Source organism: Herpailurus yagouaroundi, unplaced genomic scaffold (assembly GCF_014898765.1).
Source record: "Herpailurus yagouaroundi ecotype Mexico unplaced genomic scaffold, PumYag 182, whole genome shotgun sequence".
Classification (NCBI taxonomy): Eukaryota; Metazoa; Chordata; class Mammalia; order Carnivora; family Felidae; genus Herpailurus; species Herpailurus yagouaroundi.
In genome coordinates this window covers 17,875,181-18,120,539 of record NW_024412413.1, presented here as the reverse complement: position 1 = coordinate 18,120,539, position 245,359 = coordinate 17,875,181, and the positions used below count along the sequence as shown (strand labels likewise).

Here is a 245,359-nt window from a genome sequence, read left to right as displayed (position 1 = left end):
CCCCCCAACTCTGACTGCATGGACAAAGTGCCTCTAGCCCAGGATTCAGGACGTGACCTCTCTCGGCATTAACAGCGTCTGAACTCTGGCTCTCTGCTGGACTGCGGGGGCGGGTCTGGAAGGTCCCTCGGTCCCCAAGATTGGATCTTTCCAGCGCCGCCCAAGAGGGGCAACTGGGCCAAGGCCCCACATGTGGGCTGATCTGTTTGAAAGTCATCCTCTTCCCCCGCCCCCGCCTAGAAGGCCAGTGCCCCTCCAGAAATTCCTGCCTCGAGAGGGAGGCCCTCAGAATACCGCCACACTGCTCCTGCGTCTGCCTACCTTCACAGGTGCACCTGTCTTCCCTCACATCTGCTAGACTGCACCTGTTCTATGCATTGTGGTCCACCAAAGACAAACAGTAACCCCCACGATGCGACATTTCTGTGTGACTGAATCAGACTTGGCTGCTGCAGGAAAGGCCCACCCAGAACCCCGCTGAGGATCGCTGAACTCAGAGGACTCCCCAAGCTCTCGATTACTGTGGTTACTGTTGAGCAGGGTGTTAGTTGGAGTACAGGGAATAACTCAAGGCTGGCACACTGCCTGGAAGACCACACTGCCATGTGTGAAATAAGTCACGATTTAAGACAAATAACCCAAGCATTCACCTATGCTTACCTTGTTGGCTGAAGGGGTCGGAAAATGCTTCTTGAAAAAAGATGGCCTCTGAGTTAGACCTTTACAGATAACTATTTATTAAAGGCTTGCTATGTGCATTCTCATGCAATCCCCTCAGTAATACTGAAAAACAGGAGCTGTGATTTCTCCCATTTTATAAATAATGAAACTGAGGTCAAGAGAAGTGGAATAATTTTCCTGAGGTCCCACTGCTGAGCCCATTCTTCCATCTGGCTTCCTAGTATACTCTGTAGAATTTAGTTAGGTGATAAAATAGCCAATAAGTAATCCTTAACAGTTAATGGGTAACAAATCACTGATGAGAGGCAATTAAAATGTTTCAAGTAGATAGGATATGGGCACCTGGGTGGCTCAGTCAGTTAAGCCTCCGACTCTTGGTTTTGGCTCAGGTTATGATCTCACAGTTCATGAGATCCAGCCTTGTGTTGGGCTCTGTGCTGACAGCACAGAGCCTGTGTGGGATATTCTCTCTCTCTCTCTCTCTCTCTCTCTCTCTCTCTCTCTCTCTCTCTGCCCTTCCCCTGCTCAAGCTCTATCTCAAAATAAATAAATAAACATTTTTTAAAAAAAAGAATAATATAGATATGATATTAAATCCATGGACTCTGGGGGAACCTGGGTGGCTCAGTCAGTTGGGCGTCCAACTTCGGCTCGGGTCATGATCTCACAGTTTGTGAGTTCAAGCCCCGCATTAGGCTCTGTGCTGACAGCCCAGAGCCTGGAGCCTGCTTCCGATTCTGTGTCTCCCTCTCTCTCTCTGCCCCTCCCCTGCTCACACTGTATCTCTCTCTCCTTCAAAAATTAATAAACTTAAACAAAAAATAAATCCATGGACTCTGGTACATTAAACTTACTTTATGGTTTTGATTTATTCCAATTTATCTTTTCTTATTCATGTTTCATTAAAAAAAGTTTTGGTGATAGCAATTATAAATTTTGTTTACAAGGAAAATCAATTCATAAATTCAAAATAAACTGTATCAATGTAAAAGTAACACAATTAGACAATTAGAACTTTAATAGTACTGCTTCAGCATATTTTTAGATATGGAACCCTGTGAGATCAACATTCTTCTACCTACCATGTAAATATGAATCACTTCAAAATTGTTTTTAGCTACAATCTGTTACATATTTTAAAGAACTAAAAAAATCAAGACCTAGACTTTGATTATCATCACTTCTAAAAGTTATAAAAGAAAATATCTCATCAAAGAGTTCTAAATAAAAGCAAGTATTAAGAAATCTCAAACACAAATACACCCATGATCATTTTTATACTTTATTAGTATCATTTGAGGTCTTCAACAATTTGGTTTCAAACTGAGATCTTCCCTGCAAAAAAACTCTTCTGGGGAACTGAACTGTATTCTGGGCTATGAAAAAGCCACTTTTCTGATATGAGCTCAGATATGGATTCCCAGGGATTATTTGTGCTAAGAGACCCTCCTGCCAAGGGATGCCGGTAAATTGTGGTGATTTGGCCTTTTCCACCCTCACCTTTAGCTGAGAAAACCTTTTGCCGTGAAACCTTTACTACACCATCCATTTTACTCAAAGATAAAACCTTAGAGGAATAATCTTTCTTTTTCATTGAACCTCCTTTTCCTGGGCCAGTCCATGGCTCCACATTATCCTGTGTCTTCTGTCGGGTCTTCTCCTCAACAGAAATGGAAACGATGGGTCTCGAGACTTTTTTCCCTTTTCCAGAAGCACATTTTGATTTCTCTGAAATTATATGAGGTGCCAAGTCCATGCTTTTAACTCTCTGTAGGTTATGTGCATTCATGCGTATCGCAGAGCTCACTGTATTAGAACTCTGAGCACTGTGGTAGTCTAATTTAAGCAAGTACTCCCATAATGAGGTGCCATTCCTAGAACCCTCGAAATATTGCTGACTCATGCCTTGAGGCCAACATCTTCTACTCCTGATCCGCTCAATTTCCCTCAGAAGTCTGCAAAAGATCAGAAATCGTCAAGAGGCCACATGTGTCACGTGAATAGCCAGAAGCAGGTTTCTTTTTGAGACCCAGAACAGAAACTCACTGCAGGATTCCATGGATTGACGAATGAGAAGATCCCAGGTAGGTCGCCCTTAAGTCAAGTGATCTGTACAGATAGCCCACTGCTTCAGTCATGACGTGATGACCGGAGTCATTTATGAATAACTGACCTGCTGGATATTTGAAAATAAGAATATTAGCATTTTTAAAAATTACTCCTGGTTTCACATACTTAAAAGAGAAGGATAAAAAAAAAATTATAAAAGATGGCACTGGGTGCTTGTTTCAGCAGTACATATACTAAAATGGGAATGATACAGAGAAGATTACGTGAACCATTCCATTATTTTTAAGAAAAGGGTGGCTCAGTCGTTTGAGCAGCCTACTTTTAACTTCAACTCAGGTCATGGTCTCACAGTTCGTGAGTTCGTGCCCCATGTCAGGATCTGAGCTGACAGTGCAAAGCCTGCTTGTGATTCTCTCTCTCTCTCTCTCTCTCTCTCTCTCTCTCTCTCTCTCTCTTTCCCCCTTCCCTGCTCATGTTTTCTTTCTCTCTCAAAATAAATAAACAAAAAAAAAGATGGCATTAGAACATCATCTATTATAGTATTCCTGACAAAAACATTTAATCCAAGTCTAAATATAAGGAAACAATCAGATACAAATTGATTTTGGCTCAGGTCATGGTCTCATGGTCATGGGATTGAATGTCAGGCTCTGTGCTGACCATGGAGCTTGCTTGGGATTCTCTCTCTCCCTCTCTCTCTCTCTGCCCCTCCCTCTCGTGCATGCACACACGCACTCTCTCAAAATAAATAAAAATAAACGTTTAAAAAAAGGATATTTCCTAGAACACGTGGGGACACTTGAATATAAACTGCACATTAGATAACAGCCTTATGTAATGGTCAATTTCCCAGATTTGATAAGTGTATCGTGGTTATTTAGGGGAACGTCCTTGTATTTTGAAGACACATGATGAAGTATTTACAAACAGGAGTGTCATATCAACAACTGACATTCAAATAGTTTGGAAAAAAAATACGGATGGACATGCATGTATGAAAGAGAAAAAGAATGCAAATGTGGCCAAAAACGTTAACAATTGGTGAATATAGGCAAAGGGTCTATAGGTGTTCATTATATAAAGCCAGGTGCCACTGTCAATAATGTAATATAACTCTCTAAAATGTGTTTATATATATATATGCATATATATATATATGACATATACACACATATATATTAACAGTCTAAACTGCAAGTGGTAAATTTATTCATTTATTCATCTACTCATTTTACCCATTTATTCATTTACTCATTTTACCCATTTACAAGACCCATTTTAAGGAGCTGAATTTCTACCACTAGTTATAAACATAATGTAAGGCCAGTGCATACAGGACATCGATTTGGGTGTGTGACAAAGAGACTGCCAAGATCTTAAGGGTAAAAACCACCGGCCCCATATTAATAATAATAATAACAACGGTAAATTATGCGATTGCCATCCATCGGGCCTGTGTAATCCTAAAAGGTATGGATGATCATCATTTGTCTATTGTTTTCTCATTTAGCCTTTTGCTAGGACACACATCCACGTGGTTCAATGAAAATGTATAAAGCTATGAAGTAAAAAGCGTCTCTCCCATCTCGGTCCTCATCTGTGCAGTCTTCTCCTAACCCGCGTCCTTCCAGAGAACTTTTAGTGCATGTCTATTGTCTTTTAAAGAGGAGAAGACTGGAAGAAGTAACTAGCTCCCGTTCATGGTAGAACAGTCCAAGGTCTGCTTCATCCCCAAGCCCGTGTCCTCCACTGACTGCTACACTAGGCTGCCGCTTCCCTCATCCTGGATTGTCCTTCTTCGGAGGACCAGCCGTGGCTTCTATTTGCAGAAATGTTCTCTTCTCTGTAGCTCTGCCTCATGAGTCATAACCCAGGTCTCAGAGTCTCGTAGGGAGCTGTAGCTATTGGCTCTGCTTAGCAATCTGTGGCTATTTTTCTTCTTTTCGAATTATTTTCATAACTCCCTGTGATGTTATGTCTAGCAGAGCAGAAGGCACTTTCACAAGTGACCCTGCTCTGGATGGCCACGTTGCCTTGGTCTTAACTAACCTTACAAGGTAAAGAGAAGAAGAGAGCCAGAATGTCTCACGCGACAGCTGAGCAAGAACTCATTCCCCGAGATCTTCTGGATGCCAATAACCAGGCCGCACAGAATGTTTATTCTGCCCAAAGCCCTTTAATAGGCTCCGACTTGCCACACAGACCAGCTGCCACTGCCCCAACACACACAGTTTCCGGCTCCTGCTCCTCAGACTCCCTCCTGGCCACACATCTTGGCTCCTCAGGCCCCTGTACCCTCAGGATCCATTCTGCACCTGTATCTGTAGCTCTGACCTCAGACACAATCCAGTCCTCTCTTTCTGGCAACAAGTGTTGTAGCTTTCAGGAAAGGACAGCCTTGCCTCAGGCCCAGCCCCAGGCCATCCCATCCTCCCTTGGAATCAGTACTGGCTGGGCAGCACGACCTAGCCTGGTCAGTCCTCCCAGCCCAGGGAAGAAGACAGACCAGGATGGGTTCGTTTCAAGTAGATGGAAGTCACCGAGCCTCTTCTTACTTGAACTCTTCATTCTCAATGGAGAGGGAATCTAACGTTAATTGGGCATTCTGTTGGGTCTTTCTGCATACATCATCTCATTTAATCTTCAAAATAACCCTATGGACATTATTACTATCACTTTTTGGCCAGTAAGAAAATTGAGACTCAGAGAGGTTCTGTCCAGAAACCAGCAGAACTGAGATTCAAAGCCAGGTCCCTGGGATCCAAGCACTATAACTTCTAGAGGTAGGTAAAGACAACACCGTTCTCCCTGTTGCAATGGATCCTTAGGAGATTTTCCATAAAAATATAGATAGGGAGGAACCATCAGCTATCTTTTCATTTTGCACTTAGGGACAGAATATGAATCAGAGGTAAGAAAAGTGGGGGACAGGCCTACCAACTACGTTGAAAATCTGTCCTCAGATTTAAAAAATTTTTAATGTTGATTTTCTTTTTGAGACAGACAGCACAAGTGGGGGAGGGGCAGAGAGAGAGATACACACATAGAATCCAATGCAGGCTCCAGGTTCTGAGTTGTCAGCACAAAGCCCTATGCAGGGCTCGAACTCATCAACCACGAAATCATGACCTGAGCCAGAGTCGGACGCTCAATTGACTGAGCCACCCATGCGCCCTTATTCTCAGATTTTAAATGGTAAGTTCTCCTCATCCCCCGCTGCCAACTTTTTTACTGCTTATATTAAAAATAAAGTGGGGGACGCCTGGGTGGCTCAGTCGGTTGAGTGTCCAACTCTTGATTTTGGCTCAGGTCATGATCTCATGGGTCGTAAGATCAAGCCCCGAATCAGGCTCTGTGCTGTGGAGCCTGTTTGGGATTCTCTCTCCCTCTCTCTCTGTCCCTCCCCCACTCACTCACTCTCAGTCTCTCTCTCTGTCCAAATAAATAAATAAACATTACTAAAAGAATAAAATAAAAAATAAAGCGGTAACTTTACTATCTCCTCTAGAAAAAGAAAGCAAGATCTTTTATCCAAAGACAATCCTCTGCCCTTTTAAGTATTCTTCTAAAGTACAACCTTTTCTGGTCTGTATTCTACTACAATTTAAGCCTCCTGCTTCCTCTAATATTTGCTGTCACCTAACATGTGGGATTTTCCAATGCCAGCCCTGTGTTTACTTAATCCCCAGTCCATAGTTGCAATGCAGGTGGTTGCCACCAGCTAACAAGGAAGATCTCAGGTGTTGGTGGAGGTCCTCAGGAAATCGAATCAACTCTATGGACACTGCCTAACAGGGAGTCCCCCCTACCTGTGCACCTGTGTGGGAATGAATGGGCTAAGTAGAGACAATCCCCTTCTATGTTCTCTACCCAGAAGGTGTCCTGCAAATGTGAATGAGGAAGGAGGATTATGCATTGCCTAGAGGTTCTTTGTTGAAAGTTTTTTTGTTTGCTAAGTATGCATGTCCAAAGTTTCTTCCTCAGAAGTCCTTCAGTTTGAGAAACTAAGCTTGTTTCCTCATTCTTTCAATAAATGTGTGTCTATAAACATATTAGGGAGGGAGAAAGCTATCATTGTCTCAAAGTGAAATGTTGCAACTGGATGTCTCCATGGGCTTTCCATTTCTGCCCTGAAAGGAAACAATAAAAGAGGGTATGTGGGCGGGGAGAAGGATGGAGGGTGTCCTTCGCTCCACCCCTCTCCACTGAGACCATTGGCAGGTCCACTTACAGGGACCCGGCTGCACATGACAAGCAGCAACCTCTGTCCTCTGCCTCAGTACTGCATGAGTTCATTCCACCGATTCAGGGGCCTGTGCAGACCCCACTTTTGAGTAGAGGGAACAAATTCATTGTTCTCTCTTACACAGGCTTTTGCCCCTACCACTACTCCACCAAAACTGAAGGTTCCCTGCGACCCCTGTGGCGCAAGGGTCTGCTCTCAAGTTGGTGGTCAGTTGTCAGCCCTGTCCTTTCTCAGCTTCCATGACTTTACCGATTCTCAGCCTCCTTCTAGAGCCATTCCTCATCTTTCACTGCAACTCTTCCCTCTGCCCAGCCCTTAAATACTGGCATTCTTCCAACTTCTATCTCTTGCCATCTTTTTGTCTTATATTCTTCTTGGCTCTTTCAACCATTCTACCAGGTTGACCCACCAAGCATCTGCTAAGGACTCCAAAATATTTTTCTCCAGCTCAGTCTTCTAGCTCCTAAGCACCAGAGTCATATACTCTACTGCCTACTGAATGTCCCCACTCACATAAGAGATTCAAACTCAACATGCCCTAAATTAGCTCACCATGGATCCCACCCCAACTCTCAACCTATGCTTCCTGTCTTAGAACGGCAACAACTTCATCCACGCAGATGCAATCACCTCTGGTATGGCCATAAACTGGGGGATACCTTTGTTCCCTTCCCTCACCTCCCACATCCAATCAAGCACTGAAAACAGTTGGATTTACCTCTGAAATCTCAAATACAACCCTTTCTATTTCTACTGTCCTGGTCTCAGTTAACACAGGAGACTCTCCAGTCCTCTCTTACCAGCCCCATCCTCTATCAGCCACAGAGTATTAGATCTAAAATACATTTTTGGTGGGGTGCCTGGGTGGCTCAAGTGGTTAAGCATCTGACTCTTGGATCTCAGCTCGGGTCTTGATCTCAGTGTCGTGAGTTTAAGCCCTGAATTCAGCTCCACACTGGGCATGATGTCTACTTTAAAAAATGAAGTGAGAGTTGTTTTCTATGAAAAACAGGCTGAATGCCTTGGAATTCTTTCAAATTCCAGGACAAGACAGCCATAAAAGGTGGAGGGAAGAAAGAGATAGCAACCTAGAAGGATCTTACACAAACCATGACAATTGTCCAAGTTCTCACCCTACAGAAACTAAAACTGGAAATTGTGGGTGATACATTTTGAGAAAGGTGATGGCTAATTCTAATCAGAGGACCCATTCTAAAAAAAAAAAAAGTCTTGATTCTAAATTTAAGAGTTTGAGGAAATAACTATTTATATGTGGAAGTTAAAATTGAAATGCATAGGATGCCTGAGTGGCTCAGTCAGTTGAGCATCCGACTTGATTTCAGCTCAGGTCATGATCCCAGGGTCAAGAGATTGAACCCCAAGTCAGGCTCCATGCTGAGCATTCTCTCTGTCTCTCTTTCTTCCACCCCCACATGTGTGCTCTCTCTCTCTCTCTCTCTCTCTTTCAAGGAAAGAATAAAATAAAATTGAAAGGCAGTTTGTCTATGTCACTTACCTGATCTTTTGGATTAAGAGACCTAGTGCTATAGAGGACCACAGCTGAGCTGAGCATTGAAAACTCCTCTGAGGAGAGAGGACTGACTCACCGTATGGAAAGTCACCCACTAGAGCTTTTGTTTAATTTCTTCCTTCTAAATTTGACAGAGATGGTTGGCATTTCTTTTTTTAAAAGAATCCCAGGGAGAGGGAAGTAACGTGAACTTCATCTATCATACTTCTTTCAAAATAAACAATTCAGTACAGAACATTCAGCTTGATATTATGGGATATGAAAAGCCACACTCCCACTGAAATTATTTCTCAATAGGCGGATTTAAAACACTTATCAGAGGAGCGCCTGGGTGGCTCAGTCGGTTGAGCATCCGACTCTTGATCTCGGCTCAGGTCTTGATCTCACGGTTCATGGCATAGAGCCCTGCCTTGGGCTCTGCACTGACAGCATGGAGCCTGCTTGGGATTCTCTCTCCACCCCCTCTGCCCCTCCCCCACTTGTGCACATACGAGCTCTCTCATAAATACATAAACAAAAACACTTATCAGAGAAGGAGAACAGTAATACGGTTCTGTGTCAGAGGTAGCCTGGAACATAAATCACAAAAATCCTCTTTTCATAGTCAGGATTCGTACTAAAATCTCCAGAATTAACAATTTTATCAGGTTAAGATTTGTCTTGAAACTGGATTGAAATTGAGAGGAGACAAGCTGTACAGGATATATTACACAGAAAGACTTCATTTTTGAATAAGTGTCTCACAAAACCATGACCAGAAGAGGAAACAAAATGTAGAATTTATTGCCCCACAGACTGTCACCTCAGATTCTCCAATTAACCAAACTCAGTTCAGGCTCTTCTTAGCTCTTTTTCAACCAGGCCTCACTTTGGGCTTCTGTGTTCATCTCTGCATTGTCCAGTTTTAGCAAGAATCCTCCTAAGTCAGTTTAGCCATCCTCAGTGACTGATCACCCTGGACATCAGGTTCCTCAGTCCCCATCACAGCCCAGGTGAGGCCTGCCTTCAGCAAGAGCCCTGTTAGGTTCATTGAGCCCGAATTCCTTACATCAGACGTTTCCTCTCGGTGAATTTTCTATCCATTGACTCCCTCCCTACTCCTTGGCTATAAATTCTCACTTGTCCATGCTGTATTCAGAATTGAGTGTACTTTTGTACTGAGGCCTCTTTCCCCTATTGCAACAGTCCTAAATAAAATGTTCTTACTGCTTTAAGGTGCAGCAAATACTTGTTGAATGAATGAATGAATGAATGAATGAATGAGTGAATGAATAAATGTATGATAATGATAACACAAGTTAATTAACATTTAAAATGCCCTTAATGGGGCTCTTGGGTGGCTCAGTTGGTTAAGTATCTGACTCTTAATTTTGGCTCAGGTCATGATCTCACAGTTCAGGAGTTTGAGACCCACATCAGGCTCTGTGGTGATAGTATGGAGCCTGCTTGGGATTCTCTCTCTCTCTCTCTCTCTCTCTCTCTCTCTCTCTCTCTCTCTCTCTGCCCCTCCTCCACTCATGTGCACACATGCGTGCGTGCTCTGTCTCTAAAAATAAATAAATAAAGGTAAAAAAGTTAAAAAACATTCAATCAAAGGTAGGCCCATGTGAAAAGCCATTTGTGATTTTCAGTCACGTGTTACTCCAGGGTCACAGGAATAAGTATGAAGAGGCTATTCCTATACAAACAGTGTCTTACAACAGAATGGGCAGGAAGGGAAGCCACGCTGACAAGACAGGGTCTAGCCAGGCACGGTGTCCCGCCCACAAGAGATTGAGAGACGGATGGAAAGACTTCTAGAAGATGGAAAGACTTCTTTCCATTATGGACTGAGTGTGTCCTCCTCCCAAATTCTTTTGCTGAACTCCTAACCCCCAACAGGATGGCATTCAGAGATGAGGCCATTGGGAGGTAAGTGGGTCATGAGGGCAACCCCCTCACGAATGGGATCGGTGCCTCATAAAATGGGTGTCCGTCCTCCCACCATGTGAGGACACAGTGAGAAAACAGCTGTCTATGAACCAGGAAGCAGGCTCTCTCACAAGTCTATTGCCACCTGATCTTGGACTTCCCAGCTTTCAGAACTGTGAAAAACAGGTATCTGTTGTCTAGGCCTCCCTGTCTGTGGTATTCTGTTACAGCAGCCCAGACAGACTAAGATGCTTTCCTGATAAGACAAGGTAAACAAGATGCTTACATAGTCAACAGGAATTACCTGCTTCAAAATGAAGGTATTTTTAAAATAAGCCAAGTACGCAGGTCAAAGGGAAAGGTCACCCTCTTCTAATAGAAATATGTCAGCAATTACTTAATTTACACAAGGTGTCACTTAGGCTAATGCTCAGCTGCTTCCTGACGAGTGAGGAATTGGTGAAAGTCCCTGCATTTTCCTTTATTCGTATCACTTGTTTATAATATTCAATTGCTTGCTTCCTTTGGCATCTAGAAAAGAAAAATTTAATTAAAGGTTTGCATTCATTCATTCATTCATTCATTCATTCAACAAACATTCAGGGCTGGGGCTCAAAGATGAGTAAAACTAATCCGTGTCTCAGAGAACTTCCTAAGGTAGGAGCAGAGGCTGAAGAGTGAAACAAAGGACCGGCCACTCATGAAGGGCACTAAGTGCAAACCTAAGGGTTCGGGGCTTTCGTGGTGCAAAATCTCCATTAAGAGTATGATGTGATCTAACATGCATTGTAGAAACTTCCCCTGGATGGACAATGTGGAGGAGAGACTGCAGCAGGTAAGGCTACAGTCAGGGAGGCCAGTCACTCCAAGGGAAGAATGAGGGTCTGAGGTGATGCAGTGACCCCCAGACGAAAAAGGAGATCCACTGCACCTGGGCGTTACAGTGAATGTTGTGGCCCTGGTGCTGGGATCATTGGGGCATCGCCCAGTAGAGTGACGTGGTTAGAACCTGAGCTCTCAAGTTAGACAGGCCTGGTAGTGACATGGAGGTTAGTTAGGCATAGAGCTCTGCAATCAGACTGCCTGGGTGGTAATCCTGGCTCGACCACTTAAAGCTGGGCAAGCATCCTAATCTTCTGAACCTCAGCTTTCTCACCTTCAAGATGAGCTCAACAGAACTGTTTTGAGGATTTGACGAGAAAACGCATGCAGTCTTTAGTATAGTGACTGATCATAAATACGATCAAGATGACCCCGTGGTGTCTGCACCGGGTGAAACAGAAGACGCGTTTCATCAGGAAGAGAGGGTGGACGTGTTCAGTCTTGAGAATGTGGACTCGGAAATGCCCAAATACTTTGGAATACTCAAGTGGAGACACCCAATAGATGATAGGTCTAAGAGGAACATGACGGCAGGCGGTCAGCACCTTATGGCTGAAGCTCTAGGCACAGGTGAGGTTGGGGGGCTAAAATTGAGACCAGCGTCCAAGCACAGCATCCATGAACTGAACCCAAGGGAGCACCATCATTTGAACAAGAGTCAGTGAGAGAAAGAGGAAACCCACAAAAGAACTGAGAAGGGATCATCAGAGAAGAGATCCAGGAGGGAGGGTATCTCAGGCACCAGGAGAGAGTTGTTTCCGGAAGGGAGTCATCAGCACAGTTCTTACCTCAGCATGAGAAGGCCAACAAGATCAAAAAGTACAAAGGGACACATGTAACATGTTCCTGATGACATTCACTGGAGTAGAGAAAATGGAGCTGGATGGAGGTAGACGTTCAAAGACAGTGAATGGGAAGTCAGGAAGAAACTTGACCTTGAAAAGGTGACTGATGAAAGGGTAGCTGCTGATGAGTGGATACAAAGTCAAGAAAGAGTAGATGACATTTATTTTACTGAGAACATTTACTGTTCCTCTTAAGACAGCTTATTCACTCTTCTCTGTCCTGTTGCTTTTAATTTAACCTCCTTTTTCCAGCCCTCCCCACCCCCATGCTGCAAGGCCCTCAGGATCCCACGGATCATTTCTGTAGTGCATGAGCGCTGTCTCGAGGGCACCTGGCCACCGGGACAAAGGATCTACACATGTGTGAGAGGGGAGGCGAGTCGCACAGCAAAATATCTCCTGGTCTTAACTAACGCTAAGAAAGATGTGGTCACCTAAGGACAACCTTCCACAAGGAAAAAGGCTTCCTGTTATTCCAGAAGGTTGATCGTTGCTAATGAGACCTGGGCAAAAGGCATCCAAGTATGGTCAGGCTGTCTGCCGCAGAGGCCCCCCTGTGGAACGGACTAGCAACATTAAGCGTCTGTGATTCACACCCCACCCGCTGTGGACTTGTGATGGGGCAGCCCCAGGCAGCATGGATGACTCAGTCAGTATGCTAGTGTTTAGATTTTTCTTTTGCAAGGCATTGGTTTCACTGTCAAGCTGTTTGCTTCTCTAAAGAAAGGCCTGTCTCTGTTCACAGGTGCGGGTCTTAAGGGGGAACGAAAGGAGGCTTATCTGGTATCCGGCACCTAAACAATTACCTGATGCGGAGCAAAATAACAATACTAAGAACCCCATTCAATGAGCCCTTTTGGAATGTGCCAGGCTTTCTGCTAAGCACTTCCCAGATGGGATCTCTTAGTCCTCACAGTCACCCTGTGAGGAAGACACTATCCTCACTCTCATTTTACCAACGAGGAAATGAATGGGACAGCACCTGTAAAGTTAACCCTAACTACGTGCTTATTTGGGCTACGCTTTTGAAGGTCAATACTCCAAAAAAGACTAAGTGCCCATTGGCAACCTCTCATCCCTCCTGGGAGCAAAAGTGGGAAGAGGTTGCCTGCCTGGGGAGAGGTAAGACGGAGAACAGAGAGCGGAGGGACAGAAACTATGAAAACTCCACAACTTTGTAATATAGCCTAGAGCATCTCCAGCCTTCTGGTTGGCTGACTCGGCTCTGAGAGGGTGTGAGCCAGAGCCAAAGGAAGGGTGGGGTGTATCAGCGTCTGGACTCACACAGAACCTTCTCTCACACCCATCTGTCGAGAGAAGTGGTAGATGCTAACCCGGCAGATGCTAACGCTGATTCCACCCATAGGATGACACCTATACCCCTCTCCCAAACACAGGAACTGACAAAGAATCTCTCCTTGACCAAACTCCGCTCATGGCCTTCTCACTCTTTCTCAAACAGGCCTTAACTTTTGGATGTCTGTGTTCATTTCTGCACCGTCCAACTTTAGCAAGAATCCTGATAAGTCCGTTTAAAGAGGACTCCCCGCCCCCTGGTGTCTGATCACTGTCAAAACCGGGTTCCTCATTCCCCATCATACCCCAGGTGAGGCCTGATCATGCCAGCCTGCTTTCAGCAAGCATCCTGTTAGGTCGGGGGCACCTGGGTGGCTCAGTCGGTTGAGCGTCTGACTTCAGCTCAGGTCATGATCTCACGGTTCGTGAGTTCAAGCCCCACAGGACTCATTGCTGTCAGTGCACAGCCTGCTTGGGATCCTCTGTCCCCCTCTCTCTCTGCCCCTCCCCCACTTTTGCTCTCTCCCAAATATAAATAAACATTAAAGAAATTTAAGAAAACATTAAAAAAAAAAATAAGGAATCCCCTTAGGTCCATTGAGCTTGAATCCTCCTCACCCCCGATGTTTCTTCTCAGCAATTTTCCATCCACCAATCCCCCCCACACACAACTTCTCTTTGTACTGGGGGTTGTGTCCAATCTCTCCGCCTGCAAAACCTCACTGCAGGACCTGAAAAAAAGTCCACCTTATCTTTCTTTAACAAGTGTTACTGAGACAGGAAAAGCAAAGGGACTCCATGAGAGAAAAAGTTGGTTTTTTTTTCCTTCTTTTCTGGCTTTTATTCTTGCTAGGACCTGCACCCCTACCCACTCTACACATGCCTCGGAAGGCAAAGAGCATATGTCCTCCTTGCCAGGGACAAGGAATTACTGATTTCTCAGGAATAGATAACATCTAAGGACAGGCCGGGCGAGAATGACCAGAAGAAGCCATCACGGGTACTCCAGACCACCAGCGCTAGACATCTCCACGCCAAGGACCCCTGGCTCCAAGAACTAACACCTGGGCCCTCATCTTTGATCTAGCTGGTTCCTGGATGCCTGAGGGGACACTTACACCAGACCGCCATCCTCAGTAAAAACTCCCAGACCCCAAGCAAAAACGAGACTCGTGCTCTTTTCCTTTCCGAGTCTCCTGGACACCCCATCTATCTGTCTGTCTGTCTGTCTCTCTCTCTGTCTCTCTCTCTCTCTCTCTCTCTCTCTCTCTATATATATATATATATATATTTTTTTTTTTTTTCAGTAAACTATGCTTTCACCTCCTGCTGGCTCACGTTTGATTTCCATCCTGCCTGAAGCCAAGGACCCCTTAGCTGGTCTCACAGTACCCTGCTCTGGGTCCCTGGGCCAGACCTGCCCTACATCATTATGAACAGTTTTTTCTCTAACAGCCTTAACTATGCCTTGTGTGGGGAGCAGAAGGAAAGCCCCAAGCGTCACAGGAGAGGAACTCGGGACTTCCCGAGCGAGGAGAGGAGAAGGAAAACACAGAGGGAAAGCCTGGGTCTTCCAGGAGGAGACCCATGGGGTGTGGCCCCACAGACAATGGAGCTGAGACCTGCACAGAGTCAGGATACAAATACAGTAATACAGTTAACCCTTGAACCACGCTGTTGGCGGGGGGGGGGGGGGGGGCGGGGCGGTGGAGAGGGACACCAACCCCTGTGCAACTGAAAATGTGCATATCTTTTGACTCCCCAAAACTTTAATAGTAACACTTACAGTGTTACTTACAGTGTTAAGTAAGTGTTACTGATAACATAAGCAGTCAATTAGTACAGACTTGTATATCATACGTATTGTATATACTGTACTCTTACAATGAAATAAGCTAGGGAAAAGAAAATGTTATGAGGAAAATCATAAGGAAGAAAAAAATGCATTTACAGTCCTGTACCATATTTATTTTTTTTAAATCCATATATAAGTGGATCCACACAGTTCACCCCTGTGTGGTTTGAGGGTCGGCTGTACATCTTCCTCACAAGGCCTGGGAGTGATTCAGGGAAACACAACAACATCACACTCCTTTGTATTTTTCCTACTGCAAAAACTTCTACACAATTCGTGGGCCAAGAGGTCCTTTCAAATACATTACAGTCAGTGTCCTGACAGACAGGGACAGAACTCTCAGGTTTCTGAACAAGGCTGCAGTCAGAGAAGTGAGGCACCCTCGATGGGTCAACCCCAGACCTCCCAGCCACTGGTATTTTGGTGGGGGGCGGCGGGGGGAAGAGAAGACACGCTACTTGGAACATTTGGTATAAACTTACCTTTCACTCTCTTCCGGTAGAAAAGATAGTAAATCTGCTAAAAATTCCATAATTTCTCCAACTAGGATATTTTTCTCACCAAACTTCTCCTGATATTTAAGCATTCTTGAAGTCTCATTTTTGCAAGAGACGTGTCTCCAGCAGCAAATCTGAGAATAAAATGCATGTGTGTCTTCACTGGGTACGATATTATTGGCTACTTCATTGTACTATCAAAGGTAATTCTTACAAACATCTTTTATTTTATACAGAAAGAAACAGAACAGCAGAGCAGTTTCTAATATAGAGATTCAAGACCTTCACAGTGACTTATAAGGAGATAAGTGAATATCTTATAAGAAACTAGACACTATTCTCAACCCGATCACTATCGACACTTGGGCTAGGTACTATGTTGCTGTCTTGTGTATTGTATAATGTGTAGCATCATCCTGGCCTCTACCCACTAGGTGTCAGTAAGAACCCCTCCAAATGCCTCCAGACATTACCAGAGGTGCCCCGAGGAGCAAAGTCACCCCTGGTTGAGAACCACAGAAGCAGAGGATAGAAATGCTAACATTCCGCATTTCTTCACCCAGTTAGATGGAAAATGGATTAACAAGTGTGGCTTAAAAATCTTAATCTTGGGGCACCTGGGTGGTTCAGTTGGTTAAGAGGCCGACTCTTGATTGCAGCTCAGGTCATGATCTCACGGTTCGTGAGTTCAAGCCACACATCGGGCTCTGTGCTGACAGCGTGGAGCCTGCTTCAGATCCTCTGTCTTCCTCTCTCTGCCCCTCCCCGACTCAGGCTACATTCTTTCTCTCAAAAACAAATAAATGTTAAAAAATATATATATATTAATCTTAACAATAAAAACTAGTACAGAAAACAATAATTTTTCAAGAAAAAAATTCATGTTTATATCAGAACACCTTTGGTGTATTTCATGGTAGCCTGGTCACAGGGGTTGTTGTCCAAAAAGCTGGAAGTTTCAGTAGCACATTCCAAAATATGATTTTCTTTTAAGTACTTTTCACTTGCTGACTTTACCAGGTTGTTCAGCACTCTGCCTGCAGAGAATACATTTTGGCAAAGAAGATGATGCTTAAGGTTTGTTTGTTCTACAAAAGAGTTAAGATGTCAAGAGGCAGAGCATTTAACATCATTTCTTCATCACTGCCAATAGCCAGGATTTTCTTAATAAATCAGTTCCTGGCCTACATTGCACAGGGCTTGGTTTTCATACAACGAATTTGTGTGTGCACAGCAATTACAAGGCTGAAGAGCTAAGACAACAGATTAGAACCAAATTCTGAGACCGTTTTGCAAATGAATAGATCAGAAATTAAGTAAGAATATGGATCATCACTGTGGTAGCCAAGTCCTACAGAAGGTAGCCAGCACAGTCTTGCAGTAATAATAAAATGATAAAGCTTACAACAAGAAGCACATGAATTAGCCCTATAAATCCAACTAAGAAATCATGAGCTATCCCTAGATACACACTGCCTTGGGGATGTACCTTCTTCAAAGGCCCAGCATCTTGCTCCTTTATTGAGAGTTATATATTCTGACACTAATACAGAGTCCTAAAATGCAGAAAGGATTTTCTAAGCCCTACTTTGTTAGGAAGAGAAAAAGCCCCAACAATGTTCCCAGAAGGCATTAGTCCAGCATTGGTGGCAATAAAGAAAACCAGACTTAACTCCCTGTGCTACGGAATTCAGTTGTGATTATAGAGGATTACCATGAAACTGTCAAGAGGCATCTTTCCCATCATCAGTGGGACCACATTCACTGCCCCACCCCCACCTCACCCAGTGCCTCACGTCTTTCACTTGGGCATCAGGGAGGGATAGAGCCATGTACCCAATCTCCCAATGTCCCCTCTCACCCGCATGTAGTCCATTCTCCACACCGCAGCAAAAGTGGTCTCAAAACAGAAATCGGATGATGCCATCCCCAGCCTAACTCTCTGTAACGGCTTCCCCCTCACTGAGAATAAAATCCAAATGCTTGCCCAAGGCCCGACACAATTCGGGCCCAGCTGCCTCCTGCCCTTTGCTCAGGGAGGCTCTTCCCACAGCTAGCACAGGCCAAGCCCCTTCCCACCCCAGGGCTCTGCACATGCTGTCTCCTTTGCCAGGACCACATGTCTCAGCTTAAATGCCCTCTTGACCCTTCAGAGGCAGACCCTCCCTCTGCTTAAGCTCTCTACCTAGGGCTCCTCTGTGTCTTCCATTGTATTTATTCCAACCTGCAATCATTGTGTGTTACCTGTCATCTCCATTAGAGGGCAGTGTTGGTGACTGTCCTGTTCACTGTGCTGGGTTCAGCAGAGCCCTGGGTGCATCGCAGGTGCTCAGTACACAGTTCTTGAATGTATGAGCTCTGGCCAGGCTGGAATCCTTGCCCCTCTCCCTTTATCTGCTCTCTTGGGCCCTGAATCCCGGCTTGACTCTTGTCAGAAGCCTGGAGCTATGGTGGGTCCCCATCAAAGTTGCTGATAAGGACAATGATCTACCCCCAAGCATCTCTTTTCAGTGGGACCCCACCCCTCCTGCTGGTTTGACCTCCTTGGGGAAACACGCTTGTCTACCCCATGCCAAGGTCTGCTCAATTCCTTGGAGCTCTGTACTTTGAACTGCCCAGCTGGCTTTGGAGGGCCAGTCCCAGAACCCACCTAAGTGCCCCTGGTTCCCTCCCTGGTATCCTCTGGTCACCAAGGTCCTACCATGCCTGTAACCAGTCCTGCCTGCATGAGGGTGCCTCAGAAGCTATACTCTGTATATCAAGGATTATAGCTTCATACACGTCAATGCTAGAAGAGATTCTGTATAGTGAGGAGTTATTGCAGACAGACTTTAGGATCAGACAGGCCTAGCTTGAACTCCCAGCTCCAAATCTGCTGGCTGTGGGAGCTGAAGTAGTTTAAATTATTCTATGTTTCTGACCTTCAGTTCCCTCCTCTATAAAATGGGGATAGCAATACATACCACATCAGGTATATTTGAAGACAAAAGATCATGAGCATAAAGTGTCATACATAACAAGCATTCAACAAATGAGAACTATTACTATCAAAGTGGATTTATAGATGAGATCTAGTGAGGAGAAGTGGCTTGCCCAAGGTGACCTTGGATCTTCTAGCCATGGTGGTAGATTGCAAAAACAGCTGTAACCCCCCATGCCAACCCGTACTGATTCCCCTTTGCAATGTCACTCTCCTCCACCAAGAGGTGGAGTCTCTCCCCCACTCACAGCAATGGACAGATCATCTAATCAAAAAATCAACAAGGAAACAATGGCTTTGAATGACACAATGGACCAGGTGGACTTAACAGGTATATTTAGAACATTTCATCCTAAAGCAGCAGAATATACATTCTTCTCCAGTGCACATGGAATGTTCTCCAGAATAGACCATATACTTGGACACAATTTGGCCCTCAGCAAGTACAAAAAATCGAGATCATACCGTGCATATTTTAAGACCACAACACTATGAAACTCGAAATCAACCACAAGAAAAAAATTGGAAAGGTAACAAATACTTGGAGACTGGAGAACATCCTATGAAAGAATGAATGGGCTAACCAAGCAGTTAAAGAGGAAATTAAGAAGTATATGGAAGTCAATGAAAATGATAACACCACAACCCAAAACCTCTGGGATGCAGCAAAGGCGGTCATAAGAGGAAAGCATATAGGAATCCAGGCCTTCCTAAAAAAGGAAGAAAGATCTCAGATACACAACCTAACTTTATGCCTTAAGGAGCTGGAAAAAAGAACAGGAAATAAAACCCAAAACCAGCAGAAGACAGGAAATAATAAAGATTAGAGCAGAAATTATGATATAGAAAACAAACAAACAAACAAACAAAAACCAGTAGAACAGATCAATGAAACCAGAAGCTGGTTCTTCGAAAGAATTAACAAAATTGATAAACCACTAGCCAGTTTGATCAAAAAGAAAAAGGAAAGGACCCAAATAAATAAAATCAAGAATGAAAGAGGAGAGATCACAACCAACACAACAGAAATAAAAACAATAATAAGAGAATATTATGAACAATTATATGCCAATAAAATGGGCAATCTCAGGGGTGCCTGGGTGGCGCAGTCGGTTAAGCGTCCGACTTCAGCCAGGTCACGATCTCGCGGTCCGTGAGTTCGAGCCCCGCGTCGGGCTCTGGGCTGATGGCTCAGAGCCTGGAGCCTGTTTCTGATTCTGTGTCTTCCTCTCTCTCTGCCCCTCCCCCGTTCATGCTCTGTCTCTCTCTGTCCCAAAAAAATAAATAAACGTTAAAAAAAAAATAAAATGGGCAATCTGGAAGAAATGGACAAATTCCTAGAAACATATACACTACCAAAACTGAAACAGGAAGAAATAGAAAATTCGAACAGACCCATAACCAGTAAAGAAATCGAATTAGTAATCAAAAATCTGCCAAAAAACAAGAGTCCAGGGCCAGATGACTTTCCAGAGGAATTCTACCAAACACTTAAGGAAGAAGTAACACCTATTCTCTTGAAGCTGTACCAAAAAATAGAAATGGAAGGAAAACTTCCAAACTCTTTCTATGAGGCCAGCATTACCTTGATTCCAAAACCAGACAGAGACCCCACTAAACAGGTGAACGATAGACCAATTTCCCTGATGAACATGGATGCAAAAATCCTCAACAAGATATTAGCCAACCGGATCCAACAATACATTAATAAAATTATTCACCACGACCAAGTGGGATTTATACTTGGGATACAGGGCTGGTTCAATATCTGCAAAACAATTAACGTGATTCATCACATCAATAAAAGAAAGGACAAGAACCATATGATCCTCTCAATAGATGCAGAGAAAGCATTTGACAAAATATAGCATCCTTTCTTGATAAAAACCCTCAAGAAAGTAGGGATAGAAGGATCATACCTCAAGATCATAAAAGCCATATATGAACGACCCAATGCTAACATCATCCTTAATGGGCCAGAAAAGACCCCGAATAGTCAAAGCAATTTTGAAAAAGAAAACCAAAGCAGGAGGCATCTCAATCCCAGACTTCAAGCTGTATTACAAAGCTGTAATCATCAAGACAGTATGGCAGTGGTACAAAAACAGACACTCAGATCAATGGAACAGAATAGAGAACCCAGAAATGGACCCACAAACATTAGTGGCCATCTAATCTTTGACAAAGCAGTAAAGAATATCCAATGGAATAAAGACAATCTCTTCAGCAAGTGGTGCTGGGAAAACTGGACAGCGACATGCAGAGGAATGAACCTGGATCACTTTCTTACACAATTCACAAAAATAAACTCAAAGTGGATGAAAGACCTCAATGTAAGACAGGAAGCCATCAAAATCCTCAAGGATAAAGCAGGAAAAAACCTCTTTGATCTTGGCCGCAGCAACTTCTTACTCAACACGTCTCCAGAGGCAAGGGAAACAAAAGCAAAAATGAACTACTGGGACCTCATCAAAATAAAAAGTTTCTGCACAGCGAAGGAAAACAATCAGCAAAACTAAAAGGCAACCGACAGAATGGGAGAAGATATTTGCAAACGACATATCAGATAAAGGGTTAGTATCCAAAACCTATAAAGAACTTATCAAACTCAACACCCAAAAAACAAATAATCCAATGAAGAAATGGGCAAACGACATGAATAGACACTTCTCCAAAGAATAAATTCAGATGGCCAACCGACACATGAAAAAATGCTCAACTTCACTCATCATCAGGGAAATACAAATCAAAACCACAATGAGATACCACTTGACCCCTGTCAGAATGGCTAACATTAACAACTCAGGCAACAACAGATGTTGGCGAGGATGCGGAGAAAGAGGATCTCTTTTGCATTGTTGGTGGGAATGCAAGCTGGTGCAGCCACTCTGGAAAACAGTATGGAGGTTCCTCAAAAAATTAAAAATAGAACTACCCTACAACCCAGAAATTTCACTACTAGGTATTTATCCAAGGGATACAGGTGTGCTGTTTCGAAGGGACACATGCACCCCCATGTTTATAGCAGCACTATCAACAATGGCCAAAGTATGGAAAGAGCCCGAATGCCCATCGATGGATGAATGGATAAAGAACATGTGGTATATATAGACAATGGGGTATTACTCGGCAATCAAAAATAATGAAATCTTGCCATTTGCAACTCCATGGATGGAACTAGAGGGTATTATGCTAAGCGAAATTAGTCAATCAGAGAAAGACAAATATCATATGACTTCACTCATATGAGGACTTTAAGAGACAAAACAGATGAACATAGGGGAAGGGAAATAAAAATAATATAAAAACAGGGAAGGGGACCAAACATAAGAGACTCTTAAATATGGAGAACAAACAGAGGGTTACTGGAGGGGGTGTGGGAGGGGGAATGGGCTAAATGGGTAAGGGGCACTAAGGAATCTACTCCTGAAATCATTGTTGCACTATAAGCTAACTAACTTGGATGTAAATTCAATAAATTATATGAAAAATTAAAAATTTTTAAATTAAAAAAATAAAAAAATAAAGCGATTTCCCACTTTACCTGCACTAACATGTTCTCGACAGTCAAGAATAATCCTTCTGCTTCATTGATCTTGCCCATAAGCTTCAGAAATTTCGCAATAAAGAACATTAATCGGCATTTGTCCATGGTGGGTAACCTCAAACAGCCTGCATTCCAGCACTAGAATGGAAAGAAAGGTAAATAAACCTAAAGCATATTCAGAAAGGAACAAAGAGCATCCAATACTTAATCTTGACACAGGAGTTAAACACATTATCCACACTTCAGTATTTCTCTCTCAAGGGATTAGCTCTTTGCTTTTATTAATGTTTACATATATTACCAAGTATTTCAAACAATGACATAAACAACAACTCTAATGCTTTTAAATGATCTTTTGATATGTAAAATTTGAAAACCAGAGAGTCAAAGAGTATTTCTATAGTGCAGTCTATATAAGGCTGCAATTTGAACTTGGGGGGCATTGTCAGGCAAGAATAAAAAGGTGTTTAAATTACTTACACAATTCTGCCCTCTGTTGTAACTATCTTGAATTACTGGCTTTGACAGAAAGAACAAAATGTTAAAAGGACCAAATAAGGAACATATTGTGTGTGTGTGTGTGTGTGTGTGTGTGTGTTATATCCTATTATATACAAATGAAAATACACAGAATTTTTTAACTTGAAGATTCAGTTAAATACATGGTACTACAAAGTCATCATTTTCATAATTTTTCTTCCCAAACATCCCAGTATATGAACTTATACATTTGACGACTGTTTCATTTCAAATTATTGTATCTAATCTGCTGGACAAAAATATATTCCTTGTTCTTCATCTGTTCCATCGCTCACGCCGTAGGCCACCCAGACAATGAATGCACTCCTGTTTTCCTTCTGCCAACTTCTCCAGGGATCACCATTTGTGCACAGTACAAACATTTATTGAACATCTACTATGTGTCAGACAATATCCTAGGCTCCCAACAAAAAGCATTGCAGCCCTCAGCACCACAGAGAGGCCAGGAGGCTTTGAACCAAAGCTGTAGTGCTTCGAGTCCAAGAGCTAAAATTAAATCAGAGTCAAGGGAAAGAGACAAGACTCTCGGCCACAGTGGCCATCCAAGCAAACGGACCTAAGGTGGGTATGAGAACTGGTGGGTCAAGCCAAGTGACAAAGGAATCTAAGAATTGTAAGTAGCTGCTTAGAGCAGCCGAGGGTGGTCTGGACAAATTGCTGAGGGATGGGCCCTTGCCCAGGGCCGGCGTGGTCTTGCAAATTCTATGAGGATTACCAGGTCCAGCCCACCTGTCAAGGGCTGAGGTGGGAATGGACTATGTTCATTCACTATGTTCCACACTCAATTCAACAATCTCAGTGCTCCGACAAGTCTTCATTCATGAGCCTTTCCTGCCACTGACCACATCCTCATGTTCATTTACTTAGCACAAACATATAGTTGGGATAGATAAGAAAATAACTTTTCTCACTATAAAACTAGTATGTGTACATTATAGGAAAATTGAGAAATATAGAAAAGTACAAAGAAGAAATCACTCATAATTGCATTATTCAAAGATAATCTGCATTAACATATTGTTGTATGTACCTCTGATCTTTTGCATGTATCCAAACACATTTTTTTAATGTTTATTTTTGAGAGAGAGAGAGAGAGAGAGCACACGAACGGAGAGGGGCAGAGACAGGTGGGGGGACAAAGGCTCCAAAGAGGGCTCTGCACTGACAGCAGAGAGCCCGATATGAGGCTCAAACTCATGAACCTCAAGATCATGACCTGAGCTGAACTGAGCCACCCAGATGCTCCATACACATTTTTTAAAAATAAACTTGAGGGGCACCTGGGTGGCTCAGTTGGTTACGCATCCGACTCTTGATTTCAGCTAAGGTCATATCTCACAGTTGTGGGATCAAACCCTGTTTCGGGCTCAGAGCAGGTCTCAGAGCCTGCTTGGGATTCTCTCTCTCTCTCTCTCTCTCTCTCTCTCTCTCTCTGCCCCTCTATTGCTTGTGCTCTCTCTGTCTCTCAAAATAAATAAACTTATTTATAAACTCTCTCAAAAAAAAAAATTAACTTGAGATCATCCTATACATTATGCGCTTTTTTTAAGTTAATGGTCCCTTCCTGGGGCCCCGCGGGGGGGTGCGACTAACATTTACAGCTTGGAATGGGCGTAAAGTTTAACTGCCTGAATAGCAGTGTTGATGGTTGCACTGGAATCCACAGCCACAGCCTCCTCTGCTGGCTCCAAGCCATGGTTTCAGACGGATTTAAAAATGGAGTATAATGATGCCCCCCGCCGCCGCGGTAAAGTTTTCTTTTTAAAATTTTGTGTGAATGGTGACAGCCCCACATCCATTTCGCTCTAGTAAAATGCGATCAACGTTACCATCACATGTGGCATGCCAGCGGGACGTGCGTCATCCTCAACATGGTTCTGGACACACCAAGTATAAGAAAGCCATCCTGCTAAGTGGGGCTACATCCAGACAGTTTATCCTTCATACAAATGAATATAAATTCAAACCATGAAAAGAACCATGAAAGAGATGGTGATATGAACTACGGGACGTTTCTCCATAGAAATGACAATTGAGCTGAGAGTTTAAAAAAGAATAGAAGCTGTTGCAGCAAAATGAGGGAGGGAGGGTGTAAAAATTCTGGGCAGAGGAAGAGCACAATGCAAAGGCTCTAGGGCAGGAAAAAGCAAGGTGCTTAGGGGACTGAAGAGCAGAGAGACCGAGCTGTTTGGTTCAGGATCAGGGTGGAGACATAGGAAGGGGCCATTCAGTAGCCACACCACGCCCGGTGCTGCTGCGGGTGCCAGGAACACAGCAGTGAACGCAAGAGGCAGAGTCCTCCTTTCGTGGAGCTTACATCCCAGCAGCTGGGAGGGTCAGAGAGGAGAGGGCAGCAGGGAGCAGAGACAGACAATAAAAAATTAATTAATTAATTTAAAAACAAAAAGGAAACTAGACAAAGTCAGGTAGCAGTAAAAGCTATGCCAAGAATTAAAACCCACTGACAAGATAGAGAATGACTAGGTATAACATCAGATGGGGTAGGCCACTCTGAGAAAGTGACACTTTGGCTGAGATCTAAATAACCAGAAAGAACTGGTACTACAAAAATATGAGTGGGAAGAACATTCCTCGCAGAGGCAACAGCTGGTGCCAAGGCCAAAAGGCAGAATGTACTCGAAGGACAGAAAGAAGGCCAGAGTGGCTGGCATCTAGAGGCCAAAAGGAAGATTCTTATAAGATGACGCTACCTAGGCATGTCGGGGGTAGATTATACAAACGATTATAAATTAAACTGAGGAGTTCAGATTTTAGTATCGGTGCAGCAGCAGGTCTCTGGAATGATCTTAACATGGAAAGTGACATGATCTGGTTTATATTCCTAAAAGCTCATTCTGGCTACTAAACAGAAATGGAACTTTTTTGGAACAAAAATGAAAGTAGGAGGACTAGTTAGGAGGCCATTACGATAGGCCAGGTGAGAGGTGATGGTGGCTGGTGAGCCACTGATGGCAGTAAAAAGCTGAGGTTAGGATATCCCCTCTCACCACTCCTACTGAATGATACTGGGAGTCCCAGCTAGTGCAATAAGACAAGAAAAGGAAATAAAAGATATACATGTTGGGAAGGAAGAAATAAAACTGATTTTGTTCACAAATGATAGACCTGTCTGTGTAGAAAATCCCAAAGAATCAACAAAAAACTCATAGAACTGGTAAGTGATTATAACAAGGTTGCAGGATACAAGGTTAATATACAAAAGCCAACTGCTTTCCTATAGACCAGCAATGAACAATTGGAATTAGAAATTTAAAACACAATACCACTTATAATAGTACCCCATAAATGAGAAACTTAGGCCTAAATCTAACAGAATATGTACTTGATCTATATGCAGAGAACCACAAAATTCTGATAAAGGATATCAAAGAAGATCTAAATAAACTGAGAGAGATTCTATGTTGATGGACTGGAAGACTCAACATTGTTAAGATGCTTGACTTATAAATTCAATACAATACCAATACATCTTCTCTAGATGTCTAACTGATCTTTGACAAAGTAGCAAAGACAATTCAATGGAAGAAGTCTTAATTAACAAGTTGTTCTGGGACAACTGAACATCCGTATAAAAAAAATTAATCTAGACAGAGATATTACACCTTTCGCAAAACACATAGTCAAAATGGATCATAGCCTTAAATATAAAATGAAATACTACAAAAGTTTTAGAAGGAAACAGAAAAAAAAAACCTATGTGACCTTGGTTTTGGTCATGATTTATTAAATACACCACAAAAAGCATAACCCATGAAAGAAAATACTGATTAAGTTAGACCTTATTAACATTCAAAACTTGGTGGAGTGCCTGGGTGGCTCAGTCAGTTAAATGTCCCACATTTGATTTTAGCTCAGGTCATGTTCTCATGATGGTAAGATCTAGCCCTGCATCAGTCTCCACCCTGGGTGTGGAGCCTGCTTAGGAGTCTCTCTCTCCCTCTCCATCTGCCCCTCCCTTGCTCGCATGCGTGCACACACACTTGCACTCTCTCGCTCTCTCACTCTCAAAACTATATATATATATATATATATATATATATCCATCAGTGATAAGAAGTAAAGTCAGACAAGAACTAAAAATGTTCTTTGCATGGCCTGCTCAAGATCTTGCCTATTTTTATTGAAGGGTTCATTATTTTATTTAAGAGCATTTTACTTATTAAAAGTATTAATCTTTTGCCTGCCATGTATGTCACAAATATTTTTGCCAGTTATCACTAGTCTTATAATTGTGTTTTTAATTTTCTGAGTTGTGTTGTTTTGTTTTGATTTACATGTTGTAATTTCATTTATTTAGACACATTTATCGACTGTCTTCTTTGTGATTTACTCTTTTGCTTTCTTGCTTAGACGCCAACATTTTCTTATAGTTTTTTTTTTAACATAAAATTTCATTAATTTATATTTAACTCTAATCTTCTTGGGATTTATTTTGGTGTAATGGCTCAGGTAACTTAACTTCTTACCAAGTAGTGAACCATTATCACAGCACTATTTATTCAATTTATTCCATAATCTTTCTAATTTGAAAAGTTTCTATCACTTACTACTTTTTTATATCCATACCTGAGTCCGTACCTGAGCTTTCTATTTTGTTCCACTGAGCTGTTTATTTTTGCTCCCAGTAGCATTTTTAAAGTTAATACAGCTTCATAATATGTTTAAATAAGTTGACATTCAAATTGCCCTCATTATTTTAAACTCTTACTCTCACATATCTTCTTCTCCAAGAACTTTAAAATCATTTTGAAAATTTAGAAATGTTTTAATCCCATTGGGATTTCAATTAGAATTGTCTTATGTACATAAATCAATTGTGGAAGAACCGACAGCTTTACAATATTGAGTTGCTCTATCCAAGAATATGGTATGTCTCCCTATATACTAAAATTTTATTTTCTATAATTCTGAAACAGTTTTATAAAAATAAAGATCCACACATTTCTTGTTACATTTATTTGTAGATATTTCATATCTCCTGTGGCTACTGTAAATTGTCTTTTGTTCTTTTTATTTTTCTGTTGAGCTATTTTTTAAATTATTTGTAATAAATGATTTGTTCCATCTAAAATATTTAGAAGTTTCCAAAAGTATCAGAGGGCAAAACATCATACATTACTCATGAAAAGCTGATATTGTCCCATTTACTACAACCTTCTGACAAGATCCTGCACTGTGATGCATTTACCCTTTGCTCCAACAAGAAAGCCTGACCCTGAAAAACAACATGATTCTCCCCAACCCACCACATCTGCCACCTGGGAGGGTAGTCAGCCATCTGCCAACATGGAGCCATTCTGGGACCAGTCCTTCTGCCACATCTGTTTTTAGTCTGTCTCTTCTGGTGTTTGACTTTGTCTAAAAATGCAACTGCAGCCAGAAATGGATTCTCTCCACTTTTTTGTGACCCAGGACTCCAGCTAAAAACAAGCTGATCATATCACACAGATAATCTGTAAAACCTGACCGGACCATGGCATTGTCCTCTAGACTCAAAGACCTCCCTACCGGCCTTCCGTCAGAGATGTAACTTGCCCAGAGGCATCTCCGAAGGAAGGGCAAACCCAGGCAGCAAGTGGACAGGCAGGAAGCAAGGGGCAAAAGCGATTTCCAGACTCACAGCCAGGCGTCTTTTCCACCAACCGAGCAAGTTAGGGTTCTGGTTCTCATCACAGCCACCAGGGGGAGCCAAAGCACACAGTCCGGCGGCAGGCCCTAGGATGGGGGCGGGGCATGCATTCTTTTCCGGAGCTGCAGCCACAGACTCCTGGTGGGGAGTGACCTCACACACCCGTCGGCTTCCCCATCAAGCTGATGAGCCTGCCCACCCTCTCTTGGACCCGTACTGGCCTTGCTGAATTCTTCGGGTTCATCACTCTCCCCCTGACTCAGGGTCCTCAAACATGCTGTTCCCTCGGCCCTCTGTCCCATCAGCTCTCACTCCTCCTCCAAACCTCAGATGAAATGTCACTTATTCAAAGTGTCTTCTGCAGTTCCTGAGACAAGGCCACACCTCCTGCTCCGGGCCGGGCCACCACCACCGTGTACCGCTCCCTCAGCTGCACTTCTCAGTAGGGTCTGTTTTATACTCTACCATAAGCTCCATCAGGGCAGGAGCCCGGTCTGTCTTGTCCACTGCTGCGTCCCTGGCATCTAGCACCAGGCTCACCACGACGCAGGCACTCAGTGAACGCTTGAGTTAATTCAGAGGATCAGCTCGTAATCATGGCAAAGCACGCTTGCCCAGACCTCTTTATTAGAAGGGAGGACAGGGCTGAAGTGGCAAGCAATTCCTGAGACCGCAGCCCATAATACAGGATTTCTCAAAAACCTGCCTGAAAGAACATTCCTGCTTAAGGGTCTTGCCTCCAGCAGCACCCTAGGAGGGCAGAATGTCTCAGGACTGCGTGTGGCTACATAACCACGGTAGGAAAAGCCATGCCTGGGGGAGGCCCAGACAGCAACCAGACCCCTGGAAAGCCTCCTCTGACGATTATACAGGATTCCTGCTATCATTAAACCCATTCCAATGAATCAAAGGCTATTCTATCACTTTGGTGACAAGTAGCTGGTCTTATTGAGAAGAAAAGCTAGTAAAAACAAGATAAAAGGGGCTAGCCAGATGCCCGAGGCTTCCCTTGCATACTTTTGGCTTCCTAATCTTGTTTGCCTGCTGCCTCCACCAACTAACTGCCCAGATAACACCACTGATAAGGGCCCCCTCCCCTTTTTCTTTTGTCTCTCCACCCCCTACCCTCCCAGCCATAAAAGGAGGCCAATGCCAAGGTTCGGGGCTCAGCCTTTGGAGGTGACTCCGCTGGGCCAGCACCTGTGGGCAATAAACAGTCTCTTCTGATTCCCAGAGAGTGCGTGGGCTTGTCTCTTCCTGGGCGCTGAGTATTTGCTGTAACATTATGACTTCTATTTTCAGCAACCCAAATGGGAGGACTTCAGGAAGACCCCCCCCCCCCACACACACACACACAAATGGCCATAGACTGACTCTGCTTTGCTTTATGAAGACTGATGAGAGAAAGGGAATGAGGGCCCGGTTGCCATGACAGAGAGGATGCAAGAGGCCATATTCCCAAGTAAAATCTACGGGAATCGGCCAAGACTGAAACGAGGGATGAGGAAGGTGGAAGGTGTCAAAGGCAGCAGTGATGGAGGCCGGGACCCCCTGCTAAGGAGCCCCCCGGGGCCTGGAGTAAGCAGAGACTACCCAGCAGCAGCTCAGAGCAGCATGCTTATGGAATCACCAGAAAGCCCTGCACATGTCTCCAGCCTAACTCAAAGGGACACATTCTGAACTAGGCTCATTTACATCCAGAAAATTCTCACACGCTGAAATGTTAGGTGATTTCCTCCCACTGGCAACCCCCAGCCCCCAGGCCTTTCCATCACCATAACAACCATGCGCCGACAAGCAGGGTGACATCATCAGGAAGGACTTTCACCCCCACCTCAAGATCTCTTCTGGGGGCTAGCTTCCAGCTTCCTATGACACACAGTGCTCCCCCCACACCACCTCCCGCCCCCTCCCTGCTTCCTCCGCCCTACAGCCCTAAGCACTGATGCAATTCCAGAGGCATCCTGGCTTTATTCGACACACTGGAATCTGTGGAGGATCGTTTGGGTCCTTCCACACAGAGGGTTTAGTGGATCGGAGAAATTCCAAAGGTACATAACTCATACGTGGCAGTGAGAATACAGGGAAAGGCTACATGCTTAAGGACCAAAAGGGATGCTGGAACACCACAGCCCAAATCCACTCCTAACTACCCGGGAGACCTTGGGCAACTCGCTTCGCCTCTCTGAGACTCAGTTTCCTGAGTTTCAACCAAGGCATTAGCAGGACTGCAGAGATTTGACGTGAATCAAGCAAAAGACATATAAAGAATTGAACTTAGAGCCTGGCCCGTGACAAATGCTCAAGATCTGTTATTATGACCACTAGACGGCAAAACCATGAGAGCAGGGGTCATTTTTGAGCTAGTGTTGAATTCCTTGAACTAGTTCACTGATGATGTCAGTAGCACCCAGTGAGTCCGATGTCCCAGAGAAGGTGCGCAGTTACTATCTGTTGAAAGAATGAATGAATGTTATTACTGTTTAGTGAGCCCGGAAATACAGGGGGAGAGAGAGAGACAGGCAAGGGAGAAAGGGAAGAAATATGAGCCAAAGTGCTGTCCAGATCCAAGCCCTTAGGCAGCAAGTCCAAGTACTGCCATTGCAATTCAGATCGAAGCCATCCTCGACAGCAATGGCGTGTCTCCAGGGCCGAGTGAGGGGCACCGGAGGGAGCTGGGGGCACTGTGAGCAGATGGAGGGAACACGGAAAGAACAAGCTGGGAGGGAGTATCCGAAATAATTCGGATTTGCATCTATGTCATCTGAACTACCCAGCTGGTCACTCAGGAAAGCTGTTGATCGAGCAGCAACACTGTTGGTGGCTCTCAGGAAAGGGGTCACATACACCGACCTTCCAAAAGGCCATCAAGGCTGCAAATGCAGATCAAGGAGGGAGATGTTAGCAGTGTGGTTGAAGCCATGAGAAAATAGAGAAAGAAAAAAATGCATAGGAAACAGCCACAGCAAGACGATACAGAGGAGCCATTTCAGAATTAACACTTTCCCCCCCATTTCCTAGCTTCAGAAATTGGTGGCCTACATTGTGGGTAGGAACACACAGGGAGGTCTGTTGGAGTGATTGGAATTAGATGAGGAAACGGGAGAACAGTAACTCTTGGCCACTTAACATCCCAGCGAAATGGACTATGGAAACCTAGCTACTCACTGTACCTGACGGTGTATGTCTCTTCCTCATTTTATGGCACTTCTCAGCTTTAACCTTGGCCACTGTGAGTAAATAGGCCCCAGCAGCATCATACCCGACTTCTGCTAACACATTCCAGTAGTGGATGAGGTGCAGCCATGTCCAGAAGCTCAGGTTTTGGATCTTCGATACAGAATCTGTGATACTTGTAACACGATGAATTCATGTGAGTCATTTTAGTATTTCATGCCTTGAAGGAAGCTGTTCGATTTGCCCCATTCCATTAGCCTATTCATAAACTCCTTGACCACTACGACTTTGGTAGGTCACCAGATAGATGTGAACCTGTCCCTCTTAAGCAGTCAAAGCCATTGCCGCGTCTCTGTCCAGGAGGCCCCTCCTCTAGGCAGGCTCCCCGAATCTACCAGGCAGAGCAAGCCCCTCCCTGTCCCGAGCGTGCCCAGCTCTGGGTCTTTGCTTTAGTGAAGCACTGTTCCCCATATGTAGCTCTTCTCTGGCTCCACATCTGCCCAGCTAGATAGAGCCAGATCTCACTCATTCCTGCATCCCCGGGGCCTCCAAGAACATGGGAGACAGAGTGGGTCAATGATACACGTCTGCCAAAGGGGTACATAAGAGGACAAGAAAGTAGGGGAGATGAAGAGAAGGAGAAGGGTGGAGAGGAGGGAGAAGAAAGGAAAGGGAGGAGATTAGGTGGGTCCGGCAGGAGAATATAGCCAATCCTTTGTCCTTGCCCAACTACAAGTCCTTCTCTCTCTGGAATCCTCCTCTCTGAGAGGAATCCATGTGGATTCAAGAAGGGAAGAGAACACTGCAGAGCCAGACGATCCAATGGAGCAACGCTGGGAATCCATCAGCCACAGAAACTGGTGCCGAATGATGGGCCCATCCGAATGAACGAACGGGTTGCCGAACGACTAAGTGAATGAACGTGCCCTGCTGAAAGGAGCCATGGGTATCCAAACACAGTGTTTGGCGAAGGAGGAACGAAATCTGCCCAAACGCCACATGAAGAGGACACGTCTTACCTAGGACTTGACAGAAAGCTGCACAAACCCCCCCCCCAGGAGCCACTCATTTTCAAATGCCACGGCAGTTCCTCAAATACCCTCCAGAAAGTGGTTTGCCGTTGGAAGTATTGAACTAAGATTCGGTGGAAATGTGTCTTCTTGTGATTTGTTGGGTTCTGAAAGGTATATGGACGGCTTTCTCTGACAGGAGTGACCACACCTTTTGAAAAATCAATGACAGTTGAATGCGTCTGCCTTCTTACTGTATGAAAACATACAGTAGTGGGGCACCTGGGTGGCTCAGTCGGTTAAGCATCCGACTTCGGCTCAGGTCATGATCTCGCGGTCCGTGAGTTCAAGCCCCGTGTCAGGCTCTGTGCTGATGGCTCAGAGCCTGGAGCCTGTTTCAGATTCTGTGTCTCCCTCTCTCTCTGACCCTCCCCCGTTCATGCTCTGTCTCTGTCTCAAAAATAAATAAACGTTAAAAAAAAAAAAAATTAAAAAAAATAAAAAAAATAAAACATACAGTAGATAACAGCTCTGTGGCCATAGTTAGACACAATGAAATAGTAGCTTGAAAAAAAAACCTGAAATATTAAAAATATATCTTCTTTGATTTTTTTTTTAATATTTATTTTTGAGAGACAGAGCGAGTGGGGAGGGGCAGAGAAAGAGAGAGACACAAAATCTGAAGCAGGCTCCAAGCTCTGGCCTGTCGGCACAGAGTCCAATGTAGGGCTCGAACCCACAAACTGCAAGATCGTGACCTGAGCCGAAGTCGGATGCTTAACTGACTGAGCCACCCAGGTGCCCCCAAAGTGCATCTTCTTATAAGTCAGTCTGAATTTACCAAAGAATTAGTTACAGTTGTGATCACTGACCCAGATTTTTGAGAAGCTACGGAGCATGCTCATTTTTCATGGTGTCTTCCCCTCTCCCAAAGAAATATTTGTAACCCACTTTTCTATGTTAAACATATACCACGGCTACCACATAAATAAGCACTTTCCAAAATTTGAGGACACGCAATTTGGAGAAGTTCACCTGCCACCTGGGTCTCATCTAGGCTGCGGGGAGCTAAGCAAATTAATGGCAAATTGGCTGTTAGAGCCAAGTTTACTATGCTTTCACTAGCAAAGAGAAATGATTCCAACCAATCTTACTACCCAGAAACAACCTGCTTAAAAACAGAAGGGCTTGGTTTCATTAAAAACTTCAAGGGGGGTGCCTGGGTGGCTCAGTTAGTTAAGCAGTTAAGCATCTGACTCTTGATTTCAGCTCAGGTCATGATCTCACGGTTCGTGAGTTCGAGCCCTGCATCAGGCTCTGTGCTGGCAGTGCAGAGCCTGCTTGGGATTCTCTCTCTCTCTCCCTTTCTCTCTTTCAAAATAAATAAATAAACTTAAAAAAAAAAAAAAGAAGAAGAACTTCAATATACCTATCCTTGAAAGTTAAAAATAGAAGCATTTAAAATGTTCTGCTTGATGTTTTTTCTCGCAAGATGAATGGGACACAGGGCTGGATGGCACACCTGCTTCAGAAACCCATGGAAGAGGAAGGAAAGTTCCTCCTTGCACTGAGCATGGCAAGGGCATTTTTGTGGGGAATGAGAGAGAAAGAGAACTGGGACAAATGTTACCCTGCATCCGAGATTTAGAGTATTAAACGCAGTGCTTAATGTGTACAAAACATTGTCATAAAAAACACTGAGTTTATTTTTTTTTAAGTTTATTTATTTATTTTCAGAGACACAGAGCGTGAACAGGGAAGGGGCAGAGAGAGGCAAGAGAGAATCCTGAGCAGGCTCCATGCTGCCAGCACAGAGCCTGATGTGAGGCTCCAACTCATGAACCATGAGATCATGGCCTGAGCAGAAATCAAGAGTCGGATGCTTAACCGACTGAGCCACCCAGGTGCCCTAAGTTTATCTTTGTACAAAATACCCTTGTGAGATATGAAAGGATATGAAAATCTCTATGATTTTCCCATATAATTTCTCATGTCAACTTTCCTGGGCGAAGGGATGCCCAGAGAGCTGGTTAAGTACCGTTTCCCACTGTGCCTGTGAGGGGGTTTCTGGAAGAGACTAGCACTTGAATGAGTCTACTGAGTGAAGGAGATTGCCCTCACCACTGCAGACGGGCCTCATCCAATCTGTTGAGGGCCGGAATAGAAAAAAAAAAAGGCAGAGGAAGGGCAAATCTTCCCCTCGGCTCCAGCTGGAACCTCTGTCTTCTCAGCACTCAGACCTTTAGACTTAGACTAGAAATTACAGCACTGACTCCCCTGGTCCCCACTAGCACTACCACCAGCTTTCCCGCACCTCTAGCTTGCAGACGGCAAGATCCTACCTCCCAATGTCCACAATCACATGAGCCAAAACTGCACAATAAATCTTTTTCTAGATATCTATGTAGAGATACACACAGAGAGAGATACACAGAGATAGAAAGAGATAGAGAACTAATCCTAGTGGTCCTGTTTCTCCAGAGAACCCTAATACAATCTCCATATGACAAATGAAATTACTTAAAGTCAGAGGGGCCAGGAGGCTGGTCTCTGGCCAGCACGTGAGTGGAGAAGCAGGATTCAAACTTTCTGACTCGATTCCAGTGCTTCTCCACTTAACATGAGACGGGAGGGATGGCCTGACCACAGCATCATCTGTGCAAAGTTCAGCACGGTTCTCACGGGCACACTTTCTGGTGGACATTTCTGTACTGCTCTTTTCTCTCGTGACAGGCTACATTGTGCTGTGTGGACAAACGACCTCAAAATCTCAGTGGCTGAAAACAGCAAAGGTTCATCGTGCCATCACAGATAATGAGGGTCCTGGCTGAATCTCCAAATCCAGGTCTGCTCATGCCCGGACTGACAGACCAGCCGCCATCTTGAACATCGCCAGTAGCCACATACAACTCGTTGCACAGAACGGGTCACAAGGTGCTCCCCAATAAAGGGACCAGAAAGTGCTTCCCATGGTGGGTGGAGGCGCTGGACATACTGGCAATTAGCTGTCACAGCCACCACGGTGCTTATCATTGTGCCGGACGCTGTATTAAGCACCTTACGTTAGGTATACTTAGCATTTTTAATACCCTCGAGGTAAACACTACCATCATCCCCATTTTGCAGGTGAGAAACTGAGTCTTAGAAAGTTAAGCACCTTTCACAAGGCCAGGCCAGTTCTGTCAGATTGAAAGTCCTTGCTCTTAACAAGAAATCATTTATAGTAGATGCCATAGCGATCGCCAGTCGGAAAGAAGGTAGACTCTTTGCCAAACAGCACGCGGGCCTGGGAGTGAGGTAAAGACAGGGTGAAATGAGGCTGCTCCTCTACCATGACCACAGTGTCACCTGCAGGTAGCAGGTGAACAGGTAGTGAGTCGCTCACCCTTCCCTTCCTGTGCTCAGCCCTCCAGATCCTGATTCCACCGCAGGCAAACACCAGAGGCTGAGGGTCAGTACTGGCTCCCAAAACAAGGGATATGGAAGCTTCTAGAAATGGCAGGCCCAAAATGCCAACTGCCAGGAATAGCTGTGCATTCATTCAGCAAACATCTATTGAATGTAACTGGAGTGGGGCCCAGGGAACTCAGACCCGCTTGAAGGTGTTTGATGAAATGGAATACCACTTAGGCTAACAGAATTCAAGATTACCAGCTGATTTGCATGGATCATTTTGCGAAGAACGGTAGGTAAAAGGCCACAGGGGAGACAGATGAGTAAAACAAAGGGAGAATTCAGAATGGCTAACACTTCTTAAGAATTCACTATGGGCCAGGCCTAGTCTAAGTGCTTGTAATTACATGAATTACACATTGAATGCTTGCTAGTCATAATGTTCTGAGCTTGGTACACTTATTATTTTACAAAAGAGGGATGTGGGTAGAGAGGGATCCGGTCTTCAGCTAGGAAGTGGAAAAGCCCAGGCTCACCCCGCTCTAGCATCAGGGGCCACTTTTACCCATTATGCTAGGCTGGACCCTTCTACTCAACAATTAATCGCTGCAAAATGGGCCTCACAGACTTGGTTTTCGGAGTTTCTATGAAGTGAGGGGTTATACGAAGTAAAGGAAGGAGCTCTTTCCAGGAAGGGCTCCCTGAGACCCCAGGAAAGGGTGAGGTTTGGGGGAGGAGGTCGCATGGTTCAGGTCTCCCAAAAGACACCTTCTCTCCCTTTGGACACCAGCACCATCCCGACACCTCAAGGGCTGGCTGCCAGAGGGCAAAGAGACAGGGACCCCAGCATGAGGCTTGGTTTCCCTGGGGGGAGCCCTGCAGGGGCAGCTGGGAGGTACCCACGTCACTGAGCACAAACCAGAAGAGCCTCTACGTGGTGGCTACAGCCAACAGACAGAGGAGCACAGGTAACACTGCTCAGGGTCTCCCGCAGGCACCTGGGGCAGGTGAGGACTTTCTAGGAGGCTGGTGGGAAACAGAACTGATACGACCTAACCTAGCCAGAGAACGTTCTGTGTACACAAGAAATAAATGGAATAACGTATATGAAGCGGCTGGCACAGTGAAAGCACTAAATAATAGTGGTGGCTATGATGGCCAGGGGCAACAAGATGTGACAATGCTCTGGCCGCACTAAAACAGCACTTCCCAGCTTTCTGGGTCTCCCCCCTAACCGCCCTTTCCCTTTTCAGCCCCACTGATACGCACGTATGCACACACACATGTACACGCATATGTTCACCCACATACAAAGAGTATATAAGACCAAACAATCCTCAGCTCTAGTAGCAAAAAGGGAAAAGACGTTGCTGGACCACAGCCCAGGGTACAAAGCCTGCCTCTAGACTAGCCAATTTTTGGTAGGAGTAACTTAAGTTACAAATTGAATACAATACTTACAAACTGAATACAATCTGTAAACAGAGTATTAATTTCAAAGGAAAGAAGCATCCACATATACGTGTGGCTAAGAGACTAGTTTGCCCCAAAATAATTGAGAAGACAATTATCAAATATATCAAAAGATAGCCCTTTACCAAAAAATATCATAGCAGACTCAAGTCCTACAGCCTTCGCTTTGGCATCTTTTTTCTCCCTGTAGGATATGCTTTACTTCCCATGCTCAAGCTACCTGGAAGTGAATTGTTGCAATTACAATTCCTGGCGCCTCTGGTAAAGATGTATTCACATCCTGGTTGTTGTTGTTGTCTTTGTTTTCCTGACAATAGTGAATGTTGCCAGCAGTGCTTTCTTTAGGGGCTCACAGTGCAGAGAAGGGCTACAGCATATACCCAGAATTTTAACAGCCACACCATGGCCTTGTCCCTGCACCTCCAAGAGTGTTACTGTTCTACAGGAAAATGGAGAGACTAAGTGTGTTGCAAACCATCAGAGACCAAGTGAGCAGAAGAACTGACATCACACCTAAGAGCACCCTCACTCCCCACCCCCCTTCGCTACATTATGTAACTTAAGAGGTGGTGGGAATGACGACAATGTAGGAGGGAAACAATCTTTTAAAAAAGAAAGTGAAAGAGGACATAGTAAACCCGAAAGGAAATTTGCACAGAGCTTAGAATCTTTGCCGAGGCTGTGATGTAAGGTTTTTGAAGTCCACGAACCTGAAGTTCTCTGTGTGGCTAGAGGGCTCTGCTTCTAGGTCAAGAGTCTGTGATTGCCATTGTTTCTCAGATTCAGACCTCAATCCTTTCAGAAGGGGATAAGAATTTGATTTCAGGGGCGACAGCGTAGCTCAGTTGGTTAAGCATCCAGCTCTTGCTTTCGTCTCAAGTCATGATCTCATGGTTTGTGAGACTGAGCCCCACATTGGGCTCTGCATTGACAGCACAGAGGTTGTTTGGGACTCTCTCTCTCTCTGCCCCTCCCCACTTGCACAAGTGCACGCATGCTCTCTGTCTCTCTCAAAATAAATAAACTTAAAAAAAAAAAGAATTTGATTTCAGAATTAGGGCAGAAACTGCTAATGCCTATCCAATAACCATCTCCCTCATCTTTGTTAGTAACAGATGCCCACCTTAGTTTAGGGTAGCAACACACTCCATTGAAACCTCTGTTCCCCAACTTTTCTCATATCTAACTGTGGCCAAATGACGTTTTAGAGACAGAGTGGAAATGTTGGTGAAAACCTGGGAAAGCTCCTTAAAAGGAAATGCAAACCCTTCTTTTCATCCTTCCTATTGCCCAAAATGCAATGGCTGGAGCTCCAGCAGCCATGCTGCTTCCAGCAGTCATGCACATGAGATGACCCTGAGAATGCAAGCTAATGTGTGGATCAGGGACATAGAAGGAAGAGGGTCCCAGATGACTTTGTGGAGCCAACAGGGCAGCCCTGAACTGCCTACTTTCAGAAAGCTCTCATGTGAGAGAATAAACCCTGGGATGTAAGCCATTGAAGTCAGGTCTCAGTTACTCACAACCAGGTACAAGTATTAATTTATATGACCATGTATACCCATGTTTACAGATTCATTCCTACTTGAGAAATGCTAGCTGCAAGCTTTCCCTTGAACGCAAACTTCCCTTTTCCGAACTAGCAGGTACTTACACAGATTTAAGCCCTTAACCAAGAAGCTTGTGCTCCACAGCACTCCGCAGGGACTGGTGCCTGAAGTACAGGAGGCCATTGGGCTTCTCCTGGACCCACTGTCTGGTGGCATTGCGGAGGGCAGCCCAGTGCAACATGGTCACTTTGTAGTGATCCCTGTAGCCCAGCATCTCCAAAAGCTGGAATATCTCATCCTCGGCCAATCCACAATGTGAGATGCTCAAAAAAGCACAGAGTGTCGGCCACCCAGCCATCCGGTGCTGTACAGATAACACAATGACAGCAATGACAAAAAGAACCGTTCACATCTGCCAGGCATCATTCTAAATGGCTAAATGTCGTGTATGACTATACAACTTGTTTCCTTTAATCATCCTATAGGCAGATACTATATAACTTCCCCTGTCTTACAAATAAGAAAAATAAAGCCCAGAGATGTTAAATAACTTAGCCAGTCACACAGGAGTAAGTGCAGAACTGGGATTTGAGCATAGACTGCCTGGCTTTGGAGCCCATACTTTCAGGCATTAAGTTATCATCCACTTTGTCCCAACTAATACGTCCATGTTAGCTATGGTTATAAGCTGGAAAGCTTGCCAATTATCATACTACTGAGCAGTCTATTAATACTTTCAAATATCAAGTTTGCATCGATGGGTCTGAATGGTTTTTTGGTATGATTGCTATCTTGCCACAGACACCACTGGAGCCAGCTCTATGTTACTCACTTTTTCAGCCAGAGCTGGATTCCCGCTGGCTTTATGACCAGCTCTAAAGAGATCCTTAAGACCACTGAGAGAAAGAACAAAGTCTACCATTCTATTTTTTTTTTTTTTTTAATTTTTTTTTCAACGTTTATTTATTTTTGGGACAGAGAGAGACAGAGCATGAACGGGGGAGGGGCAGAGAGAGAGGGAGACACAGAATCGGAAACAGGCTCCAAGCTCTGAGCCATCAGCCCAGAGCCTGACGTGGGGCTCGAACTCACGGACCGCGAGATCGTGACCTGGCTGAAGTCGGACGCTTAACCGACTGCGCCACCCAGGCGCCCCAAAGTCTACCATTCTAAATGGACTTCTTGTGCCAGGACTGGGGAATGAACCTCAAACACCTGTAATCTTTACGCAGAGGGAGCTGCTCAGCCCCAGCTGTACAAGCTCCTTCTGAAGTTGACCCCAGGTTTACCAAGTTCTTCCTGTACCTGTGGCTGAGTGCCTTGGGCCTGAGGAGGGGTCAGTGGGCAGGAGGAGGAAAGTCAGCTGGGGAGAGGAGGGCCTGGGCTTTCCCGCACAGTCCCAGACAAGCAGGAATATTCCTGGGCACAGCCATGGGCCACCTTGCCTGCGTGACTCTTCTCAGGGCCAGAGACCTTTCTTTCACCTCCTTGCAGGTGAGGGAGAGCACGCTAAATTTGCAATTCATTTTATTTGCAGAAATGCAAAGTCTAGAGCAAAAAAAAAAAAATGGGGCAGGACAATATGTGGTCACACCAACCAACGTGTCTTTCATTGCAAGTATTTTGTGCTTCTTTCCCCACCCCCACATCCCCCTTCCTGCTCCATTCCAAATTCATCAAACTTAAGAGAAGGTTATTATGGTAGAAACTGAAGTTTCAAAAGCCTTTTGAAGCTCCTAGCAGAGATAATGGCTTTGAGAACAAACTTTGCTTCTCAAAAGACTGTGGAATATCAAAAGACAAAAATGCCTGACCGACTCATGGAATACGTCTTTTAACCACAAACAACAGACTCAGTTACAGGGTGAGCTAAAGAGGACTGAACCAAGCAAGGTGGAGGAGACAGTGCGAGGAGAGAGCAACAGAGTTGCTCAGGTGGGCCTGTGCTGTTCCCTGAACCCAAGCTGTGAGCAGGGACAGGGGACCTACTGGATGCACCTGGGGACCCAATAGTACAGACAGCCTGTGCTGTGCCTCCCATTGGGAGCCTACAAGGCCAGTGCCTGTAGATCTTCTGATGCCCCCAGAACCAGAGAGCAGAAACCACTATGGGGACACCTACAGAGCCAGATCTCTGAAGGTGCAGTGAGCAACCAACATTCCCTGTCGGGAATGTTGAGTACCCACAAGACTATGGGCTCCAGGAGAGTGCAGATGTCAGTGGAGGAGAGGGGCCTCCTCACATTAGAGTGAAGGAAAACGGCAGCAGATGGCAGCATAGATCGAACAACCCAAGAACAGATGGGAACACAGCCATCCTAGAGGATGCCAGCATTGGAAGAAGTCAGTATCTGTGGACCATCTGGGGCCATGACCACCTCAGTGGAAGCCAGCAGGGACAGATGACAACCAAGGACATCCAGCACCAAGACCCTCAGATTTAAGCTCAACCCCAAAGAAACACACACAGGAAGGACACAAATCCTCTCTTGACTGAAAACACCCTGAATTGTACCAAAAAAAAAAAAAAAAAAAAAAAGCTGAATTGATGGATTTAACCTAGATGAACTGAATTAGGTTTCTGCCGTCACTTGAACTATAGGCTCAAAAGAGTTGAGTTATAGAAATAATAAAGGCCCATTTCTTAGATTCCTGAAAAATTGTCTAATATGGTTCCCTTTACAGTCAGCACAGAGCTCCCTAGACAGGGTTGTTGGATTTAGCAAATAAAAACGCAGAGTAGCTAGTTAAATTTTAATTTTAGATAAACAAAAAATCAATTTTGGGTATAAGTATGTCCCATGCAATAATCTGGGATATACTTGTAATGAAATTATTTATTTGTAATTCAACTAATTTTTAGTATAAGTGTGTCCCATGCAATAATTGAGACATACTTTTACTAAAGGACTGTTCTTTGTCTGAAATTACAATTTAACTGGGCATCTTGTATTTTCTCTGACAACCCCATCCTTGGACCCTCCTCCTCTGGGTGGTCCACCATACATCTCTCTCCCTGTGGACTCTAGCAGGTTGTCAATACTGGCCAAGGCCTACCTTCTCCTAAAGCCACCGTGTCTGAATTTGCCTTTTTTGGCGTAAAAGTCCAGCTATAGTCCTCAATCCAGCGTTTCAGAATCAATTCCCAGAGCTCCTGAACAGACACCACCTCCAAGTACTCCTTCAGACACTGATACTCATCTCGGTAGATTCTACATTCTCTGAGTTCATTCGCTAGGATCGTGAGTTTTAAAGGATTCGGGTTTGTTTTTTTCCTCAAAGTGGATTGGCTCTGTTGGAGGGGGTCTTTGTTGAGAATGGAGAGATGCTGTCTAAAGATGTTTAGTTTCACTTCTTTGTCTCCTATGCTAATGAAGTCCACTGTCCTCACATCTGGGCGAGCACACAGCAACTTGTAGGACAGGCTAGAGGAGACAGTGCTCATGATGAATTTGCAATGAGGAGGCAGCGAGCATGGCAGCCAAGAAAAATCTTCTGCCTGGTGGAGAAAGTCAAAGATATTTGAAAACTTTAAAGACTTTAAAACTACTTTACTGATGGTTTTTAAACTTAGAGCAGCTAGAATATAGTGAGTAAATAGAGGGTTAAGGGCTGGGGTGAAGGTTATTAGCGATAAGGTGGATAGTAAGCAATATGGTGATGATACCAATTCACACTCTACAGAACTATATTCACTGACTTACCCATCTGTTATGAATTTGATAGTACAAAGGTGACCTCTAAAAAGAGGTTTGTACGGGGCACCTGGGTGGCTCAATCACTTAAGTGACTCTTGATTTCAGCTCAGATTACGAACTCACAGTTCATGGGATCGAATCCCACATCGGGCTCTGTGCTGACAGTGCGGAGCCTGCTTGGGATTCTCTCTCTCTCTCTCTCTCTCTCTCTCTCTGCCTCTCCCTGCTCTCTCTCTCTCAAAATAAATAGATTAACAGTTAAAATAAAAAATAAAAAAACATTCCTACAAGCAAGTAATCTGACAAATCTTAGGCTTCTAAAGAATGACCTATAGTGACGATCAAGGGAAATCTTAGAGTGCAAACTGAACCATTCAATTGAAAAACAGAACATTGTTTTATGATGAAGAATCTTGCTTTGTACAGCAATACTATCATAAATTAAATGGCTTTATTTGGGGATAAGATAAACACCTAATCAGATCTTTCTAGATTCCTTTAGCAGCCTTTCCTACCCCTCTTTGACTAATAATCGCAAATATAATAATAATAATAATAATAATAATAATAATGATAACAACAGTAACTACCAAACAGTGAGTGCTTACTCTGAGCCAGGCACTGAGTTGAATGTGTCTTCAGGTACTGTTAGGGATTTTTATTTTTATTTTTTTATTTTTTGATACTGTGACATTTCTCTGGGGCCTTAGAGATTCAGGAGAGACTGTTTTTCCCAAGGCAAGCTAAGTCCCGGGGGTGGTGGCAGCTTGCCTGGAACATGCCTGTCATGTGCAGACCCACAGATCCAAGAACACACCCCCACCTACCTTCTTATCTGACTCGCATTCACCAAGCCAATGTTTCCCTGCCCCACATCATCATCCTGGGGCTAGGACCAGACAACTAGGGACAACGATGCCACAAAGCCTGCTGAAATTACACAAACTAGCCAATCCTGAATGGCTTCCTCTACCTTTCCCATGGGAACCCCAATGAAGGCTTTGGCCTTGGCCTTCTCCTGGCTCCAGTCTTCTGCCTCCTGACCACCCTGATACTTCCCCTGGGGCCCCGAGTGGCATGGCGCATCTCCTTCTCTCAGGAAATGTAAGTAATCGCTTCCTTCAATGCCATTGGCATCTCCGTGCCATCACTCGGTCATCCTCCTATATATCAAAGCCCAGCACTTGTCACAGTTTGCAATCTTGTCCTTATTTGTGTAATAGCATCATTAACATCAGCCATCCCCTGTTAGAATGAAAGCTCCGTTTCTCTGCAGGGACCATGTCTGACTCTGCTTGTAGTGCTTTTGCTATAGTGAGTGGTCAAGAACTATTTGCTGAATTTGTGGTGGTTGCCATGCATTAAATTAAAAAGATTATAAAACAATATGGTGTGTAATCTCATTTACGTAAGCGTCAAGGAGTGTACATAGACATCCATAGAAGAAGGAAGGCTATACTCCAAAACATTGAAGAGCAGTGAGACTGTGAGTATACCTAATTTTCTGTTTTCTTTTTCTTCATCATATTTTCTATCAGAAACATATATTACTTACCTAATTTATAATTACATGTGTTTTTAAGTTTTAGAGAAAATTCTTCACAAGGTTCCAGTGATCCAATATCAGCTCAAACAGAAGAAAAACTAAGGAGGGGCACCTGGGTGGCTCAGTCAGTTAAGCGTCCAACTTCGGCTCAGGTCATGATCTCATGGTTCATGAGTTTGAGCCCCGCGTTGGGCTCTGTGCTGACAGCTCAGAGCCTGGAGCTTGCTTCGGATTCTCCCGCTCTCTCTGTCCTTCCCCCATTCACACTCTGTCTCCCTCTCCTTCAAAAATAATCGTTAAAAAAAAAAAAAGATAAGAAAAACTAAGGAAAGCAACCAATCGATGGGATTTGATATGTGCATAATCAGTATAGATGAGGCAGGTCATAATATACAACATAAAGAAAATACTAGGAGTCCAATAAATGCCTGATCAATGTATAAAATGGGGGGGGGGGGTGCAGAATCAGGCAGAAGTAAAGGTTACAGTTTCCAGAACCAGACTGTCCATGTCTGAATTCTGAGTCTAACACAATCTTAGGATGTTGGACAAGCCACCTAACACCTCCATGCTCAGTCCCCTCTGTATAAACAGGGATGATGATCACAGTGTCTCTTTCATAGGGTTCTTCTGAGAATTAAATGCGTTAATATTTATAAAGTGCCTAGAAAGGTGCCTGACCCGTTGTAAGTGTCACAGAAGTATTTGTTCAATAAAACATATAGTAGTAGCTATAAGCGATGCTGGCTATAGCTATAGATATGCAATGCAATGGAAAGGTGTTACAGGGGCGTCTGGGAGGCTCAGTCAGTTGGACATCTGACTTCGGCTCAAGTCATGATCTCGTGGTCATGAGTTCAAGCCCTGTGTCAGGCTCTGCACGGACAGCTCAGAGCCTGGAGCCTGCTTTCCTCCCTCTCTCTCTCTCTCTCTCTCTGCCCCTCCTCCGTGCTTGTTCTCTCACTCACTCTCTCTCTCTCTCTCTCTCAAAAATAAACATTGAAAAAATTAAATAAAAAGAAAGATGTTACATACCTTCTAAATTATGGAGTTTTCTTTTTATAAAACTGTAATAAAATAGGTATTTTTTTTAAAAAGAGATTATCTTCTGTCCTAAAATCCCATAAATGCCAATGAATTCTTCAATTCCATCTAGGACAAGTATACATGGCTTTAAATTGATGGAAGCAATGAAAACTTCCACAAGAAGTGAAAAGACCAAGACATTTGAGCCTTCGTTAAGAACATCAGTTTCAAGCTGAGTACCTAGAGCATAGGAATTTGTTCAAATTAGGCAAAAATGTTTCCATCATTGCTAGAATATGTTAATGGGATGGGGAGGCGGAAGGGGTTGGGAACAATGAGTGCTATTCACAGCTGTACAGCTGACACATATAGGTATATGTGTGATTAGCAGCCTAAAAATATTCAACCCAAAAGGGATAATGATATTTACCACCAGATGTCTCCTATACATTTTCAGGATTTTATATAAAAAATATTTTGTATGATCCAAAGCATTACTCTCATCTTCCAAAATGCAAAAATAGTTCATGTTACAAAGAGCTGGAAGGGAAGAAAGAGAAGCCAGTCTATGCAGTCTGCGAAGTTTATGCAGCTCTGTAACGTCAGGTGGCTGTTTAGGGGCCACGGCTACCACCTGGGTGGTCCAGCAGGGGCACACATGCATCATCCCCCACCACTGCCTGGTCTCTTCAGTTCTCGCCCACATCAAATCTGACATAACCAATCCTAAATTACTCTATCCGCAATATTGGACCCCAGACCTTCGAATCTGTAAATTACCAGGGAAAATCAGGCTATAAACCAGAAAGGGCAAAGGATGTGATTTGAGAGGACTAACTTGCAAACTCTGATTGCGTGACACAGCAGAGAGCAACCCAAAATTGTAATCAACTGCTTAATACTTTAAGAGCATTTTACTACATACAACTTTGGTCTTGCTTTTATTTTTCAAAGGCCATGTTTCCCATAGAAATTTAGGCACATTAGAATCTAGAAAATCAAGTTATGCAAAGAAGCTTTTAATGGATTTACATCTCTCAGGTGCATTAAGATTCTGTTAGAAGCATATTGAATAACTATGTTTAACAATACTTATTGGTTGCCTGTTACGTGCAAGGTTCTGTGCTCAATGTTAAAAGGAGATAAAAATGATCTATAAATAAAGTCAAGGAGTTAAGGGAAGTGAAAATGGGTTCAGTACACACACACACAAAAAAAACACATTTCAAGGTAGAATATGAGTCTGAAGAGTACTGGAGTGTGTTGCAGAACCATCACAATGAAGACAAGCTTCATGCAGAAGACATGTGAGACGAGCTTCGGGGAATGCACAGGTAGAGATGAGGGCAAAGGGATATCAAGCAAGACAAAGCAAAGGTAAAGGTCTGGAGGTAGGAAGACACATGAGCATTCAAAAAAACAGGAAGCTGATTAGAGCAGTGCAACTCAACAGGGGTGCTCTAGGAATTCGAGATGTCCTAGAACACAGGACAGTCACACACAATGCAGCTGTGTCCTGGGGTCTACCTGCCTTCACATGTTCTGCCAGACAGTCACTTGGGGGGGGGGGGGGAGGGGGTAACCTTATTAATGACCTCACCTAGAAACCAACTCCATTTTCATGTAAATGCAAAGTAATTTTTGCACAGATTCAAAACACATTGAATTTCCTAGGAATACAACTACCATAGAAAGTGATGGAAGATAATATGTTGTTTCGTCTGAAATGATACCAAGATTTCAGAAAATCACGACCCTGATGGGAACACTGCTCATGATGTTGGAGCCTTGACTACAACACATCCATGGATGTCTGCACTAGCAGCTTTCGAAAGCATGGTCATTTTCCATGACCTGCCTACTCCACTGTGGCTTCTACTGGAATCATGTCTGAGCATTTACATATTGGAATGCATATTATTTTGCAATAAATTACTTTACTTTTCTCTTTTACATTATACTAGAGGGTTACATCGGGTTTTGTTTTTTTTTTTAATTTTTTTTTTCAACGTTTATTTATTTTTTGGACAGAGAGAGACAGAGCATGAACGGGGGAGGGGCAGAGAGAGAGGGAGACACAGAATCGGAAACAGGCTCCAGGTTCTGAGCCATCAGCCCAAAGCCTGACGTGGGGCTCGAACTCACGGATCGCGAGATCGTGACCTGGCTGAAGTCGGACACTTAACCGACTGCGCCACCCAGGCGCCCCACATCGGGTTTTTTTATTGAGGTATAAATCACAAATGATACTACATTAGTTTCAGGTGTACAACATAATGATTCAATATTTGTATACATAAAATGATCACCACTTGTAAGTCTAGTTACCATCTATCACTGCACGGATACAAAAACACTTTTTTTCTTGTGACCAGACCTCTTAAGATGTACTCTTACCGGGGTGCCTAAGTGGCTCAGTTGGTTAAGCTTCCAACTTCGGCTCAGGTCATGATCTCGTGGTTTCTGAGTTCTAGCTCTACAGGGGGCTCTGTACTGACAGTGTGGAACCTGCTTTGCATTCTGTCTCCCTCGCTTTCTGCCCCTCCCCCACTTGCATGCACTCACTCTCTCTCTCTCAAAAATAAACATTCAAAAAAACATGTCTTTTAGCCACTTTCAAAATATGCAAAACAGTATTATTAACTATAGTCACCATGCTATACATGGCAGCCCCAGGACTTACTTATTTTATAAATGGATATATTGATTTTTAAAGATATTTTGGTATCAGAAAATGACTATAAAATCAATGACTTGAAGATTATATGTGAATGCAAGACATAAAGGAGAAGAAAGAATCAAAACAAGATAGTCTGAGCTTGGATCACACAATTAAAAGTATTTTTCAAGAACAGGAAGAGAACAATCTTGGTGCTTCATCCTTGGAGGGTTTTATCCGCCACCCCCCCCCCCCCCAAATCTTTAAAGTATTGAGATTTCAGACCTTGACTAAGTGAATTTTAGAGAAGGAGGGGTTCTGGAGATCATGTCGTCTAGTCCAAACCCTCATCTTGTAAGTGAGGAAACAGGCCCAGCAAGGTGAAAAGGCTTGAACACAGGTCATCAGGAGCTTTACAAACACTGATTTTGCTAATAGTTTTCCTAACAGCAACACATCCTCACTCAACGGTTGCTCCATCTGCGTTTCCAAGCCGCAAAGGTCACCGCTGGTGGATTCCGTTCACCAGCAGCCACATGCGGGAGGCACGGACTGTTGACCTTTTGTGTGAAGCTGGTACAGAGGCTATGTGACAAAACGGAGGTGAATGAACCTCAGAAAATACACGCAGCCTGACAATCATAAAACATAATATCACTCATAATAATCAGCAGAAAAATAATCCCAGGCAAAAAAAAAAAAAAAGAAAAAAAAACCTCAAGGAAGATACAGATCTATATCTAATAACGCAAAGGAAAGCATCGTTTCAGTGTTTTTTAAAATCCTTTTTGGGGTGATTAGAATTATTTTTCCTCAAAATAATATTGAAGATAGGCAGAATTACTAGTATTGGAAAATGATCCTAAACCTATCTCTTTATTCTGTTAGAACCAAACTGTCTCTCCTGGATGACAATGGCCTATTGTCTAATTTAAATTTTTTTAATGTTTTATTTATTTATTTATTTAAAAAAAATTTTTTTTAACATTTATTTTTTTTTTTTCTAAATTTGTTTTTTTCGACGTTTATTTATTTTTGGGACAGAGAGAGACAGAGCATGAACAGGGGAGGGGCAGAGAGAGGGGGAGACACAGAATCGGAAACAGGCTCCAGGCTCTGAGCCATCAGCCCAGAGCCCGACGCGGGGCTCGAACTCACGGACCGTGAGATCGTGACCTGAGCCAAAGTCGGACGCTTAACCGACTGCGCCACCCAGGCGCCCCAAACATTTATTTATTTTTGAGACAGAGAGAGACAGAGCATGAACAGGGGAGGGGCAGAGAGAGAGGGAGACACAGAATCTGAAACAGGCTCCAGGATCTGAGCTGTCAGCACAGAGCCCGACGTGGGGTTCGAATTCACGGACCGTGAGATCGTGACCTGAGCCAAAGTCGGACGCTTAACCGACTGCACCACCCAGGCACCCCTTTTTATTTATTTTTGAGACAGACAGAGACAGAGTATGAGAGGGAGATGGGCAGAGAGAGACAGAGACACATAATCTGAAGCAGACTCCAGGCTCTGAGCTGTCATAGAGCCCGATGCAGGGCTCGAACTCATGAACCACAAGATTGTGACTTGAGCCGAAGTCAGTTGTTTAATCGACTGGGCCACCCAGGCGCCACCTTTTCCTTTTTTTTTCAATGTTTTATTTATTTTTGAGAGAGCCTATTGCTTAATTTAAATAGTAACAACTCAAGTTTTTATTTATTTTATTTTTTAACGTTTATTTATTTTTGAGACAGAGAGAGACAGAGCATGAACAGGGGAGGGTCAGAGAGAGGGAGACACAGAATCTGAAACAGGCTCTGGGCTCTGAGCTGTCAGTCCAGAGCCCGACGCAGGGCTCGAACTCACAGACCGCGAGATCACGACCTGAGCCGAAGTCAGACGCTTAACTGACTGAGCCACCCAGGCGCCCCAACAGCTCAAGTTTTTAAACACCCAGTCACAAAAGGTAAATTCATGGGGAGAGAAAAACAGTCAATTGGTACAATTTCAAAATACTTTGTAACAAAATGACAGAGATTAACTGATTTTTTCACTTTTTGGCAGTGTTATCTCTTATCATTCAATAAAGACTTATTGAGAACCTTCTGTGTTGGTCAGGCTCTGCGTCAGGCATTGAATGTGAGAATGGCCAATAAAACAGACATGGTTTCCTGCACACCCAGGACTATAACGGGATACAGTAAAACATACAATGTCAGGACCACGTGTAAGTAGTGGGTGACCAGGATGGCAAGCTCACAGTGTTTGCAGAGACACACCCATATAAACTAGAGTACAACGGGACTGGGGCTACCCTTGCCACTTGCTTAAAGTTGGAGATGAAGGAGAGAGGCAGCCATCTGGCCCTCTTATTGAGAGAGTGTTCTTTTTTTTTTTTTTTTTTTTAAAGATTTTGCTTTTAAGTAATCTCTATACCCAATGTGGGGCTCGAACCCACAACCTCGAGATTGGGAGTCTCATGCTCTACCAGCTGAGATAGCCAGGTGCCCCCCGAGGGTGCTTTTTAAATAGAGACTTGTGATGCCTGAGTGGCTCAAGTCAGTTAAGCAACAACGGATTTTGGCTCAGGTCATGATCTCACAGTTTATGAGTTCAAGCCCCACATCAAGTTCTCTGCTGTCAGGGCAGAGCCTGCTTCAGATCCTTTGGGTCCCTCTCTCTCTGCCCCACCCCAGTTCACTCTCTCTCTCAAAAATAAATAAACATTAAAAAAAAAAAGTTTAAATAGGGCTTTAAGGGACGAGAGGATTTCACCGACCTGAGAAGAGGAGGGGCATTCCAGTAGATGGGAGTGGAAGTGGACAGACAAGGAGAGACAGAAATGACCGGCTGCTCCAGGGAGACCACACTTGTGGCACCAAGAGCAAGAGCCCCTGGAGAAGTCACCCAGGCCCAGGCACAAGGCTTGGCGAACCCTGCCAAGGAGTCCTGCTGGTATTGAGGGCAGACTCCCCGGTAAGTGATGCGAGGAGAGGGCCCTGAGGAGCAAAATGTCCCTGTTTGTTCAAGGAGGCAAGACCGGGCAGTAATGAGGACAAGGGGCCCTGAGCTCAGCAAAGACCTGAGTCTGAACCCTTGTTCTGCCCACACACAGCTGTGTGAGCCAGCCTTTGTGAGCCCCGCTCTTTATCTGGGACGAGAATGCTGGATGCTAGGAGCATTAACTAAGATGCTGAGAAAGCCCTTAGCACAGAACCAGGCACTCAGAACGCCAATTCAGTAAATGGAACTCTTTGTTATTCGGGCCGCCACCAGGGGAGGGGGGTGACAGGGGGAAGAAACAGGGAAATAAGAAAATCAGTGGCTCTCCTCGACCTTCCACGAGGTATGTCACATTAGGAACATCAGTGGCCTGCAAGGCAGGCGAGGGGCACGGGCCGGGGGAGAGCTGGCTCCGAGCAGTTCTGTCTGCAAGCTCCCTCTATCTAGGCAAGCAGGGGTGAGGACAGAGGGGCAGAAATGTGAGCTTCACACAGGGGCCTTTTGTCGGCCCACTGGGGAGGGCCGGGTGCCTGCAGGAGCTGGAGCTGCTCACGGCTGAGGCCACCACAGGGAGACGCCGCAGAGGAGCTGACCTCTCGGCCAGCTGCGTTCTCAGTGGCAGCTCTTCCTCTTCTGCCCACACCCACCTCACCCGGGTGAAACCCAGCTTCCTGGCTCAGGCGGCCAAGCTGCGCGCGAGCACACGCTAGGCAGTACACAGTGCTCCCCCTCAAGTTCCTCCCCCCACCCCCGCTGCGGCTACAAACTCTCCTGCATTGTGCTACCTCCTCCCTTAGTCTAATGAATAGGTTTCTTGTTTCCCTTAGCAGCCCCCACCGCGCTCCCTGCCTCTTTCTCTAGCTCAGTGAGGAATCACCATCATCATCATCACCACCATCATCATCATCGCTGCAACAATGATAATACTAACGACAACTGAGTGCCTGGTACTCTTCTAAATTCTCTACCTGTAATCCCCTGGGTAGGTACTGTGAATCCCACCCCCCATTTCACAGATGAGAAACGGGGGCCCACACTGTGTAAGTAAACTGCCCAAGAGCACACGGCTAGTAAGCAGCAGAGCCACGATGGAAAATGCAGGCGGGCCAAGTCCAGAGCCACAGCCTTTCCCCTCTGCCTCCCACTGCTAATGAGGCGGGCTGTTCTCTCCGGGACAGAAGGTGTCTCCTGAGGGTCAGGTACTCATAGGCTGTTCCTGAATGCAGTCTGCTTTGTCAACCTCAAGATCTGCTCGTTTTTAAAGATAGCAGCTGATGGGGCACCTGGGTGGCTCAGCTGGTTAAGCATCCAACTCTTGAGTTTGGCTCCTGTCATGATCTCACGGTTCGTGAGTTCGAGCCCTGCACGGGGCTCTCTGCCATCAGGGCGGAGCCCGCTTCTGTCTCCCTCTCTCTCTGCCCCTCCCCCACTCACATCTTTCTCTCTCAAAAATAAACATTAAAAAAAAAGCCATGTTTTTTTGAGTACAGATGGCAGCTGTTTTTGTTACGAGCTTTCAGCACCTTGAAACACACTCATTAAACTAACAATTCCCTTTGGGAATAAAATCCTAATGGCATACTCAGTGGGGTTTATCTCATCAGCCTGGCTGGTCGGAACACCCTTGGGATGCGGCTGAGTAGGATCAGTTGTTGTCGTGTAGAACCAGTCACACCTGCTGCTGCTGATTTTGGTTTTACCCACTTTACAACGAGAAATGCAACGTCAGAGAACTCACGCCCACATGTTCGCCCTATTTACTCATACCCACCACACACACAGAAAGGCACTCAAATACCTGTCCCATCATACAGAGATAATACACGTCCATCAAAACCCATTCTGCGTCCCACGTACCCAGGCGAAACCCAAATGTGCACTTGTGTACAAGCCCCAGGTGAGAAGGGATGAGTTCCCAAAAGCAGGCAGAGTCAGACATGCAAACATATGGCAGACACCTAACGACATAATAGCTGATATTTATCGGCGCTTCCTATAGGCCAAGAGCTGAGCTAAGTGTCTTTGTTTTTCCTACTTTATCTTAGTCAATCCTCTCAACTACCTATAAGACATTTTTTTAATCATCTGCATTTTACAAATGGGAAACCAGAGCTACATAGAGTTAAAATAACTCGCAGAAGGTCAGACAGCTAATAAGTAGCCATCGAGGTCAACTGCTCCTAGAACGGAGGCAGATCTCCCGTGATTGTTATCATTCCCCATGTACACCTTGTATCTGAAATGTCTTTCATCAAAAGCAAAACTCTTTTGATTCTCCCCAACACCTGCTGCTCCCACTCCACCGATAATGTTCCATCTCAGCAAACAGCGCTCACTGTCTGTCTAGCTTCCCAAAGCTGTCCTCAACTCCTCCTGTCCTGCAAAACCCACATTCAACTCCTCAGCAAACCCTCAATCTATCTAAAGCCCTCTTCCTCCTCTGCTACTGTCATCCCTTGCTTGGACCATTGCAAAAGCCTCTAACAAGTGTCCCTGCCTCCATACTTGCTCCTCCATATCCATTTTCCCTACATCAGACAGATTTTAATCTGTTCAAAATATCAATCAAATCATATCCCTCCCCTGCTTAAGATTTCCCACTGGTCACCCCACTGTACTCAACAGAATCTGAACCTAACATTCTGTCCAACAAAGCCCAGCCCTGAAATGGCCCCGTCTTCACCTCCGGCTCCATCTGATATGAGTCCCCCTCCTGCCCACCATGGCCTGGCCACACTGGCCTGCTTGCCCTCTCTAACTCCACTTTGCTTCTGGCTTAGGACCTGTGTTACCTTAACTACTCTCTCGCCTGGAACGTTCTTTCTTCTAATCTCCACATGGCCAGCTCCTCCTCATCCGTGAGGCCTCTACAGGGTATAGATGGCTACCTGTCCTGCAAAAGTCCATGTCCCCCTTCCAGAGCGTGGGGTTAGCATTCTGTCCCCACTTGACTCCCAGTGCAGCCATGTGGGCCCAGGGTGGCCAAGTGTTTGCCAAAAGAATGGCAGTGGGATTGATGTGGATCGCTGCCAGGCCAAGGCTTTAAAGGGACAGGTGCACCTTTTCCACCCTTTTTCCCCTTCCTCTAGCCAAAGGCAGAGGACTCTGAGGTCCTAGGGGATGACACAGCCTCAAGATGGAAAAGGCCTGTGTCCCCAAATCACCACATGGAGGAAAGCCACTTGTTGCCTAACTAGGAACCCCTTACTGGACTGCTCCATGAATCAGAAATAAACTTCATTCGAGAAGTCACTGAAATGGGACTTACTCGTCACAGCTGCTAGAGATACTCTAACACAGAGACAGTCCCTGACCACTCAGAGTAACTAGCAACCTGTCACCTTATCACATCACGCTGCATGGCATTTATCATTATATGTTTCCTGTTTATCGGTTATCTGCCTTTCTCAACTGTAACGTGGTATCTATGGGAGCCGTGACCCTATTTGCCTGATGCGTACATCCCCAGAACCCAGAGAAGTGCCTGACACAGATCAGGTGATCAATAAATATTCAGGAATGAGGGAATGAATGAGCAAGTGAGTGAATGAACCTGCTCGATAAATAGTTACTGAATCGAAGAGGAAGAGCAGTAGTTCAGAGGCATGTCCCACCTTGGAAGCCTTGCACTTGTTTCCCTTGATTGGAATGCTAGCCCTGAGATATCTGTGTGGCTCCCTCTTTCAGGTATGTATTCGAATGTCCCTTTTGCAGCAAGGCTTTCCCTGACCACACTTTTCAAGTCCTAACAGTTCACGCGCGCACACACACACACACACACACACACACACACACAGCCTCCCTTCTTGCTCTGTTTTCTTCTTCTTCATAGAACTTATCAAACATTGAGTTGGTTAACTCTTTGTCTCCGCCACCCCAAGAACATAAAAAACACCATGAGGGTAAGGAACTGCCCAGAATAGTGCCCTAGCACATAAAGGTACTCAATCCATTTTTGGTGAAAGAAGGAAGTAGGAAAGGAAGGAAATTTAATTCTGTGAGGGGAAGAGGTGGGCAGATTCTGCAGGTGAGACAACACGGGGTTTATGCTGGAACAGGAGGAGAACGGCCACATGAGCAGTAGACAGAATATCTGCCCTCCAACAAAAACTTCCTGAGGTTAAAAGCTTGACTCCATTACCATAGTTTTTGAACTGCAATTCTGTGATGAAGAAATGCGTCACGGACATGATGTCACTGCTTTCACAGGTGGTGCCCACAAAATGAGGGATCACCAACATGCTCGGATATTTCTTTTTGAAATAATTCACCCAGTTGGCGATCAGAGTGGACTTCCCACAACCACGTTCTCCAGACAAGAGCAAAATAGACTTGTCAACTGGAAGAGGACTTATTCTGAAAAATAAAGGGGTAAAATGTAGTCAAGAATATTTACAAAGGAAGGGAGGGAGAAAAGATTGTTCTGCATCTCTCTCTAAGAGATAGGAAATTCTAGCTAGTCTCAACTTTAGCCTCAATGGGCTCTAAGTAAGTAATCTGCCCTCTGGGCTTTAGCTCTGCCCTGTGTAAAATTAGGACAGAGGAGAGATGGTAACCGTGGAAGGCCCTTCCAGCTACACAGATCCTAGGGTTGTCCAGTAAAAACCTGGGCTTACATCAAGGGCCCAACCTGCCCAAACGTCCAGGAGACCCTATCACACCAGCCCACCGTCCTTGTATCTGTGCTGCTTACATCCTCCCAGGGACACAGCCACCATCACCAAACTGATTGTCCACAGAACACCATATCAGGAGACAATACAAAATAGAAGCACTCATATGCCAATGATCCCCATCGATCCTGACTACCATGACACTGCAAATGACCATGATTGTTAGTAACTTACTAAGAGGTAGTCTGCTCCTCTACCAGGGTGACTTGGCCTGTAGAACGGCAGAAAGAAGATTCCTCTGCACCGGCGTGGGCACAAGATAACTCATTGCTTAACTTCCGTAGTGAAGTACGTCCAGATATGCAGAGGATTCCCAGGTATCACCAGTGTCACTACATGCAGACTTCAATCCTATTCCTTACATGCCCCTGATTTCATAAATATGTGCCTAGTGATTTTTCACGGAGTTAAGTTCCAAGGAGGCAGTTACCAGGCTTCTCGTACTCACTGTTGGATAGCTTGTGGCTGGGACAGTACTAATCGCACGCTACTGAATGAGTGAATGGCATAAAATAAGCCAGCCTGACATTCGGGTTCAGCAGAGCAAGAAGATCAGTGTGAAGAGCCATTAAAATAGAAACCTAAAGCAGGTTAGGATCATTAAATAGAAGTCACTCCCTAAGAATTCCATCACCATTATTATGAGTTAGGAGTCAATGTGTTATTGCTTTAATTATGTCTCCATGAAATGTGAATGGCAGAATCTGATTTTGTGTCCTATTTCCACCCTTGCCCTCTTTAGGTCTATCCTCAGCCAAGCAGCCACAGTGAGCTTGTCAAACTATGTCACATATGTCATTTCTCTGTCCAAAAATGGTAAAAGCTCAAGTCCTTACGATGACCTGTGAGACCAGATAAGACCCTCCCCCCTCCCCCCATCCATTACATGTCCACCCTCGTCCCCCACCACCCTCCCTACAGCCCTGACTTCCTTCCAGCCTCTGGCCTCCCTGCCATTCCTCCTGCCTCAGCACCTCTGTGTTTGCTGTTCCCTCTGTCTGGAATGCTTGTCCAATCCATATTTGCATAGCTTGCTCTCTCACCTGTTTCCAGTAGTCAGCCCAATGCCACCTTCTACCAGATGGCCTATTCCCTTTCAAAATTTTATACTTCACTCCTCAGCACGAAAGACATCGAACCTATTACATATTTTCCATATTTATCCTGTTTGTTACCTAGCTCCATAATCTAAGCTCCGTGGAGGCAGGGGTTTTTGTCTCTTTGTTCACTGCTGTGTCCCGTGTCTAGAACACTCCTTGGCACTTAGCAGGTAAAACCAATGAAGGAAAAATACAAATAGAATACATCCACATAATTAGGCTAGGTTCTGAATAATTTCTTCTCAGTAACAAATGGAAAATGAAAACATTGCAAAGCAATCTGTGGCCATTGCTCTAGACGGTCAGTTACTAAGACAATGCCTGGAAACCTCAAAAGAACGCCCCTTTCCACTACCTACACATATAATTTGGGAACTTACAGTCCAAAGCATTGTTTCCAAATGGCAAAATCCTGTTTCCACACAGCTAATTTCGAAGGACTTATTTCATTGTTGTTTTTGTTTGGGCACAGTCAGACTTGTCACTGCAGTACAATTTATCAAATTTTTCATCTACTCTGAAACGCTTAAAGTTATAACCTGTGTGAGACACAACTCACGTACCAAAAACTCATCATTGTCCAGTGTATACTTCAGCGGCTTTCACTATATTCACACGGCTGTACGAATATCGCTACTAATTCCAGACCATTTTCAGCCCCCCACAAAGAACCTCCAGACCCTCTAGGGGCCATTTCCCGTTTCCCCTCTTCTTTCATCCTCTGGCTGCCACTAACCTACTTTCTGTCTCTATTGATTTGCCCATTCAAACCTAAGGGGTTTTTTTATTGGGGGAGGGGACAGAGAGAGGGGGACAAAGGATCTGAAGCGGGCTCTGCACTGGCTGACAGACTAGACTGACAGCAGACAGCCCGATGCGGGGCTCGAACTCACAAACCCTGAGATCATGACTTGAGCCGAAGTCGCATGCTCAACAGACTGAGCCACCCAGGTGCCCCTCAAAGCTAAGATTTTTTAAACACGTGACCTATAGATCCAAACTCCTGTAAGTTTTAAAAGCCTTGACTGACCTCCATGTCGTATTAACCAAGTAACTTGTCTTCCTCTTGGCAGGAGTTCCCGGAACCACAAAAATGGTGGTAGCTCTACACCTCGGTGAGCTGAAATGGTGGGTGCAGAGACAGGGGCAGAGGCGGCGGAGGGGGATGGTGGAGAGGGAGAGGTGGGGTGAGTGGCCGAGCCATCCCAGCCATTGTGGGTTTATTTCAAACTACAAAACTGACAGAATAAATGCGATCTGTGGTAAGAAGTGGAGGCGGAGGATGGAGAAATAAAACTGTCTCGAGAATCTCCCTATTTCTACTGATGAGACAGAGAGGGACTCTGACTTCACGCCCCAGCCTCCTCATGCCTGTGGGGGGTGAACCCATGCCTCCCGGGTGGGGAAAGATATGGGGGTTTTAATGTGGACGACGCTGGACAAAACAATGAAGGAGTGCACACACTGGGTAAGAGAACTCAATTCTGTGCACAAACACAAATAATAATGTGGCCCACAGTAGGCACTTAATAAGTCTTAGCTGAATGGGGCGCCTGGGTGACTCAGTCGGTTAAGCATCTGGCTTCGGCTCAGGTCACGATCTCGCAGTTCGTGAGTTCGAGCCCCGTGTCGGGCTCTGTGCTGACAGCTCAGAGCCTGGAGCCTGCTTTGGATTCTGTGTCTCCACCTCTCTCTGCCCCTCCTGTGCTCATGCTCTGTCTCTCTCTGTCTCAAAAATAAATAAAAACATTTTTAAAAATTTAAAATAAGTCTTAGCTGAAAATCTTCATGGGATAATGAGCTGATGATGTATGTGGAAGCTCTTTGTAAAATACATGACTCTATACAGATGCATTGTTCATATTTCCTAATCCAATTTCTTCTCCTTAAAGTCTTTCCATCGTTGTCAGGAATTACTTCCAGCAACTTAGATCTATGGGGGGAAAAGGAGGCAAGCTCTACCCTCCAGAGTTAAGAATCTTCTTGAGGAGACTGGAAGAAACTGAAATAGCCAGGAAAACTTTGCAAATGCAGAGTGATATCTGACAAGGAAATTCTAACCCAAGGGTGGCTTTTAGGAGGCCTCTCATGCAGGAAAGGGTGGGCATAGAAAAGGGGAGGTAGGGGAGGACAGCCAACATTTGAGGGATCATAGTCACTAAAGTCAGGCTGTTTTGCTTAAGCCTAAGGAAAAGGCTTGAGATTTCTTGCCATCTTACCTGAGGACAGCATCTAACCCAGAGCCTGCTGCAGCACTGTTACCATCAGATCCCACATCCTGTAAGGCAAATCTTTCCAAGATTTCAAAGGTTCTGTTTGATTCCTTGGAAATAACACTTCTTTGCACTTCTCCACGAACTCTTCATGATAGAAACGTTCACAGTTGTGTTTGTAGTCTTTAGGGACAAAAAGATAAGTTTTAACGTCTTAGATTTGTTTCACATTTTCCATTACATGTGGTTATGATAAATGCCCAGGAAGATGTCTCCCCTTCTGCATCTGTATCACCTTCTGTCTGTGTTGGTACCATGTTTCACAGCCCATCACATATTCTAGTGAAAGCAAACAATAGGCAAGCAATTTAATCTTCCTAAAGCTATTCATATATGGAATCCTATTAGGATTTCAAGTTATTTCATGACCTCAGAATAACAAGGGCAAAAAAATAAAAAATAAAAACTGTATTTGCAAGGCGCCTGGGTGGCTCAGTCAGTTAAGTGTCTGACTCTTGCTTTTCACTCAGGTCACGATCTCATGGTTCGTGAGATAGAGCCCTGAGTTGGGCTCTGCACTGACAGCATGGAGCCTGCTTGGGATTCTCCCTCTCTCTCTGCCCCTCCCCTACCTGTGTATGCTCTCTCCCCTCAAAATAAGTAAACTTAAAAAAAACCAAAAACTAGATTTGCTACATACATCCCCTCATCTTTTTAGATTGTTAACTAAGCATGAAGTTACCTAATTCAATCTTGTGGCAAACGTTTATATGTCTAACCATGGCAGGGGCTGGGAGAGCAGGGTGTATTTTTAGGACAAGATGCCCCGATCCAATGACAACCATGGGTAGAAGTGTAACTCTGCCATTGGGCAAGCCTGTTAAACTCTCTGGTAAAATAACGGGCAGGGCCAGACACTTGGATCTCTCAGAGATTCCTTCCAGTTTCAATTTACCGTAATTCTAAACTCACAGTTTAATTAAAGTCAAGGTGTTCTGGACTGCCAAAATGCCCTTCTGTCTCTGGAGACATTTAGATCCCCCAAAGTTTGTTTTTGCTTTTGTTTTAATGGAGGGAGGCTGTTATGCAGGAAAACGAACACCAGGTAGGCTAACGTGGTAGGTTCTGAAGATACTCACCTTACCTTGGACCTCCATACTTAACTGGACTGCCCTTTGGTTCAGGTTAGAGCCAAACAGACCTGGAAATCCTACAGTCTGGCCAAAGTCAGCTTCAAATTTCAAGATCTTAGACAGAATTGGGAACGATCCCACAGTCTAATGGGTCTCTTGAGGTGAACTTGAACCTCACCCACTAATCTCAAGTACTTCCAAGGACCTCAGAAGTGTTTCTAAGAGTGAAGAGTATGAACCAAATAGCTCTATATTGTCTTATAATAACCACCAGCTTCCCAAGTGGCCTTTTGCTACCCACCACCCACTCCCATCAGATTTTGGAACTACCTGGGTGATTAAAGGGTATCAAAGATACAAAAGAAAAATAATGTAGCGATTCTTTCTAAAGCCTTTTTAAAAATAATTCATCCATTCTGTAACTTCTAATTCACACATTTAGTCCATATATCATACATTCAAAACTAAAGTCTAAAGCAAACTAATTTTTCAGTAATGACTAAAATCAAAGGCAAAGGAGAATACTATGGAGACCCGACCTGTCTCTAACCCAAATACACAGACAGGCTTGATTCTTAAACACATTAGTAAATATTAATCTACATAATGCAGTTCAGATTGAGATTAGTCACTAATAGTGACATAAAGAATACCACCATTAACCATATTTCAAGCTTTGGCCAAAAGCATATATCCTTCCAGCACTCGTGTGTGGTTATTCGTTTTTATTAGCTTTATTTGCTCTGTGCCTAATATGCATTAGGCACTGTTTTTAGGTATTTTACACACATTATTACTCTCAAGGTGGCTAATGTTAACCCATTATACACAAGAAGAGACTAAGGCTTACCAATATTGCCATTTGCTCAAGGTCACACACAGCTAGGAACTGAAAAATCTGAGATCTGAGAACATGTCTGTCCTTAGACATTCTAAAACCCCAACCTTGTAGTAAACATTCAGGATCGTTTTTGACACTCAACACGCATTCACCTACTCTAGTTTCAGTAACAGCCCCAGATTATCATTTGGTATCCCATCCTGTCCCAACTCTCCATTCATGTTATTCCAGTGGGTCTGACTCTACCTCCAGCTCCAAGGTGACATATGACCCAGGATTAGCCAATCAGAGCGTCACACTCTCGTGGCACCAGTGATTAAGTCAGATACAAGCATATGGTCTCAGGCTAATCAGGGACAGAAAGACTCAGTGATAGGTCTCTCAACCATTTCTGCTGGACTTGAATTTAGAGCTGATACAGCCACCTTCCTTCCATGGTGGAGGAGCCGAGGAACTGAAGCAGCATCAGACAGCAGAGCCATGCTGAGAAATAATAAAACACCAGGGCTTGGTAACATCATTGGAGCCACTGGTTGAAGCCTGAGCTGAACCAGACCTAATCCTGGGCTTTAAACTTATATAACCTAATAAATCCCTTTTTCGTTAAAGTCAGTTTGAGTCACCCGCAACCCAAAGAGTTATGACTGACACAGCATTCTTTTCTAGGACTCCAAAATGATTTGGCTTGTAGGCAGAGTTGATGGGCACAGGTGGGATTTCACCACCCCCTTCCTCCCCACCAACGCTGCATTTGAATGACTTTAGGTGAGTCAACTCTGTCCCTTCAGTTTACCACAAATCCACCTGCTCCCTACCATAAGGACTACGGCCTGCCTGGCCCCCCAAAAGCATTTGGGAACGTACCACCTGCCATCGCGTTGCAAGCCCACATTAATTGGGCCTTTACAACGGTACTTCATAACCTTTTTTGGATCATTGGGTCATTGAACCTTCTGAGAATCTGATCAAAGACACAGGCCATCTCCGTACCCCCACCTCCTGCAAAACACACATATACGTGTAAACATTCTAATTTTTTTAAATATAATTTTAAGGGCAGCACAGATCCCTCCCAAAGTCTGTCTAGGTGAAAGACCTCTGCCATTCTCTAATATTGCTCTTCCCCTTTTATTCTGTATGTGTCCATGAGTCACTACTTTCAAAAATAAATGTAATCACTTCATTTAGAGGCAGAATGGCAAGCTGTGCTTATCAAACTTTAAAGGGTATGCAACTTACCTGGTCATCTTATTAAAAGGCAGACTCTTATTCAGTAGACCTGGAATGCATTTCTAAAAAGCTCCTAGGTGATGCTCAGTGCCGGTCCATGGATTACTGAGTGGTAAGGTTGAAAGAAAATGAGGGGGGATTTCGGAGTCAAAATGCCCTGGGTTCCAATCCCAGAATGATCCCTCGCTAATGATGTGACATCAGGGAAGTCACTTAACTGCCATACAGCAGCTTTCATTTGCTCATCTGTAAAACAGGATTTATAGTGCCTACCTTGCAGGGCTAAATCTTGAAGATTAAATGTGAAAACATACAAAAGGCACCCAAAAATTAATAAAAGCTCTCTTCCCTTTAAATAGGGGTTTCTCAGCCTTGACATTATTGACATTTCAGGTTGGAAAACACTTTCTTATGGGGGGCTGTTATGTCTGCTGTAAGATGTGTGGCAGTTTCCCTGACCTCCACCCATTGGGACACCGGGACCATCCCCTGGCTCTGATGCCAGAATGTCTTCAGATTTGGCCCAAATGCCCCGCAGGGAACGACGAGCCCTGATCGAGACGCTCTGCTCCAGATCTACCACATTAACTGCCAAATATTTTAGGTCGTCTCAGAGCTCCTGAACTTCCTCAACAGTCTTCCACGACCCCTCGTTTGCTCTTATTTTCCATTTCAAAAATCTCCAAATGGAGAAATGCATGTTACAGGAATATGGTAACGATTTTAAAGGTTTAAGGAATATGTTCAGTTGTTTAAAGGTTCCTCTTACAAAGAAGACGTAACAAAACATATTAGCCTTATGTTGATAATAGACTTAGCTCTCTCAGTAGTTACTAACCTGTATTTCTGATCATTAAAGTGGCTGGGTAAAGTTGTTCTATCACAACTGACCAGTCCTTGAAAACCAGGTCCCCCAACTCGTGGAGATCTTTATAAAATCGGGACACGGAGCCCTTTGCTAATAATCTTGGCCTTAAGCTTTCCAATCCTTAATTTTTCCTCATCAGTCAGCAGAGATCCCGAGGACAGCCCCTCCTTTTCCTCATCTAAAGTCTTCAGCAGCATGGTTCCAGTCCTAAAGTAAAAATACTGAAATGGAGACTCATTCAGAAATGCTGCTTGGATGACCTCAAACTCCGTCAAACTGTAGTTGGGATTCTCCAGGACCCAAGGATAACCATTTTTTGCAGCAACGTAGAGGTTCTGTTCTACCGTGGATAAACTGAACAAGTCAGTCACTCTGGAGAGCATTGGAGGCACATGGTCAGGGAGGAAGTCCCCGTACGTCTGACCCAGCATGCAGATGAAGAAAGGAAAACAGCTGTTCACATAGTCGAGACAGAGCTTCAGATACTGGGAGTGGAGACAAGAATGCTGTCCGAGCAGGTTGGAGGGTGAGGGTGGCGGGGCCTTCAACGCTGACCACCTCAGGTCCACGGCTTTGAAATACGTGCCCCGGGAATTGCAGAGTTCGTCAAGCTGAGGAAAGAGGTAGTCGGCCAGAAAGTCTCTCTCTTCTTGAAAATCACTCAGAGTCGAGCAGATGTAAGGCTGAATGGGTTTCTGGGGCTTTAAAACAAATTGGGCATACCTGTCTACATGTGCCTTCTGGCTCATTTCACTTTGCTCAGGGGATGACATCGTGTTTAAAATGTAACAATTATCCTGGCACAGTTGCCGACCTCCGCTGCTTCTAAGAATTCCTCCTAATTGTGTTTGCTACAAACACTCTGAAAACTTTCCCCCAAAGGGTTTCTTTCTTACTGACATGCGACGATGAGAGGTGCCAACCAACGGACAGATCAGAGTTGAAAATCCAGTTTAAGTTAGGACTGAAAAAGAAAAAGAACAAGAATGTTCATTTTAGGATTAAAGGAAGTTCACATTTCCCCTGTTCTCCCCCAAAGCTTTTGCTGAAGAGCTGAGAGCCCAGAGGTGAGCAGGCCCTGGACACGAGGCCCCACCCACTGCCACTTCTGCCCCCTGTGAATTTGCAGATTATGCAAGGGGACTTCCTGAGAGGGTGAAAAGGAAGACAAATGCAGAAAATGAGCCTAATGCATCTAGGAGCAGACTTACTCAAGACCACTGACCAAGACCAGAAGCAAGAATGCAAATAGGTTATGAAGTTGAGGTCAGGACAAGAGGAAGAAATCAAGGTGTCACAAGGCCCAACACCAGTAGTGCACCTGGCATCTGAGAGACAAGGAAGTCAGGATCAAAGGCCTTGACAGAGTTCTGAGATTTTTTTTTTTTTTATCTTAAGTTGAGCAGGCTCACATGAACTCCAACCACCTACGTGAGCTGGGAATTCAATTCCACTGAGCCAATGATAAAACACACGCCCTCCAACAACGATGTAGATATGCGTGCACCCTGCTGAGAAGCAAAAAGTTCAATAAAAACGACCTCCTTTCATGAGCATTTTCTTAATGCAAACTCATTTCCATATGAAACTTTGCTTTTTGGGTTATGTTTTTTGCCTTCACCTGTGGAAAAACATCGTGTAATCATGTATAGGCCAATTTTTCATCAGGATCATCTGACAAGAATAATGCAGTGCTTTTTTAAAAAGTGTTAACCCTTTTGCTTTTAATTGTTACAATAGCTCAATAATAGATAATATTGCCACCATACTTTACAGATGAAGAAACGGAAGTTCAAATAGGATAAGCATGTGCAAAGTCACTTGGCTAGTGCGTGGATAGCCAGGATCTAAACACAGGTTAGCCTGACTCCAGAACACATATATTATAGTGCCTCCATATTATAGAGATCATGAAATACCTTAAATCAATGAGTGGGAAATACCTATGCAATAAATGATATTGTAATAACAAGTGGCAATTTGAAAAGAAAAATTTATTTAAGCCATACTCTCACACTACTGTACCAAAAAAAAAAAAAAAAAAGTTATCCAAAATGACAGAATAGGCGTCATAAGTGCTTTATTAACAGACTTCTCTCTTGCCATGTAGGAGGCTAAAATTAAATTGTCAGCCCTTGCAAATATCCACCTTCTCCTAGGTCCGTGCAATCAGAGGTCATTTCTATTTTGGTCTCTACCATGTCCCCAACACCTAGCATAATAATTGGTCCAGAGTGGGTGATAGGTAAATATTTGTCGAATGATAGAATTTAACATAATTTTCAAATTAAAAGAAAACATTATTGAATATTTGTCAAACCGGGAGAGGACTTCTAAAACTTACAAGCTACAGAAGAAATCACCAAAAAAATAAACAGATATAGTTACATTTTGAAAAGACATAAAAGGTAATCAATGGGCTGTAAAAAATATTTTCCACAAATAAATTTATCTTTACTCTAAAAAAAATACTGACATCCTAGTAGACATATAAGCAAAAGACACAAATAGATAAAAAGAAAAACAATGCAAGAATACATATAAACGCATATGCAACCTTGCTAGAATTTTTTTTTTTTATGTTTAAAGCAATGATACAGATTTTTAAGTATAGGTATATAAACATTGGTGAAACTTTTATCTCACATATAGCTATGGAACTGTAAACTGGTAATTTCCGAAAGCGATTGGAAGGTATATTTAGAAGACAAGTGACAATATATTTCAAAATATATTAAAGCGTTTATAATGTTTGACTCAATGATTCCACTTTCTGGGAATCACTCCAAGGAACTAATCGAAATAGTGAAAAACTATAGCCATTAAGATGTTCATTATAGGGGCGCCTGGGTGGCTCAGTCGGTTACGCAGCCGACTTCGGCTCAGGTCACGATCTCACGGTCGGTGAGTTCGAGCCCCGCGTCGGGCTCTGGGCTGATGGCTCAGAGCCTGGAGCCTGCTTCCGATTAAAAAAAAAAAAAAAAAGATGTTCATTATATTGTTTCTGACAGGAAAAATGGTAAAAGAAAGAAAGCAAACTAAATGGTCTTTGCCAAGGGACTAGCTAAGAGGATAAAAGTACGACCATGGATGGCAGGTTGTGCGTCTGTTAAAAAGACAGTTATGGACTTCTGCTTATAGCCATAATAGAACGAGAGGGACTAGACTTATCTATCTTCTTCAGAAAATTAGAAAACTGGCAAAACACATTAAATAGCTTTTTTCAGTTATTAGACTTCAGGCAGTATGGGAGCGTAAAGCCTAAGCGAACTAGAGTATATCAGAAAAAGTCTGGGGTACCTGGATGGCTCAAATCTCATGGTTCATGGATTTGAGCCCCCGAGTTGGGCTTTGCACTGACAGTGTGGAGCCTGCTTCTGATTATGTCTCCCTCTCTGCCCCTCCCTCGCTCGCACATAAACTCTCTCTCTCTCTCAAAAATACACAAAAAAGAAAAAAGAAAAAGTAGACTTCAGAACAAAGAGTATTACTAAGAATAGAGAGTGACGTTACATGATGATAAAGGAGTCCACCAAAAAGACCTAACAATCTTAAGAGTGTATGCACTTAACGACAGAGCTCCAAAATACACAAAGCAAAAACTGGCAGAAAGAAGAAACAGACAAACCCTTAATATAGTCAGAGATTCAACATTCTTCTCTCACTAATCGATAGTTCAAGAAGACAAACAATCTGTAAGGATACAAAAGATCTGAAAAACACCATCAAACAACCTGACATTTTTTTTTTAATATTTCCCCCAACAACAGCAGAATACTGATTTCTTGTCAAGTGCACGTAGAACAAGCACCAAGATAGATCATATGCTAGGCCAGGGGTCAGCAAACTACAGACCGGAAGTTAAAGCCCATCTGTTAACCTGTTTTTATAGAGAACATTCTATTGGAACACAGCCATTCCCATTCATATATATTTCATGCTATAACAGCAGAGTTGAGAAGTTGAGCCTGTGAGGAGGTTTTGAGTATAAAGTCTGAAATATTTTCTATCTGGCGCTCTATTTTTATTTTATTTTATTATTGTTTATTTATTTTTGGGAGATAAATAGAGAAAGCAAGCAGGAGAGGCACAGAGAGACAGGGAGACAGAGAATCCGAAGCAGGCTCCACACTGTCAGTGCAAAGCCCAGCATAGGCCTCTAACCCACGAACCCTGAGATCATGACCTGAGCCAAAGTTGGATGTTCAACCAAATGAGCCATGCAGGCACCCCTCTTTCTGGCCCTTTAAACGATGTTTGCCAACCTCCATTCTATGCCATAAACCAAAACTCAACAAATCTGAAAGAACTGAAATCATATAAAGTACCCTCTTTAACCACCATGGAATTGAATTAGAAACTAATAACAGAAAGATACCTAAAAAATTCACAAGTTTTGGGAATTACACACTACATTTCTAATTGTAAACTCATGGGTGGAAGAGAAGAAAATTAGAGCAGTGATAGAAATCAGTAAGAAGGCATCGCTTGCCTAGTGGAGGGGCAGGGGATGGAAATAACTTGGAAGAGTCACAAGGGAACTCTTTAGGGCAATGGGAATGTTCTATATCTTAATTATAGTGGTGATTAGGTAGAGGCATTCATCAAAATTCACCAACTGAACATTTAAAATGGGTGCGTTTAGTGGTGCCTGGGTGGCTCAGTCGGTTGAGTGTCTGACTTCAGTTCAGGTCATGATCTCATGGCTCTTGGTTTTGGCTCAGGTCATGATCTCCTGCTTCGTGAATATGAGCCCCTCATTGGGCTCTCTGCTGTCAGCGCAGAGCCTGCTTCTCATCCTCTGTCCCCCTCTCTGCCCCACCCCCACTCACGTGCGCGCTCATTCTCTCTCAAAAATAAAAACATTTTTAAAAATGGGTTCATCTAAATTTTATGTAATTTATACTGAAATAAGTTTAATTCTTTTTTAAATTTTTTTTTTCAACTTTTTTATTTTATTTTTGGGACAGAGAGAGACAGAGCACGAACGGGGGAGGGGCAGAGAGAGAGGGAGACACAGAATCGGAAACAGGCTCCAGGCTCTGAGCCATCAGCCCAGAGCCCGATGCGGGGCTCGAACCCACGGACCGCGAGATCGTGACCTGGCTGAAGTCGGACGCTCAACCGACTGCACCACCCAGGCGCCCCTGAAATAAGTTTAATTCTTAAAAAAATCTGAGAACTAGCAAGAGGAAAATATTTATAATGGTTGGGTGAAAAGGCAAGAAAAAAAGCATAGGCCATAATAACAACAGTGTCAACAAAATGCAGCTAAGTATGGGAAACAGCACACTACAGAGGTGAACGAAAGCTCTAAGCTCAGAAGACCGATTCCCTGGATTCGGGTTCTTATAGTAAGTTTCTCAATTTCACCATGCTTCAGTGTCCTCATCTGCAAGATAGGAATGACAGGATCCATATCATAAAATACTAGAGAAGATCAAACAAGTTATTAGATGCAAAATGCTACGAACAGTGTCGGTAACAAATATCCAATGAATGTTAACTATTATTATCAGAAGAAATGCACATGAGGGAAAAACAGAAAAGAAAAATGATATGGTAGCTGTGTTAGAATGGCTAATTATGGCAGATTGCAGCATATCTATTTCTCTAATCAAAATGTACTCTTACCTCTGGGCTGCCATCCAGGGACATGCCATCCAGACGGAGGAAGACCCAGAAACGTCGGGGCCACGTGAGCCAGGGCCACATGAGCCAGGGGCACGTGAGCCACGGCCACGGCAGTCTCACAGCACCAGAAGCACCCAGGAGGCCAGGGTAATGCTGGTGGCATGCATCACCACGGGACCAACTTTGACAAATATCACCCAGGTTACTTTGGGAAAGTTGGCATGAGGCATCACCACTTAAAGAGCTTCTGCCCAACTGTCAACCTTGACAAACTGTGGACCTTGGGCAGTGAGCAGACATGGGTAAATGCTGCCAAAAAGAAAACAAGACAGGAGCTGCTCCTATCATTGATGTGATGCGATGGCGCTACTACAAAGTTTTGGGGAAAGGAAAGCTCCCAAAACATGGTGCCTGCCATCTTGAAGGCACCATGGGGGGAGGTTCATTCAATGCTAACAAGTGCTTTTCCAAAAAAAAAAAAAAAAAAAAAGGCTGTGAATTATAGCTATATTATTTTATTTATTTTTTTTAATTTTTTTTTCAACGTTTATTTATTTTTGGGACAGAGAGAGACAGAGCATGAACAGGGGAGGGGCAGAGAGAGAGGGAGACACAGAATCGGAAACAGGCTCCAGGCCATCAGCCCAGAGCCCGACGCGGGGCTCGAACTCACGGACCGCGAGATCGTGACCTGGCTGAAGTCGGACGCTTAACCGACTGCGCCACCCAGGCGCCCCTAGCTATATTATTTTATAATTAAATTTTTAAATTAAAAAAATCTCTAGAGACCCCTGGGCTGGCTCATTTGGTGGAGCGTGTGACTCTTGGTCTTGAGGTTATGGGTTCAAGCCCCACCTTAGGTGTAAAGATTGCTTAAAAATAAAATCCTAAAATAAAAGAAAATAAAAATAACAATCTCCAGGGGCGCCTGGGTGGCTCAGTCCATTTAGCACTGGACTTGGGGACTTCAGCTTAGGTCATCATCTTGTGGTTCTTGAGTTTGAGCCCTACATCAGGCTCTCTGCTGTCAGCATGGAGCCACTTCACATCCTGTCTCCCTCTCTCTGTCCCTCCTTTGCATCTTGTGTCTCTCTCAAAAATAAATAAACATTAAAATAATAATAATAATAATAATAATAATCATCTCCACATCTTGCTCCAGAACTGCTAATAAAGAGCCTTCCCAGTTTTTGCCAAAATAGGGGATTAATGGAGCGGGGAGGGGGAGTAGAGGAGACCTAAACGGAAGGAGTCATTTTTGAGTGGAAAGAAGATATAGAAAAGTAAGATGTGACTTTTAATTTTACTTTAAGGCAATTTAAGTCAAAAAACTTTTAACTAGAAACTTCATTATTACCATAAGTGGAAAACCCTTATCATATGCCACAAATAGATAGTAGCCATAAAAATAAATGCATTAAAAAACAGTGTGAAAAAATTCTAGTTAGATACACTTCTCTTTTTATTGAAAAGGTAGATTAACATGTACTTATTAGAGAGACATTTAAGACAAACTTGTACCAAATTAACTTTCTCTTGGCAGAATCAAAAAGATTGAAGCAGAATTGAAAGGTCCAACATCTACACCAGGAAATGAAAGTTATTTAATATCTGTCCCTGGCCCATCTGACAGCAGCAAGGGGCATCATGGTGGATACACTCCTAGAAGTTGAGCATGAATTTTGGAGTCATATAAACCCTGCCTCAAACTGACTCTGTCACTAGGACCTGCACCTGTAAATCTGGAAATGATGACCACACCCATGTGACAGGGTTAAATGAGACTTTGCATAATAAGCACCTGATAAGCTTTTTTTTTTTTTTTTTAATGTTTATTTATTTTTGAGACAGAGAGAGACAGAGCATGAACGGGGGAGGGTCAGAGAGAGGGAGACACAGAAGCGGAAGCAGGCTCCAGGCTCTGAACTGCCAGCACAGGGCCCGACGCGGGGCTCGAACTCACGGACCGCGAGATCATGACCTGAGCCAAAGTCGGCCCCTTAACCGACTGAGCCACCCAGGCGCCCCAGCTTTTTTTTTTTTAATAAAAATTTGTCTTAACACTTCTTTAAAAAAATTTGTTTATGTTTATTTATTCTTGAGACAGACAGAGCACAAGTGGGGGAGGGGCAGAGAGAGAAGGAGACACAGAATCTGAAGCAGGCTCCAGGCTCTGAGCTGCCAGCATAGAGCCTGACGTGGGGCTCGAACCCACAAACTGTGAGATCATGACCTGAGCCGAAGTCAGACGCTCAACCGACTGAGCCACCCAGGCGCCCCTTAGCACTTCTAAAATGGACCTCTAATAATATCCTTACTTAAGATTTCTCAAGCAAGTTATCACTGTTTTATATTTTGTAATCTACAAGGTACATACTAAGCCCTCAATGTTTGCTATTCCTATTGTTGTCAAAGTTAATATTACCTTTATAACATGTTTGCCTTCGTATTTTGTGATACAGCAGCCTCAACAGTATTACTCCATGGATCACTGCCCTTTATAACTAAAAGTTATGAGAATATCTATTAACTGGTCAGAAATTCCTCTGACCTTTTACAGAAATTTCTCTCAATATTTTAAGGCTTAGAAATTTCTATATTCAAATTACCTAACTTTGGTAATTTTACCCTTGACAGCCCCAGATTTTTTTAAGCTTCTTATGCTTAAAATGTCCATTGGTGGGAATGTAAATTGGTACAACTATTCTAGGGGGCAATTTTTAGTATCAAAATCCTTTTAAAACATGTCATATTTTTTACCAAGCATTCCAATTTTTTTTTTTAGAGAGATAGAAAATGCAAGACGCCCCAAGCATTTCCAATTTTAAAAATTCATTTTGTATATAAAGATTTATCTATAAGGATTTTCGTTGCAGCAATATTTATGATGGTTTAAAATTGGTAAAAAACTAAAGGTCTAACAACAATAAATCAAACAATTACAGCACAGTCATGACACGAGACAATGTTAATCCATTAAAAGACACCTTGTAAAAATATTTACATGGGAAACTGTTTACCACATATTGACAAGTGAAAAAGAAATTTCCAAAAATAGTATTATTGGGTGATCCCCATTTAATTTAAAAATATATGTTAGGGGCGCCTGGGTGGCTCAGTCGGTTAAGAGGCTGACTTCGGCTCAGGTCACGATCTCGCGGTCCGTGAGTTCGAGCCCCGCGTCGGGCTCTGTGCTGACAGCTCGGAGCCTGGAGCCTGTTTCAGATTCTGTGTTTCCCTCTCTCTCTGACCCTCCCCCATTCATGCTCTGTCTCTCTCTGTCTCAAAAATAAATAAACATTAAAAAATATATATATATATGTTAGATTTTGGGGTACCTGAGTGGCTCAGTCAGTTAAGCATATGACTTTTGATTTCACTCAGGTCATGATCTCACAACTGATTCTCTCAAGATTCTCTATCTCCCTCTCCCTCTATTCTCTATTTCCCTCTCCCTCTCTCCCCTCCCTTATACATTCTCTCTCTCTCTCTCTCTCTCTCTCTCCTCCTTTCTCAAAAAAATAAATAAATAAAAATACATGTCAAATTTCAACACAGACACCAACATGCTAGCAGTGATCTAGCTCATTAATGCATACAGGTTATTTCAATTTTCTTCCTTGACCTTTCTTTTAATTTTCCATCTTTTTTATAATGCACATTCATGGCTGTTGAAATCTTAACACAATAAAATTTCCTTTTTTAAAAAAAGCCCTCAAACTCTTCCCAGTAGTCAAGAGGTGGCTAGAACAATGTAAGAAATGTTTAAAGGGCGCCTGAGTGGCTCAGTTGGTTAAGCATCCAAGTTCAGCTCAGGTCATGATCTCAGGGCTTGTGGACTAGAGCCCCGGGTCGGGCTCTGTGCTGACGGCTCAGAATCTGGAGCCTGCTTCAGATTCTGTGTCTCCCTCTCTCTCTGCTCCTCCCGCCTCCACCGCCTCTCAAAAATAAAGAAACATTAAATTTTTTTTAAAAAAATAAATGTTTAAAATATGAGTTCTACTTTGTTCTGCCAATACCGAACTCTGGGACTTCATCTAAGTTCTCAGAACCGCAAATTTCCTAAGCTTTTTTTTTAATTTTTTATTTTTAAAGGGGATGTGCAGGGGGGAGGTTTGATATGGGAGCATAAATTGGTATAGCCTTTTCTCAGAGGAATTAGTAAATACTCATAGAATTTTGAATGTATATACACTTTGATCTAACTATTCCAAACTATATATTTATCCTCCAGACAAACACGCACGAACACAAAACCTTGTGCATGTTAAAGCATTCTCTGCAGCACTAATCGTGGTAACAACAAAAGCTGGAAACAATACCAATGCCTATCAAACAGGACAGCAGATTGGGGCACCTGGGTGGCTCAGTCGGTAAAGCGGCCGACTTCAGCTCAGGTCATGATCTTGCGGTCTGTGAGTTCGAGCCCCGCGTTGGGCTCTGTGCTGACATCTCAGAGCCTGGAGCCTGTTTCAGATTCTGTGTCTCCCTCTCTCTCTGACCCTCCCCTGTTCATGCTTTGTCTCTCTCTGTCTCAAAAATAAATAAATGTTTAAAAAAAAATTTAAAAAGAAAACGGAAAAAAAAAACAGGACAGCAGATTTAAAAAGGAATGAGATATCTGAGATGTATTAAATAGAATAAGCTAATGTGTATTGTTCCCTTTGTTTTTTAAAAAATCAAAAATTTCATCTTTAATTTAACCACACACGTACTTTTGCACAAATACACACAAATTTTTGGCAGGATGCATAAGGAACCTCTATCAGTAATGACTTCTAGAGAATGGGAATGAGGAGGTAGGAAGAATCTAGAACTTTTACCTTTGACCTTATACTTTTCTGTACCAACTGGGCATTTTTTTACACCATGAGAATATAATAGTTTTATCATTTAAAACTGAAAGGGAGGGGCGCCTGGGTGGCCCAGTTGGTTGAGCGTCCGACTTCCGCTCAGGTCATGACCTCACAGTCTGTGAGTTCAAGCCCCGCATAGGGCTCTGTGCTGATGGCTCAGAGCCTGGAGCCTGCTTCCGATTCTGTGTCTCCCTCTCTCTCTGCCCCTTCCCTGCTCATGCTCTGTCTCTCTCTGCCTCAAAAATAAATAAAAACATTAAGGAAAAAAAATTTTTTTAAATAAATAAAACTGAAAGGGAGAGTTGTAGAATAACATGATTTCCAAGATTCCTTCCAGCTCTAAAACTCTATTTAGTCCTAACATAAATTATCAACATGTATGATTGGATCATGCAAAATATCAACTTACCACAAATTAAAATTTAACAAATATTATTTGAAATTCAATTCCTCTTATTTTCTGCTAGTGTCCAAAGTCAATAAAAGACATTGGGTGGATATTTTTTAACTGACCTATTTTTATTAAGCAAACTCTAGGGAGATGTTTGTTTTTAATTAATAGAAAAGGGGTACCTGGGTAGCTCAGTCAGTTGAGCATCTGACTCTTGATTTCGGCTCAGGTCATGATCCCAGGGTCATGGGATCGAGCCTGTGTTGGGCTCTGTGCAGAGCACGGAACCTGCTTAAGATTCTCTCTCTCTCTCTCTCTCTCTCTGTCCTTCTGCCCTTCTCCCATTCATATTTTCTCTCTGAAAAAAAAAAAAAAAAGAAAATATGAACTACAAGATTATGGGTGAATTTAATTTAAACAGGTTTAGGGGTGCCTGGGTGGCTCAGTCGGTTAAGTGTCCAACTTCAGCTCAGGTCATGATCTCACAGTCCATAAGTTCAAGCCCTGCGTTGGTCTCTGTGCTGACAGCTCAGACCCTGGAGCCTGCTTTGGATTCCGTATCTCCCTCTCTCTCTCTCTGCCACTCCCCTGCTCTGTCACTGTCTCTCTCTCAAAAATAAACATTAAAAAAAAAAAAAATTTTAAACTTGGAGTTCCTGGCTGACTCAATGGGTAGAGCCTGTGGCTCTTGATCTCAGGGTTGTGAGTTCAAGCCTCATGTTGGGCATGGGTTCAAGCCTCATGTTAAAAACAAACAAACAAAAAAATAGATTTAAACTTTCTAACTGCATAAATAAAAGTTACAGCACCCAGAGATTTTATCAGCAAATGCAGGTAACCATTTTACAAATCCAAAGTCAATTCTCAAGCAAGATATCTGGTGTCACTTTGGGCAGGGTATAGGGAAAAGATCACAAATAATCCAAAATCACAGTTAAAACTGGTCAAAAAGAAGATATAATGTAAACTACAGTTGCAATTACATTATATATTTAGAAACACATTTATTGTTCTATAGCCAAAATAATGCAAGTTCTACAGCTTGGAAACATTAAACATTACATAAATTGCTTGATGAAAAACCACCAAAAAGTTAACGTAAGAATATAATTATGGCTATTCTTTTTAATGTTAATTTATTTTTGAGAGAGAGAGAGAATCATAGTGTGAATGGGGGAGGCACAGAGAGAGGGAGACACAGAATCCAAAGCAGGCTTCAGGCTCCGAGCTGTCAACACAGAGCCCAACATGGGGCTTGAACTCAAGAAACATGAGATCATGACCTGCCAAAGTTGGATGCCGAACCAAGCAAGTCACCCAGGCGCCCCTAATAATGGCTGTTTATTGTCTTACCTAAAATCTTTTTTTTTTTTTTTACACATTAAAATAGGACCAAGGAATTCTCTATCTGCTAGGTAGAGCCACATCTACTTTTTTTTTTTTTTTTTTTGAGCCACGTCTACTTTTACAATTTACTATGATGGACACTAGAGAAGCTGGATCAGACACTTGAGAACTTACTTAAAGGCATCAGATGGCTACCCAGGCAACCAGGATTTGAGGAGACGACTCCATAAAGAAAGGAAGTGTTGAGAAGTGAGCCCCACATTCTCTCTTGCTTTTCCCCTCCAAGTACTTGCTGATTCCTATGCCACAGGAACCTGCATTCTTGGAGGAAAGCACAGTATTAATTTGCTGCACTTGACAGGGCCACTGCTAGAAATACAAAAATTGGAATTCAGGAACGACTGAGGAGGCCGCCTGGGAAACACCCTAGGCTTTGCATTGTATTTTCTGGATGCTCAAGCCAAGGTTTCCCACATCCCTGGTGTGCGCTCACAGGTGCTGTCATTGTCTTCTAAGCTGGGATATGTTTTATGTAGTGTGAGATAGGAGCCCACTTCACTTTGCTGGAGATGGGTAACCAGTCAAGGCCAGCATCATTTATGAAGTAAACTAGCCATTCCCCTCTAAACAGAAAAATTGCTTTTGTCACGTATTAAATTGAGGCAATCTATTTCTGGATTCTCTCTGTTGTTACACTGATCTGTTTGTATATTCAAACATGCAGTGGACATTTATCAGTCCTTTTGACTGTTCATCATCTGAACCCGTTCCTGTATTTGGGGGAATCTCCATCTTAAGATTCTTATCCTCACCTTATGAGCCCAACCCTCACAAAAAAAGCTGAAAATGCCAGATAAACCCTTTCTCAGCTTCCCTTGCAGCTAAGATGCAGTAGCAGCTAGCTTCTAAAATGGCCCCAGTGATGTCTGACTCCTGGTAATTTACATCTTTGGGTAATCCCCTCTCACTGAATAGGGTTATTGCAGAAGTGATGGTGTGATTTCTGAGGTTGGTCAGGACTTATTATGGCTACTCCCCAGCTTTTCACTCACTCTGGAGAAACCTGCCATGCAATGAGCACACTCAAACAGCCCTACGAAGGTCCATGAGGTGAAGAACTGAGATCTCCCACCAAGAGCTATATGAGTGAGCCATCACAGAAGCAAACCCCACAGCCTGTCAAACCTTAGATGACAGCATCGCACACTGACATCCTGACCACAGCCTCATGAGAGACCGTGAACCAGAACCACCCAGTTCAGCGCTCCTGGATTCCTGACCTACAGATAGGATGAGACAATAAATGTTTACTGTTTTAAGTTGTATAGTTTGGGGATAATTTATTACATGGCAATAGATAATACTTAGGGTCTGGCACCTGACCCAAGTTCTCTATTTGTTTTATATTCTTCAGTAACATCTTCTGTTTTTTCCACGTTGGAGCTCTTTCTTGTCAAATTACTCCTAAATATTTGATGGGTTTTGCCTCTAATATACATGAAGTCTCTTAAATTTCCATTTCTTTTTTTTTTTCCTTTTTTTAAAAAATGTTTTTCTTTATTTTGAGAGAGAGAGTGCAAGCGAGGGGCAGGGAGAAAGGGAGAGAGAGAATCCCAAGCAGGCTCCATGCTGTCAGCGCACAGCCCAATGCAGGGCTCAAACTCACAAACCATGAGATCATGACCTGAGCTGAAACCAAGAGTTGGACGCTTAACCAACTGAGCCATCCAGGTGCCCCTTAAATTTCCATTTCTATGTGTTTTTTGCAAGATTAGAGCAAGTCTATTGGTGTTTATATATTTATCTCATAGTCAATAATTTACCAAACATTGTGTGTATGTGTGTGTGTGTGTGTATATATACATATATATATATAATTTTTTTTTCCTCCCTCACTAGAATCTCTTGGGTTTCCAGGGTATACAGTCATTTCAACAGTAAGAAGCGATTCCAAAATAAAAGACTTCAACTTTCTTAAGGTTAATGCCAATTACTTTATGTTCTTGTCTTAGACCCTCCTAAAGAGTGTGGGACAATTCTGACAATAAAAGGCATGTCTATCTGGTTCCTGATTCCTACTGAAACGGGTTTTAGTGTTTTGCTGTTTAGAATGATATTTGCTATAGGGGCACTTGGGTGGCTTAGTCAGTTAAGCATCTGACTTCAGCTCAGGTCATGATCTAGCAGTCTGTGAGTTCGAGCCCTGCATCGGACTCTGTGCTGACAGTTCAGAGCCTGGAGCCTGCTTTGGATTCTGTGCCTCCCTTTCTCTCTCCCCTTCCCCTGCTCACACTCTGTCTCTCAAAAATAAATAAACATTTTTAAAAATTTAGAATGATGGTTGCTATGATTTTTTTTTATCAAGGTATAATTTACACACAAAATCCACTTTTTTAAGTGTAGAGGTTTTTTTTAATCCACTAACCACCTCCAAAATCAAGATCAAAAGCACTTCCATCACTCCAAAAAGTCCCCTCATACTCTTCTGCAGTCATTCTCTTATATCTTTGCTTCAGTTTAAATAAGATACATGTACTTATGCAAACCCACCATTAATATTTGCTCAAGCTCTGCACAGAGACCATATCTACATTGTTCACCCGTATACTGCCGGCACCTTGCATGACACCGGGCACATACCAGATCAACACTTCCTGAATGAATGGATGAATGACCCAACCAACAGATTCACCATGATGCTCACCCTCATTCCTTAACGCTCCCTGATTGCAACTGCTTTCCTGCCGTCATCTCCCTGGTCTGCATTCTCCCGGACTCCTCACTGTGGGACTACACCTGTCACCAGGTGAGCTGTCCAAAGCCCCTGAGGGCACCCCTTTGCCTATATGGTTTTCTCTTCCAAGAAGAAGCTTACCAACAGCAACAACAACAAAGGCAGCTTTTTCCCGTAGTGTCCATGGACATACGGTGTCAAAAGGAAAAACTAAAACTGGAAAGCAAAAGAATCCGATACAAAGCTAGGGAGTTTAATAACAGCCTGGGGTATAAGTTCTGGAGGAAGTAGACCAAGATGGGAAGTGAGAATCAACAATGGGTCAAAAATTAGAAGAGGTGGAGACCCCAGGGGAGAACCGGCAAGGCTGGATTCTTTCCTTGTACAAGGTGCACAGCCAGGGATCCCATCTTAAAGGGGCAGAGCTGAGCCAGACAATAGCCAGCCATCTTCTGCCAGACCATGTCTCAGGTCTTGCCTGCCTCATAGATCCCCACCATCATCTGATGAAGCCTCTACCCACAAGCAATGGATCTATTTTGGAAGTCATGTATCGGGGCGCCTGGGTGGCGCAGTCGGTTAAGCGTCCGACTTCAGCCAGGTCACGATCTCGCGGTCCGTGAGTTCGAGCCCCGCGTCAGGCTCTGGGCTGATGGCTCGGAGCCTGGAGCCTGTTTCCGATTCTGTGTCTCCCTCTCTCTGCCCCTCCCCCGTTCATGCTCTGTCTCTCTCTGTCCCAAAAATAAATAAACGTTGAAAAAAAAAAAAAAAAAGGAAGTCATGTATCATTCTCAGTTCCCTCCAGGTGCAACACTGAACTAGCCACCACTGACCAGTTCAGATGGAATTTGCAGTTTCAGAACTGGTTGCTTACTTGTCCAGAACTGGAGAAAAAGGTGAAGAAGTTGAGCTGTGAAATGCAGAAAAGTGAAAGAACCCCCCCTTTTCTAAAAAACAAAAAAAAATAATAATAATAATAAACAGGAGCTAAAATATACAAAAATGCAATTATTTGAGACTTCTGAATGTAATTTCCACCCTAGAATACTCAAAAAATATATATATACAATCATAGAAGCATTTAAAAAAAACTTTGCAAGGTACCCTTTGCTTACTAATAACAAACGTTGACAATCTGGGCAGATGTAAATAATTCACCACCACAATGTGTAAACACCAACCACAAGAGTTAAGATTGGCCAACCTAAACAGGGGAAGTTACAAAAGATTATGATAGACTTTCAACTGAAAAGCTTGTCTTTAGGAATTCGGTTAATTATCTAAAAACAAATTCAAAGTTCCATTTTTTCTGGAGGAAGCGAGAAGAGACTGGTTTTTATTGGAAACGAGGTCGGCTTCGGGGGCGTATGGAAAGACTAGGTTAAAGAGACACAGAAAATATTTCCAAAGGCGCAAGCTTAGGGTGAGGGCTTCCCTCGCCGGAAAGCCACCTGGTGCTTTGTGTCTTTCTAAACGCTGACTGGGTATTTCTATGAAGTGACCAGGCTGCACACCCTCTCATTTGCGGCCCCACAGATTTTGCTTTCAAATATCTGCAGGTGTATCCTCCTAAACCGAGTAAACGAGTACTTTTTTTTCTTTCTGTGCTAGACGGAATTTTACGAACACGCGCTCCACCTGGCTTATGGTAGGGATTCTAGGGCCGCTGGTCACCGCCTTTGAGCTTTAGGAGTGAGTTGAGGGCATCGAAGTTGTTCTAAATTTTCCTCAAAGGAAAAAAAGAAGCCCCACTCTCCTCTTCTACAAACCGAACCAGGGAGGCCACAGGCTCCGGCCACGGAACGCAGAGATGCAGTGAAGGCTCCGGCGGCTCAAACGATGCCGGAGGAGCCAGATTCGTATTTACCGACCAGACGTGGAACCCCGACTCGGAAAGGCCGACCCCCGAACACTGGGCGGCTTTGGCCAGGGTGTCGGGGCTCTCCGGGCCTGTATCTACAGGCTGTGATACAGTGGAGAGTCCTGGAATAAGTACAGACATCGACTACAAACAGAACGAGACGTAAATTCTAAACCACGCAGCACCGAATTCCCGCAAAGACACGTTGGGAAATGCGGAAGAGCCAAGCTACGCAGCTGGCCCGAAGTCCAAAGACTACGATTCCCAGCATTCAATACAGTGTACCTCCCCCACCCCTATGCGTTGCATGCCGGTAATTGTAGTTTCTCACCACTCCCATCTAAAAAGTGCTCGGGTGATTTTCAACCTCTCACGTGTTTCTCTTTCCCCAGAAGCACTGCCAAAGAGAAAGCTGACGGCGAAAAGTCGCGCTGGAATCATTCCCACCGTGACCCCACGGTAGACCCGGAAAGAGTGAAGAACCGTTGCCATGACTACCGTTTCCCCTGGTCACGGAATAAACGCGCTCGAGGATCCGGAAGTGGTTCCTCTGCGACCTCTCCAAAAAGGAGGATGTGTTCAGTGCTGACGTTCATTGGGTCGTTTCACTTGGAGGCCAAAGCTTCCCAGGCAAAGGGGCGGTCCTGTGTGAGAGGGGCCCGCGGAGCCATTTGATTGGAAAAGAGATGCTAAGGTTGACCAATCGGAGGGAGCCACGCTTCGGGCATCGGGCACCGCACCTGGACAGCTCCGATTGGTTCACTGCGGTCCCCCCCACGAGTCCCCATTGGGTACAGAGGGTGCGTGGTGCGGCACCATTGGTGGGTTCGTGTTTCCCGTCCCCCGCCCTCGAGAGGCTGGGGTGAAAAGCGGCCCGACCTGTTTGGGGGGTAGTGGGCGGACCGCGCGGCTTGCGGTGTGAGGATCTGAGCCCCGTGGTGGGAGGTGGAGGCGGCTCCTGCGATCAAAAGGGACTTGAGACTCTCACCGGCCGCGCGCCATGAGGGCCCTGTGGGTGCTGGGCCTCTGCTGCGTCCTACTGACCTTCGGTGAGTGATCTCGGAGGAGCGGGCACCCCCGGACGCCCCCCTTCCAGCGCGGCCTCTTCTCGAAGGTTCTGGGGGCGTTGAGCCCGGGAGGGGGATAGCGGGGCCTACGTTGGGCCTAGAGGGATCCATCGCCTTTCCTCGAAAGAGGCTCGGCTCGAGGGAGTTCGCGCACTCTCCTCTTCCTGTGGAAAGAAGAACGAGAACCGAGAGCATTTAAATCCCTTGCAGATCTCCTAATATTCGCGCCTAGAGGTCTCAGCCAACTTGGGGTGGGGCGCCTCTCGGGCTCTTGGTCCCCCGGGAGCATTGCGGGTGCCCATTCCGGAGGACTTTTGTCAGACGCAGGAGCCTTCGGCCATCTGAGCTTGAGGACCCCCCCCCCCCCCCGCGCCCCGCTACCCAGTCTTCCGAGTCTTTGACCCCGCGTTTCCTTTCTTAGGGGCTGGTCTGGGGAGCGTGGGGCTCTGAGTCAGAAGAAAGGCGGTGTCAGCGTGTTTGCTTCACTTTTGCGAGCTTCTTACCATGTCAGAATCTCATCACCTCTCTCCCCCCCGCTCAGTTGGGCCGGATTTCAGTTCCTCTCGCCAGAGGTTGCGCCAATTCTATTTGTATTCTGATCCGTGATACTGAAGGCCTAAGTTTTGGCGTGGTCACTTGGGAGGCCATGCCTTGGGCTGCGCAACACGTGTGAACGTAGAAGGGACCTGGTATCAAATCTGCTAAACTAACTTTATAAAGCTTCCCAGGGCTGCTCTAGAGAGACGTAATGCCCGCCCCAGCCTCCGCATTTCAGAATCTACTGGAGGGCCCCGTGTCTGAACTTAAATTTAAATGTAAAAAGTATGCCAAGTGGGGTTTACATTGGATGTTGAAAACTAGTGGATCCGTTCTCCCGTGCCCACCTCCCATACTTACCCCTGAATTTTGCAACCTTACCCTTGCCCTGTCTGGTCATACTCCCTTCTGAGAAGTACCCGAAGCAAAATGGTTATGAGTTTTCTGGTGTTAAATCTTCCTTCAGGGTCAGTCCAGGCTGATGATGAAGTGGACGTGGATGGTACAGTGGAAGAGGATCTGGGCAAAAGTAGAGAAGGCTCAAGGACAGATGATGAAGTTGTACAGAGGTTTGTGTTCTTTTGAAACTGTATGGTTGGGCCCTTGTGAATACTGGAATATAGTCGCTTCTTTTGTTGTCTTTTCTTCAAAGGTCCAGATGACCTGTAACACCCCAAATTTAAATACCTAAAAGGTCAGGGCAGTGAGCATGTTCATCCCTGAGTAGGTCCTAACTTGCCCCTAGAAATGACGGGTCAAAAGGGGATGAATTTCTTTTGAAAACTGTTCTGGTAACTAGATTGTGGGACACTAGCTCTGTGACTTTTCCCAGACCAGTTGGCTTTATATTCGGTAAGTGTATAAACTTAGTAATTTTTAAGTAACCTCTTGCCCCCAGTGTGGACCCACATATCACAAGTCGCATGCTCTACCAACTGAGCGAATGCTCTACATTCAGGATGTACATACATACATCCTGAATGCTCTACATTCAGGAACCCCTGAATGTAGTAACTTTAAAAAAGATTGCTCTCAAATGAGCAGTGTTTTCTAAGTTGGCCCCTTAGGGCTTAATTGGCAATTTTGTAGGCCATTAGAGGCCAAAGCTTCCCAGGCAAAGAGGCGGTCCCACATGTGAGGGAACATATAAATGGTTTTGCTTTTTATTTTTAGTAGAGGAAAGTTGGGTTTATTTTCCTGACAATTTTAAGAACCAAGTATTCTAGCTCAGTTGTTAAGGTGGTAAAATTTTGTTGTGGCAAAAAGATAGAAATAGCGGGTTAGTAATATTTTATAAAGGTTTCCATTTTACCCCTTTAACCCTTAGGGCAAACTTACAAGACCACTGGGCTCTCATAGATCTATGTTTTGGAGAGAACTAAATAAGCAATGCAGTTGTTTGTTTGTCAAATTTATTTCCTTAGAGAGGAAGAAGCTATTCAGTTGGATGGATTAAATGCATCCCAAATAAGAGAACTTAGAGAGAAATCAGAAAAATTTGCCTTCCAAGCTGAAGTTAATCGAATGATGAAACTTATTATTAATTCATTGTATAAAAATAAAGAGGTAAGCAACATGTGGGTAATATTATTTGTCTCTGTACAAGAGCATACTCATTTACCCTCATAATAAATGTACTTACATAGGAATTTCAGGTTAGTAGTTATTAGCAAAGTTTAAATACCCAGTATGTATATATAAAAATGCTCCCTATGGCAGGGGCGGTGGGGGGGGTTGTTAGACATTTTTACCTTTTTCCTTTCCCCTCCAAATATGGTCATAGCCTGCCAAATAGTCCTGAGGGCAGTCACACAGACAGCCCTGTGTGTTGCATACAGAAAGGTGTTACTACTCTTACCTGTTTAGGTATCCTTTATGGTTGCTACAGTTCTTTGTGTAAAGAGCTGTGTACCTCCTTTTACCAAGAGAGTAAAGCCACTTGTGTACCATAAGGAGTCTTATTTCATAGAGTGCTTTTTAGAGTACAGAGGAGAAATAAAATGGATTTGACATTAAATCTGATGTTTTGTGTATCTTGAGGCTAATCTAAGTGTGTGTTAACTCTGGCTTCCATTTAGATTTTCTTGAGAGAACTGATTTCAAATGCTTCTGACGCTTTAGATAAGATAAGGTTAATATCACTGACTGATGAAAATGCTCTTGCCGGAAATGAGGAACTAACTGTCAAAATTAAGGTAAGCTTAAAACAGATTTAAAGCAAAAAGAACCCTTAAAGAATCCTTAGCGATAGGCAATCTCTATCAATCAGGATAGGCCAGGTTATGCTGCAGTGGTAAATAATCGCCAAGCCTAGGGGCTTAAATTGGAGTTTAACAAAATATGGCTGTGGGCCAAATCCAACCTGCTGTTTCTTTTTATAAATAAAGTTTTATCGAAACACAGCCATGCCTATTTGTGTGTTATCTATGACTGCCTTTGCACTACACATTAGGTTTGAGTGGTTGTGACAGAGACCATATGGCTCACAAGCCTAAAATACTTCCTCTCTGGCCCTTTTTCCGAAGAAGTTTGCTAACCCCTGGCTTAAATCCTCCATCAAGGCCACTGTGGCCTTTGCTTTGTATTATCCTCATTCCCGGACACAGGCCAATTGAGTAGCCACCATCTGGAGTGTAGCTGGTTGCCATGGTGCAGAGAGAGCACTTGGAGGGTCTCCCATCCTTTAAAGGCTCTAGCCTGAAAGCTACATTCCTGACTCCCTCCCACTTGGCAGCTCATTGGCCAGAACCAGTCACATGGCCTTAATAACCAAGAATGAAGTATATTCCTACTATGTTTCCAGAAGGCAGAGAGCTGGGAATATTTAGTGAAGGACATTTATCACCACAAATTGCAAATAGAGAAGTTTTGAATCCTTTTATTTTCTATGAAAGAAATAGGCAAAATATAGGATTTTATTTTTCTTGAAAGTTTTTCTTCAGAAATAACTTGTTTTATTTAGGTCTGTCTCTGCCCTTTGACGTTTAGACTAGTCTCTGCCTTCTTTATATTGCTGCTTTCTCAAATACACTGGAACTTAAGATTTTCTCTATCAGGATGCTCATGTGTAAGAGACAGTAGGCCATGAAATAGCATAAGGAAAAATAACCCAGTTTAGTTTTCTGTATGGGAATTGATGTGGCCAAAAGCGGGTAGTTTCTGAATCTATAGCTTACCGTTTACTTGTCGTACAGTGAGTATTAAGCATATCTAACTATCCCGTTCTTGCCTTTCAGTGTGACAAGGAGAAGAACCTGCTGCATGTGACAGACACCGGTGTAGGGATGACCCGGGAAGAGTTGGTTAAAAACCTTGGCACCATAGCCAAATCTGGAACCAGCGAGTTCTTAAACAAAATGACTGAGGCACAAGAAGATGGCCAGTCGACTTCTGAATTGATCGGCCAGTTTGGTGTTGGCTTCTATTCTGCCTTCCTCGTGGCTGACAAGGTTATTGTCACGTCGAAACACAACAACGATACCCAGCACATCTGGGAATCTGACTCCAATGAATTTTCTGTGATTGCTGACCCAAGAGGAAACACCCTGGGACGGGGAACAACAATTACGTGAGTGTTACTAATTCCTAATGAGAATTAACAGTCCTGGTGAGGATCTGGACTCTGAGCAAACAGCTTACTCTGGGCCTTCATTCCTTGCCTGTACCATGAGGAAATTGACCTGTTCTCATCACTGGAGGAAATCTTTGGAGGCCCACCTGAGGCCCAGACACAAAGAGTTATGATAGCTGCTGTACACAGAGGGCAAAAAGTCCAAAGGGTTAATTCTTCTAGGGGAGAAGGCAGATTGGAGGTCTCACAGCAATGGGTTGATTGAGGATTTCCAGGGAAGCAAGTCTTGGGAAAGAAGCGTCAGTGGATGTAAAGGCATAGAGGCACAGCTGTTCAAGGGATTAAAGAAATTTCTCTCGGTAGTGGTTAATCATAGAATTTCTGATCAGCTTTTTTAAGGTTTTCTGAAGATATGGAGGGTGGCAGGACTGGACGAGAGGAGACTCTCTGGGTGACCACTGAAAGTACTCAACTATGGGAGTAACTGGTGTTGGGGACAGGTTGGAGAGACCAGGTGCAAATACAGAGCTTGAAGAAAGTTAATGAAAGTTCTTCTGAAGAGAATGTCTCGTTTGAGGATGGTTGTAAATTATTGAATCCAAATCGGAGTTTGGTTTAAGCCCGTAACTGTTGTCTGTATAGATGAGGCAGACCTTCTGCCCAGCATCTCTTGGTGTTTATAGCATGTGAAGAACAGTTTCCTGCCTCTCCCCTGCCCCCCAACAAATACAACAGGTTACTTCTACTTGCTTAATACTCCTGGAATGTCCGTATGAAGCTGCCAGCTTTGGGCCACATCAGAGAAATCGTATCTCGAGGTCATTTGACTTTTTTCTTCCTGCCAGGTGAAAATGTGCCTACAGTCTCCACTTTTTTTTCATAATTCAGTTTTAAATTTTTCAACATAAGAATTTTTAAGTATTCAGAATGTAGAAAAGCATGTATCTATCATTCTGACCAGTGTTCTTCACTGAGGAAGCGAATAGTTCTGTCTTCATTTTCATAAATGCTCATTTCATTGAGATTAATTACATGAGTGCATTTTAATACGTCTACTGATTTATTGTTCCCAATTTACCTTACTCTGCCTTTGTTAGTCCTAGCTCCGGCTCTCCTTAGGACACGTCGCTAATAGTCATGCCCCAGTGCCCTCTGTTAGGTGTTAGAGGAACAGAGGTAAATATCCTGTCTTAACTACAAAGAGATAGAAAAACAATGTCCCAAGAGGCGCTAATGTCGTAGGGTGCTGAGCCACAGGTGAGATTATCTAGATGGAAGTTCCACAAAAGCACACATTTGGTTGAACGTTCCATTCCCAGAGCCTAACACTTGCAGGTATTTATAGGGGTGAATAAGTAAGGGTAATCAGGACAGTCTCCTGCAGGTAACATGGATGGCTGATCAGTGAGTGAAACTTGACGAGTGCTTTCTCTGCGTGAAACTGCCATTTTTCTTCAAGTCCTTTACCCAGCATTTATTCTGCAGATAACCATTTGAGTACCTATTACCTGCTAGGGTTTAGAACTCAGTGGAGAGTAAGACCAGTGCAATTCATGCTTCCATGAGGCTCGAGTAAAGAAGAGGAATGTGAAATAATTTCACAAATGCCAGAAAGGAAGCTAGAGCACACTTCCTTTATCAGGAGGACCTTCTGGGGGCGCCTGACTGACTCAGTCAGTAGAACGTGCAACTCGTGACCTCGGGATTGTAAATTCGAGCCCCACATTGAATGTAGAGATGACTTAAAGTCTCGGGGCCCTTGGGTGGCTCAGTTGGTCAAGCGTCTGACTTTTGATTTTGGCACAGCTCATGATCTCACAGTTGTGAGTTCGAGCCCCATATCAGGCTCTGCGCTGACAGTCAGAAATTCTTTCTCTCTACCCCTCCCCTGCTTGTGTTCTCTCTCTCTTTCCCTCTCTCAAAATAAATAAATAAACTTTATTTAAAAAACAAGAATAAAATCTTGAGGGGCACCTGAAGGGCTCAGTCGGTTAAGTGTCCAACTTTTGGGTTTGGCCGAGATCGTTATCTCACAATCTAACTGACTGTGCTGACAGTGTGGAGCCTGCTTCGGATTCTCTCGCTCTCGCTCTCGAAATAAACATTAAAAGGTAATAATCTTTTTTTAAAGTTGGGGGGAGCTTGCTGAAATAAGGGTAAGTTAGATTCAGATATTCTAGGAAGCAAGCACAGTATATGTTGGAAGTTCCAAAGGCAAGAGGCCCATTTAAGGAACTGAAAGTCTAGACTGGACAAACCAAAGAGAAGACAAAGTGATGAGGTCAAGGTTCCACCTTATATATATGACTTCATCTTCTATTTGACCAATGAAATAGAAGCCCTCAAACAATTCAGTTGCTACCCACTTTCTGTTCCTAGCCCTAAATTAGGCCCCCGCATACCCTTATGAGAAATTTTGTGAGGATTGAATGAGATCATGAAAGGAGCATCCAGTAAGTACTAACTAGTACATGTGCTTCTGTCCTTGCTACTGCAAGGGAGGTATTCTGCATTGTTCCCTAAAGCTGGTCACTATGTCCAATCTGCTGCTTCTCTCCTCCTCCCTCCTCAGAGGCTAAGCATGAATTAATTCCAGCCCCATTGTTTAAAGGCAGCCTTTCCCACATGCTCCCTCTTTACCATCGAAACCTAAACATGTTCAAGTCTCCGTGGGGAAGGAAGAGAGGCAGGTAGTGCCACACCCCCGTCTACTGTCAGGCATGTCATGACTGTATCCACCACGTTTCCATTGAAATAAGTCCTCGCTAATCTTGTTGCTAAATCCATTGGATGCAGGGGGGTTTTAATGCACATTGGTCCCGGCAATAGAGTCCTTTTGTTCTTAGTTTTCCTCTTGTGTTTTGGTGTCTACTGCATACCCCTTAAGACAATCGCATAGTTTCCATGACCCTGGGTATCTTTTCGTTTCCTTTCCCTGTTGCTTAAATGTTGACAGTATCTCTCAAAGGTAACTCTTCAGCCCTTTCTCCTTACCTTTGTGTTCCTTATGCAGCCTTCCTACCATCATGGATTCGGCTTCCAGTTCTCGCTCAGGGTCCTCAAATCTATATTCTTAGTCTGGATCAGAGGTCAGCTGACTTTTTCCTAAAGGACCAGCTTGTAAATGTTTTTAAGCATTTGGATGGTAGGATCTGTCACATGTCACACAACTCTGATGTTCTTGCTGGAAAGCGACCATAGACAATATACATACGATAAGGGTGTGTCCCAGTAAAATTTCTTACAGGTGCCAGCCATAGTTGGCAAACCCTTGGTCTATATGTCCCTACTGGGCTCTGCACTCATATATCTAATTGCCTTTTAAATACGTCTAACTGAGATGTAACCATCAGCTTCAACTTGGAGCCACAACTGCACTCTCCTTCAGCCCCTCATCACCCAGATATTGCTCTGAAACCAGAGACTTGGCCACTCTCTAGGCTTTGTCATCATGAACTATCTACCTGTTGGTGATGCTACTACATTGTAAGCTTTTTGAAGCAAGAAGAGACCCATGATACAACATTGCCCATATGTATTAGGGACACTCCCGTACATGGGCTCCCCACTGGGTCTGAAGGTATGTTCTGAGGTGTTTGGTGAGTGGAGGAAGGTTCCTGCAGAAAGGACAGTAAGTGAGGAAGAAGAGGAAACAACTGCAGCTTTCAGTGTTCGGGTTATCGAAGCCAGTGCTGTTCAGTAGAACTCTGGAAATCCTCCACCCCTGCACTGTCCAGTATGACCGTGCAACTAAAGAACTCACCTTACGTTTTGTTTAAATAAAATGTGGCTGGTTGACGGTGTTGGTCAGTGGAGATATGAACACTATTTTGGATTAGTTTTCTAGCTTTTTTAAGGAACATGTTTTTATTAAGGGTTCACTATCTATAGGAGAGGCGGCTTTTTTTTTTAAGATTTTATTTTTGGGTAATGTCTACACCCAGTGCTCGAACTCACAACCCTGATGTCAAGCGTCTCCTGCTCTTCTGGCTGAGCCAGCCAGGCACCCCTGCATTTGCTTATCTATAATGATCATTTGGTTTTGAGAGCAACTATCAGAGTGCTTGTAATTCCATTTTTTTCTCCAGAATGTTTCAGTGCCTTCTCACCTTGAGCTAGCTTAACGTGTCGGTTCTTCAAATGAAAAACAAAAAAACTAACATGTTGAGAAGGTTGGGACATTGGCACTTTTTATTTGGGACTAAGGATATTTTTCACACAAGGAATGCAAGGAAGATTCTTCCCTGTGTTGTACTCATATCTGGTATATGGAGCCATATATGACTCATAAACCATCATTGGTGATGAAGAGTTTTTAACGTGAAAAACAGGGGCCATCTTGGATGATGCCAAACTGTTAGCATTGTCAGGAAGGTATTTAGATTAATTTATAATCAAATCTTTTAAACCAAGGATGTCTTTCTAAACCTGTCTTATTTTCTTTACAGCCTTGTTTTAAAAGAAGAAGCATCTGATTACCTTGAATTAGATACAATTAAAAATCTCGTCAAGAAATATTCACAGTTTATAAACTTCCCTATTTATGTGTGGAGCAGCAAGGTAAATCTACATTGATACAAATTCATATGTGCTGTGTTGGCACATATTTAAATCTTTAACCCTTAAGAGCCACGTTTGCTCTTTCGGTATGGGGATACTCAGGGTTTTCTTCTGGAAGACCTGTTTGTTGGAGCTGTAATTTTGTTTCATATCCTCGATGAAATCAGGATTATTAAATAAATGAATTTCACCATAATTCTACTTCACTAGACTGAAACTGTTGAGGAACCAATGGAAGAAGAAGAAGCAGCGAAAGAAGAAAAGGAAGATTCTGATGATGAAGCTGCAGTGGAAGAAGAAGAAGAGGAAAAAAAACCAAAAACCAAAAAAGTAAGTCTGGTTAATCTCCACACTAAAATGCTGTTTAAGGTATGTTCAAGAAAATACAAAAATCCAAGTATGCACAGACTGATCTGGGTTCAGTTTTCATTAATTTTTAAAGGGCTTTTTTTCTCCAAATGGTAAGTCCATAGACCCAACTTTTAAAAACAAGGACTAAGTTTATTTGTTAGTGTTTGTGTTTTCTGCCTCTGGAAAGTTTTAAGTAGCAAACACCGATCGTTTTTATGAATAGTTTAAAAAGAAATGACCTTTTAGTTAAAAATGAGGAAAAACTGTAATTTGCTTTTTATCAATAGTAATGATAACCAATTGCCTTCTTTGTGTTAAAGATCAATCTTGGGGCTCCTGGGTGGCTCAGTCGGTTAAGCGGCCGACTTTGGCTTAGGTCATGATCTCGCGGTCCGTGGGTTCTAGCCTCGTGTCGGGCTCTGTGCTGACGGCTCAGAGCCTGGAGCCTGTTTCGGATTCTGTGTCTCCTTCTCTCTGACCCTCCCCTGTTCATGCTGTGTCTCTCCCTGTCTCAAAAATAAATAAACGTTAAAAAAAATAAAAAAATAAAAAAATAATCTTAAATGTTGAGAAAAATGAATTTGCTTTTTTTTTTTTTTTTTTTTTTTTTTTTTTATTTTTGAGAGATTTTTGATCCCACTGTCAGGAGCCATAGTAGATTAAGAGTGTCCTTTGGTGTTTCCCACATTCGTTTGCAATGTCCTGAAGTTCTAGGTAGCACTTGTACTGTACAACTGCTGAGTGCTGGGGCTGCTAATCATGTCCTGTAACTTCAGGTTGAAAAGACTGTCTGGGATTGGGAACTTATGAATGACATCAAACCGATCTGGCAGAGACCATCAAAAGAAGTAGAAGATGATGAATACAAAGCTTTCTACAAATCATTTTCAAAGGTAAATATTACTTTAGAACGTGATGAACATTACTAAGTCAAAGCATTTTTAAATGGTGTTATAACTCTTTCAACACAGTTGGTTTCTGTTTAATCTTGTTTGTTTTATATTATGCATCTTAAAAATTTAAGAAGGAGTCTCTAGGCTTCACCACATTGCCAACAGGTCTGTGTTACCAAAAGGATTAACAACTGCCTATGTGTGTAGGCAGATGACTTCCATAGAACATAATATCTTGTATTGAATGGCTTTTAGCGTATTGGGTCTTTTTTCTATTTCCAAGAATGAATACTTTTTATCTGATTATAGTTGAGACAAAATGTTCCATTAGTTTCAGGTGTACAACACCGAGTCCTTGTGTCTCCACAGTATGTTCTGCTCACCACGAATGTCGCCAGCGTCTGTCCCCATACAGTGCTGTTACAGTACCATTGACTATTCCTTCTGCTGTACCTTTTACTCCTGTGACTTAGTCGTTCCAGACCTGGAAGCCTGTGCCTCCCGCTCCCCTTCACCCATTTTGCCCATCCCCCACTCCTCCTCTCTGGCAACCATCCATTTGCTCTCTGTGTCTGTAGGTCTAATTTTGCTGTTTGTTGGTTTATTCATTTGGCTTTTAACATCACCTTTATAGAGCCTGTTTACAACCTCAGACCTTTATTGTGAGGTCATATTCTTAGGAATAATTACTAAATCTGTTTCTTTGCCTATTTCCTTTTACTGATCCCATCTTTTAAGTGAAGAATCTAAAGCTGGCATGGATTAGGATTGTTTGAAGTTCATATTTCCCCATACAGCATTTTGTACTAAACAGAATAGTTTAATAAGCTTAGCATGGCTAGATAAAACTTAATATTCTGCGGTTATGTTTGTTCTTTAATCTTTATTCCATCCCTTCCCTGCTCTCCTCGTGTTAACATCCAACCATCTTTTAAGTTTCACCTCTTAAAAACTCCCCTTGGTTCTACTAGAACTCCACTTTTATTCTCTTGAACCATAGTTAGTCCTGGTGTATACAAACATAACGTACTTTCATCAAGGACAGCTGTATTAGAAATAGAATGTGAGCTACTGGGACGCCTGGGTGGCACGTCTGACTTCACCATCTCTGGGTTTGAGCCCCACATCTGGCTCCGCACTCTAAGTGTTTGGGATTCTCTTGCTCTACCTCTCTCTATGCCTCTTCCCCACTTGCACACACGTGATCTCTCTTAAATAAGCTTTAAAAAAAAAAAAAAACCTAATGTGAGCCACATCTGTGATTCTTAACTTCTTAGAAGTATGTTTTTTTTTAAAAGTTGAAACAGGCATAGTTAATTTTTAATGATAAGTTTGATTTAACCTAACATACCCAAAATAGTTCAACACGTAATCATTATTTAAAAACTTAAACACATTTTACTTTGTTTTGTTTTGTACTGGATCTTCAAAGTCTGGTTGTAGATTTCATACTTAACACGTATCTCAATTCGGATTAGCCACATTTCAAGTGTTAGTACCCACATGTAGGTACTGTAGTGGATAATGCAGATCTAGGGAATTCGTCTTTAGGATTTATTCACATACCTCTTTACATCCACTGCTCTAGTCCATATCCCAGTGGAAGAAATGTGTTCCCGAGTACTTCTTTCTGGTTGAGCAGTACACTCATGAAGCATTGTATATTGTCATTTAGATAGGATCAGGGCTTTCATACCCTGTTCTCTGACACATGTGAAACCTAGACCCATGCATCTTTCCCCCAGTTTAAGAGATTGAGTGACACTGTGGACGGTCATCAGCAAAACCACCATGTCTAGCCAGTTCATAGGAGAGCAGTCCTAGCCGTTTCTTCCCTACATTCCTCTCTCCACCCCCATTTGTTTGGTAAGGGGACTCTTGGTTAAATGCTAAACTAAATGTCTACCACATAATAAATCACTTAGCCTTTGCAGTGCCTTTTTCCGGTGCCTTTGAATGACTAAATGCCAACTTTCCATAGGAAAGTGATGACCCCATGGCCTACATCCACTTTACTGCTGAAGGGGAAGTTACCTTCAAATCCATTTTATTCGTACCTACATCTGCTCCTCGTGGTCTGTTTGATGAATATGGATCGAAGAAGAGTGATTACATTAAGGTGAGTTTTTAAGTTGTAAAGACTGAGTTTAAAATTTGAAGGTATAATTTCCAGAAAGTGACCTTTTCTTGGTCTCTGCTTAGCTCTATGTGCGCCGAGTATTCATCACAGACGACTTCCATGACATGATGCCCAAGTACCTTAATTTTGTCAAGGGTGTTGTAAGTATCTGAAGACTATGAGGAAAGGGGTCATTAAACACGGGAGGGCGCCTGGGTGGCTCAGTCAGTTAAGCGTCTGACTCTTGGCTTCAGCTCAGGTCATGATCTCATAGTTTGTGAGTTTGAGCCCCAAGTCAGGCTCCATGCTGACCTTGCAGAGCCTGTTTGGGATTCTTCCTCTCTCCCCCACTTCCTCCCACCCTCTCTAAATAAATAAATAAACTTAAAAAGGCAGGGAACAGAAGTATTTTTTTGGTTTGTTGGTTTGGATTTTTTCCCAGTGTTTCTGTTGCTCACTGAACTTTCTTTTGCCATCTGAAGGTGGACTCAGATGATCTCCCCTTGAATGTTTCCCGGGAAACTCTTCAGCAACATAAACTGCTTAAGGTGAGTGTCTCTGGGAAGAGACTGGCTGGTTTCTTTCCTCTTTGATTGGGCTGTGAAGGACAGGCAGCATTAACAGAGTCCCCAGATTTTGAGACCAGTCCTTAGCTCTTTAGCTGAAGAACTTAATTTTATTCTAGAATTATTAAATCCTAAGAATCTGATTGTTTTTCACCCAATATTTTATAAAAGTTTCAAACATACAGAAAAGTTGAGTGAATTGTGTAGTAAACACCCTCACAGACCCACTACCCAGAATATAAACATTAGGGGTCATTCCAGGGTTCTGGGATCAAGCCCTGCGTCAGGCTCCACACTGAGCACAGAGACTGCTCTAGATTCTCCCACCCTACCCCTCTCCCCTGCTTGCATGCTCTCTAAACGTTTATAAACATTAAAACAATCTTGGGACTATTTCCACTGACAACCCGTTTCTGCTCAGTCTCACATAGATTGCTTACCGTTCCCTGCCACTTGAGAAATGGCAGTGACGAGGCCGTGTCTTTCTTTCACCACTGCTCCCCGATGCTCTCACATAGGGAAGGTTCTCAAAAGTTTGAGACCACATTCACTAATGAATTATTCTTTAATTTTATTTAGGTGATTAGAAAGAAGCTTGTCCGTAAAACTCTGGACATGATCAAGAAGATTGCTGATGAGAAGTACAATGATACTTTTTGGAAAGAATTCGGTACCAACATCAAGCTCGGTGTGATTGAAGACCACTCAAATCGAACACGTCTTGCAAAACTCCTTAGGTTCCAGTCTTCTCATCATCCAAGTGACATTACGAGTCTAGATCAGTATGTGGAAAGAATGAAGGAGAAACAAGACAAAATCTACTTCATGGCTGGGTCCAGCAGGAAAGAGGTAAGTTGAACTCCAGCTGTCAGGCATCCTGGTATGTAGCCAACTCCTGAGGAAAAAAGAACTTAATTGCGATGGTGGCCTGGGGTCATTACAAGGCCTGCTCAGCCACTGACAGGAAAGTCATTTATACTCTCTGCACCTCTTATTTCCCCACCTGTAAAATGGGGTTGTTAGTTCTAGATAAATGTAGCTACTGGGGTATATACCAGGGGTAGACTTGGAAACTTTATCGCTTTCTTAATTTTATAGGCTGAATCTTCTCCATTTGTTGAGCGACTTCTGAAAAAGGGCTATGAAGTGATTTATCTCACAGAACCTGTGGACGAATACTGCATTCAGGCTCTTCCGGAGTTTGATGGGAAAAGGTTCCAGAATGTTGCCAAGGAAGGAGTGAAATTTGATGAAAGTGAGAAAACTAAGGAGAGTCGTGAAGCAATTGAGAAAGAATTTGAGCCTCTGCTCACTTGGATGAAAGATAAAGCTCTCAAGGACAAGGTATTCTTCTGGGAGTTAAAACCTGTGAAATTTTAGCATCTGCATTTTATTTTATTTTTTTTAACGTTTGTTTATTTTGAGAGAAAGCTCAAGCTGGGAAGGGGCAGAGAGCGGGAAAAGTTGCACAGAACAACATTTAATATAGTGGTTAAATTTTGGGGAGGAGGAGCTTAAAATTACAAACTACAGGGACACCTGGTTAGAGTAGTCTGTAGAGCTTACAGCTCTTGATCTCGGTGTCCTGAGTTTGAGTCCCACATTGGGTATAGAGCCTACTTTATGTATGCGTGTATGTATGTATGTATGTATATTTTTGAGAGAGACAGAGACAGAATGTGAGTGGGTTGGGGCAGAGAGAGAGGGAGGCACAGAATCTGAAGTAGGCTCCAGGCTGTCAGCACAGAGCCTGACGTGGGGCTCGAACTCACGAGCTGTGAGATCATGACCTCAGCTGAAGTCGGACGCTCAACTGACTGAGCCACGCAGGCACCCCAATAGAGCCTACTTTAAAAAAAGGTTTATAAACTACAAAGAATTAAAAAGATAATAATGGCTATTGTGTACAGTTCTGTTATTTTTTTTTTTTTGTAACTGAATGTTTTCTGTAGTTTAATACTGCCTTTGTGGTAACTTAAATTTTTATTGGTTGAATTTAAGTCTTCTGTGTGTTTAAAAGTTGGTGTTTATTTTTGACCAAAAAAATTCCTATTATTAAATGTCAAGAGTTTCCTAAGAATCTGAATAAGAGGTATTTTTATGCTTGTATTTGATCTTAAGTGATGAATCCTTAAGGAATTGAAATGCAGTTACTGAATGACCTTAACTATTGGTATTTACATGTATCTAACTTTTGATTTCTTATCTTAAGATTGAAAAGGCCGTGGTATCTCAACGTCTGACAGAGTCTCCTTGTGCTCTTGTGGCCAGCCAGTATGGGTGGTCTGGCAACATGGAGAGAATCATGAAAGCTCAAGCCTACCAGACGGGCAAGGACATCTCTACAAAGTAAGCATCCTTGGGAAGGTCCCTGCAAGGTATTCGTTCTTAGCCAGCCTTCCTTTTGTAGATAATGCCAGCGAAGAACTGATGTGTTTTTAAGTGGCCACCACTATCTGTTAGATAAAAGAGGAGACAAGTTTACAGAGGGATTCCTCTGACATTAGATTGATAAAGGAAAGGTGTTGAACTCATGATTTATTTTAAGGTATTTTTATTTACAAATGGAAATGTAATCTGTTACGTATATTGTCCATTGCTTTTGCATATCCTTGGCCTGGTATGTGTACTTCTTCATTTTTAGATATTAATAGTTAAGAGATGAGGTAATGACCTTGTCATTTGTCAAATGAGTTACAACTTGCTTTTTAACTGCCATCCCTCCTCCCCCAAATAGTATGCCCTGCAAAATAAAGGGTAAAAGACCCATGGGTGAACAAGTTTATGAACTCAAGGGCTGAGTGCTGGACATACACTGGGTCTTCAGGTGCCCTTTATTTTCAGGGAATATATATATGTCACATTTATATTGTAATGTCACAGCGGTGGTCTTGAAAATGATTTCTTCCCTGCTTTTATTTTCCTGTCTCCCATCTGGAATGTCTGTTTGCTCTCTGCTCATGTTTTCCCCAAGGCCTAGCTTAAGGATTCTTCTCACAAGTGTAGTCTCCATGATCACAATTTCAAAACTCTGTATATATGAAGTATATTTCATATCTAGTGAGACTCCCTAACATATGTTTCCACAGTAAAGTGCAAAAATGGTGTCTTGCTTCTGTGTCTTATCCCCCTGAAGACTTTACAGATTATAAAGTTAAGGTGGAAAATAGGTTTCTGTCTATATTCCGTTGTAACAGTATAGTAGCCATTAAATAAATGTCCCATTTATTTCAGTCATTTATGAACCGGAAGTTCCTTTCCATTCAGTGAGCAAACACCTGCTGTGTCTGTCCACAGTGAATAGATATCACTGCTCTCTTTTTGCCATTCAGACCAGTCAGGATAACAAACCAAGTCTTAATCTTCTAAATTCTGCATCTGTAATGGGTTTACCCCGAGAGGGGTAGATGCAGTTCCTCCCTGTCCTCCTCTCTAGGAGGGAGACCAGTCACAGCTAACAGCAGAAAACTAACGGTATGAAGGTATATTTAGAATGCATTGGGAACTCCGCTCAGATAAAGAAACAACTAATGTGTCTTGGAACCATATTGGTGAAGGCATCGTGGAGAAGGTACTAAAAGGCAGAACACGGTGCCGTGTAGCGATATAAATTTTCCAAGAGCTATGTATAATTTTAAAAATTTATAGAATGTGGGAAATGTATGGAGCCTGAAGTTTGACGTTAATGTTTGTTTTTACCCCTTACCAGTTACTATGCCAGCCAGAAGAAAACATTTGAAATTAATCCCAGACATCCCCTGATCAAAGACATGCTTCGACGAGTGAAGGTGATTAATACTGTAGCCATACTCCTTCATCTTTTCGTTGGGATACTTTGTACCTTTTAATATTAATCAGATGTCACGTCTTTCATCTCAGGAAGATGAAGATGATAAGACCGTTTCAGATCTTGCTGTGGTTTTGTTTGAAACGGCAACACTACGGTCAGGATATCTGTTACCAGACACTAAAGCATATGGAGATCGAATAGAAAGAATGCTTCGCCTCAGTTTAAACATTGACCCTGATGCAAAGGTTTGAAATAATTTATTGAAATGTTTGACTCCCCAGTGCTACATGCAGTGCTAGAATTAATAAGAAATTCCCTTTTATATCTTTTTTTTTTTTTCTTTATCTGTCTCCCTTTGCTAGCTTGACTGTTGAGTCTAATTAGCGGATTTACTGTGCAGTTCTGGATAAAACAGGAGTGAAGTTAATTCCGATGTTAGTACGTTTGAATGAACAAAGTGGAAATAGATCCAAGGTATTGGATCCATTAACGAGCTTATAAATGGTGCCCTTAGGTGGAAGAAGAACCCGAAGAAGAACCTGAAGAAACAACAGAGGACACCACAGAAGACACAGAGCAGGACGAAGAAGAAGAAATGGATGCAGGAGCAGATGAAGAAGAACAGGAAACAGTAAAGGTATACATAGCAAGTCAAGATTGGGACTTGCATTTTAGTTCTTGCAAAACTAGGCAAACTTTTATTTTCAGTTCTGTCATTAGGACTGCATAGCTTCTAGAAGTCAGACTTCAGGAAGTCTCCAAAATAGGCATCTAATGATGAAATTCAAAAGCTGGAGCAGCTCCTTGTTTTCTGTTTAAAGTGTATACTTTCAGCTGCCCGCTCCTTTTGTTCCTTTATTTTAGCCATCCAGTCCTGAGACATTGTTAAACGGATTTTCCTTTAGCCCACAAGGCTTTTCTGTATTCTCTGCCACTGGCTTCTGCCTTCCTCTATGGCAGCATGAGGCCGATGGAAATTTTTGATTATTTCTGTTCAGGAGTCATTTATCTTACTGTTAGGTTCGAAATGATCCCGCAGATTGACAAATGTCATTCTAGCCTGCAGCTGAAATAATGGAAATACGCTGGGCCCATTTCAATTGTTTCTTCATACACGAACCTTCTGTGAACTAAGGGTTTTTTTGTGGTTTTTTTTGCTAGTTTTTAATGTCTTCTAAGTTTTTTTTTTTAATTTTCACAGAAATCTACAGCTGAAAAAGATGAATTATAAATTATACTCTCACCATTTGGATCCTGTGTGGAGAGGGAATGTGAAATTTAAGTCATTTCTTTTGGGAGAGACTTGTTTTGGATGCTCCCCCCAGCCCCCTTCACCCCTGCACTGTAAAATGTTGGGATTGTGGGTCACAGAAAGAAGTGGGTTTTTTAGTTGAATTTTTTTTAACATTCCTCATGAATGTAAATTTGTACTATTTAACTGACTATTCTTGGTGTAAAATCTTGTCATGTGTATAAAAATAAAAAAGATCCCAAATACTATGTCTTGCCTGTCTTCATAATGATTATGTAGAACTATGTATACTTGGTCGATTTTTTGTTTTTAAATCCTGTGTTTGGGGTTTTTTTTCTCTTATAAAAGTAATTCATACATACCAAAAAGTCTTTTTTAAAACTAGTATTTTAAAAAGTCACCTATATAGAGAAAAGGTAATGTTCCTTACAGAAGAATTCCAAAAAAACCGGTAGATAGATGCTCCCCCTTGCAGGAGGTGGAGTTTAAACTCCTTTCCTTTCTGAAAGATGGCTAGACTTAGTAGCTGTCCTGTAGCAGACAGAAAGGGAAAATCATTTCTTTGTAGCAGAGAAAGCTGGCAGAAGCTACCTTAACCTAGTGATCAAGGTTAATAGCAGTGATTTCCTGTATCCTTGACAGGATACGGTAAGGGTAAGTCTGGTGTATAATATAGTTCATGGTTCCTTGGCTTTGACACACCATGGTGATGTAAGAGGATGGCATCCATGGAAACAGGGAGAAGGCACGTGGGGATTCTACTATCTTTGCAGTTTTCCTGTAAATCTAGAGTTACTCCAAAATAAGACTGTCTCTTAGAACACCCATAATCCTACAACAGAGATAACTAGATGATGAGTGCTGGTCCTCAGCAAGTGATCATTTAATTTCTTTTGAAGTGTATTATTTATGAGAAACTGGTTTCTGTACTTTGACTAGTTGTGTAGCCATCTGAAATGGTAGTCTAACTGTGGCTAGGGAGAGAAAATCTGAGTTGTATATTCAGAGATCATACGTGTGAGAGGAAATTCTGTGGAAACTAACTTTACTATGATAACTTTAATATTAACTATAATACAACTTTACTGTTTTGTTAGGGACTGAGTTTTCCTGATAATCTAGGACGCTTTCTGGGCTTGTATTTCTGTTGGTTGTATGCTTCCTACTCCTCCCTCCAAGCTATTTTTCTAGGGTTAATTTGCAATAATCACTTCAATGGCTACCTTACTTGAATGTGTATCTTTTTTAAAATCTGTTTCTTTTAAGAAAGAAAACGGGAGCTCCATCAGTCATCGTCATCGGAAAACATGCTATAGTTAAGATGTGGCTTCTTTTTGTGATACGATGTTATATTATTAGCTATTAGTTGTACTAGTTTCCAATTTTTTGGCCACTATAGATTACCATTTTTAATAAAGATTGTTATAAAGAAATTAAAGCCATCGCATTGCATTAAACTAATAACATCTGAAACTTGCTCTTCAGAGTCTTCCAATTGCAAATTCTGAGTTTCCATTGTTTCCAGCAGGAAGCTTAGAAAGCATCGTACTCCCTCAGTTTTTGGAAAAGCGAGCAGCTACGTCCAAGACACCTTGCACAACTGTTTGACCTAATTTAATTACCAAATAACTTGCAACTGGTCCATCTTGAGTTGTTTTCTCCCACAGCTTTATTAAGGAAGAATCTAGTACTACTTTTGATTTTTGGTTTGTAGGTCACCGATTTGGTTCTCCAGGAAGCACTAGAATGGAGTTTTTAGTATACAGGATGTTCGTTAAGGAGTGCGCTTAAATCAGCACCTGTGGAAGGAAAGGAAATGGGATGGAGCAGAGGGAGAAGGGGAGAAGCAACGCATGTCCAAAGATGGCCCCAGCCAGCCCACAGGGAACTGAGCCACAGGGGCCCCTCAGAGTTGTGCCGAATGGCAGGAGGCATGTGGCTCTGAGCAAGGCCACTCTAGCTGATAAAATCCCTGCAGAGGCCAAGACAACCGAAGGCTGCTCCGTGATCGGCATTTACGGCCTTATTTACTGTCTTTCCTCAGGGAGTCTATTCCCGCATTTCCATGGCCACCATAATGTATATTTTTCATAACGGGTTAACTTCAGAACAGGAATACATACATACTTTGGTGAAAGTCACTTAGAATCCTTAGAATTAGCACTTTACTGGGGTGCTCAGTTAAGCATCTGACTCTTGGTTTCACCTCAGGTCATGATCTCAAGTTTGTGAGTTCAAGCCCTGCATTGGGCTCTGTGCTGACCCGGCAGAGCCTGCTTGGGATTCTCTCTGCCCCTCCCCCACTTGCTTAATCTCTCAAAAATAAACAAACATGAAGAAAAAAAAATTCTGAAAATCTTTCTTGGAAAAATAGCCCTAAATAGAGAGCCAACTGCTCTATCAATTCCTTTTGTCCTTTATAAACTCAGAGGAAGACTTGAAATATGTATATTGCTTTCCTAGGGCTGCCATAACAAAGTACCACCAACTGGGTGGCTTAAACCAACGGAAATGGATTCCCTCACAGTTCCGGAGGCCAGAGGTCTTAAACTCCAGGTGTCAGCCAGGCCACACGCTGAGACTCTGGCTAGAATCCCTCCTTGCTTCTTCCTGGCTTCTGGTGGTGGTCCGCCATCCTTGGTGCTCCTGGGATCGTAGTTGCATCCCTCCGGTGTCTGTTGTCACCTAGCATTCTCCTAGTGTGTCTGTGTTCTCCTCTTCTTGTAAAGACACCAGTCATGTTGGATTAGGACCCACCCTGATGACCCCATCTTATCTTGGTTACATTTGCAAAGACCCTATTTCCAAATAAGGTCACCTTCACAGGTACTGGGGGTTAAGACTTCAACATCTTTTGAAAGAGGACACAATTCACCCAATTACAAAGCTCATTTAAGCTTTTCAGTTATTTTACAATTTATTTTGTAAGAATAATTACATAGTAACATGGTTTCTCAAATTTGGGGGTAAAGAACTTGCGACAGTCCCAGTGACATCTTTCATAATTTTGTCAAGTACACAATTAAAGAACTTCAAACTTTGGAGCGCCTGGGTGGCTGAGTCACTTAAGCCTCTGACTTTTGATTTATGCTCAGGTCATGAGCTCTTGGTTTGTGGAATCGAGTCCTGCATTGGGGTCTGTGCTGACAGCACGGAGCCTTGGGATTCTCTCTCTCCTTCTGCCCCTCGAGGACCCCGATTGCACGATTGCACGTGCACACGTTCTCTCTCTGAAAAATAAACTTAAAAAAAAAAAAAAAAGAACTTCAAACTTTAAATATTTCAACTTAATTCAGTTTAGTAGCAATTTCCAGTTTTGGAGAAATATTAACTTCATACCATAAGCTTTCAGTGTCAATGGCACTTTTATTATAGTTAATTCAGAATTCCCATTATGCCATGATAGTCAAGCTTATTCAGAGAAATAACCCAGAATTATAAGGGCAGGGAACACTGCAGACATTCTTTCTCACATAATATTCAAGACTAAGTATTCACATTCAAAAAGCTGATGATACATATTTTGGCAGTTTTCAAGAAATAGTGGTCAATCTACAATAAAATCTCAACGCATCAGCTAACACCTGAGCACCTCCTCTTGCAGTTAGCACTGCATTAGGTGTTCAAAGACAAGCAGTTGACTCAACAGACTTTAAAAAGATGTGTTTAATACTTAAAATGTTCACGGAGTTCTTGACAGAGTTGTATTTTGAAGTTTCTATTGCTGAGAAACTTGAGGTTCATGTTGTCTCTTTTTCAGTCCCAAGAGCTCCGTTTTGAGTTCTCCAGGCTTTGGTGGAATTTCAGGTATTGACTATCAAACAAAACAAAAAAACACAGATGCCGGTGCTTTCTTAGACTGTAATTAACTGTGACCTGAAAGGCATCAAAGAACGTAAAAAGTAGAACAAAAAGTCCCTGTGCACTCAGTCATAAATCCTAATTATAAGAACCTGTGTCTTCAGTATTACAGGACTCACAGAGGGAGAGTTTCCATCAACATTAAATGACAGATCACAATTTTAATAAAGCTTTCCACATTTTGAAACTCATTCCCGCACCACTTACTCACTCTCCATCATGTGCCTGGCACAGAAAACAGGTATTAGAAATCAACTGATTTATTCAAAAACAGTAAGTGCCTATTATGTGCAAATTATAAAGAGAAAAAAAAAACAGAACTGACTTCAAGAAAAGTGGTCAGGAAACGCTTGACGTGACAGCTTTAGTGACACAGTGAGATATAATTCATATACCATACCATTCACCTGTTTAAAGTATACGATTCCAATTCGGTGGCTTTTGGTATATTCACAAAGGTGTGCATCCCTCACTACAATAAATTCTAGAACTTTTTCATCACTCCAAAAAGAAACCCTGTGCCCATCAGCTGTCACTACTATTTCCACACAATCCTGCCCCACACTAAGCCACTGCCCTGGGCAACCATTAATCTTTTTGTCTCCACAGATTTGCCTGTTCTGGACATTTCACATAAATGGAATCATATAACATGTGGTCTTTTGTGAGTAGTTTCTTTCACTTGGCATGTTTTCAAGGTCTGATCCATGCTGTCAAATATATCTGTACTTCATTTCCTTTGAGGACAGAATAATATTCCATTAAAAGGATAGACCACGTTTTACTTATCCATTCACCAGATGATGGACATTTGGATTGTTCCCACTTTTTTACTCTTATGAATAATACTTCTGTGAACATCTGTCTGTGTGTACAAGTTTTTGTGTGAACGTATGTTTTCATTTCTCTTGGGTATAAACCTAGATGTGGAATTGCTAAGTCCTATGACTCTATGTTGAACTGGGTCAGGAACTGCCAGACTGTTTTCCAAAGCAGCTGCACCATTTTACATTCCTATCAGCACTGTAAGGGGGTTCCCTTTACTCTACATGCTCACCAACACTTCTCATGAGCAGTCTGGTTTTGTTTTTTTTTATTAAAAAAATTTTTTTTAACGTTTATTCATTTTAGAGACAGAGAGAGACAGAGCATGAATGGGGGAAGGTCAGAGAGAGAGTGAGACACAATCTGAAACAGGCTCCAGGCCCTGAGCTGTCAGCACAGAGTCCAATGTGGGGCTTGAACTCACAGACCACGAGATCATGACCTGAGCCGAAGTCGGTCGCCCAACCGACTGAGCCACCCAGGCGCCCCCAGTCTGGCTTTTTAAATTATAGCCATGATAGTGGTTATGAAGTGGTATCTTACTATGGTTGTCATCTGCATTTCCCTGATGGCTAAAGACGCTAGCATCTTTCCATGGGCTTATTTTGTCTGAAAAGGTGACTTCCGAACAAAGACATGAAGGAGGGTGAGGAAAGCAGCCACGCAGATATCGAGGAGTGTTTCGGGCAGAAGGAACCACAAATGCAAAGGATCTGTGGCAGGAACGTACCTTTACGCACAAGGAAAATCAAGGTGGTCAGCACAGCTGGCATAAAGTATTCGACTAGAAGTTAGGAAGAGACGAGGACAGAGGGGAAAAGTGGGTGCAGAGATGCAAAACCAGTGGAGAGTTCTGAGCAGAGGAGTGACATGACCTGACTCAAGCCAAGCGTAAAAAGAGGACAATGGCTTTTATTGAGGAAAGACTGGAGGGGAGCAGGGGTGGAAGGCAGAAGCCAGACCAGAGAGCTAACACAGTCCCTGAGGTGGGAGGTGACTGACAGTGGCTCGAACTAAGTGGCAGCAAAGGAAGTGGTGAAAAGCAGTGAGATTCTGGATATATTCTTCAGGTTAAGCCAATGGGATTTGCTGTCATGCACAGTATGAGACAGGCGTTAAAGAGGACTGCTAGGTTTGGGCCTGAACGAGAACAATGGAGTCACCATCCAGTGTGATAGGCAAGACTTCAAGGGCAGGTCTGTTGGAGGAAGGCCAGGAGCTCAGTTTTGAACATGCTCACTGCACATCCAAGTGGAACTGTCCAGAATGATTCAGAGGCATGTCTCTTTCTATCAGCTATCAGCTTCCACTGTAAGGTCCTGAGGAAAGGGACCACATCGTAATCTCATTTCTTACAACCCTATGAGGTTATAAAAAGCAGGCAAAAACTGTGCTCCATGAATAAATCATTGCTCAGGACCCTTATAAGCTCATAAGATTATAGAGAAATAAAATCTTTACTCTAATTATTTTATACAAAACTGCGAGATTATTCTGGTATAATTTAAATCACATCAAAAATCTCAATAGCCTTTCAATGCCTGAAGTCCAAACACCGTGATCTGGCTCATTTTACTCTGTCTCCTAACAACTAATTAATCCTAAAGAAATAAAATAGTTTAGGAAAGAATATGGGGTTTGGGGTCGGGGTCATAGTCAGAGGAGACATAGGGACCTAAGAGACGTGCTTCACAGCAAAATTCTCATTTTGAAGTGAAAATGACTTTCCACAAAAATCAGTGATGAGAACTGGAATAAAAGCTAGAGTAACTTGTCTGACAATCTCCTATCTTAAACTAGTCCTAGGATGTTGACATTCCAATCCCTTTAATACAAGCAAAGAATATAGTTTGTTTCCTGTTCATTAAACTGTGAAAAAGAATTAATTTAGAAGGGCTCTTTTGTCCCCCAGGTCACAAAAGGAAATTATATGGGGGCCCCTGGGTGGCTCAGTCAGCTGAGTGTCCGACTCTTGATTTTGGCTCAGGTAATGATCCCAGGGTTGTGGGATGGAGCCCAGTACCCAGCTCCACACTGATCATGGAGCCTGCCTGGGATTCTTCCTCTTTCTCTCTCTCTCCCTCTCTCCCTCCCTCTCATTCCCACTGCTCCTCTCCCCCACTCACACATGCTTTCTCTCTCTAAAATAAAAAAACCAAAAAAAAGGACAAAAAGGAAATTATATGAAATCACAAAGCCCTATAAAATATAATATACTATACTGTATATCTGAAACTAATATAACACTGCATGTTAACTGGAATTAAAAGAAAAACCTTAAAAAATAATGAAGTACAGTAACAGCAGGTTTCAAATTTCTACAAAGTATATACAACCACCCACTTACGCACACAGGCACACATGTGGAGTAATTTCAGTTGCCAATACATTACAAAACTAAAATGACAATTCAACTTTTATTAAAAGAAAGCACTTTTCTTTACAAAATATGTAATATATATAATAGTTTTATATATTATATATTTGTATATATACATAGTATATAACTTTTAAAAGACTAAAAAGTTTACTGACATCAAAATTTAACAATGTTGGGGCGCCTGGGTGGCTCAGTTGGTTGAGCATCCAACTTCCGCTCAGGTCATGATCTCACAGTTCATGGGTTCGAGCCCTGCGTCGGGCTCTGTGCTGACAGCTCAGAGCCTGGAGCCTGCTTAGGATTCTGTGTCTCCCTCTTTCTGCCCCTTCCCTACTCATGCTCGCTCGCTCGCTCTCTCTCTCTCAAAAAATGAATAAACGTTAAAAAAAATTTCTTTTTTAATTAAAAAAAAAAAAACAATGTCAGCAGAGGTTCTAAATAGCAGTTTGTGTGTATATGGTTGTGTCTGGAGACAACCAAAAATGAACACTTTAACATGAGTCCTGAGACTGCATTTTTTTGACCACCCATTGTTTTGATAAAAAATAGATTATAAATTAAGGAAAACAGAACCAGTAAAAGTAATGCAAAAGTAAATGAAACTGCAAAGAAAAGCTCAAGCAAAAGCACACTTTGTATCCCAGGACAGAGTGTCCGCCTTGCATCCTTGCCTCCATTCCTATTCTGAGGAGCTGAGCTGCACAACTCGAAAAAGCATCCTTGATGCTGCTCGCTTAAGACAGTACTGAGCACCCGCTCTAGGCAGCCATCAAGGTGTCTTCTGCTCTGGGCTCCACCCAGACCTTCCAGCTGTAAAGACTGAAAGACCCCTACAAAGGCCAGAGGTTGTTACAACAGTGAGTCATTGCCAGAACAGCACCAACAGACGCAGGTAAAGAACACAAATCCTTTAAATGTTAGTAAAGCATCCAGCATCCTACACATAGCTGGCCAGCCCTAGCCGTTGTCAAGTCCCTAGAGAGGTACCCTACTGCTGATGTCATCACCCAATCAGGATGAAGTGGCCTGAGACGCTTCAGTATGGTCCTTCTAGAGATTCTGGTTTCATGCTGCCTCTTCTCAAGGTCCGAGCAGCAACCTTGCATACTCCCACTTATAATGAGAAGAGTGAATCAAAGGGCAATTTTTTGGTCAATTCCCCAGGGTCAAATAACAGGCAATCCTTCCTCTGTGATGCCTGCCTGATGTCAATTCCTCATGAATTAATGACTCAATTGCATTTCTGTGGAAGGTTCTTACACCTTTTGGTCTCCACTAAGTATCCTTGATGCATCCCCAGAACTCAAAGGAGAAGCCTATGGTGGTAAGAAAGAGCTACGTCAGCATTGTTTGTACAAAAACTAGGTACCACCAAAATGTCACTAGGGGATTGATTAAATAATATATGGAACAACCATATAAGGAGATGCTATTCTATGGTCAGAAAGAAAAAAGGCTATTGATATAAACATGTGTCTATTCATATAGATTTTAACCGAAACAAGCAAGTTACAGAGAATTGTGTATATGAATGCCTATTTACATATAAACTCTGTGTATGTGCTTATTTCAACAACAGTAAAAGTCTGCAAGTAGACACTAATCAAAAAATGGTAGACGTGTGGGGAGCAGACTGGGGAAAGGGGGTTTTAGTAAATGGGAAGGAGGGATTTGCACATTCTCATCTATATGCCTGAATTCAAGCTGAATGTTCTACGTGGGTGTTATACTACTTTATTAACAGGATCCAAAAAGAGAAACACTAAACAGAAAGCTTGGGCTTCAAATCCTCAGTAAGCTATGTGATCTTGGGAAATCATGTTCACTCTTCTGAACCTGTTTCCTCCTCTGAAAACAAGAATACCTCCAAAACCGTCGTTGTCAATTCACCAAAACTAGAAACACACATGGTTGGTTCTCTGTGTTACCTGTCCAGAGTCCGGGCAGAAATGACCGTTCCCTATGCGGTGCTCCAAACCACTCTATTCACACCTGTAGCATAATACCTAGCACACATTTGTCATTCTTTCGCTGTGCTTCCTTGCCTCCACCTCCACCAGACCAGAAGTCTTCAAAAGCACCTGTAATTCCCAGTTCTAACTCAATGAAGGCTTATTAAAATTAATGTAAGTTTCTCCCTCTTTTGAATGCCTATATTCCCTCATTCTTCAATCATCAAATATTTATTGAACATTTACTACATTCTAAGCTCTTTCCTAGGTGACTGAGATACAAGGGTGAACGACGCAGGTCCAGTCCCTTCATGGAGGTTACATTCTCGTGGAGGAAACAAAGAACAAGTCAATAGACAAAGGAATAAAATACTTGCAAACTGTGACAAGTCCTTTCTGGAAACAAAGAACAGAGACATAATAGCACAGAAGCAATCCTTTAGGAGCTGTCCAAAGGACCTTCATTGCTGGAGGAGATATTTGAGCAGAGACCTGACGTTTTGAAGTAGGAAACCAACCCCAAGATCTGGGAGGAAAGCATTCCGGGATGAGAAAAAGCATGGCCTCGAGATGGGCACAGGCTTTATGAGTTTGAGAAACCGCAAAGAAGCCAGTGTGGCTGCAACAGTGGGAACAAGAGGTAAATGGCAGATTAAGGCCAGTGGTAGGCACGTGACAGGCTAAGACCCCTGTAAGGCCTTGTTAAGACACAAGAACAGGTCATGCATTGCTCTTAATGCAATGGAATGCCATCATAAGGCTTCAGGTCCAAAGCAGAGGTGCTTCTAATTTCGTTTTAAGATGGTCTGCGTTGCTGGGAGGAGAATGGAGTGGTCCAGGAGCCAGGACCACAGCCCCTCCTGCACTCACCAGGTCCGGCAGGTAGTACCTGTGCACCACTTCGGCCCCGGCGCACATGGCCAGGAGGCTGGCGGCGAACATTTTCAAGTAGGTGGCCCAGGACACGCCCGCGGGCATGGTCGGTGGGCTAGACGGGGAGGAAAGGCGGAAGGTGTTAGAACGCTCCCAGCTCAAGACGAAACAGGCCACCGCGTTCTCTCCCACCCCGCGCCCCGTGTCCCCAGTTACGAAACGAGCGCGCTGAGGGCCCGAACGACCCCTCCACGCCCGAGAGCAGCCTCCCAGGGGCTCTTAGTGTGGGGGCTGGGCCTTTGGAACTTAAAGGCAGATCTTGCACATCAAGCGGAAGGCCGACACCTGGTGGCTTCCCCGCGACCCTATCAACCCTAACAGAAGGGAAACTGCACACCGCACTCCCTACTGGCCCTAACGGCGCGCCCGGGGAGACCTTACCGCGAAGTGCCCTACTTTCCGCAGACTGTCCCACCACGGCCGGAAATGCGCCGGCGTAGTAGCCGACAGCCAGCGGGCGGAACCAAAAGTACAGGGCCTGGGAGCCGCATCGGACCAGAAAGTTGGGGGCGCGGGCACGTGACCAGGCAGAGTTGGGACTCTGGGCCGGAGCCGTTGCCTATTCTTTGTCTTTTTTTTTTTTTTTTTTTCTGTTTTCTCTTCTCTTCTCTTTCCTTTTCTTTTCTTCCTTTCCCTTCCTTTTTCTTTTCTTTCAACTTAATTCGGGCTCATGACTCTCCCTACAGTAAGATCTGCCGTATAGTCGGCTGTCGAATTTCGGGCTCGGAGCTGGCAGGATTATTGTCCCCGGTTTGTCCTTTCACACGCCCAAGAAAGTTGCTTGCGTTTACCACCTTTTTAGGAGGGGGTGGAGGTTGGCATGCTGACCAGGACGTGCTCAGATGAGGTCACCCTCTAGTGAGTGAAGTTAAAAGCTCTCTCTGTTCTTGTGTCCGGCGTCCTTTGACCTGAAGCAAAGGCACACTCACAGTTTCCTTAGGCTGCGGTGCTACTGGAAAAAAAGAAAACTGAAGTCGACATTGTTTAATCTGTTCATATTTAGATCGTGCTATGACTATGAATTGATTTTTGTTGAGAAAAAGGTAACGCAAGACTATATTCTGAAGGCTTTTGGTTGTATATATAACATGAATCATGATACACTCAGCTTTTAAACACTGTATGGAGGTATATTTGACATAAACCACGTATTTTAAATATGCAAATTGTGAGGTCTGGCATTTGTACACCTGTGTGACCATGACCACAATCAAAATAATTAACATATCCATCACACGCAAAGTTTCTCCGTGCCTCTAATTCCTCCCACAGTCTCCTCTGGATCAACCACTGATCTGCTTCCTGTCACAACAGATAAATGCATTTTCTAGAATGCTGTGTAAATGGAATCCTGACATACTGTCTTGGTCTAGCTTATTTCATGCAGCACCATTATTTTGAGATTCATCCACATTGCTGCATGTATCACTAGTTCACTTCGTTTTACTGCTGAGTAGAATTCTACCACAATTGGTTTATCCATTCACCTTTGGTGGACATTTTGGTTGTTTCCAGTTTGGGGCTTATAGGAATAAAGCTTTTATGAACAGTAAAATATATCAGAAAGACTCATATACAGGCCTGTGAACACATGCTCCATTTCTGTTGAATACTTTCCTAGGAGTAGAATGGCTGCAGCATATAGCAGGTAGGAGTATAGTCAACTTTTTAAGAAATTGTCAAGCTGTTTTCCAAAGTAGGTATCCAGTTTCACACTCTCACCAGCCGTGTTGACAGCTCCAGTTCTTCTCCATCCTCTTCCAACACCTGGTCTGGTTAACCTTTTTAATTTTTAGGGACTCTAATAAGTTGGTAATGGTGTCTCATGACTAATGATGCTAAGAATCCTGTTGTATGCTTATATTTTCTTTGGTGACATATCTGTTCAAATCTTTTATCCACTTTTTATTGTTTGGTTTTTTATTATGAGTTTAGTCATCTTTATGTATTATGGATGTAAATCTTGTATCAGATAGATTTGACCTGTAAATATTTTCTCCCCGTCTATAGCTTGTCTTTACTTTTCCTTAATAATCTTTTGAAGAGCAGAAGCTTCTGACTTTAATGAAGTCCAATTTTCAATTTTCTCTTTTATGGATCATGCTTCTTGTGTACACAGGGCAAACACCCAGGAGACTGGCCCTGCCTGCCAGCAGCAGCAATGATTTCCTATCCAGGAGCCTAGCTTCTTACTTCTTGAGCTCACCACTCAGAAACCTTCACTTCACCTTAATTTCTGCAATATTCTCCCCTAATTCATTCACTTAAAAGTACATAGGGGCTACACATTTATTCATGTTATTTAGTTAACATGGGTTTCATGTTAGAAAGGAGCTCTCAGGTTAACTGATTTAAATAGATGCCTCAGAAAACGACAAGTAATTTTTGTTTATTTGGGATCTTGCTCTGTATCTCACATTCCTGTCTCTGAGAAGTGAAAGCTACATCAGATTTCAAACATTAATCAAATTCCTGACATACCTGTTGAAAATGGCAGATACTGATTAAATTCCATATTAAAGGTCAGAGGTTATTTTCTAAAAACAGTGCAGAAAATAAGTTAACTTCTATTAGGATAATTACACTCTTTCTAAAAAATTTTTTTAAATTATACATTCTTGAGGAGCCTGGGTGGCTCAGTCGGTTGAGCGTACAACTTCAGCTTGGGTCACGATCTCACAGTCTGTGAGTTTGAGCCCCGCGTCGGGCTCTGTGCGGACAGCTCAGAGCCCGGAGCCTGCTTCGGACTCTGTGTCTCCTTCTCTCTCTGCCCCTCCCCCACTTGTGCTCTGTCTCTATAAAAAAATAAGTAAAATGTTTAAAAATTTTATACATTCTTATAAACTAAGAAAGTATATACTTTAAAAATTCTTGAGATAGAACATGTAATAAGAAGTTTCAGGACAGGATCTTTAAAGCAAGATAAATACCGGCTTAGCACAGCTAAAACTGATTTGGGGGGCACCTGGGTGGCTCAGTCAGTTGAGCGTCCAACTTCGGCTCACGTTATGATCTTGTGGTTTGTGAGTTCTAGCCCCACATTGGGGGCCAACTTGGCTTTAACTCACAACACTGAGATCATGACCTGGGCTGAAGTCAAAAGTTGAACGCTTAACCAACTGAGCAACCCAAGTTCCTCTATCTTTTGAGTTTTCTGCCATGAATCCAAAATCATTTTATGCAGTGCCCAATTCCCATTCATATTGTAGTCTATCAGTAACAAGTCCTATGTATGTGTATCTTGTGTCTCTCTTCTTAGAAGGACACCAGTCATTAGATTTAGGGCCCACCTTAATCCAGTATGACTTTATCTTGATTTGATTACATCTGCTAAATAAGCCCACATTCACAGATACCAAGTGCACACAAATGTGAGGGAGACAGTATTCAATTCAGCACAAGCTCCTATCACCTACTCAAAAACTTAAATACATAAGTGAAAGTTTAAACATTAACTGGAAAAAAACGTTCAAAGGCTCATAAATTTTAAGAATAAGAAAAGTCAGGGGCACGTGGGTGGCTCAGCTGGTTAGGCGGCCGACTTCGGCTCAGGTCATGATCTCGAGGTCTGGGAGTTCGAGCCCCGCATCGGGCTCTGTGCTGACAGCTCAGAGCCTGGAGCCTGTTTCGGATTCTGTGTCTCCCTCTCTCTGACCCTCCCCTATTCATGCTCTGTCTCTCCCTGTCTCAAAAATAAATAAAACGTTAAAAAAAAAAGTCAACTCTTTTGAAGCCTAGAAAATCTTGCATTCTCCCCTAAAATGAATGTTTGTTAAAGCCCCCTGACACACAGATTTTTTTCTAAATCATTTGCTTGGAACATGTAGTGATTCCCCCAGGGCAACACCACCAATACCCCATTTTACAAAATAAAGCTTAAGTATTAAAGAGCTGTAATAAAAGGCTGAGTAGATACAACAGAGTGTGTGAACCACAGGTCTCCTCATTTGCTCCCTCTCACTTGGTAGAATAAACTCCATTATAATGGCTTTTCAAGCTTTTTTTGTGATTCACAGTAAGAAATACATTTATAGGATCATGGTATGTATGTATGTTTCTATGTGTAAACAAAACAATACTTACATTTATTATAAACCCTTTAACACTTGTTATTCTGTTGCATTTCTCCTAATGCTTAATTAGTTTCAGGACCCACTTGAAAATCTGCAGTTTGGAAAACCCTCCCCCATAGTAAACCCTGTTGACAGTAAGATGCAACTGACTGACAGAACAACAGCTAAGAAGGAAGCAAGTTTACCAGGTTCCTCACAGGGAGAGGAGGCATTGGGAGGAAGAGGGAAACAAAGTGAAGCAATTGGCTCTTCTTTTGCTGTTGTCCCATCATATAAGGCTTCTTTGAAGTAGAGACGTATTTGAGAAAGATTGGAGAAGGACCTTTCTCCTAGGCTTCCACAAACTCTGGTGGGCAAGGCTCACAAGCACAAGTTTGTCTTCCAGATTCAGAGGGTTAGAGAAAGACAGGACAGGAACCACTTTGTTGCAGTTGCTTCACCATTTCCTGGTTTGATGTCCTGCTCCCAGCATCTCTACCAGGAAACTCTTCCTCTTGCAAGGCAGAACTGAGCAGAGGCCCCTGGTCTGCGGAGGTCATGACTGGAGCTGGCAGACCCAGGACGCACAGCACTCCACAGAAACTCTACATGAGTGAAAAGTTGAGTAAAGGTTGCAGCTCTTTATACACATTTTTATTTATTTTTAATTTATTTGAGAAACAGAGACCGTGGGAGAGGGGCAGAGGGAGAGAGAATCTGAAGCAGGCTCCATGTTCAGCGTGGAGCCCAACATGGGCTCAATCCCAGGACCCCGGGATCATGACCTGAGCTGAAATCAAGGGTCGAACACTCAACTGACTGAGCCACCCAGCCACCCCTTTACACACATTTTTAGTCACTAGAATTCTGTCTCTGAAATAACTGAGGTAAACTATCTGCTTTAAAACTTTTCTGGACTGTGGTCCTGAGTGGTTAGAAAAACCAGAAAGAGAGAGAAAAAGAGAGAGAGAGAGAGAGAATGGGCTGTTGTTCATTCAACAAGTCTTCACTGGATATCTACTGTAAGTCAGGTTCTGAGTAGTACCTACTAATGGACAGAGCATCTGTAAAAGATCCGAAAAATTTAAAAATATTAAAAGTTTCCTTGAAGCAATTGCTATGATACATATTAATCATAAATAAATTCTGTATTTACTCATGAAAGCCCCTTGGTGGATCCCAGAGTGATGAGGATACATGAAGCACAGATCATAGTCCCTTCCCAGTCCATGTTACATTAGTGAGAAATAAACCTTGGTTGCTGTAAACCACTGAGATTCAAAGAGGACTTCAACTACCTCCATTTTGACCACAGTCGGTATTCTCTAAGTGTTTCTTTCCAGTTTATCTCTAAACTCAGCAAAATACTCACAAGGCAATGCATCCCATGCTGAGAACCAAAACTACCCCTCAAGAAATAAGGAGTGCCCTGATGCCAACAAGACCTTGTGTGATTGACCTGAGGACAATGATCAGCCTGCCCCTGTCCCACCCCTTATATAAACCTCGAAGTATTTTCAGCCCTTTGAGACACTAGCCCACTGTCTTCCCGGTGTGGGCCTCGGGGAAGTAAATTCTTGTTTGACCACCATTCCTATCTCTACCTTTGGATTTTGTCAGCGGTAAGTGGACAAATCTAGACCGTTTGGGACCCTGGAGCTGGGTGCTCTCGCACCGTAGGGCCCAGATTACAAGATTTTGGAGTCACTTGTTACCACAGTCTAGGTAAAGCTAACTAATACAGCAGCCATGTTTTTCATCACGCAAACTAGAGAACACAGAAAAGCCTCTCCCCGTTAAGAGTTATTTAGTGAAGTCCTCATACAAACACCGGTGACAATTTGAATACTAATGAAACAAAAATGAGCTGGAAGAGCCATTGAGAAACAAAGCAGAAGGGCTAGTCTGTAACGTAATAAAGGGGCATGGTGCTTAAATGACATCTATCGTACACTTAAAACGTCAATACTTTTGCATATGCAAATTAAAGCAGACATCGTTCCCGTAAAACTTTACAATTTACGAAACAGTTTTATTAGAGTTACACTCATTTTACAGACTAGTGAACTGATGCGCAATAGTAAACTGATGGTATGGTGACCTCAACTCCCAGGTTTGCTGTCTCCAAAGTCTCTTATTTGCCCCACATCACACTTGATAATTGATACTTGATAATGCAAAAAACTGTTTTTTTTAATCGGTATAAAAATTGGGGTGGAAAGGCCTGGATAACCCTAATAAGCATAACCATCTCACCTACACATCGTCCCCAAAGGGCATCTCCCACTCGTCACCCCCAACCGCCCACCAGCGACGAATCTGATCATTCAAAAAGCTTACGTCAGCACAGCGCTCCTCATCCCACCGTTTTTGTCCTCCACCCTTCCCGAAAGGCCAAGCGGCGAGCAGAAGAACCAACGAGAGGGGAGCGAACGTGATTGGGCTGCCTGCGTCACGTGACGACCACGAGGCGTAGGATTTGGCTCAGAGCAGACGGAAGCGCCGCGCGTCGGGGGGGGGGGGTCAAGACTGGGAGGGGGGAACTGGAAGCTCCGGGGAGGAGCCTTGAGCGTCCGCCGCTGTCCCAGTTCTGCCAGCAATCGTGTCCAGTCTCTGATTATTGTTGTACCGCCGTTGGTACGCCGCGGTACTACGGAGACCACTCGTTCGCCTGCCCAGCAGGAGTAGCCGCTGACTAGAGCGGCAGCGGGGAATGGAAGCGGAGAACGCGGGCAGGTAAGCCCGGGGCGGAGCGCCGCCCTTCCCCCCAGCGCCCCTCGCGGCGGGGTTGGCCGGCGGGCGCGCGCACGCACGCAGGGGTCTTTAAAGGCCGCGGCCGGAGTACAAAGACCTGGCCTGCGCGTGCGCACTGCCACCCTCCTCGGGCCGCTCGGAAGCGGCGCCACCTGTACCTGTGCCCTTCTTCCGGCCTTCCCGGCATCCAGCCGGCTTTAACAGGCGTTAATAAGCGACCCACAGGGTCCGGTTAATATCTCTTTCCGGTTGTCATTCTTGGCTACGTTTGCCTTCACCCTCCGTTATTATGCGAAGAGCTGTAAAGATGGAATATCACGCGTATCACTTCTGGAGCTCTAATTTTAAAATTAGTAGTTTTATTGTGGCTTGCTTTCCCGTAGGTTTAGGAAGATCAACGTCAGGGGCCACAAGGTGGATAACATTGCCGTACAAAGTCTCTTGAATTCTGTATTATGACTAATACTCCCAAGTAGTCATCTAAAAATGCTTTCTGGTGATCTTGGGGGGTGAATTTAATCAACTTTTCAGTATGTCCTTTGAGGAGTGTTAGATTCGTGGAGAGAACGTTTGGCAAACGCAGAGATTGCGAGATTCGAACTCCTCGCAGAAAACTAAATGAAAAAAATCATTAGGGTAGCAGGATCCTTAAGAAAAACTAATGATTTACATTGGAATAAAATTCTGTAAGATCTAATAATTTTCCGGACTCTCCGGGGCCCTGAACTTAGGCAAGACACTTCACTTCTCTGGGCCTGTTCATGTCTGTAAAATAGGACATCTCTGGAATCCAGTTCTGACATGCTGTGAATCTGTGTTATGTGGAAGGGATTAGATCACCAAAACAGTCTTTAGAGGTTAGGAAAGGAGGTATATAAAGTGTGGTCTTTATCCTGGCTTTTCTGGTCAAGTCCTGAAATAAAGTACTGCACTTCCTTCCCAAAAGAACTTTACATTTAAAAGAATTCACCAGAACTTATGAAATTCACTCCCACCTTTGCGATCTTACTTCAGATCAGTACTGAAACCTGGGTGAAGTCTACCATCAAATGAATTACACATTAGAAGACCTTGCTCAGTGCTTCAGAGCAAAGTAATAGGTCTCTGGTACGATGTTTACCTAAAATTTGGCTTATATGCTGTCTTAACCCGTCCACAGGGTTATAGATCATTTTTAATTTGACTCACAAAGTTTTAACCTCAGGAAATAGAGAATTTTGTGTTAGTAGTGTAAGGGCGTTATCCTTGGGGATTCTGAGATGACTGAGGCCCCAGATAATCCTGAGAAAGTGGTTCTCTGTCACTCTTGACTTCATGCTAATCAAGGAGTAGAATGGAATGCCGGATATAATGAATTTACTTTTTATTTTGGAAGAATAATTTCAAAAAATTCAAAGGAAAAAATTCCATTAATATGGACTCTTTTTTTAAAAGAGAAGATAGTTCAAGTATCATAACAAATAATGTCTACCCAGAGAGGAAAAAAGGAAGGAGAGGATCAGTGTGTATCGAATGAGCTTTGGCATGGAAAGGACATTTATCAAAAATGGAAAGTAGGATGCCAAATCAAAAATGACTTTGTAAAAGTGTGACATGGGCTACTGAAAATACAGACTGGAAAGGTTAACCCTTAAATGAAATCAGCCTTTCTGGAAATGTTAGGGACCAAAAAGAACTTTTTTAGTTAGGTGTTGACATCGAGGGCAAGAAAGGGTTGGATTTTCTGCCTGGTCCACCGGCATGGTGTTAGTAGATAACAGGAAACAAACATTTGGTTCTAATTTTTCTTATCTCTATGTTAAGAAAAATGATTAGAGACAAGAAATGGCAGAATGAATGTCTTTAAGAGACAAGATCAATGAGGGCATTTAAGAGAACTTTCAGCTGCTCTAAGAGAAATCCAGTTTCCTGGCCTGGATAAATTATATGTCAAATGAGAAGCTAGATTACAGCAATCTTTAAGAACTTGCAGATAACAGGAGAGAGACCTGAAGCCTGAAAATAAACACATGAGTTCCTGTTTCTTCCTAGGTGGAGTCTGTCTTCTAATTTATTGACTTTGATCCTAAACAAAATTTTTACTTTTCAGTGGTTATTGAGCATATTTAAAAGGAACCAGTGGCCACTAGGTTACAGTATAATTTGGGAAAAAAGCAAGATGTATCAAGCTAGGTTCATTCCCTTTTGGATAATGATACTGGACTAGACAGCATCAGGATGATGTTGACAGGAGGTATCTAAAAATTTAATCCTGTCCTGCTGTCTTTATTATTATTATTATTATTATTATTATTATAGCAAAATTATTATATACCAGGCACTGTTTTAAGTGTTTTACATATGTTGACTAATTTCATCCTCATAACCAACAAATTAGGTACAACTATTTCCATTTTGCAGATGTGGAAACTGGGACACAGAGTTAGGAACTTGAGCAGAGCTGAAATTTGAACGCAGGCAATGTGGCCCAAAGTCTGCCTCCCTGACAACTGTGCCACATATCACTTCTCTGTGGGCAAGACGAAGATGGACTGATGGCAGTCCAGTTAGGTGGAATCAAAGCTGGTTTACTGCCGAAAGAATCGAGGGCAGGCTGAAGAGAGGTCTATATTGATGTGCCTTGTCGTTCTACCCCGACTTGTTCTTTTCAGCAATTTAACAACTTCCGGGTGCTGTTGGAATGCTGATAAGATTTGTGAATGACCCAACTCTGGAAGAAGTTTGTGGAATTGGTAGTTTAAATCAGAATCCATATCCTAACAGCTGGAGTGTTGAATCATCTTTTACCAAAAGAGGCACAGTTCTGTGCTGAGGTGCAGAAGTATCAGTGATATGAGGGAGAGGTAATAAAAGGGCAGTTTTCATTGACGTTAAACTCAGTTTGAATCAACAGTATAGTGTGGGTTCTAGTAAAGTTAATGTAATGGATTCTGCAGTAGGACTCCAGGATGAGGAAGCTGAGCCCTGCTCGGTTTCAGGATGATGAAGCTGTATCTGGAGAATTTTTATTTTGTTTTCTTTTAAGCACCAAAAAATGACAAAGTAGTGTAGAAACTTGAAGTCATACTATATGAAGAAGAGTTGAATGAATTGGGGACTCTGGCTTGTTCTAAATCTTTGTATTTATAGTTCCTAGTAGACTATGTACAGTAAATACCCAGTAATGTGTGGTGAATACACACAGTTCCACTTTGCAGTATTAAATGTAGTCTTTAAATAGTTATGACGGTATTCCATTGTAGTTTATATACCTAATTCTCTTTAGTTGAGAATTTAGATTATTTAGCACTGATTTTCTGTGTGTGTGAGTGTTTTGTTTTGTTGGGGGGGGGAGAGAGGGAGAGAGGGAGGGAGGGGGAGAGGGAGGGAGAGAGAGAGAGAGAGAGAGAGAGAGAGAGAGAGAGAGAGAGAGAGAATCTTAGGCAGGCTCCACACTCAGCACGGAACTTGAGGCAGAGCTTGATCCGCAACCCTCTGGTCATGACCTGAGCTGAAATCAAGAGTCAGATGCTCAACCGACTGAGCCACCCAGGCACCCCATTGATTATTATTTTGTAATTATTCAGTGTTGTATAATCATATTAATAGGAATATTAAGTGAACAATAATATGAATATTATTAATAATATTAATATTAAGTGAAAATAATAAAATATTGCTGTGAATTGTGTTCTAAAATGCCTGTGTTGAAACCTAATCCCCAATGTAATGGTATTTGGAGGTGGGGCCCTCATGAATGGGATTAGCGCCATTTTAAAAGAGGTCCTAGAAGAGGTCCCTCACCTCTTCCATTTTGTGAAGATACAGCAAGAAGGCCACCCCTATGACCAGGAAGTAGGCTCTCAGCGGACACTAAATGGTGTTTTGTTGTAGCAGCCCAAGAGGACTAAGACAAATGTATATAGAAAAGAGCAACTTAAATCTTTAAAATAGTGGAAAATACCTGAGTATTAAAGAAGTTGGAGGTGTTCATTTTAGAGAAAACCTTAAAGAGTTAGTTTTTGAAGTACAGCAAAATCTGAATTAATTGGACTCCTCAGTCAGCTGTGTGTGTGTGTGTGTGTGTGTGTGTGTGTGTGTGTTTTAAGTAAGACTGTTAGGAAATACACAATTCATTAGGAAAATACACAGTATATCAATTTCAGACGGCTGTAAAAACCAGTGCTTTGGGCACTGATGTTCAAGGGAAAGGGTGTGCATCTCTGATTTGGTCTTGTCTGACATCTCTGCCGTGTGCTTCCCTGCTCAGATGCCCTCTACCCTCATGCCACTGGGGATCATGCCAGAGATCGTATCTGAGAAAGCAAGATCCAGTTTTGTTTGCCTGTGTCTCTGTTGGGTAATACTGATTTTGTTTATATCGTTGTATATCGACATGGATGTCATATCTAATTTTGGGGGCGGTTGTCTCTTAAGTTATGACTTGATGGGAGGCGTAAGGTTGCTAGTGAGGCTTCTGTCTCTAGTAGCATCCAAGCAGAAAGACTAAGACTCGCTAGGGAACTAATTGCTGGCTGCCCTGGGGTGTGACTACATCATACTTCCAGACTGAAAGACCCACCAAGGCCAGAATTCAAGGAAATGTGTGCTAGGTCCTGGCACTGCCTTTGCCAGAAGCAAAACAGGCACCAAAGAACCCGAGCGGAAGAGACAATCTTACTACCTTAGCTGAGTTTCACACATTTCTGGATAATGAAGAGACCTGTATTCATCGGGGTGGGTAACCATGGAGGGCTAGTCAAGGGTGTGGTTGGCCTGTGATGCTTTTTGGAGGAGTGAAAAATGAGTAGATGTCCTCCCGCCCTCCAGAAAGGGGGGTGTGAATGGAGCCTAGGAGAGAGGAAGGGGTGAGCTTCAGGCAAAGGAGAGGCACAGAACAGTGTGGGGACAAACCAATGATAGGGAAGAAAAGTGAGCAAGGGGAAATAAGGTCATCCCTCATGCTTGGAAATTTGATACTAAATTTGAGTTACAGAAAATAAAAACTCTGGGATCTGGACAGATTTGGTCCCATTTCCTGTACATCGTCCACATATGTAAAAATCATTTTCATGGTGAGAGAAGGAGTCCGAGAGGAGGAGTGATGACCAAGTGCTCTTGTGTCGCTGTCCCTCGCACAGAGAAAACAAGCCTTGTAAAGTTGGCGTGATTCTGAATTACAAAGGGGCAAGTGTATATAAATACAACAAATGTATTAAATATCTTCTAATTAAGGTTGAACAGGTTTATGCTGCTTACAGTTGTAATTATCGCTGGATAATAGGAAATTGAGTTATCTAGAACTCTAGTTTCCTAGCTTTGAAGTCCTTGAAGGTTTTTTGCTTGCTTCTGCCAAATAATAAGAATGTTGTGTCGCACTCTCTTTCCTTTTGTTCTGTTAGGAAGCCGTTGAGATGATAAGACTGAATTTAATACTCAAGATAGTATATTATCTTAGAACTTACACATTGTATTTCTCATTTCTTTATTTTTCTATTTTTGTTCTATTTTAACTTCCTGTAAAGTACCAGAGGTCATTTTTAGAAACATTAAGGGACATGCTGATATTATAGATAAGTTTCTCAATTTCTTTCAAAATTGATATATATCTCTAAAATAACAATTCTTGGGGCGCCTGGGTGGCGCAGTCGGTTAAGCGTCCGACTTCAGCCAGGTCACGATCTCGCGGTCCGTGAGTTCGAGCCCCACGTCGGGCTCTGGGCTGATGGCTCAGAGCCTGGAGCCTGTTTCCGATTCTGTGTCTCCCTCTCTCTCTGCCCCTCCCCCGTTCATGCTCTGTCTCTCGCTGTCCCAAAAATAAATAAAAACGTTGAAAAAAAAATTAAAAAAAAATAATTAAAAAAAAATAACACTTCTGGGTTTTTTTCTTCCTTTTCATTTTTTTCCTCAGCCAACTGATTTCTAAACTTAATTTTCAGGTTCTGCACTTCACATCTAAGTATGACCCTGAAATATGCGAAAGCCACATTTTGGAAATTTGTTTTTTAAAGTTCAGAATCCTTTTGCCATGTAAAATCTTCCTAAATTAAATACTTTAAGTTTGGACTTTGTGAAGTGCTTGAAATGGGACACATCTGTGAAACTCTTGAGAGTGGTGGCCAGAAACATGGACGAGGGTGGAAGGTTGTCTTCTTGACAGTGTGACTAGACTAAGAGATGTCCTGCATTCTTTGGCCGCTCGCTTATTGTGACTTAACTGCGGCTGGCCTCAATCAGAGGTTACAGTTCATTGTGCTGGAATATCCGAAGGGTAACAATGCAAGATCTCTCAATGTAACCCAGCAATATCTGGCCCCTCCTTAGAGTATTTGAGTAATAAACACTGAACAACCAATGATTTTACAGTTCATCAAAAGGAGCTATGATTATTATTAAAGAAAAGTGTGGTGGAAAAAAAGGACATTTTACTTTGTGCCAAGCATGATTTAAGCGCTTTTCTTCAACTTTTACATTTGAGATTCTAGGACTTGTCTACATATTTTCCCAACATGCAGCCTTAGGTTACAATACTGTTTCGTGTTCCTTTCTACTTTAAAGTCTGTATTAAACATTTTCTGTGCTTTAAAAAATATCAGTACATTAATTTTGCTGCATAGTCTTTTCATGTTACTAGACTAAAGTTTACTGGATTGTCGTACCTATTTTTTATGTAACTGGAAACAATACATTTAAAGAAGTAAAAGTCTTAAGATATAGTGTAATACCTTTCTAATTCTTAACCTTTTCTTTAACAGCTTACCCTTGAAGATAGCTTGAAGCTAAAATTCCTCTCCAGTGGTTTGTCCATTAGGATTTGGCCCCTGTCTTTGAGCGTCCGGGATTTCAGCCTGGGCACCCACAGATAGTCTCTTACCCTGTGTCTGCTTTGGCCATTTAAGCTTCTGCTTTAGTTTTCCTCCCCCGCCATCCCAACCATTTTATTAAGATATGATTTATGCATAATAAGATTCATTCATATAAAATGTACTAGTTTATCTTATTTGTTTATTTATTTATTCATTTGAACGAGCAAGCGGGAGAGGGGCAAAGAAAGAGGGAGACACAGAATCTGAAGCAGGCTCCAGGCTCTGAGCTGCCAGCACAGACCCCAACTTGGGGCTCAAACTCACAAGCCTCTAGATCAAGACCTGAGCCAAAGTCGGACACATAACCAACGGCACCCCTAGGCGTCCCTAGCTTTTCTTTTTAATCTCTACTTTCTGAGCTTCCCCTTTCCTTTCTCCATAACTAATAAGTGAGTAGCTTGCCACAGAAAACGACTTTTCTCTCCAAATGGTAAATGACACTGACCCATTTTATTTCCTAGTGTTTTCCTTCCCGTTGTGTATGTAATGGCATCGTTTGGCATTAGATGTAACTTGAGTTTCAGAAAATACATGTTTGCCTCCGTAGCTTTTGTGCTGTAGGCAGCAGTGTGAGACAGTGATGGGTAGTCATGAGAAATTGGTTTTTGGCCATTGTTTTTTGTGTTCCTTATATTGAACTGAGTACTTGTAACAAAGTCTGAAAGATGTTCAGAGAAGAGATTTAAAGTGTTTTTTTCCCCATAAATTCACAGATATGTGCAAAATGTCCATTTCTAGCCCTCATCTAGTGGTAAAAACCCAGCAACAATTTAAAACCAGATCCAATGCATAAATCATTAAATAGGCAAATAAACCAAAAGAGAACCTTAAGTAGATTGGAGGGAAGGCAGGAATGGGGAGTTGTTGGTCGAAGGAGAAAAACTTCCAGTTATAAGATGACCACGTTTTAGGGATCTAATGTACATGGTGGTGATTAGGGCTAATAATACCTTGCTATGTACTTGAAAGTTGATAAGAGAGTAGATTTTAAATGTTCTCATTACAAAAAAGAAATGGTAATTATGTGACGTGATGGAGGTATTAGCCAAGACTTAGTAGTCATTTTGCAAAATATGTATCAAATCAAAACATCATATACTTTTAACTTACACATTTCATGTCCATTGTATCTCAGTAAAGTTGGGTGGGGTTAGGTTGGAGAGGATCTTATGACCAAAGAATTAAATGTGAAGATAGAGACAAACTGTTTGTATGGACACTTTAACCCTGTATGAGCTGCTGTGCCTTTTAAGTCTCTCTGCTAGCAAATTCCCATGATCTCATTTCAGAGAAAGCACAGGCTGACTTGACAGGACTGGTAAGTTTTATTGCTGACACATCTTGTCATTAATCAGTGGGAGAGTTCCTTAATAGGCACAAAGTAAAAATTGGGTGAATACACACATTTAGGAATAGACCTTCCTCCTCCCTTTGCCCCTATTATCAACTCTATATATTACAGTCTGACCACGCAGTGTTTGGATCCTAAAGGTTTTTAAAGCTCATCGTTTAAACTTCTAGTCGGGTATGGGGCGCCTGGGTGGCTCAGTCGGTTGAGCGTCCGACTTCAGCTCAGGTCACGATCTCGCGGTCCGCGAGTTCGAGCCCCGCGTCGGGCTCTGGGCTGATGGCTCAGAGCCTGGAGCCTGTTTCCGATTCTGTGTCTCCCTCTCTCTCTGCCCCTCCCCCGTTCATGCTGTGTCTCTCTCTGTCTCAAAAATAAATAAATGTTAAACTTCTAGTCGGGTAATTTTATTGACATGTCTTGTACTTAATTGTTCTTTCAGCTACTCCCTTCAGCAAGCTCAAGCTTTTTATACATTCCCATTTCAACAAATGATGGCTGAAGCTCCTGATATGAATGTTATGGATGAACAGCAAATGCCAGCGGAAGTTCCAGAACCAGTGCCTGCTCAGGAACCTGTACAAGGTAGTTTTCATCAGGATAGTTGAGAAAAGTAGCTATTGGATTGGCCAGCGTATGTAAGAAAGGGTTTAATGAAGAATTTTTATTTTATTTTAGTATTTAAAATGTTAACCACTTTTTAAGTATGTGCCAGGCACTGTGGTACATTTGGGGGAATAAAAGAACATGGATCCTGCCCTCAAATAGCTCATAATCTAGTAGGAGAAAATAGTAAGTAAACACATAGTATGCTTTAAGCACACAGTGATGAAGAGGGTCACAGGGTGCCGTGAGAACTCATAGGGTTGACACTAACTTGGACCGAGGTTCAGAAGCAGCTTCCCAGAGCTCTGGAAGTCAAGGGTGAGGAGACTATATCCCCATGAAGAATGAGGTGGGGAACATTCCTGGCCTAGGGAATAGCATGGGCAAAAGACAGATGTGAAGAATCATGACAGTTAAAAAGTAGTTATTCTGTGTCTTTGGGAGTCTGGTGTACAGCAAAAAAATAGTGATCAATGAGGCTGGAAAGTGCCTTGTAACTCGAAGAATGTATGTTCTCTCCTGAAGGTGGTAGGGAGCTTTTGAGAGAATGGAAGCAGAGGGTGACTTAAACAGAGTCACATTCTGAAAGTCAGCCTGGGAAAAATTATAGAGGATAGAATGGATGGTAGGGAGTAAGGCAGAATTTGGAGGCAAAGAGTGGATTTGAGACTGAATAATCTGAGGGTGAAATGAGGGAGACCTGAGGGGATGGAGAGAAGAAGGTAATGGTTTTCTCCAGTGTAGCAGTATTGTATGAGAAATGTGTTCAAGAGTTTCATCTTATGATTCCAGAAACACATCTGACTCCACTGCATTGGAGATACCCCTGCCGATGACTCTCCTATTTTTCTGGGCTGGCAGCACTGGGACTTCCCAGCTACAGGCCAGTGGAGGTGGATCCCTTCGCGTAGAGAGTGGCTAAATCAGTGTGGGGTAGAAGAGAGGAAGGACAGGATGCTGGGTTAGGGAACTGCCTAATGGTAGTAGAATGGAGGAGGGGCCTAAGAAATTAAGAGAGATGTTAAACAAGGGTAAGAAAAGCACACCTTCCTATTGGGTAACTCTAGGTCAGTTGTTCTTGACTGGGCGTGTTTCCTGCCCCCCCCCCCCCCAAGGGACATTGGGCAATATCTGGAGACAACTTTGATTGTCATGATTGGCAGGGTGCTACTGGCATCTATTGAGTAGAGGTCAAGGTTGCTGTTAAACATTCAGTCATATACAGGACAACCCTGTATATTACTTAAACAGAGTAGCATTCTACCAAAATCATTCAACCTAAAATGTTAGTAGTGCTGAGATTGAGAAGCTCTGCTTTAGGTCCTAAGACATCCCTGGTCTTGCATATTTTTTCTTTTTTCTTTTCTGTTTTTTGAAGTTTATTCATTTATTTTGAACATGCGAGAGAGAGCGAGGGAGGGGCAGAGAGAGGGTGAGAGAATTCCAAGCAGGCTCCACACTGTCAGCACAGAGCCCAACTTGGGCCTCAAACTCTCACGAACTGTGAGATCATGACCTAGCCGAAACCAAGAGTCCGGACAATTAATTGACTGAGCCACCCACGTGCCCCCCTGGTGTTGCCTTTTTTTTTTTTTTTTAAATTAATTAATTAATTTTTTAACATTTATTTATTTTTGAGAGAGAGCACGAGCCAGAGGGGGGCAGAGAGAGGGAAACACAGAATCCAAAGCAGGCTCCAGGCCTTGAGCTGTTAGCACAAAGCTCCATATGGGGCTTGAACCCACGAACTGTGAGATCATGACCTGAGCCAAAGTCAGATGCTTAATCAACTGAGCCACCCAGGTGCCCCCCTGGTCTTGCCTTTTGAAGACTACTTTCCCGCCCAGAGATTTCATCTTCAGCATCTCTAAATTCACCTCTTTGGCTGTGTGTGGAACAGAATACACTCATCTCTAAAACAAGCCCACAAGCCATTTGAAGTTTTCTATTGCTGGAAATTATGGGAAAATCGAGTTAAAAGGTTCCCTTCTTCCCTATTTTTTGCTCTATTTATTTTCTTGTTTATTGCGCTGTTTATGTATTTACATTTAGAATTTCTATAAAATAGGACCTGAATGCTTTAAATCCCTGGGGAGATCAAGATGACAGGGAAGAGTCCATGGGAAATCAATCTATGATCATTATGTACGTTTCATCCTGAGAACAGCTAGCAGAGGAAGGAGGGCAGGGTATAGGGCCTCGAGAACCCCGTCCTAAGATGAAGGAAGAGGGAGGGGGAGGGTACTGCGGAGGATGGTGAGGCTGGGAGATAGGAGAAGGTAGCAAGGGCATCGATGGGGTGACTCTACTGGGAAAGCTGCCTGATGTTCTTAAGTTATGTTTTTCTGCATCTACTTCATTGACATTACTGTGTTTTAGAGACTCCAAAAGGAAGGAAAAGAAAACCCAGAGCAACGGCACCAAAAAAACCGGTAGAACCCAAAAAGCCTGTTGAGGCCAAAAAATCTGGCAAGTCCACAAAATCAAAAGAAAAGCAAGAAAAAATTACGGACACATTTAAAGTGAAAAGAAAGGTAGACCGTTTTAATGGTGTTTCAGAAGCTGAACTTCTAACCAAGACCCTCCCGGACATTTTGACTTTCAATCTGGACATTGTGATTGTAAGAATTTTTGTCCTCATTTGGTTTTATAAATAGTATTGGTGAATTAAATTTACATAACCTCTGTTCTTGCAAATAGCATTTTGTTGAACCATTTCTAAGAATCCTTTTGGTAGTAAATGGTGTCATTTTGTCACCTTCATAAGGTTGTGGACACATATGGATGTGTTTAAGAGGATGGGCTCCAGAGTATGGCTGTCTGGTTTCAGGTCTTGCCATGTGGGTATGACCTTGAACAAGCCTTAACCTTCCTAATCACCAAGTTTCCTTATTGGTGAAGCAGGGGTGATAATAGTACCTTCCTCATAGGATTGCAGTTAGGTAAAATAATCCACGTGAATCACTTAGATTGCACATTACGTGTGAGTTCTCCATAAGTGATAGTACTGATTTTGAGCTCTGATTTTTGTCAGTAACTGTAAGAAACATCAGCATGCAAACAACTGTAAATGACGTGGAGTGAGCAGCTTGGTGGGAGTGGAGAAACAGGCTGTGGCTGGACCTGGGCTCAGTTGATCGGTTGCTCCAGGACCTCTCTCTTTCCAGTCCGGTTGGGTGGAGGTGGGGGCTTGGGGACACGAGGGAGTCACACTGTTTTTTATCTTTAAAACTTATTTTTGTTTTACTTTTTTTTTTTTTTGCATTGAAGTATAGTTGACACACTTCCATTAGTTTCAGGTGTACAACATGGTGATTTAACAAGTTTATTCATTATGCTGTGCTGACGGCAAGTGTAGCCGCCATCCCTCACCATACGCCGTTGCCATGCCATCGACCCTGGTCCCCGTGCTGTGCCTCCCACTCTCCTTCACCCGTTTTGCCGGTCTCCCCTGCCTCTGGCCACCACCAGTTCTCTGTATTGATGGTCTGTTTCTGCCTTTTTTTTTTTTTTTTAAACTGGTTTTTCAAAACAGCAGGAACATTTTTGATATAAAGGGATTTTTTTTTTCCCTCAAAATGAAATACTTTATTCAGATCAAAAATAGGTACTTGATAAACGGGATTGCCGATGATGCTGGATTAAATTTTTATTTTAATAAATTTAGTTTTGTCCATCACTACTACACAGAAGCCCTCAGGCGTAAACCCTACTTTTCAAGACTTAAGTGTAGAAACATTTTTTGCAGATTGGCATAAACCCGGGACTAATGGCAGCTTACAAAGGGCATCATTACCCTGGACCTGGAAACCATTTTTGTAAGTAGTTCTTGCCTTTATTTTTTTACTTTTAAACTAGATATCTTTGTTAATAGTTTGGGGGTTTTTTTTTTCCTTTTTAGCCAAACTGTGTGGGTTTTTTTATTTTTAAGTTTATTTATTTTGAGGGGAGGGGGAAGAGCACAAGCAGGGGAGGGGCAGAGAGAGACAGAATCCTAAGCAGGCTCTGTGCTGAGCATTGAGCCCCCAACCAAGGGCTCGACCCCACAAACTGTGAGATCGTGACCTGAGTGGAAATCTAGAGGACGCTCAACCAGCTGAGCCACCCAGACCCCCCAGATACAAACGTGTTTTCTGTGCATGTGTGCACAAAAATAAAAGGCTTGAAAAAGATATGTCACTGTTCATGTTTTGGTGTAAGAGAACAGAGGGGCAAGAAAAGTAGCACTTTCTCTTTTGTTTTGCTAATTGTTTTAAATGAGTTTTACTACTTTTTAAAATGAATTTTCTTTTTTAGTTGTTACCTACAGTCATAGTAACAATAGTACATCATTGTGCCAGTATAGACAGAACACTGACCTTTCCAGATTTCTGCTGATCTTATTTCCTAGGAGAGATGAAACGCATTGATCGTTGGGAATCAAGCTGTAACAGTTAAGAAATTCTGTGATTAGAGACATTCTGTTTTTCTAATTTTTTTTTAATGTTTATTTATTTTTGAAGGAGAGAGAGACAGAGTGTGAGTGGGGGTGGGGGCAGAGAGAGAGGGAGACACGGAATCTGAAGCAGGCTCCAGGCTCTGAGCTATCAAGCACAGAGCCCGATGCGGGACTTGAACCCACAAACCGCTAGATCATGACCTGAGCCAAAGTCAGACACTCAACCGCCTGAGCCCCGTTTTAGGCGCCCTTACTTCGTATCTGTATTAAAGACCCTCATACTTGTAGAGTGAATTTTAAACCCAATTGTAACTACTATTGTATTGTCTTAATATGTAAGTCGACTTACCTAACACCATCTGATAGAAAAAGGCATGCAGTAGGCCCTCAGAAAATACTAGTTGGTTATCTAAGAGTTACATTAAAAACATTTAGGGCAGAAGATACAATAATGTGTTTTGGAACTAAGGACATATTGTCTCCATTATTTAAAACAATTTCTAAGAGACGTTTGAATTTTTAATTTTTCCATTGTCAAAGTGTTGGAATGTTCTGGGTCTGTTGGTGTATGTTTGTCTCTTTGAGGTATTCCAGGGGCAAGCAGTGGTATGACTAGTTCCTAGAAAGAAAACCAGTTTTGAAGTCTTCTGCACTGACTAGCTGTGTATTCTCAACAGCCATTTACCTTAACTGCCCTGGGAAAAGGAGATAAAAATAGTAATTAATATTTCATAAGATCATTGTGATTAAATGAGATAATCCATGCAAAGGGTTTATTAACACATAGTGATTGCTTGATACGGTATTTGACCTATAATTTCCTAAATATCCTAAATGTTTTTTTTTTTTTTTTTAATTTCAGGATAAATGTAGACTACCATAGTGATTCATGGGGCAAAAACCTTTGACCTACATGCAAATAAACTGAACTCTCTTTCACAGGGAAGTGTCTGTTTATGTCAGGCCTGAGTGAGGTCCAACTGAACCATATGGATGATCACACTTTACCAGGAAAGTATGGTATTGGATTTACCAATATGGTGGAAAGGACAACACCAGGCAGCAAAGATCTATCCAGGTAATTTCATTCATTTTTATAGGTTGGAACCTGACCATGCTGGTGTCTCATATACTCTAGGAACGCTGTATGTATCTAGTGCAAGCTGAGCTTAACAAGTATATGAATTGATGTTGTATTGAAAGCTCTCTGAATTCAGCATATTATAAATATTACCGCACTTATATTTTGACTACTTTTTAATTCAATTTTAGTAAAGAATTCCGTGAAGGAGGACGTATTCTAGTGCAGAAATTACAGAAATATCAGCCACGAATAGCAGTGTTTAATGGAAAATGTAAGATTTACTTTTAAATTTGTCTTTTTTCTTTGCTAACATTATGGACAACGTAAATATGTTTGTATTTCATTTTAGGTATTTATGAAATTTTTAGTAAAGAAGTTTTTGGAGTTAAGGTTAAAAACTTAGAATTTGGACTTCAACCCCATAAGATCCCAGACACAGAAACTGTAAGTCCTTAAAATTATATTTGTATATCAGCTAAATATGAATTTTTTTTCTAGCTAGTTTTCCTTTTTTATTTGTCCTTTCCATTGTAACTTGTGCCATGAAAACAAAGCACTGGATTTTGTTGAGTAATAGTTATCTATCAACTCAAACTAATAGTTGCAGATTAATTCAGATACTGTTATTAAAGAAAGAAACATTTGTCAGATAAAATGTCTTATGTTATTTGGCTAAAATATTGAGAGGAGCTGGCTAACATACTACATTCAAAATATATTTAATGGTATATTCTTACCAAATTCAAGTAGATTAGCCCTTACTCAGTATGAAACAAACATATAAATACAGACATGCTCCCAATTAGTAACACTGCTCAGTGCCCCCTGTTTGTGTATCTTAGCCCAGTGTCATTGTGGAGCCATCTAAATAGTGTGCAGCCCGGTTGCAGACAGACATCCAGACAACCTGCTTGGCCCTTGGTGTATTTACTGTCTTATACATAAAGGCATCACGAAGTAACAGTGGTTTTCAAACTCTGTTATTTCTGTATCGCTTCTGCAGACAGTTCAGATTTTGCTTCTTAAATCTAGTTTTAAGTTTTGTTTACAACTTAAAAAAAAATTTTTTTTTAATGTTTCTTAATTTTTGAGAGAGAGAATGAACAGGGGAGGAGCAGAGAGATAGGGAGACAGAATCAGAAACAGGCTCCAGGCTCTGAGCTGTCAGCACAGAGCCCAACGTGGGGCTCGAACTCACAAGCCGCGAGACCATGACCTGAGCTGAAGTCGGACGCCCAACCAACTGAGCCACCCAGGCTCCCCTTGTTTACAACTTTTTGAAAAACAACGTACAAACACAGGCACATGTGTTATAGACAACATTTTATATTTATTTTTGTTTTTTCTTTTTATTCTTTTCTTTTATGTTTATTTATTTTTGAGAGAGAGAGAGAGCCAGAGGGCAGCCGGGGGACGGGCAGAGAGAGAGGGAGACACAGAATCCAAAGCAGGCTCCCGGCTCTGATCTGTCAGCACAGAGCCCAAGGAGGGGCTGGAACCCACAAGCGGAGCCGAAGTCAGATGCTTAACCGACTGAACCACCAGCCGCCCCTTTTTTTGTTTTTTGTTTTAATAAGTTTTTATTTATTTATTTTTGAGAGAGAGAGGGAACAAGTGGGGCAGGGGCAGAGGGGAAGGAAGATAGAGGATCTGAAGCGGCCTCCCTGCAGACAGCAGAGAACCTGATGCAGGGCTCGAACCCACAAACCGTGAGATCATGACCTGAGCCGAAGGCAGCTGCTCAACCAACTGAGCCACTCAGGCACCCTGACGACATTTTAAATGATGGAGGAGCCAGTGTGTCAACAGGTTTTTGTGGAGACCTCAGAATACAGTTTCTGCCACCTCCGTACATTTGCACTTTTCCTTTTTAAATTTCTTCTGTCTTTAACTTGTTACAAATATGTCGTTGACAGAGTAGGTGGTAGCCCTGGTCTTTGTTTAAACCAAGGCCTACACTTACCTACTTTAGTAAAATTGTACAGGTGAGTTCATTGCTTCCTATAGATTACCTCATTATTGTCCCTTAAGAGCCAAATGAGGCTCAGGTACATCTCTTGGGTATTTGTGCCCGTAATAGGGTAGTACTAACTGAATTTGAATCCTATCATGATAGGTAATTTTAGCTCTTATGTTGAGCTGAGAGTATTTTTATCTTTTAAAATATATTCTTTATCATGAGATTTTAACAGTTGTTGATGTTAGTGACTCTTCTTTGAAACACAAAAAAACTTTCAAATTTCTGGATCTTTTTAATTGAAGAATATCTTAGGAGTCGAAAAAGTGCTACTACACAACCTGGTAGCATTTGCACCTACATATATTTATGAGTCAGGAGTTTCTAAATGCTTTCTACACAAAAGAAAATCAATAATTTGTTTTCTATAATGTTATGGAGGCCAATATAAAAAAAAGTGCAAGAAATTGCAACTGGAAATTCTGTAAACTAACAGCCTCACTCTTTGATATACATGTGATATATATTGTTATATATTTAGTATTCTATGAAGAACAATTTGTCACCGTTATCCAAAATGATAAATGTAAATGTTTTTCTGCTGGGCATTGCACTTCTAGGAATTTATCCAAGAGATACACTCACACATATTCAAAATGAAATATGTACAAGCTTTTTCACTACACCTTATAATAATAAAAGACTGGAAACAACCTAAATGCCCACAGCTGGGTCTTGGTTAAATAAGTATGCAAGTACTACACAGCTGCAAAAAAAGAAAGTCTAGGGGCACCTGGGTGGCTGAGTCAGTTGGGTGTCCAACTTCAGCTCAGGTCACGATCTCATAGTTTGTGAGTTTGAGCCCCGTGTCGGGCTCTGTGCTAACAGCTTGGAGTCTGGAGCCTGCTTTGGATTCTGTATCTCCCTCTCTGCCCCTCCCCCTACTCATGCACTCGCTCTCTCTCTCTCTCTCTCTCTCTCAAAAATAAATAAAACATTAAAAAAAAAGTCTTTTTACTTTGCTCTAGATATCTGATACAGAATTGTCTCTGATTACATTGTTGAGTAAAAAAGCAAGGTGTAGAACAGGGAATAGAGAACATGTTATCATTTGTGTGTTTTTTGAAAAGGGTGAGGGAGAGTACATGTATTAGAGACATTTGATTCTATATTCATAGAATACCTCTGGAACCAGCAACTTTGATTGCCTCTGGGAAGAGAACTGGGTGGACAGAGACAGAATTGGGGGGAATACTTTTCATTGTATACTTCTTTTGTGCCTTTAGAATTGTGAACCATATGTTCACTGTTAAAAAGACAAGACTGTTAATTGGTAAATGAACATGGGGGGAAAGCCTCATTATTTTGATTTATTGACTTTGCAATAAGTAAATTTTACAAATTTTAACTCGAGACAAAACTACCGTTACTGATTTTACATATATTAATATGTGATAGGCATCATAATTAATCCCCCCAAAGATAAATTTTTAAATCTCAATGTGAGTGGACTCAATAGATTTGTAACATTTATGTAACTGTAAAATTTTACGATTTTAGCTCTGCTATGTTATGCCATCATCCAGTGCGAGATGTGCTCAGTTTCCTCGAGCCCAGGACAAAGTTCATTACTACATTAAGCTGAAAGACTTACGAGATCAATTGAAAGGCATTGAACGAAATACAGACGTTCAGGAGGTGCAATATACATTTGATCTACAGCTGGCCCAAGGTATGTTTCCATTTTTGCCCTGGTTTTGGGTGTCATGGATATATACACTACTGAACACACGCACATTGTGAGTTTAAAAGCAAGAGAAAGGGGAACAGTTACATCGTCAGCCAGAGTGTTCTGACAACGGATGTTAGTCACTGTTAAAATCTCCTTTTACCAAAGTTACCCATCTGTCGTGGGTGCTCCTACAGATGTCGAAGATAGAAGAAGCAACATAGCCTACCGGAAATTAAATCTGATAGGCTTTTACAGTTCCGATGAGTTAATTTAATAAATGTTGTAAAGAGTTTAAAAGATGGCAACAAAAGATAGATCTCAGCACACTTGAACATTCAGGAAGAAGATTTGTTCATGAGGATTTCTGAATAAAGCTGTTTTCAGAACCGTTGTACAAAAACAGCTGTAAATCCCTTTTACCCTCTCCACAGAGGATGCAAAGAAGATGGCTGTTAAGGAAGAAAAATACGATCCAGGTTATGAAGCAGCGTATGGCGGTGCTTATACTGAAAATCCGTGCAATAGTGACCCTTGCAGCTTCTCTTCCAATGGGCTAAGTATGTTCCTCCGTACGTGTCTGTCTTTCTCTCTTCCTCTCTTTCTTTCTTGCTCACGCGCACTAGCAGGGGAGGGGCAGAAGGAGAAAGAGAACGAATCTCAAGCAGGTTCCATACCCAGTGCAGAGCCTACACCAGGACTCGATCTCACGACCCTGGGGTCCTGACCTGAGCTGAAATCAAGAGTCGAATGCTCAACCAACTGAGCCACCCAGGAACCCCTGTTTGTTTCTTTCAAACACTTGGTTTTGTCAGGACTGGGGAAATGCACTTTATTTTTTTAAAAGAGAATGAATGATTGCAGTGTGGGAATGGTACTATGAAAGTCTTTTTAGTGACAGTGAAATGTGATGGTTATCTGAGGTTTCACCACGTAGGTGTTAGCAGCTCATTTTCATTAAGTCGTTACGTCATTCTAATCACATTCCCTCCCTGAATGACCATTAAGGGTTTCTTAGTCCTGTATCTGCCAAGAGAACAGAAATTTATTACTCCTCCGCTGGACTGCTAACATCTCTTGATGAATCGTGTAAAGCTTTTTAGAGAGAATGAACTAACCTTCTTCTCCCCACCCTGGCAGCTGACAGTGGAGAATCAACTTTCAGTGACATTCCAAATGGGCAGTGGATGACCCAGTCGTTTACAGACCAGATTCCTTCCTTTAATAATCACTGCGGGACTCCAGAACAGGAAGAAGGAAACCATGCTTAAGACTGGTGTTTCTCAGCTCTACCTAAATGCTGCAGTTTTAATGCAGTAGCCAAGAAGGGGCTAACTGAAGCAGTTTATTCGTATTTTATTCTGGTGATATAATCATATTACGGTTGTGTGGTAGAATCAACTGTATGAACCTGAGTAAGCTTGGAAGAAAAAAGCACGGTTTTTTGTGTATGAGTTTTTGTATTTGAATTAACCACCATTCCAGCTTTTTATAAAGTATATTTCATTATGAAGAAATTGATTTTCTTTTGGGAGTCACTTTTAATCTGTAATTTTAAAATGTAACTGTCCGAATATTTATACTTGATTATGAACTGTGCATAAACCCAGATATACCATTATTCCTTTTATGCCTAAGAAGGGCATGCTAATAATAATTAGCACCGGTCGAGAGGCAGATGTGTTGAATTCTATATGTGAAGCTAACCCCCAGGGGAGTCCCATGTGGTGCTGTCTAGCGGTGTTTGACGGGCTCCCTGAGGCGTACTCACCCTCAGACCCCTTGGCCTCACCAGCAGGGAGGGTTTGGGAGAGTTGCTCAGCCGTAGAAATGTCAAGTGTGGCCTCACCCAGCCTTCTCTGACAGGGCGCTGAGCCCTGCCTTTGGCCTCCTCACCCCTGCGTGTTAATCCTCTCGTATAGGCAGAAACTGCCCTGCTGGAATGGTAAATTCCAGAGAATGCAGTAGACCTTTTAAAGTTTGTTATTTCTTCTGTGTTTTACTTGAGAGACATACATTTGATAGGGAAGGAACTGAATTTTTCTTACGGTATCTAGCACCTCCTTGGCTTTAAGGACGTAACATGGAAAGTGGTGAGAAATGAACTCAGGCTGAGCAACAAGAAGCTGGGGTGTTTGATAATCTTATTTAAACTGGTGCTTTATGTACGTGAGATGTATTAAAATAACAGAATTTTTCTTGCTATGTGAATCTAATAAGCTGTCACTTAAAAATTTTTCTCTGCGTCATTGCTGTTACTGTGGACTTAAGTGAGCCTCGTGGCAGGGTTAGTTTGAAGTAACGTACTTGTGTGATTTTCTAATGCCTTTTCCATGGTGCTACAGATAGTCCAGACTACTAGGCCTGGTGGATAGTAAAGCTGGGTATTCAGAAATGCCATTTGCAATTAACTCCTGGTCGCTTCTGAATATCCTGATTTCATACATACCCAGGGAGCATGCTGTTTTTCAATATGAAAATATTTATGAGGTGTTTTTTTTTTTTCTTAAGAGATTATATGGCTTGTTCTTCTCTATTATGATAAGAGAAACAAATTCTTGTGAATCTTAACATACTTTTTAGCTGTGGCTATGATGGATTTTATATTTCTTTTAGTCTAGGTCAAGCTGTGTAAAAGTCATTCATGTTATTTAACTCATGTACTGTACTGCTGTTTACATGGATGTTTCATGCGGGTGCTTTGAAGTGCCTTGCATCAGGGATTAGGAACAATGGAATTATTTTTTCATGGGACTATGTAAAGCATGGAAGTAGGAATTGCTTTGGTATATAATGATTGTAGCTTTACAATAGATTTTTTTTTTTTAATCTGACTGGAGAAAATACCCTTAAAATTATAATGGACCCTCATTAGAGAATGGGTTTGAGGATTTTCCAAGCATACAACAATGGTGTTTTTCATTACATTTGACAGATGAGTAGTAAACGTTGATATATCCCCTATGTGACAATATGAGACTTTTTCATTAAATAATATTGGAAAGGTTTTTAAATTCATTTGGAAGTCTGATGGTTTTTACAATAAAAATACCAAGAACGATTATCCTAAGTTGCAGGTTTTTCTGCGGCAGAAGTGACCGGTATTCTTTGCCCCTTTACGCCTCAGATCCGTCTACCTTGTGTTATGTTTAAGGCATTGAATAATATATGTACTGCAAATCATTTAAAAATCTGCATATCTTTTATTTTTACATACATTCATGTTTTAAATGTAGTTTGTTGTTTTACAAAAGACAAGACTGGCAACCTGTGAAAAAATACCTATGTGTGAAAAACACATTGAGAAATTTTAAAAACTTGTGGGTACAGGTTGTCATTGAGAGTTAAGCAAATTGATTGCTGAAACCTAGGTGGGTTTATTTCCTTCCAACAATATATCTCACTCACATCATCTTGATTTCCATAATTACCACTTACACTTAAGGAATCAGTACCTACGTAATCCAGGGTACTATTTGCCCACAGTAGTCTTTGTGTTTTACATTGTGGATCATTTGTACCAAAGGTACTGTTCATAAAGAACAATGATATAGGAGGGCTATAAATGGACAATTCCACATTTTTATACAGGGAATATATAAAATGTCGTTACATCAGCTGCTGTGGTGATTGAGTTTAAATATCCCTGCGGGGTCAGGAACAAACCAGCTTTCCCATAAGTCGTTGTGAACACTAGGGAAGTCCCAGGGTTTATGTCTTCCATTCCAGTGGAGTAATTTTGCTTCCTGCAGAAAATGCTCCGAATATCTGGTATCTGGATTCCAGCCTTCATTGTATTCAGAAGAAAATAATAGGCTTGTTAGAAAGCAAACTTTTTATATTGAATGAGTACAAGTTCATTATTTAAAAAATTAAGCGAATCAAAGAGTATACATGGAAGAATTTACCACCTCCCCTAAATCTCCAAAATAACCACTGTTAGAGTTTCTCATGAAATCCTCCTACAAATATTCTACCTGTATGCCAGTGTGTGTGTGTGTGTGTGTGTGTGTGTGTGTGTAATATAGCACATGTGGAGTTACTGAATTGTTTTTAAATGTTCATTTTTGAGAAAGAGGGAGGGAGACAGAATCCAAAGCAGGCTCCGTGCTGTCAGCACAGAACCTAATGCGGAACTCGAACCCACGGACTGTGAGAGCATGACCTGAGCCAAAATCAAGAGTCAGATGTTTAACCGACTGAGCCACCCAGTCGCCCCAAAGTTACTGAATTATTTTTAATGGCTACATGGAATGCATATATAATCATTTATTTTTTATTTTTTAAAGTTTTTTTTTTTTTCAACGTTTATTTATTTTTGGGACAGAGAGAGACAGAGCATGCACGGGGGAGGGGCAGAGAGAGAGGGAGACTCAGAATCGGAAACAGGCTCCAGGCTCTGAGCCATCAGCCCAGAGCCCGACGCGGGGCTCGAACTCACGGACCGCGAGATCGTGACCTGGCTGAAGTCGGACGCTTAACCGACTGCGCCACCCAGGCGCCCCTATAATCATTTATTGAGTTCCTTATTAAGGACATTTAGGTTGTTCCTGTCCCCTCACTAACATAAGCAGTGGCACAGTGAACAGGCTCCTGTGCAGGTTTGTGTGTGTCTACAGATACATTTGTGGGGTAAAGCCTTGCAGATGGACTTGCTAGACTGAAGGGCGCATATGCCTTTACATTTTGATAAGAGGTTGCCAGATTGTTCCCAAAAGAAGTTGGATCAGTTTCCCTCCCACATAGAGTTTATAGGAGTTCTTGTTTCTCTGCATTTTCCCTCCTTAGTGTGTACGACGACATTTTCCTGTAACAGTCGTGTTTTTACCTTATGAAGCGTGACAAAGAATAATATTCACTTTTTAACACAAAACTATCTCCATTTGAATATTATTCCACTCATAAGGAGTCAGGGTGTGTTTATCCCAAAATTGCCAGAGTATTTTTAGAACCTCTCTTCCAGAAGTGCTTTAAGATCTTGAGAACGTAATTTTTTTGATATCCTCTATGATGTTAAGTTTTCTTCCTATGAAAGGAATTTGACATGTTTTTTAAAAATCCATTAAGGAAAGAGAAGGTGGTGAATAGCTGGAGTTGTGTTATTCTAGCTTAACATATGATACAAGAAAAATAAAAATAAAAATCCATCTTCCGTTATTCATAAACATAGCTGTGAAGGCAGTTACAGAAGAGAAGCTGGGTGTTTCAGGCTATGGTTATGTAACTGGAATAATTATCAACTTTCAGAGAATCTATACAAAGGAAATGTTCATTTGGGAAGAAGCACCTTAATTTTTTTCTTTAATGTTTATTTTTGAGAGAGAAAAAACACAAGTGGGGGAGGGACAGAGAGAAGGAGACACTGAATCTGAAGCAGGATCCAGGCTCCGAGCTGTCAGCACAGAGTCCAACACGGACCTCGAACTCACAAACTGGGAGATCATGACCTGAGCCAAAGTCGGACGCTTAACCGACCGAGCCACCCAGGCGCCTCTATTTTTTTTTAATGTTTATTTGTTGTAAGAGAGAACACAAGCAGGGGAGGGGCAGAGAGAGAGGGAGAGGGGGAATCTCAAGCAGACTCTGCTTTCAGCACGAGCCCCACACAAGGGCTCAATCCCGTGAACCATGAGATCATGACCTGAGGTGATAAGCTGGATGCTTAACTGACTGAGCTGCCCAGGCACCCCAGGAGGAAGCAACTTAGAGTCTTCACTGAGTGAGACATCATCTCTCTGCTCCATGATTGGAGGATTCTATATGGGCTTGCAGTTTGCTTTAGCTAAATACGTTTCATAAATTTTTTATGTCTTAAGCCTACCAGCTTAGACCCAGACTTAATACCCATTAGTGTTACATTGCTTCCTGCTTCCAAAACACTCTAAAGCCAAATCATTTTTCAAATGATTTCTGTGTAGATTTACTTTGCAGACTTCCCGGATTCCAAAACCTTCCGCACAGATGTAGTCTCTGTTCTACAAAGAGAAATGACTTCTTTCTCTTGGGAAGATTCTGCCCCTCCCTACTTACCAGCTAGATATTTCATGAAATGTGAGTGAGTCTCTGTTCCAAGATCATAGAATGCTCTAACCTTATCCATTTAAGCTCCGCATAGCTGTTCCTACACATTTTTTGTAGACCTACAACTTTGATGAGCTTTTCTGCACATTGATTACAGGGAAATGTTGATATTTGACCTAATAGGGAACCTAACATTATAAATCAGATGGGACACTAGAATCCGTAACTTGCCTGTGTTGCTCCTGTGTGCATACAGAAAATCGAGGAGGATTCTGGTAGTAAGGCAGAAGCAAATCTATACAGAATCCTTAAAAGGAGACTGGAGCCCAGCTTCAATGGCTTTATGTGTCCTTTCTTTTAAAAGGGAGAGTAAGGGACATATATACCACCTTGCAGATTGTTCTGAGAATTAGAAATAATATTCACCTTTATCACCAGAACCTAGCCCATTTCTTGACAATGTAGAGGGTACTTAGTAAATACACATCCATAATCTATTGTCTCCAATTCTAAAATAATCTTCAAATGTCTGAAAACAAAAGGATTTTTTAACTTTTTTGGTAGCAAAACCTAGATCCCACTCAGGGTATTGCATAACATAAATATATGCATTACATTACATTTTTGAAATTCAAAACCTTTCCAATTTCTTTTTTTTTTTTTTAATTTTTTTTTTCCCAACGTTTATTTATTTTTGGGACAGAGAGAGACAGAGCATGAACGGGGGAGGGGCAGAGAGAGAGGGAGACACAGAATCGGAAACAGGCTCCAGGCTCTGAGCCATCAGCCCAGAGCCCGACGCGGGGCTCGAACTCACGGACCGCGAGATCGTGACCTGGCTGAAGTCGGACGCTTAACCGACTGCCCCACCCAGGCGCCCCAAAACCTTTCCAATTTCTAAACAGGTCTGGCCCAGTGCTTTTGGCTAAGGGATTGTGGCCGTGTGTTTGAATGTATGTGACCGTCTTCTGGGCCAAGCTGTGTTCTAAGCAATTTACATGTATTAGGTAATTAGCTTCAGTTTACAAATGGAGACACTAAGGCATAGAAGGGTTGAACAATTTGCCCAACATGGGTAATAGCAGAACTGGGATTCCAGTCCATACCCAAGAGTCTGCATGCTTGTGGTGAAGAGTGAATGCAAGACATGCTACACAATCAGGAAACAACTTCTTTTTAAAAGATAAGCCTCCACCTATCTAAACTCCTCACAAAACACGGTGTTAATTTGTTCAGTTTTGCCCACTGCAGGCTACTGCAAGAGGGCAATAAAGGCGAAGTGGAAAAGTTTTGACAGTAAAGGCTTGTTGTAAGAATAGCTAATGTTTATCGAGCACCTACCATATGCTAAGCGTGAGTCTAATTGCTTTTCTAGAAACACATTCCTAGAAACACACCTCAGGAAGGCCAGTTTTGTCAGCTGCATTTGTAGACTGAGCAGCGGAGGTTAAATAACGTGTCCAAGATCACCTCCAACATCACCCGGAGGACTGGATCTCAGGAAGCTGGTGTTATATATAGCACACTCTCCTCGCCTTGTGCTCGCAGGTCTAGAATGTGCACATTTGTGTTGTCTTCCTAAAATACTTACCCAGGTGCCGTATGTGCCACAGGGGGTTGATGGTGGAGTATTTCCCATGAAACACGATCAGCATCGGGGAGGTGGCCACCCCTCCTCCCAGGGAGCTGCTGTAGAGATTTTCCCTAAGAAATGGAACAGAAACTCACCATTTGGCCTGGAGCCCCACAGACTCCTATAAAGTAGAATCTACTAATTTTGAAAGATGTGAGACCATCTCTCGCTGTATAATAAGACTATGGTTTTTCACTTGCCCCCAACTTTTTATTTTGAAAATTGTCAGACAACACAGAATTGTAAGAAGGATGCCATGAACCCCATACCATCCACCTAGATTTACAGCGTAGCATTTTACCATTTTCGTTTTTATCCTTTTTTAATGGCAAATACTGAAGATCAAATTCTGATCCTACATTATTTAGAATAACTTTACTCACAAATTCAAAGTTATGGTGGTATTGAAAATATCCAGATAGCGGGGCGCCTGGGTGGCTCAGTCGGTTAAGCGTCCGACTTCAGCCAGGTCACGATCTCGCGGTCCGTGAGTTCGAGCCCCGCGTCGGGCTCTGGGCTGATGGCTCAGAGCCTGGAGCCTGCTTCCGATTCTGTGTCTCCCTCTCTCTCTGCCCCTCCCCCGTTCATGCTCTGTCTCTGTCTCAAAAATAAAATAAAATGTTAAAAAAAATTAAAAAAAAAAAAAAAGAAAAAAAAAAGAAAATATCCAGATAGAAAAGACGAACAGGAAGTACAGTGAGATGATAATTGCGGTTGTGTTACAGGGGTTTTTCCCCCCATATTTTAAAACTTGGATGATGAAAAATGATACATTTTTAAAAACTCAACTTCCAAAACCAAAGTTGAGTTTATAAAATAATTCTTTTTAAGTTTATTTATTTTGAGAGACAGAGAGTGCGAGTGGGGGAGGGGCAGAGAGAGAGGAGGAATCTCAAGCAGGTCCAGTCTGTCAGCACAGAGCCTGAGGTGGGGCTCGAACTCACAACACTGTGAGATCATGACCTGAGCTGAAATCAAGAGTTGGATGCCCAACCGAGTGAGCCACCCAGGCACCCCAGAGTTTATAAAAAAATAATTCTTCAAAACAAATTATGTAGGAAGAAACTCAACTGAGAAATGGTTTTCAGTGGAAAAGGTTCACTAGGATTCTGGGAGAAGACTTAAAGTCACATTACTAATTCATTAGAAAAAATGTTTGTATAATGAGATTGTGCAGGATCTCGGTTCCGCTGACATACCGTTTGGGGACAGATTCCCATCTGCTGTCCCCAATCTTTCTCACCCATGCCTCTGTCAGCAAATCTGACCTAAGAGGTCTATGAAATATTTCTAACCCCTGAGATCTGCATAGAAAATTAATTATGCAGTTTTGTCCCCAAGCCAGGAAAATGGTAGAAGGGTTTACACCTACTCCACATTTTTTTGCATCCATTTCTCCAGTTGTTTGGTGATACGTTGATGCTTCCATTCCGTCATGTTGGCGACAATCACGCCGGGATTGAAAGAGCACGTGCTGGGGCTTATGCCAAGGTCTTTTATGGTCTTCTTCCTATAGTCCAGATAGCCCATGTATGTATTCTGTAAAGGAACAGGATATGCCTTTGACCAACACATCTTTTGTTTCTGGAAAACGATCCTTTTCTTGAAACCATTGGGCAGCGTTTCTGGGTTTCCTCCTGTGTCACAAGCCATTTCCTAGTATCCTTTGCTGTTTGTCGTGTTTCCCCAACCTCGAAAGGCCGAGTGCCCCCTAGTCTCCTTGCCTGCACCTGTTCCTGTCTCTAGTACGAGCTCCCCAGACAGCCTCATCCGGTCTCGTGGCCCAAAATACTATCTGTGCAGCCAGCCTTGACCTCTCCTCTGGATTCCCAAAGCCTGCTACATCTGTTGGCAGATACTGCGTCTCCTTCTGGATGCTTAACAAGGCAGCTCTACTTACATCCAAAAACTGATCCTGATCCTGATCCTGGCCGGAACTCGCTTCCCCACAACCCGCCTACCTCAGTTACCGGCAACACTATTCTTCCAGTTACTTGGGCAAAAAACCCAGGGCCATTACGTCCTCCGTGGCTCCTTCACACTCACTTTGCATCCAAATCTGTCAGCAAGTCCTGTTTGTCTCATCTCCCAAAATATATCCATAAGCCAACCACTGCCTGTGCTGCAGCCTTCCCGGTCTGGGCTGTAATCCCCACTCACAGGACGTCCGCGAGCCCCTCCTAAACTGTTCCTGCTTCCACCCTTGTCAACTTCACTCTGTCTCTATGTTATTCATCTGCTCGAAGCCTCTCCAGTGGCTTTCCGTCTCAGTAAAAGGCAGAGTTCCTAAGATGTGTTGCCGTGCCCTAGGCCATCTGCCCCCAGCGCCATGACCTTTCTAGCCTATTCTCACACCGGTTCCCTCCGCCACCCTGACCTCCTTGCTCCTGCAATAAAAGAAAGACACACTCCTGCTTCAGGACCTTTGCACTTGCTGTTACCTCTTCTTGGAATGCTTTCCCCCTAAATATCTGCTGAGCTAATCCCCTGACTTCTTTTACGTGCAGGCTCAGCGACACCATGTCAGGGGAGCCTTCCCTGATCACCCAATTTAAAATACAACCCAATCTGCATCCTGATCCTCTGTTAAATATTTTTTATACGGTCTTTTCCCACTAACATGTAAACTTCACAAAGGCAGGCATTTCAGTTTTGTTTACTGTACTGCTGGTACCTAAAACAGTGCCAGCACCATGGTAAGCACATGGGTGGTTGTGGAGTGGCTGTGATATGAGGCGGGACATTACTGTTCCACCCACACAGGCTGTCACAATCCACCTCAAGCTCAGTGCGATGCCCACGCACCACATGGAAATCATGGACACGCTCGAGCAGTTTCCATGTGCCAGCCTCTGTTCTAGGAACTTTGCACACATTACCTCGTTAATCGCACAGTCACTTTACACGCGTTGACTAATTTAATTCTCACCATCACTCTACGAGGGAAGTACTGTTATTACCTCTGACAACCGAGGGAGACCCGCACGGCCACGCACTTGCCCAGGGCTGCAAACCTACTAAGGGGTGGAGCCAACCTGTTGACTAAGGTCCCAGGCCTCAAAGTATGTCACACCTCTACTGTCAACACGTCTAAAATGATGTCCTGGAATTTTGTTTAAAGAACAGCATTTGATTCCTAATAACACCTTGTATTTTAAAGCCATCCTTTTAGTTTCAGTATTACAGACAGGTTCGACTTCCCTCATTTCCACCAGGGTAAGTTGCTCTCTACCCTTGAGCAAAATCAGTATTTTCCTCTGTTGAAAGGAAAACACAAAAAAAGCAACGATCAAAACTCTGACAACAGAGCCAAAAGTCCAGGGACTGTCTTACGGGAAACCCCATCTCGGACAGGGGTGGTTGCAGCCACTTAGGTAACACCTGTCACTTCTGGAGCATTACTGCAGGCTGGAGCTCTGGCTTCGTGTGATTTCATCACAGCTCACAAAAACCAAATGAAACAGGTACCGTTGTCGCCATGTGTCAGACAAGCAGAGAAGGACTTGCAGGGCTAACTTGCCCCAGAGTCGGTACACACGGAGCTGGGGCCGAATGGACAGCCTGGGCCCTGTGCTGCGCTCCAAGGTTAGATGATTGTGCGCTGCGGGGAAGGGAAGGGAAGGGAAGGGAAGGGAAGGGAAGGGAAGGGAAGGGAACAGCAGAGCGAAGCCAGGACCTCCAGGCCAGCGAGCCCACCTGCAGCCCCACAAATCTGTTCATGTCCTGAGCGGAGGGCAAATCGCAGTCATCCGAAAAAGCTGCCGCGTGGCCCAGGGCCAAAGTGGTGTCATAGAGTTCCTGGATGTCACCTGAATTCAGAAAACACCAGTGGCTTAAATATTATAGCATTTGGTTTTGAGCTAGATAGAGCCTTAGATTGTCCAACAGTCCCTGATTTTGCTATGGAGGAAAAGTATGTGATCTCAATTTCGAGTGGCCTGGCGATTTACTTAATAACATAGTTTGTCTCAATTCAGAAGGCCACTTGATGATAAGCTCAGATCGGCACTGGCTAAATGTCTTTACTTCCGTTGCCATGTAGAGACCACACCAGTGCTTAGCTTATTTGCATATGAGAGAGAGAAAGAGAGAGCAACACTTAGACACCAAAACGTAGCTCACTTTTAAGAATGTCGTGAGGGAGACTTTATTCCTCTACATTTTAGGGATGCAGAGAAAGGAGAGGCTACTGAGCTATTTATTACCGACTTCAACAGTGAGAGAGTGGCTCTCAGTCAACTGGACTGTCCAGGGAAGTGAGTTATCAACCCCCGTTTTCAAAACATCCCCAAATTTATAACAATACTGTTCTCCCATCTTGAATACGCAGCCACAGTCGCTGGGCATCTAGCTACTTGGAAACTGAAGGAGATAGACAGTTATTCTACTTATCGGCTGCTCCTTTTCCGAGTGTTCTTGGCAGTCGGCGTGTATACCTTGTACGATTACGTCATCGTCCAAATAGATGACTTTCTCATGTTGATGGATAAGCAGAGGGAGATAAAAGCGGACAAAGTTCAGCTGTTAAAACAACAGAAAAAAAAGTGATGGTGGGGAAGAGGCATATGGCTCAGTGTCTTCTAGTGCTCTTATGGGGGTGGCTTTGACCATGGCCTCAGTTCCGCTCCAGGTGTGGAGCAAAATAAAACAGTCCATAAAGATGCCTCGCTGCAGCTTCCTGATTCCAAGTTATCCGGGCCCCGGGCTGCAGCTGATGCTGGCCCATCAGTGCCCTTCTAGACCCAAACCCTCATCTGCCGAGACTGTGACATGACTTGGGTCTCCGTGAGCCACTGTACTGGGAGTCACGGAGGTTTCCTGGTCAATCTTTTAGGACACGAAGTGCCTGCCCTCCTCTATACTAGTAATTTGATTACCGTCAACTAAATCAGCCTTACACACACACACACACACACACACACACACACACAGGACACAAGGGCACAGGGGCACAGGGGCATCATCCCAACCACGAGCTCAACCTCTTAGCTCCCTGGACCAGAAAAAAGTCAGACAAGCATGAGCTGAGGGTGAGAGTCATATGGTTTCATTAGCCATAACACTATCGAACCCAAAGTTCTAGCTCAGCTCACACTCTGATAATAAATATAAGGAACTGGGGAAAGATAACGTCATTAGAGGGCATAGAATTCAGTACATTTTCAAGGACGGATGTAACAAGCATATGCAGAAAGCAGCTGCATTTTCTGTGAACCTGCCATCAATACTACTCTTCATGCAAGAGAGTCCCTTTAGTAAGAACTCTTGCAGTAAAATACCTTAAGATTCCCAATTCTAGGGAAAAAAAGCGGTGTCTCCTGAAAATATTACCTTAGTTGACACTATGAGGTATATCATCTATCACGCTACTGGTTTTCCTTAGCTGCCGGGATACTTGGGTTAAATTCAACGTCCAATTACAGCACACATAACACGTTGTCGGTTGGGAATACTTTTCCTGGCCTCACTATTTGGCCCCTACCCCCAACCTCTACAGGCATATTCACACACAGAAATGCATCCTACGTTTTCTCATGCTTCATTTCTGCTTGAATAGCTTCATTTTATTTATGAGAACCATCTTAAATCCTTCCGGAGCAGGTGACTTATAAATTATAAGCAAGCAGACCTTGGTGGAGATCTGACACTGCTTCCAAAATATTCTGTCTGCATCCCAGTGGCCAGTGCTCCCCACTGAGCAAGGGTCTCACCGGAGACTGTCCCCAGCACGTGCGCGATTCCTACTCACAGGCTGGAGCAATTCTGGCCTTGATGAGTCCGGTCTGACCTTCCCCTTGAGGACTATCGGGTTGAATTCCACGATTTTAAAGTTTATTTCTCTTAGTTTAGAATGTTCAATCCATTTTCTAAAGAGATGACAACAAACAAACAAAAAACACCTCTAGCATATACACCTCCAACCTTTTGCCTCAATTTCCCTATTGCCTCAGAGTTGATCTGTGGCCTCTTTCGAAAGTTACAAATAAAATGTGTATAACCTTAGTAGAGTTTAGTCTATAAAACCTTCTGATTTTTTTCCCCCCATCTGGTCTGGCTTCCGATCTTTCCTCTTTTTTTTCTTTAATTCACGTAACTCTGCAAAGGAAATGAAGCAAAACAGTAATAACCAAATAGCTCCCCAGATCCACATAATCTCCACAGGAAACCGGGAGAACAAAATGTGTTCCTTCTTCCTCACAAAGCATCTGCGGGTCCTGGTCCCTGTTTGCCACGGGGTTACCAGATTTTGTCAACGGATGAAGCAGGACATCCTGGATCTCCTACCTGCCTTCTTCCTCTGCTATTTCCACTCCAAGGACGATTTGAAGTGATCCTGGCCTCTTTGTCTCTGTCTCTCCATGTTCCCGACCTTTCCTCGCTTCCCGCCTTCCCCTCCTCCCTCCCCCCGACCCTCTCCCCCCATGTCTGCTCAGTCGCACACAGTCTGCGACTATCTTTTATCCAATTCATGATACAATTCTTGGCAGAAATTATCTCAAAACAATTGTTAATGACCAAAGCCACACATGGTAGCATCTGTTGTTGCTCAAAAGTTGACAAATCAATCCTTGGAACAAAATTTAGATCTGCAAAATTTGAACCATAAAAAGCAGCCATTTACACAATGTTAAATGTCAATTATATTTCAAATCCGGAGGTGGGGAGAAGTCACGTCAATGAGAAAAAGATAGACAACCCTACTGAAAAACTGGCAAGAGACTTGAACGCGCAAATCTAAGTAGCCAAGAAACGTGTGAAAAAAAGTGCTGGGCGGTGGGGGGACCCTGGGTGGCTAAGTCAGTGAAGCATCTGACTAGGCTCAGGTAATGATCACGCAGTTTGTGGGTTCAAGCCTCCTGTCAGGCTCTGTGCTGACAGCTGAGAGCCTGGAATCTGCTTCAGATTCTGTGTCTCTCTCTCTCTGCCCCTCCCCTGCTTGTGCTCTCTCTCTCTCTCTCTCTCTCTCTGTCAAAAATAAACATTTAAAAAAGAACATTTAGAATTTTTTTTAAAAAGTGCTCAATCTCATTTAAAATGAAGGAATCTCAAGTTAAACCATGATGAGATAGCCCTGGACACCTATCAGGATGGCAAAGTTAAAAAGACTGACCATACTGGGGCGGCTGTGTGGCTTGGTTGGTTAACTGTCCAACTCTTTTTTTTTTAATATTTATTTATTTTTGAGAGAAAGAGAGATAGAATGTGAGCGGGGGAGGGGCAGAGACAGAGGGAGACACAGAATCTGAAGCAGGCTCCGGCCTCTGAGCTGTCAGCACAGAGCCCGACCTCACAGACCATGAGATCGTAACCTGAGCTGAAGTCGGACACTCAACTGACTGAACCACCCAGGTGCCCCAACTCTTTTTTTTTTAATGCTTATTTATTTTTGAGAGAGCACGAGACATGGGGCGGGGGCGGGGTGCAGAAAGAGAGGGAGACACAGAACCCAAAGCAGGCTCCGGGCTCTGAGCTGTCCGCACAGAGTCCAACGCAGGGCTCGAACTCACAAGCCGTGAGATCGTAAACTCAGGTGAGGTCAGACGCTTAACTGACTGAGCCACCCAGGCACCTCAAGTGTCTGATTCTTGATTTCGGCTCAGGTCATGATGTGGGCTGACAGTAGGGAGCCTGCTTGGGAATCTGTGTCTCCCTCTCTCTCTGCCCCTCCCCTGCTCAAAATCTCTCTCTTTCTCTCAAAGAAAAGAAATAAACATTAAAAAAAAAAAAAAAACCTGACCATACCACATTGGGTGGTGGTTGTTACATGGGTATGTTTACTTTGTGATGACTCACTAAACTGCGCGCAGAATTTACGCAATTTTCTGTTTTTGTATTATACTTCACTGAAAAGAAAGTTTTGTTTTATTTTGTTTTGAATAATGTAAAACGGTCTAGTGGACTAGACAACCAAGAGCTGGGAAACAGTCCCTGCTCAGATGTCATCAAGCCCTGGAACCAATGCCCTTCTGTTCGAGTACAAACCCTTGCTCAGACCATATGACACAAGCCACCCTTTGGGGCTTGGTTATCTGCTTTTCATACCCATAGATAATTACCCATAGCCTGTTAACAGCAGGCTAAGTGAAAAATCTGCAAAATAAATGAGAAGAAGAGTGAGAAATGAGACAGAAAATCTAGAACGTGTACATAAGCCCTCAAAACCCACAGGAGCCAAAGACCATTTAGATTAGGAGTGAGTGTCAGCCACATCTCAGTTTCTCCTAAACCAAGGTGCCAAGACCTAAAAATCGAATTGTAAAAGTCATGCATAAATAACATCTTCAGGGGCCTGCCTGGCACGGTCGGAAGAGCATGTGACTCTTGATCTTGGGGTCATGAGTTCAAGCCCCATGTTGGGTGTAGAGGTTACTAAAAATAAGTAAACTTAAAAAATAAATACATTCTCCTTCTGAATAATGGAAATAACACTAGAAATACCTTGAACTTCCCATCATCACTGCTCTCCCCAATCCATCCATCCTCCCCAGAGACAGTCACTGCTGGCAGATGGAGATCTTTCGGGTCTTTTTCTTTGCAGAAACACATATATGTACATGTACACATTTATGGTTTGGTTTTTTTTTTTTTTTTAAGATTTTGTTTTTAAGTAATCTCTACACCCAACATGGGGCTCAAAATCACAACCCCGAGATCAAGAGTCACGTGCTCTACTGACTGAGCTAGCCTGGTGCCCTTGGTTTTTTGATTCTTTAAAAATATTTTATTTATTTATCTATTTATTTATTTATTTTTGAGACAGAGAGAGAGCATGAGCAGGAAAGGGACAGATAGAGGGGAACAGAAGACCTGAAGTGGGCTCTGTGCTGACAGCAGCCAGCCTGATGCAGGGCTTGAACCCACAAACTGTGAGATCATGACCTGAGCCGAAGTCGGGTGCTCAATCGACTGAGGCACCCAGGCACCCCCAGTTTTTTTATTGTTTAAAGCTACAAGGTGAATGTTTATGGCCCCCTGCCCCCAAATTCATGTGTTGAAACCTAATCCCCAGTGTGATGGCATTTGGAGGTGTGGCCTTCAGAAGGTGATTAGGTCATGAGCGTGGAGCCTTCAGGAATGGGATGAGTGCCCTCATAAAAGAGACCCCAGTGAACGCCTCTACCCCTCCCACCACGGGAGGACGCAGCAAAGACACAGCCCTTCATGAACCAGGAAGCAGGCCCTTCCCAGGTATGGAATCAGCCGATGCCTAGAGCTTGGGCTTCACAGCCACCAGAACCGTGAGAAATACTTTTCTGTTTTCACAAGCCACCGGGTCTGTGGCATTCTATTACAGCAGCCCGGATGGCTTAAGACACTCATAAAATGGTTCACACTATATGAGACGTAGTGAAACTTTCATCTTCACATAACAGCATGTCCCGAGGATCTTCTTTGTCAGTATACACACATTGCCTTCTTTTTGCCAATTTACGAAGCGTACATTATTTTAAAAATTTTCTTAATGTTTATTTATTTTTGGCAGAGAGAGAGCATGAGTGGGGGAGGGGCAGAGAGAGAGGGAGACACAGAATCCGAAGCAGGCTCCGGGCTCTGAGCTGTCAGCACAGAGCCCGACTCGGGGCTGGAACTCACAGACTGCGAGATCATGACCTGAGCCGAAGTCGGAAGCTCAACCGACTGAGCCACCCAGGCGCCCCGAAGTATACATTATTTAAACAAGGAATAAGTGTGTCTATTTTCCTGCACTGGATATTGTTGTCCTATTAATTTTTACCAACTCGATGAGTGAAAAATTATGTCACTGTTGTTTTAATTTGCATTTCCCTATTAGTAACACGGAATACGTTTTCACGTTTGTTGACCATTTGTATTTTTTCTTCCGTGACTTGTCTGTATTGTATGCGCATTTTACTACCCGATGCTTATATGTTTAAAAGTTTTTTGTAAGAATTCTTTATATTCTTTGGATAGTAATCCTTTGTCTGTAATACATGTTGAAAATGTTTTGTGTAATTTATTGTGTGATTAATTTCACTTACAGTGTTTTTCATCATTTAAAAATTTTTAAATGTTATGCAGCCAAATCTGTCCATTTTTTTCCTTGTGATTTGTGGGCTCACAGAATCACTTTCCATAGCAAAATTATATAATTATCCTGCTTTTTTATAGTAATTTAAAATTTGATTTTCTGTTTATTTCTTCTAACTCCGTTTCCAACTTACTTTGTAGTGTGTTGTGTGATAGGAAAGAGATCACTATGCAGTTCAAAAGTTAGAATTAGTGATCATTCTGGGTCATATTAAAATACTATATTAATATCCTCCCAGGTTAAGAAAGCAGAAACTGTTAATTTTTTGTTTTGTTTTGTTTTGTTCTGTTTTCAGAGAGAGAGGGCGTGCACACGCATGCGTGTGGGGGAGGGGCAGAGGGAGAGGGAGAGAGAGAATCTCAAGCAGGCTCCATGCCCTCTGAGCCCAACAGAGGGCTCCATCTCACAACCATGAGATCATGACCTGAACCAAAATCAGGAGTTGGACACTTAACCGACTGAGACACCCAGGTGCCCCCCATCTTTTTTTTGTTTTTGTTTTAATTTTAGAGAGAGAGCGAGGCAGAGGAGAAGGGCAGAAGGAGAGAGAGAGAATCAAAGCAGGCTCCACACTCAATGCAGAGCCCAACACAACCTTGGGATCACGACCTGAGCCCAAATCAAGAGTTGGACACTCAACTGACTGAGCCACCCAGGCACCCCAAGATAAACTGTTTTAGAAAGACTTCTGGGGCGCCTGGGTGGCTCAGTTGGTTAAGCATTGGACTCTTGACTTCAGCTCAGATCATGATCTCACGGTTTATGAGATCAAGTCCCATGTTGGGCTCTGTGCTGACAATGTGGAGCCTGCTTGGGATTTTCTCTTCTCCTCTCTCTCTGCCTCTCTGCTCCTGCTCTCATGCACGTGCTCTCTCTGGAAACAAATAAATATTTAAAAAATAGAGAGAGATTTACACACAACCTGCCTAAGGCTTGTAGTTCTTTAGGTCATTAGCCAATTCACTTCAGCAGAATGATGCAATGCCCAACCAGATTAATGAGACTTTGCTGGAAACTTCCTTAGCTATACCACACATTCATCAGGTCACCCAGTAAACCTCAGGTCATCCCCTCATTAATTCAAATGACATTCATCAAGCCCAAAACAGAAGGAAATGCATTTAAGGAAAGATAAGGAAGATGAAGAGAAAGTTGAAAACTCCCAAGTCTATAGTACACAAATTACCGGATTCGAGACAGAGTGTTCCGGAGTCCAACGACATAGAACAGAATGTTGGCGTCGGTGTTGCTGTAGATGCTATTGATGGCAGCCATGGCGGCACCCATTCTCCCTGCAGCAGCACAAATCACCACAGGAATCTCATCCTCCATTTCCTCAGGAGCCTCAGAGTCATCGTCTGGAAACATCACAATCACTGTCTTAGAACATGAAGGAAATTCATAGTAGAACCAGTTCAAATTGTCTCCCACACTCCTGGGAGAAGACGGCATAGTGTGGAAGAGACTGCCAACCATTCTCCAACATCCAGTCTCTTCTTCTTTCAGAAATAGAACATGGGGTGGGGCGGGGGGAAGAAATACAACATTGGAGTTTTAATTTTAGCTGGCATCTAGCCAACCACTAAGAACAGATTTCGGAGACTCCCTAGCAAGTGTGCATGATCAAGTTATGACCAACGGAAGGTTAGCACAAGTATGTGTGTGATTACTGGATTTGCCTTTGAAAGCAACGTGCTACCCTCCCCTTCCCCTGGCCCCATTCCCATTGGCTGGAATGTAGATATGATGACAGAAGTTAGGGCAGCCATCTTGGACCACTACTTGGAAGCTACCTGTGGAGGACACCAAAACCCTAACACAGAAGGAACCTTGATCTGGATGACCGTGGAAATGGCACATCATTGTGTGGAATGGCACACATTCATTCACTTGAGAGAGAAAATGAACTTCTATTTTGCTTCAGTCACTATGATTTTGGGGCTCTTTTACAGAAGCCAATCGGACACACATACACACAGTTGAAAAATATGTGAAGAACTGGAAAGTCTCATTTGATCCGACAGTTCTCAACTCCTTCCTAAATTGGGATGTTTTCCTGCAATGCTGCTGTAAAAGCTACTGCTTGTGATCTTCCTTCTCCTCTCTGCCCTCTAGTCAAGTCTCTCAAAAGTCGACAGCAAGAGAAAGGTGGTAAATGAAAGAGCATGACTAATGCACAAGATGAATAATTGATTGTTCTTTTGAGCTGTGGCTGTGATGTAAAATACCAGTGTCGTAACATCTTATTTTGGTATTGCAATACAATTTTCCGGTATGAAAGATAATAATAATCAGTATGAAGAGTGGCCACTCTCAGATGCCCTTCTGGTTTTTACTTAAAGCTCTCTTGACAGATAAGTACCACTCAGACGCGGGGCAGTTCTAGCTGATATTTAATGCAACACATATATGAACTAACCACCAGGTACTGTGCTTTATGTAGCTTAAGAAACATTGAAGGGCCTCTCCCTTCTCCTACCTCTCTTCCCCAGGCTGGCCACCACGTCTGAAATGTCCACCACGAGAATAATTCTGTTTTCACAGTATACTTACTGGCACAAGAGAATGCTCATAATACAACATTAAGGGGGAAAAGAATACAAAATTTCTCTCTAGTATTTGATACACAAAATCACCACTGGATCCCAATGGGATATACACATACATACATATTTTCAAATGGATCTACATCTGTTTATGGAATTATGAGTGATTTCAATTTCCTTATTTGCATTTCTTATATTTTCCAAATTCTCTAAAGCAACCATGGATACTTTTTTTTTTTTTTAATGTTTGTTTATTTTTGAGAGAGAGAGAGAGCACAAGCAGGGGAGGGGCAGAGAGAGACAGGGAGACACAGATCTGAAGCAGGCTCCAGGCTCTGAGCTGTCAGCACAGAGCCAGCTGCAGGGTTCGAACCCACAAACTATGAGATCATGACCTGAGCTGAAGTCGGACCCTTAACCGACTGAGCCACCCAGGTGCCCCAACCATGGCTACTTTTATAAACAAAAAGGAAAATATTTCTTAAGGGATTATTCCTTTTGGACTCAACTGTCATTTTGGGGAGGTTCCCTAATCATGCGGTATGTTGCCTGCAGGCAGTGAAGTGAACTGCCCCAAATGCAAATTTGACTCTATTTCTTCACTGCTCACCATTCTCCAGTGGCTCCTGTAAGGTAGAGCCACCTTCCCTTGCCTGGCACACAGGTGCCTCATGATCCAGCCCCTACTCACTTCCTTAGCCCCGACTCCTTCTACTCCAGCGATACCAAAATACTGAACACTGCACCGGGTGGTCCCTTTGCTCAGTGCCTTTGCACATAGTGTTCCAGATGCCCAGAATGCTCTTTCCGTCCTTTCCTGCATGGCTAACTTTTACCCATTCATTCCAAATGCAGTGTAGACATCAGAACCTCTGGGAAGACTTTAACAGCTCCTTACACGGCGCTCACTTTGTCCGTGTTTGTGGGTGGACTGACCAGCTGCATTGCAATTTATGTGGTTGCATGCTTTATCTTTCTCTCCTATGAGGGCCGAGACAGTATCTCGTTCATCTCTGTCTATTCATTTGCGGCTAGCACAGTGCCTGCAACATAGTAGATTCTCAATACATTTTGGAGGGAGGGATGAATGGATGGGTGAATTTTTTAAATACCTCTATTTGAACATTTGCCACACTGCACAGAAAGAATCTATTCATGTGTCTGTCTCCTTCACTAGACTGTGAACTCATTATATTTCCCTAGTCTGGCACCTGGAGGCACTTAATAAAAGTTTGCTGGACTGAACTGAACTGATGTGTCGATCGTACAGAACAGGGCCCTGGAGGAATGATTCCCCGACTACTCCTAGGGGCAAAGAGAGAGAGAAGGGCTGAAAAGCTGGGGGCAGAACCAGGCTCTCAGGAAATAGGCAGAATGAGGGAGGAGGAAGGTGTCCCCATGAAAGAGGGCCACCCAAGAGATCAAACAGCAAGTCTGCAGACACGTCACACTGCCACGCTTCTTAGGAGACTCTGCCGGTCAGAGGAGCTGGGAAGCGAACCAGAGCCAGAAACACCGCTCTTTGCCAAGAAGTCTTCCCTGGACAGAGTATGGATGAAAACACACTGGAGAAAGACTGGGAAAGATTTATCCACTGTGAAGTCTACACCAATGTGGCACCCTTGCAGCTTCTCTGGGAATCACCCACTGTGCCAATTGGTACCTATGCCAACTCACCCAAAGGTCTGGCTATGTGAAATTGCTTGGTGCCCATACGATCTCTAGAAAACATCATGTTGATGGTGGTATGGAGTGAAAATGTATTATGTTGCATTAGTCCATTCCCACAAGCAGCTCTTACCAGACCATGCCCATTTCTAGAAAAAGTGAAATGTCTGCTCTCCCCGTGCCAAATCTCTGAATCCCATTTCAAATTAGGATTGGTTTTAGCCAAGCATATAAACTTGCCTCACCTCAAATGGGCCAGGAGTGAATCACCAGCTAATCACACAAAAATTATCAGGAGATTAGATTGAATGTCATTATCAGAATACACAAGGGGCTCCTGGGTGGCTCAGTCCATTAAGCGTCTGACTTCGGCACAGGTCATGATCTCACATCTCGTGAATTCGGGCCCGCATCCGGCTCTGTGCTGATGGCTCAGAGCCTGGAGCCTGCTTCAGATTTGGTGTCTCCCTCTCTCTCTGCCCCTCCCAAATTCATGTTCTGTCTTTCAAAAATGAATAAACTAAAAAAATTAACTAAAAAAATTATAATTTAAAAAATAAATGTAAAAGAAAAATGGGGGGGGGGGTGCAAAGTCAGTTGGTTAAGCCTCCAACTTCAGCTCAGGTCACGATCCCAGGGTTTGTGAGTTTGGGCCCCGCGTCGGGCTCTGTGCTGACAGCTCAGAGCCTGGAGCCTGCTTTGGATTCTGTGTCTCCCTCTCTCTCTGCCCCTCCCCCACTTGTGCTCTGTCTCGCAAAAATAAATAAATGTAAGGAAAAAAAAAATACACAAAATGGCACCATGCCTTTCTTCAGCAAATGATTTCACAGGGTTTCTGGACATTACCTTATAACACCAATTCTTTGAATTACTATTTTTGAAAATATAAAAATTAATATGGAATAGGCAAAGCACCAAGGATTTTTCGGGGCAGTGAAACTGCTCTGTATTCCATAATGGTAGGTTAATGTCCTTATACATTTCTCACAACCCAAGGACAACATCAAGAGTGAACCCTAATGTAAACTGTCGACATTGGGTGATAATGTGTCCATGTAGGTTCAACAGTTGTAACTAATGTACCATCTGGTGGGGGATGTTAACAGGGGGGGGGAAGCTGTGTACCTTCCACTCAATTTTGCTATGAACCTAAAACTGCTCTAAAAAAACAGTCTATTAAAAATATTGATATGCGGGGGCGCCTGGGTGGCTCAGTCAGTTAAGCAGCCGACTTCGGCTCAGGTCATGATCTTGCGGTCCGTGAGTTCGAGCCCCACGTCGGGCTCTGTGCTGAGAGCTCAGAGCCTGGAGCCTGTTTCAGATTCTGTGTCTCCTTCTCTCTGACCCTCCCCCGTTCATGCTCTGTCTCTCTCTGTCTCAAAAATAAATAAACATTAAAAAAATTAAAAAAAAAAATTGATATGCATTTCTTGAAAAAATTCCAGCCCCAAATTCCAGTAAGTCATGGTGATTTTCTGCAGACCTCTCTACCCCCATTCCAAAGGTAGATCTCTGTCACCCATGCGGTGTGCGCCTCTCAAATCCTTCTTTGTGTTGTCCCAAAAGGAAATATATCACCTACACGTGTTATTTTAAAATCAAAATGAAATCATACTTTTCCTGGTTTTCTACAACTTGCTTTTTCCACTTAACATATCACGGACGTCTTTCCATCTCAACATTATACTCTTTTGAATGTTATTTCATAACACTGATTCTTTTCAACATTGAATGGGTTAAAGATGTGATAGTGAACCCATTGATGTGTTCCAAATGCTTTGTTTATCAGTATATGGTTGATTAATAGGCCAGGATGTGCATTTCCTTACACTTGTTTTAACAGCTGCTATGAAAGCTACTTGTTTCTCTCTGTGGAGAGAAGAAATGTGTTGGTTTATGGGCAGGGAGCGAAGCGTGAGGACTCAAGAACTTGAAGTTCAGGCAACTTTTGACTTCGTAGGGCTTCCTTTCTCTATTGAGGCATAATTTAGCTATCGTTAGGACTGAATTGTGTAAATCTGTATGTGGAAGCACTAAACTCCAGTACCTTGGGATGTGACTGCATTTGAGGACAGAGCCTATAAGGAGCAATTAAGTGAAACTGAGGCCATTAGGGTGGGGCCTTAATACACTATGACTGGTGTCCTTATAAGAAGAGGCAGAGACGCCAGAGATGGGAACACACAGAAAAAGTCATCTGAGGACGGGAGGAGAAGGCAGCTGACTGTGAGCCTTGAAGAGAAGCCTTGGAAGAAACCAACACTGCCAGAGCCTGGATCCTGGACCTCCAGCCTCCAGATCTGTGAGAAATCAAACTTCTTTTCTTTCTTTTTTTTTTTTAATTTTTTTTTAACGTTTATTTATTTTTGAGACAGAGAGAGACAGAGCATGAACGGGGGAGGGTCAGAGAGAGAGGGAGACACAGAATCGGAAACAGGCTCCAGGCTCTGAGCTGTCAGCACAGAGCCCGACGCGGGGCTCGAACCCACGGACGGCGAGATCGTGACCTGAGCCGAAGTCGGCCGCTTCACCGACTGAGCCACGCAGGCGCCCCTCAAACTTCTTTTCTGTAAGCCATCTGGTCTGGGGTATTTTCTTTTTTTATATTTTAAAAAAGTTTTTTCCAACGTTTATTCATTTTTGAGAGACAGAGAGAGACAGTGTGAGCAGGGGAGGGGCAGAAAGAAAGGGAGACACAGAATCCAAAGCAGGCTCCAGGCTCTGAGCTGTCAGCACAGAGCCTGATTCAGGGCTTGAACCCATGAACCGTGAGATGATGACCTGAGCAGAAGTCGGAAGCTTAACCAACTGAGCCACCCAGGCACCCCATAGTCTGTGGTATTTTCTTAAGGCAGCCCAGGCTGACTAATACAGATTTCTTAAAATTTGCAAATATTGGGAAGTTCTTAAAATTTCCTGTTTTAGGTATACAGTTCCATGATTTTTAGTAAATTGATAGAGTTGCACAACCATTACCACAATGTCACTTTGGACCATTTCCAGGGGTGCCTGGCTGGCTCAGTTGGTGGGGTGTCCAACTGTTGATTTTGGCTCAGGTCATGATCCCAGGATTGTGGGACTGAGCCCAGAGTCGGGCTCCGTGCTGGATGTGGAGGCTGCTTGGGATTCTCTCTCTCTCTCTCTCTCTCTCTCTCTCTCTCTCTCTCTCTCTTTCTCTCTCCCTCTCTCTCTCTCTCTCTCTCTCCCCTGCTTGCACTCTCTCTCTCTCTCTCTCTCTCTCTCTCTCTCTCAAATAAAAAAAAAAATGTTCATTTCCCTGAAAAGTTTCCTTAAGCTGGGTTATAGTCAATCCACTCCGGCTCTTAGCCCCTGGCAACCACTGATCTCTTTTCTGTTTCTATAGATTTACCTTTTCTAGAAACTTCTCTAAATGGAGTCATATAATATGTGGGCTTTCAGGTCTGACTTCTTTAATTTAGCATAATCTTTGAGAGTTTTATCCACATCCAACTTCTGGAGCAGGCATTAGTAGTTTGTTGCTTCTTATTGTTGAAAAGCACTCCATTGTGTGGATATACTACATTTTATCTAATCTCTGATTGATTTACATGTGGATTGTTTCCAATGGGGCTACAAAGAATGATGCCCTGGGCAAATCTGTATGCACATCTTTATGTGGAAATCATTCTCTTTCCGGATGCTCCTTATGTTTATTTAAACCAGATTTTATGTGTTTTTAACTGTTTTTCTTTTTAGCATATTTATTTGTTTTTGAGAGGGGAAGAAGGGCAGAGAGAGAGAGAGAGAGAGAGAGAGAGAGAGAGAGAGAGAATCCCAAGCAGGCTCCACACTATCAGCACAGAGCTTGACCAGGGCTCTATCCTGTGAACTGTGAGATCACGACCCAAGCAGAAATCAAGAATCAAATGCTTAACGGACTGAGCCACCCAGGCTCCCCTTAACTGTTCTTCTTAAATGAATTTTTAAATTAAAATAAGTCAGCTTTGTGAGAGTAGGACATTGTTTTTCTCACTGTTGTGGGTCCAGTGCCTAAAGCCTCCTTTTTAAAAAAAAAAAAAAAAAGTATGAAATGAATGTATATAATGCACCAAAATATTAACTATATTTGTCTTTGGCTGATATAGCTACAGGTAATATCTTTCTCTTCTGTATTTTCCATAAATGTATTTGCGAGACTATATAAAACTACAGTTATTTAAAATTATTTAAAAATAGGGGTGCCTGGATGTTTCAGTCAAAGGTTTGTGCAACTCTTGATCTCAGGGTTGCAAGTTGGAGCCACACATTGGGGGTAGAGTTTACTTAAAAATGAAATCTTTATAAATAAAGAAACCATTTAAAAATATAATACACAGACTACAGTACTTCTTAATTTCTGTGAAGGATGACTCTGTGTGTTTAGAGGTTGTGAAGGTGTCATCTCAAGCAACCCACCCCTCAGGAGGGGAATCGGGGTCCTGAGCACAGCTGGAAGAGGACATAGGGTCAATGCAGGATCTTTTCTCAGCTGCGGGTTCTGAGGCTATTGGTGCCGCAGTGGGAATGAACCAGTGGGGAGAAGGGACAGAAGGTGATGTGCATAAGCAGCATTATTGGGAGCCTCCAAGGACAGACACAGAGCCAGTCACCCGAAGCGTGGTCTGAGAACCAAGCGTCATCATCAACTGGGAGCGTATCACAAGCGCGTGCAATCCTCAGGCCCCACCCCAAATCTACTGACTCAAAATTTCTCGGGATGGGTCCAAGTATCGTGTTTTAACAAACCCTAACTGTGATTCTTATATGTTGTGAAGTTTGAGTAGCACCGATCACTGTAGAACATCATTGAAAAGTTGGCCTTGGGTGGATATTCTCACCAGCAGGTCCTTGGGAGCTAACCAGATGGTTGCCTGTCTCTGAACCAGCTACTGAGAGGAAGCAAAGGAACACATTTTTTTTTTTAATTTTTTTTCAACGTTTATTTATTTTTGGGACACAGCATGAATGGGGGAGGGGCAGAGAGAGAGGGAGACACAGAATCGGAAACAGGCTCCAGGCTCTGAGCCATCAGCCCAGAGCCTGACGCGGGGCTCGAACTCATGGACCGCGAGATCGTGACCTGGCTGAAGTCGGACGCTTAACCGACTGCGCCACCCAGGCGCCCCCAAAGGAACGCATTTAAATCACATTCCCAGGCATCCCATCTTGATGGGTTATATGCTTATTTACCTGCTCCATTTTTTTTTTAATTATTGTAGTAAAAAACACTTAAGATTTATCATCTTAAGCATTTTTTAAACGCACAGTTGGTGTATTAAATACATTCACATTGTCGTACTACTGTCACCACGGCCCCATCCCCATAATTCTTGTCAAACTTACAAAACTTTTACAAACTCACACAACTGCAGCTTCTACCCGTTAAACAAGAACTCCGCATCCCCGCGCCCCCGGCCCCTGGCAACCATCATCATACTTTCTGTCTGGGTGACTGTGACTATCAAAGTCCCTCATACAAGAGGAATCGCACAGTACTTGTCTTTTGGGGCCCAGCTTGTTTCACTCAGCATACCTGTTTCGTTCCTGAGCACAGTCCCCTTATGAACTTTCTTATACAGAATTCCACAGAGGGTCACAATCAGAAGGAACAGCAACACCTGATTGACTGAAATAAAAACAGAAACACATTCAGGTGTAACCTCTCAAGCTGAAATTGCGGGAAAGTTTAGAATGGTCATATGAGCAGATGCCTTCCCTAACCAACATCCCAGCGGTGGTCTGGGACCTTTCTTTCAGCAGATGGCATGCGGAATAAAGGGTTAACCTGGGATGCTGTTGCAGCTCAAGGGTACAGAGACGTAGCTTAAGGAGGATGGGGGGCTACTCCCAGGCAGCCTGGTGGCAGAGGCTACGACCTTAATGCCGACATGAGGCTGCCTCTGGAGCCAATTTCCACGCATGAACATTTGGTTTCAATGAACAGCCAACATTTATATAAAGCTTACGATGAGCCAGTACTTATTACGAGTACGTGTTCTCAGTTCACTCGAACACTGGTCAAGGATGACATACAACAAATTCTTGCCCTGAGTAAGAGGACGGAAGGTCCAAATATCTCTTCCAGTTCTAAGCATCCGGGACCATCTGTTCCACTTACCCTTGGCAACGACTGAGAAATAGAGTGATAAAGGACAGTGCTTTCCTAAGTACGGAGCACATACCACTGATTGTACATGAGATGGTTTAGGAGGTTTGTGACCATGGCATTAAGTAACATTAAGTCACAGCATGAGAAGTTAGTTTTAATTTCACGTGCAGGCAGGTAACAAAAGCTACCCAGAAGTGAGTAACATTGTTCTAATCATACATATTTGTATAATCGTCTTCTTTTTAAGATAGGAGATAGCTTATTCTATTAGCAATAAGGATATGCACTTTCTTTTTTTACAATTTTTAATGTTTTTGTTTATTTTTGAGAAAGAGAGACACAGTACTAGTAGGGGAGGGGCAGAGAGAGAGAGAGACACAGAGTCCAAAGCAGGCTCCAGGCTCTGAGCTGTCAGCACAGAGCCTGACATGGGGCTCGAACTTGCAAACCATGAGATTATGACCTAAGCCAAAGTTGGATGCTTAACCCACTGAGCCACCCAGACACCCCAGGATATACACTTTCTATTATAAAGTACACATAAATTTTAAATGAGTCAATTTAAGGAAACAGTTAAGTCATGCGTAGGACAGAAGAAACACAGATGATGAAAAATTGAGAAGGTGGTGCATTGCTGTACATAGAGCACAATCACCTGAAGTTTGGAAAATGTTGGTAGGAGAGGAAAGGGCCAGGATTTCAAGTCAGGCTCAAATCTTGTTTCTGCCACCTCTTAGCTGTGTGGCCTTAGACAGCTTACTGAATCTCTCTGAGCCTCAGTTTGCTCATCTGTTCAATGAGGATTGTAATTGTAGTAATAATCATTGTCTCACATGCGGGTTTTGAGAGTTAACAAAGGCAATGTAGGCCTAATAAAGACTTTATAATTGTTATGTATTATCATTTACTATTTTTTAAGTTTATTTATTTTTGAGAGAGAGAGAAAGCACAAGTGAGGGAGGGCAGAGAGAGAGAGGGAGAGAGAGAATCCCAAGCAGGCTCCGTACTGTCAGCACAGAGCCCAATGAGGGGCTTGAACTCATGAACCATGAGATCGTGACCTAACCCCAAATCAAGAGTCGGACACTTAACGGACTGAGCCACCCAGGCACCCCTATCATTTACTGCTTTTACGCATCGAGATATTTACATTTATTGTCCTCATACTGATCTCTTTTCTGGCCCCTGGGCCTTTGTCTTCCCTCTTGTAGAAGGAAGGAGTTAGTCTTCACAGAGGTCTTCCAGAGCTACATTCTGAGGCCCAATGATTCTACTGTGCTTACATCCAGCTTCTCTCTGCCTTTCTGGACTGTGAGATTCAGCCAGAGAAACTAAATACGAGACTCAGTTTAAAACAAAACTATAGAGAAATAGCAGATAAGGAAGAAAGTCCTACAGTTTATCAATACGTGTGATAAATATTCATCTGCCACGGCCAGTTGGGGAGGCAACTCAAAGTCTTCTATCACCTGACTCTTTTCTTAGTATATGTATGCCCTATGCAATATTTTGCATATACTTAGACCAAAATATTATTCACAGTTGATCTGAACTTCAAATCTAACTGCATATCTTGTCTTTTCATCTGCTTGTTCAAGCAGCTCTACCCTGAGGCTGACTGTCACACAATTAGGTTACTATGCTTCATCCCAGGTTCACAAACTACTAGATCTAAAATCAAGGGCAAATTCAGGTTTTGATGGAGTCTGAAGATTATATAATTTAAGGTGACTCTTAAGAATAGGAACACAAGGGGCACCTGGCTAGCTCAGTCAGGGGAACATGAACTCTTGATGTAGGGGTTGTGAGTTTGGGCCCCATGTTAGGTGTAGAGGTTACTTACATGAATCAATCAATCGATATTAAGAATAGGAACACAGGGGCGCCTGGGTGGCGCAGTCGGTTAAGCGTCCGACTTCAGCCAGGTCACGATCTCGCGGTCCGGGAGTTCGAGCCCCGCGTCAGGCTCTGGGCTGATGGCTCAGAGCCTGGAGCCTGTTTCCGATTCTGTGTCTCCCTCTCTCTCTGCCCCTCCCCCGTTCATGCTCTGTCTCTCTCTGTCCCAAAAATAAGTAAACGTTGAAAAAAAAATTAAAAAAAAAATAAGAATAGGAACACAAAATTACAAGTGCTAAAATTAGATAGGAACATGAATATTTATTTAAAGTAAGAAAATAAATTCTATTTGTTAAGTTTCATAGAAATGTTTGCCCCTTCTCATGATGAATCCACCTGTGGACAAAATACTTAACAACTTTCCACAGGAATCATCCTGAATGATGATGCCAAGAACTCTGCCTGTGGGAAAACCATCCGTGAAAACAAAGATCTCAAAAATAAGACAGTTCAAGACTCAGCATCAAAACAGTCCTTTAAGCAGCACCTCGGTGGCTCAGTCAGTTAGCCGTCCGACTTTGGCTCAGGTCATGATCTCACAGTTCATGGGTTTGAGCCCGGCGTCAGGCTCTGTGCTGACAGCTCAGAGCCTGGAGCCTGCTTTGGATTCTGTGTCTCCCTCTCTCTCTGCCCCTCCCCTTCTCGCGCTCTGTCTTTATCTCTCAAAAATAAATAAACATTAAAAAATAAAAAAAAAACAGTCCTTTAAAATATCTATTTTTAATAATCATGATTGTCAAAAGTGTGATCTTACTTTTTCGTAACAAAGCCATGTGTGTTCACGCAGACGAAAGCTGTGACCTGTGGATTAAAGAATAAAACTTTTTGTAAAACAGAATCAACCCCAAAGTCATCATACAATTACTAAGGATCGTGTCTTTGAGAATCTGATATGTGGCAAATTGTGCAATCATTCCTTACTGTTCTGAATCTAGAACTTTGGAAAAAAGTATCTCTTAGATGTATAGGTCAGCCCTTCAAATTAATTTCTCTGGCTGTACGAACAGTCCAAAGGGCCCCCAGTAGATAATCTTGCATATTTTCAGCTATCATAATTTCATTCCTTTGATAAGGAAATTTTCACATCTTCAGGGATCCCTTGTAGAAACAGAACTATACCTTACATTAAATTCAATCATGCATTCCATGAGTATTTATTGAGATCCTACTAATAGCCCAGCACTGTGCTATGTACTGAGGATGTACCAATGAACAAATCAGTCCCAGTCCCTACCATCATGGGGCTTTAAATCCTGTGGGGAAAACAGATACTAAAATGTAACAAATAGATTATGGTAAGAGGTATGAAGGAAACAATAGAAGTTCTGGGACACAGATCAGTAGAGGTGAGGAGTGTATCAGGAAGAGAAATCAAGAAAAGCCTCCTTGAGAAGATGCTCTTCCAAGAAGAGCAGGAGCCCATGGATAGAAGGCAGAAGGAAAGAGCAAAGTGCAAAGGAAAGGAAACAGCAGGTGTGAAGGCCCTGTGGCTAAAAAGAGCTCTGGGTAGTCTAAGTACTGCGAGAAGTTCAGTATGGCTGGAACATAGTGGACGAAACAAGAGACTGGCCAGACGAGGCTGGAGACAAACCGTGTTGTCTATAAAGGAGTTTGGATTTTATTTCATATGCGTGTAGTTCCCTCTATCAGCTTTTGTTTTCACTAAAGTCCCAAAGCAATATTTTCAAACATCTCCACAGATATTCTGATGGTAAAGGAGAGTGGAACTCAAAGTCAGCCATAAGGAGCTCCAAAATATTTACACATTTCTCGAGTTACCTTCAGATTTGTGTAAACTGCCCAAGAACGAAGGGAAAATAATGGCTCCTTTCATTGCTAGCAGAGGTCCCCTCAGGGAGAAAAGTCTTTGTTATTATGAAGTCAGAGACTTCCGTGCACGGATGGGGTGGGCAGGGGTGAGAGCGGGAACATGTGAAATGAGTCTGAGTGAATGATCAACTGGAATCCCGGGGTTGGCAGCAGCCCAAGATGCTTACGTGAGAAGGAGAAAGATCCCATAGCAGAGGCTGCCCCTTGCTCACCAGAACATCTGGCCTTGGGGCAGATGCCCCCCCAGGACTTTTCAAGAATTGAGATGCCCAATATTCAGTCCGTAGTCTTCCGTCATGCTCTGCATCTCCTGATCCCCACCCTGTCGCCACTCTGCTTTCCCCCCTGGGTCTAAACACATGTATCAATGTGTTCGGGGTAAATCAAGGAAAGGGGGCCGTGTTCCCCATGCCGGACGTGGAGAAGTGGGGAGAGACGCAACTGAGATGAAGTTCTGTGGGGACCCTGAACGTAGGAGAATGTAAGCTGTCAGGAAGTCATGAGGATTTTGGAGGGGATATTGGATGAGGGGAAGGTCAGTCCATTTTACTTGAATCTCCAAATCTATGGCTCCTGGGAAATCTTAACTTTTAAAAAAAATTTCCTTTGTTTAAATGTTTATTTTTGAGAGAGAGAGAGAGTGTGTGTGTGTGAGCAGGGGAAGGGCAGAGAAAGAGGGAGACACAGAATCTGAAGCAGGCTCCAGGCCCCGAGCTGTCAGCACAGAGCCTCACGTAGGGCTTGAACTCACAAACCATGAGATCATGACCTGAGTGGAAGTTAGACGCTTAACCGACTGAGCCACTCAGGCACCCCTTAACTATTTGTGACACACAAGTCTCAAAACTTTGCTAAGCCTACAGACCTCTGTCTAGAATAATGTTTTTTTTTTTTTTTTTCAAACGTTTATTTATTTTTGGGACAGAGAGAGACAGAGCATGAACGGGGGAGGGGCAGAGAGAGAGGGAGACACAGAATCGGAAACAGGCTCCAGGCTCTGAGCCATCAGCCCAGAGCCTGACGCGGGGCTCGAACTCCCGGACCGCGAGATCGTGACCTGGCTGAAGTCGGACGCTTAACTGACTGCACCACCCAGGCGCCCCAAGAATAATGTTTTTTAAAGCTTAAAAAATATATTGTTTTACAAAGAAAACCAATTACAAAATTTTAAAGAAAAGGAAGCCATCAGAACATCGGTGGGAGGGGGGAACCCAAACTTGTGACATAATAAAGTAGCAAGTGTTAGCAAGTGCAAAGGTGCTGTCAGTTGAGGTGATGGCGAGCTTTAAAAAAGTGTGAGGTATCTGTAACCAGTATAATATAATATAAAAACATCTGGGGGGCGCCTGGGGGGCTCAGTTGGTTAAGCATCCTACTTTGGCTCAGGTCACGATCTCGCGGTTCGTGAGTTCGAGCCCCACGTCGGGCTCTGTGCTGACAGCTCAGAGCCTGGAGCCTGCTTCAGATTCTGTGTCTCCCTCTGTCTCTGCCCCTCCCCCACTCGCACGCGCGCGCGCTCTCTCTCTCTCTCGCTCTCTCTCTCTTTCTCACAAGTAGGCAAACATTTTAAAAACAAACAAACAAAAAACACATCTGATTTCTGCAGGCGATGATGGTGCAGGTCCTGAGATAACTTCTGTGATTTGTCGCCTACATTGACAATTGAAGGAAATGCTCACTTCCACTCAGTGGTGAGTGAAAATAAAGTTATGATTTTTCTCTCATCTAAGTACATGAAATCATTTGAAATGTATCCATGGACACCGTGAGGATCTGTGCACCCCAGGTTGAAGGTTAGACCCCTGGGCGAGGTAGACTCAGCTGACATCTGGGTTAAGATGACATTTGTGCTGTTTTATCACCTAGAAAAACTGCTGCCCTGGGCACATGTGCCTGGTTTGTCCTGAGGCTTTTCATTCGCCCTGGTTCCCGACATGATGTTCCAGGTGACAGGCAGGGTGAGAACCCGGTCCCAGGCAAACATCAGAGAGGCGAGGCTGATGTGCAGGGACAGAGGAGTATGCATGGAAAAGCCCTGGGAGGAAGGCTGGAGGGATGCCAGAGACAGATTTGGGATAAGATTTCCTATCTTGCATTGCCATACACTGTTAAGGGTCATTAAAATGCCCATCCGGGCAATGTCATATAGGCCAATGTTGAAATGTCCTCTGCCTCTATATTGAAGATTACAGAAACTAAAGGAGGGGCCAGGATACAAAACGGAGGGGGACTTTCACTTGATAGTCTTTCAAGGCTTATACTGCCCGTATTTAATAACCAACATGGCCCTCGGCACCGAACAATTAAAATGGGCCCCAACTGTAAAAGCTGGAGCAGACCCAACTGATATGTTCTAATAAACAGGAGACTTGGCACCTATAGAATGTTGAATCATGTGCATGGATTATCTGTTCAAACAAATAGTTAAGTACAGGAGATTCTAAGAGTGTGTGTGTATGTGCACTCACACACATACACACACACACAAAGATGCTACCAGTCCAACTTTTTACACAGAGCACTTGCCTTTGCATGAGACAAATTCTGGGAAAATTCTAAGAGGCCTATCAACCAGACGTATTCCAGGAAAAACATCTTTTTTCTTTTTTTTAACGTTTATTCATCTTTGAGAGACAGAGACAGAGCATGAGCAGGGGATGGACAGAGAGAGGGGGAAGGCACAGAATCCAAAGCAGGCTCCAGGCTCCGAGCTGTCAGCACAGAGTCTGACGCGGGGATCGAACTCATGAACAGCGAGATCGTGACCTAAACCAAAGTCAGATGCTCAACCGACTAAGCCAACTAGGTGCCCCAAGGAACACCTTTTAACAGAAGAAGCCAACTGCTTCTTCAGAGAATGAGTTTTAACACATGCATAAATTCTTATACTAATCACAACAAATGAAATAGAGAACGATTTCAACACCTCCAAAGAATTCTCTTGTGCTATCCTTTTGTAGGTAGACCCTTCCCAACACCTAGCTCCTGGCAATCACCAATCTGCTCTCTTTCCCTATGGTTTTGCCATTTCCAGAATGCCATATAAATGGGGTCATACAGGGTAGCTCAGTCAGTTAAGCGTCTGACTTAATTTTGGCTCAGGTCATGATCTCATGGTTTGTGAGTTCGAGCTCCACGTGAGGCTCCACACTGATGGTGTGGAACCTGCTTAGAATTCTCTGTATTCCCCTTTCTCTCTCTCAACAATAAATAAAATTTTTTAAAAAAGGATCATACAGTACACGACCTTTTGTGACTCTCTTCCTTCACTTAGCATGATATATTTGGGATTCATACTTGTTGTTGAGTGTATCAATAGCTTTCTCCTTTTTATTGTTGAGTAGTATTCCATTGTATGGATGTACCACAGTCTATCCATTCACCCACAGAAGGACATTGGAGTTATTTCCAGTGTTTTGTTATCGTGAATAAAGCTTTTGTAAACTATTATTTATAGGTTTCTCTGTGATTTTAAATTTTCACTTCTCAATGGTAAATACTTAGATTACTGGGTCATTGGGTAGATGTGTATTTAACTTTATAAGAAATTTCCTGTTTTCCTTAGTGGTTGGGTCATTCTGCATTCCCGCCAGCCATGTAAAAGAGTCTCAGTTGCTCTGCATTCTCGTCAGCACTTGGTGTTGTATTTTTTTTATTTTAGCTGCTCTAATAAGGCATATTTCACTATGGCTTTAATTTGCACGTCACTAACAATTACTCACGTTGAACATCTTTTTTTTTATTTTATTTTTTTAATTTTTTTTCAACGTTTTTATTTATTTATGGGACAGACAGAGACAGAGCATGAACGGGGGAGGGGCAGAGAGAGAGGGAGACACAGAATCGGAAACAGGCTCCAGGCTCCGAGCCATCAGCCCAGAGCCTGACGCGGGGCTCGAACTCACGGACCGCGAGATCGTGATCTGGCTGAAGTCGGACACTTAACCGACTGCGCCACCCAGGCGCCCCACGTTGAACATCTTTTTATGTGTTTATTTGCCATCTGTATATGTTTGTGATGGTTAATTTTATGTGTCAACATGACTGGGTCATGAAGTGCCCAGGTATTTGGTCGCATATTATTCTGGGTGTTCCTGTGAGAATGTTTTTGGATAAGATTAATATTATTTTTTTTAATGTTTACTCATTCTTGAGACAGAGAGGGAGAGAGAGAGAGAGAGTGCAAACAGAAAGAGAGACAGAGAGGGGAGGGACAGAGAGAGAAGACGACAGAGAATCTGAAGCTGGTCCTGCACTGATAGCAGAGAGCCCAATGCAGGGGCTCAAACTCACAAACGACAAGATCGTGACCTGAGTCAAAGCTGGATTCTTAACTGACCTGAGCCTATGGATGAGATTAATATTAAAGTGGTAGATTAAGTAAAGAAGATTGCCCTCTTTAATGCCAGTAGGCCTCATCTAACAAGTTAAGGCTCTGAATAGAACAAAAATGCTGATCTTGCCCTGAGTTAAGAGAGAAATTCTCCAGCCTGACTGCCTTTAAACTGGGACATTGGCTTTTTCCTACCTTCAGATTCAAACGGAAACACATGTTCTTTCTGGGTCTTGTGCCTGCCGCCATCAGACTGGAGCCACTTCACGGCTCCTCCTGCTTCTCAGTCTTCAGAAGGGGACTGGAGCAATACCACCGGCTGAGTCTCTAGTTTGCCACCTTACACTGCAGATCTTGGGTCTGTCGGTCACATAATCACATGGGCCAATTTCTTATAATAAATCTCTTCTACATACGTATACATCCTATTGCCTCTGTTTCCCTGAAGAACTCTGGCTAATACAATGGTGAAGTGTCTGCTTAAATCTTTTGCCTAATTTCTCTTTTTAAATTATTTATGTTTTCATTTATTTTTGAGAGACAGAGTATGCATGGGGGAGGGGCAGAGAGAGAGGGAGACACAGAATCTGAAGCAGGCTCCAGGCTCTGAGCTGTCAGCACAGACCCTGACGTGGAGCTTGAACTCATGAGCCGCGAGATCACGACCTGAGTCGAAGTCAGACACTTAACTGACTGTGAACCATCCAGGCGCTGCTTTTTGCCTAATTTCTGATTGGATCACCGCTTTTCTTACTTTTGAGTTTTGAGAGTTTTTTATATGTTCTGGGGATAAGTCATTGTTGGATATGTGATTTGAAAAATACTTTCCCCAGGACATGACTTGTCTTTTAATTTTCTTAACAGTGAAGTTTGCAGAGCAAAAGTTTTTAATTTCGATAATGTCAAATTCATCGATTTTTTTTCTTTTATGGATCATGCTTTTCATGTGATGTCTAAGAACTTTTGGCCTAATCCAAGGCCGTGATGAGTTTCCCTTGTGTTTCCTTCTGAGAGTTTTGTAGTTTTATATTTTACATCTACATTTTGAGTTAATTTTTGCATATGGCGTGAGTTGTGGGTTAATTTTTTTTTTCAACGTTTATTTATTTTTGGGACAGAGAGAGACAGAGCATGAACGGGGGAGGGGCAGAGAGAGAGGGAGACACAGAATCGGAAACAGGCTCCAGGCTCTGAGCCATCAGCCCAGAGCCTGACGCGGGGCTCGAACTCCCGGACCGCGAGATCGTGACCTGGCTGAAGTCGGACACTTAACCGACTGTGCCACCCAGGCGCCCCTAATTTTTTAGCATATAGAGATCCAGTTGTTCCGGGACCATTTGTTGGGAAGACAGTCCTTTCCACCGAACTAATTATTTTTGTTAAAATTCATTCCAATTTCAGAGTGTCCAAAAGGACACTTGAGATCTGCCAAGGCATTTGAATCTTGAGGTCTGTGTGTCCCAAAGAAAGGAGAGAGGGCTCAGCCAAAGGTTAGGATTCTCTCCTACGCTTCCTATAACGATTGTAGATCTGGACAGCTGTCAGTGGCTAAAAACTCAAACATTCCACAATGTTCTCAAAGTAGCACCCTGCTTACACAGAGGCAAAACAAGGGCTGAAACATCATGAAAAAGTGTCAAGTGAACATTTCCCCAAATTCAAATCTTATCTTTGCACAGTATTCTGGAGTATTTTGTGCTCTGAAATCCAAGGAAGCTAACACACCCTTTTCCTCAAAATGCATGTAACAACTTTGTTTCCTGGCTTTCGCGGTTCACAATTTATCTTTATGGTTATTACAGTACTTTCTATACTCATTAGAATAAGCAGTGGCATAAAGAGAAGCAGAGGATAAAAACATAGGCTTGATGAAGAAAATGAAGTTTAGCTGTTAGAATTTTAGCTTATAAAAATAGATTAGAATTTACTTATGTATTTATTTATATTTATTTTTCAAGTTTATTTTTGAGAGAGGGGGAGGGGCAGTGAGAGAGGGGTACAGAGGATCTGAAATGGGCTCTGTGCTGACAGCAGAGAGCCCGATGCAGGGCTCAAACTCACAAACCATGAGATCATGACCTGAGTGGAAGTCGGACGCTCACGCTCAACTGACTGAGCCACCCAGGCGCCCCTAGATCAGAATTTAGATTACAGTTAGATTATAAAATAATTTAGATTATTTTAAAAATTCAGTTCAGCTTAGAAATCTAAAATAAAATTATGTCACATTTATATCTTCATTCCCTTCTTTGTAGCATTTTGCCAATCACCCAGGAGCAGGCAACTGACTTCCTTTGTCTTAAAAAAAAAAAAAAAAAAAAAAGTTAATTTGCTATAAATAACAATTTGTGTTGAAAACCCAAAGTTTATTTTAAAATTAAGTTGAGCCTTCTTAATTACGGTTCTTCAAAGGAACTTCTGAACTTGACATTTGACTGGAGGCAGCAGTCAGCAAACGGAATAATAACCTTTAGAAACCAGCAACATGGACAGAGAGAGCCTACGGGAGGCAAGCAAGAAGGGGGGGGGGATGTCCAAGCACCCCAGGGTTCCCTCATGAATCAACAACAAGTGAGAACTTGTTGGCAGTGATCTTGGGAAACTCTTCAATAGGAATTTGGTTCAAGTCTTTAATTCGCTGTAAAGAACCAGCTATAACATCCTTTTTATTTTCCCAGGCTCTAGGCTGAACACCCAGGGTGCATGTGCACTGGCCCTTGTCCTCTTCCCCTCTTACGCCTGGGAAAGAATCGTGTCAAAGCAGCACATTACTTAGGATTCTTTGGATATTGATTTCAGGTACTTTTTATCCACTTATGATTTTACATGATATGCATTCAGCTAACTCTTTAAGATGATGTAAGCATAGAATGGACTTTGGCCACAGGCCCCCTCCTCCCCAGTCCATGAACAAAGGCCATCTGGTAGTAGGGGAGAGAGACTGAGGAGAAGGTCAAAAGGATCTGAACCTGAGCCCCTGATGCCAGCTCTTCCCTGGGCAACCCTGTTAGTCAAAACGATACATTTACTTTCTTGCAAACAAGAGTCCTTACAAATACATTCCCTGTGGCCAGAATCATGTGCACATATGGGGAGAGATTTGCAGGGGCCAGATGATAATAATAGCTACCGTTTATTGCAAGCTTAATTTGCACCCGAATCTGTGCTGACCATTTAGGTATACCATCTCCTTTAATTCTTACACATTTCAGGTGGATATATTGCTCTCTCCAGGTTTCAAATGAGGAAATTGTGACTCAGAGAGGTTCAGTAACTTGCTCAAAATCACACAGCTACTAAAGGGCAGAGCAGGGATTTGAAGTTAGGGCTCTCTGACTTCAGAGCCTATGCTCTTTAACCGCAAGGTGCTGGAGCCCCTCGAGGGCCATTCGGGCTACCCCAGGAAGCAGGTGACGGCACTGTGTGCTGATGGGGTGTCAGTCGAGTTTGGACTGCTTGCCCCTGAGTGCTCGGTTACTGTAACAGCTGAGATCAGGCCAGGAGCAGAAAGATCATCCGGCTGGCTCATCTGAGAAGGGGGCTCATCTTTCTCCCATCCAGCATGCTGCCAATTTGAAAATCCCTTTAAAACGAAACAAGAGGTTGGGGCGCCTGAGTGGCTCAGTCGGTTAAGCGTCCAACTCTTGATCTCGGCTCAGATCATGATCTCGGGGTTCCTGAGAGGGAGCCCCATGGCGGGCTCTGCATGGAAAGTGTGGAGCCTGCTTGGGATTTCCTCCCTCCCTCTCTCTCTGTCCTTCCCCCGCTCGTGTTTTTTTCTCTTTCTTTCTCTCTCCCTCTCCCTCTCTCAAAATAAATAAATGAGGGGCGCCTGGGTGGCGCAGTCGGTTAAGCGTCCGACTTCAGCCAGGTCACGATCTCGCGGTCCGTGAGTTCGAGCCCTGCGTCGGGCTCTGGGCTGATGGCTCGGAGCCTGGAGCCTGTTTCCGATTCTGTGTCTCCCTCTCTCTCTGCCCCTCCCCCGTTCATGCTCTGTCTCTCTCTGTCCCAAAAATAAATAAAAAACATTGAAAAAATAAATAAATAAATGAAACAAGAGGCTTCAGGAAACTCGTAACGGCACATCGAATTGCAAGGCATGGCAGCAGCAAGCCAAGGAGAGAAATTCCTGAAGCAGATTCTTGTAGGAAACTTTTGGGCAGTTTTTAGTATAGAAGGCAGGAGTGGAGTCTTTGAGAAGCATGTACTTCCAAAAGAAAGCCTGTTTTATTAAAAATTTTTAAATATGACATTGTAAAGATTGGCATCCTTTCCCTCTTCGCAATTTCATCTCATGTCTGATGGTGCCACTTTCTGTGTAAGCTGCTGTGAATTGGTGTTTCTGGTACTTGCAGTCAAAAGCATTCTAAGAGATCAAGTAGGTGCCCACGAAACATTTGCAGCTCCTAGATATGAGCCGATTACGTGGATTTGGTAGGGGCATCAGAGTTGTAAAGAGGTAGAAAACTGGGCTCGGGATTCAGGGAACAACTGGGGAGCATCCTAAGACCCCGTAGAATAGGAGGCAGAGACCTGGGGCCCAGAGAAACTGGCATGTTTGGGGGCAGAGCATCATCTTGTGGGTCAACACGGTCCCTGTGTGTGAAGAAATGCACCAAAGGACTCATTCCCGTGCTGCAGAGGCCCGGGTGCGTGGGAGATACGTCACCTGCCGGCTCTCTCTCCTTTACACATGTCCTGTCCTGTGCACATCCTGTCCTGGGCACAGCCCGCAAGGCTCCACACTCCCCTGCTTGTCCGCAACCTTTCTTTGCTTTTTTGTTTGGTCTTGTTTTTTGGGTTTTTTTTTTAACGTTTATTTTTGGGAGAGACAGAGTGCGAGTAGGGGAGGGGCAGAGAGAGAGAGGGAGACACAGAATCCAAAACAGGCTCCAGGCTCCAAGCTGTCAGCACAGAGTCCGAGGCGGGGCTCGAACTCACAAACTGTGAGATCATGACCTGAGCCGAAGTCGGAGGCTCAACCAACTGAGCCACCCAGACGCCCCAACATTTATTTATTTTTGAGAGGCAGAGTGGGGGAGGGGCGGAGAGAGAATGAGACACAGAATCAGACGCAGGCTCCAGGCTCCGAGCTGTCAACACAGAGTCCGACGCAGGGCTCGAACGCATGAGCTGTGAGATCATGACCTGAACCAAAGTCGGACGCTCAACTGCTCGACCGACTGAGCCCCCCAGCACCCTGTGTGGAACCTTTTTGATGGCTCATCCTCGGTCTCTTTTGCTGGCTCCCCCTATTGCCTGAGCTTCTAAATGTTGGAATGCCTCAGGACTCCGTGTTTGATTTCTTCTCGCTCTCAACTCCCTCCTTAGGAGGCCTCATCCCGTCTCACGGCTTTAAATCCCATTACATGCTGCCAGCTCCCAGAGGACTGTCTACGGCCCCAACCCGTCCTGTGGACCCCGACTCCTAAAATGCACTGCCCATGGGGCAGATCCACCTGGGGACGTCCACCTGTCCAAAACCGAGCTCCTGATATCCACACCCCCAAATGTGTACCACCCCTAATCTTCTCCGACTCCGTTAACGGAAAGTTCATTTTTCTAATTGCCCCAGCAAAAATAATGTTGCTGTTATCCTTGAGCCCTCTCTGTTGGTCACTCCGCCCATACAGACAGCGACAAGTCCTGTCAGTCCTACCTTCAAAATATACCCAGAATTTTTGCCCTCGGCAGTGCCTCTACTGTGGCCCAATCACCATCACCCTTTGACTGAATTGCTCTGCTTTTGTTTCCTTTTAGCTGATTTTCGACAAAGCATCCAGAGTGAGCCTATTAAAATAGGAGTCGGGGGGCGCCTGGGTGGCGCAGTCGGTTAAGCGTCCGACTTCAGCCAGGTCACGATCTCGCGGTCCGGGAGTTCGAGCCCCGTATCGGGCTCTGGGCTGATGGCTCAGAGCCTGGAGCCTGTTTCTGATTCTGTGTCCCCCTCTCTCTCTCTGCCCCTCCCCTGTTCATGCTCTGTCTCTCTCTGTCCCAAAAATAAAAATAAACGTTGAAAAAAAAATTTTAAAATAGGAGTCGGGTTGCCAGGCACCTGGGTGGCTCAGGTGGTTGAGCGTCTGACTCTTGGTTTTGGCTCAGGTCATGGTCTCACAGTTTGTGGCTTCAAGCCCCGTATCAGGCTCTGCCCTCTCAGCACGGAGGCTGCTTGGGATTCTCTCTCTCTCTCTCTCTCTCAATAAATAAATAAAATAAATAAATAAATAAATAAATAAATAAAAATAAACTTAAAAAAAAATAGGAGTCAGGTTATGTCATTTTCTGTTCAAACCCTCCAAGGCCTCCTGTCTCCTTCAGAGCAAAAAACCCAAGTCCTTATAACCTCCTCCAAGATATCACATGATCACACCGGCCTCCTAGCCAGACATTCTCCTACCTCAAAATCTTTACACATGCTGTTCCCTCCACCTGGAATGCTGTTCCCTCCACCTGGAATGCTACTGTTGCCACCTGGAACACTCCTCCCAGATATCCATGTGGCTAGCTCCTTCATGTCCCTCAGAGTCTTCATCAAAAGCTCCTCACCCCAGCCATACATGTATCACTTCCCCTCAGCAGCTGCCTATGTCACGGTTTATCGTCCGGCCTCCCGAAGACAGATTATAAGCTCCGCGAAGGCAGGAAATGCCTGATTGTGCACTGCCATGGGTCTCGCACAAGTGCCCGGCACTATAAACCCTCAAAACCACTTCTAGACTGAAGAGAGGAACGTGGCCCCTCCCCTCCGGAGCTGCACAAGCACCCCAAACCCCGTCTGTTCACCACTGAAATCGGTGTCCCCCCACCCCCCAGAAGCCCTCCTCTGCTGAGCTCTGGGCATCCCCTTCACCTCCTCCCCGATGGCTCATTCACTCCACCAACGCCTACAGTTTCAACCCCTAAAAGGTTCTTAGCCCATCCCTTTTCTGTTCTGCCTCGTCTTACCCACTCATCGACTCTGCAATCACCTGCCACCTGGCCTTCGTGCCTCCAGAATTTCGGCCCCCTGCCCTTCCGCAATCTATCACCGGTATAACATAGTGATTCTTTTTGTTGTTTGCTAATCACATTAAACTAATTTTACATGCAGTTTGAGGACCTTTATTGTTTAAATGTTTAGTTTTGAAAGGTGGGGAAGAGAGGGGGAGGGACAGAGAGGGAGGAGGACAGAGAGAGGGGGACAGAGGATCTGAAGCAGGCTCTGTGCTGACAGCAGCAAGCCCGATGAGGGGCTCGAACTCACGAACTACAAGATCGTGACCGAAGTCAGACGCTTGACCAACTGGGCCACCCAGGTGTCCCACACAGCACCTTTAATTTTTTGGTCGACTTTCCTTTTCTTCTTATTACCTGAGACATCCAAGTCTACCAAAAAGTTGAAAGAATGAATCAGCACTCACATACCTTCTATCAGATTCATCAATTGCTAACTTGTTGCCATATTTACTTTCTTTCTTATTTCTCTCTCATATATAGGGCAGACACCATGACGCTTGACCTCTAAATATCTCAGCATGCATCTCTCAAAAACAAAGGCGTCCTCCTACATAACTACAACACCATCATCACCTCCAGGAACAAGAACATTAATGTAATAACATCTTATAAATAATTCATATTCACATTTCTCCCATTATTGTGACATCATCTTTTATAGTTTGCTTGTCATATCCTTAGTTTCTTTTACTCTTAATCAATCTTCCCCCACCCACACTGCCTTTTTATTTTTCATGACCTTAATTTTTTTTTTTTTTTTTTTTTTTTTTTTGGAAAAAATCAAGTTCAGTTGTCTTGTAGAATTCTTTTGCCTGACTTAAAACACAACTCAGATTGGGGCACCTGGGTGGCTCAGTCGGTTATGTGCCTGACTCGATTTCGGCTCAGGTCATGATCTCACAGTTAATGAGTTCAAGCCCCATGTAGGACTCTGCGCTGACAGCACAGAGAATTGCTTGGGATTCTCTGTCTCCCTCTCTCTCTGCCCCTCCCCGGCTCATGCTTGCTCTCTCTCTCTCTCTCTCTCTCTCTTTTAAAAATAAATAAATAAATAAATAAATAAATAAATAAATAAATAAATAAAGTTAAAAAAAAAATTAAACACAACTCTGAATGTCCCTGTCCTGCCTAAAGCCCTTCACTGGAAATCCATTACTGGAAGGTTAAGGTTGGAGTTTAAGATGTCCATAGGTCCTCCGTGCCATGACTTCTGTCCAAGCTGAACTGTTTGAGGCTTTGTCTCCAGCCATCCACTGTCCTCCACACCCAGTCGATGTTTTCCTTGTCTCTGAACTTCAGTTCATGCAGTCCCTTCTGCCTTAAATGCCCTTTCTCCTCTTTTCCCCAGTAGATTGTTACGTATTTGTTAAAAACTCAATGCAGGCATCACCTCCTTCAGGAAGTCTTACTTGATTACCCTGCCTGGCTGCTCCCCTGATCTTCGTTCTTGTCCCTATCCCTGCACTCAGAACTGTTCTCATATTATGAGTGTGCCTGTCTCCTCCACTAGACTGTGAGGTGACTGAGGACAGGCACTGTGGCTTGCCCGCCTCTGTGTGCCTCAACAAATGTGTGTAGAATGAATGAGTGACAAACAGGAGAGAGGAAGAAAGGGAAAGGGGCTCTTGCCCTGTTCTTCAATACCAGGAAGAAAGGGGGCAGCATGCCTTTACTAAGGAAAAAAGCCAGAAGGAAGGGACTGTGGATCTAGTCGAGGAATGAAAGCAGAGGGCTCTGGTCTTCTTACCAGCCTTTTACCCACCGTCAAAACAACAAGCCCTAGGAACTGTGTCCCCTGGTCCTTTGTAAGTTTTCCTAGGCTGAGTGACTTTCTGTGTCGTGGTTTCTCTGCAGCAGTAGATAGCCAAGCCTTTGGCATTAAGGAGTCTGTGGGCTTGTCCTCAAGACAGGAAGGAAGATGGAGCCACACAGCCAGTGTTGGAGAGAAGAATCCCTGGGCAGGGGACGGGATGGCGGCACATTCAAAGGGCGGAGGAAAAAGGCCAAGGTCCTGGGGCCTGGGACTAGGAAGAAAAGGAGCGTTTAGGGAATTGGTCTGGACCCGAGCAATGTCCGTTAAGTTTAAAAATGGGCACCTGAAGGGCGCCTGGGTGGCGCAGTCCAACTTCGGCTCAGCTCATGATCTCACGGTCTGTGGGTTCAAGCCCCACGTCGGGCTCTGTGCTGACAGCTTGGATCCTGGAGCCTGCTTCAGATTCTGTGTCTCCCTCTCCGCCCCTCCCCTGCTCACGCTCTATCTTTCAAAAATAAATGAACATTTTTTGGGGGTGCCTGGGTGGCTCAGTCGGTTAAGCGTCCGACTTCAGCTCAGGTTGTGATCTCCCAGTTCCTGGGTTCCAGCCCCGCATCGGGCTCAGTGCTGACAGCTCAGAGCCTGGAACCTGCTTCGGATTCTGTGTCTCCATCTCTCTCTGCCCCTCCCCTGCTCACGCTCTATCTCTCAAAAATAAATAAACATTTTGTGGGGGGGCGCCTGGGTGGCTGAGTCGGGTAAGCATCCGACTTCGGCCCAGGTCACGATCTCACAGTTCCTGGGTTCGAGCCCCGCATCGGGCTCTGTGCTGACAGCTCAGAGCCTGGAACCTGCTTCCGATTCTGTGTCTCCCTCTCTCTCTGCCCCTCCCCTGCTCATGCTCTGTCTCTCTCAGAAATAAATATTGAAAAAAATTTTTAATAAAATTAAAAAAAATAATAAAAATGGGCCCCTGAAGACCTTTCACAGGGAGCTATTTTACCAGATGCCAAAGAGTTTGGGCCCATGGCCAAATCTGGAAAGAATGTTTTAAGACCTGGCAGTAGCTAAGTGACCGAGCTCTGCCTTGGAAGAAAAGGCAAAAGTGGGATGGACTCCAGAAATATATTTCAAAAATCAGAGCCCCTAAGTGTTATTCTACATGCCAGCTCTAATCAGTTGGTAAGGACTTTCAGTATTGCTAAGTTGAGAAGGAATCTAAAGCCATCACCAGAAAAGAAAGAAAAAGAAAGGAAAGAACATGGAAACCAGAAGGAAAGGTAAAAGAGGGGGGCTCCTTCAAGTTACTGTTGAGTGGTTTAAATCTGGCAGGGCACCTACCTGGGTGGAAATATCACAGGCTTTGTTGCCCTACTCCTTAGCGATGCAATCCTGGGCAATTTACAAAACCTCATGAGCACACTGGGGCTGCGCTGCAGATTTAATTAAATAGCCTATAGTAATAATAGGTGACACTCACACAACAGCCTTTACATATGTTCATTAATTCGGTCCTCACAACGACCCGTAAAGTGATTATCCCTGACTCACCCACGAGGAGACTAAAGTTCAGGGAGGGTGATACAATTAACGAGCTGCAGAGCCCAGGCAGTCTGGCTCTGAGCTCACATTCCTAACCATCTTCAGAGCCGACGCTTTCCATTGCTGATTGCAATCATCCTGGGTCAAGCATCTGATGTAAGCTCCGTGATTTAACTTCACCCCTCGGGACCTTCACCCCTGGGGTTCACGCGTGGCATAAAGCAACCAGTAGAGCACTTCGCCTCAACCCATGCCACCTACAGAGCCACGAACAGGACAAGAGCAGGGATTCACCTGAAGAAAAGGGAAAGGACAGCATCGGGACTCAGGAATTTGGCCTCTGACAAAACATCTCTGGCCTTTTTACCTGTTTGCTCTGGCATGAAAGGTTCAGTCAAGATGGACCCAAAGACAGGGGAGCCAGAGGGGACAGGGTGCAGTGCGTGGAGGGTCTCTTCTGCCTTCTCCTGTGTTGGAACGACGCATTCTTGCACAAAATGGCCTTAGGGCAGGTGTCCCCAACCTCTGGCTTCTGTGCCAAATCCTGCCCATTACTGTTTTTTTTGTTTTGTTTTGTTTTTTGGGGGGGGATTTTTGTAAATAAAGTCTTCTTGGAAGATAGGCAGGTTTATTCTTTAATGTGTTGTCTAAGGCCAGTCTCACACGACAACAGCAGATCTGCGTAGGCGCAATGCAGACCGTGAGGCTTACGTGGCCACCTCTCCAGCCCTTTGCAGAAAAACTGCTGATCCCAGCTGGCCGCTTCAGGTCAGATTTTCTAGATATCAATATGGCACAGGCGATCGAGCTCATGTCCTGACCTAAGGAAGGAAGGACACCACGTCTGCTTGGGTGTTTGCCAGGGGAGGTGTGAAGGAGGATGTCCGTCTACAAGGGGAGCTGAAGTGAAAACAAACGGGGCCAGAGGAGGATATTGCAGAGTGTGCTCTGAAAAGCGCTAATCAATGTTATGTGGTAAAACGGTTCGGGGGTCAACTGGGAACTTCTGTGTCAAACAACCTTAAGCAGATCTCTCTACTGCAGGACTTCTCAGGACCTTTAAAATGCCACTTTGCCTTGGGATTTCTCAGAGTGTGATATGGTTCACCGAATGCATCTTCCCCATGGGACTATGTTCTTCAGAACATTCTTTGGGAAATGCTGAAATAAAAGAAGTATTTAGTATCATGCTCCCTGGCAATGAGAAATGAAAAGTATGAGAACCATGGCTTAATGAGCTGTACTTCTCTCGGGAAGGAAAGAGAACAAAGAAGAAATAAAAAGAGCCTGGGTGAAAAAAAAAGAAAAAAGAAAAGAAAAGAAAGAGAGGTGTTTGAAGGGAGGAGGGAAGAAAGTAGGACCCTGGAGAAACAACATGAGGAAGTGAGGAACACTTGGGAGACTGGACTATCAGAGGGAACAATCTGCCAAATGCTGGGCTGCCACCCAACACAGGACGCGTGGTCACTTCGTCATCACCACGGTCATCATCAGCACCACCCGAGAAGCTAACCTTCCCCGAGGCCTCACTACTCTGCAGATGCTGTGTTACGTCCTTTAGACACACAATGTCACTTAATTCCCATTTTCCAGATGAGGAAATAGAGGCACAGACAAGTAACTACTCCGAGTCAAAGCTTATAAAGCTTGTTAAGTGGCAACGCGCAGATTTGACTCTGTGACCTGGAGCCAGGGCCCATGGTCTCCCTGCTGCCCTGCCCCACATGTACCTGCATTCGACGCAGGGCCGGAGTCCACTGTGCAACCCAAAATGCGTCCTGCACAGAAATGTGAAACCCAAAATGGGTGCTGCACAGAAATGCAATGTGAAGACACGTGGAGGAAAAGACAAAACAAACCAGCCAATGTCACTTTGGATATTTAACGACACGGGGCCAAACAACTAGAAGACTAGCACCGTGTTTTCTTCCTCTCTCTCTCTTCTTACTCTTGTGTTAACTATTCCTTTTTTCTTATAATTAAATTTTTTTTCATGTTTGTCTATTTTGAGAGAGAGAGAGAGAGAGAGAGAGAGAGAGAGAGAGAGAGAGAGTGTGTGTGTGTGTGTGCGTGCTTGGGGGAAAGGCAAAGAGAGAATCCCAAGCAGGCTCCACATTGTCAGTGCAGAACCCGATGCGGGATTTGATCTCAGGAACCATGAGATCGTGACCTGAGCCAAAATCAGATGTTTTGCCGACTGAGCCACCCAGGCATCCCCTTAACTATTCCTCCTTAACTGATACCATAAGTTGCATATCAGCCTATATCAGGCTTATCCAATGTGTACATTCATTCATAAAGTGAGCACAAGACAGTTTTTGAATGTTAAAAAAGTATTTTGAACCCAAACACTATGATTACTGCGTTTATAAATAAGCCTCACTTAGACTTCCACAACTACCAATTCCTTTTTTAGAATGGGGAACCTATGAATAGCTTCCTATGACAGCTTCTGAAAATGTGAATCACAGCTCATTTAAATCTTTTGTGGCTCAGGGGCGCCTGGGTGGCTCATTAGGCGAAACATCCGACTTGGGCTCAAGTCATGATTTCACAGTTTGTGAGTTCGAGCCCCGCGTCAGGCTCTGTGCTGATAGCTCAGAGCCTGGAGCCTGCTTCGGATTCTGTGTCTCCCTCTCTCTCTCTGCCCCTCCCCCACTCTCACTCTGTCTCTATCTCAAAAAATAAATAATAAACATTAAGAAAATAATATTTTGAAATCTTTTGTGGCTCAGAAATGTACCTGCATTTAAATACTAGCATTTATCCCATCCTACCTAACCACTGATTGCCATGCTTAAAATACGATGAAAATAGTAAATCACACTGGACAAGGGGGTTCAACCCAGGTCTGGATAAAAACAGTCCAGCCAGTACGTGAACAACTTGCACACTGAGTATCCTGGGTTTGCTGCAATGGCAAAAAAAAAAAAAGAAAGAAAGAAAGAAAGAAAGAAAGAAAGAAAGAGAAAAAAGAAAAAAAGAAAGAAAAGAAAAAGTTTCCTCTGCATGCTACAAACATTGGCTGGGAGCTCCTGTAAGCAAAGTTCTCGTGGGACAGGCCACCTCTGATTTACGTCCTCGAGTCTATAGCGAAATAAAGGGCCGCTGCAGGCCGGCCAGGCTGCAACGGAGAGGCCGCCGCGCGGCTTGCCAGTTTCTGTTTACCTGGTGAACGGTGAGGGCAGGCTGCGGGCGCCTCGGTCCAGAAGAGCTGCAGGGCAGAGCGTTCCGCTCGCGGCTGGCCCCCGGGCTGCTTCAGCTGCTGCTAACATCCCATTGGAAAGCCCAAAGCGCTGAGAGCCCCGAGGCCAATATTACGTTTCCAAGAGAGGATGCCTGCCCCTGCCCCCAACACCCCCCCTTTGCTTGCGTTGACTTTGGAGCGGCTCGGGTTTCTTCCACCCCCGCGCGAAGCAGCTGGGAATCGGGGTGTTGCGCTGGCTGCCGGGTGAGGCGGCCCCTGAAACCACTTCCAGATGTGCTTGGCAGGCCGGCTCCTCGCCTGGCCCGGGCTTCCTCTCGCATCCTCCTCCGGCAATCTGCGTGCAAATCGTTTCGAAAACAAGGCAGTGCTGGAGGAAACGATTCAAAACTGGAGAAGGGCAGACTCTTGGAGGGTGAATTTCCACCACACGATGGGCCTAAGGTAAACTTTGCAAGAGCAGAAGTGGAAGAATTAAGTTCACACTGAGTTTAAGACTATCTTCACAGCCACTGGTTTCTCCTGAAATGTCCCAGTCATTAAAATGCTGTGGTCCCCAAATTAAAGCCCAGCTAACAGCTATGGTCTCATTCTACCAAGGCAATAATAGCAACAGAAGTTTTAAGATGGCGTGTTTTGAGCCTGAACATGGAAAGGAATCAGGCAGGGACTCAACCCCACCCAGCTCTGGGCTGTTCAGTTTCTGCTATTGATTCTCAGAAACCCAGGAAATGGTGCCAGCACGTTGCCTGGGATCATGGAATTTAGTTCCGCAACCTCTGTCCTTAGCTCCTACAAGGAAGTGAAGATCCCCTGCTCACTGGTTCTTTCTAAAGTGGTATTTCCCAATAGAAACATCATGCAAGCCCTCATGTAATTTTAAATTTTCTAAAAGTCACTTTAAGGTAAGTACAGGGGCTCCTGGGTGGCTCAGTTGGTTAAGCATCCGACGCTGGCTCAGGTCATGATATCGCGGTTCATGAGTTCAAGCCCCGTGTCCCACTCTGTGCTTACAGCTCAGTGGAGCCTGTTTGGGATTCTGTGTCTCCCTCTCTGTCTGCCCCTTGCCCACTCTCACTCTCTTTCAAAAATAAAACAAAAACATTAAAAATATTTTTTAAAAAGGTAAGTACAAAGAGAGAGTGCCTGGCTGACTCAGTAGGAAGGGCATTTGGGTAGTGAATTGAGCCCCCACATTGAGCGTAAGGTTACTTCAACAAATAAATATATGAACTTAAAAAGAGAGAAAAACCATGTGCCAGGTGCTGGGCTAAGCATTAAAAAAAAAGATACCAGGGAAATACAAATCAAAACCATGATGAGATATCACCTCACACCTGTCAGAATGGCTAAAATTAATAACATAAGAAACAACGGGTGTTGGCAAGGATGCAGACAAAGGGGAACCCTTTTGCACTGTTGGCGGGAATGCAAACTGGTGCAGCTACTCTGGAAAACAGTAGGGAGGTTCATTGAAAAGCTAACAATAGAACTACTCTATGACCCAGCAATTGCACTACTAGGTATTTACCCAAAGGACACAAAAATGCAGATTCAAAGGGGTACAGCACCCCAATGTTTATAGCAGAATTAGCAACAATAGCCAAACTATGAGGAGAGCCCAAATGTCTACGGACTGATGAATGGATAAAGAAGATGTGGTGTATATACACAATGAAATATTACTCGGCCATCAAAAAGAATGAAATATTACCATTTGCAACAATGTGGATGGAGCTACAATGTATTATGCTAAGTGAAATAAGTCAGTCAGAGAAAGACAAATAACTTATGATTCACTTGTATGTGGGATTTAAGAAACAAAACAGATGAATATATGGGAGGTGAGGGAGGGGAGGAAGAGAAGAGAGGAAACCACAAGAGACTCTTGATGATAGAGAACAAACTGAGGGTTGATGGAGGGAGGTGGGTGGGGCATGGGCTAGATGGGTGATGGGTATTAAGGAGGGCACTTGTGATGAGCACTGGGTACTGTATGTAAGTGAATTCTATGTGTTGTAACTGAATTCTACCCCTGAAAACAATATTGAGCTGAATGTTAACTAAAATTTAAATTTAAAAAAGTGTAAGCACAGGGGTGCCTGGGTGGCACCTTAACCTTACTTGGTTAAGCGTCCCACTCTTGGTTTCGGCTCAGGTCTTGAACTCGTGGTTTGTGGGTTCGAGCCTCGTGCTAGACTCTGTGCTGATGGTGGCGAGACTGCTTGGGATTCTCTCTCTCCCTCTCTCTCTCTCTCTCTCTCTGTCCTTTCCCTGTTCCTTCTCTCTGCCTTTATCTCAAATTAAAGAAAGAAAATTAAAACATTTTTTAAGAAAGATAAGTACAAAGAGATAAAATTTTAATATTTTATTTAACAATATATACAAAATATTATTTCAATATGTAATTAATGTAAAATATTTATTTATTTATTTGTTTATTTATTTATTTATTTATTTATTTTTGAGAGAGAGAGAGAGAGAGAGAGAGAGGGAGAGACAGAACATAAGCAGGGGAGGGGCAGAGAGAGAGGGAGACACAGAATCTGAAGCAGGCGCCAGGCTCTGAGCTGTCAGCACAGAGCCCCACGCAGGGCTCGAACTCACGGACCGTTGAGATCATGGCCTGAGGTAAAGTCAGACGTTTAACCGACTAAGCCACTCGGGCATCCCTAAAATATTATTAACAAGATAGTTTACATTCTTTTTTGCATTAAGTCTGAAATCTGGTGTGTATTTTCACTTGTAGCACATCTCAATTCAAAGACCAAATTTCATCACAGACTGGTATGTATTTAGATTTCACAAAATTTACAGTTTAAAAAGTAGGCTCACATACTCAGGATGTTGCAAATATACTTAATGGCTTTCCAATAACTGAATCCAGTACCAGTGTCCCAACTTAAATTCATTAACAGTGAGTAAAATTTAGAAGTCGGTTCCTCAGTTGCACTAGGTCACATTTTAAGTGCTCAATAGCCAATGTGACAAGTGGCTACTATATTAAACAGGCATCTCTAAAGGATTTAGTGTTTGTTTTTTCAGACTTGAGCTTGGAGAGGGAATATCTGGAATAGCTTCCATTTGTACAGAACTTTGGACATTGACAAAGCAACCGCACATCTTCTGTTTTTATTCTCGTAACATTGCTGTCAGGTAAGTTGAACAGATGTTGTTGGCCCCAATTTGCAGATAGGCAAACTGAGGCTTTGAGCATGTTAAAGTCCAAGTTCCCAAAGCAAGTTGGTGATGAAGCCAGGACCAGAATGCCTGTCAGCACTTCTCACCTGCTTCTTATTTGAGGCGTGTTCCAAATACAGTAAAACCTTAGACCGTAACTTGTTCTGTGAGTGTTCCACAAAATGAGCAAACATTTCTAATACATTTTAACTTGATACAGAGCCGTGTCTTGCAATACGAGTAGTCCGTGATGCTGAACGTCACATGATCACAGCTGAGCCAATGGTTCTTCTCTCTCTCGCTGCAAGATTGTGGGTGATTGCTCAGATGCTTGGTCTCAGGCCACGGTGTTTGGCAGAAATCAGTGATTTTCCGGAACACTGGAAGGTGCCCACAACTGGCACTAGTATATTTTTTGTCACTTCAAAGCACCAAAGACAGGCCTTTGCTTTTCCATCCAAGAGTAAGCTTAGGAATGCTTTGCTTCCTCCTAGCTCAGGCTGCCTGCAGACAGAGAGAGACCCTTTCCTCTGCTGCCTTATTGCCAGTTCCATTAAATACGGTGCACGGCAAGAGTTTGTTAACACTGGACTGTAGTCAACATCCATGCGAGCATTTACAATGGCCCCCATGCAGAAGAAGATTCCATTGAGCCAATAGATAGTAGTGACATCGACAGTGATAGTGAAAGTCGTCCTGCACAATAACCCTCCTCTCCCAGGCCTCCCTCACCAGCCACGGAGGCTTTCAAAGGTCAGTGCAGGTTAATTTGTTTCTTTGTCTTTATATTTTGTATTTTCTTTACTTTTTGTATCATATTACAGTATTGTAATCATTTCTATATGAATGTTTTTGGGTTGTGGAACGAATCTCCTGCGTTTCCGTGATTTCTTATGGGGAAATTCGCTTTGACATACAAGTGTTTTGGATTACAAGCATGTTTCTGGAACGAATTGTGCTCGCAAACCAAGGTTTTACTGTACCAGGATTTGTGGCTGCAACTCGAAGGGTTAAACCACATCCACTGTTTTCGCATTCTCCACTTACCTGGCTGTCCCGTCACTGTTCGTAGGGGTAGGGAATTATCTGCTGCCCTGGTGGTGTTCCCTTACATCCTCCTATCCTGAAGCCCTCACACAATCCAGGAAGTGTGTCATTTTTCTCTGAAGCAGGCTTGACATTATGCTATTCCTCTTTTCACTTCAAGGAGATGTACTCTATTTTATGGGACAACTTTACTCAGTGTTTTAGGTAACAGACATGCTTGTGACGTATTCGTCTCTGGTTGTGGCAGATACATTGGATGCACGGATCACCTGGGGGGAGTGAGAAGGTTCCGTGGCAGCACAGAGTACTGCCATCAACCACTCCTGCTCCAGTCCTCCTGGCTCTCACTCGGGCAAACGTATTTCCTGGTTCAGGGCTTCCCCCTGCCCTTCCAAAATCATGTGCCATTAGGAGCAGCAGGACAGTCCATCAGACGTGTCCCACGGCATCGTGGTGGAAAGCCCTCCAAACTGACTCCTGCCCCTCCCGGTTTCCTCCAAAGACGGGGTTTTCTCCCCCTTTTGTACCTCTGATCCACTTAGCAGAATGCCTGCCACAGTGTGAGAGCTGGTGGATAAGCAGGTTCGGAGAGTATGACAACCAAAGTAGTCCAGAGGGAGACTCACAGTTGAAATAATAATTATGTTGTTTTCATAGGCTCTGTTTGTTACTCATATTAACTTCCACGTGGACCCAAATCTCTCTGATTGTTCTTCGTACCCTTTCTCTCTGACACTTTACTGTCTCCAACTTTGGAATCAGTCTCCTTTATTTCCAGTGGGCCATGTTCTAAGGATGCAAGAGGCTTACTACCTACGACCTTGATTTCCACACTGTGTGCACAGATGCTTCGCTGGGAGAAGAAATGAGACCAGAAAGAGATACAGGTCTCTTACTGTTTTTATTATGTATCTATGTTTATCTATAATTTATAAAGTATTTACTTTGCTGTTTTCACGAATTGTCATTTATCTCTCAACACCTCAAGTGGAACAGCTACAGGGACATGACCTCTTAGCTGTTTCCCTGAACCATTCGTGGTTTTGAAGGACAAAAGTGTTCGCCTGGGTCCGAGGTGCCAGGAAGGGGGCCAAGAGGGCCTTAAAAACCCACACCTTATACATTCTCAGAGACACAACGCACCTAGGAACCAATGAACCATTCTGTACTTTAACCGACTAGGTTTAGTCATCATCTGGAATGCCTCCAGGGGGCCAGGTGGGCCTAGGGGTCGAAGTCACCTGTGCCCAGAGATACACTCCTTAGTTCCTGGAGTGAGGCTTTCAAAATCCATACGTCTCTCCTATACAGGCCCTCTTTGCTGGCAAATGCATGAGGCTCTCCTTCCTGTAAGTAGAGGAGTCTCCATAGGGGATGGCAAGGGCTAAACGTAAGGCCGCACAATTTCTTGCGGAACCTTATTTTCTTCCCTAATGGTTCTTTTCCCAGGGGGCCTGCCGAGGGCAATTCCCCAACAGACAACACCCCAGGTAGTTTTAAGGCCGAATTACCTAAAAGCGGGAGTACAAGAAGCTTCACTGTGGGTGGTGACCCTGCAGTCACCAATCCGTCCACAGCCCGGGCCCTGCCACGCAGGCTGGGGAGCTCGGCTTCCAGCACTGGCAGGACACAGATGGCTCTCTCCAAACTAATGGTGGAGACTCTGAAAAAAGGGCATTATTTGGAAAGGTCGGTATTAAGGAAACACAGGTTAAGAAAGGGTGCAGTTAGGGAGCTATGACCACCTGTAACTCTGGAGGGCAAGGGAAGGAGGGGTTTCCAGGACTGGAAAAGGAGCAGCCTGCACCGATCACAAGAAAGCGACTAGAAGGCTAATTACCCCAAGTTTACAATCTCCTGTTGGTGGTGCCCCCCACTGGCCAAACTCTACTGGAAATCAGAGGGCAGGGGAGCTCCAGTGACATATTGTCTTTAAGTCAGCCTCTCAGGACACTGAACAAGTTGAAGAAGAGTGGAGAGTAGGTACATAGAAGGAAATGGAAAATATCCTTGCCCAATGTGGGTAGGTTCCCCTGATGTTGTAGGATTCAGCAGCCCAGCACATGTTAAGGAGGGCAGAGCAAGAGCATAGGAGGAGCCTAAGTCCCCGATGGCACCGGGAGTCACCATAGCAGCTGTGAACGAAGTACACTGAAACATCTAACCATATGAGGAAAATAAACCATCATGTGGGTACATCACTTTGGTCCGGTTTCAGTTATATGCCCACAAGCAGCCCTATGTGATTTGTATGCATCTTACATTTGTGGTATCATTAGTTGATACAAAGTATATCTGAGTCATTTTCACTCCGTGTTTACTTTGTATTAGTTGAGAGTCAGATGTTCGTCATTCCTTCTTACCCAAAGGGCCTGCCTTGGCTGAGTGTACTACTTGATAGATAAGGTCTTAGATAAAATCTGTTAAGGCTGATAGAAGGACTAGAAGGAAAGGAAGAAGCAATCTATAGCAGCAATGAATCACTACATTGGGTCAGGCTGAGAGCCTCTGTTATTGCCTCTGTCTCCCAGGGATGGGCTCCAAGATCACCCACGTGGGGCAGGAACTAGAACTAAAAGGAGCCTCGGCTCCCTCACTTTTTCCTGATGGGGCTCAATGATGGGTCATCTTCTTGTCCCAAGAGGAGGCACTCCGGGCTCTTCTCTGTTACCAAGCTACAGCCACTGCACCTGCAACGGGCCTCTTTCGCCCTCTTTCGCACAAGAGGAGTGCTTTTCTTCCTCGACTCGCGCACCAGTTGCCTGTTCCGGTAACTGGTGTGGGCACTACCTGGCCTAGAGTCCTGCCTTGCTCTTGCCAGCTGCCCTTCCCATGCCTTGGCCACAGCCCTAGCCAAGACCCGTGGCTGGAGCCCTGCGATCTGTGAACAGACCTCTCAGACACCATCTGCTTCTCTCATCTCAGGAGCAGTGCCTGCCCTGCCTCTCTGCTGAGTCCTGCCCACCTACTGGCACTCCCCAGAACTCCTCCCCAGACCTCTGCCAATAAGCCCTTGGCCTGAGTCCTCAGTCGAGATTAAGGTATCCTTTGGACGTGGCCATTTACACTCTTGGCTGAGAACACAGAGCCGTCTGCCACCTCCCGGCACCAGCCCCTCTCTCCCTGGCTGACTCCTCAGTGGCCTGCAGCTCAGAAGGAACAGTAAAAGTAGTAGTAATATAACGAAAATGACAAAGATGATGCAAATAAAACAATCTACTATGTACTAAGTGCTAACTACATGTCACACACCACCTATGTGCAGCATAGCCCTTGCTTTGCATGGCGACAGCACGAATTTCAAGTATCAATCATTTGGTTTCCTACATCAGGCCCTCAACAATACAGTTCACCGTTCAAATCTGTTACCTGAGTACATTAACTGTGAGTACTTGCCTAAGTACAAATTTTGCTGCTAGCTTTTTAGTCCATGAAATGACTATGCAGGTAACAGATCCAAATCATGATCTGTGACCAATCGTGTCACTTCTCTGTCAGTCAGCCAGTCAATAGATGACTGGAATTTGTTATTCAGTTTATGCACAGACAACAAAGCATGTGGTCATGTTGTCTCCTTCATTCCCAGTGGTAAACACCTGTGATATTTACAAAAAAAAAAAAAAAAAAAGGATAATCGAATTGCCAACAAAGATAATAGTGTAGCAAGGAAACAAAAAGCAATAGTGGTGAGAGTGAAGTTCAAGTCAAAGGTAAATGGAGATAGAGAAGAAACAGCTGGCTGTGGGATGACATTGTCACTCTGTCACTATTCTACTCTGGATATGCAGGCAGAAGAATTTAGTAAGGGTAAATTTATGAACATAACTGCAGACAGTAGCCGTGCAGGAAAGAATGAAGATGTTCCAAGGGAAGAGACATGGATAAAAAAAAAAAAATCACCTGTCATCTCAAAGATATTTCATGACATCGGAAGTGCAAAGAATAAAATACAGAAAGCTGATCCAAATCTGGAAAGGAGTATGACAGTTTGCCAAGGCATGGAAAAAATGCTCACTCTGTACAATAAGTTATATGACAGACAGGAAGGTAAGCACTGTTCAAACTACCCTCGATTGAGTTTTATACCAAGACAAAACAAAAACCCCCACACTCAAACATTTAATTCTCAATGTTTCTAACGATTCAAATTACAGGATAACAAATAAAATATTGGGTCTACTAATTTTCTCATTTCCCTAGGCACTTAAAACCAACAAGAAGAGTTGGTTTTCTCTTTGCTTTCTAATGTTTATTTTTGAGAGAGAGAGACAGAGTGTGAGTGGGGGAGGGGCAGACAGAGGGAGACACAGAATCCGAAGCAGGCTCCAGGCTCTGGGCTGTTACCACAGAGCCCGACGCGGGGCTCGATCTCACGGACCGTGAGATCTTGACCTGAGCTGGAGTCGGTCGCTCAACCGACTGCGCCACCCAGGTGCCCCTGTGTATATTTCTGAATCCGTCGTTTCTTTATCCTTCAGCATCCTGCTCCATCAAGTGTCAATCCTCCGTGAGGCAGGCCTGGTTGGTTGGCTCAAGCACCTTTCACTTCCCACTTCGTTCTCCTTTGCTTGTTTCTTCAAAAAACAAAACAAAACAAAACAAAACAAAACAAAACAAAACAAAACTACTTTCCCAAACTCCTGTAGCTACCCTCCTGGAAGATGACCCCCAAAGTCTGTTCTCCTCTTCTTTTTCTGAACCTTGAACATTAGTTGGGAACATGGCCATTCCAAATAAAAACTACATTTCCCAGACGTTCTTCAACTAGTCATGGCCTTGTGGCCAAATACTGGCTCATGGGATGTAAGCAGAAATAACATGTACAATTCCAGAATGTATTCTTGAGAAGGGAATATTCCTTTCCTTCATTCTTTCCTGTTGGCTGGAATGTAGATTCAATAGCGGATGCTGGAGCAGCCATCTTGGACCATGAGTTGGAAGGAGGAATTCCAATCCACAAATTCCAATCCACAGAGTCTACAAATTCGTGAGGACTTGGTGAAATACAGCGGCCATGCCTCCCAGCTTTGGACTGCTACCTGTAAAATTCATTTCTATGGGATAAATATAAGCTTTTAAAGCCATTATTGTTTTGGTATTTCTGTCAGTATAGTGAATGTAATCTTAATATACTGAATGACCTACTTCTGGCCAATGAAACCCTTGGGTGAGTGTGCCAGATGCCTTCCAGGCAAGATGCTTTTTCTCCTTGTAAAAGGAGAGTTCTATTTCCCCATCCTGGCTGTCTTCCTGCCTTACATCTTCGGGCATGGTTATGTGAGGACATAATGCCCAGAGCTGCAACAACCTTCTTATGACCACAAAGGCAAGGCCAAGAAAAATTCAGAGCCACTAACCAGAACGGTGACACTATTGAACTACTGAACTAATCCTGGACCCACCTACCCCAGATTTCTTGTGCAAGATAATGAACAGCCTTATCATTTAGCCTCCGTGTTGAATATTCTGCTACTTGCAACAGAAAACATTTCCAAGTGACATATTCTCTTGCTATGAATATTTGTGCCCTCCTCCCCAAATTCATAGGTGGAAATCCTCACCCCCAAGGTGATGAAACTAGGAGGTGGGGGCCTTTGGTATTTTGGTGTGTAGGTCACGAGGGTGGACTGCAGAGAGCTACCCCACCCCCTTCTATCATATAAAGATACAGCGAGAAGTCAGCAGTCTGCAACCTGCCAGAGGGCTCTCCCCAGAACCTGACTGTGCCGGCATTCTGATCTTGGACTTCCAAGATTACAAGTAATCTCTACACGTAATGTGGGGCTCAAACCCACAACCCCGAGACCAAGAGTCACATGCTCTACCGACTGAGTCAGCCCCAGCAGCCCAAACTGATTAAGACATCTCTATTGCTCCTACAGGCTCTCCTTTTCAACTGCATCCTTCTGGGGCCCTCAGACATGCTCGTCTCATCCATGCAAAATAGTAACAGCTTGCCATGTATCCATTTCTCCCTGCAGCCACTGTATTTTCTTTCCTTTCCTGGGCGAGGCTCTGTAAAAAATAGACTATACACATTATCTGCCCCTCCCTGTTACTCACTTTGATCTTCTGTGGCTTTCCTTCTCCCATTCCACTGAGTCTGTTAATCTAGGCCACTGATAACCTCTTAATTTGCAAATCCAACAAGACACTTGTCTTTTTCTTATCTGACCTCTCTATGGCTTTTGGCTTTGATAACCACTTCCGCCTCTGTGAAACCCCCTTCACCTGTGGCTTTTTTGACATCACCCTCACCCGGTTCCCTTTTGACCTCTCTGGCTCCTCATTCTCCATTTCCTTCATGAGTGCCTCCTTTTTGGTCTTTACCTCTTGAAAGATTGGCTTCTTTGGGATGCTGTTCTGCCTCACTCTTCCCTTGCTACACTCTCCCTCTAGGCGGTAACTTCCATTCCTGCAGTTTCAAAGATTGAAGGTAGCTTTCTTGAGAATCAGAGACCTATACTAAACTCCTCACTAGGCAGGGTTGAGTCAAAGCTGCTGTGGTCAAATATTATTCCTATTGGATGGCATGCCTTATCATGGATTGAATTGTGTTCCCCAAAAAGATATGTGGAAATCCTAATGCCCAATACATGTGAATGTGACCTTATTTGCAGTTGTAATCAAATTAAGATGAGGTCATTAGGATGCGACTGTGAACTTATAAGCAGAGAAGAGACACAAACACACAGGAACACCACCCTGTGATGATGAAGGCAGAGACTGAAGATGCAGCTACAAGCCAGGAAATGTCTAGGATCAATGGCCACCGCCAGGAGCCAGAAAGAGGCATGGAAGCATTCTCCCCTCCAGTTTTCGGGAGGGCCCTGCTGACACTTTGATTTGGGGCTTGTAGCCTCCAGAGCTGCAACACAACAAATTTCTGTTGTTTCAAGTCACACAGTTTGTGGTATTTTGTCACAGCAGTTCTAGGAATCGAACACACAGTTCCTCCATTGTCCTGCACTTCCTTATCTACACAACCAGTTATGACTTACAATCTCTTCTCTGAATATTTGGCCTTCATCTTTCTCCCAATTCAGGAATGTTCGGTCTTCCACATATCATAAATACGTGGGTTCACAACTTTCAATTTTGTCCTTAGTCTTTTGCTCTAAAGTCATTGAACATACACACAACTTGGGTTTACAACTTTCAATTTTGTCACTAGTCTTTTGCTATAAAGGCATTAAACACACACACACACACACACACACACACACACACACACACACCACTACCATCTACTTACGGCATCATTCTTAAGTTAGGACATGTTAACCCTCAACTCTCAGAATAAGGTACAGTTCTTTAAATTAAATATTTTAAGTTCTGTGAAAGCTCACTGCTTTGTCCCAACTTTCCCAGTATTGTTTCAGAGGCATACTTTATAGCACAAACATTTAAGAGTTTATGTTATGAGTTTCTCTGTGGCAGAGAAAAATATTAATACATAAATATTCATAAGCTCCTTTCCTTGTTTCCAGCCAAATTCTCTTTGACCATCTTGCAAATTCTCTTTGACCATCTTGCAAAATGGGGATAATAAAAAAGTGAGAGGAAGAACTTGAGAAGCGGCAGCTCAAAGAATAGTGAGAATTCCTTTTTAAAACGGTAGAGAATCACTTCTCAAAAGAAAGTTTAGATAGATGAAAAGGTGGAGAGGCCTGCTTAGGATCGAGGCAGTTGGGGGAGAGGGGGATGATACAGGCATAAGAGAGAACTTGAAAATAAGAGATGAGGAAAAAGGAATTTTAGGAAATCTGCCTGATGTTGTGTGTAGCCCCCTTTGGTACCTTCTCGAGGGTGTGAGGTAGAGATTTAAACTGCTTTCAATAATATCTTTTGTCTTTTTCTGGAATTGTATCTCTTTGAGTGTGATTCGTTATAGGACCGGATAATAAAGCGTCTCAGCCTTATTAGGATTATAGATGAATGTGAGCAAAGGCAGTTTATTGTATAGTGGTTAGGGAAAAGGGCTCTGCAGTCAGAAGCCCTGCGTTTGAATCCCGGTCCCAATCCGCTTCTGCTGTGTGTCCGGGGACAACTGCTTTACTTCTCTGTGCCGCATATCCCCATCCACGAAAAGGGAGACAGCAGTACCCACTGCACTGGATCGTTGGGAGAATCGTGAGTTCACACACGCAAGGCAATGAGGACTGCGTTTGGCAACCGAAGACCCTCACACGTTATCCAGCAATAAAACAGGAACCTACAGTCTCCCACCTGCTGAAGCAAACCAGCCTTCCGCGGCTCGCTGTTCCTAAACTTCTCGGCATGGGTACAGCCGCCAAACGCTCAAGTGCCTGCTTCGTCGGTGCAGGCTGGGCTCCGACCTTCCCTCCGAGGGGCTCAGGGACGGCCGCTCGCTCGCGGGGCAGGCTGCCCGCCTCCTCCGGCGTTCGCGGGCATCCTCGACGCCCGGCGCCCCCCGACGCGCGCCACCCGCCCGCGCAGGCAGACGTCCCTCTCGGCTCCCCGCGCTCGCGGCACTTCGAACCTCTACGCGAGCTTTCCTCCCCGTCGCGCTGTAAACTGTTCCCAGCCTGACTCGCCCGGGCATCCTAGGTGCTCAATTAAAGTGGCTGTAAAGGCAAGCGCTGTACTTTCTCCCGCTATACAAAACGGGGGGGAGGCGACCCTGTGCGAGGGCTGGGGGCGGGAGACTCGGTCGGGAGGAAAGGTCTTTCCAACCGCAGGCCCGTTGCCAAACGGGCTCGGCCGGGACACGTAGCCCGGAGGCGAGGGCGGGGCTCCCCGGCCGAGACCCCTCCGCGCCCCGCGGGCCTCCAGCCTGGCCCCGGGCGCCCGCGGTCACGTGACCCCCCCGCCCCCGCCCCCGGCGCACAGCTGGAGGCGGGTCCCCGCCCTCCCCCGGGAGCGGAGGCGCCGGAGCGGGCGCGGTGCATTGTGGGCAGAGGGGCGGGGGTTGGGAAGATGGCGGCTCCCAGCCTCCTCAACTGGAGGCGGGTTTCCTCCTTCACGGGGCCGGTCCCCCGCGCCCGGCACGGACACCGGGCCGTGGCCATCCGGGAGCTGATGATCATCTTTGGAGGGGGCAACGAGGGCATCGCGGACGAGCTGCACGTCTACAACACGGGTAGGCGCGGCGGCAACTCTACGGCCCCGCCTGTGGGAGCCGCGGAGGGGGAGGGGAGGCGAGGCGGCGGCCGCGGCCCTGACAGCTGTCACCGCCGGGTCACTGCCTCCTCGGGCGGGCTGCGGGGAGCGCGGCTCGGCCGGGCGGGTCCGGGGTCCTCAGCGTCCCGGGCGGCAGCTCCGTTTTCCCGGGGCCCCGCGGGGCGGAACCGGGCCCTGAGCGGGGCGCGCCGGCCCTCAGGCAGGCGGTCCGGGACCTCCTCCCCCCCCCACCCCCCCGCGCCCCAGCCCTGCTGGCGGACGTAGGCGAGAGAGAGACAGAGAGAGAGAGGGAGGCCGTTTTCACCCGCCGGGGCCTCTTCCCGGAGTCTCGCCCACTCCGGAGGTCCGAGATCCCTCCCCTGTCAAAAACCAAAACCAACTCCAAACCGAAGCTGCGCCGGGCCCTTCTCGTCGTTGCCTGCGGTCTTTCCTTAGGAGGGAGAGAGGCGGGGCGGGGCGGGGGGCGAGCAGGGAAAGCGAGAGGCGTTCTGGTACGCTCCCCGCGAATACTGCCCCGCATCTGGCCGGTGGCAGTCGGGGTTTTTGCCCCGCTGGTCCCCCTGCGCGCTGGCGGGGGAGCGGCCGGTGGCTGAGCCGGGCGCCCGGCTCCCACAGTGGGGCGTGCTTGCTCAAGTTCAGCTGTGCAGCGCTCCGGAAGACGACTGTCAGCTGGAGCGCCGCTGCGACTCACCAGTGCCCCTTGGCCGAGGGCCCCGGGGATAGACAGGAGGGCGGCGTTCCGTTTTCCCCGCCGTGGAAACGCGCCCGCTGTCGCGCAGGAGCTGTTTCCTCGGTGTGAGGCTGATTGCTGAATTGGGGGTCTATGTCACGATCAACGACTCGGACCAAATAACTTGGTCATAGTGCTGAATACAGTAGTGGCGTAGGGGATAGGGGACATTTTATTTTATTTTTTCACCCTCCCCCCGCCCCCGCACCCCACTATTTAGCTAAAAAGTTATTTGACAGTTTGGTGTAGTGTAGAAATCCTGGCTTTGGAAGGTGAGACCTGGTTTGAATTTTGCTCCGCCGGGTCCCCAGGATCAGCGCTAAAGTCACCAAACTTAAATAGCCGATTTTCACTGGTAGAATGGAGATGATGATACCAAGCAAGGTTTGGGGAAGAATTAAAGACATCGATCAGGGTTTCTCCAACAGCAGCATGTGGCCGTTTTGAACCAGAGGAATTACTTGTTGGAAGAGCTTGCACGGACCTTGTAAGATGTTTGGCAGCGTCTCTGGGCTCTACCCACTAGTGGCCAGTAAGCATCTCTCCTCTCCCTCTCCAGTAAGGCAACCGCAAAGTTATGTTGTTCTCCCGGGGGCAGAGTCATCCCCAGTTAAGAGCCACTGATCTAGAAGATACATATAAAGTACACACTCATAGTTTGTGACAACAGTGTATCATGATTGGTCTTAATTTTATTTTGGCAACTAGTTACAAATCAATGGTTCCTACCAGCGGTTAGAGGAGACATCCCTCCAGGTTGCGCTGCCCACGGATTTGTCTGTGATGGTACCAGAATATTAGTGTTCGGGGGAATGGTTGAATATGGAAGATACAGCAATGAGTTGTATGAGTTGCAAGTAAGTGTATTTAAAATTTATCTCAATCTGCAGCTTTAATAATGATCTTGCTCTTCATTCTTTGAAAGATTGCAAAATATTTCATTAATGTATTTGAGATAGTGTGAACTTCACATTTTAGAGCTTCAAAGAAAATGTTTCCACTTCACTAAAAAGTCAGAGTTTCTAAAGTGAGTCTTTTTTTCAATACTCAGTGTAACATTTGTAACATAAAGATATGTTACTTAGCATCAATTGTACATGTTACATGTTTGGGTTTTTGTATCTTAGTGTCATAGTTCTTCAATTTTAGCAGCAACAGAAGCATCTGGAGGGCTTGTGAAAACACAGATTGCTGGGCCCTGCTCCCAGAGTTTCTGAATCAGTATTGTCTGATGTGAGGCCTCCCCCCTTGAATTCTTACCAAGTTCCCCTGTGCTGCTGCTGGTCCCCAGACCATATTTTCAAAAACTCTGCTCAGTTATAGAAATTGTTACCATTACACTAATAATCACTTTTCCCCCCTGGCAGTATATGTGCACATGCTCACAGACGCGCGCGCGCACACACACACACACACACACACACACACACACACAAGACAGTTTCTTATGTCCTTTTATGTTTGATTTTCCTAAACCGCACTCAGAGCCCTCTCTGACAGCCCTTAATTGATTTTTATTCCCAAACTGTGCCTGTGTTCACAGGGCTATTATCATGAGGGTATCTGGTAATTGACAGATGTGGGTGAATTATACCTATTTATGAGCAAATCATTTTAGATAAATAGAGCATCCATGGCCAGAGTATAAGTTTTGGAGTTTGGTTTGTTAAATGACCTTTATGCATACTTAAAGGTTGAAATATATACTAATTTCAGAAAGTAAGAATGTATAAATTACGTTTAATCTTTTTTTTTTTTTTAATTTTTTTTAACGTTTATTTATGTTTGGGACAGAGAGAGACAGAGCATGAACGGGGGAGGGGCAGAGAGAGAGGGAGACACAGAATCGGAAGCAGGCTCCAGGTTCTGAGCCATCAGCCCAGAGCCCGACGCGGGGCTCGAACTCACGGACCGTGAGATCGTGACCTGAGCCGAAGTCGGACGCCTAACCGACTGAGCCACCCAGGCGCCCCAAATTATGTTTACTCTTAAAGCTATATATATTTGATTTTTCATTTGGAAAATATTTTGAAACTGTTAGCATTTGAGTTATTAATCATGTTTACTATTAGGTTGCTGTTGAGAAAAGCTGTGAATATGGAAGAGTAGACTGAATTTCTATTGCAGTGTTTATTTTAGTTCCAGAAGTTATCTGCTTACTTGTCATTTGTCCCCAGGATAGCTTATTGGAGCCTTCTAATTGGATTTCGATTAAAATGTATTGGTATGATGTTATACTATTGACAATATAGGAATGTTTTCCTGATTTTGCCTGATTGTATTTATGCTCTTTTTTAGGCAAGTCGTTGGTTATGGAAAAAAGTGAAACCCCACCCCCCTTCTTCTGGTTTACCTCCTTGTCCCCGGCTTGGACATAGCTTCTCTTTATATGGTAACAAATGCTATTTGTTTGGTGGTCTGGCAAATGAAAGTGAAGACTCAAACAATAATGTTCCCAGGTATGCTGATTCTTTTTCAGACCAAATGTTTGTTTTATGACTTTTAAGAACATTTAGTTTCTTTCATTTTTAATTACTTAAAAGGGATGAAGCTTAGCCTTTTGCATTTGAACCTAACAGTGAACAAATTTGCGTGCACTTATATTTTCCGTAGTCCCTGGAGTATGTATCTGTTTTCAAAACTATGCCTTTTCTAATCAGAAATCATCTTATTAAATGATACTAATATAACTGCTTATAGCAACATATTTGTATGTTTTGAGTCATGATGTATTTTAGTTGTCATAAATGATAATAAAAAGTAACAAATGGTTATTTTCAAATTAGATGTCTCTAGGAATTTGGTGACAAAAAATTTCACTACAAGATGAAGGCCATCATATCCATTTTTCATACAGGAAGCCATTAAGGTGGTTCATACAAGCAAATACTTTGTGAACCATCCTCTCCTCTTTTCTCCAAACAGAACTATCACTACCTCTTTTCTTTTTTGATCACAGTGTTTTGATCACATTGTCATAGCACTCAGGATTTGGAGATTTAGAGTCCAAAAGACTGTTTTCTGATTCACTGCTTACCATGTGTGTCCTTTAGTGGAAGTAATCTAACCCTGTTTTCCTTGACTGTGAAATGGGACTGATTAAATACTTAACATTTCAGTGTCATTATAATGGCTAAATAAGATTGTTGGCATCAATCTTTCAATAAGATTGTCGACACTTTCAGGTTGTCATCAGCATAGTATCTACATTACATTGATGTTAGAGGCTTAGCTTTTTTGGTTTTTCAAACTTTAAAAAATAACACGTACTAAAACATCACAGAAAACTTGGAAACTGGAGAAAGGAAGAAAAACTTATCCTACCATACTAATCCAGATACTTCTACTTCTAGCACATGTCTTTTTCATTTTTAAGTTAAATAGATGTTTTTAGTTATACACTTGTAAAAATTCAAGAAATTAGAAAATATATAAAGTTCTTTCTCTCAACAACACTGTCCTCCAACAGAGGCAAACATAATTCAAGTTGATGTGCATCTTTTAGAATCTTTTCCTTTTAACATTTATTAGTCAGCTTTTTTTTTTTTTAGGTTATATTGTATATATTATATATAATGGGCATGCCTCTCAAGTTTATGCAGCTTGAGGGAGCAAATAGACGCAATGCTTTTTAAAGCCTCTGGTTAAAGCAGATTCATTTCTGTTCACATTCTGTTAGTCAGTGATCCAGAACTGTGTGTTCTGTGCTTGACATTTTTGTTGAAAATCAATGAACCATAACTGTAAGGATTTATTTATGGACTCTCCATTCTGTTCTCTTGATCTATATGTCTAGCCTAATGCTGGTACCACACTGTTTTGATTACTATAGCTTTGTAGTAAGTTTTGAAATTGGAAGATATAAGCTCTCAGATTTTATTACGCTTTTTCAAGAGAGTTTTGGCTATTCTGGGTCCTTTGCATTTCTATTTAAATTTAGCATCAGCTTGCCAATTTCTGCAACAAGGTCTGCTGGAATTTGGTAGGTACTGTGTGAAAAATATAGATAAAATTATGGAGAATTACTATCTTCTTAATATTGAGTCTTCCAACCCAGGAACCTGGAATGTCTCTCCATTTATTTAGATCTTCTTTAATTTCTCCCAGCAATATTTTGAGGTTTTAAATGTGTGTGTCTTGCTCTGATCTTATTAAATTTATTACTAATTTTTTTATTCTTTTCAATGACATGAATAGATTTGGTTTCTTAATTTTATTTTTGGATTGTTTATTGCTAGCATATAGAAATATAATTGGTTTATTGCTAATATATAGAAACACAGTTGCTCTCTGTATATTGAGTTTGAATTCTGTGACCTTGCCAAATTCATTTGTTATTTCTATGTATGTATGTATGTATGTATGTATTTTGTTTATTTATTTATATACTTTTGAGAGAGAGAGCATGTAAGCAGGGGAGGGGCAGAGAGAGGAAAAGATAGAATCTTAAGCAGGCTCCACACCCAGCAACATGGAACCCAATGCAGGGCTCAATTTCACCACTGTGAGATCATGGCCTGAGCTTAAATCAAGAGTCAGACACTTACCTGACTCAGCCACTCAGGCTCCCCTTATTTGTCATTTCTAATTATACCTCTGTGGATTTCAGTTTTATTATTATTATTATTATTATTATTATTATTGTTATGGATTCTTTGGAGCTCTTTATATATTTTGTTCTTACATTCCAAATATTTTTCCATGTCTTTTGTCTACCTTTTTTTTTTTTTAAAGAGTTTCATTTTTATCTTATCAGGTTTGACAATATTTTTTTATTGCTTTCTGGGATTTTTTTTTTCTTGCTTAGGAGTTTCTCCTATGCCAAAATTATTTTTCTATATTTTCTATAATTTCTAGTACATTCTGTATTTTTCTGATATATTCACAGATTTATTCTTTATGTTTCAAATATTTATAGATTTAGAATATATTTTTATGACTAGTATGAAGATTTTTACTTTTCCTTCCTAATGGATTTCTAATTCTCCCACCACCATTTACTAAATAAGCCATTTTTTTCCTCACTGATTTGAAGTCCTATCTCTGTCATATCTTAATCCTCATTTAAATGGGTCTTTTTCTAAATTCTCTAGACTAGGGGTTACAAACTACACTGTATGGGCCAAATTTGGCCTGCTATCTTTCTTTGTTAATAAAGTTTTATTGGAACACAGCCATGCCGATTCATTTGCATATTGTCTTTGGCTGCTTTCATATTAAAAGAGCAAAGTTGAGTAGTTGTGACAGACCTGAAGGCCTCCATAACCTAAAATATTTACTGTCTGACTTTTTACAGAAAGGGTTTGCCAACTCTTATTCAAGACTGTATTCTGTTTCATTAGTATATTTACCCTTTATCATTACTTGTCATCTTTGCTGTAGGTTTCTAGTATTTGCCTTTGGTGAGGTTAAAGAAAAATTTTTTTTTAATTTCTAGTTTGCTAATTGGTTTCTTTTCTCTCCTTTTAACCAAAAATGGATGTTTGTATTCATTTCAGACATGGAAATGAACTTACTGATTTTTCCTTTAATCCATTAATTTTGTTAATTATATTGTTAGGTTCTGAAATGAGTCATCTTTTTATTTGTAGTTAACCCCCAGTTTGTTGCATTACAGTGTTCTTTTCATACTTTGCTGAATTCACTTTGCTAACATTCATTTATATTATCTGTATTCACTAGTGATTTTTCCTATAGTGTTTTTATTTGGGGTAGTGAGATCCTGTTCTAATCTGATTTGAGTATCAGGGTTCTGTTATTCCTGGGAACATAACCAGGGCTGTGTTTTGAGGTTATGGGAAGCTCTCCATTTTTTATTATGCTTAACTAACATAATTTCTTGAATATTTAGTAGAAATTTCCCATAATTGAGATTGGTACAGTTTAGGAAGATGATCGTTGACTTCTTTTTCAAATATCTCTTATAGTTATTGATCTATTTAGATTTTCTACTTTCTCTTGAGTCACTTGGTAATTTATGTTTTCCCTGAAAAATCACCCATTTCATTTAGATTTTTATATTTATTGATAAAAACTGTAAGACAATTCTCTGTATCTCTTTGAAATCTCTATATCTGCTCTTTTCTCATTTTTAAATGCATGTGTTTTCTTTTCTTAACCAGACTCGCTAGTGGTTTGTTATATTACTTGTTTTCAAAGAACCACTTTTTAGTTTTATTATTTTTCTTTTTCATTTATTTTCTTTAACCGTATTCCATTTCTTTACATTTTTCCTTTTTTCTAACTTCTTTTAAACTTTTAATAGTTTGGATGCCTTTTCTAATTTTTTTCTAACTTCTAGTAATTTGAATGATTATTCATTTATTTTCAAATAAATGCTACATATTTTTCTCTGGTTATGGCTTTGGCCATATTCCATAGGTTTTGATATATAGTGCTCTTATTGTCATTAATTTTAATGTTTTTTTTTTACATTTTAAAAAATATTTATTTATTTTTGAGAGAGAGGGGGGCAGAGAGAGGGAGAGAATCCCAAGCAGGCTTCACACTCAGTAGAGAGCCCAGTGTGGGGCTTGTGCTCATGAACTGTGAGATCATAACCTTAGCTGAAATCAAGACTTGGACGCTTAACCAGGCGCCCCTATTTTCTCTTTAACCAAAAAGTAATTTGACACAAAAGTTTAGTTTCCAAATGGAAACTTTTGTTATTGTTGCTAATACCTAGTTTTATTATATTATGATAAAAATATGTGGTGTATGGGGTTTTTCCTTCTTGGAGATGGTCTTTGTGGTATATGTGGTATATGTGATTGTTCCGTAGGTACTCATAAAGATTGTAAGTTCTTGACTGGGCATTAGGTTCTTTTAAAAAAAATTTTTTTTTAATGTTTGTTAAACGTCTCTTTTTTGAGAGAGACAGAGACAGAATGAGAGTGGGTTAGGGGCAGAGAGAGAGGGAGACACAGAATCTGAAGCAGGCTCCAGGCTCTGAGCTGTCAGCACAGGGCCCTACGCGGGGCTCAAACTCAGGAGCCGTGAGATCATGACCTGAGCCGAAGTCGGACGCCCAACCGACTGAGCCACCCAGGGGCCCTGGGGACTAGGTTCTTTATTAAATCAATGTTTTAAATTATTACTCTAAGCTTTTTTGTTTTGTGAGTCTAGGTGAGATCAACTTCTGAATGACATGTTAAAATCTCCCAGTGTGATTGTGCGTTTGTGGTTTGTTCTTTGTATATCTAATTTTCAGCCTGTGTGTATTATTTTGTTGTAGACTTACCTTTTTTAAATAGGATTAACAACCAGTATGAGCTGGTATAGCATACTGGCTGGTACCCATTCAGATCTGTGTAAGTCTATGCCACATCACTTGTTAGTTTTAATATTATCATTGCTGTTACTTGCTTATAACTGGATTTAGGGTTCTTTTACTTTGTTTCCCCTACACGCTTCCTGCCCCCAAGAGACTTTGTCTCTTAATAGGGAAGTCTTTTCCTACTTTTGTTATTTTATGTTTTCCATCTATTCTGCTTATTGTTGCTTCTCTACCTCCAGCTCCCTGCCTTTTCCTGCCTTTGCAAGATTTTTAAAAATTGTAATGAGGTTGAACATTTGTGTATGTGTTTGTATATGTGTTTCTGTGTGTGTATACATATACATTTATACAGTTTTTATTTCTCATTCTGTGAACTGTCAGTTTATATCCTTTTGTTTGTGTCTATTGTGTGATTAGTTATAATATTGATCTTGTAGGAGCTTTTTACATTAGGAAAATTTTATCTTTTTTGGTGATGTGTACCAGATTTCTTTTTATAGTTTGTCTTTCTTTTGACATGGTTTTGTATTGTAGTGGTTTTTTTTCCCTAACCATCTTATTAACTGTTTTCCATAGACTGACACTGCTTTGCTTATTTTTCCTTTTCCTTACTTTTTCTCGATGTACTGTTTTCTTCTTTCCTCTTAATGATTTGAAAGTTATATGTGCTAATTCTGTGCTTCTGTTAGTTGTTCAGAAATTATTACACACATTTAAACCGAGAAGATCTTGTCATCTTTGAGAGTAGATTACTGTCTTTACCTTCTTTTACTTACCCTTATTTTCCCATATGTTCCATGTATTTTTGAATCTTATTCCAAATTATAATACTGTTAAGAAATTAATTATTTGGTTAGTCTTACTGTTTGCTTAGACCTCACATCCACACTTATAAACATAAATTTAAATGTGATTATAAATCACTGATTTCTTTGTACCACCATTTCTCTTATTCAGCGTATTCTTTCTTGGATTTCTTTCATTTCTTTCATTTTTCTGAAATGGCATCTAGTGTCATTTTTTTTTCCCCAAAACAATTATATAGCTACACTTTGAAGTTTTATATCTCCTAAAGTGTTTTGATTTTGCCCTCATATTTGAGTAATAATTTGATAGGAAATATATTCCTATAAAAGTCATTTTGCTCAAAACATTGAAAACATCAATGTCACGCATGAGAAGTTTTATGCCAGTTTCTAGAGTTAAAAAAGAAAAAAGCTATGCAGGGCATTGCTATGACATTATAGAGTGAAAATTTTAAAAGAAAAAAGTTACAAAGCAACATTTGTAGTATGTCTCATTTATGCATATGTGGAGATCCATACAGAAAGGGGGGTCAGAAAGGGTATTTACTGGTGCACCTGTGTGGCTCAGTTGGTCGAGCATCCAGCTGTTGATTTTGGCTCAAGTCATGATCCCAGGGTCATGGGATTGAGCTCCCCGGGCTCTGTGCTGAGCGTGGAGCCTGCTTAAGATTCTCTGTCTCTCCCTCTGCCCCACTCCCCCACTCACGCTTTCTCTTTCTCTAAAATTAAAAAAACAAAAGGGGGTATTTACCAATTATTGTCAACAGTGATTGTCTTGGTTATCTAGTACCATGTAATAAACCCCCAAAGAGTTTGTGATGCAAAATAACATTATGCTCAGGGATTCTGTGCATCAGGAATTAAGATAGGACACAGCAGTGATGGCTAGACCCTGAGATGGGAAGGCTTGAATGGTCACTCCCACATCTGATGCCTCAATGGAAATGGTTGAAGGATGGACTGAACTGGGGCCGTCATGCTGCATGCCTATGTATGCTGCTTCAGATTTGTGTTAGTTGGACTTACCTGATGCTTCAGGATTCCAAGAACAAGTATTTTATAGTGACTTCTGAGGCTTGGTCACAGCCTCAGAACCAAGGCTTGGCTGTGACCAAGCCTCAGAAGTCACATAGTGTCATATCACCACACTCTAGTTGAAGCAGTCACAAGCTTGCCTGGAATTGAGGGTGAGGACAGACATAACTACCTCCTGAATGGAAGTGTCAGAGAATTTGTGGCTGTGTTTTCAAACCATCACAGTTGTTGTCTTGGATGTGAGTGTTGGTTAAATGATGGCAGGAATTTTTTTAATCTCTTCTGTTTGCTGCTGATCCCCGCAAAAGTACCTGGTGCATGGTAGTTTTTGATAAATACGTGGTGAATAAATGAGGAAGGGGTTTTTGCTCTCCTAATGCCTTTCTGTACTAAATGAATGTTTCATAGTAAGCATATCTTATCTTTATAAATAGAAACAAAAATCAAATAGAAGATATATGTTCTGTTAATGTTTTAATATTATTTCATGATATCCTAGATATTTAAATGATTTCTATGAGTTGGAGCTACAGCACGGTTCTGGTGTTGTGGGTTGGAGCATTCCAGTGACTAAAGGGATTGTGCCTTCTCCAAGAGAATCCCACACAGCTGTGATATATTGCAAAAAAGATTCTGGAAGTCCTAAAATGTATGTCTTTGGTGGAATGTGTGGTGCTCGCCTGGATGATCTATGGCAACTTGACTTAGGTAAGCTTACCTTGATTCAGACTCAGGAATTGGTTTTGATTGATAAAGGAAAATGTAAAAATCCTTTGAAAAATATTTTCGTTAAAGTATTTATCGAGTCACACTTAGGTTTATAGAAAGCACGTGTAGCCAGCTCTGGAACAGGTGAGATGTGACGTGAGTGGTTGCTGATCAATAAAGTTAAACAAATGAATGTTTGGTTTATGGCCGTAACTCTCCTGTGTTCCTTATAAGTAGGGTCGCCATATGTCCTGGTTTGTCCAAGGTGACTGATTAATGCTTATTGTCCCATGTAACTATCAGTAGTACCAATTACCACTCTGTAAAATGTCCCAGTTGGGGATGATCAAATTTATATGGTTACTCTGTCTACAGAAAATGTAGCATTAGTAATGTTATTACTGGTCAGTGAAAAATCCTGGGCTAGCTAGCTCTTTTTAAAAGGATCCTAGGAATGAAGTGATTGGGAGGTAGGTGTGCCTCTCGCTTTTGACTATCTTCTACACAATGTGCTCTTACTTAAAATGTGAAAATCTCTAATTTGGTTTTAATTCAAAATTGGTGGCACCCTAAATACACCTCTGTATTTCAAACACTAACGTTCAAGTATAAATAGATTACTATAATTAGCTATTTATGTTGGCTGTAAATGCTCATTTTAAGATGAAATTCAAGTAATGGTTTTGAAACAGTTTTGCTTCTTTTTGGTAAGTCCTTTTTTTTTTTTTTTAAGATTCTGCAAGTTGAGGTAATTTGCTATTATTAGACCAAATTGCTAATATACTTAATTTTTACTTCTAGAAACGATGTCGTGGTCAAAACCAGAAACTAAAGGGACGGTGCCACTTCCACGAAGCCTTCACACAGCCAGTGTTATAGGAAACAAGTATGGTGGTGGTTTCTGGTTTTTTTGTTTTTCACTTTTTTTTAACCAACTTAAGAAAGACACACACAGGGAAGAGTGGTGCTACCAAGTTCTTAGGAATAGATTATTGAATTTAATAGTGTTTGATTGTTTCCTGAAGCAAAAATAATAAGCCTACAGAGGCTAAAATACTTCGGCATTTTCTTGTCATGCTGTCTCTTATACTTGTGTGCATTCGTCACAGTGCTTTCCTTGCACAGAGTACATTTACTTAAGTTTGAGGCACAGGCATCTGAGGAACAAATCTGTTCTCTGTTGCCAGGTTTGACACGCCTAACTCAGTGTTTCGTTTTACTTATTTTTGGTAGTACTTATACTCAGGTATGTACTCAGAATGTACACTCACTGGTTAAACTTTGGATAGAGTTATGGTTAGACCGTAAACTCTGTAACCAGATGCCTGAATTCACGTCTCCAGTTTTGGTACTTGTTCTGTATGACCTGGGGCAAGGAAATTTAATCTGTGTATACCTCACTTTCCTTACATATAAAATACAGTCAATAATAAAACCTACTTCACGAGGTTGCCTTCAGGATTAAATGGATTAATACATATGAAATGCTCCAAACAGTGCCTGCTACATAAGGAGTACGCCATAAAGGTTAGCTATTACTATCATCAGCAATTTCCCTTACTTGTGCATTATTGTGTAAATAGAATTTAATTAAGTATTTTCTTGTGTAGGGGCTTTACCTTAAAAGTAATGTTTTAGGAAACAGCTACAACCTCATTAGTTCTTTTTAAAAAATAGCCATAAACAAAATCTGATAGGTACATTTAAAAAAATCTCAGAACCCTTTTATAAAATGTGGTTTTCCACTGGAACTCTAATATAGAAAATAGGTATAAAATAGAGCTTCTCCACTTGGCATGCCGTCACATCGGCCCGAAGCTCTGCCTGATGAGCCTTTCTCCTTCAAGCAGTCATTAGGCATGTCTCAAGAACCTTTAGGGGCCCGAGGGACATAGTTAAAGGTTTTTTGTGTTTTGTTTTGTTTTAATGTTTATTTATTTATTTTGAGAGAGAAAGAGAGGGAGAGAGAATCCCAAGCAGGCTCCTGCGGGGAGCTCGATCTCACAAACCACGAGATTGTGACCTGAGCCGAAATCAAGAGTCAGACGCTTAACTGACAGAACCACCAGGTGCCCCAAAAGTTTTTTATTTGAGTGATATCAGTGACCAAAGTTATAAGAAACTTAATCTTCTTTGGTTACTGTATGCATACAACTCTAAATTTGACTTTGGATATCATAGATCATTTGCCTATCTTTCTGAGTGAGGTTCACTCATTGTAAATAGTATTGATTTTCAAATGTATTAGAATTGAAATATTTTCCACTTAAGTAACTTGCCAGAGACAAATAATTTGATTCTGTATTGCTTCATAGAATTGTAAACTCTTCAGAGAAGATTGCTTTATTCATTATCTTATTCCCATTACCTTGACCATAATAAGTGAGTTAATAGTCCTGAAGCTTTGAGTAAACAAGTAAGTTTAAGTCTATTCTTAGCATTGAAAATCTAAAAAGAAAAAAAAAGTAAAGCTCTAGAAAAAAAAGTCAGCCACTTTATGTTCTCTCTTTTTGTTGTTCAGGATGTACATTTTTGGTGGATGGGTTCCACATAAGGGGGAGAATATTGAGACCTCACCTCATGATTGTGAATGGAGATGTACTAGTTCATTTTCTTATCTAAATCTGGGTAAGTCTTTTAAGAGCTACTTATTGAAATAAAATTTATTAATAAAAGAGTTCTTGTTATTTTGTTATTTAAGAGCAATACTGTAGTCATGGATATTGCTGTCTTGTAGATACAGCAGAGTGGACCACCCTCGTATCAGATTCTCAGGAAGATAAAAAAAATTCAAGACCAAGACCACGAGCTGGACACTGTGCTGTTGCAATTGGCACTCGATTGTATTTTTGGAGTGGGAGAGATGGCTACAAAAAAGCACTGAATAGTCAAGTTTGCTGCAAGGATCTTTGGTATCTTGATACTGGTAGGTAAGAGTATTTAACGAATAGAATTTTCTTTTAGGTAAATAAATACCTGAGCACTGTCTGTCTCTTAAGACTTACTGTAAATGCCACTGCCTCTCTTTTCCATAATTAAAAATGAATGGAAGAAATATTACATTGGAGTAGATATTTCTCACTCCATGAGAGGTTTTTTTTAAGTTTATTTATTTATTTTGAGAGAGAGAGAGAATCCCAAGCAGGCTCTGCGCTGACAGTGCAGAGGCCAGTGTGGGGCTCAAACCCACGAACCACGACATCATGACCTGAGCCGAAGTTGGATGTTCAACCAACTGAGCCACCCAGGTGCCCACGAGAGCCCCTCTCTTTGAGTGTGTAGACTGGGATATGGTGACTCCTTTCCAAAGCATAGAATATGAAAAGAGAAAAACAGTGGCTGTATGGTAGAGAAACCTGGAAAACACCACCTTAATCAAGTAATCAGTGTTAATATCACTAGTGATAGTCATGTTAATATCATTTATCCCTGCTTCTCATATCATGTGATAAGAAGAAACTTCACCTTTGTATTACCCCAAAACCTATAACCCCACTCTGAGAGAACATATCAGATAAGCGCAAATTGAGGGACATTCTAGACATTCTACAGAATATGTGAACAATACTCTTAAATAAAAGTTTCAAAGTGATGAGGGGGGCTTTGAAAGCAATGAGTTGGACTCTTGATTTCATCTCAGGTCCTGATCTCATGGTTCATGAGATCAAGCCCTGCATAGGACTCTGTGCTGGCAGTGTGGAGCCTACTTCGCATTCTCTGTCTCCCTCTCTCTCTCTGCCCCTCCTCTGCTCTCTCTCTCTCTCAAAATGAATGGATATGCACTTTAAAAAAAGTTTCAAAGTGATGAAAAACGAGGAAAGCGAGAAATAGTTACAAATTGGAGGAGACTAAGGAGATATGATGACTAAATGCAAGGTGGTACACCCTAGATTGGATTAAAACAAACAAAAATGTAAATAGAAAATAGGTGGAATCTGAGTGGTCTGTAGTTTAGTTAACATTATTATTCCAGTGTTAATTTCTTAATTTTGACAAATGTGTTAGCATTAGGGGAAACTGAGTAAAGATAAAGAATATATGGGCACTCTGCATTTTTTTTTTTTGTAAATCTAAAAGTATTCCAAAGTAAAACCATTTTTTAAAAAGTATTACAACACTACAAATTTATTAAATATGGAACTCATCTATTTTTTAATAAATACTTATTGATTGATACTGTATACCAGGAATTGTTCTAAATTGTTCTAAATGCTGAGAAGTGAAATGCAACAGCAGTGAAAGAGACTGATAATGTCCCTGATGTCAAAGAACTTATATTCTTAGAGAGCATGAGGGCAGGGGATTATGGGCACTAATCAAACAAATTAACAAAATCAGTTCCATTTCTGGTAAGCATGTGAAGACAGTAAGACCAATGGGATAGTAATGGGAGGCACTGGAGTAAAGAGGGGCGGGGTTAACTTTGGAGTGGGTAGTTAGAAAAGTATGAAATGGCATTTGGAATATAATCCAGATGGGGAGAAGATGCTATCCGTGGAAAAGGCTGGGGGAGCAACACTGTAGGAAGAGTGAACAGCAAGTACAAGGGCCCTGAAATGGGAATGCGTGGCTCGTTTGGGCCCAGTGAAGGAGGAGAGTGTAGGGATGGAGGTTAGAAAAGTGACCACAGGACAGATCTTGTAGGGCCTCAAACATCATGGTAGAGTTTAGATTGTTTATAAAGTACAAAGGTAAGTTATTTATTAGTTTGAAGGAGAGACGTGTCGTGATCTGATGTACATTTTGGAATGGCCACTGCAGTTGTGTGGAAAATAAATTGGAGGTGAGCAAAGGTGCACACAGTGAGACAAGTTAGGAGGCTTTCACAGCAGTCAGAGAAGTCTTAGACTACAGTGGTGCCAGTGGAGATGCAAAGAAGTGGCTGAATTCAGGATATGTTTTGGAGTTCTTGTTGACAGAACTGGCTGATGAATTGGGGGTGGCATATGACAGAAAGGACAGGAGGATGAAGTTTTTAGCTTGAATAATTTGGTGGTATTTCCACTTACTGAGCTGGAGAAGACTGAGGAGAAAACTGGCTTGGGGAGAAAATTAAGAGTTCCATTTAGACCATGCTAACTTTGAAATAAGGAGATCAAATAAGTCGTTGAGGAACAAAGAAGTCTGGAGGCCAGCGGAGAATCAGATTTGGAGATGATGTAATGTGCACTGTTATATGAGAAAAGCAGATTATAAAACATATCTATAATTCCAGGTTTTTTTTTTAAGTGTATAAATAGAAAATTCTGGAAGGATACAGTAGTATGCCAAAGTGTTATCTAAAAGATGAGGGACACCTGGGTGGCTCAGTCGGTTAATCATCTGACTTCGGCTCAGGTCATCATCTCACAGCTTATGAGTTCGAGCCCTGCATCAGGCTCGGTACTGACAGCTCAGAGACTGGAGCCTGTTCAGAGTCTGTGTTTCACTCTCTCTCTCTGCCCCTCCCCTCACTCACACTCTGTTTCTGTCTCTCTTTCTCTCTCAAAAATAAATAAACATTGGGGCGCCTGGGTGGCTCAGTTGGTTGAGCATCCTACTTCAGCTCAGGTCATGATCTCGTGGTTTGTGAGTTTGAACCCCGCATCAGGCTGTGCGGACAGCTCAGAGCCTGGAGCCTGCTTCAGATTCGGTGTCTCCGTCTCTCTCTGCCCCTCCCTGACTTGTGCTCTGTCTTTCTTTCTCTCAAAAATAAACATTTTTAAAAAATTAAAAAAAAATTAAGATAATTGATGGGGCACTTGGGTGGCTTAGTTGGTTAAGCATCCAACTCTTGGTTTCAGCTCAGGTCATAGATCTTACTGTTCATGAGTTCGAGTCCCGTATTGGACTCCATGCTGCTGGTGCGGAGCCTACTTGGGATTCTCTCTCTCTTTGCCCCTCTGTCTCTCTCTCTCTTTCTCTCTCTCTCAATAAATAAATAAACTTTAAAAAAAGATAATTGATTTATGCTAAGTGAAATTAGTCAGAGAAAGACAAATATCATATGACTTCACTCATATGAGGACTTTAAGAGACAAAACAGATGAATATAGGGGAAGGGAAGCAAAAATAATATAAAAACCAAGAGGGGGACAAAACATAGGAGACTCTTTTTTTTTTTTTTTTAATCTTTTATTTAAAAAAAAAATTTTTTTTTTTTTAATGTTTGTTTTTGAGACAGAGAGAGACAGAGCATGAACGGGGGAGGGTCAGAGAGAGAGGGAGACACAGAATCTGAAGCAGGCTCCAGGCTCTGAGCTCTGAGCTGTCAGCACAGAGCCCGACGCGGGGCTTGAACTCACAGACCGTGAGATCATGACCTGAGCCGAAGTTGGACGCTTAACCGACTGAGCCACCCAGGCGCCCCCATAAGAGACTCTTAAATACGGAGAACAAACAGAGGGTTACTGGAGGGATTGTGGGAGGGGGGATGGGCTAAATGGGTAAGGGGCATTAAGGAATCTACTCTTGAAATCATTGTTGCACTGTGTGCTAACTAATTTGGATGTAAATTTAAAAAAATAAAAAAAGATAATTGAAAAATAATAAAATTGAACAACAAAGTTAGAGACTAAATGCTTTGTGTGGAAGAAGCACATACTAGCAAGCGGGAAAGAAATATAGAAAATCCAACTTACTGTTGCATCTTTGAAATTGGGAGTTATTACCTGAAGTCCAAGGATAAACTTCAATCCCTGAGATTGGAAGAAAAAATGTGTGTGTATAAATTTTTCTTGGTAGTGAATACATCACTTGAAGCAGATTGTCTAAGCGATCTGTGACTTTTAAAAGATTAAAAATTACTGGCTCTGAATGGCCAGTTTTTCCATAAACCTTAGATGATGTCAATTTAAAAGTAATCATGGCTACTATCATAAAGTTGGAATTTAGATTTTGCTTCTCCTCTTGATAAGTTGGCATGAATTTTGGGAACTGGGGAAATGAGGGCTCTTCATCTTGCTTTTTTTCACTTATAGTTAATCTTTGTGAATTTGATAGCATTTAAGAGTAAATAATGCCATAAGGCTTTTTATTAAAAATAGTCCTTTGCTCCCACCTTCCTCTCATTTTCCTTGCTTCACAAGCATCTGCTTTCAACTCTGTTAAACAATCCTTTTGGGATTTCCTTCCATATTTCCATATAACATTAATATATTACTTTGATTTTTTTCAGTTTAGGCATAAAATGATCACTTTCTACTATAACAGTTAAGGATTTATCTCTTCTTCCCACCATTCCTTGCTTCTCTGCTCTATACCTTTCCTACCCTCATTCTCTCAATATGGTTATGCAGCAATTTTGTTAGATGAGTAGTCATTGTTTACATTATGACCATATAAACACTGTTCACAGGTGAGCCATGCCATGGATTAATAATTGTCATTTTTGTTTGTCTTTGATTTGTATGTATTTACCACCAATTCAGTCCATACTCTTTAATTTGTTTAAATCTTCTCTCATTATGGTTAGATGCATCAGGTATATTCTATCATATTTCATCATCTTGAAGAAATTTCTCCTGGGGCTCCTGGTCTGGGTGGCTCAGTCAGTTAAGCATCCAACTCTTGGTTTCGGCTCATGTCATGATCTCTCTGACCCTCCCCTGCTCGTGCTTGCTCTCTCTCTCTCTCTCTCTCACTCTCTCTCAGAATAAATAAATAAACTAAAAAAAGAAAAGACAAGAACCATCTCCTGCTCCAATCTGGGATGGTTGGCATGGTTCTCCTGCTCCACAAATCGTGCACAGCTATCATCCTGGAGTCTCCCTTCATCATCTTCCTGGAGATATCTTCTGCCTCTCACCTGTGCCAGATTCCCTGTTTCTAGTTCCTGTATTTTTCCCTTTCTTAGTTAACTTTTTCTTTTTTTGTGGAACACATCCCAGGAAAAGAGTGCATAGGAGATAAATTTATTTTCAGATCTTGCATTGTCTGGAAATATATTCAGTCTTCCTTCCATTTAATTGGCTATTTGCAGGGAAATAGAATTCGACACTGGATGTCCTTACGCTTCAGAATTTTGAAAGCATTGTTATATTGTATTTAAGCTTCTAGTGTTTTTGTTGAGAAACCCAAACCACTTCTGATTTTTGTTCCTTTTTTTTTAAATTTACATATTTATTTTGAGAGCGAGAGTGTATGCAACAGAGGCAGAGAGAGAGAGGGAAGGAGAGAATCCCAAGTAGGCTCTGCACTGTCAGTACAGAGCCCGATGCAGGCCTCGAACTCATTAACTGCAAGATCATGACCTGAGCCAAAACCAAGAGTCGAATGCTTAACCAACTAAGCCACCCAGGCACCCCTGATTTTTGTTTCTTTAAATGTGACCTTCCCCCTCACCTTTGATAGCTTTTGGGACTTTTGTGTCCATTATTCTTAAATTTCATGGTGATGTGCTTTGGTGCATCTATTTTTAACCCAGTGTGTTGAATACTCCTTGGGCCCTTTTAGTCTGTACACTCATGTTCTTTAGTTCTGGGAATTTTCTTGATTTATTTCATTGATGTGCACCCTTCTGTTTTCTCTATTTTCTCTTCATGTAAGCTTTTGTTGTGTAAGTAGTATACTTCTTGAACCTGTCTTCTTTTTGTTTCCTTATGTGGGTTGTCTTTAAGAAACATAAATAAACTGGGTTGTGAATAGGATCATGGAGGAATCTACATGGGGAATAGTTGAAGGAACTAGGCTTACTTATCCTCCAAATCATAGTCATCAGTTTTTTTCTGTAAAGGGTCAGATAGTAAATATTTTAGGCTTTGCAGGCCGCGTATGGTCTCTGTTATAACTATGCAACTCTGCTGCTGTAGAATGAAAACAGTCATAACTAATACATAAACAAATGAGCATGGCTGTGTTTCAACAAGACTTTAGTTACAAAAACAGTCATAGACTGGATCTAGCCCATAAGCCAGCCAGTTTGCTGATCCCTTCTCTAAAAGATACAAAAAGATAGATATCAGACATGTTCTATAATGATTAAAATATAGCTTATAGATATCAACTCACTAGGAGACTAAATTTTCTTATGTAACTGTCCAAAGATGGAATGTACTCCCTTAGGAATTGTGAGTTCCCTGAATTGGTAGGTAAACAAAAAGAGGACAAGGATATTGTAGAAATAATCTCAGATCCTTCTTTCTAGTTCTAAAAGCCTATGATTGTTACTTGTTTTGGAAATGTTGTAATATTTTACATCAAAGTAGTTACCTGTTTGGGGTAGTACAAGTTTTGATAAAAGGGTATTAACTTCAAGAAGTTGTGTTTTCCCAAAATATCATGTCCAAATCATATTTGCTAACACTAACAGTATTTCTAACATGTATGCTATTGGCTGAAAATTGGCTCGTTAAATTAAAAAAAAACTTACATAGGTAAAATAATGTAGCTCTAACTATAAAATACTTGGTGCCCTGCCCCCATTTCTAGGATTAAATATTTCTTTCTGATTCTGGTGACTCACATGGCTTGGAATTTTTCTCTCTATTTGTATAAGGAATTAAATAAATAAGTAGGACCAGAACCCCAAACTGTTTTCATTTGACCTACTATAGCTAAGTTTATCTGAATACATCTCCCTGTGGGTAAACAGGTGAAATACTCATTGCTGATGTTTTCAGAGCCCCAGGCCCACACAAATTGTACAAGCAAACTCTTGATACATTTGAAACTTAAAAGTATAATATCAATATTGTTCTTTAGAGAAACCGCCGGCACCATCACAAGTACAGCTGATCAAAGCCACTACCAACTCTTTCCACGTCAAATGGGATGAAGTGCCTACAGTTGAGGGCTATCTTTTGCAGCTGAATACAGACTTGCCACACCAAACTGCATCATCAGATTCCTCACTGGCACCAAATCTACAAGGTAACATAATTTTCACCTGGAAGCTTGCATGTTCAGATGCTTTTTTAAAAAGTGACTACAGAGGGGCGCCTGGGTGGCGCAGTTGGTTAAGCGTCCGACTTCAGCCAGGTCACGATCTCGCGGTCCGGGAGTTCGAGCCCCGCGTCAGGCTCTGGGCGGATGGCTCGGAGCCTGGAGCCTGTTTCGGATTCTGTGTCTCCCTCTCTCTCTGCCCCTCCCCTGTTCATGCTCTGTCTCTCTCTGTCCCAAAAATAATAAACGTTAAAAAAAAAAAAAAGAAATTAAAGAGTGACTACAGGAAAGCCTGTGATTAGGCCTAGTGTTAAAAATGTTATGATGTGATGTTTTCTGCCTGGTTAATCAAATATGTTGCATTTCAGTTCCGAAACTTGCCTGTCTTCCCATCATGATGTGGTAGGTAGAACGCATAGACACATAGGATAGAATGTTTTTTCTGCAGTTCACTCTGATGTACTTCCTTGTTTCGACATGCTACCTGACTTCAGGAGATGGTTTTAATTAGCTTTCATAAATATTTCAGCGTTTTAAACAAGTATTCAAAGTAATAGGCACTTGGAAAGTAAAAGCAGATTTCATTTTACATGTTCTTTTGGAAAGGATTTCAATCAACCAGTAAGCAGACTATTAAGAAAATAGATTAACTTTGATAAAGATACTACTTTTTAAGCTTTAATACATAACTTTCAGAAATACTTGATTGTAATATATTTTATTGAAGCTAATTTAGAGCATGTCAGTCTGAACTTTCTCATTCCTACAGGAGTCAGAGCGGACCCTCACAGACCAGGCAGTAATAGCACCGTTCCTAACAGTGTAAGTTAAAAACAAAAATTTATGATGGTAAATGAATGTTTATGGTTAGAGTCCCAATTTTTATTAATATTTGTAGCATATTACCCTAGGACAGAGGTTCTTAACTCTGGCTGCATATTAGAATCACCTCTGAGATTAAAAAACAAACAAACATATACAGAATCCCAAGCCTTTCCCGAGATTTAGTGAATCAGAATCTTTAGGATGATGCCCAGGTAACTCAAGTTTTAAGGAAAAGCTCCATAGAGCACTGTGGCACTGGCCTGGATTGAGAACCCCTAACCAGGAGACTAAAGTCTACCTTCATTGCACACAGCATCAGAGGCTAATCCATTATAATTTATACTTACGGTGTCTTGAAATCTGTATTTTGACATTTCTAAGTATCATACACACTCCTGTTTTAAGTTTCTAAAGATGTACTTCAAAAATGCATATGAAATATATTTCTTTACTATGTACTTCATTGGCCAAAGAATATGAGTTGCTAAGTTGAACACTGATGTTTGTGAGGTTATTTCTTGTTTATGAAGTGCTTCACAGTAGGTATCTGTAGAGACTAATGAATAAGCTCACTAGGATTTACACTGGTTTTATATGGCAAGCTGCTGTCTGCATATACAGTAGATTCTTTTCAAGGGAAGTGATGTAGGGATAAGCTCACGTGTTCTGAACATGGCTGCTGTGGACAAATATCCTAGAGCCATGAGAAGTTATAATTGACAATGGAGACAGAAAAGTCACAAAAAACAGGTAAGTAGAAGGGGGCAGCAATATTGGGGTTTTTGAATGAAGCCAGGTAACTTTTATGGCTCACTAGACCCATATATATTGCTGTATAGTAACTGATGTTGACCTTGATGACCTGAATTATCAAAAAGTTTAAATGTGTTCATTATAGTGTGTACAAGAAGGCAAAGAAAAACAGAATTAAAGAGACTGCTATTTAAAAATGTTTAATGGCAAAGAATATTGATATGTGTATGTATTAAATCTTGATATCTATTTGGAAACTCAGTCATATAGAATAATTCATTTGCTTGAACTGAGATTTTATTTTTAGGAGTCATCAGGTCTTTAAAATCCATGTTGACTTTGTTAAGAAAATTGGACAAATGTGTTAAACTCAGTAGCTCTGGTGTTGTCGCCTGTGCTGCATACATATTTACTTGCATACTAACTACCACTCATAAAACATAGTCTGGGGTCCCCCCCCTCAGAATATACCCTCTTATTCCCCTTTATAACTGGTCTTCTGAGAATGGAGATTAAGGGAGGAAATGGGTTTTTTAAACTGTTGTAAAATTTAAAGAATAATCCTATACAAATTAAGTGTATAATTTAAACTGTTTTATATCTTGGTAAATTTATTTTCAGAAGCATTCAAGTTGTAAATTATTTTGCTTGTTTTTCACATGTATTTCTATTTAACTGAACATTGCTTGCTACAATAAACTGTTTTATTTCTTATAGATCAGCGATACAACGAACAGTGCAAAAACTGAACATACACCTATGAAAGGAACTTCTGTGAAAAACAGACCAGATCTCAAAGCATCAACTGATTTTAATGCTGCTTTACATCCATCTATGGCAACTAATACTTCTAATCATAATAGTTGTGTTGTGGATATGTTAAGGAAAAATGAAGGTATAAAGATGGCATTTTTAAAAAATGTTTATTTATTTTGAGAGAGAGAGAGAGAGAGTGCGAGCAGGGGAGGGGCAGAGAGAGAGAGAATCCCAAGCAGGTGCCGCGCCATCAGTGCAGAGCCCAACACAGGACTCGAACTCACAGACCATGAGATCATGACCTGAGCCAAAACTAAGAGTCAGATGCTTAATCAACTCATCCACTCAGGTGTCTCAAAGATGGCACTTTAAGTAAAGCCAAAGCTTTTTATAATAACGATAGGGAATTATAGTCTCTGAAAAAGTAAATGTTCTATGGTTTTGATCCATTTTCAAAATAATAATAAACTAGCCACATTGACCCTAGTTAGAGTGATGTCAGGATACTAAGAAAGCACTGACCTGAATTGCAAAGCTTAGTTATGAGGTATGGAACTCAAATGAGGCAAGCTCTTGTATGACATTTGAGGTTGGCCAGTATGTTCAGTGTCACGTTCCCATTACTGTATTTTCTTAGCACTTAGAACTATCTGAAATTATCTATTTGGGGCAGGGGTTTTCTTGTTCATCTCTATTTCCTCAGCACCCAGATCCATGCTTGGTTAATAGTAGTCATTTAGTAAATATTTGTTTAGGAAATAACTGGATTATCCTCAGAAAGATAGTTCATTTATGAGAACTGTTGATTACATTCATGCGACAGCTTGTACTTTGGTGATCCTTATATTTAAAATGAGTTCATTTGAATATTCTGATGCCATTTCAGATACATTGTATCTGATTTCAGTATCTAAAGTTATTTTATAAATCTCATTCTGATGTCCCTGACATAGAAACATGTGACTTTAGAAACGCCTGGGTGGCTCAGTTGGTTGAGCATCCAACTCTTGATTTCGGCCAAGGTCATGATCCCAGGGTTGTGGGATCAAGCCCTGTGTTGGGCTCCAGGCTGAGCGTGGAGCCTGCTTGGGATTCTCTCTCTCCCTCTGCCCCCCTACCTCACTTTTGTGTTCTCTCTCTAAAATTAAAAAAGAAAGAGAGAGAGAGAGAGAGAGAGAGAGAGAGAGAGAGAGAGAGAAAGAAAGGAAATGTGACTTTATTTTTAATTTGAGAAAGTCATGACAGCTGATATAAATCTAATGCCTCTTCAGTGATACAAACTTAACAAGATGAATATTATTTTTATTTCCATTTTTTTAAATGTTTATTTTTGGGAGACAGTGCAAGAAGGGAAGGGGCAGAGAGAGAGTGGGGTACAGAGGAGCTGAAGCGAGCTCCATGCTGACAGCAGAAAGCCCAATGTGGGGCTCAAACTCATGAACCATCAGATCGTGACTGGAGCCAAAGTCAGACACTTAATCAACTGAGCCACCCAGGCACACCTTTATTTCCATTTTTCTTAATGAGTCTGTGGTAGGTAAGAATATTCAGTGAAAATAATTTCCTGTAATTTTTCCTTATTTCATCACCTGTGCAAAAGGAGAGCACTTTTGTTTTATTGATTTTCAGGTGGAATCATTTGGTTAAAATTATAAAAGCCTGGTCCTGGACCTCAATTTATATTTCTTTCTTATAGTGATTTTCTATGTCTATCTTATAAAGAAGTTTATGCTCTTGAAAACAAATAGGAGCTTTGAGATTTCAGAATCTTAATGTACTCTAAATCGTATGTTGTAAGACAGTTTAGAAAAAATTAGTACGAAACAAATGGGAAAACCAGAGTGGTTGTACAGCGACAGTATCACTGACAGATCATAGACATTCAAATCTGTGAATGATTGGCTACCCAATCTCAGGTTAACAAGGGGAGATTGGACCTTTTTCTTTGTAGGTTGGAGTAGCTGGTATGTTTCAAAAGTGGAAGAGTGACATGGTTAGTTGTTATTGTTGTTTTGGAAAGAACACTCTGGCCTCACCATCAGAAGAACTGGAGTAGGAAATGATTGGGAGGCTTCGTAGAAGGTTCTTTTAGGACTCTAAGAGATAACCAGAGACTGAAGCAGTGGGTGGAATGGAGAGGAGAGAATATATCATTTCTGAGAGTTTTAGAAACTAACATCTATTACTAGCCTTGGAAACTGATTGGATATGAGAAATAAAAACGAGTTTACCATGACTCCCAGTTTTTTGGTTGTATATTCAATGAGTGATGATACTCTTTATCAAGAAATGAAATATAGGAGCCAGAACAGATTTGGGAAAAAGGTAAGTTCAACTTTGAACTTAGTGTTTTTGAGACACTCGAGGAACATACTGGTAAAGATTTTTAATTGGCAGTTGGATATTTAGGTGTAGAGTCTAGGTGGTAATTTTTGGCTGGAGTATAAATTTAGAAATTAAAGGTAACTAAAATATAAGCCCCACAAGGAGCAGTGACTTTATCTGACTTGTTCACTGCGAGATTCTTAGCACCTGGCAGTGTCCAGGATATATGTATTTGAGAGATGTATGATTTATGAATGGTAGTGAAAACATAGGAAAATATGTAAATGGAGAAAAGAGAAGGCTTGGGAACACCTGCATTTAAAAAGTCATCTGAAGGGGCGCCTGGGTGGCGCAGTCGGTTGAGCGTCCGACTTCAGCCAGGTCACGATCTCACGGTCCGTGAGTTCGAGCCCCGTGTCAGGCTCTGGGCTGATGGCTCAGAGCCTGGAGCCGGTTTCCGATTCTGTGTCTCCCTCTCTCTCTGCCCCTCCCCCATTCATGCTCTGTCTTTCTCTGTCCCAAAAAATAAAATAAAAAACGTTGAAAAAAAAATTTTTTTTTAAAAAGTCATCTGAAGAGATGAAGCCAGCTACAGAGATTGGAAAGGGGTTCTTAAAAGGCCAGGAAAAGAACCAAGTAGATTGGTGTCCTGTTTTTTTTCTCAGTAGTGGTCATCTCAGTTTGTGTATGCATGTTTCTCTACCACACGATTATAACTTCATGAAGTATTAACCATGCCTGCTTTATTTAACCATTGTAGAAGCATGCACGATATCTGGTAAATAGTAAGTCCTCAGTATTGTGGAGTGAGGGGTGCCTAGGTGGCTCAGTTGGTTAAGCATCCAACTCTTGATTTTGCTCAGGTCATAATTTCACAGTTCGTGGGATGGAACCCTGCTCAGGCTCTGCGCTGATGGCGTGGAGCCCACTTGGGTTTCTCTCTCTCTGCTCCTGCCCTGCTTGTTCTCTCTTTCTCTCTCGCTCTCTCTTTCAAAATAAATAAGCATAAAAAATATTGTGGAATGAGTAATTATAAGTCATAGAAAGAAACAACTTCAAAAAAGGAGTATGTGGTCGGCATTGTTTATGTTGCAGAAAGGTCAAGTAAGTGGAAATTGAAAAGCATCCCTTAGAAATCATTGACGTTTGCCAGAGCCATTTCATTAGAGTAGAGGGGTAGAAACCAAATTTGAGGAGGTCAGGGAAGTAGAGACTGCTCTGAAGGAATTAGTGAGGGGTAATGGCAACTGGAGAAGATTTGTGGGGTCAAAGAAGATGGGTGTTTTGTTTGCTTGAGACACTTGATAATGTTTAAGGACTGAGTGCCAAAAACTGCTAATGAAAAAAGAATCTGAAAACCCTGAAGAGAAAGGAATGATTGATAAAAGAGGGTCCCAAAATATGGGGAAGGGGTAGAACCAAGATCACAGGAGGATTGATTATCCTTCCTCTGGAAAGAGGTCAGTTCGTCCTCTGAAATGGAAGAGAAGATAGAAAGGATGGGCCCAATCATAAATGTGTTTCTAGTTTAGGGCAGAAGAAGGCAGAAAACTCAAGGCATTCATGCCTGATGACTTCTGTTTCTTCCCCTAAAGTGGGAGGCAAGGCATTTGATCTATGATTTAGAAGAGTCCAAGAACAATGATTCAGTGTTTAGAATGGAAGAAGGACCTGAGAAGTTAGACATCTGTTATCTATGTAGTACATTTTTATTTTTCTTTTCTTTATTTTTTAAAAAATATTTATTGATTTTAAGAGAGAGAGAGAGAGAGTGCATGAGCAGGAGAGGGGCAAAGAGAGAGGGAAAAAGAGAATCCCAAGCAGGCTCCATGCTGTCAGCGCAGAGCCCAACATGGGGCTCGATCTCAACAAACTGTGAGATCGTGACCTGAGCCGAAATCAAGAGTTAGAGCTCAACTGACTGAGCCACCCAGGTGCCCCTGTAGTCCACTTATTTTTCTAAACATTTTATGTTTAGCCTAATGGTTAATACATATGCATGACATTTGCAGTGCCTGTGTTTATGATTTTTAAAATTGAAATACCAAGAACGTGTGACAAGAACCATAATAAGATAGCACATTTATTGCAGGCGTTATGTTAATAATTGCTTTTTTCGCTTTAATTTTAGGTCCTCATACTTCAGCAAATATAGGTGTTCTAAGTAGTTGCCTGGACTTAAGAACAGTAATCCCTGAAACTTCTGTATCCAGTTCTGTTTCCAGCGCACAAACTATGGTAACCCAGCAGACCATTAAAACTGAATCATCCAGTACAAATGGGGCAGTTGTTAAAGATGAAACTTCACTAACAACATTCAGTACCAAATCTGAAGGTTTGAAATGTGTTTCACATACTGTATTTTGAACCATTTGTGTATATAAATTCATCAAACTTACTTGTTTAGATGGGAATTGCATTTCATCTTGGATTGAGTTATATATAAACAGATAAAACATTCCAATTAAAATTATTATATAACATACTCTTCTGCCTTCCATAAAATATTTAAATCAGCACACACCAAAATACGTTCAGAATGTGTTTTTCCTACCGTGAATATATTCAGCAAATTTTTTTTCCATAGAAAAGATTTATTCTTTAGACTATGGGGTAACAATTCCTCCAGCTTGATAGATTTCTGATTTTATAAATTCTCGTTTCATTCTTTTGCTATAAGAATTGTGTTTCATCTTTGGTAAACGTTCTCTGAAGTTCTAGCTGGCCATCAAACCCTTGAGAAATGAACATTGTGAATGAATTTGAGTTAGAGGGTCCATATTTCTAATTATTTTGCTTTTCTCCCTGGGGCTATTTTTTTATGTTTATAAATTATATTTTAATGTGTCTGTTTGATAAGTGATCATGTAAGTCTTATATGATGAATTGTTTGGTTTTTAGTTGATGATACATGTGCCCTGCCTGCAACTAAGATCAGCCGTGTGGAAACACAGGCCACAGCGATGTCATTTTCTGTAAGTATGTGACCTGAAGATCACTTGTGTTTACAGGTGGCCAAGTATGCTTTAAATGCTGAGCAACTTCAGTGTGAATTCATGAGAAGATTCTTGAGTGTCCTTTAGTAATGACTTGACATAGATTGAGAAATGAAGGCTTGAATAGGAAAATGTTTACAGTATACACTAAGTGAAAAAAAGCTGCATAAAAAGTAATATAGATATGCTGTGGTCCCAATTTTATTAAAAGATTCACACAGTAGATACATTCCTACTCTCACGTGAATCCACATACATCCATACTGCAATGCTGGATGACTTTCTTCAGGTTGTGCGACCATAGATGCTTTTTATTTTCTTCTTTGGGCCTTCAGTATTTTTGTATAGTGAAATGTGTTACTTTCATAATCAGAAATATGTATGTGTGTATGTGAACATATATACGTATATATGTAAGTTACATTAGTGGTTTAAGAGTAAAAGGACATGGTACAGAATGGAAAACTTGAATGGCTCTATTACTAGCTACTTCTTAGGAGAACAGCAGAATATTGCAATATGAAAATAAAAATTGGGTAGGCATACCTATTGGGTAGGCCAATAATCTACAACATGGCATCGTTTTATGAAAGGCCAGAACTGGTCTGCATGGCACCAAACTTAAAATGCTAGGAATGTGCCTCACAAGTATACACAACTGTCTTAATTACATAAATACAAGGGTAATACATATGTGTGTGTGTGTGCATGTGTGTGTATATATACCTTTTAATTTATTTTAAAATACTGAGTCATTTCAGCTTTATTGCTATGAGCAAGAGTTTTTATTTGACCTAATATTTACCTCTTAGCATCTTCAAGAATTATCTGTAGTTTTAGTTTCCTTTCAATCATGATTTTATGGATTTTGATCGTAGTTTTATCTTCATCAGCTTTCACCTTTCCAGAATGTTACGTTAAGTCCTAGAGTTCTTAGACTCAGGGAAAAATTATTAAAGGGAACGTTTTTCTCTTCAATCTGTCTTGCAGCACATCAGACAGAATGGTATTTGTTATTTCAGTTGGAGCCAGTTGTTTTATAAAAGTTGTTGAAGAGAGTTTTTACAACTTTAAAAATGAAAACAAGTTTAAAGCTATTCCTTTTTTTAAAACCTTAAAGACTTTTCTAGTTAGCTCACTTTGTCATGTGTGATAGCCTAAATAACAAATAATGTGAATTATAAGCATGTACCTCTGCTGTTATATATTTAAGACAGAAATAAATAACTGAAGTGCACATTTGTTTTGAGCTTCTGGAAACAGTGTCTCATTTATAAAGAAGATGGCTTAAAAAGGTTAGTTCCAGGGATAAGTATAATTCACTTATCACTAAAAGTAGTTTAAGGTAGAGGAAGTGTATTTGTTTTAAAGCAAGGTAAAAAATGTAAAACTGTTTAATCTGCTCCTCTTTAGTATATACTAAAGTATATTCAAATTGCATTTTAGTTTTGAACATTTTTTCTCCTTTTAGGTTTGGAGAATCACAGGTATTTCAAGTGCAAAGATCACTGAATTTCTGCTAGTTGTTTTTGAATCTAGAAATAAGCCAGCTTGGAATGAATTTTTCCTTATTTGCTCCTTTTGGAGCAAGGTATAATGTCACACTAAAGGGATTACATTTTCTGAGAGAGTCTCTGAAATGACAATGTTCTATAAAACAGCTGGCAGTTTAACAAATCACTGATTGGAAAGCATGCTAACTCTAGCTAGGTTGATAGTCCAGAGCTACTGACTTGGAGAATGCCTGTCACTCCCCATGTTTGAATTGGCATCCCTGTTTCACTGTCAGTTGACCTAATCTGTTAAGAGTTTATTTACTTATGAGCTGTTAATATTGTGGTGTTTACCCGTATACCTACTTGTAGATCACTGCATGGATTTGTTAAATCTTGAAGTTTCTTATATGCTCAATAAGAGTCTTGATAAATTTTTCTTTCTCTAAAATTAGAAAGAGACTCCTTCAAATCCAGTGGCCACAGTGAAAGCAGGAGAACGACAGTGGTGTGATGTAGGAATTTTTAAAAATAACACAGCTTTGGTGAGCCAGTTTTATTTGCTGCCCAAAGGGAAGCAAAGCATCTCAAAGGTAGCTATTGATATGTTTTCTACACTGTGAGTTTGTAAGTGTCACAAATGAGGTCTTTTTTTATAACCCTGATTGAAGTCACTTTGGATGAATGAAATTGGGATCTGTTCACAGTCTATAATTAAGAGTTCTATATGCCTTCTTATCTTGTATTCTTTTATAAGGCTCTTTTTATGGACTGTATCATAAGCAGGTCACTTAAAAAATCTTATACAATCACTGGGCTGGATTTTGAGTCAAAATTAATATGGTCTGGCCAGTACAGATAAGGATGTCTTTTAAATACCTCTAATTTTGTTATCTGGTATGTTTAGAGAATGGAACATTTTTTCTTAGAACTTTTTTAATTCCTGATTTCACAACTTAAAAAATTTAATAGCCCCTGTAGATGAAGGAATACAATCTAGTTTTCTCTTGATTCTGAAACCCCTTAAAGTGGAACTCATATATATAAACATTAACCCTCTAAGAATTATCAAATAGATAACAGCTCCAAAGCACACTGAACTAATTTTTTTCTGGAATGGGGGATTTCAGAGAGTGAATTGCCAAGGAAATAGCTACTTAGTTTGACTCTCCCAAAGACCTGCACAAACGGACAATATATCATTTATCATTCTATTTTAGTTTCTCTAATATTACCTCTGGCATCTCTCTTTTTCATATAGAATTTTTCCAATTGTTGACAAAAATGAAAATGCTGGTGAATAATTTGTTAGTATTATACCTAGTGAAATTTCTGGCTGTAGCTTAATTTCATATATTAGAAATAACGATATCTAAGGGCCTAGTAATTACCTGTTTTTCCCAAAAGAAAAACAGCATAAAATTTAGAGTCAGTAAACTTGGGTTTGATTCATTAGTTCCAGCACTCAACAGTGTGACCTTGGAGAAGTCACTTGTTTAACCTGAGACTCAGTTTCCTCACTTATAAAATAAAAATGATAAAGCTCCCTTAAAAATGGGAATGATACATTAGGACTACCTGTCTCACAGTGGTGCAGTGAGAGGGAAAATACGGAAAAATTGTTTGAAAGTTATGAATGTTATGATCTTTCTACCCAGAGTATACAATCAAATTATTTAACATTTGTTCAGCATCTGCTGAATATTAATTTTTAAAATGCTCCATAATACATGCTGATCACTTCTTTTCTGGCAAGTTTGCTTGCCTGTATCCAAAGGGTATTGTTCCTGGTTAGACTGAGAAGAATTCCTCTGAGATTTCTATTCTAAGTTTATATGGACGGTTGTTTCTTTGCTTATAGTGGTTGTCAGTTTTTTTCTACCTTTACATTCTTCATGTGCAGAATATGCTTAAATTTCTTTTTATAATCAGTGGTTTTTAACTGGAAAGGTCACTTTTCCTCCAGATAAGAATCACTGATTTATAGGGTTAGTTGCTTTTGTATTTGGAGGGTTTATTCCATGTGTGACAGAGGGAAAAAATTAAATGTGAACTAGAACCTTAAAACATAATTCATTCTTTGAAAAGTTTTCTTGTTTAATGACAAAATAATTAATTGCACTTTTTCTTTGACTTTTGTATATGTTACATTTTAGATAGGAAATGCGGACGTACCTGACTACAGTTTACTTAAGAAACAAGATCTTGTTCCAGGCACAGGATACAGATTCAGGGTAGCAGCCATCAATGGATGTGGAATAGGCCCTTTCAGCAAAATCAGTGAATTTAAAACTTGTATTCCCGGTTTTCCTGGAGCTCCTTCTGCAGTCAGAATTTCAAAGGTGAGATGTCCGGTCAAGTCTTGGTGATTTATTTATTGAAAGTTTATACATGAAGTAAAACCATCAGTTTAGAGATTCTTGTTAGTAACCGATGAAATGAGAGGTATCTAAAAGGGGTATCTAAAAACCAATGTAACATTGTGTGTCAACACTATTTCAGTTTTTGAAAAATTAAGTAATAAGTGGGGTGGATTAAAAGTTTAAAAAATATTGCTTGCTAATAACTCATAATTTTAAGGACCAAATTTCAAGCAGGATTACAGCATCCAAATTCTAGAAAGTCAGAGAAATCTGGTATGCTTCTTAATATTAACTTTGTTCTTGTTGTATGGAACCAAAAAGTTTGTGTTGGAGAATTTTAATAGAACACATGAAATTGAATTATATTTTATCCTAAGGTCCTGCCCCTCTTTAGAGAAGAAAAGATCTGCTTTCAGGTAAGAAAAGTCCCTTTCTTGGGATGGTATAGGCAGACATTTAAGCCTAGTTATGATATTGAAAAGTGGGCAATGAAGTAAACATTGTAAATCCAATTAAGGTAAGTTTAAAAAAATCGGTAATAAAAGTTCTAATATCTAATGCAATTACTTTAGCAAAAAACAATATTTTGTGTTCTAAAGATAGACTCAACATTATAAGTGATATTAGAGAAAATTTCAGAACCTTTACCTGTTTTTGTTTTTGTTTTTTCTCCTCTCTTCAAGAATGTTGAGGGTATCCACCTTTCCTGGGAACCTCCAACTTCACCTTCTGGAAATATTTTGGAATATTCAGCCTACCTGGCTATCCGCACAGCACAAATACAAGATAATCCAAGTCAACTTGTGTTTATGAGGATTTATTGTGGTCTTAAGACATCATGTATAGTAACTGCTGGGCAACTTGCAAATGCACATATCGATTATACGTCCAGGCCTGCCATTGTGTTCAGGATATCAGCAAAGAATGAAAAGGGATATGGACCAGCTACGCAAGTTCGATGGCTTCAAGGTAACAATAAAAAAGCACCTTTAAATTGAGGTTTTTTTTCTTGTTTTTTTTTTTTGTTTGTTTTTTTTTGTTTTTTTTTTTTACTGAAGCTATTGTGATAATTATTTATTAGTAACTGGTTATGAAGATTTGTCATTTAAAAGAGTATTCTCTGACTGTATTTCTAGCACTTATGAGTTTGAGTTTGTAAGTTGTTCTTAAAATGTATTTGCTCAATTTTAGATCCAAATAAAAATAGAAAAGAAGCAAAGACTCTCTGAAAATTAGTGTATGGATTCATCCTTACAGTTATATAACTGCTCTTTTATAAAGGAAAATAGTAAAATTAAGATAAAAGCTAGAAGGCTTTATTACCCCAATATCTTTTCTAAAGGCCACGTAACTCAGTCATCCTAGAGGTATTGAGATGATTCTAGTAACTGGCTGTTGTACACTGTGCTGTCTTACTTAGTAGATGTTCTCTCCATTGTAAAGGCCCTGTCTTTGAGTACTCCCTATAACTTTATTATTCTATATGAGCAGTGATTCTCTAACAACTGTCTTCTACTGGATAATATCTGTGATACTAATATTAGGAACCGCTATTTGATTCATTTTTTTGTTTACCTACAGTTAGCACAGAGCTTAAGAAATTAAAAAAGAAAGAGGCGAGTTTAGAAACTCTGGTTTTGAATTTTCTTTATTTTCCAAGAATCATGGCAAAATACAAAAAGAGTAATGGGTTTTCTTGATTCATACCAGGCTGATACATTGGAATATATTTTTGGCCAAAGCACTTAATGTACCTGGTCTTTGATTTCCTCATTAATACAAGAGGGAGTTAAAAGAATTTACATATAAGGTTTCTTTCAGCACTAAAATGCTGTCTTTTCATCAGAAGCAAAGTATATCTGTGAACATTTTAGCAAGTGTTTTAATGGCTCTAACTTTGCTTTTGCTGAAACTAAAACACGCGAATTTAAAATTCAAAATTGAAGTACATGTCCTCTTTATTGCAGAAAGAAAGAAGCACCTTAACAGGACACAAGTTTTGAAATAGTGTTTTAAACATTTGTAAGATTTTTGTAAATGCTCTAAATGTTTTATTTTTGCATTGTTTTTACCTCAAAATTGTATAAAGTTTTTTACAACTGAAAAATAAGCATTAGACAGCTTACTCAGGTCCCATTGCAACCTTAAAGATGCAGATAGGCATTATGGATACTCTGCCACAGGTAGCTTGTTTTGAACCTTTTAGGAATTTCCCGGTTCTGCTGCCGATACAAATCTGGAGTGAATATACAGAGCAATATAACTGCAGAAAAGATGGTTCAAACTAAGAGCCGTAATAACTGCAGGGGCCCAGGCCTATCTGTTTCTACCATGCGACCTTATGCCAGGTCAGGTGGACTGAGTAGCTGTGTCCTCGAGCTTCACATATAATACTCCCGGCCACGATGGATTTAATTGTGCAGGATTGATATATGTGTATGTTCCAGTTACTAATTTAAAGTGTATAGAATATTTTAATATATAATTTTTGTAAAGAACTGGGATTTTTATACTACAGTATTTGTAATTAATGTGTCTCACTAATTAAGTTTCTCTTGAAGAAAATATGCAAGCTGTTAGACACATAATGAGTGATTTCCAAACTCTAAAGGTAAAATAAATGCACTACTCTGGTGTTATTAGAATACCTTTTTTGTGGCTGTATGAATCCTAAATCTTTAAATGTGTATTTTTACAAACAATGTTTACAAGGAGCTTCTCTGGTTTGTTGTCTCAGCACCTCCCTTGGTGAGAGCTTCATTCTGCATTTGTTAAATTCATATGCTTTGCTTTTAGCATATGCTTGCTTTTTGCACTAGTAGAATTTTAACTTACCTCATTATTATGTTTGTAATCATTTGTATAGCTTCCATAATATGTCTGGTATAGGCTAAACAAATACTTAACCAAAGTTAAAATAAATGGTAAGCAGTTTTGCACATATTAAATGCTAGGGTTTTTTGTGTATATTTGTGTGCTTAGTTATAAAAAGAGTAAGAATGAAAAGTTATAGTAAGTATATGTTTCAAGTCCAATTTAATGATTTATCTGCTTTATTAGAAAAAAGTCTGGCTTTTAACTCCTTATTCTCTGCATTAATTAACAATTTGCATCTTGAAGCACTTCCCTTAATGACAAGGACGAAGTTGACTTTAAGCAAAGAATAGAATATTTGTTTGAGTGTGCACATTTGTAACTATTTAGTATTTGGTTTAGTTTACTTTGCTTATATGCCTCTGTTGTGCTATGAACCTGTGGTTCTAAATACATCTTATTTTCTAGAGAGAAACGCAGTCTTGCTATATACCAAGGGATTTGTGAAAATAACAAATGTTTTTACTTTGACAATTAGCCCAGATTCTGTTATCGTTTTGTTTTGTTTTGTTTTTTGGCATTTGTGCATTAAGCACTGGTCATATTTATTGGTGACTGAAAGATGCCATTGAGAGATCTCTGTGGCTTGACATTCATAGTTAATAACAGATCTTTAAGCTGCGTGTTCATGAATAGAATGTACTAGGGTAAATAACAAGAGAAGTGCATTTAGCTTCCTATGATTTGCACATTTTCTAAGCGAAGATCCCTTTGAGTAGCAGTGGGCTAGATCATGCAGGTATCTTTCATATGAGGATTTACGCTGAGTTAAATGACTCTTTACCCCTCCTTGCTGAATAAGCAATTCAGATGTACAAGCCTTTGTGCCATAGTCCTCTACCTGGGCTCTACAACTTTGGTTCACATATGTAGTAAAAAGATTTTGATGTTGCATGCTCTTAGAATTATATTTTCTAAGATATTGTATTGGCTTTGTTTTAGCTTAGTAAACTGTTTTGGCAGTTTAACTAGAAATAGGGTATTATAAACTCACTGTTATCTGCATTAAAAAAAAAAACAATCTGATTGCATGTATGAGGCCCCCTTGCTCTATAACCCAATTACATAAATATAATCACCTCTAAGCAGGTGAAACTGTTGGCCTGTTATTTCAAAGACTTGTAGTCTAGCCAAGATTTGTTCTGGTTAGAGATCTGGTCTATTATAACTGAAGGTATTTTTATTTTAAAAAATTGCAGCACTTGTAGCATCAAAATCACTTGTAACATTGCCTATGAAGAGATAATTAGGTTGAAAGTTATTGCAGTAATCTGCCCATGAATGAAATAGGTTGCAAAATAGACTTGGTCTTTGACTGCTTAAGGTATACACTGACAGTTGCATTTCCCAAGACTGATTTTAGACAGTTTTATGTGTTATGTACCAATGATGTGTAAAATAAAGCACCTTTTCTATTATAACCAATTACAGGTGTTATTTGTTTTGAACTATATGAGAGAAGAATTAGTGATGGATGGCAGAGTAAATCTGTAAAATGTTGATTTTATATCGTTCACTTAAAATAACATAGGCAGTCTCATAAAGAATAGATTGTATCCGAAAACTTGTTTTTAAGTTAGTGAATTGTGTTTGGGAGTCATTTTCTCATAGAAATGTAAAGCCTGTCTCTCTAACCCTTACTGTGGCTGAGCTAGTAAGTAAAAAGGCACATGGCTCCAGGAGACAAATCTAAACTGTTGTCATCTCTTTTGTCCTCTAGTTGCTTTTAATTTTTTGTCTGTATGCTTTTCACCCATTTTAATTCACAGCAGCCAGACTTCTGTCCTGCTATTCCATCAAAACGGCTCTAGCAAAGGTCAGGGATAACTTCTCATTTCCCAAATCTAGTGATTTCTCTTGTCATTTGTAACTTAACCATTCCCTGGACACTTGGACATTTTCTTGGCTTCTGTGCTACCGCTAGCTCTTCCTTCCCGTAACTCCTCCTGTCTGTAGGCCCCTTTTCTACTCGCACCTGCCTTCATTTGTTTTTTTCAAGACTCACGTCCTTTTTCAAGATTTCAAGATGAAGCATTTCCTGACATGCTCCATTTCCAGGTAGATTTGACCCCTTTGTCTTATGCCCCCACTGTCCTTTGTCAAATCTTCTGTCATAGCTGCCTAAAAAACATTGTGTCCTTACTTGTTAGCATTGTTCTCTCCCTCTGCCTCTAGATGGTAGGTCTTTGAGGTAGAGAGTGGGTCTTTCTATTTCTTCCATATCAGCCATTTAGCTGGTACTTAAATATGTGTTAACATGATTAAGGAAAATTGTCACCACGTTTCTCCATATTCTCACTCCCCTCTCTCAAATTGGGGTCAGAGTGGGAGGAAGGCTTTGATAGGGAAACAGATTTTAGCTCTTACTTCGGTTCCTAAGAGTTCTGGGATAAATAAAGAATATGTCACATATATACTGGGCTAAACGGGATTTAACATAGGTATGTATAGGTCTCAAGCAGAAGTCTTTGACCTAAAAAGATCTGAGCATTTAGTGAGATTGGTAGGTATTGCTGGGTTATGATTTCTAACATTGGATGAAATGGAAAATGAGCTAAAAATATTTCCAAACTATTTCCTTATAGAAAAGCCATGGACTCTTGTCTAACATTAGAAAAAACAACCTACCTATTTGATATTAAGCACTGGGACTGCTGGAAGACATAGAACACCAGCATTAATACATATCAAGTCAGGCCACTATTGTCACCTCCAAGCTTATAGGACAAAGGATTCTTACACCACTAGAAAACAACGTGACATTGGCACAACTTCCTTCCAGGTTTCCCAGTTAGAGTTGGGATTCCATACTATTTCTATAACTCAAGAAGACTCTTTTTTCTTTTCTTTCTTTCTTTCTTTTTTTTTTTAATCATGCCTGAAAAAACATGAAATACAACATTCTGGGGAGAAAAATTTCTATAAACTGAATGAAGAAAGAAAAGGCTTTAAGATCCAAAGATATCAGCCTCCTTGTTCAGAATAGATTTCTGTATCTTATTAGTATCTATTTGCTTCTTTCCTATCCTCTGAGGAGCTAAAATCAAGAAATGTCCACTTGTGAGATTGTTAATTTCAGCAAGGTCATCTGAAACAGAGTGTGAGGTTCTTTTGTGTATTTAGTGCCTTGGATAAATTGAATTGAACAAGGGCCTGATACTTAAAGGCCATCATATTTGCAATCTGACTACTAGTAATGCCAGTGTCTCAAATTCAAAAGTCTTGAGAATACAGGTTATAAAGCCTTTGGCCTTAGATAGAGAGAAGGTTAGGAAGTCACAGGTATGAGGCAGTAGAGACAACAGAAGGATTCTCTATTTCCTGTTTTGATTTTGCTGGTTCAACAAAAAGTCTTTGCAGAGTATTTAGAGATGTCAGGGTGTTTACTCCTGAAGCTAAAAAAAAAATGTAGAAAGTATGAGTTTGTGTTATATCAGTAATGAAAGCTACTACAGAGAAGGAAATGGCCCCCTTCCTACCCACCTCCCCCTTCCTGGTCTCCTTACCACCCAGGGACAAAAAGCTAAAGGAGGAGAACTGAGGAAGGCACAGGAGAACCTGTGCCTGAGCATTTGCAGGTTAAAAAGAAAAGGTAGGACTTGTATTTGTTTTTGAACATGGAATAACTCTATCCACTAGTTAATCATGGTCCAACAAATATCCAGCTGTGACCAAGAGGATCACTCATTCCTTGTATCTGGGGAGACAGAGTGGAAGTTCCTTAAGAACTTGAGAAAGGTTCCCTCCTAATTTCTCTGTTTCTTACTGGAGAGGGAGGAAAAAGCTGCCAGTATATTAATGACCGTCCATCATAATAAAGGTGTGGGTGTGATACTTAGGGCAGCATAGCATGTAAGAGAGTGGGCAGAGTTCTGAAGGTCCGACTTTCTGATATAAAAGTCATCCTGCCCTGGGGGGTGCAAGATGGCGGAGTAGCTGGACCCTCAGCTCATCCCACCCCTCCTCTACAGTCATCCTGCCACCACTTGCAGTTTAGCGCCCCCTGGTGGTGTTGTCCCTTCCACTTTAAATAAAGGTGAGATTTTTAGGTCTTGTAGCTGCCTGGGATTTTTAAAATAGCTACAGCAATATCTGGAACTTTCCAGTGTGTTGGCCCTGTGTTAGACCCAGTGGGGGCGAGATTGGGCCTGGAGAATACACTTTGGATTTCCCCATTTTCTGGGAATGGGTTGCAGTCCTTTTGCTGCCAGGCCTGATCTACCTCTTGAAGCAACTCACCCAAGATAATAACTTTAGCTTGCCGTTTGGGGAAAGGGGATGGATGGAATGTTTCAAGATGTTTTGTTTTGTTTTTTTTCTTTTTTTCAAGTTTTGAAATTGTGTAACAAATTTATGGCTATTTTCCTGAATCAGGAAAAATTGCACCTTAACTATCCCTTATTTAATCTGCGCAGTGTCACTGCCAGCAATGACCTTGGCAAAGTCACGATTACAAAATTGTTATGACATTTGTGTGACCAACCTGACACTGTTATTGACCAATGTGGAGAGACAATAACTACCATGCGCTTTCTGTATTTGGGGGGTTACTTAATACATAAATACGTTATTAGGAGAATGTGCCAAAGGGAATTTGTACTATTGAAAGTCAGCAGAATTCAGTAAAGAGGCAGCGTCTCCATCCATTTATTTTGGAATTCGCATCACCTGTCTCTATTTTCTGCTTTATACAAGAGATTACACCCAGTGTACAAAGTAACCGGTTAACCAGTGTCATGTTGGTGACTCTGATTCATCCTGGCAGAGCAGGACTGTAATACTCCCATCTCTTTGGATCTGAACCTTTGGGAAACTGGTTAACTTCCGTGAGGAGTAGTGCATCTCATCCCTCTTTTTCTATTTTATCAGGTGCTTCTTCCCTACCAGTTAAAACAATTAGCTGATTTGCAGTGCACAGCAGTAGCTGAAATACGAGGAGATGTTCCCTCTCTTTATTGATGAAATTATGTATTAAATAACCTTATAGCTTTTTTCTTTTAAAATATTTCTTGTGGGGCGCCTGGGTGGCGCAGTCGGTTAAGCGTCCGACTTCAGCCAGGTCACGATCTCGCGGTCAGTGGGTTCGAGCCCCGCGTCAGGCTCTGGGCTGATGGCTCAGAGCCTGGAGCCTGTTTCCGATTCTGTGTCTCCCTCTCTCTCTGCCCCTCCCCCGTTCATGCTCTGTCTCTCTCTGTCCCAAAAATAAATAAAAGTTGAAAAAAAAATTAAAAAAAAAATAATAAAACATTTCTTGTGAAATAAAATGATCACACATGTATTCAACCTTCAGCATAAGAACTACAACATTCTCAGATACCCAGAATGCCCCTATTTTTCCTGGCCGCCCGGGGGGCCCCCGCCGCGGGGGGGGGGGGGGGGGGGGGGGGGGTCTGGATTTTTTTGTTAATAATTCCCATGTTTTTATTTATGGTTCTACCGTCTATGTATGTATCCCTAATAGTATGCTGTTTAGATTTACCTGGTTTTGAACTTTCATGTAAATGGTTTCCTGCTGCATTATATCCTTCTGTGACTTTTTTCAGGCATTGGTTTTGAAATTCCCATCCGTGTTTATGCATGTAACCGCATTTCATTTGTTCTCACCGCTGTATCGTATTCCATTGTGTGGCTCTCCCACACTTTACTTATCTGTTCTTCTGTTCATGGAGATTTGGATTGTTTTCCATTTTGAGCTATCAAACAGTGCTGCCCAGAACATTCTGCCAATTACAATGGAAGCTCCATGCGGGCAGGGATTTTGTCTGTTTTGTCTGATCTTGTCTGTTGAGACACTCACGATGTCTAGGACAATGGAGGGCACATGGCGATGCTAATAAATATTTGAGGAATGAATGAATTCTTGTACCTTTCCCCTGGCGCACATGTACAAGATTTGCTCCAGGGAGGTTGTGTTCAAAGTATGGTCCAGGGACCCTTTCAGGGGCTTTGTGAGGACAAAATTATTTTCGTAAAATTACTAAAACATTATTTGTCCTTTTCACTGTCATTTTTCATGAGTTTATGTATTTTTCCAGAAATGATGACATCATCACTCTGACAGCTAATCAAGTGTATACTTGTATATTTTTGTGTTTTGAAAATGCCTCTTTTAATTTTCAATTTGGTAAATATTGATAAATATAACCCACACAAACAACTGATTTTTGAGGTCCTCAGTATTTTTTAAGGATGCAAAGAGGTTCTGAGACCAAAAATTTGAGAACCACAGCTCTAAGAAGCAGGTTTTGCTTGGTCATGCTGAACTGTTTCTGAAAGCATTTGTACCAGTTTACGTTCCCCCTGGCAATGGTTGAGTGCCATTGTTCCATATCTTAGCAAACACTTGGTCTTGACTATCTTTTATATTTGACAATTGGGTGGTGATTATATGGTGTCTTACTGTGGGTTTAATTTGCATTTCCCTGATTACTAATGAAATTGAGGGTTTTTTTTTTTTTTAAATATATGAATGTGTTTCCTCTTAAGTACTTATTCATGTCTTTTCCCCATTTTTGTATTAGGTGTGTCTTTTTTTCATTGATTCATAGGATTTCTTTATAAATTCTGGGTACCAGTCCTTCGTCAGTTAAACATGTTGTATATATATCTTCTCCCAGTTTGTGTATTATCTTTTGTAATTGTATTGAATCTGTTGATCAGCCTGGAGAAAATCGATGTCTTTTCAGCAATAAGTCTTCCTAGCCAAAAACACTGTGTTCTGTTTATTTGGTCTTCTTTTAATATCTCTCAATAAACTTTAATGATTTTTCTCCATAAAGGCCTTCATGTATTATATTAGATTTCTTCCTATGAATTTTTATATATTTTTAATGCTATGGTAAATTTTTAAATTTTTTCTATTCTAACTGGTTGTTTCTAATATAGATCATGTGCTATGTGTTGATTTTGGATCCAGCAGCCGTGCTAAATTTTTATTCTAATGATGTATTTAGATGCTCTTGACTTTTTTAATACAATCATTATCGGCAAGTAGTGAGAATTTTCTTCCTTTATGATGCTTCTACCTTTAAAAAAATTTCTTCTTTAGTTTCTGCACTGGCTATAACCTGTAGTACAATGTTGAAAAGAACTGATAGTGAACTGATAGTGAACATCCTTGTTTTAAAGGGAATGCTTTCAACATTTCAGTTCAGTAATTTTTTTCCCGTGTAAATGGCCTTTATCAATTAAGAAGATTCTCTTCTATTTCTGCTTTGCTAATAGTTTTATTATGAATGGGTGTTGAATTTTATTGAATGCTTTTTTCTCATCTATTTACATGATTGAATGTTTTTTGATGTTAATGTATTAAGTAATGGTGGCTGACTTTATTATTGAACCAACCTTTAACTCCAGGATAAAGCAACTTGGTCATGGTGTGTGTGTTTTATAATACATTGCTGGACTCAGTTTGCCAATATTTTGTTTAGGATTTTTGCTTCTGTATTCATGAGTAAAACTAGCTTATAGTACTTCTTTTATGCTCCATCATTGACTAGTTTTGAGGTATACTAGCCTCATGAAATGAGTTTTTCAATTGTCTGGAAGGGTTCAAGATTGGAACAAGTCTTTAAAACCATTTGGTCTGGGCGCCTGGGTGGCTCAGTCAGTTAAGTGTCTGACTTAGGCTCGGGTCATGATCTCATGGTTCATGAGTTCAAGCCCCACATCATGCTCTCCACTGTCAGCATGGAGCCTGTTTTGGATCCTCTGTCCCCCTTTCTCTCTGTCCTTCTCCCACTCATGTGTGTGCTCTCTCTCAAAAAATAAATAAACTTTAAAAAAAAACATTTGGTCATTAAGAAAAGATTTTTAACTATTGATTCCATTTCTTTACAGATCATAGGAATATTAGGATTTTATATTATTGAGTCGATTTCATTAAGTTCAATAAATTTTTCTAACACTTCTCCATTTCATTAAGTTTTTTGATATGAAGTAATCCATATTTATGTTTTTAGTTTCCTCGGCATCTGTAGTTATGACCCGTTTTCATTCCTGTGAGTTTATTTTGTGCCTTCTCATTTGATTAATCCAGAGGTTTGAATATTTAATCCATTGTTATTTTAAAAGTAGATTTCTAAATGCTAAAAGTGCATTATGGTTGTCTTAATCTTTATTTCTAATATTTTACCGGCGAATATGAGCTACAATATTTTAATTTTCTGAAATTTGAGACTAGCTTTATGATTTATGTGATCAATTTTCATATATGCTCCATGTATACTTGAAAAGAGTGCATTCCCCACTTGTTGAGTATAGTGTCTATTAAATCAAACTTGTCAGTCATGCTGTACAAATCTTCTCTTAACTGATTTACTTGATACTTGATTTATTTATAGAAGAGCCTCAAGATCTCATTATAACTAGATTTCTCAATTTCTCATGAAGTTCTGTTTGCTTTTTCTTTTGGCTTTATTATTAAGTGCATATTAATTTAGAATTTTTGGATCTTCCTTGGTGATTTAAACCTGTTATAATTATGTAGTGACTGTTATCTCTATTAATGCTCATTGCCTTCTGTCATCGTTGTTGTTGTTGCTGTAGCAATATTTTGGTTAGTTTTTATCTGAATATCATCAATCTTTCTTTGACCTTATATTTTGAGTTTGCAAGAGACACAATACAAAGATAAGGCCAAAGAAAATTTGCCCTTTTAACTGGATACTTAAGTACATTTATATCCATAGTGATTACAGATATAGGTTGGGTTTGTTTCTAGGTCCTCATCATAAATGTATCTTTTAATTGTCCACTCCCCACTTTTTGCTTTGTCTTTCATCTTTCATTTTCTTATTCTTTTCTCCCCTCCTGTTTTTTTGGGTTTTTTTAGTTTTCAATTATTATTTTTTTCTTATGAACTCTGTTTGGCTTATGAATTTTATTTGTTCTGTGTATTCTTTTGCTCCTTATTCATTTTTTCTACATATCAATTTCCATGTGTTGGTACCAATATTAAGAGTCTTCGTGGGTGATTTTGTGGTATAAGCTGTGTTTTTGTTTTCTTGTTTTTTTCACTTATGGTACCATTTTCCTTTCAACTTTTGTTAGAAAATAGGGGTTATTTGAAGTATGGACTAAAATTGAGACCTTTAAGGGAGTATGTTTGCTCCGCCAGATACCCAGAGACTACGAACCTGAGAGCATTTTAAATATTCATTTATTTTGAGAGGGAGAGACAGAGCTGGGGATGGGCAGAGAGAGAGGGAGAGATACGCTGTGGGCGCAGAGCCCGATGCAGGGCTTGATCTCACAAACTGAGATTGTGACCTGAGCCAAAATCAGAAGTGGGATGTTTAACCACCTGAGCCACCCAGGCATCTCTGAGAGCACTTTATATTACCAGCTTGATGGTTCTGTGATTTCAGATCACAAACCTTGAGTGCTGGTCTGTACTTACGAATTTGAGGTTGTAGTCGTTATTTATCCCCTGCCACCCGCACCAAAATCGCGACAGGCAAGGTTCCTTGCTGCCCATTTCTCTGTGGCAGTCCTACTAGACTCCAGCCTAGGTGAGCCTTAAGCTTTATGTCCAGTGCCCCTCCACTCCCATCAGTTCATGGTCTCCAGAGTTCAACAGAACTCTTGGGGCAAAAGCAGGCTTTGGTGCTGGCTTACCTCACAGCTTTCCTGTTTTCACTTCATTTTTGTGGAGTTTTGCCTACTTTTGTGTCAATGCAGTGATATATTTTAAATATATTATCTAATATTACTTTGTCTTATTCAGCATTTGCATTCGTTTTGTTTTTAAGTGAGAGAGAGAGAGCACGCGCATGAGTTGGGGAGAGGAGCAGAGGGAGAGAGGGAGAGAAAGAGAGTCCCAAGCAGGCTCCATGCTCAACGCAGAGCCCAATATGGGGCTCGATCCTACAACCCTGGGTTCATGACCTAAGCTGAAATCAAGAATCGGATGCTTAACTGAATGAGCCACTCAGGCACCCCCGGCATTTGGTTTTTTTGAACCAGGAGTCATTGAGGGTATCTAGACTGCCTTACTCTCAAGAAATGAAGTCTAAACTAGAATTTGTTTCCCTCTGCCCTTGATGTGAGTATTCCTGCTCACACGGCAGTTTGTGCTCCATAAACAACTATAGGTTGCTTAGTTCTCTCCTTCACACTGTCCTGCAGGGTAATACTCCTGTGGTATGGGTACTGCTACTTGCAAGGTTGGGAATGTACACAAATAACCCATTTTTTTAAAGTTCTACTTTTCTTCCAAAGTGAGGAATGGCTCTGCCATTTTCTTAAATGGCTGTTAGCTCAAATATTTCTTTCTGTTCTTTGATTAGAGATTGCTTTGGTCTGAGATAAGGATTTGGTCTTGGTCTCTTGCAGACCGAATATTGGGCATTATGTATGCGAGAATAGGCCCCCTTGGCATACCTGCCCTGGCTGTAAGGCACCATCCGTTATGACTTGTCTTTGCCTAGCGATGTGTTTTGTTTTTTAATTTTTAAAATTTTTTTTAAATTTATTTTTTTTAACGTTTATTTTTGAGACAGAGACAGAGCATGAATGGGGGAGGGGCAGAGAGAGAGGGAGACACAGAATCGGAAGCAGGCTCCAGGCTCTGAGCCATCAGCCCAGAGCCCGACGTGGGGCTCGAACTCACGGACCATGAGATTGTGACCTGAGCTGAAGTCGGACGCTTAATTGACTGAGCCACCCAGGCGCCCCCTTTAATTTATTTTTGAGAGAGAGACAGAGTACCAGTAGGGGAGGGGAAGAGAGAGAGGGAGACACAGTATCAAAGCAGGCTCCAGGCTCTGAACTGTCAGCACAGAGCCCGACACAGGGCTCAAACTCGTGAACCAGGAGATCATGACTTGAGCCAAAGCCGGACACTTAAATGACTGAGCCACCCAGGTGCCCCGCAATGTGTTTTCAACCAAGTACCTGGTGCTTAAAGTTTTGAAATATCTTTCATTCAGATATACTCTGAAATTGAGCCCTGGAAAATAGGTGCCAAAGACTTACTGTTTGCTCTTAGAGGACACTCAAGGAAGACCTAATTTATACCTGCCAAGAGGCAATAGTGTGCACTCTGCCGTCACAATATTGTCATCTTCTGTATTGTTGTGAAAGATGGAGGAGTTACCTGTCAACTTGTCATTTCCATCCCCGATGGCCATTAGGTTTCTACAGAGCCAGCACGTACTTTACTGCCGTCATTTGGCACGCTTGCTGGCGTGAACCTTGGCAAAGGAGTTTTTACAATACGTTGCTGTGCACAGGTATCCATCTACCGTGCTGTGCCAAAGGAAACGGACTCTGGAGCCGGTCAGGGAAAGCTGGAACTGTGTTGTTAGGCAAGCCTACATCTTGAAAGGTGATAGCCAGCAGCCAGAGAAACGGACCCATCCCAATGTCATCTGTGGCCCATGACTTGAAGAGATTCTGCCTTCTGGTTTTAAAATCCTTAAAATCAGGTATAAAAAGCAGCATTGTCTTGAAAGAAATGTCTAAGGGGCTGTAGCAGCCAACATATAGGCCGTGTACAAACCTACTCGGTTTGGGGTGGTGACATTTTCTCTATGTGGTAATACGAAGGTTTAACAAGTTTTAAAGGCTTTCCTGATGGAGTTTAAGCTAACATCTGAAGGGTGAGACTCAGCCAGGCACAGGAAGAGAAAGAATGTTCTAGGCAGAGGGAAGCATACGTGTTTAAGGCCATGGTGGGGAGGGCAGAAGACACAAAGCACTTGGCACAAGGAGCCAAGAAATCAGGATTGGAGCCTAACAAGCAAGAGGAAGCTAAACCTGAAGTGAGCAAAGGAGTATATCCAGCTCTAAAAGAAACCATAAATTAAAACTGAGTATTAGTTGGGATTGTTCTATTTTTTACTCATGAGCACGCTAACACTTAATATGAGTTTAAAGTCAATATACCTAAACATAAATTGTCTAATTCAGGGAAACCAAACATACATATTTAAGATAGCCTAGCTTTTGGTATAGATCTGACCCAGTATCATGTGAGTGATTCAGAAATGTATTTTATCATATAAAGCAACAAATATGGTCTTGTTTTGGACTACTGATAAAATGACTTACGCTAAAGAGAAAATACATATTTTTTAAAAATCTTGTACTCAAGGTTTTATTCTTGGCATATGTTAGAAATGATTTTTTTTCATTTGTCATGCTTAATTGATACTGTTGCAGAAATCCTTTTAGTTGGGCCCTCATAACTAGGTTCAGCCGGAATCATTAAAGGTAACTGGCATTCCTTCATCCCACTAAGGCAATCTAGAAAACAGGCAATAAGGCATGTTTTGGAAGAAAAAAAAAAATACTGCATAGATATTACACTGTAGGAGGAAAAGAAACACAGATTACATCATCATACTCAAGTAAATGACATTGGGAAGGTAACACGCAAAATTCTAGACTAAAGCATCTGTGTTAGAATGAGGTAGTGAGGAGGAAGACCGAGGTTACGAACGTCCTTCCATCTATGACTTAGTCACTGAAGCCCATCTCTCTCTTAAATACTCATAAAATCAGTATCTCCAGAGTTGTAAAGAAAACACTTTTAGGTTAATGTACAAGCTTATTTGGTTAAGAAGTTCTAGGGCAAGAAAATGTGACATTCAATTAAATGCAACCCAGGCCAAGGAAGAAGCCGACACTGCCTCTCCCATGCATGGAAGGAGATTGCGTACCTGATCCCAGCAGGGTGCCAGTGTCCTTTCAGAGGATGAAGGCCACATAACCCAGACTTGACCTGATTTTACCTCAAGTTTCAGTACTACCAACCAATTACTAACTTTAGACATTTGTTGTGGTTTGTATTGATTCAAGTCTTAAAGTTGTCATCTTTAAACTGATTTTAGAGGAAGAGTCTGATAATCAAAGACCAAGGGCCTTTATCAGTTATATAGTGATATACTGCCTGGATCAAGTAGAAACTACTTCATAAATACATTAATAGAGAAGTATCAAAGGCCTTCAGTTTTTATGTATCTGTTTAACCTAGCAATACTACTTCTAAGAATTTATTTCAAGAAAACAGTCATCGATGTACACAAGATTCAGTGAAGTGTTGTTTATAACTGTGAAAAGATGCATATAGTCAAAATGTCCAATAGAGGATTAAATAAATTACGGTTCAGCCATACAACAGAATAATAAATGAATAAAAATAAAAGACCATGTAATGACCTGGGAAGGATGTTTACAATATATTGTTAAGTGAAAAAAGCAGGTTACAAAACAGTATGCAAGTATGAGCCCATTTTTATAAAAATATACATATTTAGCAAAGTAAAAGGACTAATGATATTTACCAAAATATTAACATTGGTTATTTCAGCATAGTAGGATGATAGTTGATTTTGCTTAATGCCCCTCCTTTTTTTGCCTATTTGAATTTTCTGTAATGAAGATTATCTTTTAAATGGGAGGGTAGTGAGGGAGTTCTTAACCTCAGATTAGTCCAGATGTGCCCCCAAAGGCGCCTTCTGGCAAAGTAAATATTTCTGTTCAGCCTGTATCTGTGAAATTGCTTCTATCTTATAAATTTGAGTGTCCTTCCAAGAGGACATTCAAACTGCCTTTTAGGCAAACTGTACAGTAGCAGTTGTTGATATTAAAACAAAACAGTTCAATTACCAACAAAAAGGAGGAAATACAAATCCTCACTTTAAAAAAGGAACAACTCGAGCACATACTACTAAATTATACAAAGTCAAACTGTCTTAAGTTTAGTTTATTGCAGAGATCGAGACGGTGGCACACTCGGAGCTGGGGCTTCTGTTTCACGGCGTCCGTCCGTCCGCCATCCGTCCGCAGCACTCACTCTTCTTCACTGCATTCACTCACCCATGCGGAAAAAGGTCTGTGGACACATGAGGATGTCTAACGCTTCCTGGTTCCCAGAGTGTAACAGGAAACTTGACGTTTCAATTAAAAAGGTAAAATGAGGACATTTACCATCAGACTATAAAATTCCTCTTCTGGAAGAGGATACTCTAGTATTTGAAGAGATGCTTTGGAAAAATCATATAAAAATGAAAGGGGCACCATTTCAAGAGCACTAGGACTACATTAAACTTAAATGAATCCCAACATTCATAATAATGTAGCTCAAAAACAAATCTAGTCCTAACAAAAGCTCCAATAAACTAAAACTATCTTAACAGGCACAATGAACAGTGTAAACACTGTTAAAGGGCACCAAGTTTAATAGGGCAGACA

The 245,359-nt window shown here is 42.3% G+C and overlaps 7 protein-coding genes and 2 non-coding genes across 20 annotated transcripts in view; 3 read left to right on the top strand and 6 right to left on the bottom strand.

Moving 5' to 3' along the window:
- Positions 1-1,956: 1,956 nt before the first annotated feature.
- Positions 1,957-78,621, bottom strand: LOC121041016 (putative tetratricopeptide repeat protein 41). Its single transcript, XM_040491836.1, is given in 22 exon segments — positions 1,957-2,019; positions 2,021-2,636; positions 2,728-2,857; positions 10,837-10,970; positions 15,800-15,884; positions 15,887-15,948; positions 17,003-17,067; positions 22,339-22,449; positions 22,451-22,479; positions 31,705-31,883; positions 32,728-32,929; positions 39,258-39,465; positions 39,467-39,498; positions 42,192-42,635; positions 45,486-45,644; positions 55,199-55,413; positions 59,050-59,167; positions 59,170-59,226; positions 63,086-63,188; positions 63,190-64,079; positions 75,518-75,664; positions 78,048-78,621. Coding segments are annotated over 20 exon segments (3,711 nt in total). The 5' UTR covers positions 63,889-64,079; positions 75,518-75,664; positions 78,048-78,621.
- Positions 50,488-50,560, bottom strand: TRNAG-CCC (transfer RNA glycine (anticodon CCC)). The gene has a single exon. It is a non-coding gene; the product is annotated as a tRNA-Gly (tRNA).
- TRNAR-UCG (transfer RNA arginine (anticodon UCG)) lies at positions 70,940-71,024 on the bottom strand. The gene has a single exon. It is a non-coding gene; the product is annotated as a tRNA-Arg (tRNA).
- Positions 78,622-80,817: 2,196 nt separating the features above from the next.
- HSP90B1 (heat shock protein 90 beta family member 1) lies at positions 80,818-98,892 on the top strand. Its single transcript, XM_040491051.1, has 18 exons — positions 80,818-80,987; positions 82,009-82,111; positions 82,967-83,108; positions 83,621-83,737; positions 84,779-85,110; positions 89,562-89,673; positions 89,884-90,003; positions 90,801-90,917; positions 92,899-93,036; positions 93,120-93,197; positions 93,519-93,584; positions 94,182-94,451; positions 94,701-94,946; positions 95,815-95,951; positions 97,312-97,390; positions 97,482-97,637; positions 97,907-98,029; positions 98,594-98,892. The coding sequence occupies exons 1-18, from the start codon at positions 80,939-80,941 to the stop codon at positions 98,621-98,623; spliced, it is 2,415 nt and encodes an 804-aa protein (XP_040346985.1). The 5' UTR covers positions 80,818-80,938; the 3' UTR covers positions 98,624-98,892.
- Positions 98,893-101,532: 2,640 nt separating this feature from the next.
- UQCC6 (ubiquinol-cytochrome c reductase complex assembly factor 6) lies at positions 101,533-109,118 on the bottom strand. Of its 2 annotated transcripts, none has more exons than XM_040491050.1 (4): positions 108,977-109,118; positions 108,533-108,650; positions 102,322-102,458; positions 101,533-101,886 (listed from the first exon to the last, which is right to left on the bottom strand). In XM_040491050.1, the coding sequence occupies exons 2-3, from the start codon at positions 108,638-108,640 to the stop codon at positions 102,363-102,365; spliced, it is 204 nt and encodes a 67-aa protein (XP_040346984.1). In that variant the 5' UTR covers positions 108,641-108,650; positions 108,977-109,118; the 3' UTR covers positions 101,533-101,886; positions 102,322-102,362. The 2 variants fall into 2 exon arrangements, with proteins under 2 accessions (XP_040346984.1, XP_040346983.1); XM_040491049.1 differs by having other exon boundaries at positions 102,318-102,458; positions 108,977-109,112.
- A 6,056-nt stretch (positions 109,119-115,174) lies between these two features.
- TDG (thymine DNA glycosylase) lies at positions 115,175-136,471 on the top strand. Its single transcript, XM_040491045.1, has 10 exons — positions 115,175-115,383; positions 124,034-124,176; positions 126,577-126,818; positions 127,946-128,015; positions 129,578-129,713; positions 129,908-129,990; positions 130,069-130,163; positions 133,237-133,408; positions 133,840-133,965; positions 134,546-136,471. The coding sequence occupies exons 1-10, from the start codon at positions 115,361-115,363 to the stop codon at positions 134,674-134,676; spliced, it is 1,221 nt and encodes a 406-aa protein (XP_040346979.1). The 5' UTR covers positions 115,175-115,360; the 3' UTR covers positions 134,677-136,471.
- A 114-nt stretch (positions 136,472-136,585) lies between these two features.
- On the bottom strand, positions 136,586-183,395 carry GLT8D2 (glycosyltransferase 8 domain containing 2). Of its 3 annotated transcripts, XM_040491046.1 has the most exons (11): positions 182,952-183,395; positions 178,251-178,512; positions 164,084-164,130; positions 160,858-160,950; positions 152,297-152,468; positions 146,809-146,926; positions 145,496-145,580; positions 144,756-144,868; positions 142,432-142,598; positions 141,018-141,130; positions 137,020-137,192 (listed from the first exon to the last, which is right to left on the bottom strand). In XM_040491046.1, exons 3-11 carry the CDS (start codon positions 164,100-164,102, stop codon positions 137,020-137,022), a joined length of 1,053 nt encoding a protein of 350 aa, XP_040346980.1. In that variant the 5' UTR covers positions 164,103-164,130; positions 178,251-178,512; positions 182,952-183,395. The 3 variants fall into 3 exon arrangements, with proteins under 3 accessions (XP_040346982.1, XP_040346980.1, XP_040346981.1); XM_040491048.1 differs by lacking the exon at positions 178,251-178,512 and having other exon boundaries at positions 136,586-137,192; positions 182,952-183,390; XM_040491047.1 differs by lacking the exons at positions 178,251-178,512; positions 182,952-183,395 and adding an exon at positions 179,583-179,642.
- A 12,723-nt stretch (positions 183,396-196,118) lies between these two features.
- On the top strand, positions 196,119-244,324 carry HCFC2 (host cell factor C2). Of its 6 annotated transcripts, XM_040491037.1 has the most exons (18): positions 196,119-196,318; positions 197,798-197,946; positions 199,388-199,548; positions 206,706-206,914; positions 207,716-207,800; positions 209,436-209,542; positions 209,652-209,840; positions 216,596-216,763; positions 217,545-217,597; positions 219,071-219,248; positions 223,566-223,672; positions 224,336-224,409; positions 225,902-225,917; positions 226,379-226,516; positions 228,080-228,265; positions 228,664-228,702; positions 228,970-229,255; positions 230,493-232,586. In XM_040491037.1, the coding sequence occupies exons 1-18, from the start codon at positions 196,156-196,158 to the stop codon at positions 230,675-230,677; spliced, it is 2,493 nt and encodes an 830-aa protein (XP_040346971.1). In that variant the 5' UTR covers positions 196,119-196,155; the 3' UTR covers positions 230,678-232,586. The 6 variants fall into 6 exon arrangements, with proteins under 6 accessions (XP_040346971.1, XP_040346972.1, XP_040346969.1 ...); XM_040491038.1 differs by lacking the exons at positions 225,902-225,917; positions 230,493-232,586 and adding an exon at positions 242,395-244,324 and having other exon boundaries at positions 223,566-223,769; XM_040491035.1 differs by lacking the exon at positions 225,902-225,917 and having other exon boundaries at positions 223,566-223,769.
- NFYB (nuclear transcription factor Y subunit beta) overlaps positions 244,321-245,359 on the bottom strand; it is a 32,161-nt gene continuing 31,122 nt past the window's right edge. For all 4 annotated transcript variants that reach the window (XM_040491041.1, XM_040491044.1, XM_040491042.1 and 1 more), the window contains one exon: positions 244,321-245,359. This exon is cut by the window's right edge. The gene's annotated coding sequence lies outside the window, so the exon portion shown is untranslated.

Excerpts from the sequence above, each read along its gene's own strand:
- HSP90B1 (XM_040491051.1), top strand. The coding sequence starts at position 80,939 with ATGAGGGCCCTGTGGGTGCTGGGCCTCTGCTGCGTCCTACTGACCTTC. Across the intron at positions 83,738-84,778 it reads AACTAACTGTCAAAATTAAG|TGTGACAAGGAGAAGAACCT; the intron begins GTAAGCTTAAAA and ends CTTGCCTTTCAG. Across the intron at positions 93,037-93,119 it reads AGAAGAGTGATTACATTAAG|CTCTATGTGCGCCGAGTATT; the intron begins GTGAGTTTTTAA and ends GTCTCTGCTTAG.
- UQCC6 (XM_040491050.1), bottom strand. The coding sequence starts at position 108,640 with ATGCCCGCGGGCGTGTCCTGGGCCACCTACTTGAAAATGTTCGCCGCC. Across the intron at positions 102,459-108,532 it reads GGTACTACCTGCCGGACCTG|TCAATACCTGAAATTCCACC; the intron begins GTGAGTGCAGGA and ends TTTGTTTGATAG.
- TDG (XM_040491045.1), top strand. The coding sequence starts at position 115,361 with ATGGAAGCGGAGAACGCGGGCAG. Across the intron at positions 126,819-127,945 it reads TCAATCTGGACATTGTGATT|ATTGGCATAAACCCGGGACT; the intron begins GTAAGAATTTTT and ends CATTTTTTGCAG. Across the intron at positions 129,991-130,068 it reads AGCAGTGTTTAATGGAAAAT|GTATTTATGAAATTTTTAGT; the intron begins GTAAGATTTACT and ends ATTTCATTTTAG.
- GLT8D2 (XM_040491046.1), bottom strand. Across the intron at positions 145,581-146,808 it reads GGCCAGAATTGCTCCAGCCT|CTGAACTTTGTCCGCTTTTA; the intron begins GTGAGTAGGAAT and ends TTGTTTTAACAG. Across the intron at positions 141,131-142,431 it reads TGGATGCAAAAAAATGTGGA|GGAAAATCTCTACAGCAGCT; the intron begins GTAGGTGTAAAC and ends TCCATTTCTTAG.
- HCFC2 (XM_040491035.1), top strand. The coding sequence starts at position 196,156 with ATGGCGGCTCCCAGCCTCCTCAACTGGAGGCGGGTTTCCTCCTTCACG. Across the intron at positions 196,319-197,797 it reads GCTGCACGTCTACAACACGG|TTACAAATCAATGGTTCCTA; the intron begins GTAGGCGCGGCG and ends TTTGGCAACTAG. Across the intron at positions 228,703-228,969 it reads AAGAAAAGATCTGCTTTCAG|AATGTTGAGGGTATCCACCT; the intron begins GTAAGAAAAGTC and ends CCTCTCTTCAAG.